The sequence below is a fragment of the Camelus dromedarius genome, chromosome 4, assembly GCF_036321535.1.
Source record: "Camelus dromedarius isolate mCamDro1 chromosome 4, mCamDro1.pat, whole genome shotgun sequence".
Classification (NCBI taxonomy): domain Eukaryota; kingdom Metazoa; phylum Chordata; class Mammalia; order Artiodactyla; family Camelidae; genus Camelus; species Camelus dromedarius.
The window spans coordinates 79438929-79727286 of record NC_087439.1 but is presented as its reverse complement, the minus strand read 5'-3'; the positions used below and the strand labels follow the sequence as shown (position 1 = coordinate 79727286).

Here is a 288358-nt window from a genome sequence, read left to right as displayed (position 1 = left end):
CCCAAGACACTGCCTCAGCCATCACCCTCCTATGATATTCCTACTGGGTACCACTGCCCTGTAACTGCCACTAATTCCACCTCTCTGACCTCAAGGGAGGGGATGCTGCTCACTGCTCTGCTGCTGTGTCCCAAGCAGATATCTATCTGCCTCTTTCCTTAGCCACTCCAGCATCACTAAGACCAAGCTGTAAATCTTAGGGAGACTTTTCTCTAAGTCTGGGATTAATGGATGAAATTAGGAAAACTGAGAATTATCAAAAACTCTTGCCCCATACCAGGCTTATCCTCTGGATGTGTGGGGATCCACTAATACAAAGGCAGCCCTCCCCGGCCCTAACATGCACACACACCAGAAATATCCCAGGACTGTTCTTTATCTTGGGGTGTTAGCTGAGAAGATAACCTACTCAGGGGAAAATGCATACTTTTTTTTTCTTCCTAAACCCCTTCTCCTTAGGTCCTTATGACCAGCATCCAATTAAATTTGTGCCATGATGATTAACAATGACAGTACCTATTTGCTTCAAAGACAGGCCCTCCCCTCATTCCCCACGAGGGTGTGTCTCACCCAGATAAGACAATCACAGAATGGTCAGACATTGGTCCATTCCTTCATTTGGCTTCTCCAGTCTTATCTATCATGCACCTTGTTAATGACTGAATGAATGACCTGACCTAAACCAAGGTACTCACCCTGATTCCAACCAATAAGCCCTGCACCAAGCATCTTCTTAAGTATTCAGAAAGCTTCCCCTTCTCAGCAGAGCCTATAAATTTTTAGCACAACTCCCAACCCTGTGAATACCACCCTCCCTTCCTCTGGCTGTTGTCTGTTCCCTAAGCCCAAGATCATTAATCACTCTGCTGCCTGCCAAGCCCTTCCTGTCAGCAACTGTTCCTCCTGACCCTCCCTGTCAATCTTTTTCCCTGGCTTGGACCCTGACAGAGCAGAGTGGAAGCTCACACCTGTCTGAATAGGGTGGACAAAATCAATCAACAGGGGCATGAATCTATCCCACGGCCCGCTCCCTGTCCCCCATCATTTCACCCCTCTACTTCTCAAGAGCATGCCAGGATTAAAAACAATTTTTTTTCCCCTCAATTGGCCAAAGGGAAGTGGTGGCAAGAGAAAGTAGGAATGAATTTAAGGGGAACCAACAACAATAATTGGAGAGCCCTGCAGAGCTCTGGAAGCACCCGACATCTGGCTGCAGCAGGCACTCGGAGAAGTTCTCCAACTTAGAGCCAGATCCCCACAGGGAGAAAACCCAAATAGGAGTGCACAGGAGAGACAGAAAATGATGCTTTGCTTGGAGGCCTCGTTGCCTTATTTTTGTTAAAGCCTGCTGCCTCATTTCAAGGCCCTGGTCATATGGGAATGAATGAACTTAGTGACTGGTGTCTCAGTTGGATGAAAATTGTAAAGTAGGCCACTCTTGTCTTTGAGCTCCTGGCAGTATCAGCTCTTTGTGCTAAAAGGAGCAGACGCAAGAGCCTCCCTTCCACTCCCAGGAAGCCTGCTTTAATGGTGACCTGCTGGGAAACGTGCCCCATCCTTTGTCATCTAAATCCTTCACGACTCTAATGTTAGGAATTGTAGCCCTGATAAGAAGGGAGGGTGTCCCAGGCAGGTGGGTATAGGAGATATTTTTAGGCAGCCAGAGAACCCATCAAATCACGGAGGCCCACACACTCCACCTGTGTGTCAGCTTTAAATTTGGATCGAATTTTTGGTGGCACAAAAGATTCACTGCCACTGGGAGGGCCCATTCTCCCTCTCTGCTGTCTCCAGTTATTCTGCCCTCCAGTATCCAGCTGGATCCAACTCAGCCTGAAGAAGAGCAGGCGGCCAGACCAGCCTCGCCAGACTAGCCATCTGTCTCAGCTGAGGGTGAGGGTCCTGCCTGTCCCAGGGCTGCTGATGCATCTGCCCTAGAAAGATTTTAAAGCCTGTGTTTTCATGGGTACCACTAATAAGATTTGGATGCTGGTAGAGTGACTCTACCATCTCAGGAAAGCCAGGCCAAGTGCCCAGTCTCTGCATGGACATTTTGGAAAACGGAACCCAACATCAGCTAGGTGAGGGAGAATGAATAGGGGTGGAATTGTCAAGAGGAGTGGCTTCTGGTCCTGGCTCTGCCACTCAGTAACCATGTGACCTTGGTCATCATTTCCCCTCTTTGGGCCTCAGTTTCCTCTTCTGAAAAATGAGAAAGTCAGGTAGGATGTGTCTCGGTTTCCTTTTTGCTCTTTCCTTTTATAAATCCAGTATCATTCAAGATGATCAAATATCTGTATGCATTATCCAGGTAAAATCTACAATAAGTCAGTGGAGTTTGAAATTGTGATGTGTCCATATTTGAGGCTCATATTTTCCTTAATTTTATTAATATTTTATGCAGAAGTGTTTTGTTGTATTTGGGAGAGGTGGACTGGGGGAGGTTGGGTTGTGTCTCATTCTACTTTATTTTCTGATGTAGACACAGCCAAAGGGTTTAGATTAATTTGGGTAGACTGCTCCCAGGTTCTTGTATCTCTTGTCTGCTCTGAGGTGACTTTCTGGTGCTAGAGGCTCTATTCTTATTCCATCTGTATGAATTGGATCACTTTTTATTGCAAGGGAGAGAAAACTCAACTCTAACGGACTAAAGCAAAGCAAAGAAAATGTGTTGTCTCGTATGTCTGAACCATTGTCACTAAGATACATTTCTTTCCTCTCTTCTCAGTCCTGCATTTTCTGTATCTCCCCAAGTCGTAGGTAGGATAACCTTTGTGATCACAAGAGAACATCCAGAAACTCCCAGGGTTGCATACATCTGTTTTGAAGCCCATGTCAGTTCATTTGAGTTGCAGACAACAGAAAATCTGACTTAAGTTCGCATAATCAATAAAAAAGTTTTCACCTCACACAAGAAGAAATCCAAAGATGTAGTGAGACCTTGATTGGTTAATCAAGTGCCTTAACAATGTCATTAAGGAGCCAAGTTTTTTCTACTCCTTCATTTCCAGTGTCAATTCTTCTCTTGGAAGAAGAGCCCTCATGGTCACATAATGGCTATTACAATTCCAAGTGTCATATCTAGACATTACAATTCAGGGAAATAAGTCAAACTACCTCTCCCTCCAACTCTTTCTTCAGAAAAAAGAAGTGTTCCCCCAGAATATCCTAGAAGACTTCTCATGTTTTATGGTATAGAATTGCCCATTCGCTCATTCCTCAAAGAACCACTGACAAGTGGGTAAAATTACCATATTATCTTACATCAGTGGGTTTCAACCAGGAAATGCCACTGATCTAATATATTGTCTCACAGGGGCCATTTGACAATGTCCAAAGACATTGTTGGTTGTCACAAATGCAGTGGGGGGTGCTACTGGCATCTAGTGGGTGGAGGTGCTGTTAATCATCCTAGATGCACAGGGACAGCTCCCCACCCCCCAACCCCCCCCCAAAATACTATCTGGTCCAAAATGTCGGTAGTGCTGAGGTTGAGAAACCCTTACTGAGACAATCACTTAGGGTGAAATTGCTAGCGGAGAGTCAACCATAATACCTTCTACAATATTCTGTCTGGAAAACCAGAACAGTCTTTGCTCCAGCATTTCTAACAAAATCTCACTGCATTTTACTGTTCTGACTGCATTCAATGTCCATCCCTGAACTAGTTACTATGTACAGGAGAACTATATGCAATGATTGGTTTAAGCCTAGGTCACATGTTCCACCTCTGAGCCGGGAATGAGCCAACTCTACTTGAAGACATGATCTGAGAACTGGGGAAGAAAGGATAATACCCCAGAGAGAACTGGAAATGGTAACAAGATGAAGTGAATAGATGCTAGGCAGCAGAAACAAAACAAACAAACAAAAAACCAGATGCTGACCACCCCATTCCTCTCACTGACAGACCAGAGAGGCAAGAATTGTGTTTGTACTTGAACCCAAAATAGCAGTAGCAGCGGAAGGAGGTCAGTGGGACTGTCTAGGCAGACTCCAGGCTGCTCCTGTGCATTGCTCATTCCACGTGGCAGGTAGAAGTCCTGTGGCTTTAATTACCTCCACCCAGGCAGCACTTTTAACCTAAGGAGATTCTCAGTCAACCTGGCGAAGTGAAAGCAAGAGAAGCAGAGAAGGGGGAGGGAGAGGAGGAGGTGGCAGCTAAGAATGGTGTGGAGAGAAGGAGAGCTGGGTACAAGTGTGCTGTGTGTCCACAACCCCAGATGACTTCTCTGCCCTGGAGCTGAGCCCTGTGGACTGCATCACCCAAGCCCCCTCATCCTCTGGCTTCTAGTTGGCTTTGGTCAGTGGCTGGCAAGGTCAGGAGATGAAAGAGGGGGAAAAGAGAGAAAGTCAGATATTTATTCCTCCTGATTCCTCCTGGATTTGTCATGGTCGGACAGTGTCTACATCCCTCTAGTGTTTCTGTTGGGTGATTCCCCTTCCATGGTGCCCTGTTCATTTAGGCTCCATAACACTACCTCCTCCCTTTGTGCCCTCAGGCCTAAGGGTGACTCAATGCTCCACATTTGTTCCCTTACTCATACCTACATCTGTATAGAGTATCTTCATTAGGAAGTCTCTGAATGTGTTTCAGAACCCCCCAAGGAATGTGTTGTAACAGGCAGGTGGCAGACGCAAGGTCCACTCCAGCCAGATGGTCACACCAGGTTACCACGTGCCTTGATCGCACCTTGATTCCATGAGTCTAAGGAATAGCCACTCACACCTGTTCTTCAGGACCTAGCCATCTTGGGAAGCCTAACAGTTAAAATGATGGGTTGAGGTTTATTTTCCCTCTCTCCTCCCAATCTTTGCCAATCTCTTTACCTTATTGTCTAACCAAGTAGAAAGTGTGCTCACCACGCTATACTTGATAATGGTGGCTACCATTTCTCGAACACTTCTAATATGCCAGGCACTGTACCAAACACTTTATATGCTTTATCTCATTTAATCTGCACAACAAAAGTATGGGTTACATACTACTGTTTTCTGCATTTCATAGAAGAGGGAACTGAGGCTCAGACAATTAAGTAATTTGCCCAAGATCAAATAGCTGGTATGTGGCTATGGTGGTTCTCATTGGTGGTCACCAATATTTCTAACTTTCTTTGCCTTCCTAGATACATGGGAAAACTGTATTTCCTGTCTCTCTCTGCAATTGGGCAGGGTCTTGTGGCTAGCGTCACCAATGTATTGTGGCTTCAAGTGACAAGATACTCCTGGGCTGACACATTTCAGAGCTGGCTTGTGGTCTTCAGTGCATGATCCCTCTGCCACTGCAGTCATGGGGCTTGTGTTGAGATGGGGGTGCCATGAGACTAAAGTGGCTTGGCCGCTGAGCCACTACATGAAGGGAGCTGCCCTGCACAGTCACTCGAACCTACACTGACTTAATGAAAAGGCTAAATAAACTTTTACTGTGTTAAGAAATGAAAAATGTACTGTGATTTGTTATTACATAAACCTAACCATTTCAAAAAATGGAAGCAGAGTCTTGGATTACATAAACCTCTTGGTCACTAATCAGTTGTATGACTTCAGAGATGGGTTACAGTCTGGGCCTCAGTTTCCCAGTCTGTGAAATGTTTGCCTGGGATGAGAATAGCAATGTGGTTCATTTTAGTTTACCTTTCTATGAAATACAGTGCAGGAGCCTGAATTTGAGCCAGGCTCTTATATGTGAGTGGAAAACACGTCTCTGGTTTCCCTCTCACTGCATGCCACGGTCACTTGATACCAGCTCAGCACTTCCTCTTCCTCTCCAAGGCTCCTGGCTGGTGCCTGAAGCCACCCACATGGCCTCCCCTCTCTGCCACATCCCCAGCCCAGAGCCATCTGTTGGAGTTTTCAGTTTGGGGACGCTCCTGGGGGGAATGACTAGCCAGCCTGATCTGTGTCGGCTACAGCCCTGCTGCCCACTGCTTGTACCCATGACTGTGCAGGCTTCTCCGAACTCTTTTTCTTGGAAAGCAAATGGAATTATTAAATATTCAAAACGCCTGCAATGAGGCAGTGGATGTGATAGACGGAATCTGCTTCTCGATTGTCTTGAGAGGGCAGTTGCCTTCTCAGAGTCAGGCTGGGAGAAATGGTCTCAGCTGAAGATCCCCCAGCTCCTCTGGATGTGTCACTGATGTGTCCACCTCACATCTGGTCTCAGAACATGCGGGCTTTTGTCCTTCCTGGGGACAAAGCCATCTACTGACCAGTCCTCTTTGGTAGCATATTATCTTATCTGAGTGACATGTGACTATGCATGGAACTCTGGGCATCTGAGATGTACACATACATTCATAGCCTTAAATCGAAGGGTAATGTGTATTCATACCCCAAACTCCCCCAGTTTATAGTGAACAGTGATACTCACACCCTGTAAACTGTAGTCATGTACGTACACATAAGCCTGTTTTAACAGAAAGCCCACGTAATGCAATGTGGCTTTTTAAAAAGCCTGTTTTTAATGGGTACCCAATGTGCACATGTAGATTGATAGAGAGACAGAAATGTTGATTTTTAGATACAAATGTAGCAATAATAAAACCTTGAATTTATGTACCTTCTTTTTCCTGAGGAATTACAGGATATGTCAAGTCTCCCCCTATATAGACAGCACAAAATTTCACTGTGCATATGTTGTGAAGTGGAATTAATATAAACACAAAGCCCCATAACATCTTGGTTTATGTCACCTTGCACCTCATACACTTTGAGCATCTGGATTCACACACCTTCTGAAATAAGAGAGGCTCGGGTTCTGTAAATCATAACAAGATGATGTAATGTAAAATCGTCCATGTGCATGCTATATAACTCTATGTTCTAAATAATGTCACCTGGAGATGAAAAAAAATTGTATCTGCCCTTTCTGCAATATTTATCATTTCTGCTTTTTCAGATTAGACATGGTTATTGACATAGAAAATTGTTATATGGGTATATGATTGTGCCAAAAAATCCCTTAAGCTATCTGTGATATTGTGATTTACAGGATAAATAGATATTTGGTTATTCAGAAGACCAAATATCTATGAGAAATAGTCACATGTCACTCAGACAAGATATTATGCTACCAAAGAGGATTTCTCATAGAGATTTGGTTTCCATCCATGCTTTCTGGTTCACAGCTCTCCAAACACTTGGAATTTCCTGAGCAATGAGAACAATGGGATAATATTTGGTCTCTTGTCCTCAGTTCCTGAAAACATTTCAGAAAAGGTGACTTTTGGATCTCACCCAAGGTGGGGGAGCTGGTGCCAGGAGAACAAACCAGGTGATTAGAGGGTTGGAACTTTTAGTCCCACCCCCTGATTTCTAGGTCGGGGAGAGGACCTTGTAGTTGACTCAGTTGCCATCGGCCAATGATTTCATCAATCAAAATTATGCGATGAAGCCTCCATTAAAACCCAAAAAGAACAGGGTTTGGAGAGCTTCCAGGTTGGTGAACACGTAGAGACACAAGGAGAGTAGTGCATCTGGAGAGAGCATGGAAGCTCCATGCCCCTTCCCGCATGCCTTGCCCTGTGCATCTCTGGCTGTTGGTTTGTATCCTTTTGTCTCATTTTATAATAAATCAGTAATCTAGTGAGTGAATGGGTCTTCTTGAGTTCTGTCAACAATTCTAGCAAATTAATTGAACCTGAGGAGGAAGTTGTGGGAACCTCTGATTTATAGTTAGTTGGTCAAAAGTTACCTGTACTTTTGGACTTGCAATTGGCATCTGAAGGTGGTCTTGTAGGACTGAGCCCTTTACCTGTGGAATCTGATGCTATCTCTGGGTAGATAATGACAGAATTGAATTGTATTCTCTTACACCCTGCTGGTTTTGTAGAATTGCTTGTTGGTGTGGGGAAGCAGACATGCATGCGCTCACATGCACGCACACACACACACACACACATATGCTGGAATTAGGGAATCCTATTTACTATCTGCTTGTGCTCTTGACTGTGTATAATGAGTAAATACCTCAGAATAAAAAAGTAATAAAACACAAGGTTGCCCCTCTAATTCTAGCATGCATTTTCATAAACTGGAGCCAGGGTGATGGAGGGTATTTAGTATATGGGAATGTCTCAGAATTCTGTTGGTTCAAACAGCGTGGGGCACTGAGTCCTGACTCTGAGTGTTCATGGTTGTGTGACCTTGGCCACTTAACATCTCTGTGCCTGTTTTCTCATCTGCAAATGAAAGAGAACCAACTTTGTAGAGTGATATAAAGATTAAATGAGAAAATTAACATAAAGCACTTCACATGGTATCTAGCACATGATCAACTCTCAGTAATAGTTGGATATTCCCATTATGACTGCAGTGATCCCCAGCCCCATGTGCTGACACGGCCAGAGGCCACTCAGTGCAAAGCATCATTTATGTGCCATAAACTCTGCCCCTCCCCAAGCATCTGAAAAAGCAAAAAGGATTATATATAATCAGAGACGTAATTCATGTCCTGGTTGTCCAACCCTCATCCACAACAGCCAAATGAATGAATTTTGCTCTTACAAATTCCCAGCTGTGATCATATTTTCTAACTTCCTCAGCAAACAACACAATCTCTTCACATCACCAGCTCTCCAACTTTGACATGCTGTCATACTTCTTTTCTAATCTCCAGACTACCTCCTGGTCCTGGTCCTGTTACCCAGCAATTCTTTTATGCACCCCTGCAGTTAGGAACCCCAGAAAAACTAGCCTAGTCAACCTTCTCTTCCAGTTCACCTATGTGGGGAACATGCGTGTGAGTGATGTGTGTGTATGTGTGTGTGTGTGTGTGTGTGTGTGTGTGTGTATAGAATGAACAAAGCATGTAGAAAGAAAGGCCTGGATATGGATTCTAGGCATGTCCTTTAGTGTAAGTCACTTGACCTCTCTAAGTCTTCGTTTCCTTATCTAGAAAATGTGACCCTTGATCCCTACATTAGAGGACTGTGGCAAGAACAGAATGAGAACACACATATTAAGCAAGCTCCCAACACTGCTAAAGAGAAGCATGGATTAGCCCTAAGTAAGAAGGAGCTTGCTGCAAATTCCTTGCTTAGGGGAATGTTTGCAGTTCTATTGGGCAAGATAACTCCTTGTTAGCTGAAATAAAATCCTGTTCCTCCTTGAGAATTATCTTCTCTGAGCATTTTCACTGAGACTCAGTCCTAGCTAGGGCTGGCAAGATTTGTGCAATTCACACATACTTGCAAAATTCAAGAACATTATCTCTTACTGACAGACCGTAATGACTGTAATAAACAGGGAAGCCTCTGTTCTAATAAACAAGTAATTATAGTTGACAATGAATGTGTAAACATGATGCTAATTAGCAAATCTCATAGCTGTTCCTAGTTTGGGGGGCCCATGTGGGCATGCTTGGGAATGTGGGTAAGACCGGGCACCCCATAAGATTATGAATATGTGAGCTGTAGGTTCCACATTCCTGGTCAATCCTTTTTTTTTTTTTTCTCTTTTAATAGAAAGTATTATGTTTAAGTCAAGAAAATGAGGTCATTTTAGCATCTTGTTTTCTCAATGTAATCCTTTTAAACTCAGGTTTCCTAGTAACCTTGGGAGACTATAATTTATTACATGAAGTGCCTTTAGATATGGGGAAACTAATCTCATTACCTGGGTTATTTCCAAACTTAGATACAGAGATGTGGCTTGTCAATCCTTGGGATTTAGGAATGATGGGTGATAGAAGGCTGAAAGGAGAAGATGGTTAAGATTAATAAACAGTCTTTAACCAACAAATTGTCTTTAAGGAACGAAGAAAGTCCACACGGGGAACAGTGACCCAAATGGAGGTTCTGTCTTGCTTACAGGCAGATAGGCTGTAGCTTGAAGTTTTTCTTCCAAAGCAGGCAGCATTTTCATTTGTGCTTCCTGTGTGATGCGTAGCAAAATTATTTTCAATCAGGAGCAACCACAATTAACACTTGATCACAAGCAAAAATCCTGTATGCCGTAACTATAAATATTTTCTAAGAAATCCTTTTTTATTTTTGTGAATTGATGTGGTTAGCAAAAGAAAGACAGGCATGCTTTTCTACTAATCTCTTTCTTCTTTTATTATTCTATTAATTGTCCTCATAAGTATCTTTTTCCCCCCTTAGTTCCTCTTTCTCTCACAGTTCCAAGGCCATAAGTTTATCTAAGAGATATTAATGGATAATGAGTAGGAAGAAGCAGTATTGCCCAGTGTTAAAGATACTGACTTGTGGTTCAGAAAGACTTGGTTTTGATCCTTACTTTACTACTGTTTCAGTCAGGATAAGTTAGGTTATGCTGCAGTAACAAACAGTACCACATTATCAGTTTCTTAACACAAAAGTTTATTTAGCCTTTTCATTAAGTCAGTGCAGGTTCGAGTGACTATGCAGGTTCGAGTGACTATGCAGGGCAGCTCCCTTCATGTAGTGGCTCAGTAATCCAAGCCACTTTAGTCTCATGGCACCTCCTTCTCAACACAAGCCCCATGACTGCAGTGGCAGAGGAATCAGGCATTGAAGACCACATGCTGGCTTTGAAATGTGTCAGCCCAGGAGTATCTTGTCACTTGAAGTCACAATGCACTGGCAACACTAGCCACAAGACCCTGCCCAATTGCAAGGAGAGATAGGAAATATAGATTTCCATGTACCCAGGAAGGGGAGGAGAATCAGAAATATTGGTGACCACTGGTATGAACCACCATAGCCACATACCAGCTGTTTGATCTTGGGCAAATTACTTAACTGTCTGAGCCTCAGTTCCCTCTTCTATAAAATGTGGAAAACAGTAGTATCTAACCCATAATTTTGTTGTGCATATGAAATGAGATAAAGCATGTAAAATGTCTGGCACTGTGTCTGGCATATTAGAAATGTTCAAGAAATGATAGATCTCCAATCCACTCCCTACCTAGGAATCAGAGTGACCTTTTAAAAATCAGAAATCCATTACTTAAAATTCTTCAGTGGCTTCAACTCACTTAGAATTAAATGCAATCTCTTTCACCATTGTTAACAGGACTTTATATGGTACGATTCTTGTCCTCCTCTCCAATTTCACCTTCTATCACCACTCCCCTCATTCTCTAGCCTTCAGTCATGCTGGTGTTTCCCTAACATGCTACGTCATTTCCACCTCAAGTTCTATGCTTGCTGACTTCTCTGATTTTAACAATCTACCTCAGATCTTCATTAGTTCCTCTTCATCCTTTGGTAGGCATTCAGGAAGCCTTCCCTATCCTCATCATCTGTTTCCCTCTAGTCAATACATGTGCTAGTGGGTCATTCCCCATCACACCACCTGTTTCATTTCTTTATGGCACTTATCACCATATGAAATTACTTTATGTATTTGCCTACTTACCTGTTTTCCACACTAGGATGTGGACTTTGTAACAGAAAACCCTTTATGTGTCTTGCTTCCCACTGAATCTGTGTCACTAGGAATGGTCCAGGCTCCAGTGGTGAATGCATAAATCTATTCTCAGCACCTTTTCCACATTCCTGTATTGCCTCTTTTTGATATTGATTTGGAACTTGTTCTTTACTCATTTCTGTCTGGAGAGGAATATCAACTCAGAGCAGGGGAATGGCCAGCCGTGCTCATGTGGTGGCTGAGAGCAGGAAGGTGAGGTTCTGGCTCTGAGTTTTGTCTTCTAAGCCAGTGTTCTCCACAGTGGAGAGCTCAAGTGCCAGCTGTTTCAGAATAGCCTAAGAAACTAGACAAGAAGACATATCCCAAGTCTCATACTAGACATACTAAGTCAGAATGTATAGAAATGAGAGTCTACCTGGGGAATCTGCACTTTTACCAAGCACCCAAGCTGATCTTTAAGGCACACTTAGACTCCAGAGGAGCTCTCCTAGGTCTTAAGTCCACCAATTAAGCATACCAAAATACTTCTCTTTCCTGGTGATCTCTCACATGTACACTTACATTGTCTTGTGAATGATCAAACTCCCCATCTGAGATCAAGGCAGAGTGCCTTGGGGCATAGAAAGTACAGGCCCAATTGACTGATGCTCTCAGTGCCTTAATGTATGAGTTACCAGTTGCTGTGTAAGCACCCAAAACTTAACGTTCTTCTCACATTTTTCTGCTCACTAGAAACTCCTAGAGAAGAATAGACTAGAGTGACATGAGTCAGGCAGAAATAGGAGAGAAAATTAAAACCTATTTCAAATTACTCCCTATCCATAAATGGTTTGGACAACGAGGAGGCTGGGATATTGGTTAAGATGGGGATGTAATATTGCTTTAGATTCTTATACTCCACAACTGAAAGAGGTCTATAGCTTGGAGTAATGGTGACTGTGCTGATGGCGAGGGTGGTCATAATCTGTTTAGCAAATATGTATTCAGCACCTAATACATGCTATCACTGACCTAGGCATATGGGATCAAAATGGACCAGAAACCAAAAAACCAAAACAAAACAAAAAACCCTCTGCCTCATGGAGCTTAAATTCTAGAAGAGAAAATGTAAGGAAATATTGTTAGCATCTCACTCCCTGTTTGAAGCATTTTCTTCTCATGACTTCTTAGTCATGAGGAACTTAGTCACCACCGAGTCCCCAGCTTCAATGAGAGAGTCTCAAAACTTTATCTCTTCCAAAGCTTGCAGGTGAATTTCTGCTCAAAATGCTTAAATGCAGGGAAATGGACTCTAGTTGAGACATGCCACGTAGGTGTCACTGTTTATGTGTGTTTGGCATGAAAGCTGTGATAGTGTACAGAAGACTTAAAACAACTGCATTTATCTCAGTTTCAATAGGTCAGAAATTCAGCTATGGCCTAGCTGGGTTCTCTGCCTTAGGCTTTTCATGAGGCTGTAATTAAGATGTTGGCCAGGGCCGCCATCATCTTAAGGATCAACAGGGGAAGGATTTGATTCCAAGTTCACTTATGTGATTGTTGGCAAGATTCAGTTCCTTGAGGACTGTTGAATCAAGGGCCTTGGTTCCTCACTGGCTGTTGGCTGGAGGCTGTCCACCCTCAGTTCTTTGCCACATGGGCCCCTCCATAGTGCAGCTCACAATGTGGTATGTGATTTCCATCAGAGGAAGTAGATGAGAAGAGCCAGAGAGAGAATGAGAGTAAGACGAAAGTCACAGTCTTTTGTAACCTGATCTCTGAAGTGACATCCCATTACTTTGACTGTATTCTATTTATTAGAAACACATCACAAGTTTCAGCCCACACTCCAAAGAAGGTGATTACACAAGGGCATTAGTATCAGGAGGTGAGGATCATTAACACCCTCTTTTAGAAGCCACCTACCACAACTTAGCCTGAGTTTTGAACCACATTTTGACATGGAACACAGTATGGAAAACAGATAATAACTGTGTGAGGACCCTATGTGGCACCTGGAAATTTCATTTAAAAGGCAACGTTGCATCATAAGAAGAGCATACACTTTAGGGTGAGAGAGGTCACTGTTAGAATCTCAGTGTTGGTGTTCACCAACTGTATATAACCTTAGACTTAGTTTCTATAAGCCTTGGTTTTCTTGTCTAAAAAAAAAGTGGATAAAACCTACCACCTAAGGAGTTTCGAGGATCAAAATGTCACTTGGGCAAGGCACTTGTTAAAATGCAGATTCTCAGGTTGCTCTCCGAGAAATTAATATTCAGTAGACTTGGGGTGGCACATAAGAATTTCTATTTTTAATAAGTACATATGAAAACAGTGTGTGGCTCAGAACATGGTAGCTATTAATATTTTGCATGATAACAGTAACTCTGCAATGATTCTTGAGGAACCATATGCTTAAAGAGAGTCAACTGTGAATTAGTGGAAAGCAAACTGTATAGAGGATTAGAAAGTGTGTAAGTTCCAGCCCATTGCTGGGGGAATCTTAGGCACAGAGTCACCTAATCTTTCAGGACCCTTTTTTTCCCCTCAGCCTCTGCAAAATGCCTTCTAGCCTGAGTACTCTCTGTCTAGGAAAAGAAACAGTATCTACTAGCATGGATCCCTTTAGGGCTTTCCTGGTTGATGAAACAAGTGCAATGTGCTCACTAATGAGTCTTTGCTGGAACTTTGCATCTCTTAGTATTTCCTCCTGAAGACTATTCTTTGGAGCCTCTCATTCATCTACTCTTCTAATTCACATGACCCCAGCATCTCTGTATGTAATGAAATATATCTGAAAACAACCTCATTTAAAAGAATAAATCTATTAGGAAGCTGAGAACTTTCTGGCGTGAAATGAAAAATATTGATTGCTTCTCACCTGTTAGCAGTGAAATCCCATCCAGTTAATTAACCTGCTCAGAGATAAAGTTTATTTCTGCCCTTCACCTTCAGCTCCAAATCTTTAAAACCATTAGAACAAGTACCTGGTCAATGAATAAGTCTTCTCCCAGAGTGGCGTTCAGGGCCGTCTGTAATCTGGCTTCAGCCTACCTTTCGGACTTTACCTCCAGCTACTTGCCTTCAAATACCTTCCACTCCAGTCAAATGGAAGAACTAAAGTAGTCAGCATTCCCATTGTCAGAAATATACTTCTTTCCCCTAAATTCTGCATATTAACTCAGTTCAATGTCTCTTCTTGAAAAAGGCTTTCCTGGAGCTCTGGCATCTCCACCTCCCTCCACCTCTCCTAATTGCTGCCAAGGTATAAGCATTAATTACTTCTTTATTCTAAATAATCTCAAAACTTTTAATACCTTTGTAGCATTTATTATTTTATACCTTATATTATGATTATATACATAGTTATAGTACTATACCCTAAAGGATGCAATTCTAACCAATTCATTTTTGTGTTTCCCACATCTTCCAACACAATGCTTTGTCTATGATTAGGGTTTAGTAAATATCTTTTGAATGCTTACATGGAGACCCATTGATTTATGGCTTTTATTCTTGGGGCTCACAACCACTGCTTCATCATCAATATAAGGAGAATCTAACTCAGTGAGGCACATTCCAAGATTTACATTGTATTCAAAACAGAACTCCCAAGCTTTCCAGTATTTTTTTAAAGACAGTCCTGTAGTAGCTTCCCATCCTTAGAAGCTTTCTGCTTCTAGAAATCTTTTGCTGTCAGTGGAAGTGTTGGAAAAGAGAGTTTTCTTATGGATATCCTCCTTTTCAAAGACTGAATCCAAGCCTCATATGACTTTTCTGTCTCCTGCCCCAGTTTACTTGCATGACACACTTGGAACTAGTATTTTGTTGGCATAAAACCCTGAAACTCCATTTTAGGTAACGCAGATATTCAGTCATGTGTGAGAGTATTCATATGTGTATGTCTAAGTTGAAGAGGAGATATATGGTAGCTTCATTGAAACAGAAAGGCCATTAATTCATTCAGTGCTCATTTTCTTGATCACCCACTAGACTTTAGGCTCTGCATTATGTACTGATGATTCAAATATAAATACTGGTCCTTTCCTTCAAGGAGCTCTGAGTCTTGTAAAGGGAGATGAATGTATGATGAGATCATTATTATAGAGTGGCATTTGTACAGTGTCAGAGGCAAGCACAGGGTGATGTGGCGTGTGGAGAATTTTCTTTGCAAGCAGATAGATTTTTTTAAGCAGAGAAAATCTCTTTTGCAGCACAGTAGTCATACTGATATCAATAAAATACATATTATTTTGCAGTTAGTAACAACATCACAATCTTCTTTTAACCACTCACCTTGGGCTAGGTGTTAGCATCCATGGTGGGTGCTGAGACATGATTCAAACAAGTAGCCACTCTAGGTTAGCCAAGACCCAGACTCAGGTCCTTGCTCCTTAGAGCTTGTAGGAATGAATCATTGAAGGAAATGGCAGCAAAGGGTACTTTTCTTATGATTCATAGGGCTGAACTTCATGTCAATGATATTTTGGTGCAGAGATTTTTGCATGCTACTCTGTCTGCGGCTCTAACATTTCTAATGGAGTGTAGATGACTCATTGGGATAGCTTGTCCAAGTCCATGACCTTGAAGTTATGTATGCATGCATGCTTGTGTGTGTGTGTGTGTGTGTGGAGAGTGGTTATGAGGAAAAGCAAAAAAGTAATCCTAAATTTTAAATGACCAGGGTCTACAGCTGCAAGTACTAAGTAATTGTGCAGACTGCTTTATTTTTTTTTTTAATATTTTATTTGTTTATTTTTGGGGTTTTTTTTGGGGGGGTAACTAGGTTTGTTTGTTTGTTTTGATGGAGGTACTGGGGATTGAACCCAGGACCTTGTGCAGTGCATGCTAAGCTCACTCTCTACCACTGAGCTACACCCTCCACTGCTGTACAGACCACTTTAAATTTTCTTCTTTTTCTTCACATTCAGAAACACTTTTCTATTCACTAGCAACTCATTGAGAAAGATGGGGTAGGATGACTTGAGTCAGAAGTAGAAATAAGAGAAGAAATTAGCATCCATTTCAAATTACTTCTTGTCAGTGGCTCAGTGAAAGACTCAAATAGAGGGGAGGCTGGAGATATTGGTTAAGATGGGACTATAATATTGCTCTGGATTCTTACGATTACAATTGAAAGAGGCCTATGGCTTGAAGTAATAATGACTTTGGTGATGGTAGTCATAATCCATTCAGCAAATATATATTGAGTACCTACTGCATGCCATCAGTGACCTAAGCACAAAGGGTATAAATGGACAAAAACAAAAAACAAAAAAAACCCCCCAAAAAAACCCTGCCCTTTTGAGCACAAATTCTAGAAGAAACGGGCAAAAATAGTGCTAGCATCCCTCTCCTTGTCAGAAATATTTTCTTCTCGTAACTTAGTTCCATCAAGTCCCAGAATTAGTGCAAGAATCACAAAACTTTATCTCTTCCAAAGTTTGCAGACTGATACGTGCTTAAAATGTTCATATGAGCAGGGAAAAGGACTCTGGCTGAGATGTAGAAGTCTCTTTGTATGCGTTGAAGGGGGCAGTGATAGTGTACAGTGAGAAGAAATTCTACAGCGGTACTATCCACACTGATACCCTCCAGCTCTGGGAAATTGCTCGAGGTGGTACCTGATTCACTCCCCTCCATCCCACTTGCCTTTCTCCCTCTTCCATCACTTTGTTCCCTCCTCCCTTCCTCCCTAAATCCCTCCTTCTTCCTTGTCTTTCCCTTGGTCCCTCCCCATCCCCTTCCCTCGAACAGTTTTCCCTCCTCCTCTCTCTCCCTCTCTCTCTAGCCTCTTTCCCTCTCGTCCCCTTTCCCTCCTCAATCCCTCCCCGGCGTCTGCGTCAGGCCCCCACTTCCGTGACGCGCAGGAGCTGGGTGGGAGCTGTCCACTCGCCCGGGGTGCTGAATGCAGCAGCGGCGGCCGCGGCGGCGGCGGAGACGCTGAGAAAATTTTCTGCTCCAAGAACCTTGTTTCCAGACCTCGGACGGTCAGCTCGCCGCCCGCCACCTCCCTTCCAGCACCACCCCTTTGGGAACTGAGCCAGGGGGGCAGCAGTTGCGGCGGCGGGTGCTGAGCAACGGCTGAAGACAAGACAACATCTGGCAGCAGCCTGGAATCTGATTTGCTTCCTCTCGCCTTTTATAAGAGATACATTTATATATGGTTTTGGGGAGTCGCGAGGGCCAAGCCGGAGCCAAGTGCTGGCTGCCTCCCACTTCAGCCACGCTGCTTCGTTTTCCCCTCCCCACCTTCAGCTGGCACCGCAAACAAGCCTTACCTCGTTGCATCTAGAGGAGAGGTGGCAACAGCGAGCCCAACCAGCCAGAGGCAGCGGAGAAGAGGGAGGGGCAGGGGGCGCAGAGAGCCGACCGAGGCCGCCTTTGGTGGGGGTAGCTGGGGCAGAGCTGCCGTGAAGACCCGGCAGCCACCGTCTTCTGCCCTCACCGCTCCAGAAGCACTCTTTCTTGATTATTTGATAACCGAATTATTCTTATTCCACTAGTATTATTTCGTTTTTTATTACCCCCATTCCTCACTCCCCAGCCGCCCCCACCCCTACGCCTGCCTCGCCTCTGGTTGCATGGCAGCGCTGCCCGGGCGCGGGGGCTCAGGGCCGGCCCCCCGGGAGGGAGGAGGAGGAGGAGGAGGATCATGAAGCCCGGAGTCTTGGCCGCGCCGGACGGCGAGCAGCAGCCAGAGGACGAGCCGGAGCAGCCCCCGCCCCGGAGACACCTGGACGCCGACAAACAGTCGCCGCCGCCGCCACAGCAGCATCAGCGGCAGCGGGCAGACTCGGAGCAAGAGGAGGAGGGCGACAGCGGCCCAGAGGAGGAACAGGAGGAGAAGGCAAGGCCACTCACCGGCCTGGACCTGCCCTTCTTCCGGCCCTTGCTCCTCGCCCAAAGGGACCTTTGATGGAGCCAAGGGAAGAGGGCCGACGATTTACAGACAGCCTCAGGGGTGGGCTGGGGGCTGAGATCATGTAACTGCTCCTTCCTCTTGTTCCCTCCCACACGCCCCTCTTCTCTACCCCTTATCTCTGCTTCACGGCCTCCCACCCTCCAAACACACACCCTTCCTCTAGCCAGGATCTTAATGCTCAGGAAGGAGGCGTCTCTGCAAGGGTTAAACGATTTTTTCTGTTTTTCCCTTTCTTTTCCCGTCCCCAGTCCCTGATTTTCCCCACGTCTATTCTCCTAATTGGCTTTCCCCTCTTCTGTACAGCCCTTTGGCTGCAGAGGCAAAGCACAAGCTCCTTGCCAATTTCACCTGAATCCCTTCCCCCAACTCTGCCCCACTGCTCTCTTAAAAGCAACTCTGGTGCTTCTGGGGGTTAATTGCCCCAGTTTTCTGCCCAGGATAATTAAAACTTCTCCCAACCTCTTCTCCTCCCCTACCTTACTTCCCTCACGCACCACCCTCACCCCCACTAAACTCCTGCTACCTGAGGAAAACTATCTTTTCTCTCTATCACATGCAATCCTCAATTCTTCACTGAGCTACTTTGCCCTAAGCCCAGTTCAGTCCACTCCAAATTTTATTTATAACCTTCCCTACCCTTTTATATGAAAGAAAAGAGATTTCCCACTGCCTAGGAATTTGAGAAGATCCCAATAATTGTCGCCTGGGTAATTTTCTAACAATTAAACCTTGATCTCAAGGTCTTAACAGCCCATCCTCAACACTTTTTTTCTATCCCTCTGCCCCTACCAGTGTCCCCAGGTCAAAGGCAAAAAGGATACCCTGAGAAAAGCTTAAGGTTGGGGTAGAGGTGAGGGGATAAGAAAATCTTTTTGTTGTTGGGCTTTCCAGGTAGAGTTCAGAATCAGTGACTCACAGTTCTCAGTCCTGGGGGCAATTTATTTGCTGCTTGGAGGGATGTAAGAGGAGCCAGTGAGAACGCAGACTCCCCTCATAATACAGATACACTGTGGATCCACCCCACCCCCCAACCATCCTATCCTCTTCTGCAAAGACTCCAACTGCCTCTACTGGGCTTTCTGCTTCCACTGGGCACATGCTGATGCCCCTGAGTGGGCTGCTCTGGTGGTGGTGGTGCTGCTGCTTCTGTGCCTGGTACTGCTGTGGATTGTGCACCCCAGCTCCCCAGATGTTGCGCCACCAGGGTCTCCTCAAGTGCCGCTGCCGCATGCTCTTCAATGACCTGAAGGTTTTCCTCCTGCGGCGCCCCCCTCCAGCGCCCCTGCCCATGCACAGCGAACCCCAGCTCCCTGGTTTGGCAGCCAACAACAACACCCTTCCGGCTCTGGGTGCCGGGGGGTGGGCAGGCTGGAGGGGCCCTCGAGAAGGGGTGGGCAGGGAGACTCCTCCTCTGCCACCTCCACCACCTTTGCCACCTTATCTGGAAGATGACTGGGGTGGCCCAGCCACAGAGCCACCTGCCTCGCTGCTCAGCAGTGCCTCCTCAGATGACTTCTGTAAGGGGAAGGCTGAGGATCGCTACTCACTGGGCAGCAGCCTGGACAGTGGCATGAGGACCCCTCTCTGTCGTATCTGTTTCCAGGGGCCAGAACAGGTGAGACCTTTTTTCCTTTTTCATGCTTCCTTCTAGTATCTCCAGGTCTTGCAGACTGCTACTTTCTTGCTTGCCCTGGGGAGCCATTGTACTGTCTCTAGTGTAAGGACTAAAGTTTTAAGGGCTCCTCAGTGATGTTCATTTCATGTGGTTAAGTTTGTCCAAAATGTGTCTGGTGTCTGGTTGAGCCTGTTTGGTAGCTCAGTTGTACCCTACTTTTGCATTTTCCCTACAATGCTCAATTGGAATATGTTCAATTCCACCCAAAAATTCCATAAGTATTCTCAGAGTAGAAGATTCAGAAGTCGGAAGGGATGAAATAAACAAACTTGGTGTTACATTCATGCTTGTTGCCAGGATATCCTTGTATCTGATTTATTGTTTAGTGCCATTTCCCTAAGCCATTTTCAGTCCCAGATTCAAATTTCTTCCCTCTCAGAAAGTGTGCAGAGATCGTGTCCTCCGCAAGCCTGTGCCTTTCCTTTACTTTGAGACTACCCCCTGCCATATTATATTGACACCCTCAGCAGTGTGTCTTAGTCACCGAGGAGGAAACGGAGAGGGATTGTAGGTTCAAGGAGACTATGCAGTTTGCTAAGATGCTTTTTGGCCGACTCAAGATTTTACCAGGTTGAAAGCAGGTAAGTAAGTTGGATGAGAGTGAATTTAAGGGATATGAAGAAGGAAGTTGGGAATCTTGTCTTATCTATTCCTCTTCTCAGGCCTGAAGCATATCAACTTAGGATGTCCCTTAAACTCTCCCCATCCAGGATAGAGGATGCCAAGTACTTTATGGATCAGAGTCTTCCCAAGTTGAAGGTTCTCCCTACCCGACTCACTCAGATTTTCATAAACATACTCACCCAATTCCCTCCAGCTCCACTTTCAATCTAGTGGCTGCAGTGCTGAATAGCATGTGCACATTCTTCTAGAATCACGAATTGTGGCAACACTTTTTACAGAATCCCAGGTAGGAAGCGTTCATCTGAAAATCTGATCTAGTTAGTGATAACAGAGAAGGAACACTCAGTGGTACCCTGGGCAGGGTTATGTGGTCACATCAGCCACTTCCTCACTAGTTTCCCAGAAGTGGAGGGGAGATCTCTGTGTGTCCCTTGGACAGGTGATGGTGCAGTAGGATGACATACCGGTGCTCCTGAATAGCTCTGGTTCTTGTTGAGGGCTTGCTTTGTGAGAGGCAGGCATCCCTGACATTTTCATTCATTTTATCTTTGCTCTGAACAGGCAGAGCATTTCAAGGACAGATGATGACTGGGGCCATGGCCTGGGCATTATGAAAGAAAGTGATGTTGATCTCAGTGTGAACAAATGTTTCTGAGAGGCTGGGGGCTCTGTTCCTCCTTCTTGTGACTAGAATTGCCTGCAGTCTCAACTGGAGTGCTGTCCAGAGCTGAGGATTCTTGTTAGGGGAGAAGGTCCAGGGTGCCTGCTCAGGCCTCTTCTTTCAGCCCTCCCCTCCACTTTCAGGGCTGGGTCTCTAGCACAGACACAAGGTGGAGTGGCATGTCTGAGAACAAGAGTGATGATGCCTCTCTTTGGGATGGTCCTGGCCAGCATCTGCCCCAATCAGGAACCTCATCTTTTCCAAAAGACTTATTTAGCTTCCTAACTTCTTAAGCTATTTCTTTCTTCTCCCATTTAGGCTGGTTCCGGTCTGCATGTTACAAGGGCCACTAAGAGTATAACTTCTGGCAAGAATACCCTTGTCTCTAGAAAGCGGCAGGGATTGGAGCCTGTTCTGGTTGATGTTTACTGCTGTGTGAACTTCTTCAAATGTCGTTATACCCTTGAACCCCTTTTCCAACTCCTGTGATTTAAAGGAACCTTTTTTCTCCCCTCATTTCCTTCTCTGTGTGTTGAGAGGATCCAGAAAATAGTGAGCCTGAAAATGCCTTGAAAGGGATTAATATATAATGGCATGCATTTTGATGATGGAAAAGCAGCATTTTGCTAAAAAAAAAAAAAAAAAGGAAAAGAAAGGGATCATCAGGAAGACTGTGAAATACCCTCACACGATACAGGGTCTGGTCGGAGGTTAGGAGCTTTCCTTTCTTGTTCATTATTTTTATGATGTGTCATAAATAGAGCACGGAATTAAAAAAAAATACCAATAAAGGAATAGGCTCTATTATCATGTGGGAGGAATAGGGGGTCATGTCGATATTAAGACTTGATCAAATCAAGCACCTCCTGCATATGATAATTGTATTTTGAGAGTTTGCTTTATTTGTGCAGGAGCCAGGAGATTTTAATAGCATTGTGTTATAATAGTAATAAAAGTAGCATGTGTAGATGTGAACACGTTTTCCCTCTTTTTGCTTGTTTTTCTTCAAAAAATTTTAATGAGGAAGGGAGACAAAGGGGAGGAGATGGGGAAAACTCTCTAGAGAAAGAAGAGAGGGAGAGAGACAAACAGACAGACAGAAAGAGAAAAGCTGAGACTCAGTATTTTATTTTCTGTTTGGGGGGGAGCTGTCCAGCAATTGTCCACACATGGCCCTGAAGGGAGTGCAGACAGTCTGCAATCTCAATAGCTGAATGTCTTGGTCTTTCCTCTGCCCAAACAAAGGAACTGAACAGTTTCCCAGTCATTTGCCACTGCTCTAGGGGTTAAAAGATTGCCAGAAATGAAAAATTTGGTCTCTACCTGCCAATGGCTTGTAACGTATGAGGTGAGAGGCAACTGAAGGATCCGGCTAGTTCTACATCTGCACCTATCTATAAAGGACATAGTATTCATTCATTCATGTGTTCATTTAGCAAATGTTTCCTGGGTGCCTACAGTATGCCAGATATTGTTCCAGACCCTGAGTTCCCAGGAGTGAACAAAACAGTTGAGATCTCTGCTCTCCTGAAGCTAACGTTCTAGTGAAGATGCAGAAATAGCCAAGCAAAGTAGTAGATAATTACAGTGATATATAAAGTGATTTCAGATGGCCTTCAGTGCCATGGTGAGGGCAAAACAGGAAAATGAGTTAGACAAGGATAATAGGGAGGGCTTGGGAAAGAAGCAGCTACGTTACGCAGGGTCATTGGGAACAGCCTCCCTAAGAATGTGCCATCTAGGCTGACACTTAAGTGACGAGCAGGATCCAGTGATGCCTACATCGATCTGGGGAAGAGCCTCCAGGTGGAGGAGATAGCAGATTAAAAGGCCCAAGTGTGAAGAAGCTTAGCATGTTTGAGAAACAGAAGAGAGGACAGGAGGAGGGAGAGGAATGGGGTGTGAACAAATGCTTTAGGGCCAGTGTGGCTCCATGCTAGACAGCTGGCTGAGTAGCCACGCTCCTCCCTTCAGCCAGTCTTTAAGGTGGGTCAGGAGTTAGTCAAGGATTCATGAAAGTATGAGACAAGAGCCTTCATTCTCCATTTATGGTTGAAGTTGCACTAGTTCACTTCAAGGGACAGTGTGCCATGGTGGGTGAGCTGAAGTCTCCAAGCCCAGATGGCCCCAGTTGGAGGCCTGAACAATTTGCACAGCTTCTCTGTGCCTCAGTTTTCTCATTTGTAAAACTGGGATAATGATAGCCCCCAATCCATAAGGTTATTCTGAGCATCAGATTGGTCAACGTGGTTAGAGCAGTTCTATCATACTGTTGTTATTTCGGAGGTAAGAGAATGCCTCCTCCCCACAACACATTGTTTAAAAGGAAAAGTGAGCCCCAGCTCCCAGGCTGGCAGGAGCTGCTGTAGTGTGGTCTGTCTGTGGTAGTAGATTGCTTATTGCCCACTCACGGTGCCCTAGACACAGAGTGCTGCTTCTGTTTCCATCATCAAAAGTCTGTATTAAGTGCCTACCTATGCCTGCTGCTCTGCTGAGCAGAGTCTGGAGACACAGGGCAGATGTGGCCCTGCCCCCTCTGGGAGTTTCACAATCTAACCCAGACATCACAGAGGCTGATAGAGATCAAGAACACAGAGATAGTCAGTCGCAGGTGAATTACAGTAATATCGGGGACAAGAAAGAGATGCATGCTTAAAAGCGGCTACTGTGTGGGGTGCCTTTTCAAGAGAGAAAAGTGGAGGAATTTGTTACCTTTTCCCCAATTAGTCAGAGAAGGTTTCTCTGCTGCTGCTGAAGACCAAATGAGAAGAAATAGACTTAGGCTGAGTTTAGACAGCTGGAAGCCGTAGAGATGTGAGACACACTGATATCTTAACAAAGAGGTGAAATCACTTGCTAGGCTCGGTCAGCTGTGGAGCACCTGGAGTGGGTACAAAGATGAAATCCACTATGGCAGTGGGGGTGATGGGGCACCTGTTTTGGACCTAATAAAAAGCAGGAAACAAATCTGGAAGAGATGAATAGTCTTGGTCTGCCTCCTTTTTGACTCCTGAAGTTCATTTCCCTAGAGTTCCAAGTTCAGAAGGGGCAAGAGTAATGTGGAATATGTTAGTCAGTGTTTTGGGTTCTCTGAAAGTAAGAGAAGGACTTTGCAGGGCTCAAAGGAAACTGGAGACCCCAAGATGCAAAGAGAACCCTGGGAATGGAGAGTAAGCAAAGCACTTTAGGAGAGATCCAAACAGTATATTGTTTTTCCTTAGCACTATGGTTTAATTTTACGTTTCTTTCTGTGATTAATTAATTAACATCTGTCTCCACAAAGAATAGCTCCATCTCTAACATTTATGGACCCTAGGGCAAGAGTATAGATGGAGGCTCAATATCATAGGCCAAAATATTTAGAAGTAATTAATCCAGCTCATAAACTGTTACACAACGTGCATTTTATCCTTCTATCCTGACAAATAGAACTTCAAAACAACCTGGAAGACAGGTTTGAATTTAAACCTGTTCAAGCCCTCTGAACTCAGTGCTAGCCAAATGGGAACATCTACCCTTGGACAACAGGCCATCTGATCTGATTCTCTTTCCACTGTGGGCTTCATCCTGCATCATAATGAGCCTTGGACACACGTGTGGACACACCTGTTGGCTTGTCCAAGCTCTAGCTATACCACATCCAAAGAGCTTCCCCTGGACCCTCTCTGTCCCTTTGAGCCTGAAGAAGAGCACCCTGAAGGTTCTGAGAGTGGCCTTATGGCTGAATAGGCAGGAATTCTAGGGTTCCAGGTAATCGAAGTATGTTCTAGAAGGGGGATGTGGTCCCTTGACTCTGCAGACTCCTCACCCCATGGGAAGTGTGTAACCAAAGAAGGGCCAGAGTGGAGCCCTCTATAGCAAGGGACCCTCTTGACTGGGTCTAAGGGAAGCACTGCAAAGGGACTGTAAGTTCCCTGGAAGCAGTGACTTGTGTGTGTCTGCTTATCAATCCAGTGCCTGGCACCTGCTTCATGCTCTACAAGTATTTGTTGGATGCACGAACCTTTAGAGCTCATCCAGTGGGCAGCTCCGTAGGTAGGGGAACTGAGAAGAGACCACAAGGGAAAAAAATATTCACTGGCAGTGTGCTGTGCACAAGGGAGTGCAGATCTGTTCTGTGGGATCACAAAGGGCACTGCCTTGGCCACTTAGATGGACTCTGCAGGGAAGCCAGCTTGGGTTTTGATATTAGAAAGAACTTTCTATCAGAGCTGTCCCAAGATAGTATAGGCTGCCTTGGAGTGGGGGCTCAAGTGGTCAGCTGGGACTAGTGACCCTGAAGATCCCTTTTGAGCTTGAGACTTGGGGTTCATCGCAATGAGATTGCTCGGGGTCCAGAGAGACTTTTAATCTAAGCAGAAAGAGATAGCCTGCATCCCTTTCCAACTGAAGGAGTCATCTAGTCCCAGGAGACCTAGTTCTGGTGTATATAATACATGGCACAACAAACGGGTCTTCAGCAAAAATCACAAAAAATAGACTCTGTCCTGTGTTTATAGAAATCCTAAGTTGCTGACAAGCACATGATTGCTGCAGTCATGAATTTACACCATGCACGTACAGTAGGAGAGCAAGCATTTCATGAATGGTAGACAACAGGTCCCATCTTGGACCCAGGATGCAGCAGCATCCCAGGGAAAGGGAAGCCCACTTACGGCCACCCCTCCCCCAAAGTCATGGGTGACCTATTTTCATTTTCCCATCTGAGATTTTTTTTCCCACTGTAGTTTTTCAGTTCTTACTTCCACCAGCCCTGGTCCTATTTAAACTGGAAGCTCCTAGGACCCTTTCCTATGAGTTCTCACCAGTGCTCTAATACTTTATTGGGAGATGATGTAAGGATGTTCAAACCTCACCATCAGGTCCCTGGCTATTTCCCAGATTTAGCTATCTATTATTTACATGCACACACATGCACATGCATACATATGAATAAAGTGTGGAGTTAATCTGTCTTGAGTCCACAGACAGAGTTAGGGGTGGGAAGAGGGGAGACACTTGAGCCTTGACAGCTGTCAAGTGATTCTCATCTCAACTGTCTGTGGATCCTCTACACAGTGTTCACTTTGGAGTAACTCTTCTTCACTTGCCAGCCTTCATCTGCTTGTGGTGGGTTGGCTAATTTATTGGGTGTGGCTTCTGTCTGAGGCCTGCATACAAAGAGTTACTTAATACAGCTGGTAGAGTGAAATATGGATTTCAAAAGAGCCTGGGAGGAAAAAAGAGAGATGCTGAGAATCAATCTCTCTCTCCTCTCTTTTCCAGCTGGTATGTAGGAAAAGCCCAGCTGTGGCCCGTGAGTTGGGGGAAGGGAGGTAGGTTCAAGGGGGAGGGGATACTCAAAGGAGTGTGGGAATGAACGAGCTGCTTCTTGTTTGCTGGGAAGGAAGCCAAGTTGGAAGTGAGCCCGGATGTAAAGGAGCTGGCACGTGAATACTGTGTGTGCCGAGCCGCACACCATCCCCCCTCAAGAAGTATCATATGTAAGACAGAGTCACATAGACTCGGTGCCTATTACAGACAGTACACATCTGATACCTCCCTCTGAGTACATTACAAGTAAAAATGGGGACCACATGGAGCTGACCATCTCAGGATAAAATAGGCAAAATTGAATAAGCTATAATTTGAGTTCTAGGTAGAGGCAAACTGTCAAGGAAAAAAAGGGGACTCTGCGAATACAGACTCTGTCCAGCTCTGATCCAAGGCCACAAAGGGGACACACAAGCCCCGGCCTTACAGCTAGGTTATTGCTCTGATGAGCACATCGCCAGGGCCTGTGCTCAGACGTTTTGAGAAGGACAGACCAAATTAGTTTCCTTCTTTACGGAAAAGTTACTTTGGATGTAGTTGAAGAGAATCAACATCAATTTCTCCAAAAGAAACCTTTTGAAGCCACTCTAGTGGCTGGAATAGGGCTCTGCATACAGTAGGCACTCAATATCTGTTGGTCCTTTCCCCTCCCTCCTGGCAGATGTTCATTCCAGACTAACAGTGTTATCTTTGGTCCATAGTGTACACATGGTGGAAGGCATATTTGCTTGTGTGTGCATGGACACATATGTGTGTGTATGTAAATTAAAATGCCAAGCAAGGTGGGTATGGATGATCCCCTGAGATGCCTTTCACCCATCCAGTCTCCTTTTCTGATTCTATAATGACGAATAGCAGTGATGCTTGTCCTAGTCATCATAGTGATCATTATCCTGGCTTAAGAATACTTGAGCAGATCTTTTCTCATCCAATTGCAGAAGAATGGGAAGAACATGGGGTTTCAAGTCAGAAAGACATGGATTTAAATCTCAGTTTGGGCCCTTCCCAGCTGAGTGATGTTGGGTGACTTATTTAACCTCCCTGGACCTTGTTTAAAAAACAGGAATAAAATACTGAGCTTGAAAGCTTGTCATAAGGAGTGGGCATGAGTAAAGTTCTAGGCACACAGCAGCTGTTCATTAAATGGGAGTGATGGTTATCCCATTCTGTTTGTGTAGCTCGGAGACATGGAGTGGGGCCCCAGATCACACTGCTGCCTTTCCTACTACCCTCTTTCACTACGACCTTCAAAAAATCAGACACTATAAGTGAGGCTGTGCTGCGACCACTGTGGACTGCCAGCTGTTTCGTGCCTGACCAACAGGGATGCACGTCTAGGTCCAGTGTCTCTGCTCAGCTGACCTTCTGCCTTGTGTTGCCTGACTCATCTGAGACTCCGTTCTCTCCTGCCTGGTCCCTCACTCCTAGCATAGTTGTCTTTATTCATCTCCATCACCACCATGTCCCTGACAGATCTTTGTTAAGCAACACTATCTGCCTGGCAGGAACTGTGCAGAAGGATACTTTCCTGGACTCTGAGCCCCTAGAGGCCAGGAGTGGACCGCGCACATGGAGGAGCACGTTGAGGAAGTGGCAGCGAATACGCTTGCTCGACATATGACGGCAAGGTGTTTGTATTCAGGGTCATCCCTAGACTAGTGTTTCTGAAAACTGGGATGGGATGGATACCCCAGACAGACACGATGTTAAATAACAGTGATCCTCCAGTGAGAACGTTGTTCTCTTGTCATTTCGCTCCCATGCCTTATGATTATGTCTGAGAGAAAATGTCACTGGAGAGATAATATGTCTTTAACACCTTTCTAAGGCTTGTCAATCTCCTCTGTGAACAAAGAGAATAGACATCAGGCTCAGAGCCTTTGGACATACAGTAATGTCCAGCTAGAATTTGTTCATCTTGTTTTGTTTGTACTTGTGTGTCTATTTTTTTTATTAACAGACTATTTTTTATAGCAATTGCAGGTTCGAGGGAAAACTGAGTGCAAAGTAGGGTTCCCATACACTCACTTCCACCCCTCCTCCCAGCCTCCCCTGCCATCAACATCCTGCACCAGAGTGGCGCATTTTTTTGCAATCAATGAACAAATGTTGACACATCATTATTACTCATAGTCCATAATTTGCATTGCAGTTCCCTCTTGACGTTGTACATCCTAAGGGTTTTGACAAATGCACAGTGACGTGTATCTGCCATTATAGTATCACACAGAATAGTTGCAGTATCTGAAAAGTCCCCTGTGCTCCACCCCTTCATCCCTTTGCTCCCACCCCTAAACTCCTGCAGCATGGTCTGGCATTTTCCAGAATGTCATATAGTTGAAATCATACAGTATGTAGCCTTTTCAGACTGGCTTCTTTCACTTAGTAATATGCATTTATGGTTCCTCCATGTCTTTTCCTGGCTTGATAGCACATTTCTTGTTAGTGCTCAATAATATTGTATGAATGTAGCACAACTTGTCTCTTCTTTTTGTGGTAAATGATACCAGTTTTTGCTTATGATAGTGACAAAAGTCTCCTTTAGAAATAAATTCATGGAAGTAAAAATGTGAGACATTTAGAGGAAAATGTTAAATATGAAGAAGATAATAGTATAGATGATATATAAATACATCAAACAGTGTAAATAACTGAAGTTTGGGTAACACTGACCTGAGCGGCACCCTTTACAAAAGTTCAGAAACATTTGTGGGCACCAAGAAGTGCCTCAGGAAGGGGGAAAATACAGAGCCTCGGCCATGGTGGTGCCCTGGAATCTGCATTTCTCACCACTGGCTTTGACAATCCTAAAGTAAGTAACTACTTCACAGGAATACTGTGTATCAGGCAGCAGTTTGAGGAGGCAGCCAAATGGGAAGAAGAAATGCTTCCATCAGACCTGAGGGTCCCAGACATCCAAAAAACAGGGGTATGGGCACTGTAGAGAAGAGTTGGGAGGGCACAGGACCCTACGACTAGGAAGGAAGCGGCATGTGTCACTCAGGGCGGAGGCAGAAAGGGATGCCTCTTGCATCTCTCTCCATCCCTGCCTCAGTGATCTGAGAGCTACAGTTCCAGGTGGGACAGCCACAAGATGGAAAAGTCTAACTGACAGGGGACTGTTACATGAGAAGGATGAGACAAAAACTCTGATCATGTTAAGACACTGAGATTTGGGGTTCATCTGTTGCCCAGCTAGTGTTAATCTCCCTGACGAACACGACCATCAATTCCCACTCCTAAATTATGTTCAAAGGGTATTCTTGAGCAAAGTTAAATCAGGGGCTTCTCTAGGGAAGCCCCAGAGTCCCAGCGCAAGGCAACAGATGGTGCACAGCTCGCTCCCTCACAGATCACTGAGCATCAACAATGAAGTGCTTCAGCTCTGGGATGGCATGTCACTCTTGCCAACAACTCATTGGCTGGATCTAGAAACATGGCTCTGCCTACCATCAGCAGGGATGAGGAGTGTCATCCTCGTGGGTACCTGGAAAGAGAGGAAATCCAGATATGAGTGAGTTCTAGAAGCCTCTCCCTCCACAATACTAGTATCTCTCTTTTAAGGTTGCTGAGGGATTTAAACGAGATGACACATGCCAAACATTCAGAACACTGCCTGACCCGCAGTAAGCACTCAGTAAATATTAGTGGTTCTTCTTCTTATTTCCTCGTTTACATAAGGAGGAGGTTGTACTCAGGAATATCCTTCCAGTTCTGTTGTCCTCTTTTATGTCTTATCAGGTAGAGGAGCAATACCTGGGGTTGGTATAAATCCAACTCCTTCTTCCACCAATAGAAGACGTCTCCCTAGAAGAATGACCTTAGAATTGAGCCTTACAGATGGAATCAGGGAAAGAATTTGGAAAATGGGATATAAAGACTTTTCCAGATGTAGGAACAATGGAAGTAAAAAAACCAGAGATGTTTTTGGAGAAAATTAACATGGTGGATAAGAATATGGGGCTTTCAGAGCCAAGTAGAACTGTGTCCAAATCACAGAGTTGCTGTGCAGTAGATGTGTGACTTTGGGAAAGTCACTTACAGACTCAAAATCTTGACTTCCTCCACTGTAGAATGGGAATGATAATAATAGTACCTGTCTTAGAGGTACTATTATGAGGCTCAAATGATAAAATGCATGTGAGACTCTTGGCAAAGAGTAGAATACAAACACACAATAAATTTGCAAAGTTGCAGTGAACACTAGCTCTTGGTGTTATCTGATCTAACAGCTCTCAACTGTCTTCTCCAAACTCTCTTTGAGAATCTCTACCTTGGTGAGTGTATGACTGGTCAGGAGGAGCTGCCAAAATACCACAGGGGTAGATGAAACTAAATATACCCAAGCATTGCCAGTAGAGAAAATAAAAATTATCTCACAGTTACACATATAATTTTTCAGATGTATATGGAAGCCATTGTGATGAACAAAATCAAAAGCATCCTTTACTATAGTGTAGTTTCTTGTCAATAAGTATATTCTCAGTCAACAGATACTCAAAGTACAATTATAGTCATTTGAGGGTTTGTGAAACTCTTTCAACATTAAAAGGGATCTAAATTGAGGGACATTCTACAAAACAACCAGCCAGAATTTTTCCAAAAGTGTCAAGGCCATGAAAGATAAAGAATGATGAGGGAAATGTCCTAGATTGGAGGAGTCTAAAGAGATATGACAACTAAAGAAAATGTGTAATTTGGATTGGTTTCTTGATCAGAGAAACAATATTAGTGGGACAGTTGGTGACATTCGAACAAGGTGTATAGATTAGTTAATAGCATTGCTTCAATGCTAAGTTTCTGGATTTGGTCATTGTATTATGGTTCAATAAGATAATAAACTTTGAGATAGAGGCTGAAGGTCTGTGGGAAGTCATTGTGCTATGTTTACAAGTGTTTTTTTTTTTAATGAATTTGAAATTGTTTCAAAATGAAAAGTTAAAAAATAAAAATAACTTAAATGGGGGGGTAGTTTCTCATACTTGGGAAAATTGAGAATTACTATTATAGAAAAAAGCATGGGTTTGATGGTTAGAAAAATCTAGATTAAAATCCAGACTCTAACACATACTAACTGTGTGTCTTTGGGAAAATCAATTCAATCCTCTGAATTTCAGTGTTTTCTATTTGCTATATGGAGTGAATAAAAAGAGATACATCATAGAATTATTGTGAGAATTTGAGTGCACAACACCTACCATAGTACATGAAGGGGGCTCCCAATAAATATTAGCTCTCTTTCTGGTCTCTCTTCCCCCCTCTGTCCAAAGAGGATAATAAATATGCCTTCCAAATCCCCCAGGTATAATACTGTGTGCAAAGTGCTTTGAGATTGGCATGGTGACACCTGAACAGTGAAAAGTGTTGAGTGGGCAGGAAAGTTTCCCCAATACGAGATCTTAAGCATGTAAACAGAGTTCATAATCATCAGCATAAATAGCATTGGCCATTATGTAGTATTCTTTCATACTTCTTAACCTGACACACCAAAAGGAGCGTTTTGGCACATTGAGTGAGTGTGGGTTGTATATTTGATTCATCCTGTGGTGAGCCCTCCAGGTGCTGCAGATTTAAGCCTCTGTGGAGCAATGTGCTACTTTAGAAAGAAAAGCTTTCTAGTGCTGGGGCTCTGAGTTCTTCAATGTGCTCAGAAAACAACTGCCCAAACCAGGCAGCTGCAGGTAAATGAGGGCAGCTGTGCGTGGGTGTGCAGATATGTCTGCTCCTGTTGGGTGCATGTCTGTGGGTGGGAGTGAGTGGGCATGTGTCTGCATGTGGACTACAACTATTTCACACAGAAGAAAAAGGTGCTTGAGGGGTTTGGTCCATCCTGCCTTTCGATTGCCCTTGTTCCAGAGACAGGTCAGAGAGTCTGGTCCTTGCAAAGTCAGTGCTGACAATTTATATAATACTCATTGCTTTGTTTCTTACTTCTGACATCCATTAAATGTTTGCCTGCAAACAAAACAAAACAAAACGACAAAAACCTCAGTTTGGGGCTTGTGGAGAAGTATGTGATATGATTTCAAAAGTTCTCCACCTCTTCCCCACAAAAAACATATACAGGTTCCTCATGATTTGAATTAATTTTCACCCTTTCTACCAATGCAATTCAAGTAAAAAGTGTTTATTTGACATGATGTCTGGAATTTGCTTCAAAATAATCCAGTGACTAGAGATGAAACAAGACCAGTCATGTGCTAATAAATGTTGAAGTTGAGTGATTGGTTGGGTGCATGGTTTCTTCTACTATTCTCTCTATTTTGATGTGTGTTTGAAAGTTTCCATGATAGAGAGGTCACAGCCTATTGTCTGGTTAATAAAAATGTTATAAAAAGACAATTATTAAACAGGTTTTACAAAAGGGGGTGGAGCCAGCTGAGGGTAGACAAAATAGCTTTGGGCACAATGATTCTGAGAACCAGAGCCAAGGGCAGATAGGACCAGAGTGCATCCCAGAGGGCATTTCATCAGTCTTCCCCAACGAGGGGAATAAATTTGATGACCTCTTAAGGGATCTTCCATCCCCAAAGGTCATGATTTAAAGATGAAAATGTCCTGTTGTCCATTTCTTTTCTGGTACACCTGGTTTGGTGGCAGCAAAAGGATCAGTATGACCACTCATTCAGCAGACATGGAGTGAACACAACCTGGTGCCAGGCTCTGAGAATATGGAGATAAGATGGGGAGCTCCGAGTCCAGTGCAAGAGCTTAGCATGCTAAGAAGCAACCATGAAATGGTTGGACCTTGGACCGGGGTTGTATCCAGTGTGCTGTGCATCCACCCTCCTGCACAGGAGAGATGACTAGTAATGTCTGAGAAAGCTGGAGAAGGATCGTGAGAGAAGCTAATCCTTGAGTGACCACGAAGGGATGAGCAGGAGGAATTCTCCAGGTGGAAGTGTGTGCAAAGTACGACAATACGAGATCTACCCTCACTCTTCTCATCACAAACATACTCCTTTCCATTCAGCCAAATCCTCTCTCCCTTTCATTATTTTTCAAATTGCCCTGCTCTGCTCTAAGACACAGAGTCACCCTCCCCAGAAAGCTGGGTGGATTCAAGTGTGGGCTTGGTGCAGATGGGGGAAGGGTGCATTGGCTCCTCTATAGAAGTTACTCCTTGCAATGCTAGCCTTTCCAGGCTTGTTCCCACTGGCCTTTCTGTAATTGAAGCCTAGTGGTCTGACTGTTCTTGGAGGCCACCTACCTGGGAATAGTAACTCCACAAAGATTCTCTTGGTTGAATGAACTGAGTTTTTATCTGGAAGTTTCACTTGTGGCTCCAGGAGCTTCTTTGTCCTCCAATGCATGCAGAGGCACTGGGGCATAGCCCTGTGGTTGGGAGGAAAGAGCAAACTTTCTCTTCCTAGTATTTAGAGGCGAGAAACCAGGATCTAGAGAGGTGGATGGAAGGCAAAATATAAAGATGGAATCCCTCAGCCTGGGAAAGTGCATCTGCCCCTCACAGGAGGAAGACATGTCCTTCCCCCAACCCTTTTCCAGCCTCAGAAATATTCATTCATTTATTTCCAAACACATGAACATATTGTAGCAAAGTGTTAATTTATCAATATGCTTGGAAAATTAAACAGATTAGGAAGGGGAAGTGGGCAGGAATGGGACAAGTTTATGGCTAATTTAATCTTTTAGTGGATTTGGGGATAACTATATAATTTATATCTCAACTTTTATTGCTGACAAACTTTATAAAACGTCCACTTTGCAGTGCCTTTGGACATCATCTGAAGTTTCCTGTATGTTGAAGTGTTGTTGTTTAGAGTCAGGCTTTGTGGTTATGAAGGCAAAGGAATGACGTTCTAGCGTCACAGACCACAGGATATCTTGTAGAAGTCAGAAGGTGGATTTTATTTAAATTGTGATATAACTTGTTTTATCTTTCTCCCTCAAGAGCGGTATAAACTTTCTAGTTCATTCACTGGACAAATATTTATTGAGCAGCTGCTTTGTGCCAGAAGCATGCTGAGGATTCTGGCTCTCCTAGTGAGCTAGACCACAGCTCCTGCCTCCCGGGATCTCCGCAGTCTTATAGCTGCAGATGGCGCCCCTGTAATACAGGGTGGTGAGGACTAAGAAGTGTGCAAAGTGCTCTGGGAGTGCAGGCTTCAGGATCAGGGAGGGCTTCTCGCAAGAGCAGACATCTGTGGGGGAACTGACTGGCCAAGATGAGAGTAGAAAAGGGCATTCCAGGCCCAAGGAGGAGCTTTCACAAAGGCCCAGTTTGCCTCGGCACACAACAATTCGCTCATCCTCCTTTCTCTGCACTCTGCCCAGTAAAGCCGTGTCTGCCTCTCCAGGGCAGTGGCTGCAGCAGCTGGGAGCCTCATTCCACTCGGGGCTTCGTCTGTGCAGGTCTCCTCCTAACCCAGTCTCACTCCCGCCAGGAGGCTGCCTCACTTAGCCCCCTTGAGGAGGGGGGACATCGGGGTTCCTCCGCTGTGGGTGGTCATCATGGTAACAGCCACCTCAGGCTGGGACTGCAACAGGTTGACAAAGGAGAGTGCGGAGCCCAAGTCCCTCCAGTATGGGTGGGAAACAGCGTCTCATTCAAGACCAAGGCACGCTTTTATTTCAAGTCTCTCATCTAGAGGCCACTGTATGTCCAGAGAGCCAAAAGAAATGTCATCAGCATGGCACAGACCCCATGGTTTTCCCAGGCCTTCAGCTTTTCCGCTCTTGCCAGTTGTCTGTGTGCGCCCGTAACTGGAGATCTGGTAGACACAGCACAAGCACACTCAGTTTGCCTTTTGGTTCCATTTGAAATGATCATTTCCCAGTTGCCAGCAGCAGTATTACCAGCTACACTCCTGCTATATGTTAGCAGGTTTTCTTGCTTATAAAATTATTCTTTGAGAAAGGGACTCCCCTTCATTCGTGAGATAAGGAAATTGAGGCCCAAAGAGGGTAAGTGATGTGTCTGTGTTAACAGAGAGGCGCACAGACGCCGGGCCAGGTGTAGGTGACACAGCCATGAACAAAACAGACAAGGACTCGGCTCTGGTGGAGCTCACAGCCCAGAGGGGAAGTCTAGTGGAATCACAGCCCCCGGGCGTGCTGGCGGTCCTCGTGCGCCTTGGCCACCTGGGCGGCTGCTCCTGCTTCTGGGCACAATCCTCTTTGTAGCTCTTGCCTTCCCTCCACTGACAGACATTCACCGTCTCCTGGATAATGTTCATTTCTTGATTAACTTTCTAGTCTCCCCTCCACTGCATTTCTGCTTCATACATGCACACAATGTCCTTTCCCTTGTGCTTGGTGATGTCGGCATGCACAGGACCCCCAGCAGTGGTAGTGACATCTGATCTTTCATGCTGATGCTCTAGGAACTCCCCAAACTCTGAACAAGTAACAATGCATGAGGTAAGTGCGACGGCCAGAAGGACAGCTAGCATGTTCAGAATATAAGAGTCTTTCAGGACAAAACTATGAAATACAAAGTATTATCCTTTATTCCCCCTATGGATCCGGAGGCCGACTCAGAAAAGTCAGGTAACTTTGTTGGTTTGTAGGGCTGGGTTTGGACTCTGGGCTCCTGGTTCCAAGTCCAGTGCTCTTTCTGCTCTTTAATTAAACATAATTCAATACAGTAGCTGTTTTTCAAGCACCTCCGATGTGCCAAGCATGATGCCAACCCTAGGAATACAGTTAAAGGAAGGTGCTTCCATCTCTCAGGGACCTTTCAGTCTAACAAGGGAGAAGTAAGCACAGGAGCAAATTGTCGTGAAAATTATGATGGAGAGATATTCTCGTTACCACATAGGCAGCAAAGAGGAAGGAAGAAATTTTGCCGCCTGCACGAGACTAGGGAAAAATAACAATTCAATGCAGTATGGGTTCCTGGAATCCACACAAGGGTGTTAGTGGAAAAACTGGTGAAGTTTGAATGAGGTCTTTTACTTGGGTATAGTATTTATCGTACCATAATTTCCTGGTTCTTACAGTTGTACCGTGAATGTCTGTAACATTAACATAGAGAGAGACTCATTGAGAGGGATATATGGAAACTACTATTTCTGTAAATTTTTGTAAATCTAGAAGTGGTTCAAAAATAAAAAGTTTAAAGAAAAGAAAAAAAAAGAAATGAAACCTGGGCATAATCCTCAGTTCTTCTCTTTCCCTTCACCCTTTTCCCACCATGGGTTGTTTTTTTTTGTTTGTTTTGTTTTTGTTTTTTTTCAGTTAGCATGTTCTTCCGTTGCTTTAACTTCCTAAATGTCTCTCCCATCCATCCGTTTCTCTGGATCTAAACTGCCACCATTTCAGTCCAGGCTCCCCTCATTCCTCTCCTGGATTTTTACCCCTCCATTTTGATTCCCTGCTTTCACTCCCATTTTCTCCATTCTATTCTCTACAGTAGTACGATTCTTCACTCACACCGGGTTCTTAAATTGGCTTAAAATTCTCTGTGGATGCCTTTCTTTCAGGACCATGTTCAGCTCCCTGACTTGCTTTGCAAGACCATTCATAGGCCAGCTTCTGCCTACCTCTCCAGACTCTGTCATTGCCCACCCTCACCTCCCACCTTTCACTGCATCTTCCCTAGAGATACTGACCTTCTTTCAGGCTCAAAGGAGCCACCTCTCTTTTATCCCAGTCCATGAACCTCCATTACCTCTGCTTAGGATGCTCTTTACCCGCTCACATACAACCTTCACCTCTCACCTGATTAACTTCTCCCATCCTTCAAAAGCCCCTGGCCCCCACGTATGGGCTGGGTGCCCCTCCTGTAAGCTTCCTGGGATCTCTGGACTCACCCCACTGGTCACAGCACTCACCCCACTGTATTGTCACCACTTCTGCATTCCTGTATAGACTATAATTCCCATGAGGACAGGTGTTATGTCTACTTTGGTACTGTTGCTTTCCAGCATCTTGCACCCTGAGGACACCCAATGGATTTTTGTTGAATGGATATACCAATATTTCTAAGCATTAACTATATGTGTGGAAACACTAGCTCCCAGCTATGTGTGCTCATGACAGGGCAGTGGATACCAAAGAAACAGATCTCATCTTTAATGGTGCGTGTCGGGGGGAGAGAGGGGGTAAAATCAGTTCTAAATGTTACTTAACACAGGGCGGCCAATGATTCCAGTTTCCCTTGGGATTCCCATGATGTGGGACTTACAGTGCTAACACTGGAGCAGTCTCAGACAAACCTGGACAGCCGATCGCCCTATAAGAACGCTTCAGCCAACTACACCATGTACTGCTAAGCCCAGGGACAACACCCCTGATAGTCAGGGTCTACCTGCCATATGTTGGGAAGCACTTGTTGAATGATTGGCTGAGAGTTGCCTGTTTCACACTCTAGGAAAAAGCAGCCATCAGCTGTTAACCAGGCTGCTTAGAATCAAGGAGGCATGATCTCTGAGACCCTCCTATTTGATTCTACACAGAGTAGGAGAAAGAGCTTAAGAAATTAGATCTCCAGCAGAAGGCTTCTCAGATATTAATTGTGCATATGAACCACCTGGAGTCCTTGGTGAACTGCAGCATCTAACTCCATGCATCTGGAGTGGAGCCTGCGGTTCTGCATCCTAATGGATGTCCAGGTCAGTGCAGATACTACCGGTCCACAAACCACACTTTGAGTATCAAGGTGCTCAGCAGTTCTCATCCTTAGTGCTATGTTAGCATTATCTGGGGGAGGGGATTCCACAGATGTCCAGCCGCAACCCCAGACCAATTAAGTCAGTCTCTGAGGGTGGGACTACACGTCAGTATTTTTAACTCTTCCCATGCGACTCCAACATGCAAACAGAGTTGCAAATCCCAGGGAGAAGAAGGAGAGAAAAGTACCACCTGATGGTAAGGGCTGATTGATTGGTCCAGATGGGCTAGGCTGTGCTGTCAAGAGATTTATTAGAAGTGGAATCAGAAATCTAGAAGAAGGAGTTTATTTTGGAAAGCCTAGAGGCAAAATTAAAAGAAAAAAAATCGGAGCATAATTGTTTGTGTTTTTAGTCTTTTAGCAGGGAGCCAATAATGTTTCTTTTGCCCTCAGGGTGATGGAGCCCAGTGTGCAGCCTTGGGGAGAAGCGGGAGGCCCTGCTCTGAAAGTATCTGATAGGACGGAGCAGAGGTTCCGAAACCGGCAAATCACAGGTTTCACAGACCAGTCATCTAAACTGGTCCTCCGAACACTCCAAATTTCTTTTATTTCCTTGCTTGTGGACACCTTCTAGAAGCAGCTTCCAACATTTCCCATTCTCATCAAGTTGCCAACCACCTTCTCAGCAGATGACCTTGCCTCCTGCTTCACTGAGAAAATTGGCGTCAGCCATTCACACCCCATCATCTCTCCCCACCAGCCTGTCATCATGCCCTCTTCATTTCTGCAGGTGTCTGTCTTTACCTCATCTCTCCCCCTCCCTCCTAGCTGCTTCCCTCCCAGAGTGACCACACTAGTGCTTTTTGTCCCAGCATCCTTTATCTCTGCTAGGAACTTCTCTTCATCCATTGCCAACCTCTCTCCGCCCCAAACACACACACCCACACACATCACTGTCAGACATTTTCAATCACGTCCTCTTCGCAGGCTCCCTCTCCTCTGGGTGCAGGCGTGTTCAGGTCTTCAATATCCCTCGAAGGGGTAGTGCCCTCTCTTTCATCTCTTCATGTCTACTCCAATTGTGAAACCTGGTTTCCACCTCCACCACTGACTGGAAATGCTCCTTGGAAGGTCCCTGATGGTCTAATTCTAAAACCACACGGCCTGTCGGAGGCTCTCCCTCCTTGATTCCTCTGCACATTAGGCACCCTGGAGTCTCCCCTCCTTGCCTATATGTTTCCTCTCCTGTCTTCACTAACATCGTGTGCAGTGAAGATGAGAACTGGCTGCTCAGCCTCCATTCCTCTGCTTCTGGTGAAGTCCCGTCTAGACTTCAGGCCGCTCCCCATTTGTGGGTCATGAAGCCAGTTGCAGGACTGAGTTGCAACCAGCGTTCCCTTGCTCCACCCCCTACCCGACCATGAAATAGATAAGAACAGGATAGGAAAATATTTGAGTGCATTGCACGTAGGAAGCATCCGTATTATTGAGAAGCTTCTGTTCTAGTTTGTCTTTCTGTACTGCCGAGCTGGGAAATAAAAACGACATTTCCCACACCTCTGCACCATTTCTAAAACCACAGTAAGGCTGTCTTCTGAAAACTGAACTCTTCTCCCAAACTCCCTATTTTGCTGATGGTTTCTCCAGAGTAATATCTTCCCAACCTGTGAATTCTCCCTCTCACTCCATCCACATTGACTCAGTCACTAGGTCCTACTCTGAGGAGCTGAGCATCCAACCCCCTCACATTTCTCCTGGCTTCCACTGCAGTTACAGATATTGCTATGCATACCCAGAATATTACAGCCTTCTCACTACTCTCCATTCCTCCAGTTTCACAAAGCCTCCCAGTCAGTTACAGTCCTGCACTGTCATTTATAAGCTATTCTTGCCTGCAAAGTGGAAATATTTAATACTTTTCTCATAGGGCTGTTCTTAGGATTAGTTGAAAGATACATAAAGAATATACATAAAGGTGGATAAAGAATATGTGAAGAGGTTGATGTTAGGAACTCAGATATTACCTTCCAGTCTCCTAATTCATCAGACATCCTGCTTCTGTGGCTCCCTACTGCCTACTGAATAAAATATCTCAGTATCCTGAACGCGGTCTCCTAAGGGTCCTTCAACTTGGCCACAGTCTTCCATCCAAGCCTTCTCTTTCCACAAGTCCCTGTTTTTCTGGACAGTGGGACAACTTGCCATTCCTCCCACAGACATGCACATTCCTGTCTTCATGACCTTTTCCTGGGCAGTGCCTTCTGCTCGACTGGTCCTTGCTCTAAGCGCCACACCACCTCTCTCCTACCTTGTCATTTACAGTACAGTTTTCCAGAAGGGGAACACAGGACTGCCCCCCTCCACCAGCTAGTCACCCCACTGGAGACCAGTGGAAGCAGACTGGGTTCAAGCCCAGGCACAGCAGGCATCTCTATGGGCGGGGCGCACTGCTGCACATGGCAACCAGTTCCCTGGGACCCAGTGCGGAGAAGAAGGTGGCATGTGGACCTCTCTCAGGCTTGTGGAAAATAAAACCTCAGCCCACCTCCAACTCTCTTTGCAGGGTCCGGACTCCCTCACCATGACCCAAATTTGCTCACTCTTCTGGCTGGAATAAATTCCAGAATCTTTCTAACACGCCTCCCCATTCCCACTTCTACATATAGATTATACAACCCCCCTACTTCCTCATAGCCCATAGCCATCCTAGGCCAGTCACAGCCACCCCCAGCTCCCTTGCTGGTCCCTCTGTGGGCCCTCTGCCCTCAGCCTGGGCCCAGGCATCAGCAGGACAGGTGCCGATGGGAGCACCAGAATCTTTTGCACCTGAGGGAGTCCTTTCTTCTTTTGGAGACAGAAAGTCCTGGCTTCAACTGGCTGCCCTCTCTGGTACCAGGCAGGCGCCCTTGTGGGCGCCTGCCACCCCATGGAAAACTCACCCCCAGCTCTTCTCATCGGTTGTAAGAGGGAATCATATGACTCTAGTGGGTGGTTGTGAGAATTAACTGTATTTTAACCTGTAAAGTCCAGCACAGTTCCTGGTATCCCAAGGCCAGAGGGCTCAAAGAGGGAGCTCTTGGTGGGCGGGGACGGGATGTGGGCAAAGATACATTTTTGCTGATGAGCTGGGTATATATTTTTAATCAAAAGAGTTCACACACACATACACACAAAACACTCTCAAAAATTGGAAGACCTAGAATCATTGGGTCCTTTCCTCTCATGAGACAATTGTAGGCTGTTGCTAAGTGGTCGTTGCCCCTAACTATGGGCCGTTTGCTACAGTCCCTCCCCCACCCTCTGATATGACCCTCCATGTGCATGGTTGAAACTCAATATAGCTGTAATTTCACAATTCTTCCGTGCCAGTTGGTGAGCAGCTGCTGTCTGCAGTGCTACATCCCACCTCCTCCATTGCTACTCCCCCTCCCCAGTCTCCCCAGGATCCAGCAACCAAAGGGCTAATGCCCAGCACAGCGAGGGGCCTCTGGGACCTTCTCAGGGCTCCAAGGCAGCTTAGTGGTTGGTGTCTGTGCAGGCGCAGTTGACAAATACTTTCAACAACATTGCTGACCAGATGAACAAAAGCTTGCTCCGCTGTGCTCACCTCTGAGTCCCCAGCACTAAGACAGGTCCTGGAACACAGTAGGTGCTGTTTGTTAACTGGCTGACAGACTGACTCTGCCTTATGCTCTCAAAAATGTTAGTTTCCTCTCCTTCCCCTCAGCTTCCCCTTCCTTTGAAACGAAAGGAAATGAGTCCATCCAGGATCCTGCTCTTTTACTTAGCTCTCCCTTGGTCCCAGTCCTTCTCAGTCTACACCAGGCACTGGGAGTGGGGTGGGGTTGGGTCTGGTGGTGTCCATGGCCCAAGCCTCTCAGCAGCAATCAGGCCTCCTCCAGAAGCCAGTAGCTGAGGAATACAGATGGTGCCTTCTGCCTTGTGGGCAGCCAAATGTAGTCATGCACGAGAGACCGTGGGTGTAATCAAAACCATTTTCTTTCTCAGACAATAGAAACAAACAGAACAGCAATCTCCGTCAGGACAGAGAAGGACCAGCAGGGAGCAGGCAGATTGGAGGGGCTGCGAAATGGTATAAATTATTGAAATGATTCTGCTGGCACTTCTCACTGCCTGCCTGCCTCCTCGGGATGGTTCTAGCAACTGCTGTCCTGGGCCTCTGGCACTTGGGGGCCTGGCACGCGGGGAGGGTAAGAAATTGGGGATTTGATAGCAGAAAGGAGTGTCATTAGTTCTTTGAGAAGCCACGTGACTCAGAGGAGAATGAGGGAGAGGAAGGGGGAGCTGACGGACTACTGTGGGGTGACCGCAGCCTGGACAGAAACACGTTGAAGGGAGTCCTGCGCTGCTCCTGGCTGAGTGACCTTGGGCAAGTTGCCTCACCTCTCTGGGCCCCAGTGTTCCTATCACTGAGTAGACTGGGTTAGTGGAGCTTCCAAGAACCTGCCAGCCCCAATACTCAGAAACTCTTCCATGGACACCCCCATCTCCATTTCTTCTGTTAAAATTATTTGGCTTGTACATCTCTCTCCTCCAGCCAGGAGCTTGCACATCTATCGAGAGATCCTCCAGCCAGGAGCTCCTCCTCAAGGCCAAGCGTTATTTCCTCTCCCTTTTTGGTCCTGAGGTCCTAGGAGCATGGCAGGTGCTGAGTCTGTGCTGGAATGACCGAAGGATGGACAGAGGGACAGCCACGGGGATGGCTAAGCCTGTTGGACAAAGGAAGATGTGGGGGAGGATTAGCTGACATCACTGGCTTTGACTGGATTCCGATGGGGTTCATTAGTTCCCACTGAGACTGAAGCCTGGAAGCCCCTCTCTGCTTCCTCCTCTCCCTCCCACAAGGACACTGTCAGGTTGAAGGCTGCGAAGAGCTATGTGTGTGGGTTCCTGGTGGAAACTGACTGCCAGCCCTTCAAAATTATTTGGTGTTTATATTCATGTATCACCCTAGTTAAAAGGCAACAACATAGCAGATGGGAAAGCTTCCCCCCAGCCCACCCAGAGGTCCGTCATTTTGGCCATGAACACTGAGCATGGTTCCCAGAGCCCTGGCTGTAAAGCCAGTCTGGCAGCAGGCTTTGTGGAAGTGCTCCCGGGTGCGGGGATAGGTCTGAACAGCCGGCCCCACCCTCTCCACTTCCTGTTTCCTTTGTCTGGGGCGAGGGCTGCTGGAAAGGTGTGGGTAGGAGGGAGGCAGCTCCGGCTGGAAATTCTGTTTCCGCATCCAGGCGGCGCCGAGGGGAAGGGGGCCGGGCTGGGGGCGGAGCCCAGCAGGCGGTGCGCCGGCTGCTGCTTGATTGAAGGAGTTGTTTTCGAATCACCCCAGCAGGAGGCCTAGAGAGACGGTGGAAATTAAGTGCACAACTCCCCCGAGGCTCCCTGGTCCCCTGTCGCCCCAGCAGAGTCCTAGGTGATAATGGAGCCTCCTGGAGGGTCTCCGTGGGATCGCTCAGGATGCCAGCTTTTTCCTTGACAGACCCCAGTAAAACCCAAAGCCCCAAGTCGGTGCCTGCCCCATGGTGGGCAAATGAATGAACAAATGAGCAGGTGGGTGGATGACCAGGAGGGCAGAGGAGGATTTGAAAGGGATTGTAGAACTGCCAAGCTCCCCTCGTTAATGCCACTTTCGCTCTTGCTGAAGAAAAACACTTCTCAGCTGAGCAGCTAAGAGAGAAAAGCGTGTCTTAAGGAAGGGCGAGGGGTGGGGAATGAAGGAAAGAATGGATTTTGTGTTTTGACATATTTACTAAGAAATGTGGAAACTGCTTAGGACCTGCTAATTAGAGTCAGAGCAACCTGAATTCCCTGCGATGTGCAAATGCCAAGGGAGCGAGAGCCAGAAGGAGGGATGGATTTTTCCAAAGGGGATCATAGGCTTTTCTCAGTTGAGGATGGAGGACTGTAGAAAGTGGGAGGGTGGAGATGAGGACGGGAGGGAGGTGCTGAGGAAGGCAGGGTCATTAACACTGCACCTTGAATTTCTCGGCATCCTCTGTTAGGGGTCAAGCACTTTCTTTTTTCTGGGGCTGCTGCTGGAGGGCTCTGGGGCCTATCCTCTTAAACTATAGCTCAGGAATTGTAATGCTGAAAGTCAAAGACTGGCCCAAGGTCAAGACATTGACATGTAGTAAGTGCTCCGTGGATGTAGACTATCATTTGAAGACTTTGGAGTCCAAGAACCATAAGAGTCCTAGCTGAGCCAACGAGTAGTTGAGAGACTAAATGGATCAGGGTCTATTCAGGAAAACAGAGCCCACGCTAGGGACTTCAAGGAGTGAACTAATTACGGAGGTGTTGGTGGAGCTGTAAGTCCAGGTAGGAGACATTGATGCGGAGCAGAATAGCCATACAGTGAGGTGGGACCATCCCTAAGCTGGAGGGACAGGTTACAGGAGCCCAGGAATCCAGGCTTCCTGGTGGGACCCAGGAACACTGAGGGGGAGTTGTGGCCGGGGGATTAAGGGTTGGGGCTGGAACTGGGGAGGCTACACAGTGACTGCTGAGGCTGCTACCTGAAGCTGGGAGGAAGTGAGCTTCTCCCCAGCTCCCACCTTCCAACCTCCCACTTGGTTGAACCAGTTGGCAATGAAGCCTAGGAAGTGTAGTTCCCAGGGGTCAGTGCCCTCTGACATACAGCAGAACAGGGCACCAGGGACCGGGGCACACTACTTGCCCTCTAAAGCTTTAATGTTCTGAATCACTTGAGAAAAAGTGGAGAAAGGAGGAGGATGCTCCATGATTGACCTGATGTCACTGTCGTGAGGCTCATGTGAGATAAGGCAAAAAAGCCCACAGCACAGTGCCTGTTGTATAAAGTATTCAACAACTGTGGTTCACGCTGGTCTTCCTTTTAGGCTCCAACTCATATGCCACCTCTTCTGGAAGTTGCCACTGACCTCTGTGATCTTAGACCACCTTGCTCATACTTTCAGTAGAGTATTGATCACATTGCAGTATTGTTTGGGATCAAATATTTGCCTCTCTCACTGGAGGATGAGCCCCTGGGAGTGGCTTCCTCCTCTTGGCATCCCTTGCTCCTGGAGTACCTGACACTCAATAGGTATTGGATGAAAGCCCAGTGGGCCAACATACAACATGTAACTGTTCAAAACCATCTCCAAGCAATGCCAGAGTTCATGGGCTACAAATTTCTAGAAGTACTGAGTCACTGACAGAATGTTAGTGGAGTAAAAAGAAAGACAAGGAGAGAAGCTTGAAGTTCAAGGAAGATGAGAAGTATGAAGCTTTGGAGAAAGACGTAGGGGCTTGTTCAACAATCACACACATAGTGGAGATTGTCAGATCTCCTGGCTTCTAAACTAGTGGGTGATTTTAGGAGCTTTAATTTCTTTTTTATATTAAAAAAAACATGTTCAATGTGGAAAATTTAGAAAATTCAGATAAACAAGAGAAGAAAATAAAAATTATCCAGAATGCCAACTCCCCAAAATAACCACAATAAATATTTTGGAGTTTATCCACTCAGTCATGCACATATGGCATTTTTTTTTTCTTGCTAGAATAGTTTCTTTCAGTCTATTTTGCAACCTATTTTTTTTAACTTAACAATGATGCTTGAGTGACTTTCCAAGCAAGACACTAAGTACTTTTACAGCACAAATTATAAAGTTTCATAACAGTCCACTGTACACATTCAATTGTTTTATTTAGCCAACCCCCTCTTATTGAAATTTTAGCATGTCTTTAATATTTTACTGTACTAGAAAATTCTATTATGAAATTGTGTAGCCTAATCTTTTTGCACACAGTCATTATTTCCTTAGGGTAATTTTCTAGAAGTGGAATTTCTGATCAAAGAACATGCACATTCTTACAGCATTTAACAAGGATTGCCAAATTGTTTTTGAGAAAGCATTTTAAAAAATTATTTGCATTCCCCATTTGCTATACAGGAAATTGTTCTGGGTAAACTTACCGACACTGAATTAATCTAATGCTATTTTGCCAAAAATCAATTCATCGAATGACTGATTCACAAAATGGCCAGTTGGGAAAATAGACGGTAGATAGATAGATAGATAGATAGACAGAAAGACTGACAGACAGAGAAAGCCAAAGCCAATTCATTAAATGACCAATTAGCAGAATAAATAATGTAACACATGCACTGATTAACATTGTTGTAAAGCAATTTGCATTGCATGGGAAGGTTTTCACACGGCTTTGGAGATTGCCATCAAGTGTGAGTAGATTGGTTTTCATTTTTCCTTTATAGCATCAAGTTAAGGATTGCTCCATTTATTGAAACGACAGGGTTTTGTGTATGAGAGGATCTTTAAGAATAACTTTTAAATTTCCTCATTAGAAACTAGAATGTTGGCATTGTAAATCGGACTCTTTCCATTTTTACTGATTTTCTTTGAAATATTTTTTACATCATTTTCTGTTGCCACACATGTAACATTTTTATGAGCCTTCCTTCTGGTAACTTCTCAATAGTCCATTGATTTATTTCTAGCAATTAGTAAACAAAATTTAACGTGTGATATGGGTGCTACTGTCACTTCTTAGTTCCCCTCTTAGCTTAAAATTGTCTAGGATTGGTAACCAATTTACTCTTTTTTTTTTTCACTTAATGAATACATATTTATTTATTTTTTTAACATTTTTTATTGATTTATAATCATTTTACAATGTTGTGTCAAATTCCAGTGTTCAGCACAATTTTTCAGTCATTCATGGACATATACACACTCATTGTCACATTTTTTTCTCTCTGAGTTATCATAACATTTTGTGTATATTTCCCTGTGCTATACAGTGTAATCTTATTTTTCTGTTCTACAATTTTGAAATCCCAGTCTATCCCTTCCCACCCTCCACCCCCCAGCAACCACAAGTCTGTATTCTCTGTCTGTGAGTCTATTTCTGTCCTGTATTTACGCTTTGTTTTTGTTTGTTTGTTTGTTTGTTTTTGTTTTTGTTTTTTAGATTCCACATATGAGCGATCTCATATGGTATTTTTCTTTCTCTTTCTGGCTTACTTCACTTAAAATGACATTCTCCAGGAGCATCCATGTTGCTGCAAATGGCATTATGTTGTCAGTTTTTATGGCTGAGTAGTATTCCATTGTATAAATATACCACATCTTCTTTACCCAGTCACCTGTTGATGGACATTTAGGCTGTTTCCATGTTTTGGCTATTGTAAATAGTGCTGCTATGAACATTGGGGTGCAGGTGTCATCCTGAAGTAGATTTCCTTCTGGATACAAGCCCAGGAGTGGGATTCCTGGGTCATATGGTAAGTCTATTCCTAGTCTTTTGAGGAATCTCCACACTGTTTTCCATAGTGGCTGCACCAAACTCAATTTACTCTTTATCCTTCCTCAATAAATTAGTATTGATGGTTAATGTCCATCACCTTCGAGGCACTCACCATTCTGTTCACTATAGGAATCTCTTCTGGATTCCTGTACTCTTCTTTTCCTGCTGCTTACTCTTTCATGTCAAGTCTTCGGCAAACTTCTAACAAGTCACCAGTCCCAATTACTCCGTGTTAGAAACCAAAATGCCAAGATTTCATATTCGATGGAACTATTTCCTCTGATTTCTTTAGTATGCTCATGAATATTTTTAAAATTTTTTCCATTATATGTATTTTTAGCATTCATTTGCTAATTCCCCAAATTGCATATCGGCTTTAAAGCATTTCTAGCAGTTAAAATTTTAAATTTCAGCATTTCTTCTGTGAGAGAATTGTTTTGGACATTTTTGCATGTCATTTTCTGTTTGTTCAATGTTTAGTCATTTGGGGGCCTTCTTTCATCAGTTCCTCAAATGGCATATCAGCTTTAATTTAGAATTTCTGGAATGAATGGATGTGATAATTTCTGCCTTTTTCTTGCTTAGCCCAGCTCTTGGTATTTATAAGATTTGGGGCCAGTTAGCGTTTGGCTCCTTTGTCAATTATTTCATATTTGTATAGACTTTACTTTCACAGTCAGAACTACAATGCATCTAGACTTGATATTTGTGTACAGATGAGGTGGGTTCAAGATTCACTTTTTTCTCATATGGATATGCAATTGACACAGCATCCTTTACTCATTCTAATAAAAGATGCTGTGTCAATGGCCCTATGATTTCACATTTATTGCAAATCAGATAATCATAGATACGTATATGTGGACTGGCTTCTGGACGCTCTGCTCTGTTTCACGACTCTCTTTGAATCAATACCACACTGAACTAATTTCCGTGTTTCTATCATTAGTCTTGATACTTGGTAGTGCAAACAGCTTTCTCCTTCTTGAAGGTTGTATTGGTTATTCTTGGCCCTTTGCATTGACACAGGAATTTTAGGAACAACATGTCAATGTCCACAGAAAAGATGGGATTTTGATTGGTATTTTGTTGAATCCAAGGATGCACTTAGGGAGATGAGCATTTTTATTTATGTATTAAATAAATTAAATAAATCTGCTTAATAATATTTATTAAAGAAATTTATTAAATTTCTCTCAGCAAAGTTTTGTAGTTTTTGATGTAAAGTTCTTGCACATCTTTCATAAGATTTATTTTTAAATACTTGAAATTCTTGGTGCTATCATAAATGTTATCACTTAAATTTTTTTTTTACTTTCTGTTTGTCACTGATACATAAATTGATTTTTATAATAGCCCTAAAATCAATAAATTTTGCTGAATTTATTTAAATTATAATAATTTGTAGATTTTTCCAAAGTATATAATCATATTGAGTACAAATAATATAATTTTATTTCTTTATTTCTAATTCTTATAAAATTTGTATTTTTTTAATATGTGAAGAGGCTAAGACTTCTAGGATAGTTTGAATAGAAATGGTGATAGTGAGCTTCTTTGCCTCATTTTTTATTTCAGGGGGAAATCTTTCACTATTTCTCCATTAAGTATTATTTTTGCTTTAGAAGTTTTGTAGATATTTTATAAAAGATTTAAAAATTCTCTTCTAGTCCTAGTTCACTAAGAACTTTAATCGTGAATGGGTGTTAAGTTTTATTAAACCTTTTTTTCTTCGTCTATTGATTTGGTTGTATGCTTTTTCTCCTTTGTAAGTAAACACGCATTGCGTTTCTGAGGTGAATTACATTGATTGGTTTTCATTTGTTAAACAATCCTTGCATTTCCATGTAAACACACTGGGTCCTAGCGTGTTGTCTTTGTATGTGTCAGTGGATTCAATTTGCTGGTATTTTATTTCACATTTTTGTGTCATGTTCGTGGAAGTGATGGCCAGTAATATTTTTCTTTTAATGACATGTTTTGGTGTCAAAGTTATACTGGCTTCATAAAGTGTAATATTCTCTTTTTTCTTTCTTTTTTATCTTTTTAAAGTTTGTGTAATATTAATATTACTTATTTCTTAAATATTTGGGATAATTTATCAGTGAAGACATTTGGGCCTAGGGTTTTCTTTGTGTGAAGATTTTTAGTTACAAATTTAATTTATTTAGGAGATACAGAGATATTAGAGTTTCTATTTTTTTATGTTGGTTTTTTAAAATATTATTTATTTATTATATTACTTAATTTGGGGGGGGTAATTAGGTTTGTTTATTTTTAGAAGAGGTGCTGGGGACTGAACCCAGGACCTCATGCATGCTAAGCATGTGCTTTACCACTTGAGCTTTACTCTCCCCTCTTTGTTAGTTTTGTAAGTTGTACTTTTCTAGAAAGTCATCTATTTCACCTACATTTTCTAAAATTTTGGGGATGGAGGTTTACAATATTCTATTATTAGCTTTTTAATATCTTAAACGTCTGTGGTGAACTTAATTCCTGGTATAGGTAGTTTGTGCTTTTCCTCTTTTTGTCTTACAAGTCTTACTAGAGATCTATCCATTTTATTATTCTTTTCAAAGACCCAATTTTTGGCTTTGTTGGTTTTCCCTTTTGTGCATTTGTTTTCACTTCATTAATTTCTGGCCGTATTTTTATGATTCCCTTCCTTCTCCTTACTTTGAGTTTAATTTGCTATTCTATTTCCAAAATTATTCAGATGAATGCTTAGATTACCCATTTTTTAGCCTTTCTCTTTTCTACTGTAAATGTATAAGGCTCTCAATAAGGCTTTAGCTGCATCACCTATTTTGATGTATCATCTTTTCATGACTAAGAATGGAAATTTCCATTGTGATTTCTCCTTTGCTCATGGACTACTGAGAAGCTTATTACTTAATCTCCAAACATTTGATGATAGTCTAGTCATTTTTATTATTGATTCTTAGTTTAATTTGATACACTCAGAGAATATTCTGAGTGATTTCATTTCTTGAAATCTTCTTAGAACGTGCACATTATATGTTCAAATTTGGGAAAAGTTTCATGTGTACTTGGAAAGAATGTGCATTTTATCATCAGCATGAGCAGCGTCTTACCTATATCTGTAGGTCAAATCGGTTGTTCAATTTTGTTTTTCAGTTCTTTATCCTTACTGATTTTTTGTTTTCTTGTCTGCTTATCCTATCAGTTATTAAGGGAGATGTGTTAAAGTTTTCTTCTGTGATTGTGGCTTTGTTTGTTTCTCTTTTTAGTTCTGTTCATTTTTCCTTTTAGTTCTGTTCATTTTTCCTTTATATATTTTTAGTTATATGTAAGTTATGTAAAAATTAAGAATTGTTATATATTCCTGATGGATCAACCATATTATCATTTCTTCCTGCGTTTTCCATAAGCAGCTGATAAACTGCAAGAGACAGCCCCATCCACTGAGATGTGAACAACAGCTCTAACAGCCCCTGGAGGGCAAAACTGGGACGTAACAGAAGAAACAGTGAAACAGAACCATAAGTCCTGGGTTCTGCCAGCTGTGTATCTTGAACAACTCATTAATACCTGTGAGCCTCAGTTTCTTCATCTCTAAAAAGCTGGATTGTATATCGACTTGCCTTACCTGTCTTACAGGTATATTCAAGGTAAAATCAGATAGTAAATGTGAAAACACTGCATAAATTCTAAAGCAGAGTTGTAAACTAGCCTGTGGGTGGCATGCAGACAGCAGATTTTTTTTGGGGGGGGTGCCTACAGAGTGCTTCCTTTTTTGACCAAGACACATTAAAAAATTATATTTCACATGAAAATACAGATTCCTGCTTTTCTCTCTAAAAAAAAAATCCAAAGACCTGGCAACTGTAGAGCTGGCTTCACAGCTGTGGCAGATAGGCTGGAGCTGAGTGGGCTCCCTCTCAGCTGGAACACTATCTCAGTTGTGTCACACCCTCCCCTTCTCAGCATGTACACATATGCACTCACACTGCCAGGCTTACACATCTCTGCCCACCTCTTCCTGATCTGTGGCCCGTGCTAAAGCATTATATCAATATTAGTTGGTATTACTCATTTAACAGTCAGAGACACACAGGAGATTTTCAGCGTTAAGTGTTGCTAAGTCCCGAAACAGGTAACTGTGGGAGGTTGCAGAAACATTTCCCCTAGAGACCTAAAAATAAGACAGATATATGTACAGCCTCTCCTGGATGCAGGGGAAGGGCAGAATGACTGTACCAAGTTCCTTCCAGGTTTTAAATTGAGCTGGGGGTGGGGAGGAGCTATTTTAGGATCTGTATGTTGGAGGAAGAGAAGGTGGAGATTTTTCATAGCTAAATTATATATTGTAATGTAATTCAACATTTGAAGAACAAAAAGGTTTTACAATACAGACAACAGTAAGAGCACAAGGCTTTTTTTTTTAATCAAAAAGATGCATGGCTTTGTCAAAACTTATTGAATTTACCACTTAACATCTGTGAATTTCACTGTACATAAATTATATCTCAATTTTTAAAAGCACAAAATGAAAACAAAATTTTTAAAGGGAGGCATGGGATAAATTATAATGCTAACCTGTATCAGGTACTTACACTGTACTAAGTGCCTGATGTGGATTAATTGGATTATTTTATTCTCACAATACTTTCTAAGGTAGGTGCTGTTATTATCCCTATTTTGCCAGGTATTGAAACTGAAGTTCAGGGTGATGAAATAACCCACCAGTTTCTCCAGCTGTTAAATGGAAGAGCCAAGTCTTGAACTTCAGATTGAAGACCTCCAGTGTCCAGATTCTCACCCATTCTATTCTATGTTCTAATCATTTGAATGATTGCAAAGAAGAGGAACGTTAATTATTATGACATGGAAGAGGCAGAAATGATATGAATGTAACTTACTGGAGTACCAATTTAAACATCTAATGATGAACGCACTTTGCTTATTCAACTTTAGATACACTCATTCAGAAAACGCAGCCTTCTTAAGGAGTTATCATTGAGTTCTTATGGGCAGGGTGGCCAAATTCCATACAAGGAGGCAAGGGTACTTGGAAGCATTGGTAACACCTTCTCAAGGAAAATTATGACTTCCTTGGCCTTAATAAATAGCTTAGTTTTCTGACAGACTATCTCATAACAAAAGGTTTCTGTCTTTACAGAGTATGTGCTGACCCACCCAGGCAGGTCATCTGTATATCCTGAAACCAGTGGTTCTTAATATGAGCATCTGATGCTCAAATCTAAATGCTAGGAACTCTCCTCACAAAAAATGTACTCATGGTCACATGTGTGCAAAAATAATACAACACTTTCAGCAAGTTCAAAGATCCCCTGAAGCTCATTCATGGACCCTAAGTTAAAAACCTTTACTTTAAACCAGGATGGGGCCAGATTCCAGGGACCTCAGCCTTCAACTTCTCTAATTATTTTAGGCACCTCATCACCAGTTGCCTGTTGTCTGGTTTTAGTTTTCTTCTAGGGGCTTGGTATCCATCTCTGGCTTTCTACTTGTCTCCTGGAAAGTTGGTCCTGGTAACACATTCTGGGAGAAACTGGCTTTGCTGGTTCTCATTCTCATTAATCCTCTTGTACTTCTCTAGCTGTCTTTGGTAATTTACACTCATTTACCAGGACACACACACACACACACACACACACACCCTAATTATTCATCATTGTGTACAGCAGTTTCAATCAGTCTAATCCTTGTTTCACAGCTCTCTCAGTTACAGAGACTTGTATAACAGGGGTCTGTCCACAGGGTCAGCATCAATGGATATGATGATTGTTCACTGAGCAAGAGTACATGGTTTGGGTTGGGGGAGCTGGTCAATAGGGGTAGAAATCCAGCACATGCTTTGCTCGTCAAGCCAGGTGCCCTGGTCCAAGGTTGGGTCTTCCTAGAGGAATGGCATCTTTTTCTAGATCAAACAAATACTGTATATGGGACAGTGAGACTCCTGCCTGATTAACAGTGTCACCGTGGAGTCCAGAAGACTGATATATCAGAGGATAAAATAACAATATCTCTATTCTGGTTTTGTATCACCAGTCACCTTGTCTCTTCTTTCTCCTCAGCGAATAAAACTTTCAGTATTCCCAGGGCTACATGCACTTGGAAGAATGAGACCTGAAGGATTCATTTCTTGTACTGCCCAGTCTCCATTTCCCAAGATTCAGGTTTCTGCTCTGGCAAGATGAGTGGGAGAGAGGACAGGAATTGCTGGCTACATCTATTAGCATGTTCCCTCCTCTCTTCATCTACTGAATCCCTAGCCATCATTCATATCTTGGCTCAAGCGTTGCTTCTTCAAGGATAGACCAGTCCCCTCTTACACACCCTTATAGCACCACATAGCTCTCTTGTATTGGACTTACAACCTTTGCCATTTAATATTTATTTTGGAAAATATTGTAGACATATGGATAGATAGATAGATAGATAGATAGACAGACAGACAGACAGACAGATTTCACAAAACTATGAGCTTCATGAGAATGGGGAACACTGTATTTGTATTTATCATTGTGTCCCTGTTGCCTGGCCCCGGGCTGGTGTGCCAGTGTTTAATTATGTATTTGCTTGAATGAATGAATGAATGGGAGGTAGTTAGTACAATTGTGGGAGCTTCAGAGTTTTGACTGAGAAGGTAAGGCCCTCCTACAGTCAGAAGTCTATCTCCTAGGCTAAGTTACCATCTTGTCTCACCCCTAGCTTCTAATTTTGAACTGTGTATTACATCTCTGGCATTCCAATGTAATCATTCCTCTCCACTCTCACCTAACTTCAAAGTAGCATTTTGAAATCTTACTTAAAGGAAAAGAGGCTACACCATACACCCCAGTCTGCCCTGAAAAGCTATACAGCGTGATGGTAAAAATCATGGGCTTTGGAATTAGGTAAACCTAGATTTTAAACCTGCTTTGCCCTCTTGCTGACTGTGTGGTTCTGAGCAAATGGTTTAATGTCTCCTAGCCTCAGTTACTTCAGTTTGTAAAATGGGTGTGATTGTATCTTCCTCACGAGATTCAATGAGTAAAGCTACATGAAACGTTAATCAGAAAACCTGACTTGTAGTAGATGCTTTTATTATTAACTAAACTGAATGCTCATAAGAGAGGTGGAGGATTAAGGACCATAGGCGTTGGGCCAAATGTTTATGTGACATTTCTTATTTATTTCCCAGAAAATATGGGAAAAGAAAACCTTAACAGCTGGTAACAGCTGCTATAACTTGCAGGTTTGTTTAACATTCAGTTCTTTGAATTCCTTGAATCTACCTTTGTGTCTTACAATGGCCCTAAGTTCTAAGCAGATTTTTCAACATCCCATTGACACCACCCAGCACACTGGGGAGAAGAAACCAACAAGGACACTGAGTGATGATACAGCTTATACAGTCATATGAGCTTCTGGATTGGATGAGTGTGTCAGGGGGCAGCCAGGCAGCAAGCTTGGTGTGTTCCCCAAAAGGCCAATAGAAGGTCTGTAGTTTCTGCTCAAAATTATTATATTTCTCTAGCCATTAAACTCGCTCCAGGCATGGCTAATTTGAAAACAGCAAAATTCCTAGCTGAAGTACAGAAGCTAGGATTGCATTGACCTGATTCAGGTAGGACCTGAAGAGTTTCTTACTCTCCTGTTCCAAACAGAACATGTAACTCACCTCCCGAGGTTCAGTTCATTGAGTCTATGAGCACTTACGAGTGTCTGACATGCATTGGGTGCAACTCCAAGAACTGAGGATACAAGACCACCACCCTGCCTTTGAGAGAGTGGATGTATTTTAAGGAAAACATATTTTATATTCTGGAAGCATTGCAGCAACCCCAAATTTATTTGTTTTAAAAAAAGAAATAAAATCCATAATCCCATCTCCCTAACAAGATTACTTTCATCTTTGCGTGTCCCTTTTCTAATGTCTTTGTTTATAAGGATCTCTAAAGAAGCAGTTTTGATGAGTTTTCTTAGTCACATCATGAAAGTTTGGGGGAGGAAATCTCTTAAGTTGTACGTGCTTCCCATTAGCTAATTCAGAATCCAGCCCTGAGTAATGGAGTCCCTGGCCACCTCTTGGATTTCACTTCCTGCCACTCTCCTCATTCATGGTGGCCTTTGCGTGGTTCTTTGCTCAATCAGACTGCTTCTACCTCAGGTCTGTGAACGTGTACTCCTCTGTCTGGAACAGCCCTCCCCGACCCCCGCATAGTTACTCAGCTCATTCCCTCACTCCACTCCTGTCACTGCTCAAGTTTCATCTCTTTAGAGAAACTTCCGTGACCACCATCTACTAGCTTCTGTTTCTATCCCTTTATCTAGATTTAACTATCTTCACAGCAGCTATGACCCCCTGACCTACATAAAGTACTTGTTTGTGCTCTAACTCTTCCCACTGGACTGACTCACCTGGGAGCAAGGGTATTGTCCGCTTCCTTCACTCCTGTATCCCCAGCACTTAGAGCAGTGGCCGGTTGGAGAGAGGCATGCATCGAACCCTTGAAAGATGCTACTTCTTTGGCTCCCTTCCCCTTACATGTTGGAGGTGACGAGGATCGGCCTGCCTCCCTTGGTATAACATTCTTCCAGGGATGAGCTGCTCAACCGGAAGCACTAACTTGCAGAGCCTGGAGACTCAAAACGTAGAGACCCCCTCTGCTTTCTGCGGGTGACTGGTAGTGAGTTTTCCAATGTAAGAAGGGAAGAGGCTCTGATGAGCATCACCCTATCATTTCCACAGTCAGTATCTAAAGTCAGCTGGGAAGGGCTAGTGGTGTTTGCTTGGCAAAACCCTTCTTTTTCCTGGTACTCTTTTTTTTTTTTTTTTTAATTTTAAATTGAAGTAAGACATAAGAACACTTACCATGAGACCTATCCTCTTGACCAGTTTCTAAGTGAACAATATGGTATTGTTAGCTACAGACACTATGTTGTACAGCAGATCTTTATAACACATTAGTCTTGAATAACTGAAACTTTATACCCATTGCATAGCAGCTCTCAGTTTCCCCCTCTTCCTAGCCCCTGGCAACCACCATTCTACTCTCTGCTTCTCTGAGTTTGGCTATTCTGGATACCCCATGTAAGTGGAATCATGCAGTATTTGTCCTTCTGCGACTGACTTGTTTCACTTAGCACAATGTCCTCCAAGTTCATTCATGTTGTCACCTGTGGCAGGATTTACTTCTTTTTAAAGACTGAATAATATCCCATGTTATATATATACCACATTTTCTTTATCCATTCATGCATTGATGGGCATTTAGGTTGTTTCCACATCTTGGCTATTGTAAATAGTGCTGCAACAAATACGTGAGTGCAGATATCTCTCAGATGACTGAATATCCAGACTTAAGTTCTTTTGGATATATATCAGAACTGGGATCACTGGATCATAAGGTAGTTCTATTTTTAATTTCTTGAGGAACCTCCGTACTGTTTTCCATAGGGGCTGCACTATCTTACATTCCCACCAACGGTGCACAAAGATTCCAAGTTTTACGCATCCTCACCAACACTTGTTATCTTTTGCCTTTTTTTCTAATAATAGTTATCCTAACAGGTGTAAGGTGATACCTCGTTGTGGTTTTGATTTGTATTTTCCTGATAATTAGTGACATTGAACATCTTTTTTATATAACTGTCAGCCATTTGTATGTATTCTTTGGAAAAATGTCTTTCCAACTCTTTTGCCCATTTGAAAAATCAAGGTTTTTTTTTGCTGTTCTTGTTTGGTTGGTTTTTGGTTTCTTGGGGGGTTTTTTTGTATTGAGTTGTAGGAGTTCCTTATATATTTTGGATATTAACCTCTTCTATGGCATTTGGTTTGCAAATATTCCCTCCCATGTTGCAGCCTGCCTTTTCACGCTGTTGCTTGTTTCCTTTGCTGTGCAGACCCTTTTTAGTTTGATGTGGTCCCACTAGTCTAATTTTGCTTTTGTTGCCTGTTTTGTTTCATATTCAGGAAATCATTGCCAAGCCCAATGTCATGAAGCTTCTGTCCTATGTTTTATTCTAGAAGTTTTATAGTTTCAGGCCTAATGTTTAGATCTTTAATCTGTTTTGAGTTGATTTTTGTGTAAGATGTAAGATAAGAGTCCAATTTAACTTTTTTGCATGTGGGTATCCAGCTTTTGCAAAACTGTTTGTTGTAGAGACTATTCTGTCCTCGTTGTGTATTCTTGGCACCCTTGTCAACGATCAGTTGGCCATATATGCGTGAGTTTATTTCTGGGCTCTCTATTCCGTTCCATTGGTCTCACATCTGTTTTCACACCAGTACCATACTGTTTTACTTACTGTAGCTTTGCAGTATATTTTGAAATCATGATGTGATGCCTCTAGCTTTGGTCTTCTTTCTCAAGATTGGTTTCAATATTTAGGGTCTTCTGTGGCTCCCTATGACTTTTAAGATTGTCTCATCTGTTTTTGTAAAAAATGCCATTGGGGTTTTGATAGAAATTTCATTGAACCTGTAGATTTCTTTGGATAGTGTGGGCATTTGAACAATATTAAGCATTCCAACCTATGAACATAGGATGTCTTTTCATGTGCCTTCTTTAATTTCTTTCATCAATGATTTGTAGTTTTTTCTGGTAATTTTAATATGTGCTTTCTTTACCTGCTTGGTGTCAGACAGCTGGAGCAATGGTTGATATTTCTCCCTTGTCTTCCAGCACCACAAACAACCGTGGAATTTCAGAATCCTTTGAGGAGTCAATGTGTCCATTGTTCATTCTTCCATTCATATCCTTCACACTATCCCCATATGACCTGGTCATATTCTTTGTCACCTTGCCTGCCCATGGAGAAGTGTCAAAAGAGCTTGCTTTAAAAGAAATGGGAAGCTGATGTACATCAGAGCTCCAACAGTTTCTCATGGGAGGAGAAAGGGCTTAGTGGCCACAGGAATTGGATTTGATGTTTTCGAGCCCAACCTCCCTGCTGTGCTTCCTTGACAAAACATGATGAAAGCTAAATGCACACATAATATTCCCATTACTTTAGAAACTCCTACCAGGATTAGAAAATAATACTGCCAACCAATGGGGCAAAAATAGATTCTAAACCCCAGAGATAATCCCTAAAACCTCATGTTGGCTGATGGTGTCATATCTTCCTCTTGTCCAGACCCCCACATATTTCGCAAAAGCCATGTACAAAGTGCAGCATGATCCCCTCTGCCCTGCCCACCTTCTGGGGGCAGCTCCAATAAGGAGGGAAACAGCCAGAGGCAGAAAACAGGGAATAAGAGGAAAGCAGCCCCCATAAATCAACAAGGCATCACATTAAAGTGGATAATTTAGATCTAATCAAACAGGAATAAAAGTGTTGTCTACTCCCTAAAATAATGATTTAATTTTAATGATACCTTTCCCCCACAGATATAAGGTAGGGGTTCTCAGCCTAAATGTTAAGAACCACTGGAGGAGACAATTGAAATGCAGATTCCTGATTCTACCTCCGAGATGTTGATTCAGGAGGTCTGAGGTATGGTGCAGGAATCTGCCTGTTTCACAAGCACTGCAGGTGATTTTAATGGCAGTGGTTTTCCACATCCACGTTTTGCCAAAGACTGAACTGAATGCTCTAAAACATATTTCCTAATTCAGACCTCATTCCAAGACTCTAAGAATAATTAGATAGCACTAACAAGAGCCAAGACTGCATCTTTTAAAAGATCGTCAGGTGACCTAAGAACCTCTACTTTAACCCTTTGGGTGCCAGCCAGAGATGGGAGGCACATGGTATGCAGTTTTACTTGGATGTTAACATGCGCAAGAATCACCTGAAGATCCTGTTAAAATGCAGTAGGTCTGAGGTGAAGCCTGATAACTTAACGCTCAATATTAAAGCTAACCCTCAGTTTTCCCTTCTGTAAAATGTGTGTAAGATCTGTCTCACCTCACAGAGATGCTATGAGGCTCAAGTAATATAATGTATGGGAAAGAACTTTGTAAGCTTTAAAATGCTATTTATAACAATTATTATAAGAGTTATTATTCAAACATAAAATACAGTTGAAGCCATATTTAAGTCCAGGGGTCTGAGCCTTTGTCTGAAAGCAGTACATCTAGAGTTTCCATATTCATCTGCCTGATTAGTGCTTACTGAAGAAAAGGGAGTACCACCAGACTGCCCTCTCCAGACCCCTGCCTGGCTCCGTGACCCTGCTTAGGTGCCCTGGGCGGTGGATATCAGCCTTGGTGGGGGCATCCTGATGCCTCACACTAATTCCATCCTCATCTCTGGGGGTGGGGCTTGAACATCGCTGTTTCCCAAAACCCCTCAGGTGATTGCCCTGGGCAGCCCGGATTGAGAGCCCCTGTGCTGTAGGGACTTGCTACCCAGAGTGGACCAGAAGCTGCCTGGCAGCTTGCTAGAAGTCAGAGAACCACTGCATCAGAAGCTGCGTTTGAACAGGCTTCTGTGTCGATTAGCACACATGGTGGAAGCTCTGCGGTTGTGCAATGGTCCAGTCAGTGTTCCCCTGGAGTGCAGGTCCTCCATAAAGACACCAACTAGAGATTATAGCCTTGGGGAGGGCACTCATATCAGGCTTGCACTTGACGGGGTCAGAAGCCACTTCCGGTTGAGCCTGGGCTCAGGAGAACTGGAGGATTATGTAACTATATCTCCTCCCTTTCCTCACACACAATTCTTCCTCTCCCCTACCCCCATCGCATCCTTCACTCTCTACTCCTTGGATTTCTCTGATGTATCCAGCAACTAGTCCCTCAAACATGTCCACCCATATTCTTTAGACTGGGATTATCAAAGCAGGGTGCACAGACAGCCTGCTCCAAACCACCCGGGTGTTTTTATAATGCAGATTCCTGGGCAGCAATCCTGGCTGGCAGAATTAGGATCTCTGGGGATGCCGCCAAGAGGAGCACAGAGCTATTTGAGAACTTCTGCCTCAGTCTTTAGAGTTTGTGCTTTGTAACTTCATGCACTGCTTTCAGTCCCTTGCTCTACTGATATGACTCTGGTGTGTGTTTCTTTTCTCATCTGTTCCTCTGACCCCTCTCCTCCCTTACTTCCTCAAGGCTGGGTATTTCTTTTCTCCGAGGATGCATTTTTCTTTCTCCACCATGCAACCCCCTTTCCTAGAAATTCGCCTCCTCTCTTTTCTTGAATCAGAGAGCTGCTCTGTTTTTGCAAGGTTTTGCAATCCTTGGCTTTTTTTTTTTTTTTTTTTTAATGTTGGCGAAGGCCTAGCAAGAGGATAGGGCCTCCTTTACTGTGAGGGAGCGAGGGAGTGAGCAGGCAGGGACCCCACCACAGGAAGCTCAATTAAGGATGTTCCCAGCAGGAAGGCTGCTCCCGGGGCAGCACAGAGAGCTGTCAGGACAAGTGACTTTTCTAATCACGCTTGACATTTCACAGCCTCGAAGGCGGAAGGGCTGCCCTTACTCCGGAGGCGTTGTGTCGCGCTGTGTCACCCCAGACACCTGCGTCTGAGCCCCCCACCCCCACCCTGGTGACTTGGCCTCCAACCGGGAGATGAATCAGAGCATGCAAAGGGCTTTGTTTCCCAGGAAAGAGAAAGCATTGAGCAGGGGGCTTATGTGGATGGGGTGACTGTGTCTAAGCCTAGGGTAGAAGGGGACTGGAGGTGGGTGTTGCCTCCCCGGGGATTAGCTCTGTTCCCAAGGGCTCAGGTGATGCTGATCAAACAGGCCTGCCTGAGGAAGCCAGGCAGCCGGATCATCTTCCAGCCCCCTTTGGCCCAGGGGAACCGTAATGACTCACTTTTTACCCACCCCAACAGGAAAACAGCTTTATTTTTCTTATTATAAAAAGTAATGCCTGCTCATTCTAAAAAGGTCAAACGACATATAAAAGTATAAAAGAAGAAAGTAAAAAGGACGTGTAATCCCAGTCACTCAGAGACAACCACTATTAACATTTTTAAGGACATTTCTGTGTGTATACATGATATTTTAAAACAAAATACAATCTTATTATAAGTACTGTTTTTTTTTACCTACCATCTTGAATACATTTCCATGTCAGTAAAGTACACATTTAATAGACTCATTCTTATGATTTCACTGCAGTTCATTGTATGAATGACCCTCTTGAGGTTGCCTTTGATTTTTAATCATGATAGAATATATCATAATGAACAGCCTCATAGATAGAATATATTATAATGAATCTTTCCACAGAACTGAGTGAGTCCTTTTGATAAATTCCTAAAAGCGGAATTGCTGAGTTGAAGAGTAGGCGTATTTTTAAGACTTTTGCTCTGTGTCCTCCAGAAAAGGTATTCCAACGTAGATTCCCGCCAGCAGGGAATAGAGTACCTTCTCCTTCTACCTTCCTCAGTTCTGGGGGTTACAGCCTTCTCAATTTTGGCCAATTTCACGAGGGGAAAAAAATGGTACCTTACAATCGTTTTTATGGGCATTTCTCATTTATTAGAGGAGTTTTAACATTTATTAGCCATTTGTGTTTCTTGTTTTGTGAATTTCCTTGACCTTCCCCCCACCCCTCTTTGGGGACGGTTAACCTTTCTTATATTTGGTGTTAAGTACCTTTTATACAGTAAAGATAACCTATTGTCGTACAAGTTACAACTACTTTTCCTGGTTTACCACGTGTCTTTAACTTTATGTGGTTTCTGCCATGAAGTAGTTAAACTTTTTTATGTTGTCGAACTTCTGTGGCCCCAGCTTTTTGGGAACCACATTTAGACAGGACTTCTCTATCCCATGATTATAAAATGTGAACCTGCCTGTTCTTCTTGTGTGTCCAGCTCTCTCAACTCTCATGGTCTTCTGATTGCTGTTCCCTCAGCCTGCGTGGAAGGAATGATCTTTCTCCAGGGTGGTGCCTTCTCACTCCTCAAGTCTCAGATTTAATATTATCTCAGAGAAGCCTTTCCTGGTTATGCAACCCGAAGAAGTTCTCCCAGAGCCTGCTTTTCTTTCTCTTAGCACCTTATGGTTTTCCTTCATAAGTTTTATCAAGAATTGTGGTTGTATATTTTATTTGTCTACTTACACAATTTTGCAGCTAGACTGTAAACTCCATGAAGGGCAGAAACCTCGTATCTGTTTTGTATTTCCAGCACCTCATCTAGTGTCTGGTACAGAAAGGATATATAGGAGATGTTTTTAAAACTTGTTGAGTGTTAAATTCATCTAGAGTTTATTTTGGTATAAGGTGTGAATGAGAAATCTAACTTAAGTGTTTCCAAATAGTATCTTGTGAGCATAACACACTGCTGTAATGCAGCCTGGTTCTCTTATAATCCCTGTTTTACTTGCAACTGAGAAACGAAGCCTGGGATGTGGGATGGGGTAGGATCGATGGCTCACCTAACTGCGGTTTTCCAGCCCCACCGTCTCCTCTCTCTACGATGACTTCCTTTCCTCCATTATTGCCTTAGCCTTAAGTGCTTCCCATAATGCTTATTTCGAGGCTCAGCATAGAGAGGATCCTTAATTAAGGGTATCTTCTGGCTGATTCAAGTCATTTAAATGGCAGGGGAATCAGATATCTTTGATGTGTTTCATGCAATATTCACATCAGCCTTCGGAGGCCCTGAAAATCTATGCTCCCTCCACAACCCTGAGAAACTGGATTTCTCTACAGCCTTTGCATATCTAGGAATCATGTCTAGCAGTTGTGAATGAAGATGAGCGAGATGGAGAGTTGGTCAGAGGCAGTCAGAAAGAGGAAGATGGCAACACTCACTTACGTGTGCTTTTTTTTTTCTTAAAAATATTTTTAATTGAAGTACAGTTGATTTATAATGTGTTAGTTTCTGGTGTACAGCATAGCAATTTAGTCATACAATAAGAGCTACAAATTCTTTTTTCATTATTACAAGGTATTGAATATAATTCTCTGTGCTATATAGCAGGACCTTGTTGTTTACCCATTTTATATATAGTAGTTAGTATCTGCTAATCCCAAACTCCTAATTTATCTCTCACCACCCTCTTTCCCCTTTGGTAACCATAAATTTTTTTCTATATCTGTAAGTCTGTTTCTGTTTTGTAAATAAATTCATTTGTATCATTTTTTTAGATTCCACATATGAGTGACATCATGTGACATTTGTCTGTCTTCAGTTAACAAGAAAATTACTCAGTCCATCAATGTTGCTGCAAATGGCATTATTTTGTTCTTTTTTATGGTTGTATTATTATGAAGTAGTATTTCATTGTGTGTGTGTATATATACACATACATATATAATACATATACATATATATAATGTATATTCCACTGTATAAAAATATATATATACCACAACTTCTTTATCCAGTCATCTGTTGATAGACATTTAGGTTGCTTCCATGTCTTGGCTGTTGTAAATAGTGCTGCTGTGAACATTGGGACGCATGTATCCTTGTTTAAAAATTGAAGTATAGTCAGTTTACAATGTTGTGTCAATTTCTGGTGTACACATGTGCTTTTAAAATCTTCACGTGCCGCCTCATGTCACCTGCCATTGCTCCCTCAGAACTACCTGTGGAGAAGCTATAGCAGCTCTACAATCAGGTGCAGGGAGGCTGTAACTTTTACTCTTTAACATTTGATATTAGTCAGTTTTTCCAAATGCATAAACATGATACACTAGACATAAAATAATTGAAGAAGTCACATAGGAATTGATTTTACTACTTTAAAACCGTTTTAATGAGCCTAAAATTTCAACCTTACTAATAATTGAGGGAATGCAACTTAAAAGAGCAATTAGATACCACTTACCTCTAAAAACCATGGGAAAGTCACAAAAGAGGAACCAATTTCACTCCATTTAAAAATTATTTTGTTAAACCTAAAAAAGTCAACTTTACCAGTAATCAAAGGATACAACTTATAACCACAATTAGATACCATTTGCCCCTAAAAATTCATTGCAATGTAGGAAATTATAATATGTAATGCTGAGCAGAATGAGGTAAGACAAGTGCTTATACACTATGGATGGGAAAATAAATGGAGATGATGTTTCTGGAATGGGATTTGCCAGAAAGAAGACTCTTACAAATGTCCATATTCCACTGGCCCCTAATCTTACTTCTGGAAATTTCCACTAAAAATGCTCATGTGGTTGTTTATTAAAATAAAAATGTGAGTAAAAACTAAGTGTTTGACAATTAGGACATGAAAAAATTTGAGGTTCAGCCACAGTATGGATTATTATAAAATCATTACTAATAATATTTCTGAAGATTAAGTAATGACATAGGATATATACCTGAATCTAGTAAGTATCCAGAGTTTGATTTCAAATTTTATTTTTAAATTATATTTATATTTTTAAAGGAAAAGGATTAGGATCTTAGGAAGACCACCTTAGATGGTTTGAGTCATGTGACCTATTCCTGAGTCAATCACTGTGCCCAGGGTAGTCCATTGATTAATTAGGCTGGTTATACGTACACACCTAAACTCAAGTGTGGTGGAGGCAAGTAAGCCTTACGTGGCCCTTCTGGGTTGAGCAGAGTATGTAAAGGAAAGTGTCCTATGTCCAATTCTCTCCTATTTTAAAAATATTTTGGAAAAAGGAATGTATCAGCTGCCATAGAAACCTATTTTATGTCCATACCGTTTGGTAATTCTACCTCTCTTCTGGTCTGAATTCCTTCTACTATCATTTACATACTTCTGTGCCTTCTTCAGGGTAGATTTAGATCAAAACCTCTTCTTTCACAGACACACTGTGAGGATTAATTAGGTTTTCCAGAAACCATCTGTAACGTGCCATGGGATCTTCAGAACCAGATGCTTTGTAAAGATATGTTGCCATTAGATTCAACCCTTCATTTTTTATGCTTATGAGGGATGGGAGGAGGATAGATGGGAAGACAGGAAATGGAAGTCTACAATAGTCTCGAGACTGCATTTTGACCATGATTACTATCCTCTTTCCTCTCCAAATACTTTGCCTCTGCCATTCACAAGGAGCAAACATGAAGAGCAACCGTGACAGGTTTGCATGTCCACATCCTTCTCTGAGAAAGGAGTCAAAGAAGCTGGGAACAGGAGACAGGGAGTGGCAAAGCAGGTTGTATAATCTAGACCAAATCAGAAGCAGTGCCCTGAGGATTAGCAGCTGACTGTGCTGAGAGCTTTCCTTTTTTAGCTCGGGTTAATGAGCTATGAATGATATATAACTGTCTGGGCAGCCTGCAAACGTCATAATCTGGGCTCCTTTGTCAACCTGCAAGATTCCTTTCTGGGGACTGTCAGGGACAAAGAGTGGGAAGCACAGTGCTTAGAGGGAAAGTAGAATGCAGTTTCAGGAAACAAAGGGTGGGCCTGGCTCACAAGCCACACCTTAGGCAGGACCAGGTACACCGGAGGGCTCCCCTGTCCGGTCTGTTTACTGAGCTTTGGGGAGGGGGCCAGTCATTGGCCCTCAGGAAACCAGTTTCCATGGCTGTCCTAAGGCGCAAGATCTGGAGTCCAGGATAGGAGCTCCATGGGCCTGACTTTTTTTCCTTAAAATTTTTTTCCCTCAACTTTGACTTTAAAAGCATTCAAATGTATACAAAATTTGAAAGGATAATAACATGAAAACTCATAAATTCTTTACCCAGATTCACCATTTTGACACATTGTGTGTTTTCTCTCTTTCTAGATAGATAGATAGACATGTAGACAGGCAGATAGAGATATATATAGATATATATTTAGATAGATGTGTCATAGATGGAGAGAGACACATATATATACACTATATCTATATCTAGTATACATTTACTTACATACATACATTCATATGTATACATACATACATATTTTATATACATCTATATATACAATGATCTAGCCAGCTAGCTAGCTATCAAAATTTTTTCTCTAAACCGTTTGAGAGTAACTTGCACACTTCATGATCCCCCTAAATATTTCTTTACGAACCTAAGGACAAACATATTCTCCTATATAAGAACAATACAATGATCACACCTGGGAGATTAGAAATGACACAACGCTAAAAGCTATACAATTTATATTCAAATATCCCTGATTGACCCCATAAACTGATTTTTTTCTATCCAGCTCCCCTACCTGTCTATCATTCAGAATATTGACATTTTTGAAGAGTGAGGAGACCAGGACAGGTGTTTATTTGTAGACTGTCCCTTAATTTGGATTTGTTTAATCATTTTCTCATGATCAGATTCAAGTTCAATGCATAAACTCTTAGCTGTGTGACCTTTAGCAAGTTACTCAATGACGCAGAATCTCAAATTACTGATAATATTATATGCCTCGTAGGGTCTTTGTGAGAAACAAAAGAGTGAATAGCTAAAGTTCCAGCATAAGAACTGACCAAAATCAGCACCTAAAAATTGTCAGCTCTGTGATTAGCACCATCACTGACATCACCAACCAGAGCCTGATAGGACTTTTCCCAAAGAGGTTTTCATTTCCCTGGGAAACTTTCAGAGCCCTTAACCCCATTTTCCTCACCTGCAGATGAGGAATAAGTCTTCCTCTGAAGAGCTTACTGAGCTATTGTGAGAATCAAATATGAAACATGATCAACAGCACAGTGCAAATTTGTAAGCAATATGAAAATATAAGGAAGCATCATTATTGTTTTCTGTGTTTGCATACTTTCAAATTACCCTCTTATGTAACAGAAGAACCCAAAGTGGAAGAATAAAATTAAATTAACATCTAACAAAAATCTAATTCTTGTGTTTAACATTTTTTATCAGCAGAACTTTATTTTCAAATGAATTCCATAGACCCCCCAATATATAAAGCAGATGAAAATAGAATTACTCTGAATGAAGTTTGGGTGGAGATGGAGGACCCGAGGGCCTTGGGTCATGCCTGCAGAGATGCCAGGCTCTGAGGAGCCAGGCTGGAACACTGAAGATAGGCTCCAGAGGCTATGATGGTTATAGCCTGCTCAGTGTTGCCTCAGTTTCCCCAGTGGTATCTGCTCACACAGCCAGGCTGTCACTTATTTTCTCCTTCTTATTCCTGGTTCATTTCTGCTGAGGAGTTGTAATATCTATAGGCCCCAATGATGGTTTACTCAGTTCATTATTAATCATTATTAATTGCTTATAAACATCCTTCTCTGGAAAGAGTGCTAAACGCCTCGCACTCATAGACAGACACTGACAGATCACATAATGAAGGCACCCGTGATGTCAGACAGTGCAGTTACCGTCAGGAGCCTCCCAGCCTAAGTGTCACCTGCACCCTGCATCTTCATGCTTCACACCCTGAGCTGGAGGCTGAATGCTCCTGTAGCTCCACCTTGTCTGCTAGTAAGTGGCAGGGCTTGGATTTGAACCCAGGGAGTCTAGCTCCAAGAACTGGGTTCTCAACAACTGTTCAAGCTGGACAGGGGTTAGTTACTAGCTCCAATTTTCAGACAAGGAAACCGAGAGGTTCAGAGGGGTTAGGTTACCTGCCTGGGATCACATGGCATTCATTATAGAAAAATATGCTGGGGTCATGCTGGCTGAGACAAGAGGCCAACATTTGGTCTATGAAATAAAAGTGGACTTCTCTCCCCCTGGGCATGTTCAGGACTAGATCAGCACAATAGGAACTGCCAAAATAGAGCAGGTATGCCAGTGCTTAAAATCCAGAGAAGTCAAGACTAGGGTAGTTAGAAGACATGGCATAGCAACTAGGGCCAGACAGACTTATTATGGATAAACTCCTAGGGTGGAGAAAAGGAGAAATCCTGGTGGAGCCTCTTTTGAGAGCTTGTGATCCCATTTCTTTTGTCAGTCTAAAACTCCAGACTTGCAAGATCCAGAACTGCAGTTAATCATCAAGAGCTTGAGCCATAGTGTGCACTTTGGCAGCACATATACTGACATTGGAGCAGTGCAGAGATGATTAGCATGGCCCCTGCACAAGGACGACATGCAAATTTGTGAGATTTGTGAGGCATTCCGTATTTTTAAACATTATGCTGTATGCCAGAAATCGACACAACATTTTTGTAAACTGACTATACTTTAGTAAACAAAAAAAGAGAGAGAAATAGTTTGAGCCATATTTGGAAAACGATCTTCTGACTCTGATCAAGCCTGGAGCTCTGGGAAGTACCACATGTGGGAGGGACTTCTGAAGGAGAAGGGTCAGATGCGCTGAGAGGATGGCAGCTCGGGGTCTAGAACTTCCATCAGGCCAGTGAGGGAGACATTGCTGCCTTTGGTCCCTCTTCCTCAAGTGGCCATCCTTCTTACTGAGACATGTACGTGAGTTGTTCATAGCAACCCTCAACTAGAAACAATCCAAGTCTTCATCCACAGTAGAGTGGATGGTACATGATGATACAGCCATGCAGTGCAACATTCTACAGCAATGAAAATGTTCAAATTTGCATGAAACAACTCAAACCCATTGGTAATTGTGTTCTGCCAGGGCCCCATCAAGGGCTGGCATGAGGTGTGGGCAAACCAGCTGCTTGGCCAGGAGGACACCAGGTAGAAGCTGAGCCAGGCTGGAGTCAGGGGAGAATGGAGTCTGTCAGGAAGCATTCCTCCTCTGAGCCTGCAGAGGAAGGCTGGCAGGCAGAACCTGCTTAGGCCAGAGTCAGGGCAGAATCATGAAAGGGTGTGAGAGGACTGGTTCAGTTAACAAATTGGGACAAACCAGGAAGACCTTGGCACCTGAGGGGTACAGCAGAGTAGGCAGGGCAAGATGCTCTTGCCGTTGGCCAGACAGGTTGGTTCAGACAAGCCAAGCCCTTTGCCTAGAGTACCTAGGGGGCATGGAGTGGGGGATGCTTGCTTTTAAAAACAGATGTGACCTTTGTTAGTAAATCTAGGTAAAGCTTCTGTCTTAGTCCATCTGGGATACCATAACAGAATATCAGAGACAGAGTGACTTATAAACAACAGATGTTTATTTCTCTCACAGTCCCGGAGGCCGGGAAGTCCAAGATCAAGGTACTAGCAGATTTAGCGTCTAGTGACAACCTGCTTCCTGATTCATGGATGACTGACTACTTGCTGTATCCCTGCATGGTGGAAGGGGCAAGGGAGTGCTCTGGGGTCTCTTTTCTAACGGCACTAATCCCATTCATGAGGGGTCCCACCCTCCTGACCCAATCACCTCCTAATAGCAGGATTTCAACATATGAAAGATAAGGATATTATTATATGATTAGGAACATGTGATCAGGATTTCAACATGTGACTGGGGGAGACACAAGCATTCAGTCTGTAGCAACTTTCAACTTGTAGAGACCCAAACTTTAAACCAACTCCTATTTAAGTTGCAGGCCACCTGTATGTCATCTCCGTGAGACAGAAAAGCTCTGAGTGTCAATCAGCAAAATCTTTGGTCTCACATGGGTCCTGGGGTCGGTGTGGCCATGTAGGTTGTGATTGCATAACCCCAAGGCCCCTGCTCATGTAGCAGACAATGGGAATGGCACCCTCTGGAGCTGGACAGTGCACAACCTGCACAGAGATGTGCTGCAGCCCTGCCTGGGTAATAAAACTCTCCCCCACAAGGCCTCCTCCTCCCTCCCTCACTGTCCCCCCTCACTCTGCACTGCAACCACACTGGCTTTCTTCCAATCCCTCACATTTGCCTCGGTGGATTAAAGGTGACCACAAATTCTTGAACACTCTCATTAAGAGGTGGGGTCCAAGTTCCCTCCTCTTGAATCTAGGAGGGCTTTGTGACCACTTTGGCCAACAGAATGCAGTAGAATTGATGCTGGGCTGATTTCCTGGTCCAGACCTTACAAAACTAGCAGTTTCTACTTCCTGTCTCTTGGAACACTCTCTGGGAGCCTTGAGCCACCATGTAAGAATTCCAACCACTCGGACACCGCCATGCTGGAGTGGCCACGTGCAGGCTAACAGTCTCTGCTGAGTCCAGCCCCCAGTCAGCCTCACGTGGCCTCAGACATGTGAGTGAAGCCATCCTGGACCCTCCAGACTAGCCCATCTGTCAGTTGAATACCACCGAGTGGCCTTGGTTGATGCCACATGGAGAAGAAGTGCCCAGTCAAGCACTGTCCGTGTTTCTGACCCACAAAATGGTGAGACTAGTAAAAATGGTGGTGGCTTATGCCACTAAGTGCTGGGGTGGGGTACAAGGCAGGAACTGACATCGAGAATTCTTGCCGCGCTCTCTCCTGCCACAGGACCCTAGATTTGCTATCCCCTCCGCATCTAGTTAGTGCCTGTCTTTCAGCCCTCAGCCCACGTATGGTGCCCTCAGGGCAGGGCACCCTGTCCTCTTTTTTCAGATCTTGTCAAAGCAGCACTTTTACATTTGTTTGTCTGATTTTTTCACAGAGGTTTGTCTCTCCTGCTAGACCATAAACAGGGACCAGTGTCTGTTTTATTTGCCATAATATCCCCACGCGTCTTGTACGGCACTTGGCACATAATATGCATCAACCAGTATTTCATGAATGAATGAATACATGGAAGTGTGGTTCTCTTCCGATACCCTGCTCAACAAATGGTCTAAACCTGCCTTCCGTAGAGCTGTCACAGCAGCCCCTGTGCACTGTGAGGACCTGGAAACTCTCACTCGTGTCAATTAACACAGCTTCCCTTTTATTTGGTTTAAATATTGACATTCCTCATAGGATACATTTGAAGAAAAGGTTCCAGCTCCCTAAAAAAAAAAACATAGGTTTAAAAACCACTACCCTAGCTCTTGCCCTTCCTGCCAGCTATCCCTTGCTTCCTCCCATCTTCTCTTCCCTTCTTTCCTCACAGAAACTTCCACAGAACTAATGCCTGATAAAGGTTTAAAAATAGAACCCCCTCGCCCTCCCTCTCTCCCTCCATTTCCTTTCCTTCCCATCCCCCTGTAATTTGCTGTGAAAAAGGAAACCGGCTCGATGTGCTCCACTGAAAAGACTCGCTCTTCCTGAAGAAACAGCATGCTGATGTATCCCTCCAGCCCGGTGGTCAGGCCCCTGTGAGTCACTGTGAGCAGCACGTGTGCGCGCACACACACACACACGCACACACACACACACACATGCACACCCCACGTGGCCACCTCACTCAAGTTTCCAGTGGGAACCTGCATGCACACATTGAAGTGACCCTCTGTGAATCCACCTCAGGTGCTGCCAGTAGGCGCTCCTCCCAGGGGGTCCCCTGGGACGGCTGTGGCCACCCCCCCCCACCTACCCAAGAGCGGGGAGGAGGGGGAGGCCTGGAGTCAGATGGCAGTCTGGGTGCTTTGTCAGCAGCACAGGGGGTGTGTATATGACAGAGACAGTAAGAGAGACAGAGACAGAGAGAGAACAGGAAGTAGGTAAGAACAACCCAAAAGGCATCATGAGGTATGTGTGCAGCTGGTGGACACCATGTCATTATGAAGACAGAGGGGAGGGCGTAGCTCAACGGTAGAGCGTGTGCTTAGCATGCACAAGGTCCTGGGTTCAATCCCCAGCACCTCCATTAAAATAAATAAATAAATCGAATTACCCACCCCACCCCCCAAAAAAGAGAGAGAGAGACACTGTGGTATAGTAGGAAGAAAAAATTAAAAGCTCTTAACATTCAAAGCTTAATGTTCAATTACCAGGTGCATCACACAGTGAATGTATCTGCATGACGCTGGGCAAATGGCCTCACTACTCTTAGCCTCTGTTTGCTCATCTGTAAAAGGGGATAATAAGACTCACCTCTCAGCACTGTTGAAAGCTTAAAGGAGATTGTGTTTATTTGATGCCCATGTGCACTAGGCAGTTAATAAACTACTCTTGCTCATGTGTGGCAGGACAGCTTCACTCATGGTATTTAGGAACACTCACTACAAGAAAATGGAGAATGGCTAAAAAACTGCCTTCTGCAAAATTTATAATTTATTAAAACCTGGCAGAACATTCACAGCTTCTTAACAAAATTCAGATCTACAAACTTTGATCCAGAAAAAAATTAAATTTGGAAGGATTATAAAGGCCACAGAATAAAATTTTCAACGACAGAAGCTATAATTAGTGAATTTTAATATGGACCAAAAACAGATCAACTAATCAAATGGTTAACACATATTTTACTTACAAGATGATTTATTCCAATGAAAAATTTCAATAACATTAAATGAAAAATAGAAAAAAGATGAAACAGTTTAACTGCTCTATATTAAAAAAGATTGATCAAAAATTAAATTGGCTTAATGGAGGTTTCTTTGGAAAATACATTTTCAAAGAGTTTAGCAATGCATGTATATCTCCCATTAAAACTTTGCATTTATGAATACAGAATCAAAATGTCCTTGGGGTCCAAATGGTGAAATCAAAACAACCTTTACCGTGATCACAATGTTTAGGTGAAAGGAGAGTGGGATGCAGTTCGGTAGATGTGTTGGGATGTCCTGATAAGAAAGGAGAGTACTTAGATACAGAGGATGCTGGGATAAGATGTGCGTGGTCCCTCTGCCTCTTTATCCTGGAGAGTTTACACTGTGTCATGCCTCTGAGGGACTTAGGCAAAAGGAAAAGGGATGAGTTTAGGGAGATGGTCGGCAATGGCCAGTTCCTGATTCCTTCCATGTGATTGGATCATCTAGGAAAGCCCCCAGCACACGTTGCTCAGTTTCCACATAAGTCTGTGATAACTCTGGGTTGAGAGGTAGTAGGCCAAAGATTCAGGGAATAGAGCTCTTTCCCATTGAGTCTGAGTCTACATGTGCGGATGTTTGCTGGTTTGGCTGGGGCCATAAAGAGCCTGCTCACCCATTCCTTGGTGAGTCTTGTAGCCCCCACCCCTCAAGCTCCCTAGTTGGGTTATTTCAGTTTATATTCCTCTCTCCTTCTCTGCCTCTCCTCCATTCTTCGTCCCTCTGGCATTTTTGCCTGAGGGTTACAGCCAAGGCAAGAAAGGTGATGCTCGTGGTGAACAGGGATAGGGCTTTACTCCAGAAGAGGGAGGCGGGACCGGTGATGGGGGAAATCATTGCAGAGGTGAAGGAAAAGGCACCATGACCACGTGAACATTCAGACAAGCCCATAGTGTACAACCATCAACTTACATCTGCCTATCTCCTCTTCCGGCTCCACATGCATACTATTCTTACCGGTACAGATGCACATGGCCATACAGCTTGATAGCCCTCCAGTCCTTCGTAATGCCTCTTTATCATGACTTGCACACAGCACTGCCCTCTTGCAACTTGCAATTTACTGTTTATCATTCCTCCAGCAAGCACTCACTGATTGGAGCTATTCAAAATGCAGTGGGTAGCCATCATGGGTGAGATAGTGAGAACCCTGTCACTGAGAGCTTGGTGAATGATTAGAAGTGGCACACATGGCATTCTTGCTTGCTGAGCTGAATGGTTTCCATGGAGTCTATGAGTGATTTACACACTATTCTAGAGTCTAAGACAGACTTGGCTGGTGGGGATTTAAAAAATAAAGACAAACACAACAGAATAGAAACAAAAATAAATGATATTTACCTTACATAATGTACATGTCAGGAGTAACTTATCTCTTTTGTCAGATGAGGGTTCAGGGAAAGAGGACGAAAGGGGCAACTAAACGAAAGGAGAATTTTGCTCTCCCTGGTCCCCACTATTGTCCCCACCTTGTCTCCCACCTTGGACAGTGGAGACAGAACAGGTTCTGTCTCCATGGACCCTGCCAATCTATGGCAGATGCAAGAAAAGTGAGAAAAATCGTCCCTTGAAGGGTGAGTTGATTTGTGTGAACATTTACTTCTTTAAGTGGCTGTCCTACTAATTTCCCAAACATCAGCGGTCCAAGGTGAGACCGACTAGCCACGGGAGACTGGACACCCAGTTGTGATCTGGGGGCCAGGTTTCGAGGGGGAAAGGGCTGTTGCCAGTAGTCTCTTCTATCTTCTAAAATCATGAATCAATGCCATGTTCTTCAAGCGCTTCTTCCCAAAGGTCAAGGACTTCAGCCTGCTTCTTATGAACATGAAGCTCTCACTGTTTCAGAGAGGATTCTGCGTATTGGTCACTTCTTTAATTCTGATTATTTTCATTCCTGTGTTCTGAGTTTAAACCAGAAAGATGTCTTATTCCCCAATGAAGAGGTAGTAGGTATGATTAGGGGGAGGGAGCAGTGAGAATAGAAATAGTGCGTGTGTGTGGGGGGGGTTAAAAATTAGAAGCTTGCCTTCATATCTTTATAAATTATAAAATTCCACTTTCAATAGTCACCTTCAATGCATCCCTCCTCCCATAAATGAACTTGTAATAAACTTTCAATAGAAATTTGATAATAAAAATCAAAATGCCCAATAAAACTGTTTAGTAGTTATAAATGATGCTTTATTGCTTTACATTTTGAAGCATTCATGTAGTACAGTTTCTTTGAAAATTCTGAATTTCTACCAAGCTTTTATCTCACAAAATAATTTTCTGAAAGCATTGATTTTGCTTGTGTATTTTTTGTTTTCTCTGTTTTGCTTTTCACCAACAAGTTCATTATATCACTAGGGCGACAGAGAATGGGTAGGTCAATGACCAGCTCCACCCTCTCCACTAAAAGTAGTCATGAAAACACATTTATTGAGCCTCTGCATTATTCTAAGCTCTTTACATCAAATCATTTTTTCCAATAGCCTTGTTAGATAAGAACTACTATTGCCCTCATTTTATTGATGAAGAAACTAAGGGTACAGGGAGATTAAATAACTTGTCCAGCAGTCTCCAAAGCCCACACCATGCACCATTGTACATTTACACTAACAAACTCACACTGTTTTGTTTCTCATAGTCACATCCACTGACCTACACCTGTCATCCCACGTGTGTGTTCTAGGACTTGCCAGGGCAGAAAGCACACACGTTGTCACCAGCACATGTCTTCCCCAAACATTATCACATTAATTTATTTGAGTGAAAACATATTAGCATTGCTCTGAAACAACAGTACAGGAATGCTATGCCATTGCTTCAAATCACACGAATGGAAAATGGACACACACACACACACACACTGGATCAGCGGGGCGGTAAGCTTGTATTAGAGCCCTCTGAGGTGGGTAACGTTGGTTTTCTTGGTTATACAAGTGACAGTAACTATGTAGGGCTTGTCTCATGAAAGTCAAGGGAAGCACAGAGGTGAGAAGGTCTGCAGCCTTGGCGCTGCTGGGCTGACCACCCCAAGTGCACTATGGGAGAGAGTCCTTGATCCTGGCTGGAGTTCAGCCCTGGAACTGGAGCAGTGGTGTTGCAGCCGGGATGGCCCCTGAATGGAGTGGATCTTTGCTGCCAAAATCCTCCCGAGGGCCTTTCCCTTGCTTCTCTCACCTGCTTTGGGGGAGAGGACCAACTTTTTTGTGCACCTCCTGCCATGATGCTTTCACAGCCAATTAAAATTCTATTCTATTCCCAGCAAGGGAGCTGGCAGCCTTGGGTCTCCCCAGCAGGACGGACTGGCTGCAATTACTGTCTCTTCTAGAGCCTGATTAGCTAAGGGGAGGCCAGGATACTTATCTTGCCCCTAAAGCCCCTTTAAATTAGGAAATGGAGGTTCTGCATCCTATTGCCTCTGTTCGGAGTCATCAGTTAATGCAAACATGTTAACCTTTTCTCTTTCACTTTTGGTAGTGGAACCAGATGAGAAAACCAGAGATCATCTCTTAACTGTATAGTTCCAGGAATAAAGGGAGGGGAAGACTCCTTGATTCCCTTGGCATCCAAATTCCAAATCTTTGGAATAAATTGAGAGCCTACTCTGTTAGGCACAGGCTAGGAGTTGGGGATTCAGCAGAAGCTGCAGGTATAAGGTTTAGCATTACTATGTTGAAGCTTTGAAAGTGGAAGGTAATGCATAGGAATAATGCATTTAAGGAAAAAGAGGAAGTCCAAAGTGGTGGAAAAGAAAAGGAGAAGGAAATTAATACACATGGAAAGTTTACTATGTGCTACACATTTTACATCTATTATAGCATAGAATCCTACAAACACTGCATTTTTACAGGTGATGGAACTAAGGCTCAGAGAGGTTAAAAAATTGTCGAAGGTCACAGAGCTAATGTAATAAACTGATTGTATTAATGATCCTAGATCTTTATGCTTTCCTGTAGCCACTTCCTTTTGGTAATGCCTGCTCACACTGACTCTGGGATACACACATGACTTGCTTTGGCTAATGGGGCATTAGTAAATTTGATGTAAGCAGAGGCTTAAAAAGTGCTTGTGCATCAAAGCTTGCCCTCTCTTGGTGGGAACTGTTCCTGCATCATGTGAAGAAGCCTGGGCAGTCCTACTGGGTGATAAGAGACCTATAAGCAGAGGTGGACCATCCCATCCTAGATCAGCCAGAATCTAGCCAACTCACAGATGCATGAACGAGCCCAGCCAAGATTAGCAGAACCAATCAGCCAACTTATATAGATTTGTGAAAAATAAATGGTTATATTTTAAGCCACTAATTTTGGGGTACACATTCAGGAGCACAGTTAGCAGCTTGAACTAACTGATAGAGCAAGTAAATGGCAGAATCAGAAGTTGTTTGATCTTAGAGCCTGTGCATTGTTCATCTATCATGAAAAGATAGGAAAAGGGCTGAAATTGTGGCAGGGAAAAAACAGGTTAGATGAAGATATGTTTTTAACAACAAATCTGCCAAGTCACACAAGGGTGTTACCGGGACCAGTGTGGCATTCCCATATGTAGGAATCTCAAAGAGAAGTGGTAGGCAACTATCCAGGTGCAGGGCCTTAGGTGTGGGAACCTTTGGACCCAGGTGTCTTAGCCTTGTAGTTTGCCATCTCAGAGACTGGGCTATGCTAAGACGCCTGAGTACTCTGAGCCATCTCTACCCCACCAGTTCCGCGAGAAGAAGAAGCCCCCGAGCACCCAGGCTGAGATGCCGCAGCCCCAGCCGGCCAGGTGCGCCTTGGTTCTCCTTCACAGCTGAGACTCTTCTGCCAAGATCGCCTCAGTTGCAATGCTGCAGATTCCTACCTTAGCTTAGCCCCAATCCTGAAGCCACCTCCTGCTCCTTCTCGACATGGAAAAAAACGGTAGAGAGGAACAGACTGCCTGAGTTCCTGAGCCTTCTTTCTCAGGTTACCCCAGCCACGTTACTACTGACAGTTGCTTCACGTGAGAATGTGAAGAAAGGACAAGACCTTGAATAGGGGCCAAGAGCAGCAGGGACTGATACACTGTAAGAATATGGATGGAAATTCTTGTCATCTTTCTGAAGACCAGTATGGCCTTCTGATCGTGTTTAGAGCCTTAAAAATGTCCATGCCCTTTGAATGAGTAATTCCACCCTAGGCCTGTCTTCTAAGGAAATAATCGTGGATATAGTCCACAAAATCATGGCTCACCATGAGAAATGTTTCATGACATAGTGTGAATTTAAAAATACAAGTTATAAACTGGCTGTAAGTTATGATTCTGATTTGGGGGAAATTATGTGTGCATGTGTATGTTGGGGGGCTACAGTTAAGAGGAAATTTTTGATTTGTTATAAATCTCTACATATTCTTAAGATATAGCCTGTTCTCTCTCAGTCTCTGGACATGTGGGTCCTTGTCTATCTTAGACATGGCAGGGAAACTTACCTTACAAACCTAAGAGACTGGTGAAGGTCTAGAAAAAAGGGGGCTGAAATGATGCATGACATGAGAATAGGATCTAAAAACAGAACTTTTTAGTGTGGATGGATGACTGCTGAGGGGAAGAGGAATGCAGTTTTAAATAGTCATGCAGTATTAGGGGAGAGAGAACATGGCTGGGTTGCCAAATCCCAGAAAACAATGGAAAACAAGTCCTGATTTCTTGCTTAACCATCTTGTCATCTAAAAGAGGTTAAAGGAAGATAAAAGGAAGTAATGTTTTATATACCAGCCTCTAAGTAAGCGAAATGCAGGCCTAAAAACCATGGCGAAAGCTAAGAGTCTGGACAGGTTTGAGGAAGCGTGTCCTAGCGTGTGAGAGTCTCCTGGGCAGGCGCCATCTTGAGTTCGCAGCGCCAAGGCTGAGAGCCAGCGCTCAACCCAGGCTGCTGAACCGCTCCTAAGAGGAGACTGCGGGCTACAGTCGCCATCTTTTGAAAGGAAGCAGTCCTGGTCCACAAGTATCCCCCGATCACTAAGCACAGAGGCTTGGGCTGTTCTGTGAGCTTTGGCCGTGTCCTGCACTGGTCCTCACAATATGGGTCTGAGAGGGGGACCTGGAAGCACTGGCAAGCATGGTGGACCCCAGGGTTCCCCTCCCCAGCGTTACTCTAACAGGAGCACCCTGTGTGTCAAGGGTGGTGCTCTGACAGGCAGTCTGACCAGAGGCTGAAGGCTGGAGACGAAGATCTTTGAAGACCAACCCCCCTTCCCAGCTTCAGAAGTAAGGAATACAGAATTCTTTCGAACAAAAAGTAAAATTGCCAAGATGACAGAAGCTACAACCACTTGTGGCAGCTTAGCAGAAGCTTGGAGTCAACAGACCGGAGTCTCTTCACACACCATAGTAATTCCAATTCTGCTTAGCAGGCGTGTTCCTGACGGGGGATCGGAGCCAAGACTTCAGGAATAGTACGCTTCCTTGAGAGGTGTGAAAAGAGCTGGGCTGAACTTTCCACAGACTCTGGAATGGGTGTCACCCAGTGAGAGGCATCAGTCCTGCAGGGATTGGGACAGGCTCATTGAAGCTCTGAACCCAGAGAGGGAGACATCTGCAACTTGTTCCTGTTTCAGTGCCCTCCTGCACCACCCTAGGAAAGGCCACAGCCCTCTCTGGGCTTCGGGTTTTTCAGTCTAAATGGAGTATAATCTGAATGAAGCTCATGTTGAAGGAGAAATGCAAGTCCCAAACAGAGAAAGAACTGAAAAACATTTCAGTGTTTACTGCAATCTCTTTAAAAAGCAGGCAGAGGAAATTACACGGCAAAAATCTCTTTTCCCCTCTCATACCTCCCTTTCCATGCTAAGCTCTTCATTACACAGATCATGTTAGCCGCTCTGCCCTCCTTCCCTGCACTTCCAAGGGCATCGCAAGGCCCTCAGCTGGTCTCATAAACACACAAATTCACAGCCTTTCACAGCAAGAGGAGTGATGGCTGAAAACACTCACAGCTTAAGACCTTTACTTAACCCCACAGCAGGAGGTAGAAACACATGCACGTCAGGGAAGGAGGCCTGGGGAAGGCTGGGTCTGAGACAGAGCCATGCGGGTGGATGGAGAGCTGGGGTGTCTGTTTGGTTCTTCCCTCTCCCTATAATAACAGGCAGTCAGCAGCACCTGGAGACTCCTGGCCTTCATCACACTGTTATTACCTGTACTCCTTCTCCAGGCTCCCAGGCAGCTTAAGTACTCACAGGCTTCAGACTGATGAGTTTCATTTACAAGGTGGTAAAGTGAGGTGCTGGGGAAGGCAACAAACTGCAGAGACCCCTCCTCCACAGTGCAAGGGAGCAGCATTCTCTGCCTCCCTCCTTTCGTTAGGGCATGAAGAGATTCACGAAGGACAGACGGGCACATGCGTGACAACATACCGTGATGTGCGAGGAGCATTCACCCTGTGTCAGGCAGGGTTCTGACTCCTCATTGGGTACGATCTCATTGAATCCTCACGAGGCCCTGGGAGGCAGGAAGTACCCCTTGGTCCCGCTTTACATCTGAGCAAACTTGCCAAGGTCACACAGCTGATCAATGGGAGAGCAGGGATTCAAACCAGCCAGCCTGGGTTCATCGGCCCCAGTAGCCATGCTAGATACGGCCTCATGCATGCCAAGTGCTTAGAACAACATCTGGCCCCTGGTACGTAATCGGTCAGTGTGAATTAGTAAGAGAGGCAGACACAGCAGCCCAGACGTCTACAAAGCAGTGCTGATGCACATGACAGGGCTGGGGCTCGGGACGTGTAGGTAATTTGCACAACGCCCCTCACCTAGTAAGTGGAAGGACCAGGACTTGAACCCAGCAGTCAAAGCTTGCATATGGGGCCTGGCACATAGTAAGTGCTCAGTAAGTTCTAGCTGTTGGTATTCACCTTCCTCTTTGTCTACATAAGAGTCTTCGAGTCACATAGGAGACGGAAGGTTTGCTAAAGGGTCTCTGGTCCAGAGCTTTACAAATGAGTCTTAGCCAACCTGGCATCAAGAGAGGAAGAGTGGGTCTCCGTGGAGTCAGTCTCTGCAGTGCAGCCTGGGAATCTGAATGCTTCACAAGTTTTCCAGGTGATTCTTATGTATGTGAAATTCGGAGAACCAAGGAATCCAGACTTAGATAGCCTAAACCCATGTCACCAGCCAGAGAGTGGCATAGCTGGGAATGGCACCCAGGAAAGACCCTACTACTTTTGCTCTGTAAGAGTCAGCCATGTGTAAGGTTCTAAGTGCCGAGCGCCACGGCTCAGAACATCGGTGATGTACATACCACGTCATCATAGCTTGTTGCCACTGTAATCTCTGCTGTATCCCCAAAACACGCCGAATGACACAATAACTACAGTGACTGAAAATTAATTTGTGTAGAATTTCACCACAATCCCTTCAAATAACATGAGGGTTTTGCACCACGGAAGCTAGGCACCCCTTGCCTGAGTGCAGGGACCACGGAGGGCGGACCCAGGAGGCAACTGAGTATCTGCTGCTTACCTTGCCACTGATTTGTGCCCTTGGCTTGACCTGACTTGGGAGAAAGAAAGAGAACACGGTGACCTGGAATCTCTGAAATTTCAGCCTGGTGGCCTGGAACCTTGGAAACAGGCCCAGCCCATTGCTGTATGCAAATAGCCCAATTCTGGCCAGCGAGGTTTATCAAAGTTACGTTTTTCTATTGAGTCAGGCAAAGGAGTGAGGGCAGATCAGCCTTTAATTTTAGCTCTTTGGTAACAACCATGACGGCAACGATGAGCTGTACAGAAAGACACATGGATGGTACATCACACGTGTAGGTCATTAGAAATACAGCTATGATTATGAATAGACACATAAAATATGACCTTTCTTTCTGCCAGCCCTCGTGGAGCTTGGTTTGTTTATTATGCAGATCGTGTTTGACTTTATGGAATTGGATGTTATTTAAATTCAATTACTGTGAGGTTAAGTTCTTCTTTCTAGTACCAGTTGAGTAAATTTAGAGGCAGTTAGAGAGAATATGGTATATTTGTCTTATCCCAGTTAAATTAGAGGGAGAAACGCACGGCAGGAATGAAATAACTGTCATGAAAATAGGAAAACATGGTTTGGAGGCTTTGGTTTGGGTTTGTGTGTTTGTTCTCCATGTCTCTTTTTGTATTCCTCTTTTTTTTTTTGAACTGATGAACAGGAAGACTGAAACATTTTCACGAAGAGGGAGGCAGATTCTACCTGGTGTGTGTGGTGTGTCTGTGTGTGTTTGTGAAAATAAGCTGCTGGCATGAGAGAACTGGAAATAATTATGTGGTTAATTGAATTGAGTGTAGATAACTAGAGCTCATTAAGGCCTTAAATCTTTTTTTTTTTCTGCTTAGTAATAGAGCTCTTTCTTTTTTTTAATCAAATTATCTTGCAACAATTCCCATTTCCTTCTGCCAGTGTTGACACACTGTTAGTCTCCTGAAGCCAGGTCTGGCCTTGGTGCCATCGAGAGGGGACATAAGTCTTGGACTTGGCCTGGCCAGGAAGGGAGCATGTTACGTGCTATGATGCGTGGCCAGAAGGGGCTCCAGCCAGAAAACAAATTGCTGCCCGTACACTGCCTGACAATATGCAGAGAATTCAGAATGGCTTGTCTGTGTGTAATAATGGATTCTAGGGCCATGGGGATCTTTGAAGGTCATCATGCCAATCAGCCTGCCTCCCAGAGATAAGAGGGAAACTTGCTTCATCACCCGCCTGGGCAGCAGAAGCCACACCCCCACCCATTTATCTTTTCCACCACAATTTTGCTACTAAGAAGGTCCTCATGATAGGTCATTTTTCTTGACCCCAATACTAGGACACACTGACCTCTCACAGGTCTGTGGAATCAAGAAATCATTGCCTGCAGTCCCACAGGAAGAAGACCCTGGAATCTTCCAGGCTTTCCTTCTGTTCACTGGCCCTGCCTGTGCTCCCGCTTTGTCTCCTTCGTCCCCAGTTCTGTTCCCCTAACTCAGATCACAGTTACACAAATAGTTGGTCAATATCACAGACCAGTTTGGCTGCGCCCATGACGTTGGGAGGATGTGCTATTGATAAGCCTTACTGCTAGCCGGTCCCCCAGATGTGTGGGGTCTGTGGAGTGGTACAAAGCAGTCCTTTGCTTGCCCTGTTAAGCCAACTGTCCTTCCCCGTAGAGATTACCTTGGATGGGCATTGAGGACTCCCTACTTCCCTTGGCATTCCTCCTAATTCTCCTTCACAGTCTCAATGAACTTTTCTTACTCCTGTGCCCATTCCTCCCACCACAATACAGAGTCCACTCCACTCTGGAGGGGAAATGCTAATTTTAAAGCTTTAGGTCCTCTGCATCTTCACAGTTGAGCACAAACAGGGCAAGTGAAAATTTCCTTATTTACATAAACTAAATCTCAGAGAAAACTTTAATGCATTCCTATGCTGATAAAAATATCTGTCTCTTCATAAATTGTAACAATGTTTTCATAAGTCAGTCTCCCAAGGCAACAGAAATAAAAGCAAAAATAAACAAATAGGACCTAGTTAAACTTGTAAGCTTTTACACAGCAAAGGAGACCATAAACAAAATGAAATGACAGCCTACAGACTGGGAGATAATATTTGCAAATGATGTGACTGATAAGAGTTTAATTTCCAGAAGATACAAACAGCTCATACAACTCAATAACAAACAATCCAATCAAAAACTGGGTGGAAGACCTAAATAGACATTTCTCCAACAAAGACATACAGATAGCCAACAGAAACAGGAAAGACACTGAAATGAATATCACTAATTATCAGAGAAATTCAAATCAAAACTACAATGAGGTATCACTTCACATCAGTCAGAATGACCATCATTCAAAAAGTCTACAAATAATAAATGCTGGAGAGGATGTGGAGAAAAGGGAACTCTCCTACATTGTTGGTGGGAATGTAATTTGGTGCAGCCACTATGGAAAATAGCATGGAGATTTCTCAAAAAAAAAAAAAAAAACAACAGACTTATCATATGATCCAGCAATCCCACTCCTGGGCATATATCCAGGGGGAACTTTAATTCAAAAAGATATATGCATCTCAATGCTTATAGCAGCACTATTTACAATAACCAAGACATGGAAACAACCTGAATGTCCATCGACAGATGACTGAATAAAGACGATGTGGTATATTTATACGATGGAATACTACTCAGCCATAAAAAGAATGAAATAATGCCATTTGCAGCAACATGGGTGGACCTAGAGATTGTCATACTAAGTGAAGTCAGTCAGACAGAAAAAGAAGAATACCACATGATATCACTTGTATGTGGAACCTAAAAAAATGATACAAATGAAATTATTTACAAAACAGAAACAGACTCACAGACATAGAAAACAAATTTATGGTTACCAAAGGGGAAAGGAGGGGGAGGAATAAATTAAGAGTTTGGGATTAGCAGATGCAAACTACTATATATAAAATAAACAACAAGGTCCTACTGTATAGCACAGGGAACTACATTCAGTATTTTGCAATAACATTTAATTAAAAAGAATATATATATGATAACTGAATCGCTATGCTGTATACCAGCAACTAGCACAACATTGTAAACCAAATATACTTCAAAAAAAAATCTCGTCTCTTAATTTTGACTTAACAAACGTCTCCTCCTCTCCAAAGGTAGGGGTGTGAGGAGGGAGTGGCAGGGAGAGTTAAAATCATCGTGACCCCACCCATCACTATTACCACATCAATTAACCACCACATCCAGCGAACACTGCCTGGAATTGAGTTCCAAGGAGAGGGGCAAAGGAGAAGCTGCCTTTGCGTTTGTATGTTAATAGGGATCTGGCAAGGCTGACTCTCTTATCAGGGCTGGAAAGGTAAGGATCTATGAACAAGGCTGCTGGGGAGATGAAGAGATGCATGAGAAATAATTATTAGCCTCATTCAGTTACTGGGGTAGTAGATGGTAGAATGTCTATAAACCTGAGATGTTTATAACATGAGGATTATTAATAAGAAGGGAATGTTATTCAAAGGAGGAAGGAAGGAAACTGATCAATGTTTGAAGTAGTGGAGAAGGTGGCTTTAGAGACAAGGAAATAACTCCTATTATAACCCTTTCCATATTAGCTAGCATTTACTGAGACCTCGCTGTGTGCCTGGCACGATGCTAAATGTATTCCCCTCCTCCCCCGATTTCACAGATGAGCCATTTTATTTTAATAGACAGGGCCCTCAGTGCTGCCAGCAATCCTCTTTATTTCTCTAGTGTAACCACTCTTAAACTCTCCCAGGTGTCTATTTCACACCAATTCTCAGACCTCCTCCCCCACCTTCACTCTCAGCCCATGACTTGGCTTCATCTAGAAAACGGAAGAAATCAAAAGAAAACTTGTCAAATCCATGGTTAACTCTCAGTTCTCATCCAACAGGACCCCTCAGCAGCGTTTGACAGGGCCGATTGCTCCCTCTTTCCTGAAACACTTTGGCTTTTGGAACATCACGTTCTCTTCTCAGCACCCTGACCTTCCCTCTCAGGCTCTCCAACTGGCTCTTTCCCACCTCCTAAGCTCCGACGTCTTGGCATCCTCCAAGAAGCATCCCTGGTATCCCTCCTTTCTCCTACCTGCACTCACTCCTGGGCTTGTAGCTTTAAACACCATCTGTAGGCCAGTGACTCTCAAATTTATATCTTGAGCATGGACCTCCGCTAAACTCCAGCCTGTTGTATATTGCACTTCCTATTTGATGTCTCCACTCAGATATTTAATAGACATCTCAAAGTTGACCCGTCCTCCAAAACCTGCCCCTCCCTCAGTCCTGCCCATCTCAACCAAAGGCAACTCTCTAGCCTTCTTATTGCTCAGGTCGCCATCATCCTTGACTTCTATCCTCTCATCTACCACATCCAATCTGCCAGCAAATCTGAGTACCTGTATCTTCAAAAATATATCCAGGAACCATTTCTCAGAACTTTCACTGCTACCAGACTGGTCCCAAACACCATCACCGCTTGCCTGGGTTCCTGCCTCCCTACTTGGCCCTTGCGTCCTTCTAGTCTATTTTCAACACAGCAGCCGGAGGGATCCTGTCAAACATGGTCAGATCATGTCACTCTTCTCTGCTCAAAACTCTCTCCTGGTTTCCCATCTCATTCACAATAAATGCCAAGTCCTTAAAAGGGCTCACAAACCTTGTCTGACCTGTCCCCCCAATTCTTGATCCTCATTATATCTCTGACCTCATTTCCTACTCTCCTTCCCCTCATTCACTCTACTTCAGATACACTGGCCTTTTCGGTATCCCTAGAATATGCCAGGCATGCTTCTGCCTCAGGGCCTTTGAACTTGATGTTCCCTCTGCCTGGAATGCTCAGGCCCCAGATACCCACATGGATTGCTCCCTTACCTTCCCCAGGTCTTCACTCAAAGGTCTCCATTTGGTGAAGCCTTCCATAGCCATTCTTTTTTAGAATTTCAACCTGTGCCTGCCTTCCATTTCCCTTTTCCCTGTTTATTTTTTTTTCCATAGCACATAACAACATTTTAGAAACTTATAGTTTACTTCTTTTTCTTTTTTAAAAATGTCTGTCTCTCTTGACTAGAAAATTTTGGTTAGTTACATTCACTGCTGTATCCCTGTCACCTAGAACAGAAATGGGAAGATACTAAAAGTGTATTTGATGAATAAAGGAATGATTGAATGAAGCCCAGAGGGGTTAAGCAACTTTCCCAGGGTCACACAGACCATAAAAGCCTGGATATACCCGATTCTGTCTGGAACTAGAGCCCAAGTGCTTAACCATCATGTTAGTCTCAACAAAGAGAAGTGTCCCTAAACTGCACTCCAAGGCTGGTGTGTCTGTTGTCCCCTCTGTTCTAATCTCCCAGAGCTGCAAACTACAGCAGGGCTGGGGCTCTCTTGGTGTCACTAGACTACATATTTTTTTTCTGCTCAGTGGCAAGGATGCCCGGTGCCTCTGTGTGTGTGGAAGGAGAAGTCTCTGGCTTATCTGCCACTGCCATGGCAACCACGTAACCTAAGGACTCCAGAAGAGAGTCCTTTCAGATTGAGATGGGAGAAAAACTGAAGCAAGGCAGAAACAAACAGAAAGAAATCTGTGAATGGAGAAATGACAGAAGTCTTGCTTCTGCAGCTGGCTGTGTCACTGGCAGCAAGGAGAACCCATCCTGCTCTCTTCCCGTCCCAGTAGCTCAGCCACAGTCAGGGGCCATGGACCACCTTGTCCTGCCTCTAGATGACCCCACCTAACCCATCCAAGAGGCCTTCTGTTCAGCACCCCCAGGGAAGAAGGGCCCCTAAACACTCTCAGTGACCCTGTGGTAACACAGAGGACAGCCCTGGGCCAGAAGTTGGGAGATTCTTATAGCCATGCTTTGAGGAGATCAGAGTTGCCCACAATGGAAAGATGAAGAAACAGAGCATCAGAGAGGTTAAGAGACTTGCCCAAGTTTGCACAGCCAGTAAGCGTTGAAGAGGCACTTAAACCTAAGGAGTTGGTCTCCGAAGACCAAGCTTTCCACCCCTCCCTTCTACCGTGTGCCATAGGGTCCAGGGGATTAGAGAAGATCCTATTTTTCTTGCCTTAGTCATGGTGGTCTTTGGGCCCCAAAGCTCCAAGCAGATCATCGAGGAAGTGTCTGGTGCCCTTTACATTTAATGAGGCCCTTTGATCTGTGGAGTTTGCTAAGCACTGCAGACAAGATGGTAATAATCCTCCAGCCCAAAGACTGGAGCCTCGGGAGCTGGGCGTAGGGGCCCATCCTCTGTCCTGCCCTGGTGCCCATCCAGCTTGTCCATGCTCCCTTAACGTGCACCTATGACATGCCCAGTTCTACAGGATACACAGGAGCACCCCAAATCCCGGAGGAAACAACTGAAGAATGATCAAGTACCAATCTGTGCGTGATGATGCAGGGGGAAAGACAGGTCCATAGCTGGTGGCTATGGGAGACTTGGTGGAGGAGCCGGAGCTGGACCAGGGAGGGAGAGACAGAGAAGAGCCCCGCAGGGACAGGTGCAGGAGGGACGGCAGGGACCAGAGCACAGAAGGTGGGATGAGCAGTGATGTGGTGAGAAGCTCAGAGTCTGATGTCAGAAAGACTCAGCGTTACATTCTGGCCGTGCTACTGGCTGGCTGAGTGACCTTGAGTTGGACATTTAATCCTCTTTGTTAGGAGTCTCTGTTATACTGAGAGATATTTACCACCTCCGTTTCCATGTTCTACCATTTTACTTTTTAATAGAGTTTACTGCAAAGAACATCTCCATTCAGTCTGACCTGAATCCGTCTGGCTGTTGGCTCATTTCCATTTTTCTTGTTCTTAAAGAAGCCCAGGTTGACCAGTCAGAGATGGTACAGGGTCCAGGTTAAGGCTTCTTAGAAGCCCTAAATACAGAAAAAGTTATGGCTCTCCTCCCAAATGTACATAAAAATATATCAAATCATAAAATACAAAACTGACATGAATGCCAAGGTTAAAATAGCTTCTTTGCAGATTTTTTTTTTCTAAAATCCTGGATCATTTCCTTCACCAAAGTTAAACTTTTCTAACAGCTTCAGTGTCCTTACTTTCTAGTATTTGTGGCACCCAAAGCAAGTCCCTATCCTGCCTTTTGGGTTGTCCAGTGCCCAGGGGAAGAGTGGGTGCCCAGGAGCTCCAGCGGAAATTGTACACCCTTGGCCTCTTAGTCGGCGGCCAGGCACTGGGACCAGACCCGGTCATGCTCCCTCCTTCTCCAGATAACGAGGCTGAGGATCGGGGGCTCCAGTGAGCCCTGAAGGTCCCACATCCAGAGCCACGATGAGAGCCCAGGTCTTGTTATCAGCTGTGCTCTGGCCAGTGGCTCTTCCTGCCCTGTCTCATGGCTGCTGTTTGGAAAGCAAGAATAGCCTTTGCTGTTGCCTGGCACCGCTGCCAGGGACCGGAAGTAATGTCTCTTACCTGATTGGCAATTTGACATGGCTGCTTAACAACCCGATTAATCAAACCCAGCTCATTCTGTTGGAATTAATGAGCCTAGGAAATGCTGCCAGGAATAATGAGGGCTTTTGCCCCTCCCCCCAGCACCTCTCCCCACTCTCCCCCTCCTAGTTCTTTCTCAGAGCCACACAGCAGCTACTCAATATCAGGGGCCCTTAGGCCTTGATGGGCGTGGTGAGTGCCCTGCAATGTGGGCATCTCCTGCCTATTCTACCCCTCTCCCAGGAGCCACAGCTGCCCACCTGGAGCCAGAGGCTGGCCATGTCCTAGAGGAGCAAAGCCTCTTGTTCATCAAACAGATGGGTACACATTCCAACGTGAGTGTTGGATGGGGGGGGTCTCACTGTTTCAGGCACTGTACTAGGTGCTAAGGATGCAAAGACAGTAATAAGATGGATATAAGATACATATTGCTGTGAGGGGTCACAGTGTAGGGGTGACCCAGAGACACATGGGGAACTGCTTTAATGGGGGTATGGAAAGGCCCCAACCCCTCAGCCATAGTGAAGGGGGCCTGTCAATATTGAAGGAGTGCTGGGCACTGAGTGAGGTGCTGAGGTCTCAAGGTTGACAAGTTGGACTGGTTCTCGTTCTTCTGGAGTGGGCAGTCTTATCCCCGTTCTTCAGGGCAGTGCAGGAAACCCCCTGATTAATTTTTTGCTGACTCACTCAAACACAAAGGTTGTTGAGGGCCTGCTGGGAGTAGGCTAGGCACCCAGGGAATGAGGTGCAAAGATGAATGACTCCTCTAGCCTTGCCTTCCAGGGCTCCTCTAAGGGGGAGAAAGGCGTATGCAGAGATCCTCATAAGGTTGTGCTGAGTGCTCTAACAGTACATGCTCAAGGTGCGAAGCACAAGGTACTCAACAATCAAAGCAACCTGGAGAAATCAGGCCTGCCCCCCTTTAGGAGGTGGTTTTGTAACTATTATGAAAACAGAGAGGCAGTTTGGCAGGTATACAAGGTGCAAAAGGACATTCTAGACCTCATCCAGGCTGATGGGTAGTCTTTGAGTGATGAGAGTTGAAGTAGAAGGGAACGATGGTTCCATGCTTTTCGGGAGGAAACGGTTGGTTCTACAGTCTATGGTAAAGAACAAAATGACTAGATACACAAATGAAGATATGTAACTTATAGGTCTGCAGCTCCTGTGTCTGCTAATTCAAAGTTGGGAACAAGGTGTGGTTTCCTGAATAGTGAAATCCCCAAATTAACAGGGGCATGGCTTAAGTGGCCATTTGCCAGACACACATGGGGCCTGGGGCTGAGAGAATGGGACTGTGCATGGCAGCAACTGGATTCTTTGAAAGGAGTGAGGCAGAAGGCATTTTTTCAGAATAGATTAGTTAGGAGGGGAGGGAAGGCACCGGGAGTAAGAAAGGAGGGGGCCATGGGAGAGGTCAGAAGGGAGCACAGGTTGGGGGAGGTGGGTGGGCTCCACTGCTAAAGTCTCTGAGAAGGTAAAAAAGGAGCTGGGTGGACAGGAGTCAGCAAGCAGAAACGAGAGACCCTGGGTTAGGACGGGGAGAGAACAGATGGGGGAGAGGGAATGGGGGGGGAGGGGCTCACAGAGGCACTCTGGGCCACAGCATCAGACCCGGCAGGAAGCACGTGCAGGCTTCAGTGGTGGTCATGTGCTGTGTGGTCACAGGGTGCTCTGGAGACTGAGCCCAGCTCTGCGGTCCACTCACACAGGCTGCAAATCAGGGCACCATCTTTGCCTCCCTGCTTCCGGGCCTGCCCCAGGCTGGGCTTCCCAGCCACTCCCAGCCAGGCCTGAGGGATGTGCCCAGAGGGCCCCAGGCCTCCAGTAAGGGCATCTGCCCAACTTCCTAAGTCCCCAGGATTCAGGCCTGCCTACCATGTTTTTGTCACTCTGGGGGCTGGGGCAAGAAGCTTCACAGAAGGGACCCAGGTCTCTCTGAGCTGTCCTGCAGAAGAGTACAAACTCTCCAGACCAGAGCTCCAAACGCCAGGCAAAACGATCCTCCCTATATATTAAAAACTTGGATTCACTGTTGACATTTGACTATTGGGAGATTTAACGTAAAAATTGCCACCTTGATTCCCACATGGACAGCTTACTGGAGCTGATGATGGCTGTTCCCTTTAACCTGGGTCTGGGCCCTCCAATCCGCCTGCCCGAGGACCCCTGCCCCCCCTCCCCGCCCCCGCTCCCCCTGCCCCCAACCCAGCTAGCTTCTGTCACTGGTATTGCCTTGCTGGGCCTGAAGGCATTTGAGTTTGAGATCTACGGCTGAGCCTTTAAAGAGAAGCCAGTGGAGGCTGACAGCCAGGTGGACGGCAGAGGGCCCCCACAGATCCCCCCCCCCCCACTCATTTCCACAGAAGTCCTAGGACTCAGGCAGTACTGAGTAGGAGCGCGGGGTTCAGAATTGTTAGTTGAAATCACTGAAGTCGCCTGGTTCCCACGGTGGAGAACTGGAGCCCAGACCTCCTCCGTGGGGTCTGGGGCCTCCCAACAAGGCCTTGTGGTCTGGCCTACCCGGGGTGGTGGGGGAGGGGGTGGCAAACCAGCGCCCTAGAGGCCAAACACCCCCAATCCACCCTCCGGCCGCCAGACTCCGGGGCTCGGGCCTCACCACCCTCCGCCTCTCTCCCTGCAGGGGGAGCTGCTGAGCCCGTGCCGCTGCGATGGCTCCGTCAAGTGCACGCACCAGCCTTGCCTCATCAAGTGGATCAGCGAGCGGGGCTGCTGGAGCTGCGAGCTGTGCTACTACAAGTACCACGTCATCGCCATAAGCACAAAGAATCCTCTGCAGGTACCAGCGCGGGCTTCCCCTCCCCGGGGCTGCGGGCCCGGGGCCCGGGGTTTCCCACACCGCCTGCTCTCCCGCGGGAGGGTAATTCCACCTTAGATGGGCTAGGTGAGCGAGACCACGGATGACAAGCGGGCAGGAGGGGATAAGAGAATTTTTGTGTTTTCTTTGAAGCCTGAGCAAGACGAGGAGAGAGGGATGGGGCAAAGACAGATATATATAGAAGGAAAGAAATGCGGAGAATCAGACGGCAGAGGGAGCCTAAGTGAGCTAATGGATGGATGAATGGATGAATGAAATCAGAAAGATAAGGGAAAGGATAGGAAGAAAAGACAAGAGGGAGTAAGGGGAAAACAAGCAAGAAAGACAAGGGGACAGAAGAGTATAGGATGGAAAAAAAGACAGGGCAGGAAGGTGAAGAGAAAGACTGCCCTAGAGCTAAGGGTGGATAGAAGAAATAAGGAGAGAGGAGACGCAGTGGTACGCCCCAAACTCCAACGTGCGTGTAATTCACCTGGAATCTTGTCAGATGCAGACAATGATTCAGGAGGAGAGGCAGGGCCCAAGAGTCTGCATTTCTAACAGCTATCGAGTGATGCTGATGCTGTGGTCCACAGAGCACACTTGGGACAAGGGACTAGAGAAAAATGGAGAAGAGACAGGCGAGGGAAGCAGAGGAAAACAGAAGCATGGGCAAGAAAGAAGAAAGAAAAGGAGGGAATGTGAAGAGTCCGCTGAGAAGGGCAAGGGTGGGAGGGCCAGGGCTCGGGTGGGGTCTGCGAAGCAGATGCACAACGGGCTGGACCTGTGAGAACCGAGGGCTCCCCCAACGTCCACCCCGGCCCCTCTCGCTTTGCCCTGATACAGCCCTCATCCCCAGAGGAGCTGGCAGGCCCCGCGCCACCTCGTAAATCCTCCCAGTCATACAGCTCCCCCTGCAAGGCACACACTTGGAGGGCACTCTGCTTCTGAAAATACCTCCACGGTATTTTCCAGTTAAGCAGCCACGTAATCAATTAGCCAGTGAGGATGGGAGCTGCCGCAGCCTGGCAAGTTTTTCTCTCCTCCTCTCCGAGGGTGGGAGAGAGTCAATCCTGCACGTCCAGGAAGACGGGTGGCTTGGGGGTGATAGTGGTGGGGGTTCTTTGCATGGAAGTGCAGCTGGAAACACCTGGCACCACAGTGTCCATCCATACAGGCCAGCAGGAGGGTATTATTTCCGGAAGAAGGCATTAAAATCCTCAGCCATCCTGATGGTGTACCCAGGGGTCAGAATAAGAGGTGCCTCTCCCTGCACTGGTGCCATCTTTATCCATTCATTTCAAACTCTTGAAGTGTCTTAAAATAGCTGTGTAGTGAGACAGCTGACTCCACGCCCTGGGGTGCATTAACTCTTCCCTTCCTTCTCAGCTGATTCAAGCCTTGGAAAAGGGTCACAGTCCAAACGCACAAGCCCACCCCAAGCTGCCCCCTTGGCTCATAAACAGGCATCAGACCTTAACACATAAAATGAAATACCATTTAGGGATAACTTCTCCCTCCGGGTAAAGAAAAGAAAAGGTTATTCTAATCTTATGAATGCAGTAAGCAAATGGCAGTATTGACAATTTTGACCTATTACTTTATTCTTAAGTTACTACTGTGTCTTTGTGAGTTTCTAGGCACTGGGGACTCTCTGATTCTGTTACTCCTGGATTGTGAGTGGACCACATTGCACTCAGTGGTGTGTGCTCAGGAAATGCCAATTCACCTTTCCAGATAGCCCCAGAAGAAGGAAGTAGTCTGGACTAGCAGCAGTGTTGTGTGGTTGTGGCCCCAGTTGTCCCAACTGCCTGTCCTGGGCTCCTCAGGCTCAGCCAAGTGTGAGACGGCTGCCTGCTGAGCCACAGTGGGGCAACTTCTGCTCCCACAGCCCGGCCAGACCATCTGCGGTACCTGCTCGAGCAGGCAGGCCCTACTGCCAGTGAGCAGAGTGACGGATGCAATGCCAGGGCTGCCTCTGCTGTCAGAGTGGGGAGGTTTCTTCCAGGTCTCTGATCTTTCGCCTCTTGCTTCATGCCCCTTCAATGTCATGAGTACAGCGGGCAGAGCGGCATGTTATCTCAGTGACCCTCTGCAGGCTCTGTTTCTAGCAGATGAGCCCCTGAGAATGGAGGAGTTTCAGGGTGGCCCTGGGGCCTTGAGGCTTTTCTTACCCTCTTTGCTACACCTGAACTGCAACAATATTAACGAACATTTAGTTAGTACTTACTGGGGGCCAGCCACTGTTCTAAGTATTCTTATATGTTATCTCATTTAATACTGAAAGCAACCCAGTGCAGTGGGTACTATTATTATTCCCAATTTACAGTGAGACAATGGAGGCACAGAAGAGTCAGCAATTTGCCCAAAATTGCCCTGACAGAGCAAGGTTACATCCAAGGAGTCTGATTCCTGAGTCTAGCCCTTAACAGATACCCTGCAGTGCCCAGCATGGAGTTTGCTAAGTGTGATTATGAATACCCCCCACTTTGGCACACACAGCTATATTTTTGCTGAAATATAATGAAGGACAGAAATGCTGGCAGCTGGTACCCTTCAGAGCACGGATTACAGCATTGTTCCATTAACCTTCACCGTACTCTAGGGAGCTGAAAGGACCAATGCTCTCCTTTTTTTTTTTTTTTTTTTGAAGGTCCTGATGATGTAGACTTCTCCTAGGTCACACTCCAGAAGTTGGAGCAGAGCTGGGCTCGGATTGGGTCACCTGGCCCTTGCTCACTGCCCCTTGCTGTTCTAAGGATAGAAATGTCCAGGCTCTGTGCTCCTTCCCTTTGTCTCTCCCCTCACCACACAGCAGGGCGTGGAGAAGTCTCAGGACAGTGCAATCAGGATTTCTCTGGGGACAGAGCCCTGATGCCTGGTGGTGGCGGAGCCTGGTGCCTGGAGCCCTTCTCCCCTTCGAGCCACCTGTGAGACAGCAGAGCTCTCCCGTTCTCAGCGTCCTCTTTGCCCCCGCTGCTCCCCACACCTCTCGTGGAGCCTCACACGGGACAGACAGATGGGAAGGGAGCCCTGTGACAGCACCCCCTTCCTGTCCTTTCTTCACATGTTTCAAATTGCCATCAGGGGTGCTGTTTGGTTTCCCCAGGCAGCTTGGGGGCTGGTAGGAAGGGGCCTTAGGGATGAAGGGGAGCTTTCTGTGCCTCTCTTTGGGGTTGCTGAAGTCTAGAGCAGGAGAAGGGGACACGTCCCAATGGTGGAAACAAAAAGCTCAGTCAGGAACCCCCTTCACAGACAGTGAGGCAGGCTCTGGAAAGAGCATTTATTGTCTATGAGAGAAGTCCACTGGATCAGGCCAGCTTCTGGAAAATTCCTTTGTTATATGTAACCCTTGGCTGGGGGAAGCAGTGGAAAATTTAAAGGCCCAATTACCTGTAATGGGAGACTATCTGGATAATTAAATGTGAAGGCTGATGTCCTACATCTAGACCAGCAAGTGTAATGTTTTCCAATAGTTTCAGTTCCTTAGGGGCCTCTGGTCAGTCCTGGCTGGAGCTGGAATCAGTGCCTCCATCCAGGCCATTCAATGTGGGGGGAGGGCTCCCTATTAGCAGATGGAAAATTGTCGGCCTTTCCTTAGGAGTTCTGAAATCTGAGACGCCTTCCGGGGGCGTTCTCTGCAGGGTGTAGGGCAAACTGCTACGTCAGGAGACAGTCCTTTCCTCCACCTTCCCAGATCTGATCCTTTCAACTTCCCTGCTTAAAACTTTTCAAAAGCATGATGTTTACTCTTACAACAGAGTCAAAAATCTGTGTATATTCTGCAAGATCCCACATGGTCGTCTTCCCTTCCTGCTTTCCTAGTCTCACCCCACACTCCCTTCACATCCTCTGCTCCAGCCGCTCTGGTCTTCCTCCAGGTTTTCACACTTACCATGCTTCCTTCTGTCACAGGGCCTTTGCACACGCTTTTCCCTCTGCTGAAGCACACGACCCTCCTCTCTTTGCCTAGTAAACTCCCACTTGACTCATTGCTTCCTCTGGGAATGAAATCCCCTGTCATGGGCTCCCACATGCCATGTACCTCCCTCTTACTCCTGTTGGATTACAGTTGTAAGTAATTGTTTGGTTGTCTGTGTTCCTTAGATTTAAAGGTCCACAAAGGCAGACATCATGTATGTTTTTACTTACTGCTTTATCATCAGCACCAGGCAGAACATCTGACACACAGAGAATACCATGTACATATTTGTTGAGCAAGAGTATGAATAAAAAATCCCAAACTAAAATCCAACTCATAGCTCATTTAGGCCTGCGCTACATAGAATCATAGAATTTCGGAGTGGAAACCCACCCACACCCGAGCCTTCAACCCATCCATCAATACTGCTATTAGCACATTGCTCTTTCTGTTAAAAAACTGAAATCTCAGTGTTCATATACGGTCAGTAAATTATACTGTTTTTCTTTTCTCTCCCCCACATTCTGTGTCCTCTCTCTGTTGAACTGGTAATTTCTAGCATGTCTATTAAATGACATGATGCCAGGTGTTGTTATAGAAAACAAGCAAAAAGGGGGATAGGGGAGCTGTGCCCTCTCAGCACCTATTAGTGTGAAAATAAAGTGTTGCTCTGAGAAGAATATTCTGGGGACCTGGAACACCACCTACACTCTGCATTTCCACTTTCTCCTTCCCATTTTTCTGTCTGTATCATAATCAGCCACAAAGGCTTTCCTTCCCAGGCATGCCTGCCCAGAACCCCCTCCCTGTAATGACTTCTGATCTTCTGATCATTTGGTGTGATGTAGGTTTCCTCCACATCACAAGCACAATGTAAAACTCAGAAACTTGCAGAAATAGCCATTGTCTTACACATTGGAAAGCCCTGGTTTAAATCCAGAGGTGAGCGGTTGGGGCAGCAGAAGGAAGAGGGCTGGGAATGGGGTGGAAGTGGGGTGAGGGCATCCAAGCAACGGCTAACCTGCCATTCTCTTCTCCACAGTGGCAGGCCATCTCTCTGACAGTCATTGAGAAGGTTCAGATCGCAGCTGCCATCCTGGGCTCCCTGTTCCTCATCGCCAGTATCTCTTGGCTCATCTGGTCAACCTTCAGTCCCTCAGCAAAATGGCAGCGCCACGACCTCCTCTTCCAGATCTGTTATGGGATGTATGGATTCATGGACGTGGTGTGCATAGGTGGGTCTGGGGCCTGGTCTCTACGGGAAGTGGGGAGCCACATGCTGGTGAATTAGATCCCTCAGGATCCCTCCTTCTTGAAGGTCAAAGCAGAGATGGCACCAGGCTTGAGACCTGTGAGCTTAAGAGGGGCCAGCGGCTTAGATTTGAGGGGTGAGTAGGGAGTAGGAGGAGGCAGGGCAAAGAAGGAAGATCTAAATCTTTCCCCAGCAAATCTGTCCTGCCCAGTTGAAGGTAAGAATAAAAGGGCTTGCCTCCAAGAATATTTGAGAAAGGTCAGTTGGTCAGTCTATTTGCCTTGAACAAGATGTGGAAGGCCCCAATCTGTTGTATACACCACGGTTGCCAAGTCATGACAAGGGATGGATTATACATTTAGCTCCATTGTCTTCACGGCAAAATGCCCAGAAACAGCCGTGATGATACCTGTCCCCTTTTCCCAGCTTTCCATAAGCCTATTATATGCCCAAGATTTCTCTAGTCTAGTGTTTCAGTGTATGTGGTCCTGGGGTTCCACACACAAGTTCAGGAGCCCCTTTGGGGGTGGGGAATGAAACTCTGTCCAGACAGACTCTCAATCTTCACTCCTGTTTCACCCTAACCTTCTGTACTTTTATCTATTTACATGTGTGTTTGTTCCAGGTAAGATTTTGTTTTAAAGCCTAGAGTGTTTTAGAAAAAAGCTGGAAACCTGCCACTGTAGCTCCTGCTGGTTCCCTCACACCATTCCCGAATGTATGTTTTCTCCCCTTCTGTCGTGTTCAGTTGGTTGGTGGGGGGCTTTTTGTTTTTCCCAACACACGATGGTGGCTGCCAACTCTGAAGTCTTCATCCAAGTGACTGAGGAGGTGGGGAATGGGCCTGGTTTTCTCTGAGTGGATGAAGCCTGCTTAAGCACTGGTCACAAACCCTGACCTGGACCTCTCAGCTTACCCCCGAGGCAATAGCACCGAGAGCACCAGGGTTCCACAGCTGTCTTCTCTGGGCTCTAGTTTGTGTATCACATCAAATATGATACTCCACTCTCTTTGGCAAGAAATCATCTCTTAGCTAGAATTTGGCTGAGAGGGTGTCCTCTTTCTTCGGGGTCCTTTAATGTCAGGAATCATAGGGGCCTGGAGACTTGCATACTGATTACAGCAGCCAGAGAGACCAGTGACGCTGGAAATTGTAAGTTTGTCTAAGCATCTTGCTGCCTCTCCCTGCTGGCTAACCATAACATCAACCCCAAGTTCAAGAGCCTTTTGATCATGGCACCGAGGCAGTGAAGGAAACAGACTGCCCGGGTTTGGAGGACTGTGGAAGAGAGAGGACTGTGAATGGGGAAAAATTTGACTTTGAGGCATTCTAAGTTAGTTCCCTCTCCCACCAAACTCCCTTCCTTCCCCTGCTGAGGCACAGGTTGTGGATGCCAAAAACCAGGTGTGTCTCCATATGGAGGTGTACAGCTCTGGCTGGAGGGGGAAACAGTGGCAGCCCTTCCAGATGCCCTTCACTCTCCTTCAGGCAGGCTTTTCATGGGTTCCTGATGTGCACTTCTAGGAGACAAGCTTTCCCGTCACATGATGTATTAGTCAGCTTTGGCTGCAGTAACAAACAACCCCCAAACTGCACTGCCTCACAAGTGTTGATGTCCCATTCATGGGTCTGTGAGATGGTTTGGTCCTGCTGGGCTTGGCTGGACTTAGCTTCTGACTGTGTGTTGGACTCAGGCCTGCTCTGAGTGTCTCCTCATGCAGGGGCCCAGGCTATTAGGGAGCAGGGACTACTGGGGTATCTTCTTCTAGCCAAGTGCAGGAGCACAAGAGGACTGAATGGTGGAAATTTGCATTGCTTCTCAAATGCTCAGTACTGGCATGCTGTCCCTTCTGCCCACAGCCCATGAGCCAGTGAAGTCACCAGTAAGCTCCTCCCCTGGAGGGAACATGGGTGAGAGAGAGGAGCCTAAATACCATCTACAAGTCAAGGCTCCATAGCTTTGAAAACCAAGAGTACTGGACATAGAAGAGGCCATGCCATTGACCAGTACAATGCGTTTGTTTTGAAGTTGAGAGGACAGGGGTTCAAGGAAGGGAGGTGATCTGCTCAAGATTGCTCAGCTCAGATTAGAAGCAAAGTCTCCTGGCTGGAGCTCCAGTGCTCTTCCCATTATCCTCCTGCATCAGATGGCAGTAATCCCAAGGTGTCACTTCTGGGATACCTACAGATGCCACCTGCAACTTCGAGGGCACCTGGGCTCACTTATAGGAGGAGCCCTCACACCAGGCCTGCTCCCTGTGGCTCTGAGCCACCAAGCACCCCTGCTCTGGCCTGCCTAGTGCTCTGGTCTCTTCTGTGCATGGTGTCTGCCCTGAGTAGGGCCCCTCAGCACCATCTCCTCCTGTGTGTCTTTCTTGGCTTCTCTATCTGCCTGCCTCCCCACAGCCCACCTCCTTCTCTCTTCTCTCTCACTGCACACGGCACTCAGTCACTCAATTTTTGGGAGAAGCAGAGTGAGCTAAATACTTAGAGTTTCCACATTGTTTTCCTTCCTTCCAAACTTTTAGGGAAACATAACGTCCCGGTTGCCCAGATACAACATGACCCATCTATCTGCTCTGACAGCCAGTGACTGTTTGGAGACAGCCATTGGATGGGAGGGGGATATGTAGGGACCCTAATTGCTTTTGGTGCCATCAAAAGTGGTCAGATATATTTATATTTACACTATCTCACCTTCACAAAGTCTTGACTGCTCTATTATTTTATTTATTATAACGGGAGCTAATTCTGCTTCAGAGCATGTCCCCGGGGCAACAATTATTCTTCCTATTTTTCAGATGGTGAAACTCTGAGACTGGGGAATTTGTCCTAGACTGACTCAGGTGGCAGAGTAGGGCTCTCAGTTCAGGGCTTATATTAGGAGGTGCTGTCCGTAGGAGAAAATGCTGGGAGACAAAATTAAAAGGGGTGTGAAATGTGATCTAGATAAGAAGTGGAGGGGGTGACAGGCAGTAGCTGGAATATGCAGATTCTTGTGCTGGTTTCAGTGATGATGATTCTGATGATGGTGATGATGATCAACAGTGATTATGGCGGTTTTAAGGGTGAAGTTCAAGTACCGGTCACTTCTCTGCAGTGTTCTGGCCAGTTGCAGGCGGAAACACATAACACTGCGCAAGTAGGTGTAAAAATATCAGCTTTTTAAGGGCTCTCTGGGAGGGAAAATCAGGGGACACCTCGTTATTTTTAAGCTTAACTAGACATTCAGACCCATGGAACTACCAGAGAGCACGTCTGGCACCAGATTGACTTAGAGGAAAGTAGGACAGGCACCAGAGCCTCCACAAGGCAAGTCCAGCTTACCCCTGTAGGCGAATCCTTACTGCACTCCATATCCTAGTCCAGGGCTAGTCTCTTGGCCCCCAAATGATAGCTCAGAAGCAAAGAGATAAGACCCACAACAGTGGGCACAAGGTCCATCTTGGCATGGTTTCCAGGCTCCCCGCAAAAGTCATGCTCATTTACAAGAGTCACTGTACTCAGAAAGCCCAACACTACAGCCTCCCAGCAATTTTTATAGTAAAGTGCCCACCAATCAGGGGTCACCTCCAACTTAGGCAATGTTATAACACAGCTGACACTCCACCTTCATCAGATTTCCAGGGGAAACAAACCAGAATGCCAATCCAGGAACCAATTTGTTCCCAAAGAAGGAGAAAGTATACTATCACTTCTCTCCTACCACCTTCTGCCTTCATATGACTGTGAGCCTGGACTTTTAGTCTGATTCACCGAACCAATGGGAGGTAGCGAAGCTGGAACAGAGAACAGAGACCAGGCTGAGCTGGCCAGAAGGAAGCACGACGTGGTCCCCTTTCTGCACAAAGATGGAGAACACGGAGGAGAGCCACAGGGCGGCACCTACTTACTTTTGAGGCAGTCGTCAGTTTAAAAATGCAATGGTTTAGCTCTCTCCCATAGAAAAGAAGAAACTTCCCATCCAGAAATCCTGGGAGAGTGGAAGAAGATGATGTGAAAGAGTGCGCAGAGGAAAAGAGGGCCTCCCCCAGAGAATGGGTGGAAGTGGTGATGAGAGAGGCGAGTGCTTTCAAGAAATGTTGGGTGAAGGAAAATGTTGACTGAAAGAATCAGTATCTGTAGACCCAAGCTCCTTGGATACACAGAGCAATTTTTACCTGGATAGAAAGTTTATCATCAGGAGAGAGAAAAATGAGTCTAGCCCTGGGTTAGCTCAAAAGGTGCAGTAAGAAATAAAGAAGACCATTTGTTAAAATGAATCTTTGAACTCTCTCTACTTTCCAGACACCAAGAGCAATATGTCTATTCCCTAAGACTTAAATGGCCTCAGGTAGTAAAAAATCTGAGTCAACATAAAATGTATAGCTTTAATTAATTAATCCTTAAAAATATATTTCCCTTTTCCATCAGAGCACTGTGCTGAGGGAAAGCTGATGAGAGTGGGAGGGATATATGAAGAGGAACTCCACTGAGCACCAGCACCAGCTCAGCAGATATTCTCTGCCATGAAACCAGGAGGATGCAGAGCCTTGGACACGGTCAGCTCGCTGCTCGTGTGTCCACCTGGCTGGCCTTCAGGTCAATTAGTGACAGTAAAGACTCTCAGGCAATGGCCTTCAGTTCCCACCAATGGGAAATGCCTGAAATGGTTGCTGGGTTCACTGATGCACTGTGGGTCCAGGGTAGTAGACAATGGTTCTGGACTTGATCATAACAGAGGGTTGCGTATTCTGGGATAGATATAAGGCTGCCTCTACAGATTAAACATCTCTTAGCTTAGAGTGCTAATTTCCTAGACCAATCTATGCCACTGTGAAAGCCAAATGTAAGTCGCTATAGACAGGACAAACCATCAAACCCCTGCAAGGACAGAGAGGAACAGAGAAAGGGGCCCAAAACACTAAAAGATAAGTAGGGTAATTATGATGATCCATATTTAACAGGTGAGGATAGCTTTAAAGCAGTTGGGTTCCAGGTCACATAACTAAGCAAATGGCAGAGCTGAGGACTGGACCAAGAACATCTGGCTCCAATTCCTGGGCACTTTCTACTGCTTATTTCTTCTCTGATTGCTCTGTGAAATTGCAAATGCAGAGCTTGAATGTGGAGGCAGGTTGAGGGGAAATTGGTCCAGTAATACCTTGACCCATCGGGTAATGGCTGTGAGCAATAAGAAATTCAGTGCACCCCAGCTGCTCCTCTCCTGCATTCAGGGTTTTGGAGGGTGGCCATTGTTGTACCTCCCTTTTGATCAGTGCTATTCTGATACCAACTAAGAGGGAGGCTTGAGAAGTTGAGATGAAATTCGGGTGGTTTGTCTCCCTGTGAGACACTCTGGTGAAAGGTACTTGGGGTATGGGGAGCTAAATCTACTGGTTAACATGAAATTGGGGAATCTATTCCTTCACTCAGAAATATTTATTGAGTGGGAACTCCCAATAGGAGAGTCACCTGCTCTTAAGGATCTTACATTTCACTGGGGAGGCAGATAAATGAATTACTGATCCTAGTAATAAGCGCTGGAACACAGAGGTGAGTGAGCACAGGAAATGACTAAGTCAGAGTGGGCTTGGGATGGTCATATCCATTCATTCAGTAGCATTTATTGGCTGTCTTGTTTTGTTCTTGAAACTAGGGAACATTAACAGAGAGATGAATGAAACACAGTCCCTGCCGTTGAAGAATTCATAGTCTACAAATAAATCACAAGACAGCAGGAACTTTTACAAGACACAGAAAAAGGTAGAACAGAGCAGAGAGCAATTAACTGTCTCTTGGAGGTGTCCAGGAAGGTTTTCTAAAGTAAGGGACTCTATCCTTGAGCTAGTTTTATGTCAAAGTTTGTTCAGAAGAGTGGAGAAGAAATTCCAGGCAAAGCATGTGTAGTGACACAGAGACATGAGAGAACAAGGTGTACTTAAGAAACTTTGGGCAAATTTGTATGGCTCAGTGCAAAGAGCCAAATCCTATAGCATCACGAATCATGTGCTAGGCAGCTCAGACTACCCTGCTGGTAATGAGGAGGCATTGATAGGATTTTATACAGAAAAGAAGCATGATCAGATGTGTGTTTTAAAGAGGTGACTGGGGAGGATGGATCAGAGTTGGACAGACTAGAAGCTGAGAGAGACCAGTGGGAAAATGCTCGTTACAATGTATGCAAGAAGTAAAGAGATGCAGAACTGTGGCAGTGGGGGAAGACGCATAAGGGAAGACCTTGAGAAGCATGTAGGACTTGGACTTGATAGGACTGTGGGAGCCCCAGGACTCTGGCGTGAGTGCAGACTGGGCACCATCACTGAGCATGAGGATGGTGTGGGCAATGGATGAAACCAAGGGGAAACAAAGATGTATATCTTCAGAAAAGACACCAAAACAAAAGGATCATCTTAAGCCTAAAATCCAGGCAGAGAGGCAAGAGGCAGTTCCTAAGTCAAGAGTTTGCAGTAGAAGAGAAGCAAGACACATGAAGGACATGATGGGCTGCAAAGAAGAGAATGCTGGGCCAGGAAAGTGTCTCTTTCCTGAGGTAGAAAGAGGGAAAGCCTTATTTTTTTTTTTTTTTTTTTTTTTTTTTTTAGTGCATAGGTGAGTCCCCTCCTGGGACACAGAGGGAGATGTTGAGGGCATTAAGCCATTTCTGGTGACAGCTAGTGACTGATGGAAAGGAGGGAAAGTAAGGAAAGGTCTCCGTAGGCAGTTGAAGACAGACTTGGAGGGCGACAGTAAGAGGTGTTTGAAGCTGTGGGTTTGCATTAGATCCTTAGGACAAATGGTCAGAGAGTAGGTGACTATGGGCAGAGACTTAGGGAACATTAAACACTTAGGGGATGGAAGGAGACAGAAGGTGAGAAAAAATAGGAGGGACTAAGCCACAAAACCCGGAGTGGCGGGTTTCTGGAATGACGGGAGTGGTGCTACATTATGGTCTGCGGCTGCATGTCACTCAGCTGCTTACTAACCTTGGGACCTTAAGTGATTTGCATAACCTCTCTCTGCTTTTGTTTTCTCATCTGTGGAATGGGATAGTAATCCCGTCTTCAGAGGACTGAATAAGATGGCACAAGTAAAGGAGCAGGCACTCACACATACGTGACCAGGATAGGAGATACTTGATCAGGGTAGATTCCCCTCAGGGTAGGCACTCAGTAAAGGTTTTCCCAAACAGTGAAAACCTGAATCCAGCCATGGCCTAGAGAGACTGACCAGAGTCCTCACATAACAGAGAATCTGCTGTTATTTGGAGCAGTGCCTCATCTGGAAGGTTTTGGCTCCCTCACCCATGTCCGCCCCAAGAGCAGCTCTGATTACATCGAATGTCCTCGTTCCACCTGCCTCCTCTTCCGTCATCTCTAAAGACGCTGTCTTCCCCAGCAGAGAAGCTGACAGAGCCTCCCGGGAAACAAATGGGACATTCTCTGCTCCAGCGGGTCACGTTATTAGGATTTAACAAGAGCAAATTAATTAAGGTCTTTGACACCAAAAACATTTCTTTTTCACTCCATAGACCCAAGAGATTGGCCACTAAGAAGTCAACTCTGCAAACATGAGGACCTCATCCTCATCTTGTTTGTTTTTCACTTATGAGTGGAAGGGGTCAGGGAAGGAAAGTGAGCGAAATTTCTGAAATTACTCCAAATCTTCAAAACAGTGGGATAGGGTAATTAACGAAACCATAGAAAAGTTTTTTGTTAAAGCTTCCTCTGCGTGCAGTCCACTGAGGTTCTTTCCATTGATTTAGAGATGTCTGGTACCTTCCCTCTGAGATAAAAGGGTTCAAAACTCAGTTTACAGCAAGTGGGCAGGGAGCAGGGGTACCAGGACTGTAAAAACATGGTTTTTCAAATTGAATTTTCATTCAACTCTAACAAAAAACCACATATATGCCACAAATATTCCTTCCTTTCTTCCCTCCTTCTGGATAGAAATAACCCCACCTGTCAAATATTTTAATTCCCTGATTAGGAAACGGAAAATATGGAGGAGGTAGCCCAGTGCAGTAGAAGAGACCAGGAAGCAGAAGACTTAGGTCTGAAGACCAGATTAGCTACTAACCATGACCTGGGGCAAGTTACTCACTCTGTCTACAATTCAGCTGACTTACCTATAGAATGAGACAGTTAAACCTCATAACCTACAAGATCCTTTCAGGTCTGACATTCTAGGATTTTGAATTGAAATTACTTCCACTGTGAGGTGTCATGACTCTCAGATATTGGCAACTGTGGATGCAGCGGATTCCCAGTATTGTCGAGCCGGGGCAAAAAACCTACAAGCATCAGCTACATAAATGAACAAGATGATTCTCAGTCCACGTACTTGCATGTGGTTTATCCAATTTTACGGATTAACTGTTAACTTGTATTTCCCCACCCGCTTTCTTAAGCACCTCCTCCCCTCGCCCCCCTCCTATGCAAGGTCACCTTTCTCCACATCTGACCTGCTGAATGATCCGAGGATGAAGATGACAGATTTAGAAGCAGACATGCCAAGCAAGCTCTGTCCCCTCAAAGGAGACCCCTTGGGAGGCAATTCAGTTGTGCTGACAGGGCTCAAAATATTTTAGGAACACTTAGGGAACTGCCTTCAGTGCCTGCAGCTCAGTTTTTGGAACAGATTCAGAAGTGGCAAGTCTGTCCTTTGATGATGAGTCTGTGGCTAGAAAGACCACAGTCTGGTAAATAAGGTAGATGCTCAAGCACATGAACTTTGGGGACCACATGAGATGTGCCATCAAACTCAACTGCTTTTCTCTGTGGCCCTTAACCTAGCACTGAGGGCATTTTAGTTAGGGTAACTCCAGCAGACAGAAAGAAAAACCAGTCCCCAGATTCGGCGTTTTAACCCAATGCAGCGATTCAAGGACCCAAGACCCTTCCATCTTGTGGCTCCACAGTTCCCTAAGCTTTTGAATTTTTTTATCTCCAGCTAATAGAAAAGCATGGATAAGGCACACACACACACACTTTCCCCCTCAGTACCCATTAAATCTTGGCTTGACCCACCCTCACATTCAGTGCCAGTCACCTCGCTCTACCTGAGTGCAGAGAGATCCCTGAGCTCAGTGTCCTGTTCTGTAAAGTGGAGGTAACATCACCACCTTCAGTGGGTTTCTGTGATAAGTTGACCATATTTGCGAAGCCCTTTTGGTGATAGCATTTTGATAAGCATTCATTAAATGTTGACTCTCATCACCATCATCATCGCCATCACCATCATCACCATGACCTCAGCATCACCACCCAGAGCGGCTGAGAAATGCAGTTCTGTCAGTATCTGTCCAGAGAGTGAGAGCTCTAAGCCTCATTTTTAAAAACCCACAGGAAAAAGTCTACAGTCTCTTAGGGCATACCTTCATAAACGCACTTCCAAGAAAGGACCTCTCGATTTTACTAATGCAAGAATATTTGGGACTCCAGGGATATTTCTCTTTCCCACCCAGTCCCACTGAGTTAAGCTCACTCCATTTCAAAGAGTCTTGGCACTCTTAGTGACTGTCTAGCAAAGGTCTTCTCACAGGTCTCTGCAATGCCCTGCGCAAGCAGAGTGGCTGCGATGGTTCTGGCTCTGATGCACTGAGAAACACTGTATAGCTCAGACGAGGTCAACTGGCCCAGCAGCGGTCCTGCTAGGAAGGGAGTGCTTTCAGAAGTCACCTCCCAGGGGACACCCTCTCCCTGGCCATTGATAAGGCATGGATGGGATGGAAACAGAAGGGGAAGGTGGCTTTGCGTTCACCCTCACTGAACGCTCTCAGCCTTTTGAGTCTTTATTATGGGGTCACCTGAAGAACTAAAACTTGAACCATTTGAGTCAAGGTAAGGCTGCCCACATGAAGCCCCTGGATCCACATCTCACCACCTCCTCAGGGAGGCCCCCAGAGGTACAGCGTGGCTACGCTTGTGAGAAACACAGAGCTGTACCCCTGGAGAATATTGGGCAGGTGGTGGCATCTCCCAGTAGCTCCTGCTGGGCCCACCCAAACTAGCTGGTTATATTGATTTCTTTCCCACACCTGCCCAGTTAACACTTCAGTGCCAGTTCTGGACCCTTGAGGGGTAGCATCTGGAAGATAAGTACTTGGCAACAGTGGGACTTCATGGGTAAGTCTTGCCCCACAGCTGCCTGACAACAGGTAATTCTGCAGCAGGAGGGGAGCATCCTTGGCACCACTGAAGGTTCTCGGTGGTGGGAGAGGAGACACAGGTATGAAGTCTCACCTCCACAAGTGTAGAATCAGTTGGTCTTCAGAGCTCCTTTCAGTTCTAGCATGTTCATCTATGAACAATGCCTCAGGCTGAGGACTGGGAAGGACAGTTGGAAGACAGAAGACCAGGTGCCTGTGGCTGGGAATGGAGTTGGCAATAAAGGAGGAGAAGGGAGGTGAGGGGGCTTTTTTCTGTCCTGTAATTTCCCCTCAAACAATTAATATCTTGTGGCACCCAGTATAAATCTATGCCCAGCCCAGTGAAGGCACCAGCACACGGGGTTCATTACCTCATTTAATCTAAGAAAAACCCTATAAGGATGGGGGTATCAGCCCCAATTTCCTGATGAGAAAACCGAGGCTCAGAAAGAGGAAGTAACTTACCACAGGCTACAAGGCCAGTAAGTGGCAGGTGTCTGAATGTTCAGTACACGTTCCTCAGTGATTTGACTCTAAACTGTCTTTGCGTCTAGGAGAGGAAGCACCCGTTTCTTCAACTGCCTTAGTTTTTCTGTCACATCTGGAAGTAGAGTATTTTTAAAAAATTACTTATAGCTCTTTTTTTGATCAACATTCAGAGCCTTCTGTGAGGCAGTAGGCCAGGGAAGGATCATGTTCTAGGCAGTGCTGTTCAAGTGTGGTCCATACTTAGGTGGCATCAGTATCACCTAAGAGCTTCTAAGAAATGCAAATTCTTAGGCCTCATCCCAGACCTACTGAGTCAGATTCTCTGAGGGTAGGACCCAGGAATCTGTGTTTCCACAAACTCTCTGGTTTGAGAAGCCCTGTTGTACAGCATCTGCATCCTTTCTACTACTTAAACTAGGATGCTCATAGGAGAAGAGATGCAGATGGGAAGCAGGATCTGGTGTCCCTGAGGACCAGAGCTCTTCTCTACATACTTCTCAGTCAGCCTTGGGCTGTTAACTCCATATATCATGGGAACTAGTCTTTTTGTTCCATGACAGGTGCTCATAGAAGCACATAGTAGGTACTCAGGAAATACTAACTAAACAGAATTATATTGTATCTCGCTCCTGTGGACACAGCAAGAACCAACGGCCTAAGTTCAGCAGAGGAGGAATGGGATGTCAGGTCAGAGAGAACTCCATAACAGCTGAGATGAGCTAGGAGCAGGGGGAGCCATGCAGGCAGGACCTCCTACTCACAGTGGCCACCTCCCCTCCCATCCTCATGGGCTGAGCAGTGGACCATTTCAGCTGGAGGCCAGGGGAGAGATATGATGACAAACAAAGGGTTCCGACAACCTATGGAGCCTTCAGGAAGAGGAGCCTGGGAAGATGGAGAGATGTTAGAAAGATGCAGGTGGCAGTTCTTCCAGAACTGTATCAGTGGATACAGCCCAGGGTTGGGCACCTTGTTAGGCAGTTAATGATAACTGTCAAATTAAATAGAAAACCCCAGAAAGGGACTGAATCAAAACGTATTGAGTTTCCGATATTGCCTTGCATTCTAATTTTCCATTTTGTCTTTCTCCTATTTCTCTGCCTCCTTTCACAAATAGCCTTCTTTCCTCCTATTCTAATTTTAGTCTCTCTCTCTCTTTTTCTCTGTCCACTGCCATTTCCTTCCCATCTTTTTTCTCTTTCATCTCTTCAACCTTGCCCACTTCACCGGTCCCTATCAGGTGAGCCCCACCCACCTTCCTTCATTAAAACAAAATCCTGCCACTCAAGAACTCAGTAATTTATAGAGCAAGAAGCAGAGGGAGGGCTAGGCAGTAGATGTGAAGGAGGAAGTTTGTGCTTTTCCAACTTTTGCCGAATAGCATTATCTACAAAAACAGGTGCACCTTCCTCCCCTTCAGCCGTCTATCCATTAAAATGGTTTAATTACTTCCTGAACACTAGACAGTTAGATAATTAGGAGGTGGCGTTCAGACCAAAAATTTAAGCCACCCTCTTCAATCAGGGTAAAACTGTCTGATCAAGAAGCTAATTAAGAATCAAGTGTAATGACTCTTACTGGAAACAATGAGTTTGGGGCTGCAAAAGATCCCAATTTTCTCTCCCAGAGGCTCCTACCTCCTCCATCATCACCAAGGCTTCATTAAGCTCCTGATATTGTATTAGCTGTCCAAGCCTCAACCATACCTGACCTCTGTCCTCGAAGGGCTTACAATCTAGGGGAAAAAGCATAGCAGTGTCCGAACAAGGCTTGTGGAATAAATGAACAGGTGAACCCTGCAGTGCCAAGGATGCATAGGCATGTATTGAAAAGGCTGAAAGAAGTGATGAGAGTTGGCCCATTGGGAGATGGTGAGAAAGAGGATGTCTCCTTGTCCATAACCAGGCAGGAGGTCAAGGGAGGGGCCCACAAGTGGTCCAAAGAAGATTTATGAACCCCCTAAAATCATAAGGACATTTCATGTGTCTGGTTTTTCCCAGGAAGATGGTCCTTAGCTTTTGTCAAATGAGTACGTGACCCAAAGGATTAGGAACAACTGGGCTACAGGGAGACCATCTCTCCTTCAGTGGACCCTTGAAGACCTATTGCACAAAGGGCAATTTCAGGCTCTGTTGGAGTCCTGGAAGAAAGAGGAGCCATGGGTAGCTGTCTTGTCTCCTAGAATCACAGTGTGTTGGAGGTTGAAGAGGTTTTGAGATGTTGCCATCCAGCCTCTTTGCTTGTCATCAAGTTGGCGGAAGTGACTCATTGCCGTTTGCATCTGTGAGTCAGCTCTTCCCCTCCGGGGCCAGACCCGCCACCCCTAGACTTACAGTGCTGCAGGGCCAATCCCCCTGTGCCTCATCCCCCATGTCGTCTCATCCACCATGGGTCCCAGCCTCGCAGACCACCCTCATGATGTGGACAGTCATCCCTTTCCTGTCTCGCTCATCTCTTAACGGGCCCCATCTTCCCGGCCCTTCCACATGCCCTCTGGACTTCATAGTCCACCAATGGCAGCCTCTTCTCCAAGTGTTCCCTTCATCATCCTTTAACTGAAATGTAGCTGTCTCCTGGGGATATTGTTTCTTGCATGGCTGTCTCAAGTGATGGCTGCTTTTTCTCCCTTACACTATATTCTGTAGAGCTTGGAGGTGAGGCCATGTCCTCCCTGCTCACCATTACCCCTACCCAACTGCCTCTCTCCCCTTATCTCTCAGAAGCCCCAGCTGCTATGAAGTGAATGTCATCCTATATCTCCACCCCTTTTCCCTTCTTGATGCTGCTGGCTGCTGACTGCCTACTCACTCCTCCCATCCCCGATGCACCTGTGCACACACTCCCTCCCACCATTCCTGTCTTCAGCACTTTTGTAGATCAGTGGTCCTCAGCACAGGGGATGCCATCCCAGAGGCGGCATTCTGGAAATGCACGAGGCTTTTGGTTTGTCTTCTAAAGCAGTCGTGCCCTAGCATTTACACTGAAATGTATATTATATTGTTATAAATGACTTCCTTTTTGTTTTTCTTTACATCATCTGTCAGGGCATTATATTAATTTAAAAAAGAGAAAACAGTAGCTTATATTATCTAATGAGTTTCATTTCAGAATAGGAATATAACTTTTAATATAATTTTTTATATGTGCATATATTTATTTATACCATGTATAGACACGCAGGACAGACATTACATAGGAAGGGGATCGGAGCTTTACTCTGTAATTTTAGGCCAGAGTTATGATTTCCCACCACTAAAATTAAGAAGGCTGATAGATGAGAAAAAGGTGGAGTTATGCAAGGAAGAAGCAAGGACTGCAGGCAACTTCTCGAAGCTGAAAAAGGCAAGGAAATCGATCCTTCCCTCAAAGCCACCAGAAACAACCAGCCCTGCTGACACCGTTTTAGCCCAGTGACACTGGTTTTCAACTTCTGATCGTCAGAACTGCAAGGCAATACATTGGGTTGTTTCAAGCCAGCGAATGTGTGGTCATCTGTGCCAGCAGCAGTAGGACACTAACACAGTCACTGCCGCCGCCACCCAAATCCACACGCCCTGCCCTCATGCCCACCACCTCCCAATGGCACCACTGTTTATCTCACTGCTGAGGCCAAAAGCTTCAGAGTTGCCCAGTTTCCTCTTGACTGACACCTCCCCTGGCAACAAGTCTGTCCGCTCTGCCTCCAACATACCTCCTGACTCCAGCGATTTCTCACCGTCTCCACCGTGCTCACCCTCATCTCGGCCACCATCATTTCCAGCTTCAATCACTACCTCACTTCCTGCTTGGTCTTCTGGTCCTACCCTTGTCCCTCTTCAGTATGTTGTTTCCCAGGAGCCAGAATGAACTTTCTAAGGGTAAATCAGATCACATGGTCCCCTTATTAAAACCCTTCAATGGCCTCCCATTATACTCAGGATAGAATGTAAATTCCTTGCCGTGGCCCACAAGGCCTTACCGTAGGCTGGCCTCTGCGCACCCCATCTCCCTGCACCGCCCCACTCATCCACTGCCCCTGCTGCACGGACCTTCTTTCTGACCTGTGTGCACTCCGTTCTCACCTCCTGGCCTTCGTGCCCGCAGCTCCTAACACTGACGTGACCTCCAGACCTTTGTGAGGACTCCTTCTCACCATTTGAGTCTCCACTCAAATATCACCTCCCTGCAAAGCCCTTTCCCACCATCCTCTCTGTAAAACAGGACTCTCAACATCTGCAGCCAGTGGCTATTTCACCCCATTTTACCTTCCTCATAGCATATGTCAGCACCTGAGAAAGTCTTACTGGTTTGTTTCCGTGTCTACCTTGTGTCTCTCCCCTCTGCCTGTTCTGCTCACTGCACTCACAATCCCCAGTGCTTAGCACACAGTAGGTACACATTAATACGCAGTTTCCTGATTGTCTGATGTGGCTCCTTTCTGACTCTGCACTGCCTCTGACCAATATAACTGTGCCAAAGTTCTCTCTCCCAGGATTGTGCGTATTTCAGTAGCATTGGGCTATTTATTAAATAGCAAAGAGTTAACCAGTGGGATCTCAGACATTCAGCAGGTATGGAATGACCATGGGGGTTTCTCTGATGGTTCCTTTAAAATCCTTAAAAAGCACAGGATTCACTCAACCTCCGCTAAGTGCCGGGTGCCATGGACACAGGGCAGTGGGAGGAAAAGATACTTACATTATGCCTCAGTGGACAACGAATTTGGACTTTGTCAGGCCAAGGAGCAGGAGGGGCGGAGCCAAGGCAGGCAAAGGCGCTGCAGGTAGGTTCCCAGCTGTTTCATGCACTCGGCGAGGCAGCCAAAGACTCGCTAAGCCTAGAAATGTAGGGATGGTTACCAGGTGGCCCAGAGCAGAAAGGGAGGTTTGAAAAGAACAAATCAAAGCAATATAAATAAAGGCTCACTCAAGGCCTGAACCCTCTTACACACAAAGGAAGACTGACTTCTCCTAGCAGTGACCCTGCTTCCTCTTACTTGCTTTGTCTTTCTCTTCTCCCTGCGGCCTCAGGTCTCATCATCCACGAGGGACCCTCCGTGTACCGCATCTTTAAACGGTGGCAGGCTGTCAACCAGCAGTGGAAAGTGCTGAACTATGACAAGGCGAAAGACCTGGAGGATCAAAAGGCAGGAGGCAGGACAAACCCCAGGACCTCCTCATCCACCCAGGCCAATGCCCCCTCCTCAGAAGAGGAGGCTGCGGGCACCCCTGCCCCTGAGGAGGGCCCTGCCCGCGAGGCCAGCCACCACCCCTCAGGCCCTCTGTCCGATCACCACTGTGCTTACACCATCCTGCACATCTTGAGTCACTTAAGGCCTCATGAACAGCGGAGCCCCCAGGGCGGCAGCCGGGAGCTGGTCATGAGGGTCACGACGGTGTGAGGGGAGGGACCTGGAGGGAGGCGTGACCACGCACGCGCGCTCGCTCACGCACAGGAGAGAGGAGAGGATGGGCTGGGAAGGGCGGACCCGACCCGACGGGGCGTCGCCGTCCGGGGGAGCGGGTGTTGAGGGGCAGAGGCCCGCCAGGGGCGGAGGGCAGGCAGAGGGTGGTGGCTTTGCTGGGCCTGGGGGCAGGGTGGGGGCTGGAGTGAGTGAGGCTGGTTCTGTGAGCGGTTTCCGGATTTCCGATCAGTCAATACCGTTCTCCGGCGAGAACAAAGGAAAACAATACAAACTCAACAAGGAAGTGCAATACAGACTGAGCACCCAGATGTGCCCATGCGCAGAACACATGGGAGAAGTGGAGGCTGGGGAGGGCGGAGCCGCGAGTCTGGTGATGGCGGGAGGGAAAAATGCAAAGGGCATGGAAAGGAGGAAAAACAATTGTAGGCTGCTCCGTGTCACCCTTGAGTTTTCTTTGGCTTCCACCTGGGCTGTGTTCCAGGGCCAGCTGTGGGGAGGGAGAGGGACGGGCTTGGGCTGGCAGAGAGGAGACACATGGCATTTTCAGCCCCTAGGCTCACCTGAGTGGGCAGGATTCCTGACTCAGAGGACCTGGGGCGATGATGCAAGGAGGAAGATTGTTGGCCTGAGCGGCCAGAGGGAGGGGAATGTTTTCTTCTTTTGAAATCAGAACTCCCAATTTCAGATGGGCTAAAAGAGGACTTAGGTTTGGGGTTGAGTGTCTTTTCGTGCCGTTGTTACTTTATTTTATGGTGACTTGGCTCAAAGATGTTTACAGGAAAACACACACACACATGCATACAACTAGAGAAAAATACAGATTTCCTGTGGGTATCTCAAGCACAGTCCTGCTGCTGTGGTTTCAGCCTTCAAAGCTGCCAATCCAGGAGTGATTTTCCCAACTGCCCAACCCTACCCATGGCCAGGACACACTCAGGGCCATGGCCCCTCCTGGCTTGGCACGTGCTGAGCCCAGGGCCCCCCATGGCAGGGCATCTCCGGCTCAGGGTCTCCCAGGAGAGCTGCAGGAGGGAATGGGAGGAGGCTGACCAGATGTGCCCCGAGGAGTGGAGTGGAGACGAGACTTATCTAAGTATTCCTGGCTTCGAGGGAGGCTCCCCCGAGGGCAGTTAAGCTAATCTCTCCGTGCTCCGTGCTCCCTGGTGCCTCCCGGGCAGCTGGGGTGGGGCCAAGGGACCCTGGCAGGGAGCACTGTCCCTGGAGCCCACCTGATGTCTCTGGGATCCTGCCAGGGAAGGCCGCTGGGTGGTCACCTGCAGAGTTTCTCGTTGTCGTTGCACAATGGCCGCGTCATCCGTGGGTATTAAAGGGACATTGTCAAGTACTTTTTTAAACTAGTTTTTAGGGTTTTTTAAAACTCTCTGTTGTTTGTATTATGCTCTTAAAAGCTTGAAAATAAAATTTCTTTCCCTACCACTAGTGTCTTTTCCTTATGTGAGCTTTTCCTTTCTCCGTCCTGTTTTCCCTCTGTGGTATGAGCTTGCCTTCTCTCTCCCTTGTGTCTGCTGTACTCCTTGGGTCTTGTCCCTCACAAGAAATCATTTTTCCTTTGAGGATATAGATGGGGCAGGCCAGGTGTGTGTGTGTGTGTGTGTGTGTGCATGTGTGTGCGTGTGTGTACCTGCAGTGAAGCACTGGGACTCCTGGTTTCTTCTTGGCTTCCTAGCAATCAAATTCCTTCAAGTCAAAAGGAGAACCAACCCTCCCCAACTCTCCTCGGGTTTCTGCCCAGGACTCCTGGAAGCAGACACCATTAGCGGTGGGAGGGAATTTGGAGAGCTTCCACCCCCTCAGGTCATTTCAGGGAAGCAGGGAGAACCACAGGTGTGGAGTGTGTTAGAACCTCATTCTCCCTGACAGTTTTCCTTTGAAGATCAGAAAACAGCCCCCCAGGGCAGGGCCCCGGGACAGGGCTCAGACATATCACGAGGCAGCAGAAAAGACCTTCCCTCCCTGCAGCTTGACCTGGCCCTTCTTCCTGAGGCCGGCAGTTGGTCAGCACGGCATCAGCGGGATGTGCACAGGCTTAGGAAGGGTCCTCCCCTCATGAAGCTCACAATCCAGAGGCTCAGAAAAGACATAATTTGTGAGAGATCAAAGGACATGGACAAAGAAAACATACTAATGAGTGGAAATCAAGAAAATCACAGAAGTAACTCATGTAGAGTGAACGTATCTAATTTTCCATGTGATCTAAGGAACAGACGATTCAGTTTAATTAAATGTTTAGAAAAATAGAGGCACGGCGCCAGGCAATGGGGCTCCAGCTGGACCACGTGGGCCTGGGTCACACAGACACGGACCCCGCTGGCCAGATGCTGCCAACCAGACCCCGGTGCTCGCTGTCTGCACTGAACTCTCCACTGTGGTTAAAGTACTGAAACATTAGTAAATTCACAAAGACGCATGTCCACACACTTCCTTAGACATGGAAGGATGGTCTGGAGCTGCACATTAAAAATGTCCAAGCTCAGAAACTGGCAGCCAGAGGCTGGAAACCAGGAAGCTGTCCCAGCCTTCTCCATCTGCACCAGCACCCTCCACTTTCTCAGGGGAACATGGACTGTTAATACATTAAAAATACAAAACAGAATGAAAGTTGATCACTGACCTGCGTCTTGGTCTTTGAGGACAATTCAGCTGCAGCCTGTGACATCCTTTTAATGCAATGGGTGAAAATACCTTCCAGACGTTAGACTGATGAAAATACCATTTACACCATGACTGATGTTCAGCTTGTAGGTGAGTTGCCAGCAACCACCATTCAAAAATCCTTCTGTGGTTTAGTAATAAAAAGACATCTTTTGCTGACATGAAAAAAAAAAAAAAAGAAAACTATAGATGTGTCCAGATATGCATTATCTATTTTCAAAAAAGTATCAGAGTGCAACAAAATATGTACATCAACAAAACTACAGTGGCCATTGCGTCGCCTTTCTTTGGTGATTCACGGAGCACTTCAGAATCTTGTTTTCATGCAGGATTCCCATTCATAAAATGCTGTAATTGAAGAAAAAGGGATTCATGAAAAGTTCTAATAGGATTCTGGAGTTTGTTGGATCTTGATGATGTAAGCACCAAGAGATCAAGGACCACTTCTGCCTTGTTTACCACTATGTATCCAGGACTTACAGCTGTGCTTGGCACACAGAAGGTGCTCAATAAATATTTTTGAGTGAATAAGACACTCATGGAAGAGAACAGAGGACCTTCCAGAACACAAGAGGTATGCCTCCACTTCTTCCAACTTACACTCTAGCTCCCAAGGTCAGTCATGGAGTAGAAAAGGACATTTCAGCTGCAGCCTGTGACATCCTTTTAATGCAATGGGCGAAAATACCTTCCAGACCGTGGACTGATGAAAATACCATTTATACCCAACAGGATGGGAAATTCCCTGTGCCTTGGGGAATGGAGCTTTGGGGTACAAAAAATGAATGAACTGGGTTTTTATATTTTATATGTACCTCTGGGGATGGAAGCAGAAGTGCATGCTGACAACCTGAGACCACTGTCCTTTCACAAATGTGCAAATCATCCTCATACCACAGGCAAAGGTCTAGACTTCCTGCGGAGTTACCTAATGCAGACCCCAGGAGGAGCAGTCCAGAGAATTCACCTGTACATCATTTGCAAGTATGGCCCCACACGAGGGACAAGGTACCAGCTCACACCTAAAGCTCCTGCTAGGTGTCAGGGAAATTAAATTCCTTATAAGTATGAACACACGTAGTATCCCAACAACTGATGGAGCAGGTACCATCATTATCTTCACTTTATAGATGCGGGCACTGAGGCAAAGAGGTTAGGTCACTAGCTCATAATCACCAGCCAGGATTCCATCCCAGGCAACCTGGCTTTGATTGTAAAGCCTCCACTCCTGCAGGACAACTGGCACCAATTTAAGGGAAATCTGAGTCAGGACAACGCAGGGAGGTCATCATGGTAGAGATCTACTGAAAAATTTTGGAGGTCGGGGAAACTGGAACTAAATAATTACAAACTATTTGTCCCCTACAAAAAAAATTAAGTGTACCTAATAATTTTTGATATTGTTCAGATAATATACTGGCTGAATGGAAGCCTGTATAGTAGAAAGTTGGCTATGTCTGGATACTGGGGAATTCTGAAAGGACAATGGACACAATTCAACCACTTTTTATGGACAAAGGGCCAGATTCCTTAAGGGGTCACAGAGTTCTCTCCTTCTATATATTAAAAAAAAAGTTAAAAATTTTCCTATTTGGGAACTCTGGTTTCAAGTGAGTGGTGCAGAAGAGTGGGCTGGGGGTATCTAATCATAGCTCACAAAATTTAGGAGGACTCCTTGTCCCTGTCTACCAGGAGATTCAAATCTGTCACTATCTTAGAGCACAGAACCACCAAAATTAGAGAATTTATATGTCTCTAGAGATAATATACTGCTGTTTCATTGTTTTGCCCGTGAGATCCAAAGCCATAGCAAAGAGTGGAGGCATGGTTTGGATACAACAACCACCACATTCTAAGAGTAATGATGTGCTTTGTAAGCAGAATGCATTATATTGTGGAGGTGAGAGAGCTGGGGGGCAAAGGGAGAAACACATTTTACATTATTCCTTATTACCTTTTCTCAAGTTATTGTGTTCACAAGTAATAAGCAATCGAGGATGATTTCCACCTGTAAGGGTCTGATTCTGTAGCTGTGAGGCAGTGTTCCTCAACCCTTCTCCCCGCACATCTCCACCCCTCTTCTTGGCAAAAGGGCACGTGGGAACTGGGAAGTGCTTGGGGTGCCATGAACAATTGAGTGACACTCCAAGGTGACTCTTAGTGGTGAGGATCTGGGACTGGCTTCACCCCAGATCTGAGTCCAGGGTCGGGGCTGCATTGGGTTGGTGGCTAAGCACCTTTTTCCCACCACAGGGGACCAGAGATCTTTCTTCATGCTGCCTCTTCCCTCCTCTGGCATACTCCTGTCTACTCCTCACTCAGCCCATCATGGGAGTAAGAACCCACTGGGTGAAGGCTTTCTTCCTGCTCAAGCCCCAGTCTGATGAGAACTACAGCCCTCAGTGTCCGTCCTGCTGGACCCCCTGACCACTGATCACCGAGGTGAGTCCCTCATCTTTAAATGAGTGACCCATAACCATGTACCAAACACCTCACCATCACTCTCAGTTGTGACCCAAGGGCTCAGCAGATGTTTAGGGAAGAGAAGGAGCTGTGGTCGAGGAGGGTCTGGGGAAGGAAAGAGAAGCAGGCTCACCCTGTGCCCGTGCCTTCTTAATTTTTGAGGGAGGAAAGTCCTGAAACCCGAGCAACCTCAGTGCCCCTGGTGCTGGTTGAAGTCCAGAGCTCTGCCGTCCACCTAAGGCCCTGCCAGCAAGGACAGGCTCCACACCTGGGACAGGCGGCGGCATGGCACAGAGCACCTCCAGGGCATCTGTGCTCCTGGGGGGACCTCTCTGATGGAGAGGGGACACTCTGCTTCTGCATCTGATAAATAAGAAAGCAGACACTCAGTCTCTCCATCTAATACTGTCCTTTCCTCCAATCACTGGAAAAACAATAAAAATAACCAAACATCCAGTGCCCTCTGTATACCAAGCCTCATCTCTAACTTTTTAGGTATGTTAACTCATTGAATGCCCCCAAAACAACCCCACAAAGCTGAGAACTACTGCTGTTCCCATTTTTCAGGTGAGGACACTGAGGCACAGAAAGGTTAAGCACATTGCCCAAGGTGATGTAGCCATGCACAACAGCACTAGAATTTACATCTATGCTGTCTGGTGCCATGTGTTGGGCTGTTAACCACTACATTATACTGCCTCTCAGAAAAGTAAAAATGTATTCAAAAGGTTTATTCTGATTCGAGAGGCACTGGAGGAAAGTGAATGAGCCCTACACCAGCTGGTTATAATCCAGATGCCATCTGTGACACCTGCCCCCCGAAGTTGGCTGAGGTCTGCTGAAACCCCTCCATCCCGCATGCTATGGGAAGGGTGATGCCCTCACCGGGGTTTTTAATAATTCAGACCCTAACATTTTCCCCAGTTGCTTCCTACTCGAATTTCCAGAATCTCCCAAACTCAGGGTATCCATCCTCTCTTTTATTATCATCTCTTTATTTTGGCTCCAGGGTAAGCCCAAATGTTGGACAAGATTCCCGCGCCCTCAAGTCTGCCTCTAACCCAAAGTATTACGACTTACAGTTGTGTATAACCTAGTTTTACTGGAAATTTTGAAGTAACCTGAAGATTATTCATAAAAACCTGCCACGAGAAACTGCTATGTGGAAGGTCTTTGCCAGGTGGGTGTCTCAAGTATAAGCCAGATATAACCACCTTCAAAGATCTCACTGCCTGGTTGCTAGACTCCAATAAGAGGCTCGGGATTTCTTATCAAAAGCTATTCTCATGAAAGAGCCTGACAAGATTCTTCCTACAAACTGTAAATAATTAAGTTAACTATATTCCCTCTCCTGTGGAATTAGCAATTTTAAGAGGAGATCATTCTTAAGCAAGAGGAGTAATTCTATAAGTAACTCTAGTAAGTGGTGGAATTTCAATCTTCATCAAACAGGTGGAAGAGTGTCTTGAGTTCTTTTAGCCAAGAAGGTCACAACCGTGTGTGTGCACTTGGCACCCAGACACGTATACAGAAAGAGAGTGGATGACAAATGCATTCCCTAAAAAGTGACACTGGGCCCAGGCCCCTTGGTTGGGCAGCTCGTTGGATCCCCTCAGGAGGACCAAGACCCCCAGGTAACAGGTGGAGAGAGGCAAGAAAAGGTCCATCTCTTGCAAGTCCTCTGGGTTCTGCCATGCCACCCGGTTCTAGCAGACTCTTTGTCTAGAAGTTGGATTAGGGATATTACCTCTTCTGCCCCAGCCAGTGGCCATCCCAAGGGGTGCCTTGTTGAGAGAGCGACCCTCCACACCCTCCAACACAGGCTGCTATATCTCTTCCAAGAAGCGATGTAGAAATTCTGGAGTTGCCACCACCCCGAATATGCTGAGTCCACACCTGTCTAGTGACTCATGGTGACATTGTAGTCCTGGTCCCTCCCTCAGAAGCCTCAAGCATCATCTCACGTCACCCACAATTCCTCAAATCATTTTGGTGCAGTCTCACCAAAGCATTCTGTTGCTTTGGTCTACCTGGTACACAGAAATACTCTTTTCCATGGGAGACCTATACCATGTGGTTTTGGTAGAGTTGAATCCCTAAAATCACTCCAGCCACCAAAGAGGGGCTATGACCCAGGCCTGATGAAAGTATCTTATTTCTCTGTCCACAGGGATTGTTTCAGAAATGAGCATGTGACTGAAGCCATTCCAAGTCCTCCCTGGGATTTTCCCATCATCGCTTGTGGGAAACATTGTTCCCTTCCACCATGATTGCTAGCTGGGAGTTGGGGAAAATGCAAGAGCTCACTTTCTGCCATGTAGAAAGCAGCTATCTTCAGAATAAGGTCAAGTGGAGACATGCAAAGCAAAAAAGCAGGAGAGAGACAATACTGAGTCAGTTTCTCCACTAGATTGCCCAGGACATTTGCCAATAAGTTCCATTTTTGCTCTCATTAGTCTAAGCTGAATATGCTACTTGCAATCAAAAATACCCATCATGAATACAAAGATTTCCATATACCCCATGATAAGAGTTTTGGGTGAAATCCATGGTGCATTGGTTGGGGCCAAAATTACTGGGACGGGTTGGCCCTCTTTCCTGTTGGTTCGGGGCCTAAGTTGGCACAGCAGAAGCATTTGCAACTATTATTCTACCCTAGTTATTTGTGTGAATCTGTTCAAGGTTATCAGTGATTAAATAGGAAGGTAATATGCACAGGCATACATGAAAAGAGTTCTTAAAATGTTTTTCTTAAGATTGCATCAGGGGAGACAGTGACAGGACCTAATGTGACAAGTAGACAGACCTTAATCACAACTCTGATTCAAGGGCATAGGAATGAGCAGAGTCCAGTTACGAGGCCACAGGACAGAAGCCAGGATACCAAGACTCAAAGCAGAAGGTAAGAGGCAAAGCTGAGAGCAAGACCTTGACCCACTGGCCATGGCCAAAGGGTTTCCCATTCTCCTGGCATTGACCATGTAAATGGCATGGCCCCCTCCACATGTGCCACCTTACTGCTACTGCTATTGTCCTTACCAGACTAAGTGAACCACCCTGGGTTCCTGATTTTATGTATGGGGACCTATGGAAGCAGCCACAACTCTTCTGTGAACGTGGGCAAGTCACTTGCTTTTCTGGTCTCTGGTTTCTTTCTCTTTAAAATAAAGATAATCAGTTTGCCTCTCAGGATCTTTGTAATATCAGAGATAATGCATATAAAGTAGATAGTGAATAAATTATTGCTATTATCATTTTATTGTTCAACAGAGTAATAGGAGAGTTGTACCATTACCATAGGGTATAAAAAGCAAGGTTAAATGAAAGCAAAAATGGGTAACTGGCACCAACACTCTGCTTGGTTGTCATTCAGCTGTAAGTAACAGAAACCCAACTAGCAGAAGCTGAAACAACTGGGGCTTTCATTTCCTTCTGCGATGAGACATCCAGAGTGAGTGGCTGCTGGCATCCGTCCAGCTGCTCAGTAACGCCACTGGCAACCCAGGCTCTCTCTGTCTTTCTGCTCAGGCATCCTCAGCCTGTTGACTTGTCACCTGTGGCTGTAACCTCAGTCCCGAGTGGACTATGATCTGATAGCTCAAAGGAGGAGAGAAAGAAGGAGTGGTCCTGTCACATTCCTCCTGAATATTGGGAAAAACAAAAGCTTTCCCAGAACCATGTTTCTACTCCTCGGTGCTTCCACATGTATCATTCTTTGGCTAGAAATATGTCACATAGCCACACTGAGCTGCAGGAAGGACTGGGGAAGTGATTATTTATATTCTCAGCTCCTGCTGTGAAACACAGTAAGGGAAAAGGAGATGAGAGCGGATGCTGGGTACATCAGTTGGGGGCACCTGCCCCACCCTGTAAGTAGGTGGATAAATTACTGTGCTATTTTTGAGGGCCTTTTGGTAGTATTCTATTTAATTTAAAATGCACATGCCCTTCAACCCAGGAATTCTATTTCCTTGGAACTCTCCTAGAGAGGCAGTAGCAGATGTTGCCTTCTCGAAGAGCTTAGGAAACGAGCATCAGAGCTGAATCATTATAATAATGAAGCAAATTGGAAAAAGCCTAAATGTCTGTCAACATGGGAGTGATGACATGGGAGGTACGGAAACCATGGGATACCACCCGCATCCGAGAGAACGCTGTAAACCTGGAAGGACTGACAGGGACAGATCTCAATGTCAGATTGTTAACTTAGAAACATCGTCTGCAGGGCAATATGCACAATGATCATATATGTGTAGAAGAACCAAAAAAGAACCCAACCCACATTTCAGTTTTAAAATGCTATCCTCCCAAGGAGTATGGATGGATACCACCCAACTGGTTCAAACTTTTTCTTTCTGGAAGAGGGTGAGGTTGGGGGATGTGAAGAGAAACTTTCTCTCTCTTTATGTTGTTTACATTTTGATAATAAGAATAAACTCATATGTGCCTAGCATGCACGGGGTTGTGGGTTCAATCCCCAGTACCTCCATTAAAATAAATAAACAAAAAACAAACAAACAAACCTAACTACCCCCCAAAAAACACAGCAAAACAAAAAGAAGCAACAAAAATTAAAAAAAATAATAAACTCATGTAATATTTGTGCAATTTTTAAAAAGTATGGTACACATGTAGGGTGGAACCTTAAGTGACTTGAAATTGCCCTACTGCTTTTACTGTATGTTTGCCTTACCAACTCGACTTTTCCTTTTGTAATTTTTATCTTTCTAGTTGTGGCCTTTCTTTTCTTGTTCCTTTAAGATCTCTTGTTAAGCTAGCTTCATTAACACTGAAAACAATGGTTAAAATCTTTTCAGGAAATAGGTGCCTTATAGTTGTAGGAAGTCCCAGCTCACCTTCCCTGAGAACTTTGCTTTGGAGGAGGGGCTGCCCTGCAGGGCTGTGGGGTTGAGGATTCCTGGGGCTCCCACGGTTCTGTGTGTCTGTGGTTCTATGATAAGGAAGGTTTGAGGGCAAGGAAATTTGCAATTGAGAGTTTATTTGCTGATTGAAGGGACGGCAGTGGCAGGGAGGAGGACCACAGATTGGATTATAGAAGGGGCCTCTTCCACCTTTGCTTTGGCCATGGGCCTCCAGACTAGTTTTTCTAAAGAAGTCTTTGGAGCTCCCAGAGAGCTGGAGTTTTTGCCGCCAGCACAGACTTGAGAGAAGCCAGGCTGAGAGGCACTGAGGTCATCTACAGCCTCCATCTTTGAGAGTGGCCTCCTGCTAGTCCAGCTCTGTGTGTGCCCTGAGAAGACTCAGGCAAAGCTGGCCAGCACAGAGCCAACGTCATCCAGGCTGCAGACAGTTGGTTCTTTCCCCTTCTCTCTCCTACTTCTCTTTTGCCACCTTCCAAATCCCCCCTAGGCGAGGGTTTTCAAGCCGCAGCCAGAGGATGCCTTCCAACAGCAGATGACGGTGGACAGAATGCAGGATGCCAGCAGCCCCCCTCCCACCCCACCCTCCCCTTGCCCACCCCGGGTTCCAGCCCTCAGCAGCCACTGGGCTCTAATCATAGGAGCCCATCAGTCCTCTGCCCAGGGACGTGCCAGCCGGGATAGTCACTGACGGCTCCTGCTTGTCCAGCCAAATGCCTGAAGCCTACCAGGTGCCAGTCCAGGCTCCCGACTCTGCCAGATGCGACTGGGAAAGTCAGACAAGGAGATTGACAATGTGGAGACTCAGAAAACAAACAAGGTGAGGGCTGTTTCTGGGCTCCGAGGCAGATGGAGACCCCAGAGAATCAGGCAGAATAAACAAACAAACATCAAATAAACAAAGCCTTCTTCAGCTGCAACAGCACCAACAAAAGGGAAGGTCAAACCAGGGAGGAACTTTCTTTTCTGTGTATATTTGAAGATTTTCATAATAAAATTAACAAAATAGCCCTCAGCATGTCACCCTTCCATGCTCTTGTTTATGCAGCCTCTGGCCTGGAAGGTCCCTCCTCTCATGCCCCATGCATAAATCCTACATTGCCCACATGGCCCAGTCCAAAGGCCACTTTCTCTAGGAAGCCTTCCCTGATGCCTCCTCCACCACCCAGTGAGAATCAGTCATGGCTTCCTCTGGGTTCTTGTATCATTTTGCTTATGTCATGTTGACAGAAGCTATTCCATTCTCACTTATAAACTAGTTGTATGCATGGCATTTCCACCAGCCAGCCCCAGGGTGCCTTAAAGGCAGGGGTTCTGACTTGTTAACCTCTCCATCCTCAGGACCTAATACACGACCTAGGACAACGGGAAACGATACACACGAATAACCAGATCAATCATTCATTTGTTTCGTAAACATTATGGTGCATCTGAATACAACAGGCACTTTACTAGGCAGTGATGGTAATGAGATAAATAAGACAGTAAACCCACTGGCCTCACAGAGCCTGGGAATGGGGGCAGCCATGGAGACAGACAATTAGAGCGAGGAGCCATTGGTGCAGGCATGGAAAGTACACCCAAGGTAGAGGGGAGGGTATGGAAGAGCGAGCATTCAGTTCTGCCTGAGGCAGGTCAGGAAAGTCTTCAAGAGGGAGGTGATGCTAGCTTGGTGCATTAGTTCCGGTCCATGTGTTGCCAAGTCCAAACTCGTTCTGCTTGCTGTACGACAGGCCAATAAATCGGGAGACTAGGTGTTGGGGCAAGAATAACAACTTTATTTGGAAAGCCAGCAGACTGAGAAGATGGTGAACTAATGTCTTAGAGAACCATCCTCCCCGAGTTTGAATTCAGACTTCTTTTACACTAAAAAGGGAAAGGGTGAAGACCTGGTTCCAGCCAGCCTCCAGAGGGGATGTGTTAACTTCTTCCTTACAAAGGTTAAAGTAAGAGAAACAAATCTAATATAGAGTCAGATTTCCCTATTACACAGGCCAAGAGAGGGTTAGACATGCAAGAGGCTCAGTGGTGGAAGGAGCAGAGGAGGCAGGAACAGCCCTCAGACCCCAGAGCCGACCTGACACCTGTGGGAAAGGACGGTGGGGTAGGAAGGGTCTCAGACTGCAGGGCAGCTCTAAGAAGAGTTTGACCAGGTGAATGGGGAGTCCTTGAGCCAAAGCTGCCATTGGAGGACTCTCATATCTTGTTGGATGGGGCTGCCTTGGGTCCCCCTCTGCCCAGACGCTGGCTGGGAGCCTCCCTACAGGAATCGTGGCCCCAGCAGGACCGTGGTGGCAGACCAACAGGACAGCAGCTGGGCGCATTGTTAATTATGCTCCCTACAGCGGGAGACACGAGGTCGCCCCACTTGAACTTCACACCCAAATAAGTATCAGCACGCACATAGGTGAGGGAATGAAGAAGACAGAAGGGAGGAGGCTCCAGGATGAGGAATGCGCAGAAGCCTGTTCTGTTGCTTGTTAATCACTAAAGGGATGTTGCCTATCAGCCTAATTATACCTAATGGCCCATCTCTGCCAGGGCCCTGTCTCCCGGGTAATGAGCATTAAGCTAAAATACCTTTGTTTAGCTCACAGCCAAAGCATTAAACAATGGGGCTCCTTGGAGGCCTGTGATAGCTGGGCATGAACAGAATGGAGGCTGAGGTGAGGGGAGGGCTGATGGAGCAAGAGATGAGGTGGGTGGGTTGGCCCCCCACCAGGGTGGCTATTACATGTGAGCGGGGGAGCTGTTGAAGACCGGGGTATTAGAACAGATCTGGGCTTGGAAAGAGGCTCTGGCAGCCATGCAGAGGAAGGCTAGGAGGGAGGCAGTCCAGACAGGAGGCCCCAGCAAGCCCTGGGGAGCGAGAGACTGAGGATGGACTAAAGCCATGGAGGTGGAGGGGAGGGATGAACGAATGTGGGTGTGGATGAGGGAATGCAGGTGGTCAGATGCAAACCAGCTGTGCTTTCTCACGGACAACTCATTGTCTCCAAATCCCCAAAATCTGCTCTGTGGGCAGATGGAAATAAAGCAGCTACTGTAATTCCTTCCTGCTGAAGAGTTCCCATTAAGTAAAAATATGCCCCTGATACCTTATCAAGGGAAAAGTCTCTCCAAGGTCCTGCTCTGCAGGAACACATTCTCGATTGCCCCCCGCCCAGGCTGGTCTCAGGCAGGCACGAACGCCACTCTGCGCCCAGTTGGAGCCCAGATCCCCAGGAGGCGAGCCTGTCCTTTTTCACTCCATTCATTTTCAGGGCCAGATGGTGTTTGTCTCATTGACTTTCGCTGCTGATGGCATCTTGTTTGCTGGCTTTTCACAGGTTGCTCCCTTTTCTTTATTTCATTTCATTCTCGCACTTGCCCCACTTTTGCGTTCTGTGTCGCGTTCATCACGATGTCGGGGAGACACCTGGAGCTCTCAGCAGGTGGATGTTTCCAGGGAGCCGGCCAAACCGAGTTCCTACAGCTCAGCACCCATCCCCAACCGGACCCCAAAACATCGTGGTTGGAGCCCTGAGAACAGGAAACTCAGTTTCATTGGAAAGCACTGCTGGTTAAGCAAGATGGCAAGGCCACCAATGACAGCCATGACCAAAAGGATGATTTCTGGTCCAGCCTACTTCCTTCTTTCCGAGATCCCTGTTACCACCTTGCACAGGACTAAGTCAAAAAAGCAACTTCAGGGATGGTCCCCATCCAGGTGCTCTGTTTGGTCACCAGCAAGGACAATCAGCTTATCCAGCTGCTCACACCATGCCTCCAGGCCTGAAGGGCTTACCCCCAAGGCAGAAAGCTCCCTCCTTCCTTTCTAGTCAAATAACATCCTCTTCCATCTTTAAAATTCAGTTCTACCTTCTGCTAGAAGCAGTGTTCCCAGCAGTATTTCTCTGTTTCCTATGCCCGCAACCCTGTCCAGTTGTGGTTAGTTGTTGACTTGCTTTGGTCTGAGTTTCCTTGAACATTAAGTGTTTCTATTCTACCTTTTTCACCTTCTCAGATCTTCAAGAATGAGAATGAAGCTTTGTTTCTCCTTTGGGGCCTCCGGGCACTTGGGGAATGGCCTGTCGTCCTTGTGCAGCTGGGCAAAGCCAGTGCCTGTGACATGCAAGACTGGCTCCTAGTTCTGCCCTAGCTGTGTGCTGAGTCCCCAGGCCAGCAGTCCCTGTCCGCTGGATGGGAAGAGTGGCTTCTGCTCACTTGTGTGTCCTGCCGGGGCTTGGGTCCAATGAGTGTGACCTGCGAAGTGCTCTGAGGTCCAGGAAGAAATAGGACAGAGAAACTCACAACCATTTTTGGAAAGTGATCAACAGTGGAGAAAAAAATCCTGTCTTACATTTTTCTTATCTTTTCATCACTCTCGCATCCCCTGGTCCTTCTTCTCTGGTGCTGCCACCTGCCTTTCTTGGCCCTCCTCCCTGCAAGTATCAGTGATGTTATGTAACTGTCTCACATTTGGATTTAATTGACTCTAAGTGTATTGTTCAAAATCTTTTACTGACAAGCACATGGTTCCCTGGGCCCCGACCCTGCACATCGGTGGTGGCGGTAGTAGTGTGTGTGTGTGTGCATGCGTGCATGTGTGCATGTGGAGCTGAGACACAGCCCAGCAAGTGCCAACTGGCAGCCTCTCTAGACCAATAATAATGATTTCAGAGACTTCCAAAGAGCTATTGCCAGCTCTTTTGGCTTTTTTCCAACACTATTATCACTATTACAAGGACACCCCAAGGCCCTTTTACTTAAAGACATGACAGAATGCCCCAAATGAGAGGACTGTTGATTTCTGTCTTCAAGAAAGACAGGGCCCCCACAACCTCAGTACTTCCTAGAGGGGTGGGTTCCTAGAGCTTGACCTTAATTTTGGGGTCCAGGTTTCAGTGGGAGGGATGGCCTGGTCTCGTGAGAGCTCATTTTTCGCTAGTCATCCATGTGACCGCTTACTGTACCTTACCCTGAGAATGTCCACCTGCCTTTAAGGAGACGTGTTTATGAAAATCGAGGGGTTCACTGGCAAAACAAGACACTATTTTAGTGTTTACGCTCAGGCACAGACATTCTGGTTCTGCTCTCTGCTCTGTCATCTGTTGGGTGTGTGTCTTTCTCCAGACCCTCCTCTCCTGGAGCCTCCATCCCCTGTTATGTGGGGTGTGGGAGCTGGAGGGCTGTCCAATGATGAATGACAGCTGAGAGTCTGTGGTGGGCCTTCCTTGTAGTGGGAGCGGAGCCAGTGGGAGGGCAGACATCTCCAGTAAGAAGACAAAGGCTTGAGAAATCTATGGAAATCGTTCCTTCATTCACTCATTCATTCAGCATATACTTCTTGACGGCCTACTCTGGGTCAGGCACTATTCTAGGTTCCAGACCAACGCTGTCCAATAGAAATGTAATGTGAGTCACACGAGGAATGCTGAACTTTCTAGTAGCTGCATTAACAAGTAAGAGGAAAAAGGTGAAATTAATTTTAATGATATGTTTTCGTTAACCCAGCTTACCCAAGGTGTGGCCATTTTAACGTGTAATCCAGGTAGAAAGCACTCACGAGCTGTTTCGTGTTCTGTTCTCCTCCTGAGACTCCAACACCCTGTGTGTGCGCTGCTCGTGTGGCACATCTCAAATACTGGCCACGGGGGCTGTGATGTCCGGAGACTTGGACTTGGACCAGGAGTGACGGCTAGTGTTTACCGTGTTCTCGTTAGGAGAGGGGCATCGTGCTAAGCACTTTCGGGACATGAAGTGAGTCCATCCCGTGTCACAGCTGGTAGGTACTGCTTCATACTTATTTTATAGAGATGAAGAAACAGAGGCCCAGAAATTAGTTGCTCCAGACCACGCGGCTGCTGAGCGGTGAGCCAAGGAACATAGTCTGTCCGACTCCGCGTCCTTGAGCAGGTATTTACAATCCCATTCACTGTGTCCCTTTGGGCCAGCTGGCCCGTCTGAGTCCGCTAACACCATGTGGTTGATTCTCGGTTCTCAGGGCTGCTGTGAGGGATACGATGCAGCTGTTATGAGGGGTATGAACTGCTTGCTTTCATACCCTTCACCCAGGACACCAAGAAAAGTCACATCCCTGAGACTCCTCCAATTTAGGTTAAAGCCACCCATAAGCTAATCACAGAGATTCAGTGTCACCCTTGTGGGTCCTCCCTATCCCTGGGATTTAGAGTTCTAAAAGGGGATTCGCCTGACTCCACAGCTCCCAGCACTGTCCCGGGTGCCGTGCAAGGGCCGGTGCTGGGCCTCTCCGAGTTAGAGCTGACGGTTCGCAAGGAGGACCACCTGAAGTAACACCACAGGACTCCACCCTCCGCAGTGCGTTCTGCAAGCCACAGCTCAGGGGCAGCAAGAACTTAAAATCTAGGACTTTTGAGTCCACATTTAAAAACCAGGATATTGCACAGGAAAATCTAGATTTAGACTTTCTCTCAAAAAAAATTAAAAAAAAATGCCCCTCACTCCATATACCCACATGGCTACCTCTGAGTGGCAGCTGTCCCTTTAGTGGGGACCTGTGCTACAGTTGGCCACAGTCCCCACCACGCCTACTGTCCCTGCCATGAAGGAAGACTAGTGTTTTCACTTGTTACCACACACTTGCCATTGCTTTGAATTGTGGAGGCAGCGATCTCTCTGTGCTCCTGTCCCTACAAGACAGCCGCACACAGACGGCCCATGTTGCCCAAGGGTGGCAACTTAACTCTTTCCTCACCTGGCACCTTGCAGCATCCGCCCCGCTCTCAGGGTCCCTCCTTGAGACACACACACAGTCATTGTCTTCTCCCAAAGCACTGCACCGGGGCAGATTCAGACATCCGTCCCCACAGAACCTGTAGCTTCTAAGCCTCTTTCCAGTTCTGAAGAGACTTTGAAACACTAAGCACCCATTCTGTTCTCCAACAACAGGGTTTGAGCATGTGAACATGCTTCTGAGGAAGCTGACCTTCAAAATCCCAGCTGTCCAGTTCTCTTTTGCTAGAAGCTGGGGAAACATCAGCCGTGCCTCACTGAGTTGTCTCCCTCAGGAGACCGCGTAGTGAAGTGGCTGAGAGCACAGGTTCAGGAAGCAGACCACCCAAATCTAAATCTGGTTTTCACCACTCCCTGCTTAAGTGGATTCGGAAACGTTACTCGGTCTCCCTGTGTCTCACCTTCCCAAATGGGAAAATGTACCAAAGTATGAAGGTGCTTATCTTAGTACCTGGCACAGCGCGGCGCTCTGCGAGGGACTGCGAGCATCCTTACGAAATACAAACCAAGTTCTCAGCAGCTCACCCCACTGTACCATTTAGTCTGACGGGTTCCTGGAAGGCAGAACAAAACTGTTACTCTTTTCTCTCTTAGTGCCCTGGCCACAGAGTGCCAGCTCTGGGAAAGACTCACTTTATTTAGAGTTTCTGATTTTTTCAGCTGGGACTAAGGGTGCTTCATCACTTTTTTACACCAGGAAATAATGAAGATGATATGTCCAAGGAAACAGGCCCAACAAAACAGCCCGTTTCCTCTGTTTGCTGCTCAACAAGGAGGGAGATGTGTACCTCAGAGCAGAGCAGACACCCCGACCCTTTGAGAGGGAGGCCCAGGCCCACTCCCACGTGGGGACACACGTTAAGCTGGGCGGCCCAGCTCCACCCTAAGAACTCCCGGCGGCGTTCAGGCTAGAGTGGGAGGTGGGGGTGCCGGGCAAAGGGGTTCTCCCCATACAAACAACAGATGGAGAAAGGAGGGATTCTGTAGAAGAAAACACAAGTGCCAACCCGAAAGGCGGCGTAAGCACAGCGGGCGACCAAGGCCGACTGGACACGGCTGCTTCGAGTGAGCCAGGCGAGCAGGCTGCAGAAGGGGCTTCAGGCGGCCTGGAGACATTGAAAGAATAGGGGCAGGAGTCAGGAGACCTGGCCCCAGGCCCACCTGTGCCACCAATGAGGCGAGTGACCTCAGGCAGGTCTCCGCTGCTGGTCCTCAGCCTCCTTGGCCAAGGAGGGGATGGGCCAGTTATTCTCACTGTCCCTTTTGGCTGTGACACTCTGACCTCTTCCTGGCCACACTTGTTATGTGCTCTGTCTGTCCCAGTCCTGCCAGAGGTACACTGTGACCCCCCTCCCTACCTGCCCAAGCAAAAACCAGACTCCCATGTCAGGTACTGCTTAGAACCTCAGACCTAAATTGGGCTCAATAATCTATTTTTTCTAGAGTGGTAGCTTCCATGGTGGGAACTCCATATTTATGTATCCATTTATCCATTCTTCCACAGATTCAACAACATTTATTAAACACCTGTCATGCAGAACATGGTGTGGGCACTGGGGAGAATGAATGAGACAGCCCAGGGCATAAAATCTAACAGCTCACCCACAGGGCACAACCCTGGACCTCTGAGAAGTGGTGCATCAAAGCATCCTGATGTGCCCCTACTAAGGATACCTGCCATGGTGTCACCCTAATTCCATGAGTCAGGTGGGTGCAGGGGGTACCAGAGGGCCAGGCCAACCTCTAGCATCATCTAAAGCACCATGGCAGCAAGGCTCCATCCTTCAGCCTGAGCCACAAGCCTCTTCCGTGCTACACTTTCCCTCTCTTCTTAAGGGCCAGTGGATGGTCTGAAACCAAAGCATTCCCACTTTCCCCAAATTGCAAGTATCCTGGGCTCTGGTGTCAGGACCCTCTCTTCTTTTCCCAGAAGCCTGGACAGCCTCCCACTGATGGAGCCCGATAATAAATGAGTTCATTACCCTGGCTGTTGGGGCCCATGACAGCCCATCTGCTGGCATGATTAATTAAAACTTTGACTGGCAGTGGTGGTGCCACCTCAAGGCCGGAAAGCAATTAATTGGAGCATCTTCCAGCCCATCATTTCTGATGGATCCTGGAGAGACTGACGCCAGAGACAGAGAGTGGGGTCTTTGTGGGTCGGTGCCATTGCCGGCCACCCCTCTGTTCCCTGCAGTCTCCCTCCCGGTGAAGCCCACTCTAATTAAGCAGAGGAAGCAGAATCAGAGCCAGATCCTCAAACTTCCCAAGTGGGGCCAAGCCTTAAGTAAGATTTCCTTAGAAGAGGGTTTTTCCACTCCTCCCAGGAGCAGGGTGGATGGGGTTTCACTGTGTCTTTCCTGGACCCTGTGCTCAGGCACAGTGAACTCTCCCACGTCCCCTCCCCATGGGGAAGGTCTCATCGCGGTCTCTCCCTGTTCTGCCAGCCATGGGTGAAGCAAGGCAGCTGGGGGAAGCCTCTGGCCGGAGCAGCACTCTACAGCCCATGGTACAGAAGCCCTGCATTTGTATGGCGGGGTGTGTTGGCGCTTTCCTGGTCATAAATAAGGCTGCTCCTTTGGTCCCCAATGTCTGTGATAATGGTATGCTTATCTCTGTAGCAGAAGCCAGAGGGGAACGAGAGTCCCAGTCTCTGAGAAGGACCCCTCCATCGCCTCTGGGAAGACAGAGGCACCACACTGGTGTCTTTCTGCGTGCAGCCCACAGGGCCTGGAATATCAGAGGGAGAGCAAACGTGGGCGTCTCCCTTGAATAAAGCCATAGTGAGTGCCTCCTTGTGCCCTCACAACCCCGAAAAATGGTCCAGTTTGCCTTTGAGCCTCAGAAATTCTGTGTCTACGTCACTTCTTCCTCCACATCTCAGCCCCCAGGGCTCCACTCCCACTCCTGGAACACTCACTCCGGATCCATCAGTCACACCAGGGTGTCACTAGCTGATAACAGTTGCACGATTATTTTTATTAGGAGTTACTTCATTTCAGCAAGGACCACAGGGAGAAAAGAGAGAGGGGAGGGGAGGAGGGAAAGAGACAGAAGAATCCCACTGTGTCCCCTGCGGCCCCGAGATGCAGAGGCCAAATGCCTCCAGGCCAAACGGAAAAGAGGGACCGAACAGCCTTTCTGTGGATGTCTCTGACCCCCGTCCAGAGCTAAATCCTGCCAAGAGCAGACGGGAACTCCAGGAGGTGGTGCCCAAACTTGGCCACACATGGAATTAGTGAGGAATCTTCAAACACTAGCGATGTCCGACGCCTGCATTCTGACTCAATCAGCAGGGCCTGCCACCTGGGCAGTGGGAGTTTTTCAAGCTCCTCCGGTGATTCTAATGCAAAGTTCAGGAACCAATGCGCCAGGAGCAGGGGTGTGCAGCCCTACCTGAAGCCTCCCAGTGAGCGGGGTCTGGGATCCTTACCCCACTTCTCACAAAGTGTGGGTCTCAGGGACAGGAACCTGGAGCCGGACAGGACAGAGGTGCAGGGGCTCGGAGATGGGGCTGGCACACCTGAACCTGGGTTTGTTTGGCCCCAAGGGGTCTCCTGTGCCAGGGGGCACAGGCAAAGGTGTCACAGATGAGAGCTCTGCAGGGAACAGGAGGTGCCAGACTGGAGGTGCTCTCCTGTAAGGGGGCAGAGGTCAGAAAGGGACGTGGCTTGGCAGGAGGGGGGTGTCAGGGTGGGGACAAGTGGGCTGAAAGTGGCAGACCGACACACGCATGCCCTTGACAGCAGGCTCTGGTTTTCCAGGAATCTCAGGACCCCCCACTGGCTCTTGGTCATCCCTCCCCTCCACTCCCTCAGGGGCTGCCCTGGTTTGGACCCTGATTCTCTCTCCAAGGCTATTACGGCAGCCTCCAGACGGCGGTCCCTGCATCCTCTCCATCTCTCTGTACACTGCTGCCAGGAAAACCTTGAAGCACCCATCTGACTGCATTTCTCTTTTCAAAAACGCGGTTCTTCCCATGACAACTGCCCTGACCTGTCCTTGCAGCCTGACTACTCACCATTTTCCATCATGCCTCTCACCCTCCAACCTAACCAAGCCACTTACCCTTTCCTGGACCTGACGTGAACTCTGCTGTGCCCTCTACTTGAACATCCTGCCGCTCTCCAATTAGATTTTTGCTCCACTCGTGGCCCGTCTTAGATGTCACCAACTCCCTAAAGCATCGCCAGTTACCAAGACTGAAGTCAATCTCTCCTTCAGTGCCTGAAGCTCTTTTTCGGTCCCTTTTATAGCATTTCCTACCCATGGATTCTTGCTATCTGTGAACTTCGGGAGGACCAATGTGTTCTTCCATTCCCATCTTCCAGAGTGCCCCTCAGTGTTTTGGATATAGCAGGTGCTCGGTGTATGTTTATTACACTGAATTTTATAGACAAGGAAAGTAGGACACATGTCAGGGAATGGGTGGGCAGGGGGACCAGCTTGTGGGGTAGCTGGAACAAGAAAAGCGCTCCTTCCCAGCAGCCTCGGTGTTGGTATGAGCCTGTGTCCCACGTACTCTGATGAGGACAAACGTGGTAGCATCACAAGCCTGGGACCAGATAAGACACTGACCGTGTGGTCTCTTTCCTCATAACATGTAAGAAGGAATGAATAAAAGGGTACAAAGTCACAGAATTATCAGTAGTAACAGCTAACACTTAGAGAACACTCTGCAGTTTGTTTCATATTCCCAGTAAACACAGATTCTCTCTCCACGGTCCAGCAGCTTGACCCCTTCCACTCACACAAGATGGACAAATGTTCATCACCTCATCGAGCAAAACCATCTCTCACACACACGTTCTTTTTTATATTTATAGAAAGAAGAGGACGAAAATTACTGAGTCCCTTCTGTTTCAGGTGCTGTTCTAGGTATCTGACAGATACAGACACACTCCCCAAAAGCCTGCTCACGCGTGTGTGTGTGTCCAGCTCCACCCCCCTCCTCTCTGTACCACGTCTCTTTCTTCTAATTCCACACATGTATTCTCTGCAGACATAATAAACCACCTCAGTGGCTATTACTGGTTGAATTGTGTCTCCCACAGAAGCTCTGTTGAGGTCCTAACCCCCAGGACCTCAGAATGTGACCTTGTTTGGAAATAGGGTCGTTGCTGATGTAATTATTTAAGATGAGGTCCTCAGGGAGTAAGGTGGGCTCTTCCTAATCCAATAGTGGTTCCTTATGAGAAGACACCCTCGGAAACACATACGGTGGCCCAGCAAGGGCATATGCATGTGTGTGCTCGCTGGGCACAGGGTTGTGCCCTGCGTGTTTAACGAGTACAAATGTGTATGTATGTGTTGGAGGGTTTGAGTCTGTGTGCACACGTGTGTGTAAAGTCAAGGGATGATGTGTGCCCTTCTACCATCTCTTATGCACAGGCACGCGCACACTATACCCTTCAGCCCTGAACCTGCCAGTGTCCTCTTGGCAGCCCTGCACTCCCCTGCCTCCCTGTGCCAGTGGGCATGTGGCAGTTTATGAGCAGTGATTAAACCTCCATTAGGTTTAATCTCTACTGATTATAGTGGCCCATAAAAGGCATCTAACCCTGACGCTGTTGGAGGATCAGGGCTCAGGAAGTCAGAAAAAAGGGAGGTGAGGCTTTAAACAAAGGGGCCAGACAAAGTGACGCGTTGCGATGTGACCCTGCTGCCGAGGTTCCAAAACACACACGTAAGGAAGTGTGCACACCCAGAACTCAAATGCCTTCGAGTTCTTTTCTCTCAGAGGGCTTCCCATTCTTCACCTTCTACTCCACCACCCCTCAGAGGCAGGTGTCCCTTTTGCAGAACACAGGTGGCTGGTTGGAATGATGCACCCCAGGACACAGAGCAGGTTAGGGGCGGAGACGGAACTGTCTCTCTGAGCGTTGTTCCTGATCAGCTAATCCACGGAGGGTTAGGGGTGTTCTTTTGGGTCGTCCTCATTCATCCTGACACCCCTGGAAGCTGGGTACAACCAACAAACCCTGCCTGACAGCTGCATAAACAGGCTGAGGACGGCTGAGTGACTTGGCCCTGGTCCACAGCCAGGCGATGGTAGAGGCAGGATTTGAAATGCAGGCAGTATGATTTTAGGCTGAGCTCTAATTCACGGTATTCGGTGGAAATTAAAAGGTAGGCTCGCACAGAGAGAGGAAGAATGAAAAAGGAGTTGTGGAATCACCAAACGGCACAGACTGCAGACGACTTAAGCCTGGATTATAGAACTGAAACTCCACGTCTGGACTCTTTCCTCCAGGCGCCTCTGAGTCCCACAGCTGCCAAGCCTGGGCCAGTGGTCACGGTGGGAGGAAGGGCTGTACTCCTCCCAGTAAAAAGGCTACGGGAGGGACAGCACCCCCAGCGCTGCCCCCAGCCCCTGTAGGCCCTGAGCATTATGGCAGATCGCAGGAATTGCTCTGGCTTCATCCAGAGATTTCCACAGAATCTCTGGCTGTGACACAAGATAGATGATGAACAGGAGGGCTGGGGGGCCTGGAGTTTACCAACACTCACTAGCTTGTGTTTTGGAAGTGTTACTTCAATTAACTATGTTTAAATCTGAAACAAACCCACCAATTACCATATGCAAGCAAAATGGAAGTCTAGAAGAGGGAGGTGACTTCTCCGAGTTTACACAGCAGCGAAGGAACGGGGTGGCAGTGCCGGTCGGCTAACCCACTTTCCACCCTCTTCTCCCTGACCTGTCCCAAGTTGGGGTGGCTGAAATAACGTAGATCTTCTCAATTCCCCAGGTTCACTTGCAGCGAGAATTGGACATGTGGCAAAGTTTTGCCAAAAGAAGTCTGCTGTATTGGGACCACCCCGGTCTTTCCTAAGGAAGAGGCAGCCACAGCTGGTGCCTCCCTGTCCACCTTTTTTCCAGCCTTGAATGGGAATGAGACAAGGGAAAGGCCAAAAGAATTGGTCTTCAGCCACATCACTGAGCCACAGAATCACTAGCAGCTGCCTGTGCCGCGCTTCTCGGATGTGGCGAGAATACAGTGTACAAAGTACTTTCAGGGGGGTGCTCTTCCATACTAAGCCCGGACGGTGTGTTCAGCACCTTGACAAAGACCCCAGAGCAAGCAGCAGGGGAACTCGAATGCAGAGCTCGGCTGGCCTAGTGTTCTCTCCCTCACCCACACCGTCCCCTCACGGCATCCACTCTGACTGAGTTGCCGGCCTGTGTTCTGAACCCAGAATCCCTGGGAGAAGAAGGGGGCAGTACAAAGTGAGGCCAGTGGGAGACAGCGGACCAAACAGAGTATCTACTGCCTGAATCCAAATTAGCTGCAAAGCCAGTCGTTAGCACGGTGCATATTCAAAACAGAAGTATATATGTGTTCATTTACTTTCAAAAACCATCCTGGACTAGAAGAAACACTGCCTATGCCCAGCATGGCTTTCCAAAGATTTTTCCAAGTCTAAATTTTATATGTAAATTAATTGGCAAGGGATCATAATCCAAAATTTAAAACTGGTTCTTCACAGGGGGCAGCCCAGCACACACCCTCAAGGGGCTGCTGGGGTTGTGACTGGGATGGAGTCCCCTCCTTTACTTCTGCCTCCTCTGTGAGTCAATGAATGTTAGTGACACCGAGGACCAAAGCTGACAGACTGACAGCGACTTCAGTTCCCACAAGACCTATCGTTTGTGGGACTAATGGCTTTGTGGCCATCTGACGATGCTGCACTGCGTGCTGCTCTCCCAGGTCACAGCTGGCAGAGCACCTGGGGGTCCTACAGATCTGCCAACTGAATTTCAGGGAAATGGGGCCTTGGTGCGTTCACCTAAAACATGATGTCCCTACTCAAAACGGTAAGTTCTGACCAAGTCTGCCCAGCACCTATACCCTGCCCACAGGAAGTGGATTTAGAAATTACGTGACTAATTTGGTCCTTTCTCTCCTCAGCCTGCTGAACTCGCTTCTTCCTTCAGGTAGTCAGACAGCGTAGGTAGAAGCGGGGTAAGGGGAAGCACAACCTCACTGTGCTAACATAAATCAAAAAGCATCACAAAGGGTTAACCTGATCCAAACTTTTCCTCGTTTGATGAAAACATGGATGTTTCCAAGAGAGAATTCTCCAAACCGACAAAGACAAGGGATGCTTACGAGGCCATTCTCGTTGGACTCATACGGCCAGGAGGATCTGACGAGGGTGACGTGGAATTTAGAGAACAGTCTTCCCTCTTGATTCTGTGAAATGTCCCAGTTTCATCCAGGTCACAAACCTTCCCTGGGCCTTAACTGTGCAACTGGACAGTAAGATATGACATCCTTCACTGGGGTCGCTTGCAGTGGGGAGCTGCACGGTATGAGGGGAAGTGCTAGGGCCCAGAGCAGACCGCGCCCCTCTCTCCTCAGGGAGGCCCATTTTCAGTCAAGGCACAGAGGGTCTTTAGTCTAAGCACAAAACTGAAGAGTTCTTTTGCAGACAATTACTAATGAGCAGCAATCCACGGGAGGAACGAAGCATTGATGCCTTTAATATTAATGTTTGCGAAATGAAGTGAATCAATGGTCATTTATGGGGCTGCTGAGGATACGGGAGACTGAGCACCATGAAGTTTATGACACCAAGGGAGGAGGAGCTGGAACTCGGGAAAGAAGTGAGGATAGGAAAAAATAAGGGCTTGCTATTTTTTTATTTTAGGAAAGGAAACATCATTCAGAGAGACAGGAAAGGAGACTTGGGTAGAGCTGGAAAAGACTAGGAAATTAAGGAAGAAGTGTTTTAACGCAACCAAACTTTCTGTGAGAGCAGCAAGTAGAGTAATGAAATGATAGAATCCTAACTACTGTAGTGAATCTCTCAGTTATTGTGTTTCTGTTAGTTAGTTTGCTTTTTTAGAGCTCAGCGATATGTCAAAGGGTGGGTGTCTTTCCTTCATGTGAGCATTACCATAACTCACTGCTTCAAACGGGAGCACAGGGAATGGTGCCCTCCCCCTCCCCGTCTGCTGTACAGCCAAAGTAATTTGGTGACTAAAAAGGCTTAAATAAAAAGAGAAATGGGTCAGCCCTTGGCCATGGTTCTCCAAAGTCAGCTTTCTGCTGTGAGAAACTAATGCCACCGTTTGATCATTGTCAGCTGTGATGCTGTTAGAGGGTCAGACAATGGGCAGGGCCTCCAGGGAGGACTGAGGAACCCACCCGTGTCCACGTCACAGTTCTGGATGAGATAACCTCGTGAGGGCTGCAGTCCTCACCAACCTACCAGGCCAGGATGAAATTTATCTTCCAGAAACTTCAAAGCATGAGTGTGACATATGGAGCTCAATAAGACCCCAAAAGAAAACACATCACCGATGATGAGAAAATAACCATGACTCTTTATAAGCTTGCATGGGGTCTAAACTATCCCTTTTACATGTCTGTATTCATTCCACTGGGAATGAGGTGATTCACTTTCGTGTGACCTGCAGGGACCACCTCCAGAGCTTCCGGTTCTCTTGGATGGCCCCCTCCAGGGTGTTCCGTGTAGAACTCTCAGCACCACCGTGACAGCAGCTCTTGGAGATTCCCCACACATCTGTGATCTATATCAAGTCCAGCTGCAAACAGGAACAGCATGTTGAGAAAGGAACCAGGCCACCTCCAGACCACTGCTTCTCTGGGAAGGAAGTTTACTGACAACGGTTCTCTTCACTGGCAGTCTGCATAAACTTGCACACTTACTCGCTGTCAATTATTTTAAGAGTTAAATTCTAAGTATCTCTTCATTTCAGTACTAAGAACTTCTCCACAAAAAGGCTGAAGTTCTGACTGGACTGCTGTCCTGTGAGGCTTAAAAGCAGGAAGTTTCCACACATGAAAGATGGATACAAAGGCCAACACTTCTACACAGCTGCCCAGGCTGCCAGGCGTGGTGGGGTAAGGTCCAGAAATCCCCAAGTGCCTATCAGCCTATTCTGTTTACATTGTTAATTGAGAACATTTAAGAATTAGGCTTTTTAAAGGCTGTTTTTATTTGTCATCCCACAAAAACGGCATGTTGTATTGCCTATTTTGGTTGAGAGCAATTTCAGTAAATTATGACATTTTGCTGCTAAAGGAATAGCCTCCCCCAGCTCTTTTTTAGTCCTTCAAAGGAGAGGATTAAACTGAGTAAACAATAAACTGAGAAAACCACAGAGCACAGGGATGTCCATTATGAAATTACTTATCTGATTAAATTTACAACGGCAATAAATAACAGTGTGGAGAGCTTCTGGTGTGTTAGAAATTAAAACACAAATAAGAAGCAAGTCTATGATAAGCAGGCTTTGTGGCTGTATTTACAGCTTAGGCAATTTCAAACACTAGAACACCTGGTATATATTAAAAGTACTTACCAAATCATCCACATCACCACCTTCCTCAAATATGGCCGCTGTGTCTTCCTTTGCATTTTCTTTGAGGGCCAGAAACTGTGAACAGAAAGTCAGGCACGATGCCAAAAGGTCATTTCTGCCCCTTTTGATGGAGGAACACATGCAAATGGCCCAAAAGAAACATTATCTTGACATATTCTCCTCCATTTGGCCCTGGATGAGAGGACCAATTTTGAGGTTGAAGAGCCCACACTAACTAGTCAGAGAAAGTTCTTATGAAGAGGGAGGAAATGACATGGCTTGCCGAGGCAAGGGGCAGGTGGAGGGTCCTACGTCAGGCACTGAAGACACCTGATATTCCCATTTCTGCCTCCACAAAGGGTATGTGGACTCATGAGGGTTAAAAAAAGAACCAAACACCCCAAATCAATATGTCTCGGTTTCTTCTGAAAGTGTCTGAACTTAAAGATTACAATCATCTATCCCTCAACCCTAGTGAGGACAAAAAGGCGAAAGGAAGGACTTCTTTTAAGAGATGTGAAACACAAAAATGGGTGAGCTTGGGAGGCTGTTCAATTTCTTTTCTGGAAATCCTTTCATTTGTGTTGGAAATTGTTTGAAAACAGGAAAATGGATGAGAAAACTTCAAATGTACACTTCTGTTTAGCATCAGTGTTCCAGACATGGAGCTTCTGAAAGGCAGATACATAGAAAAGCAAGGACCCTGAACCAAAGCCTGCGAAAATCTAAGAATGCAACCCAGATTAAAAGGGATGTGAGTGCCCTTAAGACTCTCCCAACACTCCTGCTCTCCATCCTGTCCCTCCAAGAGATAGCAGTGGGGACTCTTTTCCTTCAAGGTGCATGATAACTGCATCTAAGAACTGTTCTATCAACCATTTCCCAGCCTAACACCAGAGCTAATCTTCTGGCAGCATAAGGACTTAAAATGGTGGCAGAGCCAAGCCTGCAGGAGTAGGTGTTGTTGGAAGGGGAGGTGGTAGGTGAGGCATGCCTCTCCCGTGAGCATCCTCAGGGTCAGAGTGCACGGAGCACGCAGGCGCTGAGTGAGACCCCCAGGCCACTATGCTTCTGCGGCAGTCTCCACCCAAGAGGGAAAGGTGTACTCACACATACTTTTCTCATTCTCTCCTTGAAAACATGGCAAGAACTGCCTTCCCTTTATAGTTTTGTGATTTTTATGGTACAGTGGACACAGTAGAGGTCTCTGAAACCTTAGATTTATAATTAGACTAAAATATGTCCCTTTGACAAATCACAAAGCAAAGTCACCATTAAAATACTAGGTTGTGCACAAGTCTCAGGAAGCAAGTGCTGCCTGTCCCTCCACTCATGTGCAGGGACACACACGCAGGCAAGAGAACAGCACCTGCGGAACTGGCTGGTGCCTCGTCAGCACCATGGACAGGGCCATGGCGGCTTGTTTCTGACTCAACCTCCCTCCTGGGCTTTTTCCCCTACAGTCAAAACCATCTCATCATTTATAAACTTCAATTTTGGCTGAGAGACTAGGGAATTTATCTTCTTCTAAAGACATATATAAATCTTTCCATAACCCTTTACTGACGCTCAACTGGACCATGTTCAGTGCTGGGAATCTAGTTCAGGAGACAGAACATGCTAGCAATGGAAGCACAGTCTGGAACAGAACTGTAGTACAGCCTCCATATCATTAATTCTATTTATTTATTCTGGTTGATTATTAATAAAGATATCTGAGGGCCACACAGAGATAAATGAGTAAGAAATCCACACATGTATGTGCATATGGTTTACATCTAAAGATTAAACTCTGCTCTTAGATTCCCAAATTAATCTTTATTTATGATTCTCCTAATTATCAATATTAAAAATGATTTTTACTTTGTACCTTCCCTCTCCTACTCATTATCATTAACCCCTACATCAAGAACATCAGGCAAGGGGATAAAGCCTTATCCAGTTGGGTTGCAAAGACTAAAAAGTAGAGCATAAACCTCTGGGGGCGGGGGGCACAAATGACCTTCCAAATACAGACTCTATGGTCTCATGATTCTATGTCAACTATATCTTTTATTATCCCTTAGGAACCTGATACATGGCAGGTACTTACTGATGAATCTAGAGAATTCCTAATGTTTTTTTGCACACAGCCCCTAAAGGCTCCAATTCCCATTCCCTCCCCACCTGCAAAGCCCCCTTCACACTGCAACTACAGGGTAAATGAAGATAGAACCGTCTGAGCGGTGTGAGCATGGTATACACAGTTAAACACCAGTGGCACAACTCTGAGACGAGGCCAGGTTCTGAGGAGAGGAGCAGCAGCAAACTTCCCCTTCATTTCCACCAAGTGCTAAACATCTGCAACTGGCTTCCTGGCAGATCTGCTTCACGTGTCTGTGTAAGCAAATTACGGCTCAAACCGGGACTGCCATCCATTATCCTCCCCAGAGACCCGGGAGAGGCTGGTCTCATGCACGTATCACTCCTCATCATCAGGGTTTTTAACTGCAAGTAATTTCCAGGCTGTGCAGTGACAGGGAAGCTAGAGATAAAGCACAGACTTCAGTGACTGGCCTGTTTTCTCAATAAAAGCAACAGATTCTCTGAATGCAGCAGAAAGGGGCACAAGTCAACTCCTGACTTTTCTTATGTTCTTTCTCTCTGCAATATGCTGAAAGAGTAGACAGTAAAGAGAAAGAACACCTGTGTGACACAGCACTCCACCCTCAAACCACCATCATTTACTTGGGATTACCTCCTTGCTTGGAGATCTTTATAAAATGGATAAACTACTACCTCTCAAGTACACTGAAATACAAGCCTGGTCATAGGCAGAGAAAGTGAATCAATAATCTCTGTATAGAAGCTTCCAGTCCGATTCCTCCACAAGACTAAACACTAAAAATCAGCTTGTGCTCAGACCCTGAGCTATCCCCAAATTAAAAACACAAGGCTTCCACTGGGCTGATTCTAACACTATCAGGCGATTCCAAAGAATCACCCATAATCCAGACGTACAAAAGTATCAGGAAGAATGAAAGTCCATTTGCATGTATTTTGTCTAAAATGACACACACTTAGGTTTCATTAATGCTGATTTCATGCCTTAAAGACACTACAGTGCAGCAGAGAAATTCTGCAAACTAGTGTGGGGGAACAGAAGCACCATCCAAGCTCTGCCTGTTCCTCAGTAACCCTGGGCAAGCCACCTGGCCTGCCTATAACCGGTTTTCCTCAAAAAATAAAATGGGAATACTACTACTGACCCTACCTATCTCATGGGATTATATTGCTTTTCAGATGAAATAACGTGCACAAAAGTGCTTTGTGTACTGTAGGCTTTATGCTCCAAGCCCTAGGATACACACAATATGTGTCTACCAAATGATACATACAATAATACCCACAGCATGTTTACTCACAACTGCCAAGGTTAGGAAATAATCAAAAATGTCCAACGTTAGAAGAATGGATGAATCAATTATGATATAACCATAAAAGAGAATACTACATAGCTACAATAAAGAATGAACAATTTTAACATCATGGATGAATCATAAAAGGCATGATTCCAATTATATGACGGTTAAGACAGGCAAAACTACTCTCAAGTGACAGAGGTCAGAATAGTGGTTATCTTGGGGGTTCTGACTGAGAAGGGTGTCAGGGAGCCTTCTGAGGTGTTGGAAATGTTCTGTATTTTGATCTGGGTGGTGGTACCCAGATATATGAATACGTAAGAATTTATTAGCATACACATTTAAGATTTGTGCATTTACTGTATGTATGCTTCATCCTTGATAAAGTTTTAAAAATTGTATCTTAAAAGTATCAAGCTGTAAACAAATGTAAGTTAACACTGTGATATTTTAACTATTACTTTTCTTGTACTAGCATATAGAACAACTATACTAGAGATTGAAGGCAGAAAAGGAAAGTGGAAAAGAACAAAGGAAAATATCATGGGGTCCAATAGGGGCCAGCAGTTATGCTCCTTCACAAGGTCTCTGACACACAGAAAACTGGGTGTACTTCTGAAAGAGGGAGCATGAGCTTCTGTTCCTCACGCAGGTGTGGCTGCTGGTACTCTAGGGGGGAGGGATGGAGAGGTGGCGCCATGGTGTAGGGTAAGATGATTATGGAAGGAGCCCGGGGTCTGGGTTCTAGTCACTCACTGGCCATGAACCTGCTGAGATGCTGAGCAAGTCAACTCCACCTCTCCAGATAGCATCTGGAAAACGACCAGACTGCTAAGCATTGAGCATCTATGACGCTAAGACGGAAAAATCAATAAATGTCAACAACAATAAAGAAGGCTAGATTAGGTGGCTACAAGGAAAACAAGTGCTAAAATAATGATTTTTTTCCCCATAGAGTTTGTATCAAATGATTCTTTAGACATAGCTCAGCCTCCTGGAATCCCACGAGAAACAATACTCCAAAGCCCCAGGAATAAATTCTTTTTCCCGCTGTGCTCTTAACACTGAGTAAGAAGAACGGACGGCTGGGGGGGTCAGTCCTACAACTGGATTCCTGGCTACTGACTTATGACAAGATCTCAGACATGTCATTTCACTTCTCATAGCCCTAAGTTTCTTCATCTATAAAACCTGAGGGTTCTTCCGAGTCCCATCAACAAAAGAAATCCCAGTTTTCTGCTCCCACTGTCCAACTGCTGAGAAGCACCATTTTTCTCTGCAAGCTTTCAGTTTTAAAAATAAAAACTCAGCTAGATTATTAGGATTATTTCCAGCTGAAAAAAAATTCTATACAAAATAAGCCGATATCCTCTGCCTTAGTTAAAAATCTGGCTTGTTTAAATTCTTCCAGCCCAGGGCTTCTCAACAGTGCCATTCTTTGTTGTGGAGGTCTCTGCCCACTAGGAGTCGGTAGCATGCCCCCTGCTCTAATCACCAAAAATGTCTCCAACAAAATTACTCCCGGCTGAGAACCACTGTTTTAATCCTAACACAGGTTAGTAGGAGAAACTTCAAAAAAAAAAAAAGTTTTTTTTTTTTTTTATAAAGACGATAAACTTCAAATGAAGAATCAACCTATCTTGACCTTTCACAAGTCCAGGTCTCTCACTGACTATGGTTTGGGGCAAAGGACTTCCCAGATGCCCCTGGAATGTGTCACGATAAATAGCCACACCTCCTCCCACCACAGAGCCATGCCCTGTGAATGAGGGGACAGAGAAAGGGTACACAGGAGCTACTATGGCCCATACATGTTGTTGCAAATGGCGATATTTCTTCTCTTTTACGACAGTGGTATTCCACTGTATATATACACCACATCTTCTTTACCCATTCATCATCAATGGGCACGTAGGTTGTTTCCATATCTTAGCTACTATAAATAATGCTGCTGTGAGCACAGACGTGTATACATCTTCTTGAATTTTGGACCTTGAGAATATTATGTTAAGTGAAATAAGTTGGATGCAGAAAGACAAATACCAAATGATTTTGATCTTATGTGGAATATAAAAAAATGAAAATGAACAAACCAAACTAAACAAAACAAACACACAGAGACCGAGAAGGCAGTAGTGGTTACCAGAGAGAAACGGGTCAAGGAGAGAGCAAAATGGGTAAAAGGTTCAATGGTCTGGTGACGGATGGAAACTCAGCTTTCAGTGGTGAGTGTGCTGTGGTGTATACAAAAGTTGACATATAATGTTGTACACAGAAATGTAATGTTATAAACCAATGTCACCTCAATAAATATAAAGAAATAAAACAAAACTGGAGAAAAATATATATAAAAAAGACTTTACCAAACATCAAATGTTAACAGCATGTCTGACAGTAACAATTAGAAAAAGTTAAGTGAAAGAACTGACAGGTTATAACAACGATAGAAATGAATGTAAAGAGGGGTAATATTTGTCTGGGCTTCAAAATGAAATGAGGGGTATCAGTTATTGAAAAGAACTATCTAAGCTTATGTCATGAAAGAATTTTCTATCTCCGCAGCAAGGCTGACTTACCTATATGTCTCAAAGAATCATAAAGCGGACACATTTTTAGACTATATCAGAGGGAAATAGCTCCCCTTAAGATGTACAAGTATAAAGTTATGATTTATTTTTCATCTGAAATGGATATCCCTGGATAATTATTTCCTTTCAAATTAACAAACAACATTTAACAGACACAATGTGACAGCTTGTTAACTATAAATAACTTATGGTAAATACCTTGAAAGAATTTAAGTGGACTATGAGAGTTGGTCTTCACTTTCTCTGATTATAGCCAAGTTTCCTTAATTGATTATTTGGAAAGGGACCGAACTTGTTTTGAAGGCAGTGTAAATGAGCATTTCAGGGCACGGTCAAAAGTGATTACACGTCTGTAAGTTTGCTAAGAGAAAAAGCTGAAGACGAAGCATGACTCTCCTATTTAACCACAAGGAATCAGCTTCCGTGAGCCAGAACCCCACTCGGCAATTCTTCTGTCATCTGTAGATGCACTCTCCCTTCTACCCTTCTCTCCGAAAATCAACCGGTGCCACTTAAAAACATTTTTAATATAAAGGATTGGGTTTTCATTCTGAAAAATGAAGGGTTCACGTGGCACTGAAGCACACACAGGCATAACCGTGCGAGTCAGACACGCCAGACCGAGCGTGCACTGACGGTGAGCCACAGGAACAGGCTCCACTCCGCTGCGCTGACCCTGTTCTCTACCTGTTCAAAGCTGGCAGCGTTTTCCGAGTTGTCTGAAACTGCAACCAACTGAAATCAATTCTGCTGGTACTACAGTCTCGTAAGGACACCACCCCATTCCTAGTCTTAACTGAAATTCATCTCTGTAGCTTATTATCAGACATTAAAAATCCTGATGGTTAGGCTCTGTGCCCTTAAATTCTAAAGATGACATTGCATTTGCAACAAAGAATAAGCCTCAGACATTTTCAAGAAGCATGTTATTCCTCCTTAGATTTCCTCCCCCTCTAATATTCTGGATTCACTCAGCGGTGATGCCTTTGGTTAAGATGTACCGCTGAAAGGGAAAAACTAACTTTTTTCAGACCAGTGCTCTCCTCTTCCTCCAAAACTGTAACACATACTCAATTTTCACCTGATGACAGTTTTTTTTAATGCAATAATGATTAAAATTAAATTATTTCCCTTGACTTATTTTACCTGTTAGCAAAAGCTGACTGATAAGCCTTCACCCTATGTGATTTTACGTGTCAGCTCGGTTAGGCTATGGTGCACAGTTGTTGAGTCAAACACTAGTCCAGATGTTGCTGTGAAGGTATTTTGTAAATGTGATTAACACTTACAACAGCTGACTTTAAGCAGAGACGGTTACCCTCGACAATGTTGATAGCCTCATCCAATCAGCTGCAGAAGTTCTGCCTCTAGACTGTGACACAGAAATCCTGCCTAAAAGTTGCCAGCTTGCTGGCCTGCCCTACAAATTTCAGATTTGCCAGCCCCTACCATTGTGTAAGCCAATTCTTTAAAATAAATCAGACTTCACCAACCCCATACACATACACACACACAAACACACACACACACACACACACAAACACACACACATTCTCTTGGTTCTATCTCTCTGGAGAGTCCTGAGTAACACTCTAGTTCAGGGGGTAAATATCATCATGCCATTGTATAAAGCAACAAACACAAACAAAATCAAGCAGTTGAATGACACTCTGATGCCCACAGGACTCAGCACTGACTGTGGCAGGATGGGATACAGATGCCGTGGAACCCGTTCTGAGACGGTCATCAGCATCTCAGAGTGTGCGTTTTAAATTCTGGGATCTTACTTCCTGAAAGCAGGGGCTGTAATCTGTTCTTTAACAAAACGCTTTTACCAGGCTTAATAAAAATTCTTGTATATTCTAACTTCTCTCCCAAAAAATATTATGGTTTTTACTGAATGCCTTTATTGAGCTGAAAATTCAAGGCATTTTAAATTTGCCTTGAATTTAGCCACAGATGAACACTTCCAGCCTTGCTCCCACCAGTCCCAGACCAAACTCTCCCTTAGCGTGTGTAGTTAATTCTTGAGTCTCCAGTGTTTCCTTCTGCTACCTTGTGACCAACTGAGTTTCTAGAGGGCAGGGGTGCTGTCTTATCATCCAGCACAGTGCCCAGCATAAAGCAGAGGCTTAGCACGTTAACTGACAGCTGCCAGGACCGAGCTCAATCAGTAACTGTAAAAGATGCTGACTGTTACAAACTGTATACTTTTGAGCTACTCAGTTTAGTTTCATTAAAACTGCATCAGAAATCTGAAGTATAATCAAGGGTTACTGAGATAAACAGCCACATGCATTTGGCTCATAGCTGAATCAGATTCAATACTCATACACCAAGCAGGAAGACTTGGGCCCACTAACTGTGTCAGTAGGAAGTCTGTGGGACCTGCATACATGAGGTATTTTACTATAAACACCTGGATATGCCTTATGTTGGAATACTTGTGTGCTCTACCTTGCTGCACTTCACAATCACCTGAGGGGCTTTAAAAACTCAAAACCATGCCCCAAACCCATCTCATACCAACAGAATCTCAGGGGAGAGGAAGGGGTGCTTGTCATCAGCATTTTTTTTAATAGCTCCCCAGGTGACTAATGTGTGGCTTGGCTCGGAATCACTGGGCTGGAGGGATAGCCTTTGCCAGGGTCTAGACTACATGTGGTGTGCACCATGGACCTCAGGAGCTATGATTACAGATGAGTTCTAGACACATCACCACAGCCTATGGAAAGCTGAGTGGATTACAATTTATCCCACCAGGATGCTACAGCTGGAAGGAATTTGCCTGTTGGCTGAGTAAAGAATGATATGCTAATTTAGTTACCTTTAGAATCTTACTTCTTCAAGGGAGAACTGGCATCAAGAAAATAATATCCACTGTGATAGCTCATCTAAAAACAGGGAGTTATTCTCTAATACCTTTTTGGCTTCCTCAGCTGTGACAGAGCTTCCAGAAGCTTCATCTTTGGTTATCAGAGTAATTCCATCTAAAAAGTAATTCACAGAGTGAAATCCATGTACAAAGAATCAACCCCAAACCCACCTTCCTTTCCACCACACCTCCTCCCATTTTTGCACTGGAGATTTTTAAAACTGTAAAGGTGCTCTTCTCTGTAAGAAATATAAAACTTTATTAAAGGCACTGAACTCATATTATTCTTTCCATCTTACATTATTCTTTCTCCTATTTTTGCTTGTATAAAATGAAGGACACATCTCAAATGCTACCTGCTGTCGTGAAGGTAGCACTGAATCTCTCTGTCAGAATTCTCAGATCACCTTGTTTATCCCTTTGAAATGGCTCTCACCATATTTTATCTTGTATAACTATTTGTACATATTTTATCTTTCCTAACTATACTTTTCTCTAGAGCAGGGACTATATTTAATTCATCTTTATATTCCCTCCAATGTAGTACGTAGCAGGAGCTCAGTAAACAAATGGTAACTAAGTGACTATACTTTGGTCCAAACCCATTAGGTACCAGATGGGATCTGCAGACATTCTGACTTCTAGCAGTGTTACTAGCTATTGATGAGACAATGAGAGAGCTGAGGTCAGGAGGAAACACGCTCTTACCATGGCCTTATCTGTCACTGAGCACAGTACGTCAATTTTAGCTCAGTGAGAACAAATCAAGGATAGAAAAGCGACCCTTTAGTTTTCTCTTCTTCCTAAAATTTTCTTCTGCCTCAAATGGGTGATGCATGAAACGCTTTCAGAAAAGCACATGCATTTAACATCCATCTGTGCCTAGAAATGGCACAGGTCATGTGTATTCTCAGTAGGATATAGGCTCTCAGAAAACATGTATCTTGCATATGTCCTGCAAGTTTCTTTTCAGCAAACAATGTGCTGGAGGCATTCAATAAATACCAAACCCAATCTCTTTCATCTCCTGGGTTGGCAGCAGGGACACAAAAGTGATCTGAGTAAGCCCCATTCACCACCTATTCTAATTGCTTTTGCTCCCCAGTGTAGAAGTTAAAGGGCTGAAAAATTAACTGTCAGGAAAATGGTTGCCTGTATGATGAAAGGCTGCCCGTTAGACGTTGGATAGATAGGTACGCAACTCTTTTTATACAGAATTTGCACTGAAAGACAGGTTGAAACTAATTTGGGGGTTCTACTGCAAATGAAAAGTTTCATACTTCGTAACATCATTGTTTTCATATATACTTTCAACAGGTAATATCTTATACCTTGGTTCTGGAAGAAAATCAAGTCAGGTTAAAGAAAATGGGCAACGGGCATGAAGGAAATCAAACATCAACCCTAAAACTGAAAAAAAATGTATGTTGCCTTCATTCCACGTTGGTCCCTGTGAACAAGTGAGGAACCGAGTGGCTCTGGTGCATGAAGATGCCAGTCTGCTGATATGAAAGCTCAAGAACATGGCAATGAAAAGCTGAGCAAGGCACCATGTGGGTGAGGTCAGGACAAGTGCTGTGGACCCAGAAGAACTAAAAGAATCGGAGAAAGGAAGTAATGTCTGCCTACACAGCTTCTTCACTCCTCAAACGGAAAGGTGTGATCTCTGAGGGTCATAACGCGCAGAGTTTAAGATGGGACTTACATGTTTACTACGATTCATCACTTTGCATTTATGTTTATCAAGCAATATTTTCAGATCACTGAATTCTGAGCGTTTCCCAAGTCCACATGGGAAGTCACCAGGTCCTCACATAACACATCACACAATATAATTTATATTTAGAATTTATACTTAGAAAATAAATAGCATAAATATTTGGAGGAAAAGACAAATGACACCTTACCCTGGACGACAATCTCCCAGAAATGACTTAATTGTTTAATTTCCACTTTCTCTCGCAGGGCTTTCAGGAAACTGTTAAAGCGCTGCTCTTCTGAAAACTGGTGGCACATGGGGGTAGAGCAGGGGGCGGGTCAGAGCACACACACAAACAGAATTCATCCCCAGCCCCAAGCACTATATATACTGAATTAAAAATATGTAAAATGTTTTTCCTTGGTACTGATACATGGGAAACTGGCACTTTGAATTTTGGCTATAACTCCTGGGAGCCAGAAATCTTTCCATTTGCTGAAGGGACAGAAATCCCCATAGTCCCACAGATTTTTTGGTGACCCAGTACTTTGTTTTTTAACCTTTAGCATGGACAGATTCAAACAAAAATAGAGTAATTTAGTGCCTGCTCACCCGACTCACCCACCCCCTTTTATTCTCCCCTGTAAATGTTTACTGTTAGTAAAATGAGTTAGTCATTTCTACTTCTCTTGGCATATGTTGCTACTCATAGTGAGGATGATTATTTCAGAGCCCAGGCTAATCTTTAGGGTACTGTATGTCTCTCCCCTGTGACGGTGGTCAGCTGCTTAGGAAGAGGACACAGGATGGCATTACCTGAATGGCTTCCTCCCGGAAGACCTTGATGCAGTCCATGCTCTTCATGAAATACGGTGTTTTGTTAGTATCCAAAAACTGTTCAATGTGATTTATTAGTTGGTGACTCGCTAGAACAAAAGACAATAAATTTATTTTTCTCAGCTTGAGTGATGCTTGTTGGAGAGAGTGTATGCTCTGTGTGCCCATAGTATGTATTATGGTTCAAGAGCCTTGTGGTCGGCAGGCCCAAAAGCCACTCCTCTTCTAAGGGAGTGGACAGGAAGGAAAGATGAGATGCAAAATGCTGATTCCAAAAGTCTATATTTTTAAAGTTTAGATAATATTTGTTGATATTTGTCAAGAAATAAAATTTCTAAAATGCTTAGAATTATAGCTAAATGTTCCTTTTGGGATTTCAAACACTAAGTTGTTTTTCTAAAAAATTGTTATTGTTGTTGCCTTTTATACCCCCCTCCCCAAATTTAGGGGCCATTTGGGTAATTCAAAACTGCTTTTCCTGAAATAGTCATAGAAAATAGATTCTCTATTCCATCCCCTAATTCCAGTCAGGATAAATGTCAAACAATGCCAGAGAGTGAAAACCAGTGAGGGACGCTCCATCTTCTTCCAATCACAGGTCAAATTAGAAAAGACCAGTCCTCATTTTAATTTAATAATATCCCTTTAGAATGGAAAGCCATTGCTCCATATCTTCTGCCTTAGCTGAACCTGAATATTCTCTAAGTTAGCAATCTACAAAGCCATGAATACTTAATAAACAATAACTGTCAGCAAGCAACGTCATAAATGCTACAGAAAGAGAAAATACATTAATAATTTTTCCTTTCCAAGGTGGGCTGCAACTTGAGGCCACCTCACAAACAAGCAAAGACTTCTTCAGTATGGGAGAAAAAGCAGAGGAAAATAAAAACAAAAGTCACCAGGGAACTTAAGCTGCAGAGCAGATCAAAACTGACCCTCGCGATCGATGTGGAAGAACAAAGCAAGGAGATGTGCAGAGTCACAGCCTAAAGGCTCCCTCTTACTTGTCCCCTGAAACCACTCACTAGCTGGCTGTTCAGCAAATTATGCTGAGTGGTCAAGATGTTGTAAGTCTGCAGGTTTGCCACAGTCGTGGCCTCAACCAAGCACTCTCATAGTTATGAGAGTGTACACGTGAAGTACTAATGAAAACGAGTTTGAAGCTCGCCTGTGAAAGCTTCAAGCCACTAACTCAATCACAGTGACCCGAGCACGGCACGATGCCCTAGGAAAGACCTGAAACGCAGAGCCATCAACTGATTTCCAAAGGATCTCGCAGCACGTGGAAAGGATTAAAAAACTGGATGAAGTATTTCCTAATATAATAATTTTGCAGCAAGAGAAAAATATCCCCAGTAACCTTTTCATCTTTTCTACCAACCAGGAGATTATGATCTCCATTACAATAAAGTACTTAACCAACTTGAGGGATTAAAGAAACACTTCCCAGCATTTTCAGAAATCTTTCCAGTGTATCTTGCAGCAGTAAATTAATACCTGCTACAATTCAAAGGAGAGAAAGAATGTTTGGACGGGTCTTTTTAAACAAGGTAAATAATACAATCCTGATTAGTAGGCAGAACAGAAAACCACAAGCTCACAGCAATAGAAGCTATCTCCTCCTCTCAGGCTGCAAAGGCGAAGTAGCAGAACTGTTTGCTATTTCCTACACCACTGAAGCAGCCTGCTTTCTCAGATTGCTGGATACAAAGTTCACTAAGAGTCTCCTATCTGAGCACAAACAAGAGCAGTAATCCCAGAGACTCCAGGGTTCTCAATTCTTTTGAAATGTGAATGAGGAATCTCAGCAGTATAGGGTAAATATCTCTTTGCTTGATTTACTGATTATTTTAGTTTAGCCTAGTACATATTTATTGTGTTCAGTGCTATGTATAAGACACTAGGATGTGTTCTACAGGAGCTACAATTAAGTTAAGATCCTTGCCCTCTGGGAGTTCACTGTCTAATAAGGGATACAACACGAGACACAAAAATAATAACAAGAGATAAACGCAATACAAGTAGTACGGAAGTATATCAACTGATCTGAATTTTTTTAAAAGAAATCAATCTTTGATGAGTATAACAAAGCTTCATGAATTAACGTGGCTTTTTAGCTGCGCAATGAAAAGTAGAATTTGGTTATCAGACAGAAAAAAAAAAAAAGGAATGAGCAAAAGTGTGAATTGCAGTGGGAAGGCACAGGGTGTGCCTGAAGTGGTCCAGGACGTGGGGACCATGGACAGGAGCAGGGAAGAAAAAGGAGGAGTACGATTTAGACAGGAAAAGGTGGGAGGGAAAGGAGTTCCAAGGAGAGCAAGCAATATGTATGAGGCTCCTGAAACAGGATAGGGTGTAGGAAAAAAGGGTTCAAGACCAAGCCTTTAAGGAACTACAACATTTAGATGTTGTACAGAGGAGAGGGAGCTGACAAAGGAGGCCAGGAAGGAATGATCAGGGAGACAGGAGAAAACCAGGAGGATTTGGCACCCTGGACACTAAGGGTTGAAGAGAGTTGTCTGTTGTGTCATAAAGCATCACATAACTAATATTACACATAATATGATGACATAAAGACTACAAGGAAAAGAGCATAGCGAGCACAGGAGATTCAGGACTGAAACTCAGGGAGCCCTCAGACCCAGGAGCCCATGAAACAAATAGAGAGTGTTGAAGTGCTTTGCAAAAAACACAGCTTCCGGACCCATTCTGATCTTGAAATATGACAGAACCACCCCTGCACCCCTGCCAACACACACAGTTGCTACCCTATAGGAAAAAAATTTCAAAAGAAACTACAATAAAGCAAAATGTAACAGCCAATAATCCATGTGCAATAGCATTATGGGAAAGAAAGGATACAAAACAAGGAAGTAGGAGTCTCAATACCCAGTTTCCATTTAAGAATGAAGTTCTGTATTTGTTTTTAGATTGAATTTGAATTTAGTTTGAATTGAGTTGTCCTATTTACATGTTAAGACTGTTCTGTCCTTTCCTTCAGGTAGATAAACGTATCCAAACTTCCAATAAATCCAGTGAACACAAAGAATCAGACTTTTCCCTTCTAGGAATAGTCAGTTACGTGGTCCATGATTCTGAATTCTGTCCCTCTACCTAGACTATTTTGTGGTTCACTGACTATAATGAACCACTTAACACGAGTGAGCAGATGTGATGGATGATGCTTTAATATACTGAATATCAGAATGAGATGTGGACAAGAGACTTTCCTTCCAAACTTCGGTGGTATTTCCCTGCCATTTTTAATAAAAGTAAAATCCAGAAATGGCTAACAAAAACAACCTACTTTGGCTGAATTAAGCTTCTGACTCCCCCTTCATCCCTATCCCACGTTAAGGAAATGCTGATCATCAGGGTGCTCTTCTCTGCTTCTACATCAACTATAGGGCTAAGGAATGACCTGTCAGTCTTCATAATCAGTAAATCACAGCCCCAATTATAATTCACCAAAGTGCTTTTCGGAATTAGTCAGAGGCTCAATAATACTCATTAATAGCTAATATAAAAGACGGCCATTGGGAGGGCCATCCATCTTAAGATGCTAGGTCAGGCAAGGGCCGCCATTTATCTCAAGGAGTCTTCAAAATCAAGATGTCGAGTCTGGATTTCAAAAATGTCTGTTCTGGATTTTGAGGTTTTAAATATGGTCATTATATATTAACCCAGCATCTTACACGAGGACAGACTGCTGACACACAAAATAAATCTTACTACAATAATACTTTAGTGTTATGCCAAAAATGCTACCAAGGTTCAGAAGTGTTATGTAAGAGAAAAATGGCCATGTTTTCTTGTTTCATCTGAAATGTATGTTCTCTTTCTCTAGAGAAAATATTCAGCACCTCCAAAGTCCTACAAAATGAGTCACCTCCCTTCCTGCTGCACAGTCACAGGACCAAACATCTGGGGCCGTGTGTTTGCTGGTCTCTGACTTTACATTTACTTATGGCCTCAGTTCTCTGCAAAGATGTTTCTAACAAAGTAAAAAGAAGTCATTTATTGTAGAGTTTTCCCCTCCACTGGACAGAGCCAAAAGACAGAAGGTTCACTCATCTGTCACACATTATTATATAAAGGACAGTAAAGCCATCTCAAACAATTTTGCCGAACCCAGGCATCAATCTGGATGCTTCCCAATTTAATTCTTAATCATGATCATGAAGTGATGTGAGTTTTACTAATTGAAAAGGTGCACATTTTGCAGATGTCAGCAGTTAAATAATTTTAAAATGTTGACTAGATTTACATAGGCAATGACAACAAAGCAAAATAAAGTGACAATAAAAATCAAGTACTTAAATAAGCATGTGATCAGGATAAAAAGGAATAACATCATTAACAGAATAAAAAGGAATAACATCTATCAGCAGAAAATAAAAATCTAAGCAAGTAGTCCAGTCTGCCATCAACTAAATCCACATGTAAATTACAATGACTGTTTTAAGCCAAAAACTTACAAGAAATATTTGCCTGGTGAGAAAACAAGTCTGTGTTATCATACAGGTAACTAAAACAGAAATCAATCACAAAGAGTCTTCTTTGTACCTCTTTACCATAGGATATAAATTGGCCACTGTGGGTAGAGGCTTTGGGTATTATCAGTCAGGGTCCAACCAGAAGAACAGAAATCACTGAATATTTTACCCAGGAAATTTAAAGCAGGCAATTGTTACACAGGTGATAAAGAACTGTAAAGCCAACTGAGAATGGTGCTGTAACCCAGAGATTAGGAACAGCAAGAAGCTACCAGCCCCCCTCGGCACCATGGGGAAAAGAACAGCAGAGGAAAGAGGGGGGTGCAACTAAAGTTCAGGGATCTGTCCTGTGGGAGCCAAAATCATGGCGGACTGACTGGAGATGCTGCCCCACTTACTAAGGGAGGAAGAGAAGTAGCCTGGGGCTTCTCCCTCCCTCCTTTACTTCCCACCACGGTCTCACATTGGCTAAAACCAGTGGAAAATCAGTAGGTAGGAGCCTGAAAATGCAACCTGTGAGGCCACCCTGCCCCACTCCTCTCTGCAGATCTGGTGCACACAGGGGAATGGTGAGCAGTGGACCTAGAGGTCACAGGCACAGTGTTACTACGAACCCACAGAGCTGGATGATCCATTTTATACATTGGATATTTCCAGGAAATAGAAATTAACAAGGTATTCTTTAATTTAAATAATAGAGGAAGATAAGATGTATAGCTTTTTTTTTCTTTCTTTCTTTCCAGTTAGGTAGGATACAATGAAATTCAAGTTACTGAAAAGGTTCACAAGCATATTTAAAACTTTCCCCATCCATTTAAACTTTTTTAAAAGCTGTACTTCTACAAAAACCAGAATTATGTAAAAAATAATATATGGTTTTCACTTCTACTTGAAACATCTTTAGAGCTACATATACTTCCCTTTCCTTCAGATCTACAGTGAAACACAGCAAACAGTTGCCACACAATTGGGTGGATGGTGATGATAAACCTGAGGAACTACAAGTGACTGAACCCTTCCCATGGTGTTCCTGTCCTCTCTGGAGTCAAATGAGCTTCTGAACATTTAAGTACAAAAAGAAGGTGCCCTAAATATTTTTCCTCTGAATGACATAAGATACACTGATTTATTTCTTAAATACCTATTCTGCTACCACTTCTAAGAGTTCAGATCTAAGATTCCAGCAACTTGTCCGGAATGTTTGTGCTCCTCAGTCTGGTATTATTCTCATTTTTAGTTTTGCAGTCTTTAATGAAATATTCTTATTGGGGAAAAATAAATCACTCGGTGGCAACAAAAGAAACTGAGAACTAGGCAGGGCACAACCATTAAAAGAATGACACAGCCATTGAGGATAGGACAAACACTGGTTAGAACCAACTAGGCCCAAGATGGGGGAAGATTCAACTTCTAGTAGACCTTGAGACTCATTATACACTCACTGTAATACACTGGTGTGCTAAATGACACACTCACAGGTGCCATGACAGTTCTGAGGCTGACCATAAAAGGCCAAAAAGTGGGCAGTGGCCCAATTTCTGGAAATTCCCACCCCTTCCCTGAAATAGTTGGAATAATCTTCCTACTCGTTAGCATATGAAATTACCCAGCCCATAAAAATTTAACACTCCCAACACCCTGGGCTGCTCTCACTTTCTGAAACTGACAGCATTCTGCCTATGGAATGTGTACCTCTCTAAATAAACTTGCTTTCACTTTAAATAAAAAAGAAAGAAAGAAAGAGAGAGAGGGAGGGAGGGAGGGAGGGAGGAAGGAAGGAAGGAAGGAAGGAAGAAAGAAGGAAGAAAGAAAGACAGACAGACTGAGAACTAGGGAAAAGTATAAGCTTTATGAACCTGAAAATGACACTCAAATGTTGTCTTGTTTATAAGCACGTGGACAGTGAACACAGCTCTATCCTGCCCTTGGCTTCTTCCCCATCCTTCCCCCTTTTAGAAACTACTCTTCTAGATTCTTTGCCCCAGAATTCTTCATCTAGCAGACAGAAGAAGGTGCCTGTCTCCCTTTTAAGAACAGAAAAAATCATCAGATATGACACAGAGAATAGCGCAGCCATAACATTATGCATGACCAGTGGCACAGGAAATTGAACTAAGGTATATGAAGAACTGACCACTTCAGCAGTACAGACATAGCCCTGGTTGGTTTTTTTTTTTTTAATATTATTATTTTTCTTACCCATAACTAAAAAACTCAATTAAAACTTCACCATTTAAACTCCACAAGTTTAGTCACAGCCCATTTTTTCATGCTTAACGATTTTCTCATTAAATGCAGTAATTTCTTACAAATTACACCAATAAAAGTAAGTCCTGCTGGGTGTTTTCTCTCCTTTTAAAATGCTGCCTTTTCATTGATGTGTTAAATTAAAACCCCAGGCACAAAGAGCAGAGTAAATGCAAAGTCTTTATTGTTAGACTCCATTCCGGCAGACTATGAGATCTCTCTTGTTTTATTTTTGTTTTTATTTGAGTTAACTGTGAGTCCTACTCTGTAGCCACAGGAAGAAAGATTCTGAACGTCTCTGGGTCTTAGCTCACGCTAAAAAAAAGGTGATAGTGTGAGCTAATGAGAAACTAAAACAATGGCATCTGGTTCAGCCCACTGGCTTCAAGCTTAGTTTATGTAAGAGAATTACGACAAGTCTAATTTTTCTCATCTTAAATAATGGGCATAAGACCAGATTTGTTCCCAAGTTAGCTGGAAATTTTTAAGTTTCCTGTTATTTGGGTGTGTTCCATGGCATTCTATGGTCTTTTAATTTTTTATTAAAAACATTCAATTTAACCATTAAAGACTTACTGAACATGTCTCACAAAACCTTAAGGTTATCAGTTCATATTTACAGTTAACTAAAGTTAACTAAAGACCAAAGAACATCCAATCTTTAGTCTAATTCCTCCATTTCCAGAATGGAGTGCACCTAAAGTAGTTCAAAACTGGGACATGATGCTAACATAAGAAAGAAACTAAAGGATGGCCTTTTTAATCAAATGAGAAACTAATTTCTTTAGCTTATTTATGTAATGTATATGCTACATGGTTGGAAGTATACACTGAGGTTTCAAGTAGGGAGTAGAGAGGGCAGAGAGAGTGGGTCTCCACAACTTTCTAAGGTTCTAAACAAATTCAAAAACTTGGCAAAGCTTCCTAAAATAAAAGTGATACAGAAGAATTAAGAACTTAACCATTTAGACCTGATCTTGTTCTAGATGAGTAGTAGAAGGAAGGCAGAATCAAGATGACAGTGTTTGATACTCCAGTAATTTTATAGTATCTGTCTAGCTTCATATCTGAGTGGATGTCATCAAACTAATGCAGAAGTAGGCAGAAGGAACAAAGTAGTCATAGTAACAGTGCAGCCAAGAGAAAACGCTCTTTTCTCTTAGAGACCAGAGCACTGGTCTTCTCAGGAGACCAGTCTGGCAATGGGATCCAATTAAAAGTTGGTAATTGAATGGAATTGAAATTCATGTATCAGTTGAAGAGATACAGTGAGTGATGAGTCAGACTCCTTAGCAAGGAGAGAAGCGGGTGTCCACTGGTTGAATGTGCTTTGGTGGATGATGGAGGAGGGGGAGGCAGCATGGAGTGTTTTAAGATGCCTTAAAGAATCTGACTCATTCTTAAATGGAAATATCAAGTACTAGAAATTTTAAAACAACCGTATTCCACACAGTAAATCTTCTTAAAAACTGGTAAATAATGATGCCCTGTGTTTATATGGTATCTTTCCTTAAGGATTTTTTTCTTCCATTTTCTCCCCTCTATCTTTTTCTGATTTTGTGAAAAAGTTGTATAATACTCTAGAGTTCAAAATACAGAGATAATGTTTTCCTCTACTTCTTCTTTGATGAGGCTGAGATTTTGACTCAATCCAAAGAACCTGAGAATTAATTCTGCTGTAATTCAAAAATTCAAATTGTTATTATTCCCAAACACTGCTTTGTTAAAATTAACACTGGAAATGAAAAAATTACTATTAGCCAGCAGTACTCAGAGAGTAAAAAAAAAAAAACAGATGGAGGTTTTATCTGTCCCACTGATGGCAGACAGCAGCAGAATCTTTGATAATGAATCAGACTACAATAAAACTACTACTGGGCACTGGTATCTCAGGATATACTGGCTCTTAACTATCAAGAGTCTCTTTAGGAGAGAGCGGCCAAGATGGCAGAGTTAAAGGACCACGAGCACATCAAAATCATAACTAACTGCTCAACAACCATTGATGAAAAAGACTGGAACCTACCAAGAAAGATCTTCTTCCACAAAAGACATAATGATGGAACCACAATGAGACAGGTAGGAGGGGTGTACCCACAATCTAATCAAATCCCACCCCTCTAGGGGGTGATCCACACACTGGAGAGTAACTGTACTGCAGAGATTCTCCCACAGGAGGGAGACGTATTAGCCCCACATCAGGCTCCCTGGCCCAGGGATTTGGCACTGGGAAGAGGAGCCTCCAGAGCATTTGACTTTTAATGCCAGCAGGGCTTAACTGCAGGAGCTCCACAGTACTGGGGATAAAAGAGACTTCATTCTTAAAGGGCAGACACAAAATCTCATGCACAACAGGACCAAGAACAAAAACAGTAACTTCTTAGGAACTGGGCCAGACCTACCTGCTGGTTTTGGAGGGTCTCTTGGGGAAGTGAGGGAGAGCTGTGGATCACCCTGGTGACATAGACACTGGTGTCAGGCATATTGGTGAGTATTCATCTGCAGGGACTCTCCCAAAGGCTGACATCTTGCTTGGGTCAATAGCACCAAGACCTGGTCCCACAAAAACACGCAGAGGCCAAACAATACTCTAATAAACAACCAACGGACCACTGAAGAAATCAAAGAAGTTAAAAAATACCTAGAGACAAATCAAAATGAAAACACGATAATGCAAAACCTGTGGGATGCAGCAAATGCAGTTCTAAAAGGGAAGTTTATAGCAAGACAAGCTTACCTCAGGAAACAGGAAAAATCTCAAATGAACAACCTAATCTTACACCAAAAGCAACTAGAAAAAGAACAAACAAAACCCAAAGCTAGTAGAAGGAAAGATATCATAAAGGTCAGAGCAGAAATAAATGAAACAGAGACTGAAAAAACAATGGAAAAGATCAATGAAACTAAAAGCTGGTTCTTTGAAAAGATAAACAAAATTGATAAACTTTTAGCCAGACTCATCAAGAAAAATGGGAAGAGGGCATAAATCAATAAAATCAGAAATGAAAAAGGAGAAGTTACAACTGACACAACAGAAATACAAAGGACCAAAAGAGACTACTGTAAGCAACAGTATGCCAATAAAATGAACAACCTAGAAGAAATGGACAAATTCTTAGAAAGGTACAGCCTCCCAAGATTGAACCAGGAAGAATTCTATAGAAAATATGAACAGATCAATTACTAGTACTGAAACTGAATCAGTAATTTTAAAACTCCCAAAAAACAAAAGTCCAGGACCAGAAGGCTTCACAGGTGAACTCTACCAAACACTGAGAGAAGAGTTAACACTTATGCTTCTGAAACTATTCCAAAAAATTGCAGAGGACAGAATACTTCTGAATTCATTCTATGAGGCCACTATCACCTCGATACCAAAACAAGACAAAGATATCACACAAAAAAGAAAATTAAAGGCTAATATCACTGATGAACATAGATATAAAAATCCTCAACAAAACACTAGCAAACCAAATCCAACAATACATGAAGAGGATCATATACCATGATCAAGAAGGATTTACCCCAGGGGTGCAGTAATTAAATGGTGGAGAGGTTGTGGAGAAGAAGGAACCCTCCTGCACTGTTGCTGGCAATGTAAATTGGTATAGCCACTAAGGAGAACAGTATGGAGGTTCTTTAATAAACTGAAAATAGAGTTACCATATGACCCAACAATCCTACTCCTGAGCATACATCTGGAGAAAACTATAGTTCAAAAAGATACATGTACCTCAGTGTTCACAGCAGTACTATTTACAGTAGCCAAGAAAAAGAAGCTACCTAATTGTCTATTGACAGATGAATGGATAAAGATGTGATACACATATACAATGGAGTATTACTCAGCCATAAAAAGAATGAAATAACGCCATCTGCAGCAACATGGATAGACCTAGAGATTATAATATTAAGTGAAGTAAGTTAGACAAAGACAAATATGATTATCACTTATATGTGGAATCTAAAAAACAATGACACAAATAAACTTACTTAAAAAACAGAAATAGACTCACATAGAAAACAAACTTACAGTTACCAAAGGGAAAAGGGCAGGGGAGGGATAAATTAGGAGATGCTGTTAACATATACACCCTATCATATATAGAATAGATAAACAAAAAGGATCTAATGTATAGCAACACAGGGAACTATATTTAATATTTCATAATAACCTATAATGGAAAAGAATCTGAAAAATAATATATATATATATAAAACTGAATCACTTTGCTGTACTCCTAAAACTAACACAACATTGTAAACAAACTATACTTGAATATAAAAAAAATAAAATAATAGATTCTCTTTAGGGAGGATTTGGGGGTAAGAAAAAAGACTGGACATTCTTGGAAGGAATATCATGAGTAAACATACAGAAGAGCAGGAAAGCCAATGACACAAGAGTATTGGCAGGAATACAGTTTGGTTTGATACAGAGTTTGTAGAGCGGACCTGCAGAAGATGGGTCTGGAATGGGAGGATGGGACCAGGCTGTGGAAAGTCTTGACTGGGGGATTAATTTCAAAGACATGGGGAGTGATTAAGAAAAGCTGACCCCAAAGGGACAGACTGGGATTTCAAAATGTAGAACAGATAAACAAGATTATACAGTATAGCACAGGGAAATATATACAAGGTCTTATGGTAGCTCACAGAGAAAAAAAATATGACAGTGAATATACATATGTTCATGTATAATTGAAAAATTATGCTCTACACTGGAATTTGACACAACATTGTAAAATGACTATAACTCAATAAAAAAAAAGTTAAAATTTTTTTTTAAATAATAAAAAAAGAAAAGCTGACTCATAATCAAGTTTGTGCTATAAGAAGCTAAATTTGTGCCAACATATGGGGTGAGCTGAACAGGAAGAACTTTGAGGATAATTAATATAGGATACTCTTACTGTCCAATGGTGAAATAATGAAAGCCTGAATTAAAGTAGTGGTATTTATGATGAAAAGGAAAAGACAGATATGACACAACTGAATTAGAAAATGATTAGAAATTAGAAGAAAATTAGAAATGAGTATAAAGTGGTCAGAAATGTACATCAACAGTAAACTCAAGAGGCAAAATAATGGTAGTGACAAAGATCCCTTATTCGGGGGAAAGTTCTATTAGCACTCATAGTTCCAGGACACCCCATCACTTTGGCTGTTGCCTCACTTGGGACATCTTTCTTTGGGACCTCACCTATTCAGCCTTTTGTGGCTCAGGTTATGCCAGCCTCCTCCATGTATTCTTCCTCAAATTGGTCAACCTACTTGCATCTGTGTCTGTACTGTGCATCTTTCCTATTGCCTTGGATGAACTACCTGTGCATGCATCTATCTAAGTTACCCCTTCCATCTGTGCCCTAAATCCCACACTTCTCCCCTACTCAAGGATCTCATTCATTCTCATTCCTTTATAGACTATCTCTATGGTGACTCCTCCCAGATTTATATTTATAACCCAGGTCTTGATCCTGAAGTCAAGACCTACATAACCAACCTGGTCTTTCCCTTCTCAGTAAATGCCAATTCATTCCAGTTGCTCAGGCCAAAAAAACTTAAGAGTCACCCTTGAGTTGTTTCCTTCTCTCACATCATATTTTCAAGCCATCAGCAAACCTGCCAATTCTACCTTCAAATTATATCAAAAGTCTGACCTCTTCTCACTACCTCTATCACTGCCTCCCTCACTTGGATTACTACAGTAGCTTTCTAACTCATCTGCCTACTTCAACCTTGCCCATTCTCAACATGGCAGCCAGAGTGCCTTTTAAAATATAAACAGATCTTCCTCTACTTAGAACTCTTCAGTGGGTTCTCATTTCACTCAGAGTAAAAGCCAAAGGTCTAGGAGGCCCTACATGATGTGCGCCCCAGATACCTCTCTGATCTCATCTCTGCTGCTTTCCTCCAGCCATGCTGGCTTCCCTGATGGTCCTAGCCAATGCTCCCTCAGTCTGCAAAGCTTTCCCTAGAGCTAGCCATTAAGCTCTATCTTCCACTTTCCTCAATCTCTGTTCAAATGATAACCGAACAGCAAGCCTTCCTTGATCTTCTATATAAAATCACATGCCTATCATAACCACAGCATTCATTATCCCAATATCCTATTTCAATTCTTCTCTATAGTGCTGTCATGAGTTGAACAGTGTTCCTCCAAAATTCACATTCTTTCCAGAAACTCAGAAAGTGACCTTATTGGAAATAGGGTCCTTGCAGATATAATCTCAAGGGGGGGGGGGGTAATCCAATATGACTTACAGGAAGAGGTAAATTTGGACACAGACACACAGAACTCCATGTGAAGATGAGGCAGAGACTGGAGCAATGCATCCACAAGCCAGGGAACAACAAGGCTTGCCAGCTGTGACCAAAAGCCAGGAGAGAGGCCTGGAATGGATTCTCCCTCAAGAGTCCTTAGATGGAACCTACCCTGCTAATACCTTGAATCTGGGCTTCTAACTTCTGGAACTGAGAGAAAATAAACTTCTGTTGTTTTAAGCCAGCCGGTTTGTAGTACTTTGTTACAGCAGCCACAGGAAACTAATACACCACTTATCACCATTTGACACAGATTTTCTTGTTTGCTGTCTGTTTCTTGCCACAACGACTAGCATTTAATTGGCATTCAACAACCATTTGCTGAACTGATGAATAAATGATCAGGCTTCACTGATTTACTCCTGTAAAAGCTTCAGGTCTAAAAGACATGAAGAGAAGAGGTCTTCTTGTGTTTCTTCAGTTTAAACCCTTACACTGTGCACTCAGTATTGGCTAACACTAAGGGAAATGGACAGTCTAGAACTCTTATTATCCTCCTTTACCTTAATTTTATAGAGATAGAAATGGTTAAAATAAAGCTCTATGGAAGGAGAAAATACACAGACAAAGAGTAATGAGCTATGTAAGATGTATGCAGGTGTGTGTGGATAAGATATCATTTCCATGCTGTCACGACTATATATGCAGGCATCTTTGTTGTCGCTTACTGAGTATGAATTAGCCCCAACCCATCTTGTCATAAGCTCCTTTTTCCCTCTTAGGTCAAGTTGTTTGAGCCCACTAGGAATGGGTGGTTCTCCAAAATGTACTGCCTATGGCTATAATCTCAATTTACCACACCCTAAAACAATTAGCCATCTTGACTATAATACAGAGCATTAACAGGGATTAACAAGGTTATTTCTATGAAGAGATAGTGAGAAAGCAAGATAGAGAATGTAGGTATGAGGGTTTGAAAGACAGCAAGACAATGAATGATGAAATTTCCCCATTTTATGTACTACTGTATTACTATTTGACTTTTTTCCAATGAGCATGTACTTATTTTTTAATGAGAAGCCTAAGAAGCAATTAAATCATCTTAACATATATAAGAGACTATTATATAAGTAAACAACAAACAATTGTTTCTATTTCTAGTGAATCCTAAATGGAAAAACATTTTTCATGGGTTGGCATTTACTGATGGTATTTGCTCAGAACACTTCTATTTCACTGATCCCTTTCTTTCTTCTTTGTTTTTTTCTTTACTATCTACTTTTTTCTGTTTATTACTTGTGTACTTAAAGGGCAGTATTAAAAAGAACCTTTAAAATTATTTAATTTCACCCACCATCCTCAGGATAGTCTACCATTTTGAACCAGATTTGTGGCAGGCAAATTTCATCTTTGGTTTGTAGATTCAACCCTCCCTATAATTCCATACATTTAAAATTTCAATGTGTGAGTCTTGGGGATTCATTATAGTCCATCTAAGAGTAATGAGAAATGGGACAATCATGGGATAATCCAACTCTGTGTACAGGATAAATAATGAATCAAACAAAATACACCCATGCTTGAGAAAAATGGCACCAAAGAAGAAACGAAAGAAAAGAGGGAACAATGAACCTATGAACTTTCCAAATCTACAAACACCGACCTAGGACTTGCTCTACTAAAATACCTATTGTCATCAAAATGTAAATTTGCTTTCATTACTCACAACTAATCATTTTTTGTGCTCTAACAGGTTCTTGAAATCTCCACAGTTTTTCCTGTACTGAGTAAGCTTGTCATTTACTAATGTAAATGAATTCCTCCCATGAAGCAGAGGATTCTGAAACATAATCTTGTGATACATGTATCTAAGTTTATTTTTTCCAAACTCTAATACCTGAAGACCTTTATTTAAAATATACTCTATTACCTGAGTTGACAATGTTTTCTTCATTGATGCTCTATAGAAATCCACTTGGGTTCCTAGGTTTTTGTTTAGCTAGGTGAGGCAAAAGTTACAAAGGTCTCACTAGTCCACAAGGCCTCAAGGTAAATAACCTTCAATACTCAAAACATCATGGAGAAAAACTAGACAGAAAATCAACAAAGATATAGATTTGAACAAACTATCCTTCACACTGACCAAATTGACATTTACAGAACCCTCAACCTAACAACAGAATACACATGCTTGTAAAGGGCATATGAAACATTTGTCAGAACAGACTATATGCTAAGCTATAAAATAAGTCTCAGTAAATTTAAAGGGGTTGATGCCATTCAAAATATGTTCTCCAATCACAACAGGATTAAATTAAAAATCAACAACAGAAAGAAATTTGGGGATTCTCCAATATTTGGAAATTAAACAACACAGTTCCAAATAATCCAAAGGTCAAGTAATTACAAAAGAAATTAGAATACTTTAATTGAATGAAAATAAAAACACGATGTTATCACAATTTATGATGCTTAGCTAAAGAACTGGCTGGAGGGAAATGTATAGCTTTAAATATCCATGTTAGAAAAGAAATGACCATATGACCCAGGAATCCCACTCCTGGACTTGTATCCAGAAGGAACCCTACTTCAGGATGACACCTGCACCCCAATGTTCATAGCAGCACTATTTACAATAGCCAAGACATGGAAACAGCCTAAATGCCCATCAACAGGTGACTGGATAAAGAAGATGTAGTATATTTATACAATGGAATACTATTCAGCCATAAAAACTGACAACATAATGCCATTTGCAGCAAGATGGATGCTCCTGGAGAATGTCATTCTAAGTGAAGTAAGCCAGAAAGAGAAAGAAAAATACCATATGAGATCGCTCATATGTGGAATCTAAAAAACAAAAACAAAAACAAAAACAAACAAACAAACAAAAACAAAGTGTAAATACAGGACAGAAATAGACTCATAGACAGAGAATACAGACTTGTGGTTGCCAGGGGGGTGAAGGGTGGGAAGGGATAGACTGGGATTTCAAAACTGTAGAATAGATAAACAAGATCACACTGTATAGCACAGGGAAATATACACAAAATGTTATGATAACTCACAGAGAAAAAAATGTGACAATGAGTGTGTATATGTCCATGAATGACTGAAAAATTGTGCTGAACACTGGAATTTGACACAACATTGTAAAATGATTATAAATCAATAAAAAATGTTAAAAAAAAAAAAAGAAAAGAAATGAGGTTTCAAATCAATAATCTGAACTTCCACTAGAAGAAACCAGAGAAAGAGCAAATTAAATTCAAAGCAAACAAAAGGAAGGGATAATAAGGATCAGAGCAGAAATCAATGAATTTTTTTTAAAATGATAATTGAGAAAATAAAATTAAAAGTTAGGATCTTCTATAAAAGAGAAACAAAATCTCTACACCTTTACCTAGACTGACCAAGAAAAAGAGAAGGTACAAATTCCTAAAATTAGAAATAAAAGTGTGCACATCACTATCAACCACAGAACTTAAAATATTATAAGGCAAAACTAATATGAACAATGCTATGCCAACAAATTAGACAACTTAGATGAAATGGACAAATTCTTATAAAGCCACAAATTACTACCAATAACTCAAGAAGAAACAGAAAATCTGACTAAATCTATAAGTAAAATAGCTGAATTAGTATTAAAAAGCTTCCCACAAAGAAACCAGGCCCAGAAGGCTTCACTGGTGAATTCCAGCAAATATTTAAAGAAATCATACCAATCCTGAAAAGGAGGACAGACAATTTCCCAACTCATTCTATGAGGCCTGTATTTCCCTGATACCAAAGCCAAAGTTTTCACACACATAGGCAAAAAAAGACGGAAAAGTATCCCTCATGAATAGATACACAAAGTCCTACCAAAATATTAGCAAAATGAATTCAGGAACATTCTAAAAGGATTATTTACCATGATTGACTGGAATTTATCCCTGCAACACAGGGCTAGTTTAACAACTGAAAATCAGTGAATATAATATGCTATATTAATAGAAGAATAAAACTCACATGATCATCTTAATGTATGTAGAACATGCACCTGACAAAACTCAGCATCCATTCCTAATAAAAACTCTCACCCACCTAGGAATGGAAGAAAATTTCTCCAAGCTGATAAAGACAATCTGAGAATAACTCAGAACTAACATACTAATGGTGAAAGACTGAAAGCCAACACTGTACTGTATGTTCCAGCCAGTAAAATTGAGAAAAAGAAAACTAAAAGCATACAAGTTAGAAAGGAAGAAGTAGAATTGCCTTTATTTGCAGACAATATGATCCTGTAAGTAAAAAATCCTAAGGAGTATATAAAAACAACCAGAACTACTAAACAAGTTTAATAAGGCTGCAGGATATGAGATCAATATACAATAATCACTATTTCTATCTACTAGCAACAAACAGTCCAAAAATTAATTTTAAAAAATTCATTCACAATTGCATTAAACATAATAAAATACTTGGCAAAATTTTAACAAGAGAAGTGCAGGACTTGTACACTAAAACTGTAAAACACTATGGAGAGAAAGTAAACAAGATATAAATCGATGGGAAAATAATCCATGTTCATGAATTAGAAAATTCAAAATTGTTAAGATGGAAATTCTTCCTTAAATATTTATATACTCAATGTAATCCTTATCAAAATCCCTATAAATTGAAAAGTTGATCTTAAAATTTATATGGAAATTCAAAAGACCTAGATTAGCCAAAACAATTTCAGCAAAGAACAAAATTGGAAGACTTATGATACAGTATTTCCAAACTTACTATAAAGCGAAAGTAATCCAACACTGTATTAGTGAAGGACAGACGCAGGTCAATAAAAGAGAACTGAAAACTACAGAAATAAACTCTTACTTTATGGTCAAATAATTTTCAATAAGGTGCCAAGGCAATTTGATGGGAAAAAGACAGTTTTTTCAACAAATAGTGCTGGGACAATTAGTTATCCCTATGAAAAACAATGAACCTACATGCTTACCTCATACTCATTTACAAAAAACAACTCAAAATGAATTAGAGACATAAAACTTCCAAAAGAAAACAGAGGAGAAAATCTTTTTGACTTGGGCTAAGCAAAGATTTCTTATAGATGACAACAAAATGACAGTCCATAAAAGAAAAACAATGATAAATGGGGTAATCAAAATTAAGAACTTTATACTTCAAAAGACACCATGAAAAAGAAAAACCACAGACATTTACAAATCACATATCTGATAAAGGACTTGTATCCATAATATATATAGAATTCTACATGTCAATAAGAAAATCCAATTTTTAAAAATGGGCAAAAGATTTGAACAGATATTTCACCAAAGAAGATATATGGCTAATAAACACATGAAAACTGGTCAGCATTATTAGTAGGCTTTAGGAAACTAAAAATTAAAACCACAAGGATACACTAAGCCACTGGCACAAAATAGCTATAACTGAAAAGACTGACAATGCAAGTGTTATTAAGGATGTGGAGAGAGTGGAACTCTCATTCACTGCTTGGGGCGGGGGATGTGAAATGGTAAGCCGCTTTTGAAAAGAGTTTGGCTATTTTTAAAAAAGTTAAACATAAATTTCCCATATGGTCTAATTCCATTCCTATCCAAGAAAACTGAAAACATACAAAGACTTGTATACAAATATCCACAGAAGCATTATTTGTAATAGCTAAAAACTGGAAACAATCCAAATATCCATCAGTTGACGAATGAATAAACAAAATGTGACATAGCCATTAAAGTGGAATATTATTCAGCAATAAAAAGAAATCAATTATTGATACACATTACAAAATAGACAAACTTCAAAAACCTTATGCTAAGTAAAAGCAGCCAAATACAAAAGCCTGCAGTCTGACTAACTCCATTTATGTGAATTTCCAGAACAGACAAATGTATAGAGATAGAAAGTGGTGCTGGTGTGAATAAAAAGAACCAACTACAAATGGTCACGGGGGACTTTTTAAAGCTGAGGGAAAAGTTCTTTAACTGGGTTGTGGTGATGATTGCATCATTTTTTACATTTATAAAGGATCACTAAATTGCACTTAGAATGAGAACATTTTATAGTAGAAAATTATACTTCAATGAACTTTTTAAAAATTGGCAATAAATAAGTGCAGTTTAGCTAAGAGATCTGCTGAGATTTACCACAGTCAGAAAGGAGATACTAGATGTTTCTACTACAGACTAACTGCTGAAAAAGCTCAGACAGTAAATCTTCTCTTCATTGCCCCAAGGAAACACTACTAGATTCCAAGAGCAAGAGAATTATCAAAAGATAGTTCTCATATGAGAGATGGCTCCCGACTCCAATGGCCTACCAATGAAATACGGTGAGCATCCTGAGTGTTACAGCTGCATCTCATTACCATTAAAAGATATAGAGAGAGACAAATCACAGGATTTCAGCAGTTTAATCTGACAAAGGAAATGAAAATGGGCCTGTATTAGGCAGCTCAGGCTGACGTAACAAAATATCAGGGACTAGCTGGCTTCAACAACAGAAATGGACTTTCTCACAGTTTGGAACCTGCTGCCAGCATGGTCAGGTTTTGGTGAGGGCTCTCTTCCTGGCTTGCAGTCATCTTCTTGCTGTATTCTCACATTGCAGAGAAAAAAGAAAGAAAAGAGGAGAGGAGAGAAGAGAGAACACAAACTCTGGTATCTCTTTCTATAAGGGCACTAAACCCATTAGGAGGGCTCCACCCTCATGACCATCTAAACCTAATGACCTCCCAAAGGCCCCATCCCAACTGTCCATAAGAAACTGAAAAAAAAAAATATATATATATATGTATGTATATGTCCAAGGACTTCTATGCTGAAAATATTCTCAAGACCAGCTGAAACTGGGTTCTATATCTGAATCAAATTCTCTTCTCTTTTCTGGCCAAAGAAACAAGCATTACATTTTTAAAGTTTTATGTGGACATGGTTAACAGACAGGACTAACTGGACCAAATTATTCCTGCCACTTCTTTCTGTGTCAGCATACTTCTTGCCCTGGGCTTACAATTTGAAAGGAGGGGACCAAAACACTTTTACTGCATTTAAGTGGGACTCCAAGCTGTTTCTAGGCTCCTCTTGACACATTTCAGCCAATTAGTGACTATTTTAACAAAAGCCTAACATCCTTTCCTAAACATCTTAATTGCTTAAGAGCTTCTGTTGTTTGCCACGAGCAGTCACTTTAAGTCATTGATTAAAGCAGTTTGCACATCAGCACAATCTGAAATCAGTTTCCTTTTTCAACCAGCTGGGCCTAAGAACCAATTGTGAAAACAGCCCAATTCAAGGATGTGCAATGCCCTGCATGACAGCGATGTACCATGCACCATGAATTTATAGGCAAAAGGGAAAAAGAACCAAACTGCCATGAGTAAGTACTTCAACTGCTCTCTGTTTCACAAATCACTTTCATTAGCACTTCCTGCAAGGGTGAACTCCAACACGAAGGTGGTTAGCACACCTTTCTCCAGAGCACCCATTATTAATGCTGCGTTTCCAGCAGAGCCAATGGTGAGCACCTGCCTGGCTGCACTGCAGACACAGGCCATCCTTGCAAGCCAATGGACCACTACGCTAAGTGCAGGCTTGAGTAGACTGTGCTCTTCCAGTTGTTCTGACAAAGGGAAAGCATTCGAGTCCCACACTTTCAGCCAGAGGAAAACTAACCTTTCTATTTTTAACATTTAAAGGGAAAAAGTATTCAGCAGGTTTAAGGTAACCAATTTCACCACCTGGCATGAAAAAACAAAACATTGGGAGAAGAAGAATGCTGTTGTGTATCACATATAAATGTCCTTTACTGCTCTCAGGAAGAAACCTCGGTGCTCACTGAGAGCTTACCTATAGCAAACAGGTTTTGATTTGTATGCTATCAGCTGGCCCTCTTTCTTAACAGATAGCCAGGCTACATTTTATAAGAGCCATACTCTGTAATTAGAGACTCTGAGCTACAGATTGACAGGAATTTGAAAGGATGCTAGAAGCTGAGTGAGAATGGATAGAAGCCTTTTAGAGAGTTGTGAAAACTGAATACACTAATGAAGTGGCTGTGCATATGATGGTCTTTGATTTCTATGTCCTGTCTTTTTTATTTTTGTCCTCATTTCAATGATTTCATTTTAAAAATTTGGTTGATGAGTTTTTATTAAAATGTAAACTTCAGAGCAGTGCTGTGGCATCTAATGAAATGTATGCAACCGATGAAGAAGTTTAAGCTACAAGAGGCCAAGAATTGGCTCTTTGGAATCTGATGCAGTGTCTTCCACACATTTGCAATAATCTGTGGAAAGTCATCTCAACTCTTCTGGGCTTCAGTCCATGCCACACAGAAGATGAAAAACACCCTAAGGGTCAGTGATATATAATTACCATGTCAAATAATACCATGCCCTTTTAGTCGGTATCCTTTACCATTCCGAATAAACTTTTTCTTTTCACATGAGACTACTACTTGTCACTGAAAAGTAAGGCGTAAAATAAGCCTGGATCATCAAGTTCTGGAGTTTAACGATTTAAAACTAAACAAGTCAAAAAGGAAGCCAGATGTTTAATAAAAAATATAAAAGTATAGACTAAACCTGTTAAATCTATAACCATGTATTTTCTCTCTCATGATTAGATGTATGACTGTTATTTTGGGAAAGGACTAATAAAGTATCTCAAACTGTTAAAAAAAACAAAACAAAACTTTTATAGGGCAAAAGATGCTTAAAATTTTAGTGCTGTTTGTATTTAGTGTCCTTTCAAGATGTTCAAAGTATTTGACAGAACTTATTTTTCTTAAAATTTTCAGCTCTGTGCAAAATAATAGATAAAGGCAGTGTTTTTATTTTCTTATCTTTACCTGGAAAGAGCTGTGATAGGTTATGTAATTCATATCCACGATTATACAAATCAGGGTCCATTAAAAAGAGAAAACACACACACACACACACATACACATGGGAAATTTCTCCTAAGTCCCAACTCTTGAGAATACACAGGTTAGGACTTGATTCATGGCAGAAGATCATATAATGAGTGCAAGCAAGCTGCTGTGCAAATGGGAAGTGCTCTACCCCACAGAGTTGAAAAACACTGTCTACTTGACTTTGATAAATGATATAATTGTACTACTAATAGTACTACATTCTACTTAGTGTTGGAAGGTCCTGCAGAAGTGAATTTTAAGAAATATCCTTTAAAATTGAAACCGTGTTGTTTGATGTAATGAGAATACAGTAGGTTGGAAAACAAAGACAACAGACTTGAGGATGAGATGAGATTCAAACAAAGTGGTGTAAGAAAGACGAGGTAGCCACAGAATAAAGTGATCATCACCCATCAAATGGATGTGTGCACATCACTGCTCACTGTACATGAGTCTAACACTAAATATCACACCCAAAATAGTAGTCCGTACCATTTTTACTTAGGATGCCTCTTCTTGACAGGTTTTTTTTTTAACCAATCAGGCTCCTGTGAATTCAGTTTGGTGGAACGGAGCTTCGCCACTGTTACCACTCAAGGTCTAATATGGAACCTGTAAGCTAAGTGGCAAAAACAGGGTCCCTGGGGAAAGAATCATCTCATATTACAAAGTTACATTCCATCCTTTTATCTGTCAACAAATATACATCTTTTCTGGCTCTTAGAGAACCCAGCTTTTGACATGAGGTACATTCAAGCTATTTTACATAATATCTCATACTCAGGGGGAACCTATAAATTCATACATATCCCAGTCACATAGAAGTTAGTTGGAGAACTGAAGTGATGTGGCCTATCCTTCTCCTCCAGTTTGCTGTCTATCTTTTGACCATTTTAGCACTCTTCCTAAGTGCAGGTAGGGAAGGGACGAGGAGGTGGAAATCCATGGTGTCCTCTTCAGAAGCTCCACGGAAGAGTTCGTGGAGGAGACACTCTTATAAGTGGGCAACCTCGAATCCAGGAGTCTCTAAGAATTCAGGTTCTCAGGTTCTTCCAACAACCCACAACTGCAGATAACAGATATCACAAATGATAGCACTGATGCACTTAAGAATACTGTGGGAGGGAAAAAGCCCTAAGTTACAAATGATCATTATCTGTACAGCCATGGTCAAGAATTTTCTATTGTAAAACAGTAGTGTAATGGTTGGGGGTATGAGGAAGGAGAAAAGGGACTAGAAAAAGAAGGGTACCTGAGAAATCAAAGCATCAGCAGTCAGAAAGAACAAATTCCTGGGGTTCAGTGTTACCTCCTCTAAGCTAAGAATAAGAAATATCACTGACATCAAAAACTAGAAGACAAGAAAATGTGTAGCCGCCTACTGGAGACTGCTGATGTCAAAGAGATTAGATCACAATACTCTCAGTATGACTCCACTACTATTAGGCCAGATAGAAAGGAATGACACCCATATTTTAGTTCATAATAACAGGCGAGAGGGCCAAGTTCTAATTAAGAGTAAAACTATCTATTGTTGATCATGCTTTTGGCAACTGAATTTGAAAAATAGATAAACTGGAGAAAAGAGAAGGGCTTCTGCCTCCTGTGTCCCAGACAGAGATCTCCAGATCAATACCAGATAAGCCGCTTTAAATTTGAAGGAGCACTTTGGGCTTGCAAGGGAAGTGAGTCTTGGCTCACAAAGGGCCTTAGTAAAGAGATGTCCTGGCAGAAGAAAAGTAGAAAAGTAATGAAAAAATAAATTTTTGGAGCTTGAAGCAAGAAAAAGAAGCCAGTTTAGGACCATGATAGAACTAGTTGCTAACAAGTGGAAAGTCACATTTTCCCAAGGCTCTGCAAAAAGTCTGCTTTTGTGAGGTCACTAGAAAGAAAGCTCTGATCAAGTCCCAGATGGAGGTACAGAGGGACACCTACCACCACAACACTAGCAATGTGCCAGCGCGCAGTCACATTAGACATAACAGTTCGGTCTACTCATCAAAAATCCTATCTATAAGCACAAAGTCTGAGATGCTTGACCTTACAATGTTTAAACAAACAAACAAAAAACATGTCGGAAAGGAGGGCATTAGGAATCGGGAGAAACAGTGCTGCTAAGTAGAAAAATCCAGTATTTGAAGGAGACATGGATTTGGATCTCTGTACAACTTTGGAGGAAGTTCATTTGTTCCAGTTTTACAGTTTTTCCATCTATAAAATATGAATAATAATACCTATTGTAACCTACATGCCTTCTAGGGGTCACTTGTCCGTGTTATTTTCACAGGACTGCTTCAAATCCCCAATTCAGCCTAGAGGAAACACTGTTTTCCTAAGACAGGAGCAAATTCTCAGGAATTTACTCTCTCAAGACCTCCGGGGCTCTCAAGTGCTTTCACTGCCTGAATAATTCCAGACCCAAAACTCAGCCTCCTCACCCGTTTCCCCAAATAGAGCACTCAAGCTGAGCATTCCCTAGTTTTTCTGACACTGCATATTTGCAGCCATGAGCTGGGAACATACTGTAGAACGCTGTGTATGCCCTTGGTTAATTCATTCACTTCCTCTCTCCCTCTTACCTTTTCTCCTCATCCCCTCCTCTCGCTCTAGTCTTTCCACTTCTATGATGCTAGTAGCTTCCCCCTCCACTGAGCTCCAGCACTGGCGAACAACCAAGCCTGGGGACAAAGACTCACAGCCTCCGAAGTATTTTCTCAATAAAAAGCACTACTGAAGTATTTTCTCAATAAAAACTAACTCTCTTTTTCAGAAAATTCTGGCACCGTTACAGCTCTCACATTTTTCCCACTTGCTCATGTGACTCTGCAGGATTGCTATGTGGGGTAAAAACTGAGACAAAGAGTATAATAAAGGGCCAGCATGATGATGTGAACTTAGTAGACAGTAACAAACTGGTGGCTGCCTTTATAATGGTGATGACGCTAGATTTAGTCCCTGCAGAGATCATGGGTACACCAACCAGAGAGACTAATCACTTCCAAAGGGACGACCTTTGACTTTAGCTGAGGTAACCCATAACATGTCATCAAAGGCTAAGAAGGCCTCAGTCTTTCTTCAAAAAGACAATAATCATGACAGATGACAGCCTGTTGACTTGTCACAGCAGTGCTTCTGCCCCCTTCCAAACACACAGTCACGATTTGCAGCCAAAGAGACAACACAGGTACAAATGCTGTGAAAGCCTCCTTTGATCAACACAATATATGAAGGAGAGAAATGCTGAAGTACTGTTTCCACCAATCCTTCTGAAAGCTGTCACTTTAATTTCAGATTTCCTTCTTTTATTTAGATGTAGTTTTGTCTTGTGTTAAAATTAAAAAGCTTTTCTTCCATATGTCCGTCCTTAACAGGGCAAAGAGCTCTTTCCCAATCTCAAAACACAAAACGTACATATCCCACCTAAAAGAATGCAGATTCCCATGAGGTCAGAGCTGGTCTTCCTGGGGAAACTCTCATAGGCTTGGCCCCTGTACTCCCGCCAGCAGGATTTGGCCTGGTGGGTGATGAGCTCTCAGCTGGCTATGACTGCTTTGGGCAACAGCACAGCAGGTCCAGGCATCTTGCTGGGATTCGCACATTCCAAGTAGTAAAGCATCTGAGACCTATGCTAGGCTCTACAGATGATTAAACTAAAAAAACTGCAGTGTTTCTAGGCACTTAGGAATCATTTTTCCCCCTTAAATGTCAAGAAGTTGGAAGAGAAAGTTCTGCACACACATTAACATAAACACTCACAGAGATGGCAACTCGCAGACAGGCCTGACCCTGGGCAGCACTAATGAATACAATACTGTTATACACAGACACCTGCAGGATTACAACTGCCAGCTGCTGCTCCTTAAAGGTGAATGAACAGGAACCTGAAGGTAGTCAAGTGAATGAATGTCAGTCCCAGAGGCCCTCTATCCATCCCTGGAGGCTGTTTTAATATTAGCCCAAGCCTAGATGGAGTTCTAGGTTATATCTGATTTAAAAAATGTGAGGATGCAGTCAACTTCAGAAGGATCAAATCTAGGGGCAGCAGTAAGGTCTTTCTGAGACTACTGTCAAGGAGCTCAAACCCTGAGGAGAGAGTAAGAATGATACGTCTCAGAAAACAAGCTAGGACACAAAAATGTTTTATTCCAAGCTCACTCACAAGACCTCAGAGAACTTCGATGACATGGAACTACTGCAAGGTTCTGGCCCACAATTTTCTTAACAGGGACACCTACGAATTAGTTCTTCTCTGTTTGGCAGCCCCATGCTGAGTTTACCCTCATGTGCTCATAATGTTGCCTTGGTGAGCTCACTAACAAGGGACAGTCACAAAGATCTATCAGGAAAGGAAACTGCTATACAAGGCATTATAACAAAAGACGACACTTATCAGTTACCCTAATTAACCATTTTTCTCTTAAGTGCAAGGCCCAAGGCGTATCACTCACCTTCCTCAAAGCTGGCCTTCTTCTGCCTCACTAGAACACGGAAGTTTTCAGCAGGATTCACACTTCCAACCTGGAACACATCCACAGACAATAAACCTGCAGGTCACTTCCCTTTTTGGCAACCAGGCAAGACATGACAGCTTAATGTAGTATATTCTTATGAAACAGAAGCAAAGACAAAGTGAAGGCCCTTTCTATTCATTTTCATGTCCACATTTCCGTTAAAAACTAGTGGATTCCTGTGGCCAGAGGGCTGCCATCTGTCTGTCTGTTCACTTCCCTCTCCTCATGTAGCGGACTTCTTTCCAGAGGGGTCACAGGTATTACAACCCAAGGCAGTAGGCAGCCCGGCTTGGAAGCTTTATGTGGCAGACTTCCTGTGCATCCTGACACCCACCCAATTAGGAAGGGGAGTAATCTGCAGCATGGGGTCAGCTAGAGTATCTGTGTCCTAGTAAGATGACATGAGAGATAACAGCCCGATGCTTTTTCACAGAGCTGTCTTTTCTGGGGGACTGCTGCTGACTCTCTGGCACTGAAGTTTTGGTAGAAAATTCAAATAGGCCCAAACTGAACATGTCCCCCAAAGTAAAAGCAGATCAGTGCTAGGTGGGACCTTGTCAAAGATGCAAATCTCTGCCACGATACATGGCACTTTCTAATCAGACCCATGTCTTTCATCTTCCAGTCCCAACCTGGTTCAGCCCACCAGGGAGAGGACAACAGGGTTCTGTCAGGGCTGGTAAACTTTGGTACAAAATGTACCAAAATTTCTAGTCTGCTCTGGTATAGTGGTCAGAAAAACCCTTAAATAAGGTAATGATTTTTTCCCTTTACTATGAAACACTGAAATAAAGACATTCAGTTTTTCTGACAGCATTTCTTTTTGAGGTGGGGAAAAGGCATGCCCCAGTACTATCTTTCCTAGTGTATTTGGCTAGTAAGGGACAATTTTTAAGATCCATGGATTCAAAATAATGCCTTTTAGAATAAGGCAAGATGTTCAAGTTCCAAAAAACTTCCTATTAAATAGAGAAGATCTTAAATGTCAAAGGTCACTTGGTTTGGGGAAATCCTAAACTAGTGAAACCTGCCATGAAGTTGTCTATTAGAAAATTAAAGAGTTACACTCTTAAAATTTATGTATTTGGAGATTAAGACTTGTATCATCAACCCCCACTTATTCCTATCATTGTGACCAAACAGAAAGCCACAAAACAAAGCCACCAAAATAATCTCTACAGAACTGCTACCACTGAGATGTTCCATGCTCTATGTACTGTACAGTGCTCTACATACTATGTATCATATAGCCAATTTTGTACATAATTCACTGACAATAATTAAAGGAAGAAGGGAAGAAGTGTGGGACGGGCCTGTATGGTTTCTGTATTGAAAGGACCAGAGAAGGTGCTTCATTAAAGGACTAACAAAAATTGATGCAATCTCCCCCAAGCCCCAAAATTCTGAAAGAGGGGAACACTCGAAAAGTTCTGCTTACACAGGTGACATTGCCTTCAGCCAGGCTGGAGACACTAAAGGGGGCTTCCTCTTTCTCAGTCTTCAATTTTTTAGAGGTGGGTCCATCTTCACGGCTGGAAAAGAAATAAATTTATTTTCCCTCCTTAACAATACAAAACCCAAAACTGATGATGTGAGAAGTGTAAATTTATTGTTCAAGAATCAAAAATAAACAGCCACACTTAGTCCTCCTTTACAAACAGCTGCCTCCCCTTCCCAGCCTCTGAGCTCCTGACAGCCCTACCCTGGCAGCCAGGCTTTGTTTCCAGCAGTCCAGAAATCATAATTAGCAGCTGCATCACAAAGCCCTTTCAAATGATGAGGCTTCAAGCACAGGTAATGGAAACTTAACATTTCAGTAAGAAACCCATTTACCCTTCAGCTATTATTTGCTAGTTTCCACCCCAGAACTGATAGCTATTAGCTTTCCATGTACGTAGAAGACCTCTGTGTCTAACAACCCATCTTCTCCATTGTGTGTCTGAGATCTTTATAAGCTTCCACTTACAGCTGTCAAAACTTACTAGACGATCCTTCATTAAATATGCAAGAGCTTGCTCTTAGAGAGGTCTTAAACTATATACATATATATATAACCCAACACTTTCAAAAGAAAACTTGTAATTTCTTGTTTTATAAACCTAATTCTGTTTTGGGCAATATGCTAACAGAGTCCAAAAGCAACTATATGGTGAGGGAAAGCTGACTCCAAAGAAGTGTATTAAAACATCTTGCCTGAAGGCACATGCTGGCTTTAACAGTCTGCCTTAAAGTCAAGAGGAGGTCAGCTTAACTGCAAAGGAGAAGAAAATCGATCAAATCCAAAGACTCTGCCCATAATCTCTCTTAAGCTGCTGAACACAGAGATATGAAGATTTTTCTCCTAGACAAATAATCAATCTGGGGCAAAAGCAGCTGTCAAGAAATGGCTGAATGAGAAGGGAAATTAGTAACTAAGATCTAGTATTTCTAAACGTGATGTTTTTATCCAAAAGTTCAACTTTCAGACAGGCTTGAAGTAGAGGTTGTCCTAAAAATAAAGAAAAATAAGACATAAGCTGGCTTATTCAATGATATTTCAATAATGAATCTCCTCTCATAGCTAGATGAAGGGACTAAAGGATTCATTACAGCCTTAAAATTTGAATTAAAAGTTCGACTACTTGGCATCTTTCCCATTCATCACTTGCCTTTTCCCCTTTGAAAAGAAAAGATAAGCAGAAGACAGAGGACAGGGGCCAGGAAACATTGAAAGGGGTGAGTCATTCAGAACTCTTTCCTTTGAGAAGAATAAGAATAAACACACAAAGCCTTGATGGCAAAAAATGGGGGGAAAATGTACAAACCCCAAGGAAGCATGAAATTCCAACAGAATTTGAGTCCTTTTAAAAAAAAAGTCACAGACATTTCAGTTAACCTTTGTCAATTCTTCCCAAGAGAGAGAAAACATGGTTCTGCTGCTAATTTGGGGATAAAAGACCTGGATTCTAGTCTGTTTTGTCACTGGCTAGGCCTGGAATGTTACACCTTACCTTCTTGAAGGTATTCACAGTGCATTAATTTTTGTTTATCTAGAGTTTAGGGTCTAGTAGGTTACTGTCCTCTCTCATCTTCAGCTTGCTCCTCAGGACAACACTACGATGAAAAGTTACCAGGACTATATCAACTATTCACCTATTCTCTCCCCAAAATACAAATTCACTTACACAGTGGTATTCAGGAGCATTAAACATACAAAGCTATGCTAAGGTCTGTGAGAACTCAGGGTTGAACCCCATGAAGCATTTCTTAAACCCTTTAAGATAGGATTCTAGGGAAGGAAGGATAAGGAGACATACATACTAATTCTCCAGAACTGAGCAGGTGAAGGCAAGCCCAGAAATAAGCAGAAAGTAGTGAAAACAACATATTTAATAGTCTCAAGACTGAATCACTTAATAGCATTATTAGGAGTTTAACCTACTTTAAACTCACAATGTCTAATTGAGGTTCGAGAGCGCAATGGCTCTCATCCCTAAACTATCTACAAAGGACCTGCGCCCTGGAAGGTACAGGGTCTGTACCTTCTGTACAGGGTCACAAAAGTTAATAGAAAATCAACACCTTCAAGACGTTCAGACAAATAAAAAAGATAAATATATAAACAGGCAATTAACAAATATTATGGTAAGCACCATATTCCTTTGAGAGGATAGCAACTAGCTGTACTGGGCTGGGGAATGACGTGCAGGCTGGGAGGTAGTGAGAGATGAGGATGGAAAGTATCTAAATTGTAGGCGTACAAACTGTGAGGAAAGAAAGTGGTTCTCCAGGCAGCTGGATTACAGATAGATACTTCTTTTGCTTCTGCTTACCTGGGTTTTCTTATTTGTGTCACAGAGTTTGATCTCAAGCTGAAGATAATGGGAAGCCATGAAAGCAAAGGTTTTTAATCAGGGATCCAAGGATGACGTCAAGAAATTTGTGAACTACTTGAAATTACATGCAAAACTTATTCTGTGAGGGCATTTTCCTGGGGAGAGAGTTCTTAGTTTTTTATCTGATGATCAAAAGGGTCCAGTGCATGCGCGCGCACACACACACACAAACACAGAAATGAAGGAAGCACTTCTAAAACTAGGGTTTCAACAGGTTCAGCATGAATAGCAGATCTTCTCAAATGTTCAATGCTTTTATTGATAATGATAGTATTATTGCCTCAGGTTTCAACTATTGTCTTTCCTCCAAATAGTTTAAAGTGCTTTAATATCTGTAATTTTATTGTTATAATATATCTTGTGATGAGACTGTTTTTAGATGAAGAAACTTTCATAAAGGTAAAATTATTTAGCCAAAACCAGATCAAGAGCTGGAATGAACACTAGTGATTGCCAGCTCAGGGCCCTTGTCGTGGACTCTGACACCTCCTGAACGGACATCTGCCCACTCCCGTCTTCACCCTTCACTCCAACACTGGAAATAGGTACCCTGGATACAGGGATGCTGTATATACACAAAAACATAGCTAGTTGTTAGCAATTTTTTTCCCTTAGGGAGACCACCTCTAAAGCTGATTGGAGCCTTATCATAAAAACTAAGGGGCTATAAGAAACCTTGCAGAAGGGACTGAGTCATTCTTGAATATAGGAGGTACTCAATAAATATTTGTTAAGTGCGTCATTTCTGCAGTTCTTAAAAACCAAGATTTCTGAGAAGGAAGAGTAAAGAATAGGAATGTGAGTAGGTGTGTGTGAGCAAGATTATTCTCAGGCCCCAGGCAGATAATCTGGCTGTGTCGCAAACTGCTATGAGAGCAAAGAACAAGAAGCCCAGAAGCTCAAGCTTCCAGAAGGAGTGAGAGGCAGGAACGGGCTGAAAGTGTCATCACAGCAGGGATCAAACCACACAACGACAGCCTTCCAGCCTTCAGGGACTAGGTGGTGTGTTCTTTTAACCAGCTAATTTACATTTTAATCAACAAAAGGAGGGGAAAACAGCCCATTTCTTTCCCACAATGCCAGCAGGTAATCAAGATCACTAACTGGAGCTGTAACATTCAAAAAGAGAATAGCCATATGACTGCAGTGAGACCACAGCAAGTCTGTCATGGGAAGAAATGGACTCAGCATTTTACTGAACTGTTCTCTAAGATACGAATCCAGAGGAATACAGGTAGATGAGGATGGCGGGGTAGGGGAGATTTTTGGTGATAGTCTTCCTGTGTAAAAGAAGGCATGACAGACTAAAAAGAAACATAAAAGTCTCCAGGATGTGTTAGAAATGCACATGATAGAATCTATCAATCCCATGGTTGTTTTTTTCTTTTTTCAATTCTGACAAAGCTTGTGGTATTAAGCTCTAAAAAGCCACAGAAAATGCAAGGTTTAATTTTCAACTTGGAAGATAATTCACTAAATTAACAATTTATAGAACCCTGTAAAGATTTCTGGAAATTATTCCATACTGTTCCAATGGGGTATTTATAAATAAAAGCTTTACTTTGTCAATAAAGATACAGCTGTGCGAAGGAAATCAAAGAAAAAGGAAATAAAAATTATGGTCTAAAACTGGATCTCAGAATGCAACCTAAAGAAATGAGTAGATCATTTTGATTTTGGGGAAAAGTCACCAATAATCAAACCTAAACCTGGTAAAATAGACCCAAATGATTCTGGATGAGAACAACTTCTTATGGTTTGTTTTTGTTCTGCTTTGAATGGATATTGCTATAGTTTTGAACAGAATTTGAAGCAGAGAAAAAAAACCTTAATAGCTACCTGAAAGCTTGAGTTAAGGATTATATGAAAGGCATTTTAGAATCCTTATACTACAAACACCTCACTAATGGTATAACCAAGTACATCACCAACATGGTAACAGCACAGCTACAGGGTTTTCGTTCTCCTTCCCATTTTCCCTCCACAAATCTCACTGATATTCTCCTGATGCCTTACCTCCAAAATGCAAATCTTTCTGACCCAACTCCCTCTCCTCTCACCCCCAGCACCTTACTTTAAAACTAGTAAAATGTAGTCTCAGACATTGAAAGACTGTTTATTCTTCCTATCTCTGTAATTCACCAAGAATCTGATGCTGATCAACAACCTACAAGGCAGCTCTAAGTTCCAGGTGAAAACGAGGATAAACTATATCCACAATGAACAGAAATGAGAAAGCAGGATTTTCAATGCAGGGGTCAAAAAGCGTAAGGTTCCTTCCTCCTACCCTTGTGATTCCACAAACCCAGATGCAACCCTCAATTCCAGAGCCCCTCTCAGGCTATCACCAATCTTAGGACTCCAATGTCACATGCAACTCCATCCAGTACTTACATGTCTTGGAAAATGTCCTGTGCGGTCACTTGGTCCTTTCTCTTGATGACTTCAGTTAGAGGGAAAAGGGCCTTTATTTTAGAGAGAGGATCCTGACAGTTAGCAGTCACTTCAGCGGGGGGATCCAGCATATTCAAAATGTGCTGTTGAATTGGGGGCAGAGGCTCCTGGGGATGTAGAGCTCTGTGCAGCAGACACTATGGAAAAGGCAGAAGGATTTTAAAATGCAGGTGCAGATACCACACACAGCTTCACCTCGCTTTTCTGATCAGGGGTCCTCCATCTCTAGTTTGGGAGGGCTATGGGATTCCTACCATGTGTAAAAGACAGCAAAGAGGGTGGAGCCAGAACCACCTTGGTTAGCAGGGCCTTGGTAATGTCTAAGAGTGCCTAGCAGCACGGTTGGCTGAAGCCCACCAGGAAAGGAGCCTCATCTAAGAAAAAGAAGCTGCTGCTTTAAGTACTTGGAGGATAGACAGGTTCCCTGAGACACATAATTCCAAGAACCTCTGACAATCTGGGATTATAACTTTTTGGTTTTAATCTTTTTAGCCCCACCTTCAGCATGCTGTGCTTTCTCCTATGCATAATCAGAGAAAACAACATAGAATGGGTGACTGGGAAGGAGAGGAGCCCATGCTCAGAGAGTCCCAGGGAGGACTCCATGGAAGAGATGACTCCACAGCTCTGTCCCACACCTCCCCCGAGTGCTGGGTTTGGGCTGCCCTCCCCCGTCTACTCACTTTGTCCATCTCCACTCCTCCCACTCTTGTCCAGGCACCAGCACCTCTCAGGTAGGCTACCACAATCGCCTCCTAACTGGCCTCCCTGCATCCACTTTCACGGCTCTACTGTAGTAGGTAGTCATCTTAAAACGAGCTCCCTTCCATGTCCTAGAGTCAACCGTAACACAGCCCCTGAATCCTCCCTTCTCCTGTCACCTGCCACCCACTCACCACCTCCTCCTTACTCCCCAAACCCAGCGAGACTGGGATCCTCCTGTTTCACTCACATGCCAAGCTCACTCCAGACTTGGGTCCTGTGCTTAATGCTCCATCTGCCCATTCTGCTTTCCCTTAGATCTCAATAGAGTTGGCCCTTTTTTTTTTTTTAAATCACTCTGCTCTTTGCTCAATTATCGTCTCTTCTGAGAGGCCTTCCCTGACACTAAATGAAGAAGCCCCTTACCCTCACTCTACTAGTCATTCTCTATCACGAACCTTGTCATATTTCTTACAGTATTTATCATTATCTAAAATTATCTTACCAATCTTTGAGTTTACTTGTTTATTACCTCCATTCCCCTCCTGAAAGTAGAGGTCTTATTTGTCTTGTTTACTGCTGAATTCTAAGTACCAAAAACTGCATCCAAGACACAATAAGCACCTAACAGGTATTAGCTGAATGAACAAAGTGCTCTTTCTCAGAACTCCAGTTGCTGACAGAGGTTATCAGGATGCAGCACCAGGAGTGGGGCCAAGATCAAGGCCAGAGCCAGGTTCTCCACTGCTCACACGAGTGGAAATCTGGATGGCAAGACACTTCCACTCAGTCATCGATACTGCTTTCAGACTACGAAACCAGGCTTTGACAGTACTGCTTTCTGCCCAGAAAAGCAAATACGCTAAAAGGAGTATAGGAAGGTAAGCAGCAAAGGATGAACGAACCACTAAGAAAAAAAAAAAAGAAAAAATGAAACTATCAAGTCACTGATGTTTTACTTCCCTTATCATCCTTGCTAGAGGATAATTCCAAAATCAGGTCAGAGAACAAGGCTCCTATTCCCACCTTTAAACAATTTATACATTTAGTAATTACTGTGTCATATCACAAGGTATATGGTTTATGCTACCCCATGGATTGTTTTCCTACCCTATAGAAAAAGTAAGCTAGATGTCACAGTTCTAAAAAAATAAAGATACTTAGGCTTAAATAGTAAATATCACCCAAGAGTCAATCGTCAACAAATTCAGAAAACCCTGTGGTAGGAATTAAGTACCAGTCTCCCCTGGAAATTTCATGTGCTGCTCCCTGATTTCAATACACCAACCCCAAGTCCTCCTCCTAGAGAATTCATCTGTTTCAGAGTCTGACTCCTGCTTTCCTCTCTCCTAATTACTCCACTTTCCCTGGAGCATCACTGACATTAGGCCTGTTTCATATGAAGCAAAAGGGGGAGCCCAAATAATCCCAAACCCTGTGAATCTACCCCAGCCTTCTCGTGCATAATTTGTAATCTTCAGCACTCACCCTCAGGCCAGTCACTAAAATACCTAAAACAGCTTGGAAAGCCCTAAAGATGTAAGCAGAAGTCAAACACCTAACAGAGGAGACTACCTCTCATATACTCGGGAAGATTCTATTTGTGATATTCAAATGACATTTTTGGGAAAAGAACTAGAACAAACAATGGATAATACCTTACCCAGACTCCCTACTGAAACACACTCTAGATTTTCAGTATGAACTCTCAACAGTACTTTCAAACAGTGTCACCATCCATAAGCAGTAATAAGGGACCCACAAGAGATGTTCTGAAGCATCAATCTCTCATATTTTCTCAAAGGTAGAAACATTTTAGATAAAGCTAAGTGGGATATTCATAAAATTCAATGAAAAAAAATCCCAATTCATTAAAAAAAACTTTATGAAAAAGTGACACTTTTTAGTAACTGAGAAGCTGAGATCTCAGTCCTCAACCTACTTAACTTCTCCTTTAAGCAACCATTATTCTTTGATGTAATTTTTACAATTTGAAAAAGACTAGAGAATAAACTGCAGGCCAAATGACTAGCTCATACATTACTAATACGTTGATTTTGATTTTAGCAACATGGTATCAATTACTATAAAGGCAGTGTTAACTGTACACTTGACAAAAGACGTATTTTTCAGCATTTCTTTCTAAAATGAGAATTAACCTCTTGTCAACAAGTTGATTACTAAATCTCTCCCTCCCTCTGCCTCCTACTCTTCACTCATTTACCCTGAGCTATAGATATTTCATTTAACAGGGGAAAAAAAGTCTTCCTAGGTCCTCTCTCTTCATCAGTTATGCTCTCTCCTCTGGGCCATGTAACCTGGCTCCCATCCCGTTCCTCTACTGCCACTGGGCCCTCAGCATCATCAAAGACTTCACTGTCAGTCCCAAAGGCCCTTTGCCAGGCTCAGCCCTACTCACCATTGCACAAGGTCTGACTTGCGACCCTTTCCTTCTGACACTCTTCCCTCCCTGTGCCTTTCAAGGCACCAGCTTCTCCTATTCTCTCTACCTCTCTGACCTTTTTGTGGGGTGGAGGTGGGGACAGTCTGTTTCGGTTCTTAGCAGCTCTTCTTCTTCTGTCCACCCCTAGTTGTCAGTCCCACTGGTGTTCAGGACTCCATTCTCTCTCTTTCTCAAGCAACAGACTCCCCCAGGTAACCTCATTCACTTCTGTTTCTATCTAAATGAAGAGGACTCTCAAATCAATATATTTAGTCCTAAATCCTCTCCTGGGCTCTGCATCCCTATTTCCAACTTCCTACTGAGTGTCTGTACTGGGACAGCCACCAGATAACTCAAATTTAACACTTGCAAGAATACATGAGTTACATTTCTGTCTGTTCATTCTTTATGCCTTGTCATAATTAATGGTGACATCATTCTTCCAGTCATCCAAGCTAGCATCCTGTTATCTTCAATTCCTACTTCTCATCAACCACCATCCAATCCCTCAAGTTCATCTACTCTACCTTCTAAACGTTCTCCTCTCCACTCTCTGTCACTGCCTTAGTTCAAGTCTTCGTGTGGGCCGCTGCAGGGTTCCTAACCAGTTGCTAGTCCACCTCCCATGCCACCATCAGAGCTATCTTCTAAAACTGTCACCTACCTGCTGACAAAATCCTTTACAGTGATTACCCACTGCCTATAGGATAAAATCAAAACTACTGGCTCTTCATGACCTACCTGCTACCTACCTTCCCTGCCATCTTTTCCCCCATTTTCCCATAGGGCCTATCCTCCAGCCAAACGGAACTATTTGTGGGTCCCTAAATATATCACAGTTCTTCATGTTTTCTTGCTTTTGCATATGCTATTTCTCTCGCCTGGCGCGCCCTGGTCACATCACACATACATCTCCTTCACTCCTCAATGAGATCTTCCCTAAGTCACTCACTTGCAAGAATCTCTTTCCTCCTATTTCCTTGGTTTTATGTCTCACTACTGCTCTCACTCCTCTGGATGGGTCCTTTCAGGTAGTGAGCTTTTAGTATTTTTAGCACATGGTACACTGTTAGTACTCAATAAATATTTGTTTCTTAAAAAGTGAATTCAATTTATAAATACCCTAGCAATGATATTTCTTTATACAGATAAGTCATATGAAAAACTCTCCCCTAAAAAAGAAAACAAAGTCGATAGATTATAAAAATCAAAGCTGCCAGTTCTTAAAGCTTTAAAAGATAACAATGCCTGCACTTACGGCTTGTATCTGTTCATTAATCCGACAAACATTTGTTGAAGACAGTAGAACCTACCCTTGATAAGTCTGCCAAGTGTTAGAGGTTTCTATTTCTCACCATAGTGACCTGTTTTTGCAAGCTTTCCACACCAGCTAGTCTGTTCCTCCCTTCCCTATAAATGGCAAAGGCCCTCAGGTCTTTAAGTCTACTTGCCGAAAACAGCAAAGGAATTTATACAGGTAATTTATACTTGATTACACTTAGAACACTGAAGTATTCACTGAGTCAAGTCTTGACATGTTAAGCTTCACGGTTCTAATTTTAGAACAAAAGATTTTTTTTTAACTACTTAAAGGAATTACAAGCATCAAAAAACAGGCAGTTTCTTCTGAGTAGAAGATCCCTCAAAATCACAACAGGCTCTAATATGGACTTGAGTTAGTTAAGAATGCTTTAAACAGTGAGTCAGAGTGGCCATCAATGGGCTCCCCAACACGCAGCCCCACCCCCACCCCCCACCTCTTCCCATCCCCTGCACAGTGGGCCCTCAATCCGCTGTGGAGAAAAGTCTGCCTGGAAAAGCTGCTTGGGATACTTTTTTCACCTTTGTGGGGTTCAGAGAAGACTATGTCCTGCTGTCACCAAATTATCCCAGGACTAGAATAGTCCTTCCCCTTCGACTTTGGTCTGTCCCTTCCCTTCCTTCGCATTAGTCAGCTCCCTTGTCAAGTTCCCTGTTTCCCTCAATCCAGTCTCCAGCTTCTAATTCCTTTGGGCCATGATTCAGATTTATATTTAAAATTTTTCTTTATTTATATTACTCTTTAATAAGTTCATACCATAACCTCTTTATCTGACCTCTAACACTTCTTCCTAATAGTGGTTATATAGTACACAGTTCATAAAAACTCCCCTACCATTTGGGTATAAAAAACAAAGAAAAGTCTCATTCACATAGAATAGAAGAGAAAACCCTGGAAAAAGCATAAAAGAAGAATCTGCTTTTTAATAGGTTCTCCTGTTTAAAAAACAAACATAAAAACTCCTAGCTTTCCCACAGAAAAAAAAAAAACATAAAAAAGCATCCTAAGTTTACTTCTTTCTAAAAGGTCAGAGTATTTTTTATCTTTATTCTTCCATTAAATAGACAGCAACTGAGCCCTCATGGGACCAGCCAATTACCCTCCCTTTCACTCAGTGCTCCTTCATCTAAAAAAATACAACTGGTTTATCTTTCCTCTCACCTGAAATAATCTCTGAAATTGAGGATTTGGAATTTTGGTGGTTGGAAATAAGTCTTCAATGGTGCCCTCCTCTTCATCTCTCTTTACCAAGCTCATGGAGTCAATCAAAGCATCAACAGCACTCAACTGCGCCTCTAAGATGGATACACAGCAGCAAAGAGAAATAATGATTACCTCCATTATTCTCCAAAACAAACACTTTCCATTCATAGACATTCACAGCGGTGCTGGCAGGATATACAGTCCTGACTCTGCCAAAAGTACTCGCTAGTTATGCAAGTCATTTAACCTGAGTCTTAATTTTCTCATCTGCATAAAGAGCTATTCAGAGTAGCTGGTACTTCTGAAGTGCTTTCCAGCTCTACCATTCAGTGAACTTTTGACAATGGAGCATCATATCGAAAGCAAAAGGGTTTGTTTCAGAAGAATGCACCACAGCCATACAAACCGAATTTCCATTTGGTACTTCAAAATATTCAGTATTCACTGAATTGATAATTTTAAAAAATCAGTAATTAGGAAAGGAAAAGAACATTAAAAAAAAAAAAAAAGAAAGAAAAAGAAAACCCCTCTGGTAACGAGGCATTAGCTTATGAGAATTCAGTATAACTTGCATCAGAGTACACCGACTTAACAGGAAGACGCCACCGGATCTGTCTGAGCGGGTTCCTTTACAGTCTTCCCAAGTCAGAAAGAGCTCTTCCCTCTCAACAAACCTCACAGCACTAATCACACTGGCCTACGTGCCTGTCTTTTTTTTTTTTTTTATGTTTTTTAAAAAACTGAAGTATAATTGACCTACAACACTATGTTAATTCCAGGTGCACAACACAGTGCTTCGGTATTTTTATATTACAAATGATCAACACAATGAGCCTCCATCACCATACAGTTATTACAACACTATTGACTATTCCCCATGCTTTACATCTTATCACTGAGACTTATTTATTTTATAACTACAAGTTTGTACCTCTTCTTTTTTTTTAATTGAAGTATATAGTTCATTTACAATATTGTGTTAGTTCCTGGTGTACAGCAAAGTGATTCATCTATATATATATATTCTTTTTCATATTCTTTTCCATTATAGGTTATTACAAGATACTGAATATAGTTCTCTGTGCTAAACAGTTATGTCCCTGTTGCTTATCTATTTTATATATAGTAGTGGGGGGAGGGTATAGCTCAGTGGTAGTAGCTATTCTGATAGGTGTGAGGTGATACCTCACGGTGGTTTTAATTTGCATTTCCCTGATGATTAATGATGCTGAGCATCTTTCCATGTGTCTGCTGGCCGTCTGTATGCCTTCTTTGGAAAAACTGCCTGCATACATTTCTTACTCGACTCCATTCAAATTGTAAAGATCCTTGAGAGCAGAAACGTGATAGCCTCTTCTTTATGTCTCTCCTAATACTGACCAGAAAGCAAGTGCTCCCCAATAAAAATCAATGAAATGAGTCAGTGAAAATGGTACAGCCCAAAGCAATGTGGATGAAAAGAAACCCTCCCCAAAATGCTTCTACTTAAACTACCATGTATAACTTTCATTCTGCCGATTCATTCAGCAGTTCAGTCGTTAAAAGCTGAAGCGCTATTCTCGGATCTTTCACAGTCCCTAGGCAAAAGATGGAAAAGAATAAGCAGTTCCTAAAAGTCCATTATACTTCTGTTCTTCACCTTTTCAACCATCTCTTTAGGACAGCTACTTGAAATGAAAGAGCATACAGATATTTATCATGAGACATTTCTATTCCATTTTTGGACTTTCAAGGGCAGGTTTGAGGCTGGGTACAGCCATCACCATCTTAAGCTGACTACTGCAGAGCCTACCTGGCAACCGGAAGGAGGTGGTACCTGTGTCTGTGAACATTCAGTGATTCTCTGCTACTACAAGCTAGTATCAGGCAGATCACTCTGGCATTGTACACCCCTACCTAAATGTTGAGTTGGGAACTACACAAGACAATTTTAATGATTCATTTTTCCAACAGAGCAAATGCAAACAAAAATAGGTCAACTTACAGAAAATAAATTAACAGATCAAAAAATATTTAATGTTTTAGATTCTGAGTGATTTATAGCTAAATCTCTTAACAAAGTTCTCTTCTTGAAATAGTCTTCTTAGTTACAGTTTGGAATTACCAAGAGGTAGAGACAGAATTATGCAACGTGCTGGCACCTTCTACACATCCAAGTCCACGCCTGGCTCCACATGACGCAGAGAGACTCATTTCCAGAAGAAGGTGAGGATGCAAGCCCTAGGGGCCCAGCTGAGTCTTGGCTTTCATCCTGCACCCTGCTCCCAGCATACAGAGAGCACCCAGTCTGGAGGCGTCCCTCATAGTTCCCCAATCCTACACCGACACACATTTCAACTTGTAAATTAAAACATCTACTTGTCATTTTGTGTTCTTTTTGGTATGTCTCTACCTTCAGTCCACTATTTTATATTATAATTTATTTGATGATAAAACTGAGAGATCTCTGCAAGACAGGATCTGCATCTGTGAGAATCATTCCATGCAGCGCCCTGACACCTGCAGCCAAATGCTGTTTAATAAAGATTTTCTCTCATTAAGCTCCCAGGAGCTCCTGGCAACAAGAAACAACAGGACTTGGACTGTTTATGTAAACCTCAAAGGATCTCCAGCACTGTAACTTTTTGGTTCAAAGTTACATCACATTATATATAGGACGCTAGTCATGGGTTAGATACTACATGTCAACTCATTTCAGCAGAGGGTAAACCTTCTGCTCAAAATTAGAGAATGTACATCCATTTCCACCAAGCTGCTTTCCAGATATAAGCTCCAAGTCAGAAGGAGGAAACTAGACAATGTTTGGAGAGTTTGGGTCAAACTATCCCTACCACTGGAAAAAAAAAATCACCATCATCATTACTATATACGAGCGTGACTAGAACATGGGATCCACTTAAATGCGGATTCTGAGTTACGTATGTACTACATTACTACACAATCTGAGATTGGTTGAATCTGCAAATAGAGAATGGAGGACCAACTGTAAAGTTACATGTGGATTTCTGATGGAGGGTGTGGGGTTCCAACCCTTTCATTGTTCAAGGGTCAACTGTAATTCCACCTTGAGAAATTCTAGCCCTCAACAATGACTGCAGACAGGTGATTTCCCCAAAACAGTCTGTGTTTAGAGCCAATCTGTGAACAAAATGGAAATAAACTCACCTGTAGGAGTGCATGTCTTTTTATTTTGCAAGGATGAAAACATGTACTGTCGCAAGTCTTCCATGAAAGGCAGCTGTATGTACACTAAACACTAATGAGAAAGAATGGAGGTAGAATCAGAAGCAGCGAAATTCATGGAAAAATTTAAAACTGGTCCCAAATGCTGTGAAAGTGGCCCAACAAAAGTATTTCAAAAATCAGACGGCTGAAGTCAGGGACATGGAAAGCAAAATGTTCTGATTTCTGTGATTAGCTGTACACAACTGCAACCAGTTCTCTGTAAGAATATTAAACATAGAAGAAATGCTTAAAAGAAAGACTATCAAAGAATAGCTACAAAATGCATAACCAGCACAACACATGAGAAGAGTCTCAGTGATTGGCAGGCTGATGTGGATGTCAAGTCACTTGCCTTCTCATTCCACTTCTGCCACAGTAGGTTCTCTGAGAAATAGGAAATGGCAAGGAATCTACACCTGTATTTTAAACAGGAGAGCCCTAAATATTTCACCAGGATCACAAATAAAATCACACCCTCAATCTTTATCCATATTAAAGACTGCTGCAGAAAGGCAGGTAATCTGTATTCTCTGTAGGTTCTGAGAAGTCAAGAAGGATGACAAGGGAGAGGTCACTGGATTGGTTGGGCAAACAGAAGGTCATGGTTAACCTTGACTAATTTAACAAAAAGCTCCTTGCACACTTTTACAATTTGTGTTCTTTCGTTGCAACTGGAAGTGTGGTTCACAGACAAACAGCATCAGCATTATTTGGGAGTTTGTGAGAAGTGCAGAATCTCAGGGCCCCCTCCCCAGACCTACAGAATCAGAACCTGCCTTTTAAAAAAGACCCCCCAGGTAATTCCCATGCACGTTAACAGTTGAGGAGCACTGTTTAGAATCAAGAACTGAAGGGGAAAAAAAAATAATGTGAATAAAAACCTGCAGGTCTTACCTCATAGGTGTCCTTGATATAAGGAAAAGCCACACCAACTTGAGGATTAGCCCTTCTGTCATAAGCATATCGAACTACAGCCACCATGTCTAATTCATCCAAAGCATGAATCAGGGAGGAAAGGGCAACTGCTGCCGCCTGGTAAGAAAGATGCATGTGTTAACACATACGCAGCACACGAGACTAAATACTTAGGAGACTGTTATCCACTTTCTTCCTGGTCCAGATTTCTTTTTAAGCATCCCTCTACTCGCTTTAAGGCCACACTCCACACATTTGCATTGATCACATTTACTGTACCTCTTCTGGAACTTTCCTTCCTTATGTGAATCTTCTCTCTTATCCCTTCAGTCTTCCTTCTCTGAATTCATACCCTCAACTCTAAAAACAAAATCTTTCTTTGCCCCTTCTATAAATTACTATCTGTATCTTTCTTTTCCTTCATCTTTAAATTTCATGAAATTAAAATCTTGCTGTTTCACTGCTTAAAACACAATTATTCTTCTTCAATCTAATCCAGCTACTGACCCCACTTCTTTACTGAAATTATCCTCTGAAGTCCTCCATGATCTCCAAATTGCCAAATTCTTGGTTCCCATTGTATTTGTTTAAACTTTCAGTAGGATCTGACCATCTCTCTTTCTCTACACTTTCTCCTTCTGTGGCCTCAGAAACAACACTCTCCCCTGATTACTCCACTTCTGTGAACCACTCCTACCTCAGCCTTCTCTTCTTTTAACTAATCTTGAAATTCTGTTCTTGGCCTTTCTCTCCTCCTCTCTCTCTAAACTCTGCTTGGGGATTACTTATTTTATCCAGTCCCATGAGTTGATCAATCAAACATCTGTACATTCAGCTTTAAAACCCTAAGATCCAGACTTACACAGCCTACTAGCTGGCAGATAACTCATACAGTTATACCTCGGTATCTCAAACTGTCCACGACCAAAACTAAGCTGTCTTGCCCCTCTTCTCCTCCCGTATTCCCTACTTCCATTAACACCACCTCCCAGTCAACCAAACGAGAAGCCCTAAAGTCCTCAATGATGCCACCTTACCATCCCTCACCTTCAAGTGTTCACCAAACTCTACCAATTCTATCTCTAAGCCGTCTTTCAAATTCTATCCATTCTCTTTGATCACTGCCTCCCTTGTTCCTAGGGCTGATCATGTCACTCTCTTCCATAAAAACCTCCAAAGGCTCCTCTATTCTAGCCTCAGTGAGCTGATCACCATTCCTGGGCAAGTCGTGTACTTTCTCTCCTCGGTAGATTTTTGCTTACACAGTTTCCTCCTAGCTAGAATGTCCTCTCCATTTCTCTGGCTCTCAAGCTTCTAACCCATTTTCAAGGCTTGGTAAACTGACAAGCTCTTCATTTCAGATTTGCTTAAGTCAGTTGTCTCCCTCTCCGTAACTCCCCAAACACTTTTCTCAGTGTTACCGCTAACCTTTATCAAAGTTAGCTATGAATATTCCCATCTCTTCCACTAAAAGCTTATGACATCGATTCCCTATTATCAAAATCCTCCACAGATTTCATGATAGATCAATTACCTTTTCAGTTCAATTCAAGGAACGTTTACTTAGTGCCTACTCTTTCCTAGGTACCATCTTAGGTTGTAAGAAAACAAAGTTGAGTCCCTGGTCTCAATGAGCTAGTATCTTCTTTACTAGCAGAAATGAGATATGGAACAAGTACAGAATGTGTATATTCTAGCAAGTCCCATAAGAGAGACTAGATAAGCAAGATGGGAGTCTGAAGAAGAGATTACTTCCAACTTGTTTCTAAGTTTTTATTGGGGTGTCTTTGATAGGACCAACTGGGATATTTAAAGGAAGGAAGGACAGGGTCATGAATGACTGCTGTATTATAACACAGTAATACACCTGTGGGAAACTCAATCAAAGCTCCATTTCTTTCTCTCTCTCTTCTCCCCTCCTCTTCCACATACAATGCAAATCAGCACATAAAAGTGTAGATTCTCTATACCAAAAAAAAAATTATATGCTAATGACCAGAGAAAACATTTTTAAAAGGAATTACTCATAGAATAATCAAATATTTGCATTGAAAACCAAAAGTATTCATCTAGTTTAACAATCCACATGATGAAGAGATTCCTTTTGCCAACATCTGGTTGGTACAGGCACTGCTTAGAAATGTACAGGAATGGGGATCTGACCATCTCACAAGGAACCAATCCATTTGGAGATAGTAATCCTTGTTGACAAAATAATTCTTCAACTTGAACAAAACTACCACTCATTGGTTCCAATCTACCCTCTAGTGGAAGCACAGTATAGTTTCTACTCCATATGATAATCTACGTATAAGAAGGTTACGACGTCTCTTATCCCTCCTACTCCCCCACCTACCTGCACAAGTCTACTCCATGCAGTCTTTTACTGAAGTCCTCATATGACAGTTTCTTTACTCCTCTGTTTATCTCAAAAGCTCCTATTAGTTAATATTATTCCTTGACAGTGACGTCAACAGTTTACACCAATGAGTAGCCCTTTGCCATCAGTAGATGAAATTGTTTTTCCTGAGTGACTCAAGGTAACCCTGTGATCTATAGGGCTCTCTGTATGAGGCTGGATTTGAATCATGCAAGCCACAAGGCTGCCCTGAGCTAGCAAGTCTAGATTATCACTGGGGTTTCACACAGCTTTGTGATACGACTTTCCTCACTGCATACCCAGCAATCATATGATGTGATCAGAATTTTCTTTGTGTAAAGGGACATTAAGTTAGAGTTAAAATTTTAGCAGAAGTTAAACATGAAGTTAAGTTATGTTGACAACATATACCAGAATTGCATGATTCCCAAAGGGATTTGACTCAGGAGAAATCCATGAACTCGGAGTCCCAAATCTAAGGATTCGCAAACGCCTACTGTGCTCTAGTGAATCTGTTCAGTACTGAGAGGAAGCCAAGCATTTTCTTCTCCCAGTTTCAGGTTTTAACAGAATAATAGCATATGCTTTCACTAAATCAGTAGTCAGCTATCCTTCAGAAGTGAGGAGAAAAAGAGGACTATATCAGTACCCTTCCCCCGACCCCAAACAAGCCTGCCACATCCAGTTTACCACTTCCAAGTATAAGTAACTCCTGGAGCTTGGAGATATGCTTAAATAGTCTTAAGCAGACACTAGATGGTAATCTTCCAGTTAACATCAATATCTCTAGAAATAACAAGTTTTGACTTGAAGACTACATAGAAAATATTTATAGAGAGGGCAGGTGTGAGTGTAGGATGCAACAGTGGTGAGTTGTTAGCCAGGCAGAAACCAGCCTGAAAACAGACTCTCTTCGGGAGGCAGAAACAGAATGAAAAGGGAGAAGGGAGGGGGATAAGACATATATCTCAGTGATGGACATGGTCCAGTGAGCCAGGGAAGCTCATCTCCAGGATGCTTAAGCTAGCACTAAATGTGCTATTTATGAAAATGTAAAATTTAACCTGACCCCAGCCTTCCTGAACATGTGACCATAAGATTCCTATACCTAAGTGTATCTGTTCAAATGTTTTGGTTTTTAATACTCACCTGGCCTTCAGTTGCAGCACTATGTCCTCAGGCCTTGTGCCCATGCTATGACCCATTCATTTATCATTTCTCCACTTTCAGAGTTAAAGGTCAGTGAATTTTCCCACTACTGTTGCAAGAGTTAATGTCATTTGAAACTATAAAAGCCCCAAACAACTCACTTAAAATGACAATTCAATCCTGTGGCATTACCTCAAAGACCCACTGCCAACTCACCTCATCATCTTTTGCTGCAAAGACCTTTAGAACTTGATTTCCCATAAAATATTTCCTGTGGACCTACAAGAGTAAGTGAGGAAAAGAACTGGTTTTGATCCAAAATAAGAAACACAAAAAACCATAAAGTTGCAAGTTACTAAGAAATTCTATTCAAAATGCTCTTACTGTAAAACATTCACTGGTACTAGAAACAACTTACTACTTAAGGGTCAAATCAATTGAACACAATAAATAAATGAGCACCTAGTTTATGTCAAACATTGTTCTGGGCACTGTAAACACACTAATGAATAGGTATAGCTTTGTCTTGAGGAGCTTAGATAAATAAACATGAAATTAACTGCAATGCACTGTACCACACAGGGCTTCCAGTGCACAAGAGTACAGTATTACAGTGCAGTGCCACAAGAGCACATAAGAAGGCCATCTAGCTTGGTCACAGGGAGGGTCACAGAAAGTTTCTGCAAATGGTGACACTTAAGTCAAGACTTAAAGGATGTAAAGGAACTAACTACAATGAAAGTCTGGACACAAGTGTCCTGGGCAGAGATGATAGTGTGAATGAGTCTGGAGTGACATAAACATGTAGTACATTTGGGGAACTGCCTTTAGAGTAGTGTGGTACCACAGTGCAAACAGAAAGCTGAAAGTTAGACTAGCGAGATTAGCAAAGATCAGATCATGAAACTTCTTGTGAGCAAAGTTAAGTGGTTTGGGCTTCATCCTAAGAGCAGTGACAAGGCACTGATGAACTGCAAAGAGACTAGAGTGAAGAACTAATTAGAGGGGCAGGACTGGAGGAAGGGAAGCCAGTTAAACCAAAAATAAGTACTACATGTCCTTTAAGTTTCTGAACTAGCCAAGTATCAGAGGAGTCAAAGATCAGAAAATGGATACTGAAGAGTTCCTAGTATTATAACCACCTGCATCTACCAACCAAGATTAGCGTCTCTACGATCTGTGAGATCTTGAGCCCAGAGCTCACTTTTAAGAACGTGCTATATGCTGTATGGGCAATGCTTCTCACATGTCTTCTGCCCTCCCACCTCTAAAGAGAGAAACTGTGAGCACTTTCACACAGTAACAGCAGCTCAAGAAGACGGAGTCTCAAAGGTGTGTGGGTGAGGCCCATATGATTCAAATACCGTCCATCCCTCACTTCCATCCCCCATTTGAAAACCTTTATTGAAGAAATATGAGAATAATCCTATATTTTTAGTTTGCTACATTCATACAGATTTGCCCTCCTGTTAGAATCCATAATAGTTCTTGACTGATTGAACAACAGTTAATGATATCTTTCCCTAAGGCACCTAAATGACTTCTCAAAGGGCAATCAGACATTTGGGGAAATTCTGGCTAAATGCTTATTCAGCCTATAATTAGATATGAACACTGACAACTTGGAAGAAGACAAATAGAAGACTTTTGAAAATTTAAAAGAGAAGAGTAATTCACAACTCAAAAAAAAAAGAAGCCTATTTTATATAATGAAAAGTTTCATATTAATTCAATCCAGAAATGTCAGTTTCCCTCAGTTTAAGGGAATCTGGAAAAATATATAATATTATTAACTTTAAGATAATTACTAGTCTATTAAAAGGTACATACCTATATTTTACCTTTGTTGGTATGGAAAACACCTTGCTCTTATGATAATGTGTATGCAGTTAAGATAATACATGAAAGCAGGTATGTAAAAAAATGGACTTTTCAAAAATGAGTCTGTTCACCTGGTGGGCAGATTACAACTGCTTAATGGCATAAGTTTTGGAGTCAAAAGAGACCTGGTTCAAAACCCAACTCTACAACCTGCTAGCTGGGTGACCTTGGGCCAGTTATTTAATAGCTTTGAGCCTCAATTGCCTAATGTATAATATACATATCATGGCACCCACCTAGGAGGCTTGTAATAAAAATTAAATGAAAATTTATATAAAATGCTTGGTATAGTGACTGGAATATTATAATCACTCAATGGTAGTTATTATGATTATCTTCATTTTACCTGTCTGATATTATGCTTAAGATAAAAATAATTTAGAGCTTAAAAACAAAAAGTTGATTTAGAAAACACTTCATGACTTAAAAGTTAATTTTAAGTTAATGAAATATCTTTTAAAATGAAAAATGTGCTTTCTGTTCATCTCACTCTTTCTTGCTTTGTCATTTAACTAAATAGGCCCCCACTCTCACCCTGGCACAAGTGATTTCAGTTTTTTGAGTCCTGAAGTACACTTGCAGGTGTTTTGGAAAGGTCTTTTCTGCCTATCTGGAATTAGACAGAGCCAATTCCCAATAGGCCAGTTTCTACAAATAGATCTGAATGGACATTCTGTTTCAATGAAAAATTCATTATTAACCATAAGTTTTAAGTTTATACACCTCCCCAAATGAGTAACTTTAGAGAAAAGTACATCTAGTGTAATTTCTTGGAGAATTGTTAGAGACTTTCAACTTCCAAAAAGTATTTATTACCACTATTAAAATGTACTGACTTTGAGTAAATATTCTCAGTTTTGGGCTAATGAGTCTTAAAAATGTATCTAACAGTTTTGGCATATAATGAAAAACATTCTCCTCAACTGCACTGACTTACTCTAACACTGAGTCACACAGGGATTATATGCTTAGTGCAACATGAAGAAGTTCAAATTCGATATATTGGGTAATATTTATTTTTATTATAATTCTCACTTGAGTCTTCTAGAACCAACAAAAACCTCTTCATCCCTCCAGAGCCTGAAAAGATGCACTTTCTACTTATTCACTCTCATTGGTTGCCTACCTCAAGAACATTTCACCTAAGACCTCTGGGAATCTTTAATGACCCTTTCTAGGATAGAATATGGTATCCCATGGCCTTCAGTGAGTTACTACATGTCCCACTATGTCTATTTTGTATCTCTGCATTGCTGTCTAAAAAATATATAACTTATGAACAAGTTTCAGACCTTAGACCTCTTTGTTGGGCATTGAGAAGAAGGGTGACTGGCATAAATCAATGATATTCAAAGAGGTCTATGGTCATGTAAAACCCAGCTAGACTTTCATTCTTATAAAACACTCCAGTACACATAACAGTTTGGAGACAGCAATACAATAACAAAGAACTGGATGCTATTTCTTTAAGACGGCTAAGAGCTACGACCGGCAGCAAAGCTAAGTGACTTTTAATTGAATCTATTCTTCTGATTCATGCTGACTTCTCTATATCTTGGATTTTATCTTCAAAAATCAAAGATATCGGAAGGGTATAGCTCAGTGGTAGAGGGCATGCTTAGCATTCACCAGGTCCTGAGTTCAATTCCCATTAAATCCTCCATTAAAATAAACAAATAAACCTAATTACCTCCCCTCACAAAACAAAAACAAACAAAACTCAAAGACAGAAATACTTCAGACCTGAGGGGGAGGGTAGAGCTCAGTGGTAGAGATCTGGGATTCAATCCCCACTACCTCCATTAAAACAAACAAATAAACAAACTAATAGTAAGTAAATAGACCTAATGACCGCCTCCCCCAAAATAAATAAAATTAAAAATTAAAAGAAAAAGAAATACTCCAGACCACATTTTAGAAAAACTTTAAGTGAAATAAATATATATTATAAACAAAAAGCCCAATCAAAAGCTACCATCTCCAATAATAATGAGAAAAAGCTCCTTTGTTTTGTTTACGATTAGTAGAATGAGCGCTGTACCTGAGAAGATCTACAAAATCCCAAAACAGAGAAGCACTTCCCCTCCGATTTATATTTCATTTGCTCCTGATCCACTTTAGAGAAAGGAATGATATCACTCCCATAGCGAAACCCTAGAGAACAAGAGAAGAGCATCTGTTAAGCATATGGGGCCTCATTTTCTACAAGCTGAAATTGGCCCTACACATGTATTAACAATACATGCACACTCCGGATCAAGCCTCCATATACTGTCCCCTGGGACCAGATTTCTGCCCCTTATGACCAATGGGGAAAAAGCAGCAGATTCACAAACAACATACACAATATAGAAATGATTAAAATCTAATTATATTTTTTAAGGAGCATATTCTGCAATCTAGTTACACTAATGATTCTCCAGCCTAGAAGAAAGAATGCAGCAAATGTAATGTGCTAGTTATCCTCCAAAGATAAACCGTGGTTGAGTAAAGGACAGTCATGATTTGTAAACATAATAACAAGAACACACTCATTCAGAAACCTGGAGACCCACAGAGAAAAATGCACACAGGAAATTTTCAGGACAAAATGTTCTCAAAGATGCATGCTGGAGATATACAAATGCCTAATGGAAGAAGCCAAAATTCTTCCATTTAGAAACATTCAACTGATAAGTTGGATATTTTTCTGCATTTAAATGTATTTTGTTTCTGGGAATGGATTATCTACTTTTTTTCTTTTTAATTACTTAGGTTATTCATACAGATAAAGGCTCTTGGCTCCTTAAAAAAAATTCCAACCCTGTTCCAAGGCCTCTGCTCTATGCAATGTCATGTCCTTTTAATATATAGTCTTACAAGTTTAGTGGGGAGAAGGATCATCAAAATCCAAGGATTCTGACCTAGGGCAAATGAAAAGCACATGCATCTTTACCCCAAGAAACAAAGAAACGTGTGTGGTTGAGGGTAGACTCTGTGATTCAGTGTTTATTAGTTCCTTTTGCATTGTTCATGCCATGTATTTAATTAAAAAGAAAGTATCTATTTTCACATATGTCTTTTTTAAAAAGCTGACGATAAAAACAAAAATTTCAACAAAAAATTAAGAGGGATACATATGGCACATAATTAAACATGGTATCTAAACCAAATGTTTTTCAAGACATCTTACTTGAATTGTTTAACAGTAACCTGAAAATTCAGACTAAAACTGGCTTATGTTTTCTGGTTCATCTATTTAAAGAAAATCAGTAACTCTAACTTTTACACATGGCAAAAAGTAAAGAACAGACTACAACATAATACGGCCATATTTCTTTGCTCATATACTAGTCCATCTAAGAGTGGAGGGCAGACAAAGGAAGTTTGTGAGTAACTGTAAAAAAGAGAGAAAAGCTGCACACCTATGCTCTTTGAACTGAAACGTTTAACACTTCCCTTTCCATTACTCCACCAATACATTTGCTTCTTGCCTAAGATAACCAGAGCTGCTTTCTTCACCTGCAACCAAAAGAATCAGCACCCTCATCACTAGTCCCTTCTCCTTCCAACCCATCCTATACCCAGATATCATATTAATCTTCCTAAAACACAGCCCCAGTGACACTCTGCTCCTCAAAACTTACAGACAGCTCCATGTTGCTTTCAAAATTAAGCATAAACTCTTCAGTCTATCATTCAAAGCCCTTCCTAATTTAGAATAGTTTGTAGAAACACAGACTCTGCAGTAGGACAGTCCTGGGTTCAAATTCTGCCAGTTGTTAACTATGTGACCTTGCCTACGTTAATGTCTTTCAGCCTTGATTCCGTTACTGATAAAATGGAAACAAGATTGCCAACTTTAGTGGTTGTTGTGAAGATTAAAAGAGAAAATGCAGGCTGTCTATCAGATACTATCTAGAGTACGAATCTGCGTATGCCCAATACACCCACCCAACTATGCAGTATCACTGAGAAGGCCCTCTGCTTTCCTGGTCTTATGCCCTTAATCATGCTATGCTTCCTATGACAGGCCAGTCATTATACTAGAATCAAATGACTAGCAAGTAATGGAGCCATGATTCTAACCAAGGCCTGACTCCAAAATTTCTGTTCTTAACTACACTTACTACTGAGTTGAATTAAAGAATTAGTAAAGATTCTGGGGTGTTATTCACATTCTAAACATAATCCATCAGGAGAGAAAAAGGAGTTATAATCACCATTGCCTTTAATTACTCTCCCAACCCCCTTACAACTCCTGCAACATACACAAATATACACTAATACTGCAATACAGTGTCACAGATGAAAGGAGTTTTTTTCAAGGCTTGCAAATTAAAATTATACAGAGTAGCACACAGTTTGGCGATAAATTTTTTAAAAGACCCTGGTTTCTACATTAACCATCATTTGGTATCTTATCATTTTAGCTCCTGAACATTCAGATACTCCCAGCCAGTTTCTAAGCCATCTGGATAGAGATGCCATCTAGATACACTATGCAGATCAAATAGGTGTAAATATATAAAGTACAACTCTAAAGATCCCAGTGAACATAAAGCAATATGACAAACAGAGAGGATTTTTCTTATCCTCTTAATTCCTTAAGGAAGCCAATCTGGCAGGATGTAAGACCTGAAAATGGCATTCAGAAAAATGATCATCATGGAAGTCAAAGATAAACCGAAAAACCTGCTACAGTCACATTAATATAAGCATTCTCCTAGCTAGTAAGCTTCAGACTTTAAAACAAAGCCAAGTATCAAGTCCTGTCACTTGAGACATTTAAAACCCACAGAGACGAATGCCCGAGTGTACTTCTGCCTCAGAACCATCCTGCCTAAGACCCAATAGATGAGCTAAAGGACCCAGTGTCTCAGGGTCCCCTCCAGATGGCTGTGTCTCTCAACAAATAACAATATAAAACCTAGTCTGCTTCACATCATCTTGAAGAAAATCTTTGAGGCAGAAGTGAAACTCTCACTGGCATAATACCTTGAATAGTATCCTCTTTCGGAACTTCAGTTTCATCATCATCATTCAAGCAAAAAACTGTTTCTTTTCGTATATCTTCTTTTTTTAGGGTTCTTGCATCTACAACTGTCCAAGACTTTTTAGTTTTCTCCTGAAGAATCTGATTTCCAAAAGAAAAATAAAGGGAAAACAAGGAAAGCTAGGATTCTGAATGACAAAAGATAAAAACCTAATATACTCTCTGCTTTACAGAAAAAAAAATCCAGAACAATTACTCTAGCTACACTGTCATCTCTTGCCTACTGTGGAAATTTTAGTTTATCTTATAATTCTTTCTATATTTCACTTTTTCCCAGGGTAATCCATAGATAAATATCTGTAGCTATTCCAACACTCTCTATACAAAACCTCCAGATTTTGTATTTTGTTATCACAGTTTTCTAATAGAGAAGAAAGGGAAAGCAGGCAGAAATCAATAAGGAAATATGAAAAAGAGACTAGGAAAAAAAAAAAGGAAGGAAGGAGACTAAATTTTTATTCCCAGGGATGCTATTCTAGACTTGATGGAACCCAAAATAAAGAAGTACCTCCATGGTTTTCATGCATGTAATGTGTTTTGGAATTAAGTCTTTGAACATATAAAAAACATGTTTTCATGTATTTATTTTGTACATTTAAAGAAAAAAGGCAAGGAGGGCCAGGTGGAGGCATGAGCCACGAACTTATACTCAAACTGGAATTTTATCAAATAATTATCAAGAGCAACTCATTTTTAAAATGTGCTATTATGTACAAATGTACATACATTACAAAAAGTAATGTCACACTAACAAGTTAACATCTTTTGATATCTCATAGATGTTGTTACTATCAGATCATTAATAAATGAATTAGATGTGACTGAGTTTTCAAAACGCTGAACTTATCTCTGGTGTGTATCTGTATTTCTGCTATGATACTACAATGACACAACTTAATGCATTTCATTTTCTCTCTTTAAAAGAGAAAGAGAGAACGAGAAAGGCCTGAAACTCATGATTAACGATCAGCTGTCAAAGGAGAGAAAGAGAGAGCAGGGAATCAACCTCTATTATAGACAATTCTTAAAACTTCCTCTCCTACCATGCCTTTCACATAAAAGCTAAACAGAGATGAAATGAACAGGGAGAGTAGTTAGAGAAGTAGTAATTATGGCTTTGAGTAACCCACACATGAACTGTCAGTTCCTTATATAAGTATATTTGTCTGCCTGGTAACATTTCTTTAAAAAACATGTACCTACCACTTACCGATTTATAAGCCACAATCTTTATAGACAAATTGGAGCCAATGGTCAGTTGACAATGCCAGGGCACGGAAGACCTCTCAGTTTTCTTAAAGACACACAGTTGCCTCAGACTCTCACTTAATAAAGAAAAATGTATGATGAAAGCAACAATTTTAAAACGTTAGCCTGTGTTGGATGTTGCATTTAGTTTTCTAGAATGAGAAGTGAGATGTTGATTATATAAAGAGAGGAACAGCAGAGGATGGCAAGGAAAACTTGTGGCAACCATCAGCTGGGAAAGAGCCAGAATATAAATGAGCTGGCTTAGGAGCAATGAGCTGAATTCCTTTACTGTCAAGTGAAACAGAACATCTCTATCTTCCCCTATTCAATCTTTTCTTTCAACTCAGCCAGTTGTTCTTAACACTCTTTTCAGGACCAAGGACACTGTGAGGATATGATAAAGGCACATTCATAAATCAGTTTGTACACACCAACTCCCTGAAAACCAAGGACCTGAGGATAAAAAGCCCTGCTCTAGGATATCAAAGGGTGAGCACCATCCTATAACATCACTGTTCACAACTCTGTAATTCTTTAGTTAATTTCAATTCTCTTAAACAAAAGATAAAAGGTGTATATGCAAACAATGAAGAAAGTTAAATAATGACTCTCCGTGGGCTAAAGAACTTAAAAGTCTATGTTCAGTCTTAAAGTAAAGCAGATAACTCTAGATTTCTTACTGGGCAGGAAGAGGAATTGGGAAGTAGCAAACACAATGTAGAGTACTACTTCATTTGAATACTAGTGAAGATCAATTCTATTTTCATCTGGTCCCTAATCAAACACAACAGAGGAAATTATAGGAGATGGGTGGAATTTGTGGTATTTGCTAAGGATTATGTGACATTACTCACAGTTGTGGACAAAGAGGTCTCAAGAGACTCCAATTTTCATACATAATTTACAAGGATAGTAGATATTCTACCTGATACCCTTCTCCAAAGCTTATGGTACATCTTGACTTTGGATTCACTGGGGAGTGAATAGGTATGAAACCAAGTCTTACCTGTCTCATGCGACATTGCCAGTCCAAGTATAAGTCAGTCTAAAACTATCAAGCGGTTTGGATTCTGTTCCAGGTGAAATTCTAAAGACCAGTATCTTATATGTAACAGCTGAGAACAACTGGATGAGCTCTGCACTAGATCTGAACCTCCCCAATTAGAAGTCAAGTTACCTTTCTCTATTGGTCTTCTAGATGAGGACAAGTCTAGTCCAGTGTTGTCCTGCACAACTCTGTGCAATGAGTGAAACGTTCTATTTCTAACTGTGCCTGTCCAATAGTTTAGTGAGCACTTGAACTAATGACGAGTGTGACTGAGGGACTAGATTTTTTATTTTACTTAATTTTAATGAATTTAAATTTAAATAGCCACGTGTGGATAATGGGTAATATATTGGATGGCAAAGTGCTGGTCCACATCTTCATGGCAGACTTAAATCCAAGCAGCTTCAAATTGCTAGGACAACAAATAGTAATTTTCCTCCTTGCTATGTTATAGGAAAATAAACTTTTTTTAATGGCAATTTTAGTGGCCTATAATTCTTCTCTATAATATGGTGAATATGTTATCTTAAGATATGTATTCCCACATTAAAGCAAGCCATGTCCAAATTTGAAAGAATAAATAAAGGAACACATATTCGCATGCATTGCAGTAAGAACACACACTATGACAAGAAATGTTACTTTACAGGATTCCTCACTGATTCTTTTGCCAACCCCTTGGGAAATTACAATTCAATTTCCGAAATTCCCATTTACCTGCAATTTTTCAAAAGTATGTATAATTAGAAAATCAGGATGTATTGCTTGTCAAGTACAGCTCCCCACAAATATTCAAAAATTGTGACTGAGAAGAAAAATTAGAGCATATATACATTACAGTTACTCCAAAAATATCTGTTGAAACTTTACTTCAATTGAACCTTTACTTCAATTAAGAACTTTGCTTAAAATGCTTATATTTTCTGTCTTTATTGATAAACTAGAATGAATTCTTTAACATTAAGTGGTATTATCCCTAAGAGTCTGAAAATCCACAATCCGTGCCTTGTGGTAAAGTATCCTGTTGCCACTTTTACCAAATCTGGCCCCTCAAAACATACTGTTCTAGATGCTATGGACCCCTTTCAGGTTCTTTGCTCAAAATAAGCATATATCCAATTCTAACCAAGAATAACATGGATAAAGGAGACTGTCTCTCCCACAGTCTCTAACTGCATGGCTGAGAAAAGCAGCTTGCTTTATTGCTCTATGGTCCTTCAGGGATTACACATTTCTTAAATCATTTTGCCTTTACGAAGCCCACAGAAATAAGTAGGTTATAAATTCTTAACATTTTCGGTCTTTTTTGTTTGGTTTTGTTTTGTTTTGCCTTACAAAACTATTTTGTGACCAGTTTTTTAAAAAATCACTATATTACAGTATACTGCCTCCCAAAACCTCAGAGGATAAGAATATATTATTATCTCAGATCTGACATTACTTTTTATAATTAAGAATATTTTCAAGTGGATAAAAAGGGAGGGCCCAAGAAATGTGCCCCGAGCTTGGCACAAAGAAGAAATCTACCACCTCATCATTAAAAATTTGACTTGTTAAATCTTTTGTGGTATCTATATATTTCCAAACTCCACTGCCGCAGTCCTAGAAATAAACAAGAAATCTTGTGCCAACAACACAAACTTAAAAAAGGGACTAGGGGCTGGTGTACCATTTCCTTAATAAAAATTGGAATATATATTAAAGAATAACTGCTAATTCAAGAGTGGCCCCGGAAAGGAAAAGCATTAGGGAGTCTTCTGATCAAAAGAGAAATTATTCTGCTTACAACTAAAAGTTGTAACAATGTTTTCACTTCTTACCTGAAGGAATAAATTTCATCCAGCCCATCTTCACCTTCTAAAGACATCATCACCTTTTTCACCATCTGAATACCTTCTTTTTGCTGCTCGGTAATCCCTTTCAGAGGAAAGGAGGGCCCGTGGTGGTCCAAGCTCAGGTTGCCATCTCCCCTGTCCCCAGTTCCATCTTCTTTGTCAACTGGAAAAGGCAAGCTATCAGGGAAAGATCAGCAGTAGTTAAGAAGACAAGCTCTGAAGACAAATACTAACCTGGATTCTAATCCTGTGACTGTCTCTCACTAACTATGAGAAAATGGGCATGTCAGTCAACCAGCCTCTTTGAGCTCTACATTCCTCAACTGTCACACTTATCTAACCTTAGCCAGCATCCTGTCAATTTCAAGTCACCTAAGCCTCTTTGGTTTGGCTTCTATGGGGGAAATTTATTGGCTTACATAACCAAATAATTTAAAGAGAAAAGGCTGCACATGGCCTTAGGATGACTCGACCTGGTTTCAAACACCACAAGGATTTTGTGACCCTCTCACTCTCTATCTCTGTATTTCATCATCATTTGCCTCTTTGTTGGCCTCGCTCTCTCAGACTGGCTTCCTCCACACTGCTTCTGAACACATTCAAGCTCATAATGTCCAACTCCACTATTAAAGAGGGACTGAGGGTTTAACCCTCTACTCTGCAATTCAAAAGAATAAGGAATCAGTGGTAGCCTGGGGCCAGATCTAGAAGATGTCAGCTTTCATTCAAGCCATGAGGTTAAAGAGTAGGAAGGAAGGCTTCCTCGAAAAAAGGTTGGGTGGATGATATTCTAGGCAGATAAAAAGAAATAAATAAATGCCCATTAACGACCTCTCAAAGTTTTTATAAAGATTCATAAGAGATTGTATATAAAATACTTTGTTATCATCATTATTTTTAGATAGAGAATTCCTATACAGAAATCAATTGCCAGAAATAAGTAAAACCAATGTTGTTCTTGTGTTTCACTCCAGTTGTTTGACTAAAACGAGACTAAAAATACACTGAAATTATCAGTCATAGGAATATTCAATAATCAATATACAAATTGAAAAGTCAACCAAGCACATTTTATGATAATACCCTATATGGCACTTTATAAATGCTGTCACGTAAACAATCTAATTTCATCGTTTTATGTTACATAGAGATTTCTATCTCCATTTTCTAAAAGGAAACTGAGCTGCAGAGATGAAATAATTTGGCCAAGGCCACACAGCTAATAAGTGATGGAGCAAAGACTCAGTCATCTGACTGAAAGAACAAGGTTCTTTCCCCTGCAGCGTATAACCTTACTCTGTCCCTGGAAACCCAAACATCTGAATTCAGCAATCTTTTCAGTTTACTCAACATGACTTGTTGGTCACCCCTACGCAGATGGTTATTTTTAAGGTGATTTCTCTTATCATTTTATTTGCTATCCTTAAAACAGAGCTTCCTGGTTACATTCTTCCTACATATTCTTAGCATGACAGATGTGCACGTCCTGTGTTACATGAAAAAGGGCTTCCGGGGAGCAGAGTATGGCAGACACTTTGGGTTTGCATCAGACTACTGCTGTTTCCATAGCATCAGCCAGGAAGAAAGGATGAATCACATGAAAATGAAGGGTCAGGAAGTTATCCTGAAAAAAGAAGTTACAGTGACAGTTCTTTCCACCCTGTATTAGACCAGAAATAAACTTTCTCAGTAGTCGGTAGAAGAAACTAAAAACGAGGTCCAAGGGACAAGCCTGCACAGGACACAGTGCTTCTTTGACCTGTTGGCATTTTTTTAGTCCAACTAGAACAATCAGTCATACATGGGACTCACCAAACAATAAAACCAAAAACTAACTTGCATACTACAGGTTTGGAGCAAAGGAAGAAGGGCATTATGCAAGAAAAAATACAACTAGTCTAATGACAAGCAAGTGGAAGAAAAGGCTACAGTTTCCTCTTCAGCACTCAGTGTTGCTCACACACTGAAAGTAGCCCTTTCCAACGACATTGACAGAAGTGCAGGATGCTTCAACCATGTAAAGGCATCCAAGATTATGAACAGGGAATAGAAGCCGAGTTGGGCTTTTGAAGTGCTGAGAAGCCCTACACTCAATAAGAAGAGAAGACTCACTTAAAAAGCACTTAATTTCTCTGAAGTACCATCTTAACGAGTATCAGTTCAATGGGTTATTCTGAACTATTTTTCTACAGTTCTGCAGAAAGGAGATGCCCTTCAGCAATCTTAAGAGGTACATACATGCAAGAGAGGTTCTTAATTCCCCACGGCAGGCATTTTAAAGAAGCCGAAGGCTTACCACTCAAAGCTGAGACTTTTTGGTAGAGCTCTCGATCTGAAAAATGAGTGTCCCCAGAAGACTAATAATTCAACATTCTGTACTATCACTCTGCTTTTACCAAAAATAGGACAAGAAAAAACAGGTTTCAGATGCAGCAGGAAGGATTAATGTCGTGAAAAGAACTTTCTGTGAGGGATAAAGAAAGCAAATGCCTGGAGGAGAAATTCAAGTTTTTGGGGGAGGAGGGAATCTCTTCCCAACAAACTGAAATAAATGTCCCCCTAAATTTGTATACTTTATCTGTAAATATTCAAAAGCAAATTACATTTTATATATGTCTATGTATCCTTTAGATCTGAGAAAGAGTTAAAAATAAGCATGTGTTTAAAATGATACCCAAGTTGATATTCCTCCCTATCCTAAAAATATCTACTGTCTTTAAGACACAGCTCTCTAGGCTGTTTAAGGAAAGACACCAGCAACCTGGTAACTGGGTGAAGTCTTCTATGCAGGCATGAGATGAACTGAACGCCCTTAAAAGATTCCACTAATTCCTCAGTTCTGTGAGTCCAAGAACTGCACAAATAATCTGCTACTGGGCTGAATTTCATTTCACTGTGACTCTCATCCCTTTATCAACAAAACTCAGAAGAGTTCCTGGGACACAGACAGTAATCAGTGAATGTTGGCTGAGGTCAATAATCTGACAGATTCTGACTCAAGAGCAAAAACAGAAGGCTCCTGGGAGCCAAATGCTCTACGAAGGGTCCCACTCACTGATTCCGAGAGAACAGGATTTCTCTACAAACGCTATTCTTATGGTCTTACAAGAATTGTAGGGAGATGCCGGATTTCTTCAAGTTATGAATTATAACATCCAGCTGATCTTTGCTGAACGGGCTGCTGAGGTCAGTGAACACTTCAATATGCTTCTTATTAAACTTCTTTCCTCTAAAAAAGAGAGTTATCACATTAAGAAATCATTCTCTGGAATTATTTCCTACAAACTCAAAAGTACTGGGTTGCTGAGCTGAAAAAGGGTAAGGAATGAATCTAGCCCTGTTAACAAATGTGATTACCTTCTAGAAGTCCATGTGTTGTTGATGTTTAGCTAAGTTTCTACTAAGCACGTAATCAACCAAGTGGTAACTCACACTTTCAACTTCTTAGGGAAAATTTCTGAGCATTATGGAAATATTACTTCCCCGATTTCATAACTCTAATTTCAGTTAAAGATGTGGTCACTATGATAAAAAAGGATCCCCTTCCATCCTCCACATATGCAGAATGTAAAGAATGTAAACAAGGAATTCTCCCAAGGTATTATAATTACGGCCTTGCAAGGGTTCACTTTTCAAACACCTTGGTCTGATTTCACACACAGGGCTAATGGCAGGATTTTGCACAGGATGTACAGAGACTGAGAAATGATAATACAAATTTCAGCCTGAGATTTTAGTACAAATGCTTTTCCTAACAGGGTGTGTGTGTGTGTGTGCGTATTTGAAGACACACATTTTAAAGGCACAGTAATTAAATAAGTAATAAGCTAGGAAGCTGGCCAGAGTTACTATGCATTTAATTTCAATAACGTATGGACCATAACGCTTAGTATTTTTTACAAGTCCTGCTGGTTAGCTTAAGTCAAAAAGGAAGAAAAAGGAAATAAGCCAAACATTAATTTTCCCCAGAGAAGTTCCACGAAGTATAGCCCTTCCTCTTTCTAAACTTTTTAAAAAGAAAGGCTGAACTCTTATCAAATGCCTTTTTAGCCATGCAAACATGCAACTTGATTAACAATGAATCATACAGTGCACTGAATACAACAACCCATACAATTCTTGCAGAAAGGCTCATTTCCAACTCTCTTCAGCTGAGACACTTACATGGTTTCTCGTTGAATCAAATCCATGCACACAATAAGGGCATCCAGGACTCAGCTAGTTAAGGGCAGAAGGTAACACCAAAAAGTCCCTTTATTCCAAGAACATGCAACTTTTTTTCAGTGAAATTCAACAGTGCTAGAAATTGTGGACACTGAGCTGACTGTGTAATGATTTAAAAAGGACTTGAAAACAGTAAGGACCTACTGTAGAGCACAGGAAACAATATTCAATATCTTGTAATAGCCTATAATGAAAAAGAATATGAAAAGGAATATATATGTGCATAACTGAATCACAATGCTGTACACCAGAAATTAACACAACACTGTAAACTGACTATACTTCAATTAAAAAAATTAAAAAATTAAAAGTACCTGCCCAAGTGCCCTTCTTCCAAAGTTTATTTCACTAACATACATTCATATATGCTATATATCAAAGTACACATCTTGAAACATATAACCAGGAAAAATAAAAGAAACCAAAAGGTAATCTAACATGTCCCATTTAACCAAAAATTATGACGCCATTTTACAGTATCTAGAGCCCACGTTTTGTGATTACAGTCTACTCCTAAGTATGAAGTGAGCCATAATGTAGCATTTGTAAATCACTCCCAGCACAGCAGCACCTCCTAGTGATCAAGGATGGTACTACTGTTTAGTAAAAGGAGAAAAATGCCTTAAAATCAGGACACCTATGGAAGAAATTGGAAGTCTTACAGTTTAGGTATCAATGTGATTTTTGACATAAAAATATCTTCCATCCAGAAAGGCTAGGCGAAAGCTAGTGCTATATTCTTCCCAAAATATCTTCTCTATGTCCAAACATTTCTAAGCATCACCACTACCAAACCCTCCGCACATGGTCAATACACACATATACCCCCTAGTATCTTCCCCTTCGAAACCTCCCAGCCTCTGTCATTAGCACAGAGAAGGGGCACCCAACCAAACCTAATTAATCGCACATTAGATCCTGACATGTCCTGGGAGCCAAAAATGTCCATAAAGTCAGAGCTGGGACTCAGAAAACCTCATCAAACTAGATTACTATTCCCCAGATTGAAGGAAATTTCTTAAGAGACTTCTCTGGCTGAAAAAGGATACAGTCAGCTTGTTGAGAACCTGGCTGGATTTTGTTTTCAATGTCCTCCAGCAAGTCAAAATCCGGTAGCAACAGGTGTCTGTGCACTGTGATGTTCTGATACTGATCCTCACCAGCCAGGGCATTCTTGGTGTCGTCTGTACCAAAAAGGACTAATGCAATCTCATCCTTGCTCTCAGCAAACACCTAGACAAGGATGTTAAAAGGCTGAAAATCATATATTACCACCTAGAAACCATCAGATATTTAACCTTCAGGGAGCAAGACAACCATACCTCCCTATGGCAGGTCCCTGGGGCCACTGTCAACAACAGAATTGGGCTAATTGGCCCATGGGACTGATGGACAGAGAAAATTCCCAGGTTTTAAGACCTCTTCATTGACCATAGGTCCTATCCTTCATTTCAGTACAATCTGTGGTGGAGGAATGGGAGGGTGATGACTTCCCACCCTCTTGATGACCTTCACCCAAATCAGACTCTAATTCTCAGTGATGACTAAGTATGGATAATTTGAAAAGATTTTCGTCTGTCTTTCTGGAATGACTAGCCAGTGTTTAAATTTTCCAGAAGTTAAAAAATATATCTGTTGGTTCATATTCTCTATCTCAGCAATTTCACTTACAGGGATAAATACTATGGAGAAATTCTTGCACATGTACACAAGGAGACAATGGACAAGAAAGTTCAAGTTTACTTCAGCACCACTTATAACTGGGCAAAACTGGAAACTAACTATCACTCAACCAGAGAATGTAAAAACACATTGCAAAATATTGATACAATGGAATATTACAGCTCAGTAAAAAAAAAAAAAAAAGAATAAATCTCAAAAACATAAGGTTGAGAAAAAATAAGTTGTGGAATGATACGTACCACATCATACCATTACATACACTTTTGAGAGCATCATGCAATACGACATAGTATTTATAAAAACACTTACATCCAAAGTATAAAATGTATGTGACAATAGGTATGAAAATCTGAGGAAAGAAGAGGGCTGGGGAGGGATACACAAGGGGTTTCAAGTTAATCTGTAATATTTTACATTTTAAGAAAAAAGGAGAAAAAGAAATCAAACAAATAGAACTTTCAGACTGTAGGGCACTAGACAATGGGAAAATAGCTTTCCATTATATTATTCTCTGTATTTTCCCCTTTTATGAAACATTTCATAATGAAAACAAAAAATAGTATGTGACACAAAGGGCAGTCCTGTCCCCACCTACTTACTAACAGAAGCCTCTTACATCAGTGAGGTGAACGCTGTGAGGGCAGAGGACAGAACTGTCATTCTTCATTGCTGCATGGTCTGTTAAATTTCCCAGTCTGGTAACAAGTCCAGCTACAACTGCCAGTTGTCCATAGGGAAAAGGTCCCAGCTACTGGGGTTCAAACATGGCCAGCACACCAGTGGGGCAGGCCTGCTAGAATTCCATCTGCCTCCTGGACAAGACTTCACCTTAGGGCAAGGTGATCTTGCTCAACAACAACAAAACCTCAGTGAGGGCAAGGAAGGAAGTTTGACTGCAGTGTGGGTTCTGTCTCCCAGCCTTCCAGAGTCACTCAGACTCCTATGCAAGGAGCAGAATCAAAAAGAAAACCTGAAAGCACTGCTTCTCTTTTTTAGAAAAGCTATACTACATTGGGGCACAGCAGCACTATCCGAATGCACATTACTATAACCAAAAATCGGGTCAAAGGCATCCTCTTCCTCGAGACTTTAAGGACTCCAGATTATCAGAATCTGTTAAACTTCAGGATGACCGGTAGGAGGTAACAGTGTCCAGTAGAAAAGGCAACCCCCAGAAGAAATAGCAGAAGTGTCCAGGAGGAGCAGCAGTACCCAGTGAATGAATCAGAACTTCGTGGACTTGGCAGTCAGAGCAGGCAGAAAGGGCAGAAATTAATAATAATAATAAAACACAGAGTGTTTACAATATGTTAAGTACTATTCTAAGCACTTTATCTACATTAAGAATTTTTTTCTCAAAATAACCCTACGCAAGAGGTATATTATTTTCCCCTACTTGGCACATGGGACACTGAGGCAGTGTGGTAGAAAGTCTCGAAGATGGTCACCATCCATTCCTTCTCTCCCAGTATTTGGAGAATATTCCTTAAAACCACAGGGGAGTCCAATTCCCGCCCGCCACTCCCTGCGCCCCTCCCCCAATATGAGCTGGCTGAGTGAATTGCTTGATTAATAGAAGGTGGCAGAAATGGCTTTCTGGGATTAAAGCTAGGTCACAGAAAGCCATATAAGCATGTCTCTTCGAAATCCACTCTTGGGACACACTTCCTTAAAATCAGCTGCTATACTGTGAGAATCCTAAGCCACATGAAGAGGCCACGTGTAAGGGTTCTGGGGACAGTCCCAGCTGCACTCACAGCCACCAGAAGGCATGCCAGCCATGGGAGTGAGCCATCTCGGACGTAAGTTTGGCCCCATGAACCTTCCTGACTCAGCCCCAGCTGACTGCACTGGCACAAGAGGCCTTAGAGAGAATCACCCAACTGAGCCACCCAGTCATCTCCTAGAACCATGAGACATGAGTTTTTTAAAATGTCATTTAAGATACTAAGCATGGGGATAGTCTGTAACCAGGAAACTGTAACTGGAATAGCACACAGCAGTTGAAAGACTGATTCAAGATCACAAAGTTAGTAAGGGACGTGGCAGAGCAAGGAGTCAAACCCAGGCCATCTGGCTCCAGAAATTATACTTTTAAACATTACTTTACATTGCTTCATGTTTCTGAGAAAAGCTGTAATATCCAGTGGAGGAGCCAAAATGAGAGAAGAAAAAAATACCAGGTTCTAGTATTTGCTCACTAGCTTTGCATGTGAGCAGATATAAGAATGACTCCTCAGATTCCTAACAACACTGAGGGCGAACACTGTAAGGAGGCTGGTATCTGCATTACTAAATGGAGGCAACAAGCAGTTGACGACGAGTTACAAGCTCAAGACCAATCCGAAACTTACCTGTCGCTGCACAAACATGGTCATCACCTTCTTTGCTAGTTCAAATGGGGATCCTCCCCCAGGAGAGGAGTTACTCATGGCAAAGCCCACATCCATACACAGCACCACAGCTGCCTAGAAACAAAGTCCCAGAGTGTGTGAGAAAACATTACTAATGGTCACTAAAAAAAGAAGCAAAAGAGATGCATCCTTTGCTTATGCCACTCATAGAACTTGCACTGATAGTCAGGAGATGGGTGATAAAGGGAGGGGAGGGTTCTATTCAGATGATGTATGTAAGACATACCGATTTTCACCATGGAGAAACTTTAAATAGCCCTAATATTTCCTAAAACCTAGAAAGTATCTGCCAGAACAGGTGCATGCTCCAGGTAGCTGCTCCTTTGGCCTGAGCCCAAGATTAAATCCACGGGACGCAGATCTGAAAATAACCTGCAGGCCAGAGCTAAGACCAGCCCAGCTGAGCTCAAACAAAATACATCAGCCCAAATGCAGTTTAAGCACGAGAATGATGCTTCTGCTGTAAGCCACTGATTTGAGGTACAGCTTCTTCTCCAGCATTTTTGTGGCAGTAGGTAGGGACTGTCACAATATGTATGTGTTAAAATGATACACCCAACAATTTGAATCAGTTTGTAAGTTCAGGATCTAAAACAAAGCTAAGACACCAAATCTACTCTAGTTGGGGACACACATATAAATAACACCAGCACAATATTCCATGACAGAGGCATACAGTGGGTGCCATGGCAGCACACATGAGGGGCATCTACCCAAGACCAGTGGAAAAACAGAGGACGGGTAAGGAGGCAGAAAGACTTCTTGGATATGATCCTTGGGTGGATCTTTTTTTTTTTCATCCAATTAAAAAATTTTATTTTTTCATTTCTAGGGGTTTGGGGGGGTAATTAGGTTTGTTTGTTTGTTTGTTTATTTAATGGAGGTAGTGGGGGTTGAACCCAGGACTTCGTGCTAAGTACACACTCTACCACTGAACTATATACCCTCCTCACCTTGGATGACATGACAGTCATGTGAATGAGGGGAGTTTTAGGCAGAGGGAACCAAATAAGGACACCTAACCATTAGCTAGCAACTGTGTATGCAGAGGACTAAGGAAACAGGGCAAATATAAACTAAGAGAAATATGGATACATGTCAAGTTCTGTACTTGGAATTCAAAATTTAACTGAATATGGGCTAGAGGACACCTGAATAAATAGCGACTCACGATTTCAGGGTGGATTATAAACTGACATTTTAAAATGTCACCACTATGACATGGCTACAGTACTACACTCCCCACACCTACTTTATTGCATCCTGTAAAATATTTTAGGTTGCATCGATTTTAAGGAAGGAAAAGAAAGGTCTTATGGTGAAAAAAGACTAGATTAGCAATCTGGAGACCTGGTATCCAGTCATTATCAAGTAGCTGAGCCCTTGGATATGTCACTTAACCTCACTGTTAATTCATGGAGGCAGGAAGCAGTTGTTGGACTAGATGAGATCTAAGGTCTTTTCCAGAGTTAACGTTCTTTGATTCTGACTGACAGTCTCACCTGTGCTTTGTACTGATCAGACCACAATTGACAAATGATGAGCAGTTCTCATTGTCGCATCTTCTGAGAAAGACTAATTACAAATGAACACAAAATGAGCAGATTAGGAGAATATGTGACATGAAGAACAGGAGGGAAAACTGGCTATTTGAGCCAGAAGAGCAGCTTTAGGGGAATGATTGTTACCCTCATACTGCTCTGCAAGAGAGAGAACAGGCTCCACAGATGGAAGTTATAGGGATACTGGTTTGACTCCATATAAAGGAGAAAAAAAAAATAGTATTTAGAAGTGATCAATGAAAGAACTACTATTTTCTGAAGGAGTGATTGCCTAACCATAGAATTATCTGAAAAACCTGGATGAGTTCCTATCAGGGATGTTATAGATGATTTCCAATTTGGTGGTATCTCAGGCAAGGCAATACACGGCAAAACTATTTAGGTTTTTCCCTAGTTTACCAAGAACGGAGCATAATGCACTTATACTAAGAGATTTCCTGAGTATAAATAACATGTTTGGAGAAAAGGTGGTAATAAACAACTATAAAACTCCTTTGATAGCAATAAAATTTACATCCCATAGTTTCAATGCTCTAAGCATAAGAATCTTAAAAAAGTGAAGTGTCTTCAAATATGCTGCTGCATTTATTTAACACATGTTCATATGAGCCACCTTTAAACCAGAAAACTCTAAATGAGAGGACTAAAGGTCTTTTGCCAGGAATCTGGTACCCAAAAATAGCATCAAAAGGTTTCACAGCATGGAACTTGTCTGAAAGCAGAAGAATGGTCTATATAATACTTCAAGCTCCTTTTTGGCTGCAGTAAGAAAACCCAGGAAAAAGAAACTGGGCAATAAAGCAACACTGCATTTATGTATTGAAGCAATACAGGCTGTCAGAATTTTCCTGCAAGTCCACCTGCCATAAACAGTGGCTCCATTAGAGCAGCAAAGTTTTCAGCAGCTGGAAGAGGAACAAAGGAGGTGAGTGACATATGTTCCTAATCATTTTTAATCAACGTTTCCCGACGCGGAATTGAGAGGACTAGGAATCAGTGATTCAAACTCCTATCTTGTTTATCTGTATATGAGATGCCTAGTAAAATACCTAATGAATGAATCAACTCCCTGGAACACATCTCCCTCTAGTGACCCTTCAAAGACAAATACTCTCTGCCTGTATTTTAAAAATCATTGTTAAAATTCATCATAATGTTATTAATCTGGGACAATTAGGGTCATAGATTCCTAGTAACAGAGACATTCTCCAGGGCTCTGAAAGCAGACAGCCTACGTTCAAATCCGTGTTCCACCACTTACGGACGAGGTGAGCTTGAGCTAATCACTTTACTTACTGCCTCACTTTTCTCACCTGTAAACTGGGGATAATAGTTTTCAACTCATGAGATTGTTGTGAAGAATAAATGAGACAGGAATAAAGTGTTTAGATCAGTGCCTTACCAGAGTTAAGTTTTCAATAAATGTGAAACATTTGATTATTATAGAGGTAATAACAGGGCGTTTTATACTTCAAGTTATTTTACTCACAATCCCTCTCTGAAGTTTTACAAAGCTGTGCGATAGGTGTTTATCGTGGCTAACTTCCATTCTTACAGATTTTCAAAACCCGGGCTCAGAAGTAACAGAGGAGTCGGAGGAAGGGGGTAGGCTGGGATACAGGTACGGAGGGGAGGCGGAGTGGGCTGGAAGGCCGGAGGAGGCCAGATGGAGAGGAAATGAGAAGATGGGAGGGCTGACGAGGCGGCGGGGGGTGGAGAGTGGGCGAGGGTCAAGTTCAGGTCTTCAGACTCCAAATCCCCAGCTTTCTCACAGCGCATCCCTGGATCCCGGCCTTCCGGACCCAGGCCACCACCATCATCTCCCCTCCCCACTCCTGGGCACCGCCGTGATCCCATGATTCCCACTTCCGAACCACCTTTTCCGGAAGCCCCGGCACTACCAAGGACCAAGCCAAATTATCTTTCTACCTTATTCCCCGACCGCGCCATATTGCAGGTCCGCAAGCGCCCGTTCGCCTCTTCCGAGTGGGAACCTGCGGCGCCGAAACTCAGTTCCGCCGGACTAAGGGCCGGAGAGTCGCAGAAAGGGCCGCTTCCCGCCGAGCCTGGAAGGGGCGGGGAAACGCTGCGTTGACGCCCTGAGCATGCGCAGATCCCCTGCGTTCCGAGCTGTTGGAGAAGCTTTCCGGTTTTCCAGCTTCGTCTAAGTATCTAGAGCTGCTTTGCTAGGAATCACGTCTCCAAAAGATTCACTTCCCTTTTCTTTTACTGAGAATAATACCTACAGCGTTTTGTGTCAGCGATCTGGAGTTAGATTTCCCCGAATATGAGCATGAATCCATAAAGTCACATAACTTCTCTAAAAGTCTGTTTCTTCTCGAAAGAGGGAAAACAAAAGACTTAACAGATGTGATGATCTTGGAGCCGAAGCCTGAAGAAAAGGTAGTTTTCCAGACAATCAAAAGTGGAAAGAGCATACTTCCCTGAAGAGGAGATGGGATGTATAAAGACCTGGAGACATGAAACAGCATCTGCTAAGGATCTCCCAGTACTTTGGCGCTAGCTTGTAAGGGAGGAAGTGAGGTTTAGTTCTAGAAGACAAATCTAGAGATGTTCTAGGAGTGGCAGCTGTCAGTTACAGTGCCCCGACACTTGCCACTCCTTTTTAAAAGGAAACTGTCCACCTGCAGACCTTGGGCCTTTGAGCGAGGTGAACCCAAACTGAACCTTGCACAGAAAAGGCAACTTACTATACCAGATGATCCACAGGCTGACAGCTGATTGGACAGAGGGTGTGGCAACTTGCAAAGTGTCTGCAAACCTCTGCCCAACCTAGGAAATTAAGTCCAATCAGATTATCTCCCACTTGAAAGTTGGACCTGGGACAAGCAGAAACTGAAGCTGGAAAAATGAGAAGAGAGGCGTCTTGAGAGAGCCGAAGTGCATTTATATAAATAAATGCACTGAAGCAGGGGAGTCAGACATTTTCAGACTGCTCTGAGAGCCAAGAAGTTTCATCAAGCTTTTGATTCAAACTCAAGGAGTTCTTTTAAAGCTGAAATATTATTTTTAAAGTATTTTTTATGTGACAGGTCATAAAATTACTAGAGCATCATTATAGTGAAGGAAATTTTCATGCATTATGTCCATGATTTTATCTCGTATGTAGTCTCTGTTTTCTTCTCTTTTTACTCTCCTTCTTCCCCTCTCTTTCTCATACCACGCACCCTTCAGTGCAGATTTGTTTTCTGGGAGAAATTTTAAAAATTCTGGTACTTGTGCTTGTTTGCATCTCTGCTGTCCTTATAGAAGTCTTTAAAATCATCCACTTCCAGGCAACTAGGCAGCCAGGGTGCTGAGAACGGATATGGACTTTAAGCACTGCTTCTCCTGGCAAAAACCTCCATTAATCAAGGATGAGGGGGCAAGCATTACTATTGTGACAGGCTAGGTGGCAACTCTGTTCATCCTCCACAGCAAAAGGATGCTGGCTTTGTTGGTTCTGTTTCTTCCTGTGAGTTCAGGATCCGTTTGTATTTGTGTGATACAGAATTGGGTGGAAAGGAGGAGGATGAGGTGATGGGTTCTGGCTGGTAGGGGAGAAGGGGCTTTTTGGACAGAAAGAAATGTGCATGGGAACCACTGTGGCATATGAGGGAAATGGATGAAATAAGAAAAGGAGAATGATATTGTTATTTTGATGGCCCCCAATAACCATGCTTCCCAGCATTCACTTCCTTATATAGACCCTTCCCCTTGAATCTGGGCTGAATTTGGAACCCAGTTTCACCAGTAAAATGTAGTGCAAGTGACACTGAGCCAGTTCTGGGCGAAAGCCTTCAGAGTACCTGGTAGATTTGGTTTTTTCACTCTAGTAGGAGCCAAATGCCATGTATAAAGACTGACTACCATGAGACTGCATGCTATGAAAGCCCAACCTAGCCACATGGGAAGCCACATGGAAGAGCACTATTAAGCACTGACTGTGTTCCTCCCAAGTACATATGTTAAAGTCTTAACACCCAGTGTGATGGTATTTGGATATGGGACCTCTGGGAGATAATTAAAATTAAAAGAGATAACGAGGGTGGGCCCCCATGATAGGATTAGTGCCATTATAAAAAGAGAGTTTGTGGGCTTGCATTCACATCCCCTGCTTCCCACTGGCCATTTGCATCAAGAAGAGATCAGATGAATACACAGAGAAGGCAACCAGCTACAACCTTATCGTGCTCAACCCAACCATGTTGGCACCCTGATCTCAGACTTGCAGCCTCTAGAACTGTAAGAAAGTAAATTTCTATTGTGTAAGCCACCCAGTCTATGGTATTTGTTATGGCAGCCTTAGTAAACTAATACAAGCGCTGAGCACCAACAGCCCAATGGGTACACCTAGATGACAGCACCAATTTGGCAGCAGTGTAGGCAAGGCCATCCTCCTGCATCTCCAAGGGAGCTGTCCCAGCACTAGAGACACTGAGTAGAAACCAATCATCTCCACCAAGCTCTGCCCCAGTAAGTCAAACGATTGTTACTTTAATCCACTGAGTTTTAGGTGTCACACAGCAAGAGATAACTGAAATAGGAGGGATATTTTAAACTCTTGCTGTAGTGTAGACTATGCATCCCTTCAGGGTAGTTAATAAAGGCGAGTAAAGAATTTTACTTATTTTGAAACTACAATTTATGTTGCTGGAATGTGTTTTGAGTTTGATATTGCTCTGAGAGTGAACTGTGTAAGTGATGCATTCATGAGCATTATGCAAAATAAAAATGTGCACTTTGTATCCTGACAGAGGTATGATAATGGTTATATGGACAATTGGAAAAGTTAGATTAAAATCTAATAGGGTACAGATATGGAATAAAAGTTTATATACCAGAAAGATGTGAATAGTGATATACCATGTTCTATGAGACTTTATTTTATTTTTTTACATTTTTATTGAGTTATCGTCATTTTACAATGTTGTGTCAAATTCCAGTGTATCTATGTAATTTTAAAATACTATTTTTAAAAAGTATAAAATGCTTGTTAAAAATAATGAAAGAAGACAATTTTGATGATACAAGCAAATGTTATTTAACACTATGAAGCAGACATAGCATTCTTCCATTTAAAGAACTGCAAAATGAGAGAAATGGAGGAAGGTTTTATAGGACAGATAATAAAGAACAAGGAAGAGAGAAATAGGAAATATCTGATTGGCTGCAGCCACATAGTCAGCATTGTTTGGAATGAGAAGAACGAGGAAATAAGTTCAGAGCCCAGAATTGGCTTGCTGTTTGGGGATTGGCTGACTGAATATACAGTTGGCTCACTGCATCCATGGGTTGGGCATCCCCAGGCTCAACCAACTGTGCATAAAATTTAGTCTCTGGTTTGTTGAATTCAAAAATGCAGACCCACAGACACGGAAGACCAACTGCACTATGCCATTTTATATAAGGACTTGAGCATCCATGGATTTTGGTATCCACAGGAGACCTGGAACCAATCTCCTGTGGATGCCAAGGACAACTGTACTGCATTTCCGGTCAAGCAGAGCATTTATAGGCACACAGAAGTGGTCTAAGTTGGTTTGCTAACATGGCACCTGGGCAGGAGTGGCTTCATCTTGGGCCTAGAATGTATTTCAGCGGGCTTATGTTAGCAATTAAATTAAGGAGGAAAAGACTTATGATGTTGGCCACTAATCTCTTGCAAACCTGTAAAACTTAAGTCCTGGGTGGCCATCAAGGACATGATGAAACTTTGAAGTCATCTAAAATTAGTTTGGTTAAAGATTTAGAACCTTGTTTTATTGGAAATCATGGAGAACAGGGGTTTTATTCCCCTTGGACGTGAACTGAAATGAAGGTGCTACGCAATGTCGGTGGATGAGGTGGCTTGGAAACATCAGTATCATCATGCTGGATCAGACATGGTTAACCCAGCTCAGCATATTATGGCTGCAAATCAACTGGAAAGCATGGTCCTCCTTTTTGACATTCACCATGAGGATTAGGTAACCATGAGCTAACAGAATGTTCAAGTATGGTACTTAGCGCTCTAGTTTCTCCTCCAAAATTCTCTAGGTATTTGCTGACAGCAAAGATGAGATGACTTTAGGTCTGTTTGGTTAAATTTTCCTTCCCCTAGTCTGGGTATTTACATACCTCGATTAGAGCCCTTTGGAAATGATTTTTTTTAATGGTAGATCCTGCTGTCTTTATTATGTTTTTTAATCAAAGGAAAACATGCAAAAATAGTACCTTCATTTATACCTATCCCTCCTGCTCCTAATTCTGTTCATAGACCTTTGGAAATGATTTTAATTTATAAGCCCATTTCTTCCACTAGGTGGCGAGCCCAAGTAGGATGAGGGCTTCGTCAACTTCCCCTAGGTATCTCTTGCTCCAGACCCCTCACCCCTACCCTTCACCATTCCACCAGCGCCACCTTACCCGTGTCCTAATCAAGATTGTTTTTGCCCTTGGCCATTGGCTTCCCTAACTCTAGGGGAAAAAAAACATGTGACAAATATACTTGCAACTTTCTAACATAGGCTTAGGTAAGTATGTGATTCGTGGAAACAGCCCATCTAAATGGAATCCCCATAAATTAGTGGTACATGGGAACAGTCAAGACACAAGGATCCATATTAAGATCGTCAGCTTTTTCAAAGACTGCGAAGCTGTGGAGATCCTGGCCAGGACAAGGATGTCAGATCTAATTGTCCTCCTAGTCCTTCGACCCTCTCCCGTAGCCCCTCAACAAAACGGTTTGATTCCACCCCACTCCCCGCCAAAAAAGATCATTATACATAGATAAGACAGTCACCACCCTTTTTCTGAAAAGTGTAGCATTCAAAGTAATTTTGGAGAAACTCAAACACAAAGTGAGCAAATGTTAATCAGACTTTATTTTTATTTCCTTCGTCTTCATTTCAATTGTTTTTATCTCTGCAAAAGCACCAGAGAGCACCAAGTTTATCTTTTAAAATGTTGGAGTCTTTTTTCAAACTAATAATAGTTTGTTTTTTTTTTTAACGGTGGGGTTTCCTCTTAAGGTGGAGTTCAGCACCATACATTAGGCAAATGTCCCTGGCCTTCTGTGGGGCAGCACGTGTGACCCATCTGGTTTGATTCCCAGCAGTTCTTTCACCAGCTTCTTCCTGAGACATGAATAGGGGCACCAGCTATTCTTGTTAAGGACCCAAACCTCCAAAACCTGCTTGACCTCTTAGAATTTGATGGGGTTTTTTTGAACTTAGAAAGATATCCTTAGGAATTAATTTTTTTTTTTAAGTTCAGAATCTGTTAATCTGGATTCATCTGGTTTATACCCCAGTGGCCAGGAAGACCCAAGCTTTTCAGCACAGCAAGGAAAGTGTTTGTCTCTAAACTCCAGGAACAGCTGAATGAGTGATGCTCTGAGTGAGTCTGACAAATGACACAAAGCTATCTCTTTCTTCCTTGTGCGTAGGGCTACTGACCCTGCTGGGGTGATTCTAACAGATGCAATCCCTCCCTTCCCAGTCTTTCATCTGTACATTAGATTAAATGTCACCACACAGTCCTACCCTTACTACCAGGGAAAAGTTGTGCTACTATAATTGTACTCTTCCTTTCTAAAAAACCTGAAATCACATGGCATTACAGATATTTAATTGCAAAGTACATGAGTTGCTAACATCTATGTATGATTTATGCATAGTGTATGTAGCTAGTATCTATGTATAAATTCTCCATGTAAGAGTTAGGCCTAGATAGATAGATAGATAGATAGATAGATAGATAGATAGATAAATAAATAAATAAATAAATAAATAAATAAATAAATAAATAAAAACAAACAAACAAACTACACTCCTAGTTTGGGATCGGAATATATTTAAACGATTACTGTGAGGCAGAGATTCATATTTGCCTACCAAAATAGCCATTGTTTCCTTGTCTCTTACATTAGCAGAACCCAAACATTTACCCTGGAATATAGCTGCCTAGCCAGAAGGCTGTGTTTCCTTGCCTCTTTTGCTTGTAAGGTCACATGACCAAGGCCTGGCCAATAAGCTTTAAGAGGTGTTGAGCGGGCCATCTAGGAAGCCTCCTTAGCCTGAGAGGGTGTGGTCTTCTTTGCCCTTTCCTTGTTCTGCCAGATACATGGACATCATGGCTGGAGATGTAGTCAGCCCTGGGGTGCTAAGGATAAAGGTGATGAGGGTCCCATCCTACTGATGATAGGTTCCCTGATGGTCTGCCTCCAGACTTCTATACAGGAAAGAAACCGACTTTCTATCTTGTTTAAATTACTGATATTTGAATTTAATTATATTTAATATCAAAATCAAAATCTAAGTGATCCACACAAATCTTTACATTCTGCTACACTGAAGTAGCTCTGCTTCCTAAATGTCTCACTTCATCCCTATCTATTATCTTATTGGTGGACTTGGTCTCCCCTGAGCCTCCTGAGTCTCTCTGTCACATTTAGTCACATACTCCCCTGGGTTCCAGGCACCAGGGACACCTTCAGGCTCCTGAACTGACACAACTGAGATCCCTGTCCCAGATAAACGGTCATCTTAGGGTAAGGAATGCAGAAGAGCTTATCCACTGGATGGACTATTTTGCACAAATTGCTTTTCTGTTCCCTGCCCTCCTGGAACCAACAAGATTGTAGGACAGATCAGTGTGGGCTAGAATTTTCCAGAACTTGCATTGGGGGAGGAGAGAGGGGGAGGGGAGGGAATCATTTAAAGAAAGAATATTCTGGAGTTGAAAGGTGATATACAGGCTACTGAGAGCCGAGAATAAAGTAAGCTATTGGGAGTTTAGACAGTGGACGTTTCTACCTCCTGGGTGGCATCCTTGTTGGACAGATTGCCTGAGATGTTATCAGATTCAAGCAACTCCACAATGGTGTAGGGAGAACAGTCCTCCAGACCCAGCTTGCTGCACAGCCAGCCACAGAAGCCTTTCTCCATGTCCCGGGCAGCTTGCCACCACGCTCCCCAGGACCACGAGAGCTGGACCACAGCAGCATAGAGGCCCAGGGAAGAGGCCATGGCCATGATGAGCACTGGATAGAAGAGAATGAGGCAGGGGCAACATGAGATCTTGTGCCAGAAGGTCCTCTCCTCATTGTACACAAGGAAGATGTTGTACCAGGTGATAGTGCCATAGTAGAAAGAGACCACGAAGGAGAGGATGAAGACCACAGGCAGGCAGACCAGCGTCCAGAGGACCACGTGGGGCCCACGGTCTGCTCCCAACTGGCAGGCCTTTCTACCTCCAGGTGTCATCTCCCTTGACGACACTTTAGGCTTGGTCAGTTCCTGCAGCTCCTTCTCTGTCAACGTGACATGGATGTCTACCAGCTGCCCCTTTTTCTTCCCTCGTGTGATGGTCCCAGTTAACGTGACATAGCGGCTGTCCGAAGGCATGTTCCACATATCTGCAGGGCACAAAGAGATGAAAGTCAAGATCAGAAGAGTGGACATCTCATCACAACGTCACCCCCTGAGACTGAAGCTGAGTATGAGAGGGTCTTTTCAGAGCCTTTGACACGGCGCTGGAGTCAGTGATTCGATGAGGGACTGAACGGGTCTCCCTCAGGCAGGGGACCACTGGGATTGTTGCCCCCACGACCAACTCTCCTGTCAGGGCCCTGACAAAAGGGGGAGGCAGGTTCTTCTTGTGTCTCATGTTCTCTCTCCGCTTCTCTGGTCTTGATCTTGTCATGTCTGTGATGTGGACGGGAATGAGGAACTCTACCACAGACACCACTTCACAGCGATCGTATTTCTAGTTTACTAGAAGTATTGTGGAAACGCTGTTCATGAGTATCAACTACTGTGTGTGCAGGTGGGGCCATGTGTGTATTACACTGGTGGGCAGCCCACCTCTCTTCTCTCCTCACCCCTGCCTCTGTGCTTCTCCGAGAGGGGCCTCCTCACATGCCGTGGACATCCCAGCCTTCACATCTAAGTTCTGTATGCACCCAGGCACAACACACACATCGTCCACACATATACACACACTCACACCACACACATTCCCTACACAGACACACCACCGCCACCAAACAGCCCTCTTTGGCCATCCCGGTGGTGAGGTTGCAGGTGTTGAAATAGCAAAATCCACAGTTCTTAATCTGTGGAATGTAGTCTGGAAGTGGAGGACGGCGGGTATGCTGGGAGGCCCAGGCTTCCGGGTAGCATGATCCGTAGGCCCTGCGGACTCCTTGCCCCACGGCTGGAGCCACCTCAAGCAGGGCCAGGACTCTGGCAAGGGACTCTGACTGCCCCCATAAAAAGGTTGTACTGTTGCCCCCAAACCAAATGGTTTCAGTCTCCCTCAACTCAGTAAAGGACACCACCACCCATCCTCTCTGCAGTTCCTGTCAAAACCCCAGGAGTCACTGTGGATGCCTTTTTCCCCCTTACTCCCGACCCCAACCCAGCAGCGAGTTCCAGGTTGCATTCCGAGCCCAGCCTCCCCTCCAGCTCTCGCTCCTGCTGTCGCACTAGGGCTGCAGTGACGACCATCTCCCCTCAGTCTCCCCTCCCACCCCTTGAAATCCATTCTTTCCAGAGAAGCCAGAGTGGCAGTTTAAAAATATAAGTGAGATGATGTCTCTGTTTTGCTTAAAAGTTCCCCATTGGCTTCCCCTCACACTTATTACCAATCCCAAGCTCTTTACTATGACCTGCAGGGTCCAACGTGCCCCGGCCCCTGCCTGCCTCTCTGACCTCCTCTCACCTCCTTCCCCTCGTTCTCCAAGCTCCCTGCACAGAAGTAACAGCCTTCCAGAAACGGGCCAGTGGCGCTTCCATCCCAGGCCAGGGTTTTTGCCCTTGCTGCCTCCCCTCGTCTAAAAGTTCTGCCCCAGATTTTTTCATGGCTGGCTCCTTCATGTCATTTGTCAAACATCACTTCCTCAGAAGCAACCTCTCCCTCCATCGCCTGCTCATCTTCCCATCACCCTGGTTTACTGTCTTTGGAACTCGTACCACTACCTGGAATTCTCTTATTTGCTGACTTGTTCAATGTCTGTCTTCCCCGGACTGGAAGGTAAACTGCACGAGAGCAGGGGCGCTGCCCATCTCGTTCACCGTGGGCATAGGTCTTAGAGATGATCCAGCAGTACAAACATCTCCCTCATCTATTGACTGCTGCGTCATGATGCTTAATACAGCCATGCCAGTTTCATTCACAGCAACAAACATTCTTACACATGCCTCTTTATGCACGTAGGCAGATGTTTTGTGATGTAGATACTGAGAATTTCCAGAATATAGGATATTCTATTTAGAATTCTGAATGTAAGTAATATTGACAAATTTTCCTAAAAAGTAGTCAAAGCAGACTCCACTTCCTCATGAGGTGTATGAGAATATATCCATTTCCTCACACTGATGTTATCATGTTTTACCCAGTTTTTGGCCATTCTTCTTTTACAATAACTCATTGTTATAAATCACATTTTCTTGATTATTAAGGAAAGTCAACCATTACTGTTTATCTTACATGTATTAAGTAATTAGCACAGTAGGCTTGTATTACTAATTTTTTTGTGTATAAATTTGTCTCTTTCATTACACTAGGAGTTCCAAAAGGGCGGAGATCGCCTCCATATCACCTAGAAGAGAACATAATAAATGCTCAATAAATACTGTCAATTTGTTGAGTGAAGAATGCGACATTGCGAGAAGAAATATATCAACAAGGAGGTCAGTCAGCCAATGCCTGTCTTCTGGAGGATCCTCATTTGGTTTCCTTCCTATGGCTTTAAGCAGGTGGCCCCAAGGGACTTACCATCATCCCCAGGATAGTCTAGGAAATCATCTCCCTCCTCCTCTTTAGGCTGGTCTCCACCTTCGAATTCCCCAGGCTCCTCATCCAGTTTGTCACTCTCTGACCTGTAGATGATGATAGATTCTGGGCGGGACTCTTTCTTCTTCTTTTTCCTACGACCCATTGTGGATTCCCCGTCCAGGGCCAGGGCAGCTGCCACGACCTTCCTCAGAGAGCCCTGGTGGGGGCTCGGGAGCCGGCCCTCGCCTTCCACTGGTGCCAGCTCTTCCATCCTAGTCTTCAAATCCAGCAATTCCTTGTGAAGAGTCCAATGTACTTGAACAAACTCACGATGCACACATCACAGAGCTTGTGCCAGGATGGGGCTATGCAAAGATGTCCCAATGAGTTCCACTTAAAAGACAAGAAAGCAAAGCCATCAGTAGGGAATGAATAGGGTGAGATGGAGAGGAGTTTGAGAAATGGTCCTCAACTTGGCAGAAGCCTTCCCCTCCCTATATTTCTCATAATACTTTATTTCAGGAGTGCTGTGGAAATACAAGAATGAATTGTTGTGAGAAAAAATTTTTGTGTTGCCATATTTTTGTCACTTAAACAAACATGTGTCATGCAAAACCTATCAGTCTAGCTGGGAGATTCCAAGTATAAGGAAGTTGGGTGACGAGGACTTACAGACAGAAGTTAGGGATCATTCTTTTTTTTTTTTTAAATATTTTTTCAAAGGGTCATTCTTCCTCCCACCATAGATGGGGATTCATACAGCTGGGACCAGCACTCCTGGCTTCTGGTTGTTGGGTCACACATTACAACTATACTCAAATGGATGAATGCACCTTTGAGCAAGCCATCCAAAGATGGCATACCTTCACCAACCATGTCTTCCCTGGTATTCTAGAAAGACAACTGTCTTCTGGCTTCTTGTTGGCCCAAGATACTAGAGTTACTGGAATTTGTGACACCAACATCTGGGAGACCAGTGGAAAAGATGCAGGCTTTTCACTCTTAATGTTTTCTCTCCTTTTTTTTAAATTCTCCAGGCAAAGAGAGGTGGGAGAGAGGAGAGTCTATATAACATCTTTTAAATAAGAAACTGATTGGACTGTGTTCTTGGTGCATGAAGCCATTAAGAGGAAAAAAATGTTTTGAATGCTGTTGCTGAAGAGGTGCCAATTAGCAAATATCCAGCCAGTCACATTTAAGTTGGTAGCTGCTTGTTTGCTTCTAAAGTAACAAAAACCAAAAAAATAAATACCCCCCCCAAAAAAAACCCCAACAAACTTGTTATTATGGAAAGTTTCAGACATATGTAAGAGGCGAATCTTTTGTTACGGAAAGTGGCAAACCTATAAAAAGCAAAGAGAATAATTTTCATAAACCCTCATTGTACCACCAATCACCCAGTTTCAACAATAATCAAAATATTCAAAACCAACTTTGTTTCATCTCCACATATTATTTAAAAGCAAATCTCAGACATCATTTTCATTTCATCTGTAACTATTTCAGCATATATCTTTTTTATGTAAGGACTCTCTTTTTTAAAAAAGATAATCACAATACCATTATTGCAGCTAATTTTTTAAACAATTCTTTAATATCATCAAATACTCAGTTCAAATTGCCCTGTTTAACATTTTAAAGTTCATTTTCTTGAATTAGGATTCAAATAAAGTCTGTATAATGCAAACAGATCGTACACTTTGTCTACAGCAATGCTGTCCAACAGAACTTTCTGCCTTCGCACCTGAATGAGTCTAGCACAACTGAGGAAATGTATTTTAAATTTTATTGAATTCTAATCAATTTAAATTTAAATAACCATATGGCTACTTCTGGCCACTATACTGGACAGAACAGGTCTATATGTTCACCCACCAATTTTTTTCCTTCCCCTTTACTTGTTTAAGAAAGGCCATTGATCTTGCAGATTCTCATGGCCTAGATGTTGCTGATTGCATTGCCATAGTGTGTTCCTCTGAACCATGTATTTTCTATAAATTGGTAGCTAAATAGAGGCTTGATCAGATTCAGGTTGGAATTCTTTTGGCGGGTTGTTTGTTTAGCAAGACGTTATAGATGGTGTTTTGCATTTCTACCAGAAGGTACTTAACGTCTGCTTGATTCTTTGTGAAATTAGTAGCCATTGATGACCACTGGCTGGACCCATTTATTCACTAGGGGTTACAAAAATGATGATATTGTTGTGGGGAGGAGGGATAAATTAGAAGTTTGGGATTACAAGTACATACTACTATATATAAAATAGATAAACAATAAGGTCCTACTGTACAGCACAGGGAACTATATTCAGTATCCTATAATGAACTATAATGGAAAAGAATCTGAAAAAGAATATATACGTATAACTGAATCGCTTTGCTATACACCAGAAACTAGTATCATTTTGTAAATCAACTATAATTCAATCAATTAGGAGATTGGGATTAACATATACAAACTAGTATAAATAAAATAAACAACAAGGACCTACTGTATAGCATAGGGAATTATATTCAATATCTTGTAATAACCTATGATGGAAAAGAATATGAAAAAATATATATGTATATGTATAACTAAATCACTTTGCTGTACACCTGAAACTAATACAACGTTATAAATCAACTATACTTCAATAAAAATAAATTTCAAAAAATACAAAAAAAGATGCTATTCTCTTTGTTTTGTTTCTTTTTCATTTATTAGCCAGAATACTCTCAGGCACTTTTAACCAATCTGGTTTTAAACTTAGTGGAGGAGCCAAGTGGCCCCATTATTATATATTATTGGCAATTGTACTGTGAAAATACTTGTCTTAATGACCATGGTGGCAGCTTCTATTGATATGAAAAGTTTCTAAATTATTTACCAAATTTCCTAATTTCCAAGTAACTGTACTTAGAGTTGAGAATTGCAGTGGACTGTGAATAGATTCTACTCATAATTCTGCCACTCCAAGGCTCCGGGAGATTGTACACTCTGCAGTTAACTCCAGGGTACCAGCTTTCTGTTAACTTTTGTTGCTAATTCTCAAATCCTCATTTTCTTTAAGTGCTCTCTGGGTACTTCTTTTCTTTTCTTTTTAAATTTTTATTTATTTATTTATTCATTCATTTTTTGGTGGGGGGAGGTAATTAGATTTCCTTATTTATTTACTATTAGAGGAGGTACTGGGGATTGAACCCAGGACCTCATGCATGCTAAGCATGTGCTCTACCACTTGAGCTACACCCTCACCCACTAATACTTCTTTCTTTTCAATGCCACATGCACACTTGTTGGTCTCCCTTTTTCCCCCCAATAACGAAGCTAATTCTCCTCTTATTTGTATTACATGGCCCCAATGTTTAGTGGACTGGCCCAGCCAGAGTTGGGTAGGGAATGGGAGGGGAGAGGATTAAGGTACAGTCAAAAATCTAACTAGGCTGTAAATGCCACTCAGTTTGAAGCAAATCCCATGTCTTAAAATTATGCAACTTTGTTGTTATCAGGTACCAAGATCGACTCATCATATTTCTTCAAATGCCAAAACTCCCCAAAGGCTGAGTGACCTCAGCAGGCAGCTCTCCTCCACTGTCCTCCTACCTAAATTCTTCTCCTTTTCCCTCTAATTGTTAATTGTCTTATCTGTCTCCCCACTGGATGGCAGGTACTGGGTCTTAACCACCTTTGTATCTAGGGCACATAGCCTGGTGACTGAAAAAAATGAGGTGCTCAGTGACAGAACTGAAAATGCCCACCGATTGGCAAAATGGCAGGTTTCACAAAGTCCTCACAGACTGACTTAGCTTTGGGAGGCTCTGTGAACAGAGTTAAGTACCATTATCTTCACATTGTAATACATGGAGCTTGTTGGACTATGGAATTCATTTGGTGATGTGTCATAGAGCAAACAATGTTCTAAGAGCAGGAAGACCCAGGGTACAGGAGCTTTCTGTGATAAAGTAGGTTCTAGTGTCCTCCTGTGACATTATTAACCTCATCTACTTTAAATAAAGAAGTGAAAGAACTGCATTTAAGCCTAACTTGCACAAACTCCAAAGCCCAGAATTTTCCCATCAAGATTTGGAAAAAGTCAAGTGTTAGTGGCTGCAGCAGACAGCTGATGTTTTTTGTTTAGTTGGTTTTTGCTGCCCCACCTCCATTCCTCTTTCCTTTGGTGACAGTGTCTCCCTTTTGTGTTTGGAATATGTGCAAACTTAATAAACAGAAACCTCAATTAAACAGAGTTGGGAGACCAGAAAGGGGAGCTCTCATGCCCTGTGATGATAGCAAATACCAACAGGAAGCCGAAAAACTCTTCTTTATTGGCAAGAACTCAGCCAATGAAAAGCCATGGACTCTCTGTCTACTATAGCCCTCCCAACTTTCTTTTCCCCTCTATAAAAGGGTTTTCCTTCCCTTGCCATTTGAGGACTTGAATGTGGCTCCCCATGGCTGTAGACCCCAAACTGCAATTCTCTGCTGATACTGAATAAACCTATCTTTGCTGGAGAAATATCTGGCAGTTTATTAATTAAAGGTCAACAAATACAACCTTGAAAGTCACCAATGTGACCACAATGACAATTTCACCATTCTTACTTTATTCATCTATACCAGAGCCTTTGATTCTGCTTATTTCCAAGTCTTTCTTTGACTCCCCTCACCTCCTTTGACTTTCTACCCTCATTTTCTTGCTACCTCTCAAATCCTCCTTCTGTCTCTCTTACTCCCCTACCTGCCTTCTCTGACCCATAATTGCTAGTGCTTTTGAGAATTCTCTATCTACTGCCCTCTGTTCTCAATAGTACATTCTCTTCCTTCTGTTGAAATAAAGGGCCTTCCTGCCTACAGCTATAGGACACCTCTATGCCAAGAATACCCAAATCCAGATGTCAAGAGTTAATAGATCATCTAGATGTATTTCCTATAGCCTAGTGGATATTTTCCACATAAATTATCTCATCATTTCTGGCTAAGCAGGTTCAGACCAAACTCATTATCTTTATTCTCAGCAGACTCAATCTTCTAGTGTTACCAAGAGGATAGGAGAAGGGGGAGGGGAAAGGAGGAAGGGATGGAGAAGGAAACTCTACAAGTGCCTATTTTCATTAAAGATGACACTTACTGATTGTATAATTTGTTAACTTCTGTATTAGTTGCTTATACATGCATTTCCCCTATTTAATTACACATTAAAAAAATTTTGGAACAATACTGTGTGCCAGGTATTGTGCAACTGTTCTGGGCACAACAATCTTATGAAACAAGTACTATTTTGCAATGAGGGTATTTGGACTTCTGATTATGAATGGCTTCATGATTTCTCATTCACCTCTCCAGGAAACATTATTATAAAATTTTAGAAATCAGAAACCATCTTATACTTCTTTACTTCTAACGGGAAGATCCCGGTGCTGGAACTGTAGCAGATACTTGCTACATACTTACTGACCTGATAGGACAAAGGGGAAGGGAAAATGCCAACTTGGAAATATGACACGATCAACTGTTAAGAAAGGCTGACTTAATTATCTTCCACATTTTGTACACTTTATTATGCTGTTAGTATTTGATCTGAGAAGCAGGTTCTGAACATTTCTCCTTCCTTTTAGATTTCATAAGAGAGAGGGTTAAAAGAAAAATCCCTAGTTTCCAAGGCTTTAATCAATAGCATTAAGAGAAGAGACAGGGCTTTGCTCTTTTCTCTGGAAGGTAGGCTTTGCCCATCCTCCACCTCCACCCCCAGTCCAAATGAATTAATGAATGTGATACTACAGAATGTTAACCTCAGTCCACCATTAGCTCTGAATTCTCAGTCATCCTTGGGAGAAAAATAAGTTTTAAGGTATTTAAAGGTATATATATATATTTAAGGTATATATGACTCAGACTCTAGAACGTATGCATAAAATAACAATAACATTAAGCCACTCTGGAAGGAAATTCTCCAGATAATCCTTAAACACATTCTCCACTTTTCCTTAAACACTTTTCACCACTCTGGTCTAAGAAGCCGTCATCTCTTACTATGGTTCTAAAAATGCTCCTTATCTTCTGGCTTCTACTCTTGCTGTCTTCCAACCAATTCTCCACTTAGCAGTTAGAAAGATTTTTTTGATAACATCAATAAAATCATGCCATTTTCTGCTTAAAATGCCTCCAGGGACTTCCCATTGGTATAAAATGAAATCCAAACTTTTCGTGTAGCCTAAGGACCTGCATGATCTGGCCCCTCCCCATCCTGCCACCCTAGGCTCTCCCACCTCCTTCATACACAGCTCCTATGCTTCAATCACACCGTCTGCCTGTGTGGCAGTCAAGACTATCAAATGCTTTCCCACTGGTGCTCTTCTTCAATGCTGTCTGCCTTGCCTGGAATGCTGCTCCACTCTTGCCCCTTCACATGCCTTTATATTCCCCAACCTTCAGGTCAAATGTCACCACTGTAAGGCTTTCCTGACACAAAACCTAAAACAAGCTTCTTGCTCTGCCTTTCACTATTCTTTATCACAACAGCCCACTTCCTGTATAGCACTTAGCAACATTTACGATTAATTTTTGTTATTTTACTTCTTTACAGTCTATCTCCTCTACTAGACTATAAGCTCTATGAACTGGTATCATACGAGAAGGCTAACAAGCAGGTGTTCAACAAAATGTCCTTAAGTGACTAGAATGATGATTTGGATGGAAGTGGGAGCTGTTTGAAGTGGATTCACCGGATTGTGTCAGAGACTGACGAAAAGTTTAAGAGACACTAATAAGCTTCCCTATGCTTAATAAGCCCAGTTATGGCATAATTGCTAAATGTTCCTCCTCTGCTTTCTTCTTTAATAATGAAGATTTCAGCTGGTCACAAGACTTCCCCAGTAAAGGTAACATTTCCCAGCATCCTTTGCAGCTAGATGTGCTGATATGACTAATTTCTGGCCAGTGGGATGTGAGTAAATGTGACTTGTGTAACTTCCACCTCTGCCCTCTCCTTCCACTTTTCACCTTCTGGAGAGCTGGAGTGTGAACCTGATGGGCCATCTTCAGCCATGCAGACAAGGGCAACCCCAAAGGATGGCAGAGGAATGAGAAGGAAGGAATAAGAGCCCTCCTTACAGCCAAAAACACTCTTCCTCTGGACTGTAATATGAGAAAAAGGTGATTATCTAGCTTGTTTTAATCCAGGACTATTTTGTTCTCTTAAGGCAGCTACATAGAAATCCTACCCAATACACTAGGACTGTCAAGGTTATTTTATGTCTCAACCCTCTGCTGTGTTCCAATTCATCAGCCCTGGGGAATAGGCTAATATGCATTTCAGAGTTAGAGCATAAAATGGCACCATCCTTGATAATGGCTCATTCAAGCAGTTTTGACTCTCCAGGGTGGGCCAGGTATTCTGAAACTCAGCTGTCCAGACCAAAGGATATTGCACTCATGCTGGCTCAAGCTCCACCAGAAGCCCACTAGAGATTTCAATGCACTATATGAGACTGTTAAGGACTGAATGTTTTGTTCCCCCAAAATTCATGTTGAAATCTTAACCTCCAATGTGATGGTATTAGGGGGTGGAGTCTTTGGGAGGTGACAGGTCACAAGTGTGGAGCCTTCATGAATGAGATTAGTGCCCTTACAAAAGAGACCCCAGAGAGCTCTCTTGCTCTTTCTGCCATTTGAGGACACAGCAAAAAGATGGCCGTCTATGAACTAGGAAGCAGGTCCTCACCACATAATGGATATGCTGGCACCTTGATCTTGGACTTCCCAGCCTCCAGAAATGTGAGAAAAAAAAATGCTTGTTATTTAAGCCATTCAACCTAGGGTATTTTTGTCGCAGCAGCCCAAACAGCCAAATGGACTAAGACAGATACCATCCTCTGCTTGTGATGAGACGGTCAAAACAGTGTTCCATAAGGGAGTTTTATTAGAAGAAAACCAACAGCTCTTCGGCATTCAAAAACCCAAAGACACCACTGAATGAACTTACCTATAGTGCCTTCGTAGGGCTGAGTCATCAGCAGGAAGTCTGGCCACTATTCCCCACTGGCCAGTTCCTATCTAGTCAGTCACTTGGTCATTAACTCCCACCCCAACCTCCACAGTGGTGGTTCACTGCTGCTTCATGCATCTCTCACCATCAGGCGTGATTTCCCTGGACTCTGCTCACAATTCTCTGAAGTAGACCTGATCCAGTGCCTTCTCCAAACCCATTCAGATACTCAGCAGAACTTGTGGACTTGGTGGGTGGAGAAACCAGGAAGCTTTGAAGCCTCTGCTCTTATATTAATTGCAGGGAACAAGTATATATGGACGGAATGAGGCCGGAAAAGGCTAATAAATGGCAAGGACACTAAGCCTTAGCATCCAGACACAAGGAGTAGTGGGGGGTATGGTAAACAGAAGAGCTCAGGTCTTGTCTGAACTAGGAAGTTACTGTTCTCTTCTCTTCCATCCACCAAGCCCAGTCATCAGCCAACTGCTGTCCTAGATAAATTCAGGTCCATTTTGTATGGGTTGTCTGAAATTTCATGTGAAAGTTCCTGATTTTAATTGTTGTAATTAGTCCAAGTTTAAATAAATTACCATGTGGACAAACAACCCAAACAAATCACAAATAGGCTGCCATTTTGTCATCCTCTGGCTTATAAAGCTTCCAAGTTAGGGTGCCTTGCTCCACTGGTTTAAGAACAACCAGGAATTCACTTTTTGTACCTTCACTGATAGTGACACATCTCCTTCTTCCAAGGAGCCTGAACTGGACCCAGGAGGGTAAAGTATCATCGTTTTCAGGTTAATTTACAACTACCACAGTGAACTGTGCCCTGCTCTAGTCCTGCTGTTCTTGCCATTCTTTCCTGACTGGTGTATCTGTTGCCAGGCTACATGTCACCCGTCTTGGGTGGTCAAACTCTCCCACTAGCATCTTGGTTTACGATCATTAGATGTACTAGGCCAACCAGGAAGTAAAATGCTTCCCACTTTTCCCCTGAAAATTACTATTAGCCCCTCTCAGAGAGACAGTCTCACTAAAAGAAAGATGGAAGGAAATTTGGTTCAGACTGGTGTCAAGTGATTGAAACAAATGATGGGACAGCAGCTTAGAACTCACAGCCTCCAGCAGGGTGCTGTGAATGGCTGTGAGCAGAGTCAGGCTGCAGCCTGTTTCTCTGTGGTCCTGTGAGCAGTACCTCCTTTGTCTCCTAGTCCTAAAAAGCTCTCACACTGAGGCTGGTCCATCTTCTGGGGAGCATTGGATTGTATACATAGGAAATAGCTCCCGGTAGTGAGAGTAGTTAGATAGAACGAGCCTGAGTATCGTTTTATCATAAGAACTGTAAGATCTGGTCTTTACTACCTGATTTTTTGTTTGCTTTTTGCCCTACCTCTCATAGCACACAAACCCCTTCCACCCCTAACTCCCAACATATATACATACTACAATATAAACTCTACCAAGGCAGAGACACCTAACTGGCCTGTCTACTGTACTGTATCCCCCATGCCTAGAACAGTACCTGGCACATGACAGTTGCTCAGTAAATGTTGGTTGAATATTGTCAGCTGGTTAAGAATCTTACTTATATTTGGATCGGGATGGCTTTTATCTCAAGGCAGAGTAGGGCTAGATGCCACACTGACATTCCTTCATCACCAAGATTCTGTGAGTCTCAATGTTGAGACTCCTACAGGCCCCTGTCAGTCTGAGCCAGCAGCTGCTTTGCTTAGGGGAGAAAATGAAGTTACAAGGCAGATGGGGTGGGGGAGGGGTGGGAAGATGGGTGAGCAGCAAGAGCATCTTAAAAGATGCACTGAGTCAGTGCTAATGACAGAGTGGGAGTGTGGAAGGATCATGGCCATGGAGATGACTTTTTTCCCCCAGGACAAAGAGGGCAGTGATGCAGAGCTCAGGGCAGCATTTGATTCAGTCAAAGGGGTGGTCATTGCAGCGTGGTGTGGATGCCCTGAGAAGAGAGGGCTCAATCTGGAGCCAGAATTAAAATCTGGAAACAAAGAGCCTCCAAGAGACAGAACTATTGCTGAGCCCCCAGGCCTTTCCGGGTTAGCAGACATTCAAACCCTGACTGAGGTCAGAGGCAGAGGCAGAGAGGACATGCCTTTTTAACAAAAGATCTCTCGAGGAGACTCCACGTCACTCTTACTCACAGGCTTTCTCTGGACTGTGAAAAGGAGCTTTCTGACTGCTTGTAGTGCCACTTCCTTGAGGGTGAGGAATGGCTCCTTGTCATCCTCAGCAGGGAAAACTGGCTTGAAGCCAGTCCAGTACTTTTTCACCAGAGGACTGCAGAATCCCTCTCTGAGGCACTCAGCCGCCACACAGGGGCCGCAGTATGGCCAGGCCCACAGTGACCCAACATGGCAGAGCTCCGTGAATCCACAAATCCAGATCAGGTCACAAACCACATTAAATTATATCTTCAATAAAAGTATCTTTGAAAGAAATTTAAAGTATTCCTTCCTCCCAAGAAAGCCTGGAATTTTCTGGAATAAGAAACCCCTCAGAACTGAGTTAATATTTCTCTGCCTGTTAAAAAAAATTCTTTGTCATTGGGATCAAATCACCAGGAATTCTGTTCTTCTGCACCAGTACTTTGAATTTTCCTCTTTAAATGTACATCTCTTTTAAGAGGTGATGGTATAATTTTTTAAAAAATTGGTCATAACTACATAACTGACTTCAGTAGTAAAAGCGATTCCTTGAGAAACTATCTATTAAGTAAGAAGCAGAAGAGATTTCTTTCTTTCTTTAATGAGTGCAGACTGGAATCTGTCAGCAACAAAGACAGAGGGCTAAGTGTTTCTCAAAAGGTCAGAGAGCAGGGGGACAGAGGAACAGGAGGAAGTGATGTCTGATTCCACTCTCAACCAGATCCATTTCCAATTCACTTTGTGAATATCTAGGTGGTGTGCCCCACAGAGGATGATGGCATTTCTTTCCTTTTACATTATTTTAATACCTTGCAGGGGAAAATACAGTACTCTCTGAAAACAGACTTAGAAACAGCATCCTGCCTGGAATGTTAACACATTCCCTAGATCTGCCAAATTCTTAAGTGGAGTTTCACAGAGCCAATCCAGGTGTAATTTTACTATGGTGGGTTAATAGTGCAAAGCAAGATGGAGAATCTAAATAATAAATCACTGTTACTGGGCACCAAAACACAAATAAGATATTTTCCCCATTCTCAGGAGACTAGCTCCCCTGCATAAGGAATGAACGAGAAGGTAGGCTCTCAAATACACACCTGCAGATGCAGGAAGCATACACCCTTCAAGGAAAGATCCTCTTTTGGAATCATCAATTTATGGAGCCCAGCTGAAATGGAGCAAATCTCAAAACTGACAAAGGTTGCTTCTTCCCTTCATTCCTGGGTAAGGAGAGGGAGGTGAGGTGAAGGTGGGATCGAGTTTATTTTAAAAATCATTTATTATCTTGATTCTGAGGAGAATGGCAACTGTTTTCCCCCCATCCCCCCTCATTACCATCCCTTCAGGAGGTTTCTTCCCCCTCAGCTACGGCTGCCCCTTTCCTTCCCAGCCAGCCGCACATAGCAGCTGGAGTCAGAGCATCGCTCGAAGTCCAATGCAGGCGGGCGCAGCAAGGCTCCCGAGCTGCAGCCTCTCTTTTCCCAGATGCACTGGAGATTTAATTTTAATTAACAGTGAGACCTATTAGCAATGAGGACTGAATTTTTCAAAATAGAGCACACTCCCACTTTTTGTCTTCTTGCCTTTCCCCGGCCCACAAAACACTGAAATAAAACACACACACAAGGAACAAGGAGTCTCACCTACTACATGCGCGGGAGACAGAGGCAGGAGGAAGGTGAGGATGGTCAGGACGCCACCGCTGGGGAGCGGTCCTCCGGCACTGGAAGGATGGAGAGCCGCAGCGGCGGGAGCGCGTGGGGCGGGGCGTCGGGGCGGGGCGGGGCGACGCGAGGGGACGCGAGCCGGCGGGGCGGGGCTCGGGAGGTCACGTGGGTGCGCGCGCTCAGTCCTGCCCGCCTTAAAGGCGGCCCGGACCCAGTGAGCTGGTGTGGCGTTCCCTCCTGGCATTCTAGCCCTCGCAGCCATGAGCTTTTGGATCAAGGGCAAAAGCTACTTAGTGGCAGGCTTGCTGCAGAACCAAGTGGCCATCGTCACCGGCGGAGGCACGGGCATCGGGAAGGCCATCGTGACCGAGCTGCTGCACCTGGGTACGTGAGCAAGCCCCTGAGAAGGGTACCCAGAGCAAGGGAAGTGTAGATAGATGTAGATAAAATTAACCGAAAGGGAGAGAGGAGAGAGTTCTTCCTAAGAGGTGGTGGAGAAGCTTTGCCGAATGAAACACTGTAAACTAAAGGGAACCTTTTAAGCCAAAGGTTCTGTACCCGAGGTGGGGATTAAGGAGACCTGTGGAAAACATGCTGTGGAATTTATTATGGATGTGGATTTATATTGCCTATAGAGTGATTAGGAAACATGGGAAGACTACACTTAACTGGAAAAGGTTCTAACATGTATTTCTTATCTCGTAAAAGTTCTTGGACGAAGGGAGGACTTTGTAAATACATATACAAGGAAAGAAAACACGAAGGGGAAAATAGATAAATTGACCTATATGAAGATGTAAATCCTCATTGAATTAAAAAAAGCAATATATAGTTTAAAGGCACATGAAAAGCATTTACACATACAACAAATGTAGTATATAAAGCACTTTCACAAATAAATAAGGAAAAAAAATTAACACACTGATAGAAAAATAGGCTTATGATGTGGACCAAGTGTTTCAAATAAAGAATCAAAAATAGGCAGTGAATATGTGAGAAAATAGTCGACTTTTTTTGGCAATGAAATGCAAAATATAACAATAAAAAGATGCCATTGTTTTTCTAACAAAATTTTAAAACATTGGGGAAAATGAAGTGTTGATTGATGAGAGAATGAAAAATCAGGGAACAATGTAAATTATTACAAGCTTTCTAGAGATAAGTTTGGAAAAAAAAATGTGTTAACAGTATTCATGCTCTATGACCTTGTAATTCCTCTCTCAGGAATTTACTCTGAGGAAATAATCAGAGACAAGTATAGATTTGTAGTATAAGAATATAGTATTGAGTAGTGAAACATTGTAAAGGAAATAATTAAATCAGTAACAATGAACTATTAATGCTGCTATTTAAACATCTTGCTGTTGAAGACTTTATGTGGACAAATGCATAGTACATAATTGAAAAAAGCAGGATTCCAAACAAAATATAGCATTCCAGTTTAATTGTTAATGAAAAATATATATATGTAGAAAAAGACTGGAAAGAAGTTTATAATATTGTTAACAGCAGCTACTTTTTCTGGAAATGACGAGTTTGGGTAGTTAAAGTGTCCTCATTTTTCAAGTATTTTTAATGAGCATGTAAATTGTCTCTGCTTGCCATTATGTTTCTAATGCCTGGCACATAGTATGGACTTAAAAACATATGTTAAAAAAAAGAAACAATATTTTAGAGAGAAAAAAGATGGGAAAGTAACATTTCTGAATCTGGCCCTGGTGTAGCCTCATCACCATTACTGCCCACTTCACTCCCAACACCGTACTCTATCCCTTTTCAGGAAAATTCATAAGAAAAGTGGACTTGGTTATCATTTTACGTGAAAGTCAGGTACTAGTCTTCACGGCAGATTTGTCAGATCCAGGTTCAATCTTTCAGGACTCTTTATGGGTTTTCATATATTTGAACTTCATTTCTGTTTGGTAAGTTTGCGCTGACCAGACACTGCATGTCAGCCATGGGGCACAGTGGCAAACCTTATTTTTATTAGAACACAAGGAAATATTAAGGTGATGATCTTATAATTTTTTGGAAACCAGGGATCCTTTTGAGATTGCAATGATTGGGATGGAGCATCTCCCCAGAAAAAAGTATTTCATATACTTAAAAAATACATGTAATATTTTATTATAAATGGATTTCCTTCAGGGAGAGAATATGCAAATAATTTTTACTCTTTCTCAGCTTTCTTTTTTAATTTCAGAATTAATGGCTACTTTCTGAAAATTGTTATAGAAACCCAAATTGGGCCAATAAAATAAAATATTAGCCAATTCTATTTCTAGTAAGAAGGCGTGGATTACAAGTTGAATTTTGAGGCGTGGTTTTTAAAATGGTTGTTATCGTGTTGTCTTTCACATCCAAATGATTTTGGCTGTTCCTTTCCTGAGAGGATGCTGAAAACCCTAGCTCACAAGAGTGAGATGTAGTGAACAGAATTGGAACCCTCTTCGTCTGTTTGACAGTTAGACAACGGGAGTCCTGATTCCATCAAGGAATGCTGTACCCAAGACCATTCACATTGAATTCAAGCCAGACCCTTGTCTCTGTCCTCAAGGTTGTCATTGTGACAGTGGTTGCAATGAAAGTAGACATAGCAAGTGGAACTTTTTCTTGGCTCTGGGACTAGACTCTTAACACCAGGGGTTAGAAGTTGCTTTATCAAGGCAGCACTCCAAGTTAAAGACTGAAAGAAATCAGTATCAGCCCAGGCAGGAAAGTAACGTACTTCGCTACAAATGCCTCTGATGTGAGAAATAACTTGTTATTTGCGAGTTACTTCCTCTTCTTTTTTTTTTTTTTATTGGATTTTGGAGGAGGGTAATTAGGTTTGTTTATTTATTTATTTATTTAGACAGAAGTACTAGGACTTGAACTCAGGACCTCATGCATGCTAAGCATGCACTCTACCACTGAGCTATACCCCCCTTCTTTTTTTTATTAATTGAAGTATAGATGATTTACAATATTTTGTTAGTTTCAAGTGTACAGCAAAGTGATTTAGATGTATACATATATACATACTGTTAATGATTCTTTTCCATTATAGGTTATTAGCAAGTTACTTCTGTACGTGTTTTAACTGAATTTATCAAGCTTTCTGAATTTCTGTAGCAACTCATGTAAAAAACAGAAAATGTCCATCCGAATCATTTAGCATAAGGGTTAGAAGAAAGACGTTATCTAATTATTTTCTAGTTTGTTGTAAGGTAATGTAAGAGCGCTGCAGTAAATTCAAGTAGTATAGAAGTATATGAAAGAAAAAAATGAGCTTTCCCTTTCTGCCCTTCTGAATCCCCTTCCTGGCAATTTTCTATGAGTCATTCACATGCATACAAATACACATGTGTGTATTTTGTTATTTACAAACCTGGGATCGGAGGATTCTTACTGCTCTGTAATTTTTCCTTTCCATGCTAATACATATAGTAATATCTCATTCTTCTCAAAGTTATATGATATTCCATTGTATGGATGTGTAATAATTTATTTGACCATTCCTTTCATGGAAATTTAGGTTTATAGTTTTACCCAGGATTGCAGTGTTCTTCTTTGTAACACCTTTGCCCTCTAGTTCAAGTTTATATAGCAGTTGAAATAAATAGCCTTTCAAAGTTGTGTTCCAGTACAACTCTGCTACTATTAGGTAACTTTCCTCAAGTCCTCAGGGTTTAGGTAGTAATCAGTGATGATTCAATAAACTTCTTTTTTATATTTTTATTGAAGTATGGTTAGTTTACAATGTTGTGTCAATTTCTGGTGTACAGCATAATGCTTCAGTCATACATGAACATGCATATATTCATTTTCATATTCTTTTTCACCATAAGTTACTACAAGATATTGAATATAGTTCCCTGTGCTATGCAGTATGAACTTGTTCATTGGATTTTGTGAGAATCCGCCTGTATTTTGAAGCGAGAGACTCTGCCAGAGTTCAGTAGGTGTTCTGTGTGATTCATTGGGTTTGTAGATCTAATTCTTGGTGTTTTTGTGGGAGAGGGTGAGCTGTGAGTCTCTCTACTCCACCGTCTTGGCACCTTCCCCAATAAACTTCTAATTAGATAATTCATGTGAATAATCCTATTTATATTTTCACCATATTTCTTGTTTGAAGCCTTAGACAAAGTCAGCATTAATCACCTTAGTATTCCTGAGGATATATATTTATATATTTTTTTAATGACGCTTAACTTCTTAATGTGGATTTAGGAAGAGTTTTAGGTGCCAGATTTCCCTGCCCCATTCAATCTGTGCCCTACTCTGGAAGCTAGAGCAAATAATGCAATAATCTTGCAGGCAAAAAGATTAATGAGGGAAGTGGGGCAGAGGCAGTGGCTGATCCAGGGAAATGTGTTTCTTCTTTCCATTTTACTGATCAGATTAGTTATTCCTCTTAACTCAGGGAAGCCTGGCAGAGGGTTGGACCTGAGCTAGAAGTGTATATTTCAGTTCTTTTCCCTCCTGGGAGTAGAAGGCCCCTCCTGGAAACAGGTGAAAGAAATAAGGATTCTCCCTAATAGTATAAATTATGCTTTGTTGAAAATTATGCATGTATTTTGATAAATTAAATTCTCTTTTAAAGTTAGTCTTGTCTTAGAAGGAACTCATAGCAAATCTTTTTAATATTTGCTTTATAAAGCTCTCAAGTTGCCTGTCAGAATTTCAAAAAGTTGTTTGCATTTGGAGCTCACAAAATTATAACCTGAACTCGAAAAAATAGTTTTTTAAAGTACCTTATTTTAATGTGAAGCAGCCATCTCATCATACACAACTAGAATAGCTCTGGTCAAATGCACAGTCATTTTACGCTTTACCTTTCCAAGCCTCATTTATCCCATACGTGAATATTGAATGTGGACTGTATGTGAGTGTAACAGTTACAGTAATGACAGGGTCTCCCTATCTTCCAGGGGATGACAGTGATTGAGGGAAGACAGTTAATTATCATACAACAGAGGCAGGTATGTGAGAGCACGTAGAAGGAGCTCCAGCCTGCGCTTGGTAAGGGAGAAGAAGGAGGGTTTTAATATAGTTGTGATTATCAGTATGGTTCATTTGAAATCTGCCATCCACATCTGGGCTTCCCAGAGCAGGGGCGAGGCTCCTCCCTCTCTTTGAGGCTGCCTTGGCAAGTATTTCTGCTTTTTATATTTGTGCATGAAAAGAAGGAAGTATTCTCTTTAGGATGAACCAAAACGTAAGGCAACAATGAGCAGTAACATTCAGGATTACTTTGTAAGGTAAATGAATATTCCAGCATCTCAGAGCTTATTATTTTTACTTAAGGAAAACACTGGTAGCAGTGTCCACAACCCCATGGGTAGCTCTTCCTTTTACAACTCCATTTACATTCAATTCTAATTTCACTTCCAGTGTTACAATTTTTATTTCTTTGTTGTGTTTCCATCTTTATTGGCCAGTCACTCTTTCAATCGTCCTTTTTTTTGGTAAAGTGTCATATGTGTTTATCATTGGAAGACAAAGAGGCAACACAGCTGCCTTCTTTGCTGTCTGTGCATAGATTGAAGAACAAAAGCACAGTGACCGGTCATTTACAGACATTGAAAGAAGTGACACGATTAGTCACTGATTGTGATGTGCGCCTTTATTTGCATGATGACTTATGGATTTGTGCTAGCAATGAAGTTTGTATTTTATGCAGTTGCTCACAGTTAATATGGCATAGTAACTGAAATTTGAACCATGTTGTTGGGAGACTGGGGTTATTTAAGCTAATGTAACAGAAATTAGGGTGCATTAGAGCTGAGCAAAACAAGAACTGATAGTACTTCTATTTCACTGTTCCTGACCATTGTATAGCAATTAAATTCTGTTCCCATACATTTTATGTCTACATATGTTATAAATCCTACTTGCTATCATTTTTACTTTAAAGAAGCACAACCTTTTAGAGAGATTTGAAGGAAATACAAAAAGTCTTTATGTTTACTTTATTTACTCACAAAATTACCATTTCTGGTAGATTCAGATTTTCATCTGGTATCATTGCCCTGCTTGAAGGCCTTCCTTTAATCTTACTTGCAGTGCTGGTCTGCTTTAATGAATTCTTCTGGATATTATGTATGTGAACAAGTCTTTACTTTGCCATCATTTTGAAAGCTGTTTCCACTGGGTACGATTTCTAGGTTCCAAAACTCTCCACTGTCTCCTGGCTTTTATTGTTTCTGAAAAGAAGTCTTCTGTCTTCCTTGTCTTGTTTTGTTCTGTACTTAATGTGTTCTTTCTCTGGCTGCTTTTAATGTTTTTCTCCTTATCCCTGGTGTATTTAATTGTGTCACCAATGCCATTTCTGGGTCTGTTTTTATTAATTGACTTTTCCCTCATCCTGGCTTGTATTTTCCTTCTCCTTTGTGTGTCTGGTGGTTTTTGTTGGATGCCAGACATCTGAATTTTGCCTTGTTGGATGCTGATTATTTTTATATTCTTAAAAATACTATTGAGCTTTGTTCTGTGATACAGTTAAGTTAACTTGGAAACAGTTTGATACTTTAAAGAGGCTTTCTTTCTGTTACCCGTTGACCTGAACAGCTTTTGGCTTAGGGTTAATTTTGCTTCACTACTGAGGCCATACTCTTCTGAGTACTTTACCCAGTGCCCCATAAGAGTGTTTTTCCTGGTGGGAACACTGACTGTTCCCAGATCTGTGTCAATGTCTGGGTTTGTTTCCTCTGCTTATTTTGGGTGGTTCTTTCCCGAGCCTCAGATAGTTCCCTTATGTGTACTGATCAGTGCTCAGGTGAAAACTGGAAGGAACTCGACAGATCTCTGGAGCTTTCTCTTGGTGTCCCTCTTTGCTTCCTGTGCCTTGTGTAATCCAGCCGTCTCGGCCTCCCTGGACTCCCACTTCCATCTCCTCTACCCCGGAGACTGCTGCGCTATGAATGGTTTCCTCCCCTCTGTGCTGAAGCCTGGAGACTCGCTGAGCAGCAGCCTGGAATAATAATAGGGCTCACGTTGTCTCTTCCCCTTCTCTGGGATCACTGTTCTGTGCTGCCTGATGTCCAATGCCTGAAAATCATTGTTGCACATATTTTGTTCAGTTTTTAGTTGTCTTGTACTGGAGGGTAAACTCAGGGTCTATTATTCCACCTTGACCATAAGCAGAACTTCTAGTTTATCTTTTTTTTTTAAACAGGATCACATGAAATATTTTCTAAATATTACTACTTTTGGAATTTGGACAACCAATGAAAACATATTTACTTGTTCTTTGGCTGTTGTCGCCCCCAGGGTGTAATGTGGTCATTGCGTCCCGTAAGTTTGATAGATTAAAAGCTGCGGCAGATGAACTGAAGGCCCATATGCCTCCTGACAACCAGGCTCAAGTCACTCCCATCAAATGCAACATCCGTAACGAAGAGGAGGTAACACAAATTTATCTTTATTTATTTGTTTTAATTTATACTAGTTGTTCCTAAACCTGACTGTGCTTTGGGTTTTCCTATGGTAGCTGTCTTAGATGAGGTTCACTGAAAGCAGAACCTGTGACGGGGATTCTTGAGCTAATGAGCTATGAGTTAGCAACCTCAGGAGAAGGAGAGGAAGGGAAGCAACATAGGGAAGCTAAGCAAGCACAGTTTCAGCTAGAGACTACCTTTTGTCCTTGAAGTCATTTCTTAATGTCTATTTCATCACTATCCATCATTCAGGGTTGGTAGCTTACAAATTAAAACAATGGAGGAGTGATCCAGGCCCTTGGATAAATCTTGTCATCAAAATTCCAGATTTAGCTTTATGATCCATGAGCATGAGATACTGGTAGATTATCCACTGGTATAAATTTTTCAGGTTTATTCATTGTGACTACATCTCCATTTATTGTGGTACTCAGAGTTACCGTTCACTGTGAGAGACTGTGCGCTCTGTTACTCACCTAGAGCAAGGGATAAAATCCAAGTGGCAAGTTAGGTTATTAACCAGTTCACTTTTAAAATTTTATTTATTTATTGAAATATAGTTGATGTACAGTATAGTGATTCACAATTTTTGAAGGTTATACTCCATTATAGTTATTATGAGGTATTTACTATATTCCCCCATGTTGTACAATACATCCTTGTAGTTTATTTTATACCTAATAGTTTGTACCTCTTAATCCCCTACCCTTATATTGCCCCTCCCCTCTCCCTACTAATAACCACTAGTTTGTTCTCGATATCTGTGAGTCTGCTTCTTTTCTGTTATATTCACTAGTTTGCTGTATTTTTTGGATTCCACATAAAAGTGGTATCATATGGTATTTGTCTTTGTCTGTAACCAATTCACTTTTTTTTTTTTTTAAATGGAGGTCCTGAGAGTTGAACCCAGGACCTCGTGCATATTAGGCATGCGCTCTACCCCTGAGCCATACCCTCCTGCACGTAATGGATTCACTTTTAATGTTTTTATTTAGGTGAATAATTTGGTCAAGTCTACCTTAGATATTTATGGTAAAATCAATTTCTTGGTAAACAATGGAGGCGGCCAGTTTTTTTCTCCTGCTGAACACATCAGTGCAAAGGGATGGCATGCTGTGATTGAAACCAACCTGACAGGCACCTTCTACATGTGCAAAACAGGCAAGTGTGATCAATAATCCAAAACTCAAACTGTCTTTATGTAAGGATCATAGAGAATCCTGAAAGAGAAATTGTTAGGGGCTCAGAAGCTTACGTCATCAACATCAACATTTATGGTTCTGATTTAAGTTACATACATCATAGCAATGTAATTCCTACATTTCTGGATAGTAATTTGGCAGTATATATAAAATAGGAATGTTATTTGATCTTATAATTTTATTTCTAGAATGTTATGAAAAAATTTTCAAAAGTTTGTACAAAGATATAGCTACAAAGTGTGTCATAAAATTATAGAAAACAGACTGATTTTGTTTTTGAGAAATGAATCTGTTAATTTTTTTATAGGGATCTGCTGATTATTTCAGTCAGATCTTCAGGGAGAATACCAGACAGAGTCCATATTCTTTCTGACTAATAACTAATTAGCACACATGCATAGTCTTTGCATTTCAGGTTATGTTTCATAGGTAGTAATATTAAACTCCTGAAATTGGGTAACTCAAGGATTTCCTTACAAACTATCCAAGACATTTGTATGCTGAAAAATGTAGAATGAATTTAATTTTGACCCATAGGATCTTCACCCCAACATGGGTTAGGCTTTATATTCTTAGATCTCTAAATCAAAGGTTTTGCAGGCATTCCCAACCTTCATCTTTATCTAACTAACGGTATAAAGTGCTGTATTAATTGTGGTATAGGATTGGCTGCTGCAGTGTAGAAGTCCAAAAAAACCAGGAACTTAAATAAGATAGTTGAGTTCTCTCTCAATGTAAAAAGTCAGGGGATATAGTCCAGGGATAATATGGTTGTTCCATGATTGTTAGAGATTTAGTGTCTTTGACATGTGTTTCCATCTCATGGTCCAAAGTGGCTGCTTCAGCTCCTGCTGTTGTTTTTTTTTGTTTTGTTTTGGTTTGGTTTTTTCAGTTCCTGCTCTTGTAACTGCATTCCAGACAGCAGGAATGGGGAAAAATGTAATACTTAGTATTTTTAAGGGCACCATCTGGAAGTAGCACCATTGCATTTACTGATATTCATCAGTTAGAACTCAGATAAATGATTGTACCTACCTATAAGGAGACTGAGAAATACAATCTTCAGGTGAGTAGCTATGTGCCTAAATACAAATTCTATTTCTATGCAAGGAGAAGAGAATGAGCATTAGGAGATAGCTTGTAGTCTCTACATTCATAGCTCAGAGCTTTGACACCTTCTAACATTCAATCAACAGTCTCTTACTCGCCTGAGGTTCCTTGCTAACAGCTATTAATTAGAAGTCTTCAGAGTCTAGATTCAGTTATGGTTTTTATTAGCCAGAATTGAAGTAATGAATACAGGGCCTATAGGGTTGTTTTTTTTTGTTGTTGTTGTTTTTTATTTGGCCGGGGTGGGGGTTGGATGGAGGGGAGGTAATTAGGTTTATCTCTTAATGGAGATACTGGGGATTGAACCCAGGACCTTGTGCATGCTAAGTACAGTGCTCTACCACTGAACTACATCCTCCCTTCCAGGGTCTGTAGTTTTGTTTTGTTTTGTTTTGACTTTAAACAAGGAGGCTTTTAGCGCTTGGTTTTTAAAGCAAGGAATATTAAACTTTTCTGAACCATACTAATAATAGTGAAAAACTGAAAACCACTTAAATATTGTAGACTAAAATATTAGTTGAGTGAAGTTTTATAATTTGTAGGGTAGAGTGCTGTATAGCCAATGAAAATGCTGGCAAAAGTATACTTTTCAATATGAAAAGATATTCCCAGATATCATTGAGTGAAAAAGCAGGTTATAAAACATACTGTTCAACATGATCGTATTTCTGCAAAAAAAAGTATATATTTGTATGTGAATATATATGAATAGAAGTAATTCTGAAGGAGTTTATACCAAAATATTGACATATATTATCTCAGGGAGGTAAAATAAGATATCGTTTTTATCTTTTTCTTTTTGCTTATCTGCTTTTTCTAGTTTTTCTAAAATTAACATGTATTGTTTATTTAATTAAAATGATTTAAATTATGACTGCATTCAAGTCCCAGCTTTTTTTCTTCTTGTACTCTTTGACATGATATGCTGTTGTTAAAGAATTATGGGAAAATCCACATAAAAATTACTGATGAGTTTGGACTTACCTATGCCTTTAATTATTCATTTTATAATATAGGAATTTTTTTCTCCCAAGTTATTTTTGGGGAAAATCTTGAATATATATACCAATTAAAGGAATAATACAATGAACTCCTATACAGGCATACTTCATTTGATTACACTTTGCTTTATTGTACTTCACATATACTGCGTTGTTTACAGATTGAGGGTTTGTGGCAACCCTGCATCAAACAAGTCTATCAGCACTGTTTTTTCCAACAAAAAGTACACAAGAGCCATCTTGAATAAGCTTCTATAATGATTAATTTTATGTGTCAACCTGACAGGGCCACGGAGTGCTAAGATCTTTGGTCAGACTTTGTTATGGGTATTTCTCTGAGGATGTTTTTGGATGAGATTAACATTTAAATCAGTAGACTGAGTAAAATTGGTAGACTGATTGTCCTTCCTAGTTTGGGTGGTCCTCATCCAATCAGTTAAAAATCCACCCTTCCCTATTACCTTTGAACTGAGACACTGGGTTTTCCTGCCTTTCCATTCACACCAAAACATAGACTCTACCTGGGTCTAAAGCTTCCAGCCTTCAGACTAGATACAGTTTCTCCTGGTTCTCAGTCTTTTGGACTCAGACTGGATACACATTGGCTCTTCTGGGTCTCCAGCTTGCTGACTGCAGATGTTGTGACTTTTTAGCCTTCATGATCTGGTAAGCTGATTCCTCATAATAAATCTGTTTCTCTCTTTATAAACATCCTGTTGATTCTGTTTTTCTGGAGAGCTGTAATACAGCTTCCATTGGTCAAAAATGGCATTTTTGTGGCATTGATGGCACAAAAATGGCAGTGACATTGATTGATATTGATCAGTTATGCTTAAATCCATGAGCTCAAAATTATTCTCAGAAAAAACAATTGGTCATTTTTGGAGGATGCTGAGACCCAACTCAGTCTTTTGATAATTGCTAAAAGGAGAGAATCAAGAGCGTTATCTTCATCATCTTCATTTCCTATACAAAGCGTCCATTGGGGAAACAGAGGGATCATGGTAAAAATGAAGAAAATTCCATCTTCAGCTAATGAGTGAGTGGATCTAGGCAACAATCATCAGTGGCAGATTAACATCACATCACAAAGGAGACAGGCAAACATCTTATCCCGGTAATTGAATTATCTATTTTTGATTGGTTCTTTATAGTTTCTAGTTCCTTGTTACAGTGATTTGCATTTCTATCAATAACCTTTCTTAATTCAGTTAACATTTTTATGACCTGCTTTTTGAACTTGGGGTCTAGTAAACTGGTGAGCTCTGTTTCATAATTTTTTGTTTTATGGGATTTTTCTTATTCTTTTGATTGGGAGTAGTTCCTCTGACCTTTTCATATTGCATAACTTTCTCCATCTCAATGCATACTCTTGAATTATTTTCTTTTTCTTAAGAATTTTATTTAAATTTATAGAATGGTGTTTATGTCTATTATCTCATTTAATACTCATAATGCCTCCTTGATGTAGGTGGGACAAAAAGCATCATATCTGAGCTCAAATTTAGGATATCCAGCCCTAGATCACGTAGGGGCAGGCCTCAGACCAAAGTCTTATAAATTTACATCTGTTCTTCAGTATATTATGCTGCCTCAAAATCCATTAAACACTAGTAGTTTCAAATTTTGTAAAAGAAAACGGTGGTTGCAGGGGCTTCAGGGAGAGGAGAATGGGGAATTATTGCTTAATGAGAATGGAATTTCAGTTTTGCAAGTTGAAAAAAAATTTTCCAGATGGATGGTGGTAATGGTTACACAACAGTATGAATGTACTTAATACCACTGAACTGAACACTTAAAAATGGTTAAGATAATAAATTTTATGTTACATGTCTTTTACCACATTAAAAAAAAATTTCAAGGAGAAAAGGACCCTTGAGTTATTTTGACCATAGGATTTGTTCCTTAATTTGTACATTGGCAAATTCAACATTCTAGGTTTCTCTAAATTATTTAGTTTTGCAATTGCTGTGATTCTTATCAGGTTGGTAGTTGCTTGTAAGCTTTTCCTGTTGTTTTAGGAAACTTTCTTCCTGTACATTTGTCTTTCTTCTTCCAATTTGTTCTTGGTGACTGTATAGTTTGATGACTCTTTGAAATATCTTGAAGAAATATCTACAAAATAACCCTAGAAAAGTTTCCAGGGAGAAACACATAGGTGATTTCAGAACTCTAAAACATATGGAAGTATTTAACCAGAAGCAGGCAATCCGTGTAGGTAATTCAAATAAATTTATTCTCCTTTCTTATGCTTGTATCAAATGGTTTTAGAATTTTAAAACATTTGATATGGTACATACTGCTTTATTTATTTTAATTTCCTTGACCATTTATTTTTTGGCTTGGCTATTCTTGACCATTTATTTTTTTCAAATGAATTCTATATTCATATTCTTTGTCAAAAATCCTGTTGGGGTATTTGATTGGAATTGTGTTAAACTTATTAATAATTTGGAAATGATTAATATGTTTAAGTATTATTTCCTTATCATAACTTATCTTTTCATCAAGGAACTCTTTTATACCTTTTGACCAAGGTTTGTCATTTTTATCATGTAGATTGCATATATTTTTTAAGGTCACACCTAAATATTTTTGATGGCTATTGCTATTTTGAATGAGCTCTTTTTCCATTTATTTTCAACTGGGGTATTGTTGGTTTATAGAATAATAATTTTAAAAATATATTTGACGGCTTTTCTAATGATTTGCTGCTCTTTCTACTGGTTTGTCAAATTATTCTCTTGGGTTTTCCAGGTATATAATCATGTTGTCTTAAAAAATAGCTACTATGTTATTTTATGGAGTCAAAAATACAGTCAATTGTGAAATGCGCTGTCATTTTATATATTGTTGCATATGTAAAAACAGTGCTAATTGTTTTTATCCCTACTTCAGCAGTGTGAAAATAGTGTGAAAAAGTTGTTTTTGATTTTAAAAAATATTGTAAGTAATGTTTTCTTTTCTAATGGTTTTACCTCCTTTTTATGAAAGTCAATATTTTTATAAAAGGAAAATGAATTGAAATTTTTAAAATATCAGATAAGTAACATGCTGGCACAGGGGATCAGGGAAGGATTACGAGACTGCTTTATAGGATTGTCATTTGTCTGTATCTTGCAGTTTACAACTCTTGGATGAAAGGGCATGGAGGATCTATTGTCAATATCATTGTGCCTACTAAAAATGGATTTACGGGAGCTGCGTAAGCACTTTTCTGTTTTTCTTCCCGTATTTTAGAGTTTTGTCCTCTGAAGGGGTTAGTCAGGTAGGGAAAATTCCTTAAATCAAGATTATTAATCCCTTTAATGAGTTGTTATCTTAATACTTAGTGTTCTCTCTATTGAACTTCAAAATGTACTTCTAAAACATTAGCATTCATGTTAGAGTTACCAGATTCACCAGGAAAATAAAAACAAACAAACAGTGCACCCAGTTAAATAATTTTTTATTATAAGTATGTCCCAAATATTGCATGGGGCATACTTACGCTAAAAATTATTTGTTGTCTGTCTAGAAATTCAAATTTAACTCTATGTCCTGTATTCTGTCTAGCAACCCTAATTTAGATGTAATTCATCTTTTTTGTGAAAGCATGGAAATGAAATTAATCTATGTTAACTTAGATTTGAACACTGTGGATAGTGAATATACCTATTTAGTTTTAGATAGAACTGCTAATAAATTGTTACTCCGTAATGGAATTTGACTTATTTGACTCTTGTTCTGATTTTGATAAACTTTTATGTTGGAGACTGATTTTTTTTTAAATAAAGGAAGTCAATGAACTCATTTAGCCTACTGGCTCAGTAGACTCTTCCATGATAGTCTAAAAGGCCATTCAAACAGAAAAGTTGAAAAACAACAATATACTAGGAAGCTACCTAGCAGTTAAAAAATTTGATTTTTGAAAAATGAGTTTTGCTGATTTCCTTAGTGCCTTTTATAATTCCTGATTCCTTCCATTTTAAAAAATTTAAAATTAAAAAAAATTTTTCCAACAATTTCTGTGTTTATGAAGTGGACATATTTTAGTGTTATGAAAGCAATGCATGCTGGTTTAACTAAATAAATAACTAGATAGATACATAAAAAATAGTTAAAAGAACTGTATAAGGTAGAAAGTCAAGTCTTCTATACACTTCCACCCCAGAAATAACTAAGGAAGGTAGTGATTTTAATTCCTTTGTAATTATTAAACAGTCTGTAGGGTGATATTTTGGTACTGTGTTCCTATGCTGTTTGCCATCATGATTTTAGCAACCATTGTTGATCCTTACCTGAATCGCTTATTACATTGCGGGTGTGCAAATGTTGATTTTTCTGATTTTGTAATTGCTTCTATATTTTTTAGCTGGTATTCTTATTAAGAGACTTCTACACCACAACCGTCATGTCTCTCTGCATGTTTGTTACTAACTTTTTTGGTATACTACTGTGGAATCATGGATTTCTTTTCAAATTCATTGTTTCAAATGCACACATTGTCTCAAATTTAGTAGAACTTTGTGCTGTTTCTGTGTTTTACTAGTCCAAATAATTCTGTGGTGAACATTGTAGGTGTGTATTTCATGTCTGTGGAGGTACATCTTCAGGGTTCACCCTGGAAGTTGGATTGCTGGGTGAAGGTAAATGCATACCGTTCAGCATTTCCAAGTTTCTTTCCACTTTGCACTTCCATCCGCGATGAATGAGAGGGCCTGTTCCCCACAGCCTTACCGAAGATATGTCTTGTCAATTTCCAGACAACTCTGATGGGAAAGAAATAGTATTTTCAGTGGAGAACCCCTCAGGGAGCGAGTAAATGTCTTTTCATTTGTTGAAGGCCCTTGACTATCTCTTGTGTGTGTGTTTGAACTGTATTGCTGTTTTTGCACGTTTCTCTGGAGTTCTGATCATTTTCTGACATTTTCAGTGTCATCTAAGACCAGTCCGATTTCCCTGTGTAAGGAAGTTTAGACTGACCTGCTGAGTTTGGGGGTCATTATCAATAATTACAAGGGTGAGAGATGGACCAAAAAGCAGCTCATATCTCCATGGAGAGATGCTTCATAGGCCAAATGCCCATCAATGAGTGAATGAATAAACAGATTGTGGTAAATCTGTATAATGGACTAATAATCAGAATTAGAAAGGAGTGAACTATTTATTCGTGCAACAATGTGAATAAATCTCAAAATAATTATTCTGAGTAATAGAAGCCAGATAGAAAAGGACATGTATGTATGATTTCATTTATATGTTTAAGTCATAGTAGTATTTAAAAAGTTTGTTCGTGCTAGATTCACTGAGATTGGACATCATTCTGCCTCTTATTCGTAAATTAATGGAGAAAAATGAAGCAGTGTGACAGCCTTCAAAGTAGTTTGTCTCTTACTTAGTCTGTTACTGCAGACTGTAAGAAGTTTTAAACCACATCTGATACAGAAATAAGGCCTTAGTACTTCAAAACATTTTATCAGTGGAATAGATGTGAGACATTATTCAAATGGTAAAATTAAATCTCGCTGAACTCATAGTCCAGATAAATGCCCTTCCTTCTCTCTGGGCTTTTCCTTTAGAGGAAGAGGAGCGGGAACAACGCCTCATGTGACATAGGCACCAGCCTGCAGCTTGAACTGCCAGCCATCTGTTCTGTTTTAATGGGGGCCACTTTCCCTTTCTGGAAAGGGAGTCTTTACAAACCCTGTGATCCATTCAGGCTTCTCATCCGCCTGGACTTCCCAGGAATGCCAGCCGGGACCAGATCCTTCAGAACCAGGACTCCCGGATAAGCCATAAATCTCTCTGGATTCGGATTAATTCTACTTTTTCTTCATCACTGTCACAGATTTTTTTTTTTTAGCCTCAAAGACAAGCAGATTAGGATGTGCTGTTTCAAGATTCAGAGTGACTTTCATGTTCTGTATAATTTTCTGCGGTGCCAAGTGCTGCAGAGGAAGACCTCATCCTTCCTTCCGTGACTGGAACGAACAGAGGTCTGGGGGTCTCAGGCATTCATACCTGTCCTTGCTGGTCTTGACTTCCACCAGCAGTTTCATTTCTGACCTCACACTCTTCTCTGCCAACTTCTTTAGTCGACCTTTGAGTGTGGAAACGTAGCCTGAAAATGCTACTATGTTTGCACTGAGTTTCTACTGAACATCCTTCTCTTCATCAGCTGACCCTGGGAGAACTGTGTAGGGGAGGAGAAGCAGTGTGCCCTCTGCCCTTCTGAGCTCTTAGCTGCAACCACTGTCATAAAAGGCAGATGAGCAAGAGAAAAACAAACAGAAGTTTATTGACAGAACTACCTCATGTACACATGGGAGATACCCAGGAAAATGAGTAAGTGCCTGATGTGATTTAGAATTCAGGATTAAATCCTATCCTAACAGGGAAAGGGGAGAAGGGACATAGGCTTCTCAAGGAGAGAGTAAAACGATTTTTAGGGAAGGAGCATGGGCCCTTTGAAGAATGGATGGGAGGTGTGGTAGTTTGTGACAAAGTTTGGATGTGGTGTTGGCATCTAGCCTCCTCTCCTGTGACAACAGTAAATCTCCCAATTGATGGGACTCCCAGGGAGGGGGCTTATGACAATTGAATTCTTTTTGGTGGATCAGGGGAGTTCAGAGAAAGCCTCTCTCTGCCTTTGCTGGTTTTCAAGTGCCTGCAGTTGAAAATAATCAATGTACCAGAGCAGCATATTCTGGCGTGGCATGTCCTGAACTCCTACAGTCATTATTTTGGGTGGCATATTCTGCTCCCTTTCAGCTGCCCCTTGCTCGCATTCAAACGGGTCCAGATGCTCAAATTCAGAGAGTAATTTCTGTCTCTGGAGCCTGCCCCCGGCCTCCTCAGTTCTGGTGGTTTTCTCTCTTGGGTAGCTGTTAGTTTCTGAACAGCTACCACTTTCTTCTTCAGGGGCTCCACGTAACTGCTGAGCCTCGTTCTGTGATGAGAGGCGACCTCATGTGGTGGCCCTGGTGGTCAGGGCTGAGTGCAAGGGCACGCGCGCCTCTGGGTCCTCCGCACAGAGGAGGATGAGGACTTGACTGTTCTGCCCCTGCCTCTTGCTCCCAGTGGCGTGGAGCAGTGTGTTCACCCTGGTCATCCTGCCCAGTGGGGTGTGGCTCCAGGATGGCCTCTTCTAGGACTGATGGCAACAGCGCCCGGGAACCTGTCCTGTGAATCCCCCCTAGGACTGTTGGATGCAGTAGCACACAAGTGGGGGCCACACTTGTTGGTGATGAGGTTGCTCAGGTAATCCTGGCAATTGGAACAATTGGCTTCTATCCGGAGTCCCACCAGGGCTGCCGCAGCCCACACTGGGACTGACGTGGGCTTTCTTCAGGAGAACTGGGCTCTGAAGGTACTCTCCAGTGTGAGGAGTGGATGCACCCCCGGATCTCACACACTTGGTTCTGAGGACCTTGTAGTTAGAAACTCTAAGCCGTGTTATGTCTCTACCTTCTTTCTCTTATGGATACAGACCTAAATATTTTGAACCTCTCCTCTGGAAATATATTAAAACTTATTTAAATTTTGGTACATCTAGAAATTCTGTTAGTATTATTTCTAGCCTGATGTATGAATTTCACATCCCTTATTATCTAAAATTGATTTCAAAAATAACCACACTTGTAACCCTCAAAATTACCAATCTGTTTGTTTTCTGCTATAATAAAAAATTCTTCAAAATATTCCTCTGATGCACATGGTGACTTGGGGGATCTTATTTGGGCCTTGACTTACGTGAGATTCGTTCGACTATCAGATCGCTGTGATTTGGCTTTCATGTTGAGCGACCTAGTTCTTTCTTACTGTTCAGACAGGGGCTCGTAACAGGCATGTTCTTGTGGGGCTCTGACAGATCGCTGGTGCACTGTCACTTTGGTTAATGAGAGAAATAGTCAACAGAAGCTGATGGTAATGTTTGTGTTTTGTCTTTTAAAGGCATAGTGGAGCTGCCAGAGAGGGTGTTTACAACCTCACCAAATCCTTAGCTCTGGAATGGGCCAGCAGTGGAGTAAGGATCAATTGTGTTGCTCCGGTAGGTAAATGTTCAACGTGAAAGCTGTTGACAAATTGTGCTCCTTTGATTCCATTTGTGTGATTGATAGAGGTATTTATTAATGCACGTGAATACTAGAAAAGACTGGCTTTTAAAAACAGATAAAATCACAAAGAAGTATTCTTTGATTTATAACCAGATTGTCAAGAAGGTTAAATTAAGCCAGTGATTCTCAATCCTGGCTGTATATTGTCTGTATAATGTTTAAAAAATCATGATGTATAAGCTTGACTCCAAACTGTAGGTTCTAGGCATTGGTATTTTTAAAAGCTGATTCACAGTGAATGAAATTCAATGCACAGAAGTTTGAGAACCACTACTTTAGAGAATGAATTTTTCTAGATTGTCTTATTATTTCTTAGTGTATCATTAACCCTTTGTTAGGAGAGAGAGAAACTTAAAGTCAAAGTTCTAGGAAGGAATTCCCAGTTAAAGATTAACTGTAAGTTGAGGAGAAATTTCTCTGAGACATAATGTAAATGAGAGGGGAAAAAAGTCACAAGGTGTTCAACTTCAAAAACCATCATATTATGTGAAGTAAGATGTAGCTTAAGCTTCCTTGGGGATTATTTATTGGCTCTGTACTCCAAGAGAGACATTAAATGAAACAGCTCATGCGTCCTGCAAAACTCAGCTCAAATCCACTTCTCTTGTGATAATTCCTGGTCATTGCTAAGATAGGAATCATCCTTCTATCTGAAACCCTATAACATCTGTGGGTATTATCTATAGGTTTAAATAAAAGAATTCTTAAACAATTGAATTTTTAGTTTATTTATATTGGATCCAGATTTTTTATTTGTGATATCTCTTTAGGTGAAAAGCCATGAAAATACTGTTTTCTCTAAATCTTACTTAACTATAGTCCAGTTTTCCACTGTAAAGCAGAGAATCCTCAACTGAAGATAAAACAGCCTCCCTGAGCCCATTTTTCCAAGTCATTGCTTCTCTGACCTACTCATGTGATTGTGCTTTCAGATAGCAAGTCTTTTATGAAAACATCCAGGGCTTGGCTGGTTATTAAGGGAGAGGAGGTCACAAAATGAGCATTTAGATAATCCATTTGTAACAGTGGTTGAACTGTACTTCTAAGACCATATTGAGAAAAATTAACATTAGAAATGTTAACTTTTCTATTAAACTCAAATCACTTACTTACTGGTATTGGTTGACAGACTGTCTTGATGTCTTTACAATAAAATTTAATTTTATGTACTTTACTTTGTTCTTCTTTTATTTTTAAACATAGGGAATGATTTATTCCCAGACTGCTTTTGACCACTATGGTCCTTTGGCAAAAGACATGTTTGAAGGGTACTTTGAGAAAATCCCAGCTAAAAGACTTGGAGTTCCTGAGGAGGTAATGTATACTTCTCATGTTCACTCAAATTACTTTGTTTTGTACTGTGGAGATTTGTAACATTTTGGTGTACTTTTTGCGTAGTCTAGTTGACTAATAGAGATTTGTTTCATGCATCAAACTGTTTTCCCCTGTGCTTCCTGGTTCCTGGGAATGCTATTGCTGGTGGTGCTTTGAATGCTCACAGCAGTGTTTACTCAGGAGTGAATGCAGTGTGGATTAAGGACAGCATGTTTTTTACTGTTTCATTTCACTTTTCAGCTACTTTATTTTATCACAGCATTTGATGGTAAAGAGGACCCCAAGCAGGTCAGTCGATTATGACAAAATGAAGTTCCATACACAATTTCTGTAGATGGCCAGATTTAAGTATGTAAAAATCCATAGCTTTCTTAAATGCCAGCAATATCAGTCTTAAAATGTAATTTTTTTATGTTCATGTATAACTGAAAAATTGTGCTCTACACTGGAATTTGACACATTGTAAAATGATTATAAATCAATAAAAAATGTTAAAAAAATATAATTTTTTTAAAAAGATCTTATCCATAATAATAAAAACTAAAGCACCTGAGTAAACTTAGCTATAAATGAAAAGTAATTTATTACCAAAGAACAGAAAAAAGACCAGAATAGAGACATGTCATATTCCTCAGTAGAGAGTCAATTTTATTAAAATCAAGTTTCCCTGAATTAATTTATTAATGTAAATTAATAAATTTAATATATTTTTTGGAATTAACATATTGATTCTAAAGTTTATGTAAAAAAATATTTATGCAGAAACAACCAAAAATGTTTTGAAAAAGAGTGAGTGATTTTGACCTTTCTGTTATTAAAATATACTGTAAAACTATACTTATTTACCATATCCTGTGCTGGTGCTGTAAGAGATTAAAATCAGTGGAACAGAATGGACTCTTGTATACACAGGGAACATATAGGATAAAAGTAGCGTTTCAAATCAGGACAGACCATTCAACCAAAAGTCTTGCAGCAATTGCCTGATCATTTAGAAATAAATTAGACCCCCTAGCTCACATCACATACAAAATAATTTTCAGATGTATTAAAATGCTAAATGTAAAAGCAAAGCCATAAAGCTCTTAGAGGAAAACATGTTCTATTCCTAGAACTTGCTTTCATCATCAGTTTGATGTACGTCTTTCCAGAAGTTGACAGTGCATGCACAAAAATACTTCTATTTATTGACTTTTTTAAAATAATGAGATTCTACTGTATGTTATTTTCTGAAACTTTCTGTGGATGTAACATAGTATATTTCATTAGCCCCTATTGTTGTACACTTAGATTCTAGTTATGTATTTTATACTGTAGTAGTTCTTCAGTGAACATTCTTGAATGTAGTCATGCACTCTTGTGTGAAGGGGTAACTTTCTAGAAACAGAACTCCCGAACTAAGACAGGCTTGCATATTAAATTTTAGAAGATACTGTTAAATCAAACATTTGATGAGCTATTTTAAATAAGGTGTTTGGACTTTTACATGGAAAACTGAGAGCAATTTTAAAGAATTTCAATCAAGGAAATGATCTGATTAAATTTTTGTTTTGGACAGAATACTTGTTGTGTTTACATGAGCTATATATTATACTGTATTAAAAATTGAAATTGAGAAATTTAAGAAATATTTATAAATTCATTTTTAAAAGGGTAATAAAGACATTATGTGTTATAGATAATATTTTTAATGAAAAATAGCTACATTTTAAAAGACAATAGCAAACAGTTTCCTTGCATTTATTTTACATTTTTACAGATCTCTTTAATGTATGGCTTAATAGAAAACAGCTGAACTCTCACTTCTGCTTCTGCATTCAACCTGTTGCAATATATTGTTTTGGGTAAAGCACATGAAGAAAATCTGCCTTCGTGCAGGTGTACAGTTGGAAAAGGAAGGAGCATTTTAACAGCCTTTTTGGAGAGTCATGGATATTCTTCTTACATTCAACAAATGGCAGTTTCTTAAAGATTAGTTGCCAAATGGAATCTGAAACCATGTTAATGAACTTTTTGTATTCTGTTACATTAAAATCCACTGGTCTCTGTTGGACTTTTACTGGATCTTTCACTCATAGGTGATTTTGTAACATCAGGTGTTAGTTAGTCTTTTGGAAAACTTTGGTTCACTGAATCAAAGACATCTTCTCACTGATGGCACACAATTCATTATACTATACCAAAAGATGACATTTGTTAATATCACCACTGATCTCTTCAGAAAAATCTTTAAATATTAGGAAACTGAAAGCTCGAGGTGATAAGTACAACTTTTCCAAAATTCTAGTTTTCATTTTAAAATTCAAATCTTATCATTGACAACAAATACTGTCAGTTGTCATCAACTGCTCGAAGTGGCAGTCACACTTTGTTCATTTTTGAAAAAAAAAAAAGTCTGCCAAATACCCAAGTATGAATAACTGTAGTCTGTCAATCATTCCTGTAAGTTAAAAATGGTGCTTCATTAAAAATGTGACTAGGTCAGTTCGCACTCAAGCACACATTTTTTTCCTTGAGACAACTGTGCAGCAAAAGGGCTTAAAGTATAATTCCTACTTCATCACACAGGATATTAAAAAAATGGGTACCCAGTAGTTGAGATTAATATGATTAATACTTTTTACTGCTTCATCAAGGACACTCTAAAGTGAAACAGCCCCCCCCCCAATCTGGTGAAGAATATTGGCTACTAGTATCATGATCACAGCTTCCTGTTTGTGTTCCTGCTGTGATTTGTGCCAAGGCTCCAGCTGGTTTTCCCACCATTGCTTTGGTGCCATGAGTACAAGTGTGTCAACACAGTGAAAAAGACAAAATAATGACTTAGTATGGTTACAGAAATAATTTTGACCTCACAAATCCCCTGAAAATGTCTGAAATGTGCCCAAGGTTTTGCCAACCATGCTGCAACTAATATAGGTAATACCTTCAAAAAGTTTGCTTGTGGAGGGGAGGGTATAGCTCAGTAGTAGAGCGTGTGCTTAGTATGCACAAAGGTTCAATTCCCAGTAACTCCATTAAATAATAAACAAACAAACAAACCAAATTACCTGACACTCCCCCCCCCCCAAAAGAAGACCTGATGAAAAAGTGTGCTTGTAAAGGGAAGGAGGGATGATGATAGCCGTGGTGAGTTGCAAAATAAGGAGAGAGTTTCAGCCTCTGCCTGATAGCTCGTAGCATCCCTAGGCCATGGTTTCCAGGATATTCCGATTGCGCCAGCTAATCACCAGTATCCCTTTGGGGACAGAACTTTCACACCAGGCCACTGGTGAACTGCCTAGAGCTGCTTATTGGTGAGTTGCCTTCTTGTAAGTTAAAGTTCCTGGGATAGAGTCAGGAGGGTCAGAATGTAGCTGTACTTTTAAAAGGAACCACCCAGAACTCCCACAGTGTCCCTCAACATCTCTGGTGAAGAGAATGCAGCATTTGGCAGACCCTTCAAAGGCCTTGTGATATATTTTTTAGAAATTAAGAAACCAAGAGCCTAGGAGGTTCAGTAATTTGCCTGAGGCCATGCATAGGTCGTGATACTGGGATACAAACCCAAGTCTACTGATTTAAAATCTCTGTGATCTTTAATAAGCAGAGCTGAAAGTAAACAGATAACTGAGCTAAAAGTGGTTGTAACCCACATAGATAAAGCAGATACAAGTTGCTAGTCTCCAATAGTGTTTATTGATTGCTAGAACACCTGTTAATGACTTAGTACTTCAAGTTCATTCATCAAATGGATTCCGTTAAAATGAAAATTAAGAAGAATCTAAAGATATTATAATAGTGTCTAGTTAATTTGGTAATTATAAAAATTTTAGTAGTTCATTTTACCTCTGTGTTGAGCTCCAAAATTAACTCAGGCATCTTGAAGATTTGTGTCTTTTACCTAGCAGATAATTTCAGTTCAATTTAGTATTATTTCACAGTGTTGTCAAAAACGCTGTTATAGGAGCTGGGCAATGCAAAATTCCATTTTTGAGGGGGAAGAGATGAAAAAAGTTTCCTTTACTCTGCAAAAGTTTATTACATAGTTATTTTATGCTTAACACTGTCAAAGGACGGGGTCACCGCTCAATATTTGGAACAAAATTCAGCACAAAGCCTCATTTATTGCTGGTCAGGCACAGTCTGAGTAGACTACGGAGCTTTTTCTTTTTCTGGGGGGAAAGTGTGATTTCAAAGATTTGCAGACTTCCACAGGGCATGGTTATTTGAGTGAGAGGGTTGTTGCTTGGCTGATAGAAAGAGCTTATTGAAGTGGAGTGAGTCTTCTTGACTGGCTGACTTGGAAAATCAAGGCGCTCTCACTGACTGATTGGCTAAGAGAGAACATGTTCACAGGGCAAGTTGTCATCAATTGAATAAATACAGTAAAGCTAGTTCTGATCGCTACTTATTACCATGATTCATCTGCCTTTTCCCAGGGATGTGGGAACTCTTAAATTATTACTTCTATAACAGCTCTGTCCAGTAGAAATAATGGTCACATATGTAATTAAAACTTTCTAGTAGCCATATTAAGAAAGGTTTTTAAAAGAGGTGAAATTGGTTTTAATAATATATTTTATTTACCACAGTCTATTTAAAACATTATCATTTTAACATGTAATCATTATAAAACTTATTAATGAGATACTGTATATTCTTCTTTCCATATCAAGTCTTCAAAGTCTGGTGTGTGTTTTTACACTAATGTACCTGAGCAGGACCCTATTGTCATTGGTGACCATATAGTGTCTGTAACTGCTTAACTGTATAATGGTTTAAAGGGGTTTTCTCATGCTTTTGCTGACCAGGGTTAGGCTGGAGAGAAGTGGGCTTGGGTGGTTTGCCCAGCCCCTTCGTGGTGCTCAGTGCCCTGCTTTTGCCCCCGGTGCCCTCCTCTTGACCCCAACAGCTCAGAAACAGCAACTGGGTGTTAAATGCATCTTGTCCATGACTCACCTCAACCACGCATGTCTGCAGCTGTTTTTGGCCTCTTTTGGTTTCCTCAATATTCTGTTGTTTGAAGTGCAGGCCTCAGCCTACTTAAAAGGCTAAAAGCATTTATCAACCTAGTTTAGATTGCACAGGTTTTTCTCTAGAGCTCTTTTCCACGGACCCTCTTCCAATGCATCCTCTGTTCTAGGTACAAGAATAGTAAGAGTCCCAGAGCCTGAGGTGAACTTCACACCCAGCAGAGGGAAGCTTCGTCTGCAAAAACAGGCACAGCTTGTGATCTCTATGGAAACTAGCTCTGCCCTTTGAACTCTTGAACTTTATAAAACACCCTGCCTTCTCTCCCCGGCAGGCTCACAGCTTTTAGAGGCATTAGCCCATTGTGACCGCCTTTGCCTGGCAAAGAAATAAAGCTGCCTTTTCTACTTCATCCAGAACTCTGTCCTTGAGTCTTAATTTGGTAAGCAGAGTACAGAGGCAGTGTTTCAGCAACACTAATGGTGCATCTCAATTTGGACTAGCCATATGGAAATATTTTGGTAGTGCCGCATTGCTAGTGGCTTCCATTTTAGACAGTGCAGTCCTGTACTAGCTGGGGACACAAGGATGGAGAGAAGGCTGTGCCCGCCCTCCAGGGTCTCAGAGTCTCGAAGAGGCGTAGCCGTGTAAAAAACCACACTATGGTGCTCTGTTCAGGACCAGGACTGGGGTCAGGCAAGCAGGGCATGAACACAACATTTAGGGACCCGCTCGCTCTCAGGGTTGCACAGGTGGAGGGTCTGCCCCTAGAGCAAGCACCACCTTAATAGTTGCACCCCGAGCATCTCCTTAGCCTCACCCTCGGCCCAGCCCTGCTTGGCAGCCTAACAAAGTGGCAGATCCTGGGGCCCCCACCCCCAGAGCTTACAATTCAGACAATCTTAAGTGGGGTCTGGCAATCTGGAGTTTATTCAGTAAGCATCCCTAGGGATTCTAACACAGGTGTCTCAGGTCACCCTTTTGAGAAACTCTGCCAGTGTCAGCAGTCTCATATGAGAGTCCCTTTACATCCAGTGAAGTCATCTCTCCCTTTCTCTTTGGTTTTGGGAGTAGATGTTGCTGAAGTCATCAGTTACCTACCTGAATTTTTAGGGGCTGCAGTGGGATTCTGAAGTCCCTCTGGTAGAAAACTCCTGTGCTCTGAGCTGCTGGGCTTTTGGTCTGAAAAGACCGTGGGCTGAATAAACTAGAATGCCAGTTTATTATTATGAAGACAAAATGACTGTTTCAAGGAGAAAACTAAAAGGCATGGTGATGTTGAGAACCATGAAAAGTGTGGAAGGAACTGAACTGTCTGAGATGGGAGAGAGCAAAGACTGGCTTTTGGCCTCCTCCCATCGTGTGGTTGGTTTGACACCATCTAAAGCTCTGCCTCTTGTGCCGTCTTCACCCTAGTCACGTACCTGATCTTAACGGTGCTCAGATAGAAAAAGGCAGCTGTCTGTGAACCGTCAGAGTGCAGTGCACACAGACTGGCATTTGAGGCTGGAGAAATCCTGTTACAGTCCTGAATGTGCAGCCGTGTTTACAGGATGATGGGAAGCAGCCCCAAACAAGGAGTATCTGATTTTTGGTGTGTGCTTCTGGTTCAAGATCTCCCCCTTGGTGTGCTTCCTGCTCTCTCCGGCAGCTTCTTTCATCACTGGACAGTTGGTGGACGTGGATGGCGGCCAATCTCTGTACACGCACTCATCGGAGATACCAGGTGAGCAGTCAAGAAACGAGGAGTCACTCACTTTATGCCTCTTCATATTCAGGTTTTCAGCATTTCTTTAGGTGCTTAAGAGATAAGGGATTTTTCCTGTAGAATATCAAAAATGTACAAGGCGGGGAGGATATATCTCAACTGGTAGAGCGCATGCTTGGTGTGCATGGGGTCCTGGGTTCAATCCTTAGTACCTCCTCTAAAAATAAATAAATAAATAAACTTAATTACCCCCCCACACACAAAATTAAAAACAAATGAACAGAAGAACAAATATATTTTAAAAAATGTACAAAATATTTATAGTCATATGATTTTTAAAGGCAATATTCCTAGTCACAGAAAAATATCTAAATATCTTTATTATAGCACAAAGCTTTACATATTAAAAAAGGTTGGTGTGCATAGGTTGGTGGAATTTTACCTTGAAAAATATCCTCCATATGGGTATATATGTACAAGGAAGAGCTAGAAAAGAGGTAAGAGGGGGACATACTTTTAAGATTTAATTTCTTTTTGTTCCTCCAATAAGTGGCTTGTATATGTGAGCAGAAGAACCAGACCTGTTAGGTGGGGAAGAGGGTATGGTGGTATTTTACACTATCTTTGGTTTATATAGTAAGTGAAGCCATATGAATTTGCTGTATTCACTCATTTTTGATGTACAAAATAGTACTTTTATGAGGCCCAACCAAATGTAGGTATAATATACAAATGTGTATGTCTAAAAAACCAATCCAGCATCCTAATTTCACAAATGACGGAACAAATCCATGGAAGTTAAAAGGCAAGAAGCTAATCACTCCCAAAATGTAGAAAAAGACATAAAATTCAAATGTATTTGAACGGTTGCTAAGGATAGTTGATTAAGTGGCTGCTAGTGATTTAAAATGTGGCTGATGTAACATGTGTGTGCTTGAATTTCATATCAGGACCTACTCTTTCATGTGCTAACAGTCTCATCAAGGCTTCAGACCTTTGCACTAATCACTGATTAGTTCCAAACTCTAATATTCCTAATTATTTTCCCCTCCTATAAATTTCTTTACTGGTAGTATCAGTGTGGTGATGTGCATAAGCTACTGTGGTTTTAAGGATCTCATTTGGAAACACAGAAATGCCTACATGGTTGTGCAATATTGTTTTCTGATAGTATTTCAAGTAGCAAGGGTGGAGGAGAATCTTTCCACTTCCTTCACCGGTACAGTCAGTATTTGTTTAAGTGAGGTGCATCGGTTTTCCTTCATAAAGGGGAAAAAGACTCTACATGCTGCTTCTCCCGGCCTCCAGTGAAATGATTTTCTTTTGAATTTTAACACTGTTTTGTTTTTGTTTTTGTTTTTTTAATGGAGGTACTGAGGATTGAACCCAGGACGTTGTGCATGCTAAGCACATGCTCTATCACTGAGCTATACCTACTCCCCCGGTTAGGATGCTTTTAGCAACAACACACACTGACTTAAAGCCATGAAGGAATTTTTTCTCTTGAATAACTGAAAAGCAGGTGAGACCTGACTCGGCAGCTCAGTGATCTCAGTAAGGGCATTTTTTTTTCTTTGCTCTTGGTTTTTGCTGCTACAATGTTGGCTGTATCGTAATCTTAAGATGGACCCTCCTGGTTGCAGGATGGCTGCTGGCCACTCGTGAAGCTATGTGCTTCTTTGTTCACATCCAGCTGGACAGAGACAGAGGGTAGGGAACGGCTTTGTTTCAGCATTTCTAACCAAATTCTGAGATCCCCTTTGCTTGGGACTGGCTTATGCAAATGTCCATCCTTAACCGGTAACTCCAGCCAGGGGAATGGACTACACTTATGACTTAGATCAGTCAGCTATCTGAGTAGGGTCACTTCCCCAGAACCTCATGGATTTCTAAGTGGAAACTGAGGCTGTTGGAGAGAGGCAACGGGAGGCTGGGGAGGCAACTTTAAGTGTCTGGTACAAAGTCAGCATATTTTTTAGTACTGTTATTGGAAAGTAATATTGATTGAATGTGTACATTATGTCAGGCGGTGGCCATAGGGGTCACATTAACTCACAATTTTAACAGGTAGATGTTGCTATCCCCTTTAATAGGTGGGAAAACTGAGGCTCAGGAAAAGTAACTGCTTCAAACCCATAGAGGTAAATTCTGCAAAGCTAGTAAGTGGCAGAGGTGGGATTCAAATGGAAGATTTTCTCAAAATCTTTGCCATTGGTCCCAGTAATTTCTTTTTTTCTTGCTGAAAAAAGGGGCGAATGAGGAGAAATAAAAGGGTTGGTGGAAACTTAGAGGACTAATGAGGTTAATTGCTTTGCATCTGACCTGAGACTCTCCACTTACTTAACAGATCATGACAACTGGCCTGAGGGAACAGGGGACCTTTCTGTTGTCAAAAGGCTGAAGGAATCTTTCAAGCATAAAGCCAAACTGTAAGCTGAGGAAACATGGAAGTGTCCTTTGTCCCCAAGTGCCTTAACATCTCAAGAATGCAATTCTGTACTTTACAGAAGCTTACAATTTTATGGAAAAATCACTTTCTGCTTTTTTTAATGTTATCAATTACGTCTATGCAAAAATTATTCCTGAAATAAATGCATTTTTAAGTCCCAACCAATGCCCTTTAGCCTGTGATTAAACAATTTTTTTAGAATGAAAATTAACATACTTTATGACTATACTTTTCACTTCTAAAAGAGGTCTTTGAAAAGTGAAATAATTTCAAATTAATGATAGAGGTATCACGATCTCCCAGAAGGTTTTAATATTTAATTGTAAAAGTAGGCAGTAAATCTAAATTGTGGCATCATTATAATTTTTACAACAGAAATATGGAATAACTCATTTTTGGTGGCAAATACTTTTGGATCAATAAAGCTTCATGTAATTATTGATGTGTGATTTGTTTGTTCCTGAAGTCAAATTTGTATGAACCCTCTTAATTAAAAAGAAAAAGTCATAAGTAGTAGTATTTGCAATCTTGATATTTGTTTTGATTTCCTGTCCAGAGTATTCCCTTTTCTCCATGTATCTCCTTTTGTATGCAAAAAATTTTTTAAAATTAATGTTATGCAAATGTATTAGGGTTCAGTATTCTGCCTTCAGCTGATCCTTTCTGGCAGTCATCCTGATTTCTGAAATGCCATTTACAAGTTACATAGGTTCAGTTTTTCTCTTAATTAAACCTCTTTAAATTGCCTTATTCCCTCTTGAAGTGAAGTAGGTATTTCTTTGTCAGTGACACTCAGTTCAAAATATACGATTTCCTAAGCTCTGGGGTGGGGCCCCCAGAATCTGCTATTTTATCAGCTTCCTGAGCAAGTGGGGGATGAGGATGAGGCTAATGAGATGTCTGGGGTACAGCGTGTCAGAAGGTGCTTGCTCTCAGGTTTGTACAAGTACAGAGTCAGCCCTGAGAGTGAGCCCGTGCTCACTTAAACGTTGTGCCCGTGCTGTTAATGTGGAAAGGTCAGAAATCTTCTCCTCCCAGACAACATTTTAACAGTGGCCTTCTAGAGGGGATACTATCATGCTCCTAAGAATTACAAGCCATGTTAGAGGGCAGCGTGGCCCCAGCACAGGGTGGTGGGGAAGATGGAAGAAGCAAGGGTTGCCTTTCAGTTACCTCGTGGTGATGACTGCGGACAACCTTTTATGTCTCCATGGGGTGATATTTGCTTATTTCTGTTCGACACATGGAGCCTGCCCTACAGAGCACTAAATTTAGCTCCAGCTCCTTATTAGATCTTGCTAGACCATCCTGGTACAGCTGATCATTACCTGTGCTCTAGAATAATGTCTATCCTCCGTGTGTATTGCAATAGCATCTTGTCAATGGTATTCTTCTGCTCCTAAACTTGGTAAATTTCACTTTAGACTGAATGTTCCTGAATAGGCTTCATCAGTCACTCAGCTCATAATCTAGAGCCCCTACTATGTGCTCAGCATTATGATAGGAGTTGAGAATTTAGGGGTGAAAAAAAATATACACAGAAATTTTAAATTCTCAAATATTCTAAGTGCTACCGAGGATAAGGTCATGGTGCTAAAGGCATCAAACAGGAAAAGAAAGACATCTAGAGAAAAACAAAAGCAGTACTGTAATTACTCATGTTAAAGAGTTTCTTGACAAGATGACCCTTGTGTATGTTACCTCCCACACGCACTGCTCTTCTTGTTTGTAGCTTTGTGTTAGTTCAGGTCCTCGGAGAAGGAGATGCCAAGATGGAATAGGACGTGCATGAGACTTCTGGAGAGTGTGCTTATAGAGGATAAAGGGCAAGGAGCCCGAGAAGGCATCCATAGCCTTCAGACTGTGATGCAGTCCGATGCCTGTAACAGAGAGAGAAAGAGGCTTGGGCAGGAAGCACCTCGGATTGTAGCTGGGATTGCCAGAGGTGTGTGTTCACAGTCAACAGTGGGGCACAAGGGTACCAGGAGGCGCTCTGTGGATCATCTGGGCTCCACATGTGTTCCTCCCTGTCTTCACTGTTTAAAAGTAGCTCTGATTCCATCCGTTGGTGGTGGCGACTCCTCTTCTCACCGGCTGGTGCCTGGCCACAGAGGGTCCAAAGTGCCCTGGAGTCAGACAGGTTTGTAGTTCAGTGAGACCTTGGTGTGTCCCTTGGCAAGAGTTGCCCCTTTGGGGCAGCTCTCCAATGCTGCAGAGCCCAGAACTGCAGGTATAAATTCCCACAGTGGATCTTAGGGAGTGATGGTAAGTAGGGCCACTCCCTCTTCCACTCATTGGATCCCAACATCCCAAAGGCAATAGGGACATGCATCCTGAGAAATGGTGCTCTATCCTTTTAGAAGGTCAATGGCACTTCAGCTGTGCCTTGGTTGTTGTAGTCCTCTGGAGGGCTGGCTGCTTCTGGAAGTGTGGGTTGTGATACAATCAATGGTTCCATGACCAGGGATTCACTTTGATGGTTGGATGCTGGTGCAGGGAATTCCACGTGGATGGGTCTGGCTTTGTATGAGCCCCCAGGTAGCAGTGGTGTCTGAGTCCCTGCAAACAAGAGAGGCAGACTTTTACCTGGAATGGGGATCTGTCACTATGAGGAGTGGCACAGATACCACACGGTTACTGGAACAGGGAAAGTTTAAAGGATTATTAACTATAACAGGATTGGCTAGTAGGAAGTAAAGAGAGCTTTCAAGAATAAATAGCAGACATAAGGAGCAGCTGTTACTGGGGCTGATGTGAAGGAAAGAGCCCTCTCCCCGCTCCCCTCCACCCAAGGGCTGACCCCCAGACCTTGTTGGGAGGTGTGACTGTGGCTCCTTGGATGCTGGAGAAGTCACTAAGTGTCCGTGGTACTCTGCTGGTGGAACGTGATAGCAATCTGCCCTCTGGAACTTGCCTGAAATCCGGCCTGTAGGGTGTTGGGGGAAACTGCACAGGAGGTGTCTCAGCAGGGGCCTCCACTACAAACCGACCTGCAGGAAGTGCCCAGGGAGCTGCCACTGGTCTCTATCCTGGTGCACGCCCGGCTGCCTGTTTGCTGCGGGGTGGCCGGTGGTGCAGGACTTAGGAAGCAAAACCCCTTTCCTCCTGCAGCGTCTCTCCATCACCCTCTACTGACAAAGCTGCAGCACTTGCTGGCAAAGGAAAATCTATTTAAAGATCTGGATCCATTGTCACTGAGCAAAGAAGCAATAAATGTATAACCCGCCCACCTGTCGACCCGCAGTCAAGCAGCTGTTGTTCTCCTTGGTCAGGGCTCAGCCTTGGTCTCTGTGTGGACAGACTGGACGTTGAGAAGCGGCACTAACTGCAGCGGCCTTGGTTAAGTGGGGTTCCATGCTGTTGGCCCGTTTGTCGCTTTCCTCCACTCACGAGCCCACTATGCCAATTCTGGAGTGGCCGGTGATGAAGTCCCAGCAACACCGACCGGCTGCGTCATCATGTCTCCTTGGTTTTGCTGTGCTTCTGCCATGATGGATGCTTTCTAGGGGACGTTAATGTGTGAGACAAAAAGAAACACTTTGTGCCCACTCCCCTGTGTTTACGCATGTGTCTCTATCCCAGGCCCCCTGGTCTCCAGTCTTTCAGTCCTTTTCCTTCCAGGTTCTTGGCCAAAGGACCAGGCCTTGGACCACTGTTTGGAAATCTCTATACTCTCACCCCGGGCTACGTCTCTTTCCACTGTGGAGACCACTTGTACTGCCTGCAGATTTTCCCTCTGCACTGTCTTACAGGGCCACCCTGAGTGCGGCGGTCACGAAGCTCTGACAACTGTGAAGGAGAGAGGGAGGGAACGAGGTTTGGGTGGGGAAAATCTGAGACAAACAGTCCAAGGAAGGGTTGCCCAGACCCATCAGCTTCCCAAGTCTTTGAGCCAGAGTCACCTATTAGTCTCCCAGGCATGGGCGTGAGTGAACAGGCTGGCTGAGCTCAGTCTGGGTGGGAGCAGCCCAAGGGCTAATGCACTGGTGAATCCAGCTGTGTGGCAGCTGGGGCTGTCAGTCAGTCAGCTCAGTTCCCCACAGCAGGAGATCTAAGCGTGCATTTCCATGGCTGCCAAGTGACTATATTCTGTAACTGTACAAGTTACCACTGGCCCCACTCGTCTTTAACCTCACCAGGCACTTGGCTCAAAGAGGTGTCACCTTGTGGTTAATCATGGATCACCTACCTGTCTGAGCAGTGCCTTCCTGGGATTCCAAGACCTGACTGTGAAGCTTCAACTTGAGCTGTAATTTCCTCTCTTAGCATTCCATCTGCTCTCCTGTTTACAAGCATTTCACTTCACCCAAGTAGTTGTCCGTCGAAATATGACCAACTAGCAGAAAGATTTGAAGCCATATTCCAAAAGGTCTGTTAGATCAAAAGCTGGTGATTTATCCAGCTCTTGTTTTGAGACAGTTATCTACAGGAAAATTTCAATCTCTAGTTGTCTACAGGGAGATTTTGAATCTTGTCTTGTGGACAGTGCTATTTATGATTTGTATGATTTGTGTGCTGACCAAGGCCCTCTCCTGGTTAGTGTCCGCTTTCCCCCAGCTGTGCCCACATGGAGTGCGAGGCACACAGGCACTCTGCCCTAGTGGGAGTCAGATTGTGAGGACCCTCCCCGTCCTGATGCTGTCAGCATCAGCACCGCGTTCCTATGCGTCTCCTCTGCCCTCCCCTCTAGTTCCACCTGCAGCCACCAAACTTGCTCTCCTTGAGTTTGTAGGTTCTCTAGTAGGAAACACCTTGAAAACTCTTCTGGTTGAGGCCACTTTGCTGAGGTTACTAACAGCCTTTCTACTTGCTGCTTCCTTGCGTCCTGTCCCCTTGCTTATTTTGCCTTTTTCTGTCCGTTCCTGCAGAGCTCTTAGTCTTAGAGACTTTCTCCTTCCACGAGTTACTAATTTTTAGAGTCTGAATGGAGTGCCAACTGCTTGGGCTTGAATCCCAGCTCCTAACACTTAACTTGCTTTTGGGACAGCTTTGAGACAGTTGAAGAATTTGAATGTGGATTGGGTATTAGTAAATAATGTCAAATGGTCATTTTGTTAGATGTGATAATGGCATGGCAGTTTTATATTTTGGAAAAAAATTCCCTTACTCAGTAGGAAAGAAATGTTGATATTTGAGATTTGCTTTAAAATACTCCAACTTAGAAAAAAAAAAACAGTAGGGGGTGGGGAGCAGGTGAAATGACATTGGAAGCATGGTAATAATTGTGTAAGCAGAGTAACAGGTACCTTATACATTATATGGCTAATTCTTCTATTCTCTGCACCTCTGGATAAGTTTAGAAATCCCCCAAATAAAAAAAAAATTTTTAATTATCTCTGTAATTACTTGGATAGAGGGTAACATGGGGGAGAGTTGGTTGATTATGAATAAATGTTGTTTGGGGGAAATCGGAGAGAGTTTGCACTGGACCTCCAGTGGTTTATGGGAGTACCTTGGTGTGGCAGAAGAAGGAGAAGATGAGGTTCCAAATATAATATGTGTTTAATGGTACAAAGCTATTGCTATTGCCTCTTAAACTGAATTCTGACCTGCAGGCACTGGACGGAACCCATGTGCTCCAGGCCAGCCTCCCACACTGGCTTAGGCAGCATTACCAATTAGCTCTAGCACCAGCCAGTTGCAAGAAATGGACTGTAGCCCAAATACTCTAATAGCATCAATGCACCTGAGTGCATATGTTTGAGTGGGGAAATGATATCCAATTGGCAAATGTGGAAAAACTCAAACAAATCAACAAAGTAAAAACAATATTCCTTATTTCTCTTGCATATTTTGGACCATTAAGCTTCTGTCTTCATCTATCCTGACTGAATCTCAAATGTATTTAGAATTTGTAGTTCTAAGTACGACAACAGAATCACCTTTTTTCAAATGCTAATAATTATCAGGGACTTAAGTAGCAAGGACTTTTTTTTTAAAAAAAAAGTCGTTTCTATCAGGGATTTAGAGTAGATGTAAGTCAGAATTCCTTACCCTGTAATTTTAACCTTCTGAAGTAGAAGCTGTATACCAAAGCTTATTAAACTTTCTATTATTAAACTTGTTAAACAGAATATAGTTTTGGATCTATTCAGTGTCTACTTAACTATGATGCTTGATTTTAATTCATTTTTTTGAGGGGGGAAGATAATTCGGTTTATTTATTTATTTAGTGGAGGTACTGGGGATTGAACCCAGGACTTTGGGCATGCTAAGCATGCACTCTGCCACTGAGCTATGTACCCCCACCTCTAGGATACTGGATTTTAAATACAAATAGTTTTACCTGACTTGTTTTGTGTAATCTAAATTTACTCTGAGGACAGAGAAACAACATTTCAATCATATCTAGTTACTCAAAAGTGAAGCCTCCTACAGTAGAGGGTTAATTTTAATATAACAGGCTGCTCCCAGAGGTTTTGTTTTGTTTTTTTTTCAAATTCATTTTAAAAAGTGGAGGTGAAATTGACATAAAATCAACCATGTTTAAATGAAAGATTCAGTGGCATTTAGTATGTTCACAGTGCTGTGTAACCACCACCTCTGTCCAGTTCCAAAATATTCCCAAAGGGAAACTCCATGTTTATTAAGCAGTTGCTCCCCATATCCCCTCCCTGAAGCCCTGGAATGACCAGACAGGGTACTGTCTGTATGGATTTACCTATTCTGAGTATGTCTTGTAAATTGAATCGTATAATAGGTGACCTTGTGTGTCTGGCTTTTTTCACTTCCCGTAGTGTTTTTGAGGTTCATCCAAATTGTAGCATGTATTTTTGATCAATTTAATGGAGGTGGGATTGCCTCCGCCAGTGAGCAAAATTCTCTGAACCTTATTTCCAGCATGTTCCCTCCTAAGAGCAGAAGGCTTTTGTGATAATGCCCTGAAGACTTCATGTATTTTACCACAATAAAATGAAGGAAGAAAAATAAAGATCTGCCTATCTTAGTTTGAAGTAATCTGATAAAAAGAATTCTTGGCATTTCCAGAGGAAGGACATTCTGAGCCTGTGGAACATCCCACAGGGATGGCTTTAGGTCTAGGGGTTGTCAGGCCATGGATGCTATGACGTGCCACGCAGATTCTCCCTCAGGAAGAGAGGAGTTACTGGGTCAGCCACTGGAAGTGCTGTGGGCAGACGGCCCTCAGCTGTCAGCCCCCTGCCAGGACAACCTCAGCTGAAGAGAGCTCCCTTGTGCAAGTTTATGTTGCCTTCCCAAGTGGCCCTCATCCCAGGGCTGACTTTCATGGGGGATAGAAAGGGTTAGCCCTCTCATACTGACCCAGAACAGCTTAGCCACGAATCCCCATAGGACTGACTCCCATTTCTTCCCTTCCCTTCCATAGGAGTTAATTCTGTGGGTCCTCCCCACTAGACTTCCTGCAAGCTCACTCCCATGTCAGAGTCTGCTTCCCTGGACACCTAATGCTGGGTGCCAGATTTCTTGCATGGTCACAGGAGGTGTTCCAGTGGAGGAGTGAAGGCCTGCACCTCCTCTAAGCTGAGAAGCTTTGCTCTTTTGCTACTAGAGACTTGCTAATGGTTCTAGAGGTCTTCTGTCCAAGTTTAAAGTTTTTTCCTCTCAAAGTCTTTAAAGTGAACTCTCTTCTGGGGATGGGGGTGATGGGGAGCAATTAAGGATTCTGCCTTTACTTGTTCAGTCTTACTTTCCTACAGAAATTATTCTCGCATCTGGCCAAGATGTACCTTTTGAGGGTTCTGTCACCTTTTCAAGGGCATCAGTGGTGCCGGGAATCATAAAGGGAATTTACTCCAATTTGGGGTTAAATTGTTATACCAGGTCTTCATCTTTATAACACATTTTCTAGACACAGGAAACCATCCATGTTTAATATAAACTGGCCAAGGATGGGTCTCCCTTGGACTGAGGAGCCCTCGTGATCAGTCAGTGTTACAGGAAAAATTAATGTGGGGCGAGAGGAGGGCCGTGTCCCAGGTCTCGGTTGAGTCCCTGGCACGTGCCCTGCTGTGTGTGGGTCCTTGGCTTTGTGCAGGGAAGAATTCAAGGGCGAGCCACAATTGAGTAAAGGTAGATTTATTCGGAGAGATACATACTCCATAGCGTGTAGGCTGTTTCAGAAGGCAAGAGAAAGGCCGGGAGCTGTGGGGGTTGGGTGCTCAGGTTAAAGCAGAAGTAGATACGCACTCCATAGACAGAGTGCGGACCATCTCTGAAGATGAGGGAGCGAGAGGCCACGAGACGCAGTGTTGCTAGTTTTTATGGGCTCAGTAGCTTCATGTGCTAACAAGTGGGAGGATTATTAGGATTATTCCAACTACTTTTTGGGGAAGGGGCTGGGATTCCTAGGAATTGGGCCACTGCCCACTCTTTGACCTTTTATGGTTAGCCTTGAAGCTGTCATGGCGCCTGCGGGAGTGTCAGTTACCATGTTAACATATTACAATAGGCGTATAATGAAGCTCAAGTTCTACTGGAAGTCAAATCTCCTGCCATCTTTAGCCTCAAGGCCTCCTGAGAGTTGAATCTTCCACCATTTTGGTGTTAATTGCTGTGTCATTCCTTGAATGGCTGTGCCCTGCCCCCTTCCTTCCTGTCTCAAAAGTAGCCTATGGACAAAAAACAGGATCCCTCATCTTAATGGGGTACAGGAAAGATGTGAGTGATCAGGAGGGTGGCTCCATGTAAAATCCCTACCCGAAGTGACAGAGGCCTTTCTAAACTGAAAATAGCTAAGACCCTTAGCTGGAGAGAAGACCCTTGGGAATTCAGCAAGGGAAGGGAGGCTGGAGCTTACAGACTTAAATAGCAGACTTCCCAGTCATAGGAAGGGACCCTGATAGCATTTGCTTAAAGGGCCCTCCACTTTGGTCAAGTGGAACTTTAAGCATCAGTTTGTTGAGAGTTTGACTTTCCCCATCTACATACTGGCAGGTGGTGCTGTCCTGTGATGGAGGTGCTGACGACCACCTTCCTTCAGATACAACTCACTGCTAATGCTCTCTGGGTATCAGTCTCTCTCCCAGCTGCTTCCTCTTCTCTGTTCTGGCTTCTCCCCATTCCCTGCTCCTCACGCTCACACTCTGCCTCCATCACTACGCAGAACAATGCAATTCTTTTTTTCTCCCTCCTCTTATCACTTATCTGAGGGAATTGTTACACAGCCAAAATGGCCTATCCACACATTTCACCAAAGACTGTTCTTTCCCTTGGGAATTGCTCCCCGACCTTTGAACTTACGCCATCAAGCTGTTTCCAAGATAGATTTATTGAAGTAGATAAAAAACACAATAAATCAAGCAATAAATAATAAAGTTTAAAACAAACCAAAAAAGCTTCTGTTTAAATCATCTATTTAAATTACTTCTTTTATATATAAGAAATATATGTAATGGTCTATGCACTTTTCCGTGGTTTTCAGACTAATAAATCAAGTAGCAATACTTAATAAGATCAAAAGAAAGACAATAATTAGTGCTGTTTAGGCTATCCTAACCAAGAGAAGGGAGGATTTACTGCTTAATTTCGCAGGGCCCCGACAAGTGTAGAGTTGAGCGTAGAGCCAGTTTAAATGTCCGATTTGAATATTGCAGTGGCCCTTTAAGATTGAAGCCTGCACGGGCGTTGTAGCTGCAGCCACTTTTCCTCTGTGGAGTGAAAGAAAGCTTTCTAACCTATTTCAGAGCCTTAGCCCCATCTTCTAAGAGATCTTCTATTTTGTAACTTCATACAGTTCATTTACAATGGATGCCCACGAGGTGGCAGCACAGAGAATTACAGGAGCATTTCTATGTAATTTTATGGGGAGATTTACTTTGTCCTTCTACTTGTGCAGAACGTGCATGAAAAAGTTGCAGGGTTCTGGCCTGTTTATGTAACCCTGTGAGTGTTACGGAGGAAGAAATAATATAAATGAATGGAACACTGAAAACCCATTGGCATAAATTTGGTTGTCTATTAACACTCAGATTGATAGAAGCTGAGCTTAAGTGGGGGCAAAACTTTGGGAGCCTTTCATAGCAAATATGAATGGTGGTCATGTTTTCTCCATTATTATAGTTTTTGATGCATATCTTCTATTTTATAATTTTGAGTCATCTTGGGTATAGCAGGTGCTTAATAAATGTTTATTAAGGTGAATTTAATTGGATTAGGAACAAATGTGGCGTGACTGATGCATCCAGGTTTATGTTTAATGTTAGGTATAATATGGGAGACTTTGGAGAGTGTGGAATACTTGGGATTGTAGGGAGGGTGATTCTTCAGAGGTGGGGAACGTCTGATCATGTCTGAGGACGTGAGAACTGAGGCTATTCTGGGCATCTGAAAAGTGTTATAGGATAGTTGGCTATGACAGTAGGGTTAATAGAGGAATATAGTGAGATGTAGGAATACAGTTACAATGGGAACATTGTTAGATGGAGCAGGGTGGTTAGCTACAGGAGTATGGTTAGTTAGGTACGGTGGGTAGTTAGCTATTAGCTGTGGGAATATAGTTAGGTATGGCAGGATAGTTAGCTACGGGAATATAGATATGGCAGGATCATTAAATGTGGGAAAGTCGGGGGTGAGATAAGAAAGGGATGTTGCAGGAATCAAAGTGATGGGTAAATTGGGATACAGATGTACTTTACAGTTTCATACATTTTCAGCTTTTGCTATGGGTAGTGCTCTGAGGATTAATACTGCTTATTTTTCATCTTTGATCCCACAAGAGGTTGAGCACAGTGCCATGTGTATCAAGTTATCACAGTAAGTATTTGTTAAATTGAATAGTTTGCTGTGTAGGTGGTGGGGCAGATGCTGACTAAAGTATGTGGGCTTTACTGACAACAGTGATCAGAGCTAGCATTTACAGGGTGCCTCCTATTTTCCATGACACTGGACTAAAAGCTTTATCTGTATTATCTCACCTAATCCTGGCTGCAGCCACAGGGGGGCGCTATGATGCTAGCCAGAGCCCCTGCTCTTACCACCTTGTCAATGGTTCTCAGATGTGGTTTGTGTGTAATTCACTGGGGCCGCCATAACAAATACCACACACCTGGTGGCTTAAGCAACAGAAATGTATTTTCTCACAGTTCTGGGAGCTGGAAGTCTGAGATCAAGGTGTCAGCAGGGTTGATCTCTTTCTGAGGCCTCTCTCCTTGGCTCATCGATGGCCGTCTTCTCCCTTGGTCTTCACCTGCTCTTCTGTCCATGTCTGCATCCTAATCTCCTCTTCTTATAAAACCAGTCACGTTGGATTAATGCCCTTACTTAACCTTAATTACCTCTTTATAGGCCCTCTCTTCAAACAGCCGTATTCTGAGGTACTAGAGGTTAAGGACTTCAACAGAGGAATTTTGGAAGGGACACTGTTCAGTCTGTAACAGTGTACTTCGAAATTCCCAAGCCTTGAGAGCAGGACCAGGACTAGGGTGAGGGAAGTGAGAGGACTAGGGCACAACATTTAAGGACTCAGTTGCTCTCAGGGTTGCACAGGTGGAGGGTCTGCCCCCAGAGCAAGCACCACCTTTACAGCTGCACCCCGAGCACCTCCTTAGCCTCACCCTCGTCCCAGCCCTGCTTGGCAGCCTGATAAAATGGCAAATTCTGGGCCCCCACCCCAGAGCTTACAATTCCAAGTAGGGCCTGGGAATCTGAAGTTTCAGTAAGCATCCCTAGGGATTCTAACACAGGTGTTTAAGGTCACCCTTTTGAGAAACTCTGCCTGTGCCAGGAGCCTCATGTGAGAGTCCCTTTATGTCCAGTGAAGTCATCTCTCCCTTTCTCTTTGGTTTTGGGATTAGATGTTGCTGAAGCCATCAGTTACCTACCTGAATTTTTAGGGGCTACAGTGGAATTCTGAAGTCCCTCTGGTAGAAAGCTCCTGTAGTCTGAGTTTCGGGCGCCAGACATAACAGATCCATGGACTGGATCTTCTTTGTGGAGTCCTTTCTGACCATTCCAGATGGCAGAATCTCCGTGGACACACACAGCCGTGTTTGGAGCAGTGCATCATCAGCTACCATTACTGAGTGTAGTAGACGTATGTTGGTTTTGCCTCGTGAGCATCCATTCCCTTTTTTGTGGCTTCATTTGATTTTCATTAGGAAACTCTCCCATTCTTAGTCCAACTGGCTTGCTTTTCCTATCTCCTTCACTTGAGCACTGCAGGGGTGCCCATGACACTCCATAGGTGTATTCCTCCCTCTGAAAGAGCAGCTGGTTCCATTTCAGGCCAATGAAAGTCAGGCCCAGGCCTGTTGATCAACTGGGAAGGAGCTGTTCTCTTTCTGTTCAGATTATCAGCAAGAAGAATGGTAAAATCCAGGGCGACTAGAGGCCGGAGAGTGTCACCAACTCAAAGCCCAGAGAGGAAGTAAGAGTGTCTTGTCTGTTCAGGCTGCTGTAACAGAAATCCTATAGACTTGGTGGCTTATAAACAACAGAAATTATTTCTCAGTTTTAGAGGTTGGGAAGTCCAGGATGAAGGCATTGGTAGATTCATTGTCTGTTGAGGGACCCGCTTCCTGGTTCATACACAACTATCTTCTCACTGTGTCCCCACACGACAGGAGGGGTGAGGGAGCTCTCTGGAGTCTATTTTATAAGGGCACTAATCATATTCATGAGGGCTTCATCCTCATGACCTATCACCCCTCAAAGGCCTCACCTTCAGATTCCATCACATGAGGGATTAGGTTTAAACATATGAATCTGGGGGAGATGCAAACATTCCATCACTAGTAGAGATCAATGCTTATGTTATCTTTTGAGCACCTGGATCCAGTTATGTGTAAAGCTAGGATCACTTCTTGAATTTTCCAGGTACTTAAGCCAGTAGATTTCCTTTTATGCTTAAACTAGTCTGAGTGAAGTTTTGTCATTCACAGTTAGTTGCTGATTAATACCCAGAGGATAAAGGTCACAAAAATCTAGACAAAAAAGGTGTTATACAGGACTGACCCCCAGCAGGGTTGGATGCCTTCATGTTGGAATTATAAGAATCAAGTTTTCTTGAAGCACCTTTCCATATGCTTTATACATCTTCTAACTTACTTTATGTGTTTTTATTCTCTCCAAGGGTATCCCTTTAAAAGGTTAGACTTACTCCTAAGTAAGAAGTTATTTAGAAAGAACTCTTTGCTAACTCAAAGGGCATCCTTTTAAAAGGTTAGTTACTCCTAAGAAGTTCTTTAGAAAAGACTGCTAAATTTTGAGGACAGCCAAGATGCTTGTTCCTTGAAACTGAAGAAGGAACAAAGACTGATTATTAAGGTTGTCTCAGAGTATGCACTTGGGAGGAAGAAAGGAAGTGAAATTAACCAGTAAACTACACCAAATAAAAACAGTTTGAAAATTTAGAAAGTATTTTGCATTATGGGAAACCACAGAGTGATGTAACTGAAGGATTCTCAGATGGCAGATAATATCTATTTCTCTTTGGAGAGAAGCCAAGCAGAGAAATAGATAGATAAACAAACAAACAAATAAATAAATAAATCTCACCTGACTCAAACTGGGCTGTTGTGCTTGGCTTGAAAGAGAACACTTCTCTCATAATTCTCTCTCTCCTGTCACAATTACCCTTTTCTTGCCTCTTCACATCCCGCAGTAGGACTGTATGGATTTAGTTCTGAAAGGGTTAGAATCTGACCTTTGTTAACTTAAGGGAAAAAAAAAGAAAAGAAAAAACTGTTTTAATCAACAAGTAATGGAATAACCCACAGAATGACAGGAAAACCAGTACAACTACACTTTGGAAAATACAGGAACAGGAAAGCTCCAGGTATAAAAATGGCAAATGCTGTTGGACCTCGTCTTCCAGATGCTGTCCCCAAATTAATTCACGTCTCAACTCCAGCCATTGTCCATCTTTGGGTCCTTGCCCTTAAGATGCAAATTTCAGGAAGAGTGTCTATTTGGCCCATCTTGGTCACATGCCCATCCCTCGTTGGATGTCAGGGTTGAGGGATGGGGGAGTACCTTCACTGTTTGACTGTCTGCCCAACTCATGGAATTGGAGAGGGGTGTTCTTCAAAGGAAAATAAAGAGCTGTTACCAAAAGGAGGGATGAGGCATGCTGCACAGACAGAAACAAGAGATCCGACAGGAACCCTTGGTTGGCTTTTATCTTGGTGACACCCTGTCCACTCCCTAGTGGGACTTTTCTAGAGATAGGAGGCATGTGGGCAGTCCATCTTGGGATCCTTGGGAGAGTGATGATGCTGAACTTGGCTCAGGGTATTGGTTTGCTTTGTCTTTTTTGTCTGTAAGGAAGACAATGCGTTTTAACTCTCTACTGGACTTGGGAAAAAGTAATAGACTCTTCAGGAATCGGTATGAAGCAAACTCCATGTTCGTTGGCTCTTTTTCTGTTTTCATACACATGTTTATTCAACACTTTCATTAAGTGTCTATCACGTGGCTATGCTGTTCTGGAAGTTGTGATATAGCATATCTTTCATTTATTACATCCCTCTGATGAGTCTGTACTATTTCAGATGTTGGAATATTGCAAAGAAGTACACAGTGCCCATCTTCACGAATGGAACCCACCTTCTAGTTCACCTACTGAATCTCACCTATGGTATCCTCAGCACCAGGCTCTATAAATATTTCTTGAATGAATAATTGACTGACAGCAGCTTGTGCTATATTGCTGCAAGCATAGCATTTCTGTGGAGTGTACTAATGACATGGTGTTGTAACTTAAGTATTTTGATTTTCTCGTTTTTCCTGCCCTGCTAGCATGTGCCTTTTCCTCCAACTCTCCGAAGTCATCAGTAAATTCTTAAAGAAGAAGGACTTCCAGCTATACTGCTTGTTTTCAAAGCAAACTCTAGAGTTTTCCCTGCCATGGAGAAATATAGGCTGTCTTGTAAACAAGCAGCTGATGGGGCTGTGAGTCACCAGGTGCCCCAGGGGACTGCCCACTCCCCTGACATCTGGTGCCCAAGGGCTCTTGGTAAATGTCAGATGTTGCTGCCAGTGGTGGGCGGTGCTGGCATCAATGCAGGCAGTAGAAACAATCTAGCATCACTCTAAAAAAAAAAAAAAAGGAAGGCTTGCTGCTGTCCTGAGGATGAAATCTGAAACAGGAAATGGGGCTGCCAAAATGTCTCAGCTAACTTCAGGCTGAAGCTGGAGGGTTTGGTAGCATTGTCGTTTCTCAAGTTACCGAAAAACAGGAAAGTCATGAAGGTATTTAACTTCCGGGAAGGTGAATACTTTGAAAACACAGATATAATAATAATCCTTAGAAAACTGATCAATAGAATACTCACATCAGGTAAAAAAGAATGAGGTATAATCATGTGCACTAGTTAGGCTAGGTCTCCAAGACATATTATTACATGGAAAAAGCTTGCAGGTAGATGAATACATACCTTTTATATTAAAACCAAACTCACTACCAAAAAATAACAACATATGCAATGATGCCATATATACGTCACAGGGTACATACATGTATGTGTGTCCAGAAAATGTTGTAGCCTGCTGATCATAATAGCTACCCTGAGGATGCTAGAAAGGAGACAGGACTATGGATTGTGGTCCCTATTAGAGAGAACTTTAACTGTAATATTTCAACTTTTTAGAGGACTGTTTCATTTATAAGTTTTAACATGTAAAATTAATTTTAAAATATTCATAGTTGCTAGAGCAGGCAAACACCACATGTGATCCTTAGCAAGGCAGAGCATTAACCTCCTGATCAAGCTTGTTAAAGAGACATGGTTCTATGGCTTTCCAAACATATCCTGTCTGAAACCGACCACATAAAAGATGTCCACACATTGCGGAGGTTCACATGTGAGAAGAAAGACTGTCATATGCAAGCCAAGTAGTACTGGAACTGACATTGGCTCAACAGGCCTATTCTCTTTGGATTTAGTCAATTGTGTTGAATTCTGCTACTTCTGTAATCAAAACAATCTCATTTGAGTCTCACTACTGTGTCTAGTAGGTAGGGTGAGACTCATGATCTCCATTTCACAGATTAGAAAGTTGAGGTTTGGAAAAATTAAGTGACTTGTCTTAAGATCAAGGTTAGTCAAGGGGCAGAGCCTACCTATATTTTCCAGGAGCTGAATACCTTCCCTGACTCCTCCATTTTCAACAATTACAGCTCCAATAGTTAAAAGTAGCTGTCAAATCCTAGATTTCTTCTTCTAGCTGGCAGCCCCCTCTGCCCACTTCCTACTTGAACCTAGGTGAGTGGGTTCAAGTTCAAAAACCAATTTCAGGACACAGTGCATTCTACCAAGGGGATTGTCCAGCCAGCAGTGAGTTTGCCGTCAAGAACAACCCTCAGCCTCCATGCTGGCAGGGTTGTCAGTAACAAATGACATGGAGCTCAGCTTGACCCCATAGCCTTGTGCTGCCCGGTGAGAGCTGGCACCCTGTCTATCCTCTTAACTTTTCATGATGGGTCCAGATCCTGTCTCCCCAGCTAAGTCAGAGCCCTCAGGGAACTTCTCTCAACCTTCCTTAACCCTCAGTAGCCAGCCTTCCAATAAATATGCACTTGATAAGTTCCTTCAGCCTCATAATGTAGCCAGAAAAGGACACACTTACATGGAGTAACACACTTTTAAAATGAAAACACTGCCCATGAGAATTGACACTTCTGAAAATAAACTCTAGCTCTTCCTCCCCACGCCTCCAAACCCGCTCCTCCCATACCCTTTTTTAGCTCAATCAATGACACTTCGACTTTCAGAGCTTGGAAACCCCAAACTCAGACTCACTCTCTTCTTTCTTTTACACTTTACTTCCAATCTGATATCAGTCTTGTTGGCTCTGCCTTCAATTCCGTCTAGAGTCCAACCATTTCTTCCCACCTGTAACTGCTTCCTCCCTGGTCCAAATTATTGCCATCTGTCACCTGGATCATTAGAATGGCCTCCATTTGCCTCTCCCTAAAACAGCCTTCAGCACCCAGTTTCTTCTCAAGACAGCAGCTAAAGGGTCCTCTTACCATCCAGGTAGACCATATTACTCCCTCTACTCAAAACTCTCCAAAGCTTTGCTCAGCTCAAAGTGAACAAAATCTGGAGTCCTTGCTGAGTCCTACGAGGTCCCATATGCTATCACCTCGTATGACTCTTCCTTCCTCCTGGCCCACTCCTCCCCAGGCCCCCCCTGCTCTTTTCCAGGCACCCTATAGATTATATTCTCCCTCCTCTGGGGTTCTGCACACCGTCTGCACTCTCCCCTCAGTGCTCTTCCCCTTGATATCAGGGCCAGCTTGCTCAAGTCTTAGCTCAAATATCACCGTATCAGGAGGCTTTCCTTGACTGACCACCCCATTTGAAACTGCAGGCACCACCCCTCCCTCCAGGACACACACAAACACACACACACACACATTCAACCTCACACGTGCACACACTCATATGACTTCCTGGCAGTTCTAACCCCCCTCCCTGGTTTATTTTTCTCCATAGTCCAAATCAACTTCTAATACACTAAATAAATGTCTTGTTTCATTTGTCTAACTCCCCTATTAGAATGTTTGCTCCAAGAGAGTGGGAACTTTTGTTTCTTTCATTCACTGCTGTATCCT

The 288358-nt window shown here is 42.8% G+C and overlaps 4 protein-coding genes, 1 long non-coding RNA gene and 1 pseudogene across 9 annotated transcripts; 3 read left to right on the top strand and 3 right to left on the bottom strand.

Moving 5' to 3' along the window:
* The first annotated feature begins 19354 nt into the window (after nt 1–19354).
* Nucleotides 19355–112485, top strand: MARCHF4 (membrane associated ring-CH-type finger 4). Its single transcript, XM_010979701.3, has 4 exons — nt 19355–19880; nt 91047–91202; nt 96185–96377; nt 112023–112485. Exons 1-4 carry the CDS (start codon nt 19362–19364, stop codon nt 112391–112393), a joined length of 1239 nt encoding a protein of 412 aa, XP_010978003.3. The 5' UTR covers nt 19355–19361; the 3' UTR covers nt 112394–112485.
* On the top strand, nt 68203–68316 carry LOC116153210 (U6 spliceosomal RNA; annotated as a pseudogene).
* On the bottom strand, nt 107013–112067 carry LOC116153104 (uncharacterized). 2 transcript variants are annotated; one of them, XR_004136846.2, is made up of 4 exons: nt 111989–112067; nt 111691–111829; nt 110705–110864; nt 107013–107125 (listed from the first exon to the last, which is right to left on the bottom strand). It is a non-coding gene; the product is annotated as an uncharacterized LOC116153104 (long non-coding RNA). The 2 variants fall into 2 exon arrangements; XR_004136847.2 differs by lacking the exon at nt 107013–107125 and adding an exon at nt 108827–110456.
* Nucleotides 112486–138497: 26012 nt separating the features above from the next.
* Nucleotides 138498–220040, bottom strand: XRCC5 (X-ray repair cross complementing 5). Its single transcript, XM_064485150.1, has 21 exons — nt 219901–220040; nt 216350–216463; nt 213362–213545; nt 212253–212301; nt 211195–211317; nt 208074–208265; nt 205165–205279; nt 203897–204035; nt 200961–201073; nt 197255–197317; nt 193489–193626; nt 192535–192625; nt 189328–189461; nt 183641–183837; nt 178810–178903; nt 177309–177378; nt 150902–151011; nt 150294–150390; nt 148434–148501; nt 139523–139597; nt 138498–138742 (listed from the first exon to the last, which is right to left on the bottom strand). The coding sequence occupies exons 1-21, from the start codon at nt 219919–219921 to the stop codon at nt 138728–138730; spliced, it is 2202 nt and encodes a 733-aa protein (XP_064341220.1). The 5' UTR covers nt 219922–220040; the 3' UTR covers nt 138498–138727.
* Nucleotides 220041–224849: 4809 nt separating this feature from the next.
* TMEM169 (transmembrane protein 169) lies at nt 224850–241631 on the bottom strand. Its single transcript, XM_010979702.3, has 3 exons — nt 241521–241631; nt 229735–230127; nt 224850–227371 (listed from the first exon to the last, which is right to left on the bottom strand). The coding sequence occupies exons 2-3, from the start codon at nt 230003–230005 to the stop codon at nt 226749–226751; spliced, it is 894 nt and encodes a 297-aa protein (XP_010978004.1). The 5' UTR covers nt 230006–230127; nt 241521–241631; the 3' UTR covers nt 224850–226748.
* Nucleotides 241632–241730: 99 nt separating this feature from the next.
* Nucleotides 241731–271260, top strand: PECR (peroxisomal trans-2-enoyl-CoA reductase). 4 transcript variants are annotated; one of them, XM_031452122.2, is made up of 9 exons: nt 241732–241928; nt 248799–248932; nt 249961–250126; nt 255402–255483; nt 260214–260310; nt 261581–261691; nt 268280–268391; nt 270017–270083; nt 270721–271260. In XM_031452122.2, the coding sequence occupies exons 1-9, from the start codon at nt 241805–241807 to the stop codon at nt 270725–270727; spliced, it is 900 nt and encodes a 299-aa protein (XP_031307982.1). In that variant the 5' UTR covers nt 241732–241804; the 3' UTR covers nt 270728–271260. The 4 variants fall into 4 exon arrangements, with proteins under 4 accessions (XP_031307983.1, XP_031307982.1, XP_031307981.1 ...); XM_031452121.2 differs by having other exon boundaries at nt 269997–270083; XM_010979704.3 differs by lacking the exon at nt 270017–270083 and having other exon boundaries at nt 241735–241928.
* Nucleotides 271261–288358: the final 17098 nt, after the last annotated feature.

Bases quoted from the DNA above. Each gene is read 5' to 3' on its own strand.
- MARCHF4 (XM_010979701.3), top strand. From the start codon at position 19,362: ATGCTGATGCCCCTGAGTGGGCTGCTCTGGTGGTGGTGGTGCTGCTGC. The intron at 91,203-96,184 runs GTACCAGCGCGG...TCTTCTCCACAG, and splicing joins GCACAAAGAATCCTCTGCAG to TGGCAGGCCATCTCTCTGAC. The intron at 96,378-112,022 runs GTGGGTCTGGGG...CTGCGGCCTCAG, and splicing joins CATGGACGTGGTGTGCATAG to GTCTCATCATCCACGAGGGA.
- XRCC5 (XM_064485150.1), bottom strand. From the start codon at position 219,921: ATGGCGCGGTCGGGGAATAAG. The intron at 212,302-213,361 runs GTATCCTTTTTC...TAACTAGCTGAG, and splicing joins AGGTTCTCAACAAGCTGACT to TCCTGGATGCCCTTATTGTG. The intron at 139,598-148,433 runs GTATTAGAGAAT...TTCTGTTCACAG, and splicing joins CAGCTGAGGAAGCCAAAAAG to TTTCTGGCCCTCAAAGAAAA.
- TMEM169 (XM_010979702.3), bottom strand. From the start codon at position 230,005: ATGGAAGAGCTGGCACCAGTGGAAGGCGAGGGCCGGCTCCCGAGCCCC. The intron at 227,372-229,734 runs GTAAGTCCCTTG...TGTGCCCTGCAG, and splicing joins AGACTATCCTGGGGATGATG to ATATGTGGAACATGCCTTCG.
- PECR (XM_031452121.2), top strand. From the start codon at position 241,805: ATGAGCTTTTGGATCAAGGGCAAAAGCTACTTAGTGGCAGGCTTGCTG. The intron at 241,929-248,798 runs GTACGTGAGCAA...TGTCGCCCCCAG, and splicing joins GACCGAGCTGCTGCACCTGG to GGTGTAATGTGGTCATTGCG. The intron at 250,127-255,401 runs GCAAGTGTGATC...TGTATCTTGCAG, and splicing joins CTTCTACATGTGCAAAACAG to TTTACAACTCTTGGATGAAA.